The 288,358-nt window shown below is 41.7% G+C and overlaps 8 protein-coding genes across 15 annotated transcripts in view; 6 read left to right on the top strand and 2 right to left on the bottom strand.

Moving 5' to 3' along the window:
- Positions 1-15,272: 15,272 nt before the first annotated feature.
- On the top strand, positions 15,273-42,131 carry KLHL7 (kelch like family member 7). The gene is made up of 11 exons (XM_069860289.1): positions 15,273-15,423; positions 22,394-22,496; positions 23,446-23,539; positions 24,663-24,787; positions 26,432-26,607; positions 29,191-29,365; positions 30,763-30,905; positions 35,878-36,118; positions 39,021-39,222; positions 39,503-39,600; positions 40,877-42,131. Exons 1-11 carry the CDS (start codon positions 15,307-15,309, stop codon positions 41,158-41,160), a joined length of 1,758 nt encoding a protein of 585 aa, XP_069716390.1. The 5' UTR covers positions 15,273-15,306; the 3' UTR covers positions 41,161-42,131.
- A 3,065-nt stretch (positions 42,132-45,196) lies between these two features.
- On the top strand, positions 45,197-53,843 carry NUP42 (nucleoporin 42). Its single transcript, XM_069860288.1, has 7 exons — positions 45,197-45,335; positions 46,379-46,628; positions 47,874-47,968; positions 48,287-48,363; positions 50,421-50,507; positions 52,248-52,332; positions 52,457-53,843. The coding sequence occupies exons 1-7, from the start codon at positions 45,221-45,223 to the stop codon at positions 53,011-53,013; spliced, it is 1,266 nt and encodes a 421-aa protein (XP_069716389.1). The 5' UTR covers positions 45,197-45,220; the 3' UTR covers positions 53,014-53,843.
- Positions 53,844-71,114: 17,271 nt separating this feature from the next.
- Positions 71,115-89,351, top strand: GPNMB (glycoprotein nmb). The gene is made up of 11 exons (XM_069860286.1): positions 71,115-71,338; positions 76,144-76,293; positions 77,018-77,161; positions 78,476-78,655; positions 79,478-79,636; positions 80,094-80,402; positions 81,610-81,732; positions 82,452-82,554; positions 83,466-83,671; positions 86,120-86,207; positions 86,923-89,351. The coding sequence occupies exons 1-11, from the start codon at positions 71,269-71,271 to the stop codon at positions 87,074-87,076; spliced, it is 1,686 nt and encodes a 561-aa protein (XP_069716387.1). The 5' UTR covers positions 71,115-71,268; the 3' UTR covers positions 87,077-89,351.
- A 793-nt stretch (positions 89,352-90,144) lies between these two features.
- On the top strand, positions 90,145-98,862 carry MALSU1 (mitochondrial assembly of ribosomal large subunit 1). The gene is made up of 4 exons (XM_069860402.1): positions 90,145-90,301; positions 93,915-94,093; positions 96,878-96,959; positions 98,082-98,862. The coding sequence occupies exons 1-4, from the start codon at positions 90,145-90,147 to the stop codon at positions 98,285-98,287; spliced, it is 624 nt and encodes a 207-aa protein (XP_069716503.1). The 3' UTR covers positions 98,288-98,862.
- A 4,109-nt stretch (positions 98,863-102,971) lies between these two features.
- Positions 102,972-215,792, bottom strand: IGF2BP3 (insulin like growth factor 2 mRNA binding protein 3). The gene is made up of 15 exons (XM_069860295.1): positions 215,449-215,792; positions 214,679-214,739; positions 191,123-191,171; positions 145,610-145,661; positions 145,456-145,519; positions 136,761-137,045; positions 134,503-134,637; positions 133,819-133,941; positions 131,263-131,398; positions 129,382-129,513; positions 114,766-114,885; positions 110,595-110,669; positions 106,868-106,999; positions 105,410-105,523; positions 102,972-104,527 (listed from the first exon to the last, which is right to left on the bottom strand). Exons 1-15 carry the CDS (start codon positions 215,621-215,623, stop codon positions 104,426-104,428), a joined length of 1,755 nt encoding a protein of 584 aa, XP_069716396.1. The 5' UTR covers positions 215,624-215,792; the 3' UTR covers positions 102,972-104,425.
- Positions 215,793-236,892: 21,100 nt separating this feature from the next.
- On the bottom strand, positions 236,893-260,436 carry TRA2A (transformer 2 alpha homolog). 7 transcript variants are annotated; one of them, XM_069860279.1, is made up of 8 exons: positions 260,189-260,436; positions 251,335-251,468; positions 249,858-250,029; positions 246,895-247,083; positions 239,451-239,566; positions 238,811-238,915; positions 238,057-238,124; positions 236,893-237,884 (listed from the first exon to the last, which is right to left on the bottom strand). In XM_069860279.1, the coding sequence occupies exons 1-8, from the start codon at positions 260,222-260,224 to the stop codon at positions 237,874-237,876; spliced, it is 831 nt and encodes a 276-aa protein (XP_069716380.1). In that variant the 5' UTR covers positions 260,225-260,436; the 3' UTR covers positions 236,893-237,873. The 7 variants fall into 7 exon arrangements, with proteins under 7 accessions (XP_069716380.1, XP_069716383.1, XP_069716379.1 ...); XM_069860282.1 differs by having other exon boundaries at positions 238,811-238,918; positions 249,858-249,957; positions 251,335-252,059; positions 260,189-260,433; XM_069860278.1 differs by having other exon boundaries at positions 238,811-238,918; positions 260,189-260,433.
- Positions 260,437-267,923: 7,487 nt separating this feature from the next.
- CCDC126 (coiled-coil domain containing 126) lies at positions 267,924-283,720 on the top strand. 2 transcript variants are annotated; one of them, XM_069860297.1, is made up of 5 exons: positions 267,924-268,008; positions 279,275-279,408; positions 280,027-280,434; positions 282,120-282,338; positions 283,151-283,720. In XM_069860297.1, the coding sequence occupies exons 3-4, from the start codon at positions 280,197-280,199 to the stop codon at positions 282,299-282,301; spliced, it is 420 nt and encodes a 139-aa protein (XP_069716398.1). In that variant the 5' UTR covers positions 267,924-268,008; positions 279,275-279,408; positions 280,027-280,196; the 3' UTR covers positions 282,302-282,338; positions 283,151-283,720. The 2 variants fall into 2 exon arrangements, with proteins under 2 accessions (XP_069716398.1, XP_069716397.1); XM_069860296.1 differs by having other exon boundaries at positions 282,120-283,720.
- A 3,675-nt stretch (positions 283,721-287,395) lies between these two features.
- Positions 287,396-288,358, top strand: part of FAM221A (family with sequence similarity 221 member A) — a 5,793-nt gene continuing 4,830 nt past the window's right edge. The window contains 3 exon segments of the mRNA XM_069860401.1: positions 287,396-287,439; positions 287,727-287,764; positions 287,767-287,899. Coding sequence (XP_069716502.1) covers positions 287,396-287,439; positions 287,727-287,764; positions 287,767-287,899 — 215 coding nt within the window.

The following is a 288,358-nucleotide window of genomic DNA, read 5'->3' as shown; positions in this document are numbered from 1 at the left end:
TGCATGTAGAAGTGCTGGTGACCGACTTGTCGCTCGGCTTTTCTGGGGGGTTGTCCCCTATTTGAGAAATTAAAATTATACCTGCTAGTCATTTAGGGTTGTGGATTTATTCACCGCTCAATAACCATTGTAAGACATGTTGCTCACTTAAGGAGCTGTGAACCTTAAAACTGACTGGATGCGCAGCAGCTCAGATGCTGATGGGTGTGGAGAGATTCACTGTTGGTAAAAATGAAGGAGGAGGATTTGGGTTTTCCTTTGAAGAAGGACTTCTAAAGATGATTGGGGCGGGAGGTGAGGGAAGTATAACAGAAAGGACTTGATGGCTTTGAGCAAGGGGTGTTGTACAAATGAAACTATACAGCTGGGGAAAAAAAAGCAGCCAACAAACTGAGTATCGCGAAAGCACGTCTGCCCCTATCCATCTATATCTGTGGCTACCTTCAGAGCATACAGACACCACCATCACGGACCCCAGCCCCGTGTGACCTGATTGGTGACTGTGTTTTAATAGTCATCATGTTTTTCAAAGCATTATAGAAATGAAAATCTCTCTATAAATTCTAAGCATTGTGAGAACTACCTTGTTTTGGCAGAAACAAAAGTCTATAACAGCGAAGCTTTTTTCCTGCCTTGGCACAGGAGATCTCATCCCCAGTATCCCCAGCAGCATTCTCTATTGCCACGATGACATCTACTGGAAAGGATGGGGTTGAACACAGGTTTCTCTGTCTAAGTGTTAACACTTCTAACATCAGCAGGTTTGCTGCAAATTCACACACTAAGAACTACTATAGTACTATTGAAACCTATGGAAAGCAACACCACAGTGTTAGAATCATAGACTCATAGAACCATAGAACAACCAGGTTGGAAGAGACCCCCAGGATCATCAAGTCCAACCATTCCCATCAATCACTAACCCATGTCCCTCAGCACCTCGTCCACCCATCCCTTAAACCCCTCCAGGGAAGGTGACTCAACCCCCTCCCTGGGCAGCCTCTGCCAGGGACCAATGACCCTTTCCATGAAAAATTTTTTCCTGATGTTCAGGCTGAACCTCCCCTGGCGGAGCTTGAGGCCATTCCCTCTCATCCTGTCCCCTGTCACTTGGGAGAAGAGCCCAGCTCCCTCCTCTCCACAACCTCCTTTTTGAATATTTCAAATTGCAACTCCCTCAAGAGACACATGATAAAAAAGGATTAGAGGAAATTATTAAAACCACATCTAATATGTGTAAAAAAAAATGGCCCAGCCGGATTTTTTTAAAATTATTACATAAAAAAGGAAATAAAATAGTTAGCTATCTCTTGAGAGATGCAAATTACATTAACTTTAGATGAGTATGTATTATTTCAGCACTCCAAAAATAGAAAAATATGAAACAGAGGTTTGTTGAAACAAACAAGATATTAGAAATCAGTTATGCAAAATATTACACATTGAAAAGAATATAGAATCATAGAATCATAGAATAACCAGGTTGGAAGAGACCCACCGGATCATCGAGTCCAACCATTCCTATCAAACACTAAACCATGTCCCTCAGCACCTCAATACTTAGCACCTCAATACTTTACGTGTGAGGTCTTGATTTCCTTTGCAATAAAAATATCATGTTTGCATGAAAAAATAATGTGTATTATTGCTACATTTTCACTTCATATTTGCAAATGCAAATAAACCTTCGCAAAGACTGAAGAGAAGAATTGAGAATGAATACGCTTTCTGAAGCGTCACATCTAACTTCTCTTGTTGGATATTAATTTCTGCAATGTGTTCAAATGAAACTGGAGTCACCAAACATTCAAGATGGTTTATCAAAATGGAATTTTGCAGGGAAGTACACTTGCTTTCCTTTCAGCCTATTTGTCACTGATAAAAGCTTCCTGAGGAGGTCCAGTGCCTGCATGAGGGAAAGCACGTGCCTATCCTACCTATTACCCTCTTATTCACTCTATTCTCTTCCTTTCCAATGGAGGGGAGCAGGGAACAATGATGTGGGGCAAATGATGAGTGCCAGCAGGTTATATCTACAGGCTCAGTCCATCTGGGATGGAGAAGGTGGATGTGGATTCTGGCTGTTGCTTCTGGGTAAGTTTATAGAGGAATTTCTCAGGAAAGAAGTGCAAACAGCAAGCCAGATTTTGCCACGTAAACCAAACCAAACCAGTCCTGGTCAAATAAACTCACAGCCTAACACTGCACAAACCCAAACTCATTTAGACTAGGCATAAGGAAGAAATTCTTTACAATGAGAGTGTGAGGCCCTGGCCCAGGTTGCCCAGGGAAGCTGTGGCTGCCCCATCCCTGGAGGTGTTCAAGGCCAGGCTGGATGGAGCCTTGGGCAGCCTGAGCTAGTGGGAGGTGTCTAGTGGGGGTTGGAACTCAATGATTTTTAAGGTCCCTTCCAATCCAAACTATTCTATGATTCTATGCTTGGAAAAACCTAATAAGAAAAAAAAAAAAGGCTTTAATTTAACAAAATGTTGTTTGCCTCCTGGAGTCCCCCTTTCCTTTTCTTGCAGGAAGAGAAAAAATAATAGGTGCCTTCAGATAAGTGGGTGATCCAAAATTACTGAATTCTTCAGAAAAATCAAAATATGCAAAATGAGGAAATTTTTCTGCATGAAGCAAATTCACTGGGATAATGGAGAGAGGTAAGGACAGAAGCATAACATGAAGGAATCATTGCAGTTGGTATCAGTGGTTAGAGAAATGTGGTAGAAAGCAAGAGAAGAAATAAGACTAGTGTGGGTATCACAGCGGGCTTTGAAGGCGACACACTGGATCTTACGGCTGAGAGAGCTGGGGTTATTTAGCCTGGAGAAGAGGAGGCTGAGGGGAGACCTCATTGCTCTCTGCAACTACCTGAAAGGAGGCTGTGGAGAGGAGGGAGCTGGGCTCTTCTCCCAAAGGACAGGGGACAGGACAAGAGGGAATGGCCTCAAGCTCCGCCAGGGGAGGTTCAGGCTGGACATTAGGAAAAAATTTTTCACGGAAAGGGTCATTGGTCCCTGGCAGAGGCTGCCCAGGGAGGGGGTTGAGTTACCTTCCCTGGAGGGGTTTAAGGGACGGGTGGATGAGGCGCTGAGGGACATGGGTTAGTGATTGATGGGAATGGTTGGACTTGATGATCCTGGGGGTCTCTTCCAACCTGGTGATTCTATGATTCTATAAACTTGGCAACAAGCAAAGATACACTGAAGATTCTGTGGGAATACGGGGGAAGATAGGCAAGGAGGATTGTAAACAAGCCCAAGTGACTTGCAGCTGGGGTGTAGAAAAACACATACATCGTACTAATCATTGCTTAGTCTTGTGTGCTTCTACAAGTAGAACGTTTGTGTTTAGATAACAGAGGTCTGCGATAAACTCAGAGGCACCCTAGCCAACATCCTTGAGATTCCTGCCCTGCTGTGGGAAGATCAAAGCCTAGTGGAAAATTATGCCTGGGTGAATCCTTGATATACAGGCAAAAATAGCAGGTTCATAAACACACTTTCAAACAAAGACCAAGCTCCACAGAGCCTGCGTTCCCGCTTCCATGCCTCCACGCAGGACGCAGGAGCTACCACAAACCACAGATGAAATGCAAAGAGTAAATTTATTTCCATTACTTCATGAACCAGGGAATCTCTGAAGCAGTGCCTGGGCAGAAGAAACCCAAGTGGGAACATAGGCACCACAGAGCTTGGTCCTCACTAGAAAATGTGTTTTCAAACCTGCTGCTTGCCTGCACATATTAGGTGTAACTTTCCACTAGGCTTTGATCTTTCCCACAGCAGGGCAGGAATCTCAAGGATGTTGGCTAGGGTGCCTCTGAGTTTATCACAGGCATATGTTATCTAAACACAAAGGTTCTACTTGTGAAGCACACAAGACTAAGCAATGATTAGTACAATATACGTGTTTTGCTACACCCCAGCTGCAAGTCACTTAGGCATGTTTACAATCCTCCTCGCCTATTTTCCTCTATATTCCCAGAGGAGATAATGGAAATAAATTCACTCTTCACATTTCATCCTTGGTTTGTAGTTGTTCCTGCTTCCTCCCTGTGTCGGTTCTCAGATTTAAACTGCAAAAATAGCTCTTGCTACTGACAGCAACGGGAGATAATGCGGGACAAGCTGGAAAGAAGCAATGTTCATGGCTGGGAGGTCAACAAGGAAGAGCACCATGCACCTCATGTTCTGAGCAGTGGCTCAGTCTAGGAATGGGTAGGAAGCCTGATGCCAAACTTCATGTGCACGTCTGTCCTGGATTTCAAGCTGCCTAGAAATCAGAAGAGCATTGGCAAAGTAATTTGGCAGCCATCTACTGCCTAAGGTGTTAGAGTTGGCAGACCAGAAACGTCCCTGCTTGGCAGCTTAGAAATGTGCTGAAAGGTACTAGTCACAGGGCTGAAAGAAAACCACCACACCTCTGGTAAATAATGTGCCCCTATTAAAAAGAGAACAAAAAAAAAAAAAAGATTCTTCAAAAGGATTTTACAAAAGGCTTCTTCAAACAACTCTACTTAGCCAACAACTAAATTAAATCACACTTTTAGGAAACACTAGTGCCTTTTCTTTGAAGGACATCCCCTACACAGCTGGAGTATTAGTTAAAAGAACTACAAGTACATGCAACTCTTTAACACCCCCATACATAAAATAGCGCCTTTAGGAGGATTATATGTATCAAAAAGGAGGAGACAGGAAAAGGTGAAGTCACAGTTAGGAAATAGGAAGAAGACATGAAGGGAAGAACATACTCAAAAATATTTTTGAAGGGAAAAAACTGCTTATTAGCATTACTATACTTGAAAAGTACATCTAGCCTCAGACTGAGCAGGTTTCTCCACACAACCCAAGCCTCTACCTATCATCATTTTCTAGTGTGTGATTAAATGATGCTTCTGTTTTCTGCTGGACCTTGCCTGCACTTTCCAGACTATTAATTATGACTCCCCTAGTCCTTCATACATAACTGGACTTCTGTTTTCCCAAGTATCAATGACAGAGGCAATGAAAGGCCAGCTTAAATGCTGTTATCTATTAGATATGAAAAATGAAGATATCTCTAAGACAATGAAACTGTCCACGTGGACAACCATTAGGCTTCCTGGTCTAGGATGGCTGGATGTATTTAAATTCTCTTTATAATTTCTCTCCTTCTGTCTCTGTCAGTTTGTCTCCACAGGGAGCTTCTGAAAGGTGATCTTCCCTTCCTGTGTCATCTCAAATGGTTCATAAGTGTTATGATCCCTTTTAATCTTCAAGGTTTCAGATTGGAATTTGTTTCTCCTTGGAGACTGCATGTAACGTTCCTGAATCCTTCTACTTTCACTCACTGTCTTTTAAACGTAGGCTTGTCTGTTCTTGTGGGGGAACAATTACACATTGTTTGCTCTTCCCACAGCAGCAGGCTGAGCAAGACAATGATGAGACACTCAGAATTCCTCCTATACATAGAGTGATTTCCATTGGTGATTCAGACATGTATCTCTCATCAAATTGTTGCATCTCAGTGCTAAGAGTTTTATTACATCTCCTCATTTTTGTCATTTACCCATTGTAAGCATCCCAGATCAGTCATTCACACTGCTTGGATCAAAGATGAACGTGAACATGACTCGGCACAAAGAACATCATCAATAGACATAGGACAGGGTAAAACACATTCATCTAAAGAAAACCTCAGGAGAATTTTAGATAGGTGATAGAATGCAATTGTTCCACTGTAATTCATTCAAAAAACTACCATGAGCTGGACTCACTCTTCTACTAAGTGATTACAGCTCTGCTGACCTCAGTGGATTTGCAGCTGTTCACAACAACATGAATTTGGCCTTGGATCTAACAATCTTATTGTTTGCAGGGTGGGGAGAGAGAAGGGTTGTTTGTTTCAGATAAAAGTGGGTTGGTGATTGTGTCTTAGTCCCACTCACTGTCTGGTGAAACCAGTAAAGCCCCTATTATATCCCAGGGACACGTGTATCATTGGGGAGATACTGACACATTAAATGAGATATTGTAGGTCAGTGTGTAACAGGCACTGTCTGACCTTTACAAATGCATAAAGACTTTTATTTATGTGTTTGAATTTTGGATTATTTTCTCAAGGGATAACGAGATACGCTGTTGGAAGCGGTCATATTACTTTCAGCATCCCTGCAACATGTACTCACATAGCCCCATCTGGGCCTGGATCCAGTCAGATCAACTGTGCTCTGTAATCTCCTGTCTGGCATGTCTCTCAAGCCTCTCTTGGCCACATCCTCTGTCACCTCCGGGGGTCCAAGGATCCAAGCCAGCATGGCCTAACTGCATAACTTTGGCTGATACTTCTGAGAGAATTGCTCGGCTGTGACCAAAAGCTGTGAGAAAGTCCAGGAGAAATAAAGGGGAAATTACAGAGGTAGGATTGTTAAATAAGGGTAATTAAGAGTTCCAAGAGGATCCAAAAGGATGAACACTAAAAAGGAAAGGCATGAAATATTACCTGTAAGAGGGAGATATAACTGTCACTGGAGGACTCCGTGAAAGACATCAACCCTCCAGCAACCTTCATGATTTGCTCCAGAAAGCAGTTACACTCAACTGCAGAACAGCTCCCTTTAATCATCATTAATCATCGTTTCTTTCAAAACCAGCTTCTTCCTACCCACAAAACAAACATGCTGTCAAACGAACATGACAAATACATCAATGTCATTCCAAGATGATTCCCCAAAGCAGTTAATCCTGAAGACACACATTACTAACACTAAGAATCGCTGCTCCTTCAGTAGTCGTAAAGAGCCCAGGCTGCTCCCAGGCTCTGAAGGTCTCCCACCTCTGTGCCGTAGAAAACCTGCAACAGACTCAGCCTGGTAGACAACCGGGAAGGGAAGAGAAGAGATAGAGGGTCTAGGTATTTTATTTTCTTCAAGTAAATGACAAAATGATGGAGCTTGTCTGTGTAGTCTCTTTACTTTGCTAATCACCAGTGTTTTCTAGGTTCCCTTCTACAACCCTTATTTCTCACCTTAGGTCACGCAAATTCTCTGGAGAGTGTGTAAAGTTTAGTTTATTGTTTATTCTTGAGCTAGCTCCATATGGCACATTCATGCTATCCCAGGAACGAAGAGAGAAACAGGACCTATTCTAGTGGTAGAATGGAACACCAGCAACAAAAGGAAAGTATTACAGCCAAGCAGAGGGCCTGCTGGCTGGACGTACGGGTTCCATAGTCCCTGAATTTCATGCATCAGGTCACACAAAATTATTTTGCTTCTCCTAAATAAGCCGTACTGTTTGTTTGTAATTTTTGAGACCCCCTATCCTGCATCTGCAATGGGCAGGCTCTGGCATATACTTACCTCTTCTCAAACCTTTCTCTCCTAGTATTAGTTCTCCTACACCTTTCAGAGTAGAAGCACTAAACACTAGAGCCAAGGGTCTGAGAAACACAGCCAGTTAAGCCCAGGTATGAATGCAGATTTCTGAAAAATTATTCTATAACAGTATTATCATAATAAAGAAAGGGACACAGAAAAAAAAAAATCCAATAATCCACACGGCTGAGAGTGCTGCTATCTCACCCATCAAAATCCAAAATTCATAGCAATTTCTCCATCCACCCTGAGGTTCCCATGAGAATTAACCCTCAGAAAGTGTCTTTTACATTCAGATGTTCAAACAAGTGTTTAACGAGGCGTAGAAGTTTTCCAAGTCTTAAATGATCACAGGCTTATGCTTCTTTTCTTAACGTAATCCAGAGCAAACTATCACTGAAGTGGCATTTTAATCTTCATGTAATGTTATTCTAACTTTTAACACCAACAACTCAACATTAATTCTTACTGTCATAAAAAACACAGATTGCTTCTAAAGCCATTGGGCAATTATGTGAGTAACATAACACTTGTTTATAATTGAATATTTTAGCTGGATATACACGATTTTGTTCCAAAGGAGGTGCCTCAATTGCACGTCTCTTGAGGATGACTCACACATTTTTTCCCTCAAGGCAATCCATTCCAGGCAGCATTTGGAATGAAACAACATGATTTGTTTAAAAATGTATATATGTAGCTATCATCACGTGTACTGGCGGGGCATAGAGGCTGCAAGTTCATTTAAATTATGATAGAATCCAACATGACTATGAAGAGTTCTGGTATTTCCTAGTGTGCTGCTACTGAAAAAAAGAAAAATTGTGCCCCTCATGTTTGTTTTTTTCCCATGAAGGCAATAACTTGCTCTCTTTTTTCTTGTCTTTGAACAAGAAAAAAATTACTTGGTTCATTCAACTAGAAGGGACCCAGTCTTGCTGGTTCACTTTGGGAAATCAGCAAAAAACTGAATGGGAACCACTTGTACCAATGTTTTGTGTTGAAGAAATTCAGCATTTGTGAGCCTTCCTTGGCAGCTGAGATAGCATAAACTTGGCTCAGCTGTTACGGTTATGGTTCTTTTCTGTACCTTAGTTCAGCTGTTGGTAAAGCTGACGAAGGCAAAGGTAAATTAGATAAACCCACACCATGGCTTCACTGTTCCTACATTGTCCCGTATGTTTCTATTAAAAAAAAAATAGAGATAGAAAAATATAAAGCTACTCAGTTACAAATTCATGCTGAAAATGGTCACCTTCAAAGAGTCCAAATACAGATTTTTACTGGCAGGTCAAATAATGTTTATTATTTGGCTGAAAATAAATCTCTGAACTTCTGAAACATTAGTCGTGGAGAGGCTGACGCTCTCCTTAATGCAAGAAGGCACCTCTATCCACCGATTTGGGGTTTTTTTAAGTTCAGAGACTGACCTACTGTGAACTTAAACATGTTCAGGCGCTTAAAAGCGTACTTCTGAGCCACCCTACTTATAAAGTGGAGTTATTACCACTGAGGGCCATCCCAAATAAGTGCAGGTAATCATTTGTCTGCTCGGTTTCACCCAGGACAAGACTAGTTCTCAAGAGGACAGGACAGCCCTTGACGGGGCTGCGGTTGCTAGAGCATGCAGAAGAGCAGCCCATGCTGGAAGAACACAGGCTTTATGCTAGGTCATGTTGTCAATTTAAGGTTATGGTATTTAATACTCACTAAAATGAATGCATGTATAAGTCTTCATCAAATTGATGCCCAGTAATTTTAAGCAGGAAAATCAAGACGGGTACTTCCCTCCCCCCTTCAATTCCCCCGTGGACTTCATTTTTTTAAAATCTTATCATTATTATGACCTTGCTATGAAATCTCCCTCGCTAGGGCTGCTTGGTTTTCCCTCTCACAGGCAAGGAAGCCTAGGGCAGCATCCAGAAACTCGGCAGTAGGTTCAGGATCCACTGGTCCAGCCCCTGGCAAGTTCCCACATGGTCAGCTCGGGAGGGGAGCAGACTCTGCTACCGTCAGAGAGCAAAGCCAACCCCAAATCCTTCTACCTCAGAGACAAGCTTGCTGTGTTCAGCTGCTCTACTGCTATGTTGTTACAATCCATGTTCTAGCAGTTACTGAACTGGCTTGAAGACGCATCAAGTATTATTTTTTCCTTGAGGATGGAGCAGAGAAGTGGGTTGGATTATAAGTATTGTAGACAACCTAAATATTTATCATCCTTCAGAGTGGAAAAGCTAAATGAAGGAAAACAGCTGGAACTAGTTCCAGATATTACCAAAAGCCAGAAGAGGTATTCAACATACAGCAGATGTCACTGACTGTGCAATGCCTCCAGCAGCAGGATTAACTTCATCCCATCCACTGTCTGGGATCAGCCAAACAGGGATCTAGGGAGTTCTCTGCTTTCTTTCTTGTCTTGCTTGCTTTATCTCTTCCCAAAAGGAGATTGCTTTCAGATTATTTACATGTATTTGTCACAGTTGCGTCCCTTCGCTGGCTCTGGTGATAAATCATTCCACAACGAGCCAAAATGGAAGTGAAAAAGGACCACTGCCTGACTAAAGACACGTACCGACCTGCGCTGCAAGGACAAAGCTGCACTTGATCCTTGTCCCAAGCGTCACCACTGAAATCCAGATGAGTTAAATTACAACAACAGTGCAATTAAATAGCATGAAATCCAGCTTGGGAAAATGCAATACATATACTTTCAAAAGCAAATACATTAGGTTTTGTCTTGCTGGAAGAATCTCTTTCATCCAAACCATCACAGCCCTGAAGACACGGGAAGGCTGTGGTGCCCTCACCACCCTTGCCCAGGACCCCGACCTGCTGCCCAGGGGCTCCTTGTCCCCTCACCTCCTCTGATGACCACTGGACCATTGGCAGGTCCTGCCACCAACCTGGTCCTGCTCAGACATGGGAGATGATGCTCTGCCTACAAGGGCACTGCCATGCTGGGCTCCGGTCTCCTTGGCAGCCGACTCTCTCCTCGGCAGCCGTACTCTTCCTCTCCTCAGCACAAATGTGCTGCTTTCAGATAAGCACTACTGCCTGGGTGAACACACAGTAAAAAATAAGCAGTTACACGCAGCGGTTAAACAGTGTGAAAAAGAATCACTTTGCCAGTTGGGATTTCACTTGTAAATTATTTTGTGGTCCAGGTTTTCAAAACAGACCTTAACTTTTAATACAAACAGGAAGAAAAAAAACAAACCCTTCCTTGCATCATGAAGAAGCAAATAAAGTATAAATCCATTTTAGTTTCTCCTCCCTCTGCCTTTAAAGCTTTAATGCAACTGACACATCTGTTGGAATAGAAAATTTGAGATGCCAGGGGATGTTGTGAGCCACAGTTTACAACATGGTAAGAAAACAAGAATCTCTCCTCCATTAGCACTAAAAGCATAAGTTCAAAACATGAGAGGGAAAAAAAAAAAAGGAACAATTTAATTAAGGAAAAAGAAATAGAGCCAAGGAAAAAGGAAAAAGGGTACTTGGACTCTAGAAATAAGCTGCGAGAAAGCCCTAATTCAAGACATTAAAACAATTCTCCAAGCAAAGAAATCAGAAGGACCTTTTGTAAACTGCACAGGAGGGAGTATCCTGGAAACACTTCTGGAAGCCGTTCAGACCAAATTCCCCTCATGCTCTGGCACAGCTTGGAGAGACTCACAAAAGGCCAGACAAGGCATCATTTCTCAGAAGAGGCCGCCAGCACTCAGGGAAAGTGTGCTCCCAGGAAGACTAGCAACAGTTAAAAATGTGCCTGTCAAACCAGAATATTGATTTCTGGATGTTGAAGTTCCCCCATGGCTCTTGGGAGTAAAAGGAAATAAACATTTGATCTCCTTAATGCATATAGTATGGTACACTGGCTGATGTGAGGATAAACCCATTTTCTCCTTGAAGTTTATGGCTCCCCTGAGCGTCAATGCTATGACTTGTCCTGACCCTCCTTTTGCCGTAACACAGTCAAAATTCCTACATGTAGCTACATGGCAAAAAAGCACCGGGGTGCGATAAACAAACAATAGCCTTGAGGATGTTTTTTTAGGGGAAAAAACCCAAACTGGGATGGGTTAAGATGAAAAAAATCAGAAACACTAAAATTTGGAAAGCATTTTGTCTGTCTCTTACATGATACACCTGAGACCCATACACAGTCCATTTTAAAATGTCAAATTTGCTGGCAATCCCTGGCTTAATACTATCCCCAACTAAGCATCTATTTTCATCTTTGATGTCATATTTCCACTAATCCAGTAGTGTCTGATTTGACTGCTTGTCATTGATCTTTTTGCTCTTTGATATGACAAGTTGGCTCATATCTCTCTATTCCACTGAATATTAATTCATCGCAAATTCAAGATGAGACTGGTTTCCAAAGCAATTTCTGTTAAATATATAATTAAGGCCTCATCTGGGCAAACTTTCTTTCCATGCCAAACGTGCCAGCTCCTCTTCAGTCAATATGCACCAAACGAAGCCTGTTACTGATCCTGAGTCAAAGGTTTCTGTTTGATTTTGTTGATTCACCTGAGTTGTTGTCTCTACTCATGACAGCAACACCGCTTGCACCCATCAGTCATCCACGCCGGCACAAGCAGAGAGCACCCAATCTGCCACAAAAGCCAACCCAAGGCATTTGGGTCTTTTGCTACAGTACTACCAGAAACAGGATCCTAATAGCGTCACAATTTCATTAACTCTTTCAGAGAAGATCACTGTACTTTTGAAGCAAGGTGGCAGGGTGTGGGAAGGAGGGATTTCTCCCAGTCTCCATAGGAAGAGTGCAGTGCTCCCTGGGAAATCTTCCTTTCATGGCAAAAGCTGCACTGCAAGTTGGCATGAGATGTTCTCCACACCCAGCACAACCTTCTCCTTCTCTCCTATGTTCCTCCTAGGACAAGCGACTCTCCTCAGCTTCCCCATCTTCCCCAACATGCGCATACTGCTCACAAAAGGCAGAGGCATTGTTGGCAAGAGGGTGGGAAAGGAAGGAAGAGGCCTTTTGAGAACTGTTGCTTCATCTGAATGAGAAGGAGGCATGAGCAGATGGGTGAGTCGACTCCCACTCAAGAGAATAGGACATGAAACTAGAATAACGAATGAATCCACATCATTGCAGCAGTTTCTGTGTCGAGTCCATATTATAGAATCATAGAATCATAGACTCACCAGGTTGGAAGAGACCCACCGGATCATCGAGTCCAACCATTCCCATCAAACACTAACCCATGTCCCTCAGTGCCTCGTCCACCCATCCCTTAAACACCTCCAGGGAAGGTGAATCAACCACCTCCCTGGGCAGCCTGTCATTGACATAACGAGATATCACATACGCTCAGCTTCAGAACTTCTACTACTTGTCTCACTTTGTGAATCAGAAAAAAACCAAGACACAGGTGAATTGTTACTGTGTACAGACAGTATATAACAAATAATTAATGCCAAGGGGAATTAATCTCACTCCAATGCCAACATAACTGAGGAGCATTCCTCTTGAACAAAGAAGCACACACACCCCTGTGAGAAAAGGATGCTGTAAATATTCTAATTTTCGGTCCCAGGCTAGCAGAAAGAGCTGAATACAACCAGTACCCTGTGTCATTCTGAATCCACACCACAGAGCACAGCCTTGCTAGTCTTCTACATTTCAGCATGATATGCTTCTTACTTCAGCTTCTTGATGGAAACATCTCTACCACACTATGGATTAGAGATTATTGGATTAAGCAAACAGTGTTCACTAAAACATTTCAGGCTATCCAGCTGTCCTGCATCAGCCTGTTTAGCAGCACTAGTTGATCACTCAAAATGTAATCTGATACACTTCCGAAACCACAGTGGATATGATATTGTTTCTGCCAGGCCAATGCTTTCCCTGTCAAACTCAGAAATAAAATGAATTTTAGAGAAGAGGATAATCCTTTTCTATTTTTAATTTTAACCTCAGTTTGCGAACTGAGAGATATCATTAAACCGTTAATGTTTGTAGAGTGTTTTGAGAACGACAATGTGTTTAGAAGAGAGACAGCATGCTATGATGCTTTCATTTGTATTAAGTCTGCTATGAACCGTGTATTCATTTTAATTTAATTTCTAAGATTTCACAAGGAGCTGCCTCTTCTTTCTCAATCCTCATCTTTTGTCCCTGAGATTACAGGGTTTCCTACCACCCCTCCAAGATCCTGATATCTCGCACCAGAAATCTAGGACCTCTGTATGTTTGGGGTTTTGGTTTTTTTTCATCTTGACATGTTCTTCCTTTGTGGCTTTGTTTAAGTACACATGGCAGCGCATGTACACACACACACGTAAATAATAGCTAGTTTCCATCAAAAAAGAATATGGGATCTGACCTCAGCTAAAATGACATTTAATCTTAAGAGCATTTAAATTTAAAATAAACCAGAAATTTTAGAAAGCATGCAAGCTCCTTGTTATGTTGCCCCTTACAGAGTAGAGAGGTTCCCTGCATCACAAGGTTACGCTCAATCTGAAATCCCACAGAAGCTGTTCACAGGACTTGAGAATAGCTCACCCCTCATTTGAGCCTGGACACAAACATAACGTTAGCTGCCTGCCTGTGTTGCAGGAACCTCCCTGGATATCTCCTCTAATGCTACAGAACTATGCCACTGACGCTGCTATGCTAAATGAATAATGCTATCTACTAATGCTAATCATTAGACAAAGTAACCCTGCCTGCTCCAGGTACAAAAGAAGGTAACATACAAGTAGTATCAGTGTCCTGAGGTGCTTGTGTGGTGTCTCTCAGCATAACGGGAGCCAGCAGCAAAATTCACTGCTTAAAAGCAGCTCCCAAGGGAGAAGAAGGGCAGGCCCTCACTTTTAGCTTTCCTCACCGCAGCTCTTATCAGTGAAGGAGCTGACCTTGGGCTCAGCAAACTGAACTCCTTAATTTAGCCGACTAAGGTCCCAGAAGAGGGAAGTGCACTCAGGGGCCCAACACAGCTGGTTTTGTGTGTCCCACGTGCAAAGCAGCTATCTTATTATTGCTTTTGACCTGAAATTAAAACTCCTTGAGTAAATTCTTTACACTGTGAAATCAGAAATTGGCCAGATATACATTCCCTGTATATGGAAAGCCAAGTGATATCTGTGTCAGTGTGTTTACTTCAATTAAATAAACGCATTAAAATTTTTACTACTTCCATGTAGTAATAATTTTACACGTCAGAATATCAAAGTCCATCATATTAAGGCTTATCATAAGGCACATGCTAACAGGAACAAAACTGCTCATTCCTTTAATTAACAAAAAAGCAACTCACTTTATTCCATGCATAAATCTCTCCACCTTCAAATCAAGTTTGGGTTGGAAGGGACCTTAATCATCTCGTTCCAACCCCCACTAGACACCTCCCACTAGCTCAGGCTGCCCAAGGCCCCATCCAGCCTGGCCTTGAACACCCCCAGGAATGGGGCAGCCACAGCTTCCCTGGGCATCCTGTGCCAGTGTTTCACATAGTGAAATTTCTCCTTCTATCTATCTAAACCTGCCCCTCTCCCGTTTATACCCATTTCCCCCAGTCCTATCACCACCAGCCTTTGTGAACAGTCCCTCCCCAGCTTTCTTCGAGCCCCTTCAGGCACTGGGAGGCGGCTATAAGGTTTCCTCAGAGCTCTTCTGCAACTCAGTGACTCTGAGGCCAGCGTGGATGGAGGTTTGGAGCCTCCTGCTCTCTGGTGGGAGGCGCCCCTGCCGATGGCGCGGGGTTAGAACGCGATGACCTCCCAGCTCCCCACGGCTCGTTCCAAGACCCCAAGCCCCTTCCCGCTCGCACCCCGCCCCGCGCTTTGTTTACGCCGCGCGGGCCGATGACGTCACGGCGCCCCGCCTTCTCGCCTTCCCCCCCCCCCCCGCCCCAGGCTCCCGGCGCTGCCTGCTCGGGGCCGCGGGCGGGAGCGGCAGCAGCATGGCGGCCACCCCGGAGAAGAGCAGCAAGAAGAAGACGGAGAAGAAGCTCGCCGCCCGCGAGGAGGCGAGGCTGCTGGCGAGCTTCATGGGGGTGATGAATGCCATGCGCAAGCAGGTGCGGCGGCCGCTCGCGTGGGGGGGGTCTGCCTGTGCCTATGGCTGTCTGTCTGCCTGCCTGTATCTCTGTGTGTGTGTCTCTCTCCCTCTCTCTCTCTCCCTCTCTCTCTCTCTCTCTCTCTCTCTCTCTCTCTCTCTCTCTGTGTATCTCTCTGTGTGTGTATCTCTCTGTGTGTGTATCTCTCTGTGTGTGTATCTCTCTGTGTGTGTATCTCTCTGTGTGTGTATCTCTCTGTGTGTGTATCTCTCTGTGTGTGTGTCTCTGTGTGTGTGTATCTCTCTGTGTGTGTATCTCTCTGTGTGTGTGTCTCTGTGTGTGTGTCTCTGTGTGTGTGTCTCTGTGTGTGTGTCTCTGTGTGTGTGTCTCTGTGTGTGTGTGTCTCTGTGTGTGTGTGTCTCTGTGTGTGTGTGTCTCTGTGTGTGTGTGTCTCTCTGTGTGTCTCTCTGTGTGTCTCTGTGTGTGTGTCTCTGTGTGTGTGTCTCTGTGTGTGTGTATCTCTCTGTGTGTGTGTGTCTCTGTGTGTGTGTGTCTCTGTGTGTGTGTGTCTCTGTGTGTGTGTGTCTCTGTGTGTGTGTGTCTCTGTGTGTGTGTGTCTCTGTGTGTGTGTCTCTGTGTGTGTGTCTCTGTGTGTGTGTCTCTGTGTGTGTGTCTCTGTGTGTGTGTCTCTGTGTGTGTGTATCTCTCTGTGTGTGTGTCTCTGTGTGTGTGTCTCTGTGTGTCTCTGTGTGTGTGTGTCTCTGTGTGTGTGTGTCTCTGTGTGTGTGTCTCTGTGTGTGTGTCTCTGTGTGTGTGTCTCTGTGTGTGTGTGTCTGTGTGTGTGTGTCTGTGTGTCTCTCTGTGTGTGTGTCTCTCTGTGTGTGTGTCTCTGTGTGTGTGTCTCTGTGTGTGTGTCTCTGTGTGTGTGTCTCTCTGTGTGTCTCTCTGTGTGTGTCTCTGTGTGTGTCTCTGTGTGTGTCTCTGTGTGTGTCTGTGTGTGTGTGTGTCTCTGTGTGTGTGTGTGTGTGTGTCTGTGTGTGTGTGTGTCTGTGTGTGTGTGTGTCTGTGTGTGTGTGTGTCTCTCTGTGTGTGTCTCTCTGTGTGTGTCTCTCTGTGTGTGTGTCTCTCTGTGTGTGTGTCTCTCTGTGTGTGTGTCTCTCTGTGTGTGTGTCTCTCTGTGTGTGTCTGTGTGTGTGTGTCTGTGTGTGTGTGTCTGTGTGTGTGTGTCTGTGTGTGTGTGTCTGTGTGTGTGTGTCTGTGTGTGTGTGTCTGTGTGTGTGTGTCTGTGTGTGTGTCTGTGTGTGTGTGTCTGTGTGTGTGTCTCTCTGTGTGTGTGTCTCTCTGTGTGTGTGTCTCTCTGTGTGTGTGTCTCTCTGTGTGTGTCTCTGTGTGTGTCTCTGTGTGTGTCTCTGTGTGTGTCTCTGTGTGTGTGTGTCTCTGTGTGTGTGTGTCTCTGTGTGTGTGTGTCTCTGTGTGTGTGTGTCTCTGTGTGTGTGTGTCTCTGTGTGTGTGTGTCTCTGTGTGTGTGTGTCTCTGTGTGTGTGTCTCTGTGTGTGTGTCTCTGTGTGTGTGTGTCTCTGTGTGTGTGTGTCTCTGTGTGTGTGTGTCTCTGTGTGTGTGTGTCTCTGTGTGTGTGTGTCTCTGTGTGTGTGTGTCTCTGTGTGTGTGTGTCTCTGTGTGTGTGTGTCTCTGTGTGTGTGTGTCTCTGTGTGTGTGTGTCTCTGTGTGTGTGTGTCTCTGTGTGTGTGTGTCTCTGTGTCACCTGTGCAGGTGTTGGGGCTGCGGGGCATGGAATCATAGGGCAGTTTGGGTTGGAACGGACCTTAAAGATCATCCAGTTCCAATCCCCCTGCCAAGGGCAGGGACACCTCCCACCACACCAGGCGTGATGCTCCAGGGATGGTGCATCCACATCTTCCCTGGGCAACCTGTAACCTTACCGCTCTCATACTGAAGAAATTCTTTCTTATGTCCAGTCTAAATCTGTCCTTCTCTAGTTTGTACCTATTGCCCCCAGTCCTAGAAAGATTGCCCAGCCGAGGCCTTAATCATATTATTTAACAAAAATTGCTTTGCAAACCAGTTCTCCTCTTGAATTGGTGATAAACTACCACTACTACCACCCTGCCTGTGGTTGTCCTGTGCCAGGCTCCATTCAACCTGGCCTTGAAGGCTTCCATCCACAGCTTCCCTGGGCAACCCGTTCCAGTGTCTCACCACCCTCATTGTGAAGAGTTTCTTCCTAATGTCTAATATAAATCTTCCCCCCTCCAATTGAAAGCCATTATTTAAAGCCATTATCCAGTCATTCGCGTAGCCCTTTTTACCCACCTCGGGCTTCTGTTTGAAAACATGTTGGTGCTATATTTTAACCAGGAATTCTTTCCTGGCAGCGTACCCCTGTGAGCAATGTCAAGGTAGTGAAGCTGCAGCAGGAGCACAGGGGTGGCTGTGGCCGTGGTTCGGTTTCACAGGTAGCATTTTGCCTTGTGCTGCATTCCAAGTGCATCTGGCTGCCTGGTTAGGAAGGCAGTGGCAGTGTAGGGGGCTGGTAGCCTCATCTCCACAAATTCTGACCTTTCTGGCAAATCAGATCCCCAGGTCAACTGCATAATGATTATTAAAGGTGGCTTTCTTGTTTAGCAATAGAACAAGACTGGTAACCAAAGCTGTAATTGTACAAGTGGATTTCAATGGAACTGACCAAGCCAAAAGACATGGTGATTTTTTTATTATTGTTATTGGCTTTCCCCTTAAAAAGGTCAGACCTCTGGTATGAGAGCAGAAGGATGCTCTGTTTATCTCCTTGCACATGAAGAAATCTTCCCTCAGAGAGGAGGAGCTGGCTTGATTGTGGTACTGTGGTTCATTTAAAAGCAATGACGCGGAGACACAGTTAAAGCTGACTCTGAAGACAGCTGTTCAGTAACACCTGGGGGCTTTGTACTTCTCGCTGTCATGTGTTGCATCTTCTAGAGTTTAGCTGCTCGTCTCCTAGTGCTAGTCTTGCCAAAAGCTCAGTCCAGCTTTTAGTCCATCAGCAGTCTGGGTCCTGGCCTAGCAACTATTCTCCGAATGTAGATTCAGCTTTGCTCCAGCACTTCAGTCATGTTCTTTTCATGTTAATACACAGTCAGTTGTGTTGCCTGCATAAACCATTCCATGCAACTATGCTCCTATGTGTGAAAAAAGGAATTGGTTTCAACAACTTCAGGTGGAAGAGTTAAGACTTAAAGCATATGATCTACTTTTTCAAGACAGGCTTTGCTCTGATTGGATAAACATATTCCAAGGTATTGCAGAGTTCATAACTCGATTTGTCACTGTCCAGCTCACACCTCTGTCGTTGTTCACAAGGGGATGCCAGGTGCTGTTATGCTTTGTAAGCAGATAGAAGGAATACTGCCCTCTCTTAGGTGTGTGTACAGGCTCTAGCACAGAGAAATCACAGTGCTTTGCTGTGTCGCTACTCCAGTTATGTGGCACCACGTTGTTCTATGCAAGTACCTCATCTTTCAGTATAGTATAGTGCTAGTTCTCATCTTGTTTCACGTCACCCTGAATAGGGAGAAATAGCATCAAGATTAAGTGCTGTAAAATCTCTCGGTGTACTTCTGATTCGAATTTCAAAATGCGTTATGCCCGGAGAGGTGCAGCTCTGAATTTTGCTTGCTATCAGGGTTTCCTGGAAACTTCTAATCAGACTTCAGATGGTGCTTTTGCATATAGCAAGCAGTGCTAACTGCTCCAGAAATTCTTGCATAATTGGTGACACTCATGCTTCTTTCAGTTGTTTGTTAGAGGAGGTTAACTATTACTGGAGGGGACGGGGGAGGTGTGATTATATAGGATAAAATTAGGAAGTCGGCAGGAGCCAGAGGAAGAAGTGTTAGTTCGGCTGATGAGTTGTGCTGAAGTTAAGGAAGATTTATAGGCAGCTCTTTCTTCTTGTGTTTTAATAAATCTAGGGCTGTGCTGTGGTTATAAAACACAAATGTGATAGGAGTTTAAAATATCCTGTGATGGAAATTGCTACATGAATGTGGAGCACCAGCTATTTAAATTCATTAGTTTAATGCTGTTGGAAAATGGGCCAATTGGAAAGTACAACTAGCTTTAAAGAGGCTGCGTTTTGCGTGAGCTGGGATCTACAGGAAGCCTCTGTGAATAAGGGAGTTTGGTCTATGGACATACCTGCACTTCGTGCTGGTAAGATGTCGAGGGCAAGTGTGTTTAGTGCACAGAGGGCTTCTTGATTATCTCCAACGTGAGATGGCCCGCGACTTTGTAGACTTTACAGAGCTGTTTGACAGCCTGTGTGTAAATCCTTTGTTGCAACTTTGCTGCTGAATGGAGGTCAGCCAAGAGTGAAGTAATTACGAATGAACCAGGACAGAGTCCCAAGGTGTTGCTAAACCTGTTAGTTGGAAGATGAAGTGCTGTAATGCAAGCCCGTGCTTGGGTGCGTCCTTTGGTTGATGAAATGCCAGTCATCTGTTGCTTCATTGAGGCAACTCAGTGACGCTGGTGGATTCTTCTGGAAAGAAGTACAGAAATCCTCAGGAGAGCATTAGCTGAAGTGGAACAGTCATGCCCAGAAACATCCTAGGGGGGAAGAAATTAAAATAAGGGTCTGTTTCCTCCCACACCCAGAGAGGCCTTAGTATGTCAAGGTGCTTGAAAAGCTGAGCTGAAGCACTAAACGTATCTTAGAAATGCAGAGTGGAGTTCAAGCAACAGTTGCAAGTCTTGGCAAAGCTTGCCCACAGGATTTTATGGTATCTTGTCTTGCTATGAACCAGGCACGCTAGGAATTTCAACTGGTAAGGATTCCGTGGAACTTTTCTCGAGTTGTCTCTTTTTATGTTGTTTCAATCCTAAATGGTTTGAAGCTACAGTCATACAAAGGAAGCTGCATGTCACACAAACTCTCATCTGGCCTCTAATTAAAACATTTTTTAAATGTGTTATTTGTATTTTTTCCAGTGTGTGCTTCTAAGTGTCCTTTCCTTCACAAAACTAAAAAACAGGTTTATTTTAAAGGGTCTGTATATACAGATTATCAGCCTTGTGAAGTGTGCCCTGAATAATATTGTCTGTATGTGGAAAACATTCTCACGCTGTTCCAAGCAAGTATATACTTTCCACAGCAGAAATGCTCTTTTTTTTTGGCATTAGTATTGGGGTGGGTGTGGGGAGGTGTTTCTGAAGGTAGTGCCGTAAACTAAAGTTAGTAGTCAAAAATTATTTCTGTTTTTAGAAAGCAGTGCTGCTCAGTTTTTCTTTCTTAATAAAGAGGATGATATAATTAACTGTAATATGGTGTGCATTTATTTTAGTCAATACGTTCTTAGGAAGGATGCCATTTGAGAAACTATTCATCTTATGTGTTTTTACCCCATTCTCTTACTTTCCCCTCATGTCTCCTGACAACTTCTGTAAGTACTGTCACTTTGGTTTCTCCTTCTAGTGCATGACGGTTCACATATCTAGGGGAGAAACTAGCTGCTTACATACAAATAACAAATAAATGAGAAATAATTATTTTTTTTGTTCTGAAAGTAGTCAGTTGCTCAGAAGGTGTCAAAGCCTTCCCTAGAAATGGTATTTTGGGGATGTATTTCTTTAAAATGTTCAGTTGAATGCTTTGAGCTTGCTTATTGCTTTTGCTCCAGTTTGGGAATATGATGGCAGTCCAGATATGAGGTTCCTATGAGGTTTTTTTTGAGAATCAGCAGGTGAGTAGGGAGACACTGAAGGATGATAGAGACAATGAGACTCAGTGCACCCTCAGCAAGTTTGTAGATGACACCAAGCTGAGTGGTGCAGTTGCTATACCGGAAGGACAGGATGTCATCCAGAGGGACCTGGACAGCCTGGAGAAATGGACCTGTGAGAACCTCACGAGGTTCTACAAGGCCAAGTGCAAGGTCCCGCAGCTGGGTCAGCACAATCCCCAATTCCAGTACAGGATGGGGGATGACGTGACTGAGAGCTGCCCTGCAGAGGACTTGGGGTGCTGGTTGATGAGAAGCTTGATATGAGATGGCAACACTCGCAGTCCATAAAGCCAGTCATATCCTGGGCTGCATCAAAAGCAGCGTGGCCAGCAGGTCAAGAGGAGGGATTCTACCCCTTTATTCCTGTCTTGTGAGACCTTATCTGGAGTATTTTGTCCAGTTCTGGAATCCTCAACATAAGAAGGATGTGGAACTGTTGGAACGGGTCCAGAGGAGGGCTACAAAGATAATCAAAGGGCTGGAGCACATTCCATACGAGGACAGGTTGGGAGAGTTGTTGTTCAGCCTGGAGAAGAGAAAGCTCCAAGGAGATCTTATAGTGACCTTCCAGTACCTGAAAGGGGCTACAAGAAAGCTGGGGAGGGACTGTTTACAAAGGCTTGTAGTGAGAGGACTGGGGTCAATGGGTATTATCTGGGGAGGGGCAAATTTAGACTGGACATAAGGAAAAATTTCTTCATGGTGAGGGTGGTGAGGTGCTGGCCCAGGTTGCCCAGGGAAGCTGTGGCTGCCCCATCCCTGGGGGTGTTCAAGGCCAGGCTGGATGGGGCCTTGGGCAGCCTGAGCTAGTGGGAGGTGCCCCTGCCCATGGCAGGGGGATTGGGACTCAATGATCTTTAAGGTCTCTTCTAACCCAAACTATTCCATGATTCTATGAATGGGGTGTAATATAAATGCAGCCCATGCCAGGTGCTGCAGAGCCTGTTACCAAAAGCTCATGTAAATGCCACAGGAAAAACTTTATTCAGAGTTCCTATGTTACTTGTGACCATCCTTCAAGTACAAGTTCATGTGTAAACTGAACTTAACTTTGACTTTTAGCAAAATCTTTTTATTACATAATTTTTGAGTTCTGTAGATTAAGGCAAGCCATGAATTTCCATAAGCTGGTTTTAAAAACATATCATTGAAAGATTTTGGAAAATGCTGATCTCTGCGGTTTTTGTTTGTCTGTTTCTTCCCTGATTTAGAAAACCCTATGTGATGTCATTCTTATGGTTCAAGAAAGAAAAATCCCAGCTCATCGTGTTGTGCTTGCTTCGGCCAGTCATTTTTTTAACTTGATGTTTACTAGTAAGTCTTTTCAAAATTTATTTGTAGTAAAACTTTTGTGATGGTATCCTGTTAGACTTGGTGCTGGCAAACTGCTTATTTTGTGAAAGTTATTAATCACAGGTAAGTATAAGTGAAGGTTTCCTCGTTTTGCGTCCTTCTTCCATTCATCTCTCTTCCCCTCAATTTCCTTTTAATTCTCCTTTTGATCAAGTGTTACTTCATACCTAAGCTGTCTTATTAGTTGGGGCCCATACACTGTGTTAATGGACTTAATGGTCTTCCTCCCTTAACCTTAACATTGAGAGGTTTTGCTTCCATGACAGAATTTGTCTGCCCCATTGCTTCCCATCGTTAGTCATGTCCACATATAGAATGGACTTTCAGAAGTGGAAGTATTCTTGCATTTGATATTTTTACAAATTCAGTTATGCAGTATCTATCTTACTTTCGTATGCCTCACCGATGGATTGTAGAATTACTGTGCTATAAAACACACATGAATGTCGAGTAGAAGTACAGTGACCATGCCTCCCAGTGGTCAGCTTGTAACCAGCTGTGGGCAAACTTACAGTGCAGTGCCTGGGTGTGGGGACCTTGGAGCTGTCTCTGTTGTTACCAACTTAAATGTGGAAATCGCTTTTGACGCTGCAGCGTGTGCTTCCTGGCTTTAGCAACGTTAACTTGGCAGTCTGCAGTCCAGTCAACAGCATCTACAGCCTTTTCTACTTAATACAGTTTATCATAATTTACATAATTGGTGTGTACACATGCTTGAGTTATCTTGTTTGTCTCACTGTTTCCTTTCTTTCCGGACTTGGATTAGTAATCCTGAGAAAACAGCAATCAACTGTGTGCAGGTCTTTAGCAGGTTCCCATTTTGTATCTTCACTTTATTTTTTCCAGTTTGCAAAACATACGATCACTAGAATGGCTTACTGATATAGTTTATCTTTTAATCTGTTTGCAGCAAATATGCTTGAATCTAAATCCTTTGAAGTGGAGCTAAAAGATGCAGAACCTGACATTATTGAACAGCTTGTGGAGTTTGCTTATACTGCAAGGTAATTTTGTTACTTAAAGCTGACACTCTTTCTAGGAAGAATTGTAAATGATAATCATAAAATCATTATTTTAATATTTTCATCAGTTTTGTTACCATTGCAATTCTTTTCTTTGTTTAAAGCCCAATGTGATGAGACCTTGTATCCTTCTTCCCATTTCCTTTTTATTTTATCAGTGGGAAGCCCTTCAGAGTAGTTATCTCCAGAAAGCAATTGAAAGCACTTCAAGCTTTTGACTTCAGTGGTGAAGTCAAATGTTATTCACTGTTGTTCTGAAATTCAGGCCCTTATTGATACCAACAAGGCTTCTCTTCATGACCATGGTAACTATGACACAGAACCATTTCCAGGAGTTATACCTTCATCTCAGGACAGGCAGGGTAGATGACTGTTCTGTGAACACTATATCCTTCCTATTGCAAGTTGTGCATATGTGTGTGTGTGTTCTGGTGTTTTTGAACAGAGCTTGTGCAGATGACTAGGATTGTTAATCAGCGTTTATGAACAATGGATGGTAGGCCTTTCATCTTCATACTAATGGGATTCACTCTTCTTAGGAAGGCTTTCTGCTTGCTTTGAGAGGAATATTATATACTCCATCAGTGGTGAGATAGTCAGTGTCAGCACCCCAGTCTCCCAAGCCCTTGTCTGTGGGCTCTGTACCTTCGATTGAAGAATTGCCAAACTGGTTGTTCAGCCTGTGCCACTCCGGGCAAATCAGCCAGAGCAGTCTTGGCAATGAGCGTGGAGAGATTTTGCTGATGCCTCTTTGGGAGTAGGAAACAGTCAGGAAAGAGGGTTCTGTTCATTTTCCGTTCTGTGCAAGTGGCTCATTGCACAAGCCAAATCAATAGTATCGTACTGCAGAGGGCCTCTGTTAAAGGCTTGTTCTTTAGAATCCAGGACTGTTTACTCTTGCCCTTCCTCAGTAAAACAGATCAAAGGAAAGCAGTTTGAAAAGGTCGTGGAGAGAGGCTGTGTTGTCAGACTGTGTGGAAGATGCTTGGCGAACAGCAGGGAAATAATTTTGCCATTTATGTGAATAAGTAAAGTTGCTTTATTTTTTTACTACAACACAGTAGGTGATTCTAGTGATGTTAATTTTACACCTTTTGTTTTGCAGAATCTCTGTTAACAGCAACAATGTCCAGTCTTTACTAGATGCAGCAAACCAGTATCAAATAGAACCTGTGAAAAAAATGTGTGTGGACTTTTTAAAAGAACAAGTTGATGCTTCCAATTGCCTTGGTAAGAGAAATGCAGACTTAAATTTACTGTGTTATTTTTGAACTTTGTTGTTCCTGAAAAACAGATAGTATTGTCTAAAAGACAGTAATGTTTGGCTAAAACCCAGCACGTCAAAATAATTTTACTCTGAATCCAAACTGTTGTCCCTTGCCATAGACAAAATGATCTGGCAGTTATCTTTGCCGGTATCAGCATCCACTGACTGTGCTAGGTCTCATGCCAGCTTGGCAGCATGTATGAACAGGACAAGTTTAGGTTACATTTGTTTTCTAATTGCTCTTCATTTTGAATGAAAGCCATGAATGTCATATTTGGGCAGGTTTGTTCAGTATGTTCTGTAGCCCTAATGTGAACATGGTGTTAGAGAAAAGGTAGACAGGTAGGACTAAATGCTTTTCCATGCTTAAGATTTGGTGCTCTTTGTTTAATCAGAGATTAAATATAAGCTTGTTTTTAGGGTTTCTTAGTATTAACCTTCATCATGTTATTCTCCATGTAACATCTCAGTCATATTATAGATGTCTATAATATCCATAGAAACGTCCAGCAATAGCTCTTAAACAACTGCTGAAAGAAAGACATTACCTTCTAAGGGAAGTGCCACTTAAGCTTGCTTTGAGGCATATTCCCTCCTCTCATTTTTCCTAACTAGAAAATTAATTATGGTCTCTAATGCTTGTATAATTTGCTAATTTATGGCAAAAAAAGAGAGATGAAGATTTCCTCAAGGTCTCATTTACAAGTTGCAGTGTGTTCTATGTAGACTCACAGACAAGCTCATAGTTCATCTTAAAAGAATTGTATTTGAAAGAAACCGTGGCTTAATTTGAATCTCTTGTAATTTTGTCAAGAGGTCATACACTTGGATTTTGTCTTTCTAGTTTGCATTTTACTACTTGGAGCAGCTCAGGCCAGTTGCAGCACAGGGGTTGCTGAGTTATTATACCCTACTTGCCATCTCCTCTGCAGAAGGAGGAAGACTAGCATGATGAGCAAAAGCTGTTGCTGAAAAGCTCTGTGCTTGCCTACTTTCTATTAGGAAGGTTGGAAATGATGCTTGTCAGTAGCAGTCACTGTTTGTACCTTTATGCCAGCCTTTTGCCCTTGCAGCAGCATCAAGTTGACTTTTTTTTTTCCTGTGTGTTGGTCTGCTGCTGATTGTGCTACCTGTATAGGAAAGTCTCAGTACACTGTGACTCTTGAAGGAAACAGCTTGGTTGGTGACTGCTACTGCATGAGCAGATCAGAGGAGATCGTAAAACCTGGATCCAGTTTCTCAAGCTGCTCTGGTTAGACTTTATTATTTTGATATGGCTCAGACATGGTCAAGGTACCATTAGCTGCTTCATATGGGAAAAGAAACAGTGAGAAACGGTGCTGGTGAGATAATTGATACAGCAAGTGCTGCAGGTCTGACTGTCCAGTTAGTTCAGTAGGGAAAGGGTTCAGCAGCTTGGGCTTAGCTTGCCTTGAGTTGCAGGTAAGTTATGACAGCATGTGTTCTAAAGACAAAGCATGGTAATAAATATTAAAATGAGGTTCCAAGTATCACTAAAATGATAGTAATTTTATTCTTTTTTAAAACATTAAAGGTAATTGCAGTTCAAGTTTGGAAGGGTTCCTTTCTTAATTTTTCCTTCATAGGTATAAGTGTGTTAGCAGAATGCCTAGACTGTCCAGAACTAAAAGCCACTGCAGATGACTTTATTCATCAGCATTTCACTGAAGTTTACAAGACAGATGAGTTTCTCCAGCTTGATGTTAAGCGTGTGACACATCTCTTGAACCAAGATACATTGACAGTGAGGGCAGAAGACCAGGTGAGATCACTGTTTCAGACCAGCTGAGAACATTGAACTTCACTATCTTCTTTTTTAATCAAGGACTGGTTTAAAGCATCTCACTTCTGATGTTCCTACAGTATCTGATGCACATAGCGCTTGCTAAATTTTAGAAGAAAAAGTGCATCCTAGCTTGATCAAAACCAAATACTAATGAATATCCACATCTCAAGTGTGGTTATTATGTATTGTTTTGGCAAACTGGGAAGAAAGAAGTCGTAAAACAGGGAAGCAAGAGTTTCCTTTATTGAGGTAGCTACAGGGCTTCTGATTCTATAGTATGCGAGTTTAATGTATTAAAGCGGTTGCTCCTAGATTTAAGTTCATGTGCTGTTGGTAAAAGTTAGCTACTCCAAAACAGTAAGCAAACTCTGCCTTACTAGCTGCATGTCTCTACCCGAGGATGGTCTCAGCCCGTTTTGGAGAGGAGCTGCTTCTGATGGAAATCTATGCCCACACAAGTTAAGCTTGGGTAGCTGGGGGGCTTGGAAGCAAAATGAACAAAACATTGAAAGCTAAATATATTTGACAGTGATGAATTCATGGAAGGCCCTTATTTAGTGTGAACACAGAGTTTAAGTGGCTGAAAGGAATTTGTTGTTTCACTCAATGAAAAGTCATGATCTGTGGTAGAAATTACTTTCACAGCTGGTCCTATTTGGAAATCTTGAATCGGCTTATAGCGTAGCTTATGACACATGCTTATTTGCCAGCTTGTTCTTCCTGCTGCAAGAAAATGGGAAGAGTTATAGGTGTCTGCACTGCAGCCCGAAGAGGTGATTGCAGGATGGTTGTAGCTGCTGGGGACTGGTTGTAGCTGCTCAGTAAAATCAGTCGGAAACAAACAGATCTTGCCTTTCTGCACATGCTGTTCTGATGCTTGAACTAGGTAGATTAAGTTTGGTTGTGTCATAATGAGTTATGAGTTGACTCATATCTTTGAAGTGCAACAGAGGGATCTCATAGCCAAGTGTATCCTCTTAGATAGAAATGAATGTTTTCCTGAAACTGAAGTTTAGCTTTCACAGAATTAATGTGTTTTCTTCAATGTATCCATTGCCATAGAAAGCTTCAATGAAAATGAGAATTGCTAAGAATGACTGATAAAATCAACTGTCATATTCAAGTATGAGTTATGTCGCTGTTCAGCATTCTTGCCACATACTGGGAAACGTTCAGGTCACAGGGTAATATTCTTGAAGCTGGAAGTGGTGTTTGGCTTGCAGCCAAAATGACACTTGGGGAATTTACTTTCTTGAAGTTTGGTTGGTAAGGGAGGATGGTGTGCTTTAACTTGGCGGCAGCGGTAGAAATTTTGTGTAGGCAGCATGACGTCATTAAGCTTCCTGTAGGAAAGTGGCAGTATTGCAGTATGAAACTGCAGAATTTTGCTAGGGATGCTATAGGAATTGTATTTCTCCGGAGTACTGCTGAAACGTTGACTTCTGTATTGGTGTGAAGCATATTTGCATTTAGCAAAAAGAGGAAAGTACTTTATTTAGTGGCCTTGTGTGAGTAATGTTTCTGTTTATGAAGGACTGGTACAATCTTGTTGAATTTCCTTAGCTGATGGAGTTGAGCCTGAAATACTTTTTATTTCTTTACTCTGCTTTGCTTCCTGGTCACTGGCAGGATTATAGCTGAGGTGGTTCAGCAGTCCTTCTGAATAATAATTCTTCCATTAAATGTCTTCCCACATTATATGTCAGTCCTTCACGGCTGATCTGTTTCAGCTGCAGGAGTAGGTATTGACTGTGCTATCACTTGTCGTGAAGTTAGTACTGACTCTGGAATGGCAGTACAGTAGGTAAACTTGCTGTGTCTGAGCAGCGTGGAAGTGTCTTAGTGCATAGGTAATACGAGATTTTTGTTCCAATTCCTTCCCCACTGAGAGGACGATCATAAACAGAGCAGATTCCTTGCTTAACTTCCCTGTTCTGTCCTCCCTGTCCACTAAGAAAGCCCATTTGCCTTTCCCATGAAGAGGAGATAGAGAGAAGGCTCTCTGGTAAATTTACAGTAGTCTGCAGCTAAAACATTTAATTTAAATGGTCCCCTTTCACTACAATAGCAATATGATTGGATCCCAAACACTATGAATTGGTAACAGTTTCCTGAGTTGACAAAATAGTTTCTATGTCAAGCAGAAGCTATATAAACATTTCCTGTGAAGTGTTACCTGGGTTATGGCAAGGAACTGGAAGCAGATTAGACTTAACTTAGTACAGTGGTTACCCACATAAATGTGGATTGTGGTTTCATGCTACCTATTTTGAGAAGAAAAATGTTAAATAGCAGAAGTAGTGTTTGGGTTTCTTTAATTATGCAGAGTGGTTTTATTCTGTGGTTGAGCATTTGTTTTACTTAATATCTAAGCATTGTCTTTCTTGGGGTTTGGTTGGTTGTTTTGTTGGGTTGTTTTGGAAGATGGCAATGGATCCCCCCACGCTAAAATGTTAGTGTAACTTAACCTCCACAAGCAGAATTTGGAACGTTAAAGTTTAGTTATTTGTCTTACTGTGTGGTGATGTACCTTACCCTTTCCTTTCTTTCTTGTTCAAGGTTTATGATGCAGCAGTCAGATGGCTGAAGTATGATGAGTCAAATCGCCAGCCGTTCATGGTTGATATTCTTGCTAAAGTCCGATTTCCTCTTATATCAAAGAACTTCTTAAGTAAAACAGTTCAGGCTGAACCACTTATTCAGGATAACCCAGAATGCCTTAAAATGGTGATCAGTAAGTTGACTTCTAGAGAATATCTTTAAATATTCTGTATAATTAAAAAAAGTACTGTGGAATTTTTGAAAATGGTTTGCTTTAAAGTGCTCTGACAACACTTTCACATCAAATTCATTTGACTTTGTCCCCTCTAGGATGCTGTTGTTTAGCTGAAGTTGGGTTAGCAGATTATAATGTAAATAAAGCCTAACTTATGTAACAGACTATGACTTTCATTTATTTTCTCCTAGCAGATGGCATGAACTCCATGACGAGTAATAGAATAGAGATTTTGTCAATGAGTTGTTAGGGTAATTGGAAGTGTTAGTTTGCCTGTGGGACAGGCTGGTAACTTCAGTATTGTTCATATTTACATCTGAATTAATAAAAAATACTTTGTCAAAATTTTGAATATTATAAAGCTTTCCTAAGGAAACGAGAATGTTAAGCATATGTTGCGATATTTTTGCCTCTAATATATCCTGTCCATTGAGCCTAAGGACAGTTGCAGTCTCAAGGTGCAGATGAGATGCTTCCCTTTTGGTTTTTAGGCACCATTTGCAAAATTATGTGTAAGACGGAAAAGCTTAGATGTTGATAAATATTCTGGAAAGATTTTTTTAATTTCAGTAGCGGTTAACTAGTTGGCTTCATTTTAGTTTAGATCTAAAAAATGATATGCCACTGTTCTCCTTCAGTCAATGACCAAGATTCAAATTAACCCGTATGTTGGTAAGTATTTGCTGAGTATCAGCGTCTGTTGTACTTCGTGTGACATGGAGTTGGGTGCATTGTTTAAGAAATAAGGATTTTTGTTTATATGGTTTTAGTGGCTTGTAATGTCACTAATATTTCTGCAGTTTTTGGAATGTTTCCTAGGAGGATGCTTATTTTCTTATACCAATTGTAATTAATATTTTTCATTGTCGAGCTAAGAACAAAAGTGAGTTTTATTAATCAGAAATCGGGGTTGAGGAGGTGGGCGTGGTTGACTCCTCATTGCATTCAAGTCCCTTCTTTTAATGTTAGTCTTGTCCTCTTTAGGCTCCCAGTTCTGCTATTCCTTTTCTTTGAGTTTCCTTCCTTTTGCCTGTTTCAATGCAACAAATGTAGTGCTTGCTAATATTGGCTAAATGAGCAGATCAGTAAATTGGTTTATAATGTGAATCCATACCCATATCCTGCTTTCACGTGGAGCAGGCATTTTGAAATAGGGTGTAAATCTGGATGTATGTTCCCATCCTCATGTGCTGCTCTCCTTTCTTCCCTTTTAAATCAAAGCTGTGAAGGTAAAATGTGAAAACTTGGTTTTCCACTTTTCCCTCCCCTCTCCTCCCACCCCCTTTCCCTGACACTGAAACATCCCTTTCCATATATGAGCCACACTGGATCTGCAGCAATTGTCTTCCTTCCAGGTGGGATGCGATACCATCTACTTTCCCCAGAAGATAGAGAAGAGTTAGTGGAAGGTACACGGCCAAGAAGAAAAAAACACGATTATCGCATTGCTTTGTTTGGAGGCTCACAGCCCCAGTCCTGCAGATATTTTAACCCAAAGGTAATCATCACCTCAGAATGCATTAAAATTCACTGTCTGTAATCTAACATGTTTTATTTGCTGATGACGTTAACTAAGACAATGACCTACAAAACGTTATTAGGAAGGATATGTTCCCTGCCTCTTGGATATACAGTTGGAAGAGTATGGGTAATTAGTTATTTTCAAATCTGTGTACCTAGGTGTATACTTCATTTTCAATAGAATTATCACGTGTTTGTTTATTGGCAATATTAGATATGGAGCTCTGATAAATCCATCTGAGTTGGGAATTGATCGGTACGTGTGTCCCACAGCTGGAACTAAACAAAAGGTCGCTGAAAAATCAAGCAGCCGGTTGGGAATACGTGGTAATCGGTATACATGTGCATGCACGTATGTGTTCAGAGAATAACTCAAAGCAGGCTTTTTTATGGGCTTGTATGTTAGCGTAGAACCCGGTTTTAAAGTGCAAGATGTTTTTTTTCAGTGCATTTATTACAAATACGTAACCACTTCTAAATCCCAATGGTTCATAATTTTTTTAGTTAGTCAAAGTACATAAGGAGAAGAACTGGGAGCCAAGTACTCTGTAAATAGAAAGAAGTGAGTTTCTACAACAAAAATTTAGAGATGGCCAATTCAGAGCAAACAAGCAGGCTTTGTATGAAATGTGTTTCCATGTTTCCTGAATAAAATTAAACTGCAGGAATGGTGTATATTTCAGCTGTGCAGACTATATGTTGTAGAAACATCAGCTGCATGCAGGTTTATCTATATTCTCGTTTTACCAAGCAAGTACATGCAGTAATACATAGAAAGAGTGGTTATGTAAACATCAGGGCTCTAGGTTTTGAGATCACACGCACGTAATGAGTTGTTGCAGAACTTCCTTTAGTTCTAACTTGGCATATTAAATGTTTGTGGTAATTTTGAAGTTTTGTGTGTTACCCGTGGGAACTTTATAGTCAATGTGAGCCCTGTCAAATCTAATTCAGAATGAATGAGCCCTTCGGATGTGTTTTGAACTCGTCATCCCTTATATGAGATAAAATTGAAGCTACCTTCTTTGAACACCAAGTCTGGGGAAAACCTACCGGCTTTGACTTAGTTTGAGAGACCTTTCAGTAGGGTTTCGTTGTTTTCTGACAGTTACTTGATTGCTGCGGCCCCAAAAGTTTTTCATTTAATCTCCAGTTACCGATGCTGGAACAAAGCTGATTTTATGCAGGATGGAAAGCAGCTTTAAGTCTTATTGTCTCAGTCATTAATTGGCAGTGGCATTATCAGCATAGCATATATGTTCTCTTTACCTACCTAACTGATAGGTTGAACTCTTTAAGTGCCTAATGTCAATGGTGGTCAGAACTGAAAAGATTGGGGTTGTTCCTTCATCACTCTTCATAAGCTAATATACCCCACCAATTGTCACCATGTATTTTCTGAAAACTTAATAGTGTTTGAAAAATAATTACTTTGATGCATGCTGAGTGGGAACAACAGGCAAAGACTCGCAACTGAAAGGAAAGTTACATATGCAGTTAGGTGATTGTCAGTCAGACCTAAACTATAATGTTACAAAGAAATCTGTTTTGTGGACAAAAGGTCATATCAATGTAATCCCACATAAAGCATTGGATGAAATAGCTTATTTTTTTTAATAGACTTTGTCCAGGTATAACAACAAAGAAGAATTGAGTTTGGCCAAAACCTTGCAGAACTGCCTCTTGATCAAGCCTTATGACCTTGCATGTGGGTTAATGGAGGGAGGAGGTTAGTGAAGAAGGAAAAAAAAGTGGGTAATAGGAGATCCTGATTCTAACAAGCATGTCTTCCTTGAATGTTTTCCTAGTGTTTATATGCTTTCTTGGTTATTCTTAGCTAGCTTGTCGTGTCTTGTTGAATAGCTTTTGCTTACTTCATTTCCAACTCTAAGCTGTTTAAAGGTCTGGATGTTTTGCTGGAGTATCTGAGTTTGATCTTTAACTGTGACAGTAGCTTCTTAAATGTGACAAACCAAGAATCCAAAAGCCCTGTTGGTTTAGTATTGTGTACATGCAAAATAAGTGTGGGATACAAGGCTCCAGTGCTGCAAAGACTGTCATGTTTACCTCACTCTAATTAGCCTCATGAAAAGATGATGGGAATGTCATAGAGTAGAGGATTAAGGTCGTGTATGTACTCTTGCAAGGTTAGGACCTTGGGAAAGAATTGAAGTTTTGTTTATCTGTTGAACTGATTGAATTGTGACCTAGACCTTCACTTTTGATTTTAATTAAATTCAGTAATTTAATTAAACTCTTCTATGTTGGCTAAAGAAACAGTTGAAAACAAAGGTTATGTTTCTCCTGAAAATATTTTCTCAGTTGTGATATAAATTTAAATAATTCTAACACCATAAAACTAGTGCAAAAAAATTAGTTTTTTATTGTTTTGCATGCAAAATCAGTCTCTAATGTTGATCTTTATTTCCTTGTTGTCAACATGGATTCTTTAAATAAGAATGGATGGGATACTGTGCTATTTGTTGAGACTGTTAGTGTTACTTTAAGTCTATATTTGTTGTCTATGTTGCACTGTAACTGATTTTTATTGATGCATGTACTTCATCAGGAGCACAGTGATGCAACAGGACAGATGCAGATAAGCGTAAAGATTGTGGAACAATCTGGCACTATTGAGTAGATATTTGTTTTCACAATACTACAAGAAATTCTAGTTGTCCTATTAATGGTGATGAGAAGCATTTTCTTGTTGAATTTTCCACAGATATTTTTTTAAAAAACCTCTCCTCCCTCTAGTAAATGGGGGGGAATAAAATACTTAGTTTTAGGAGTTCTTGATAAAAATTTGTACGCGACTTTATGGCATTTTGAGGCAGAAATGTGCTTATTCTTTAGACATTGCTGTCTCTAGTGACCTGAAATGCCTGGAAGTTTTCACTTTTTAACAGTGTGAAATCCGGCAATGGCAAGTAAAAAGTAACAGATGCCAGACATCGCTACTTCTTGATGATTAATGGAACCAGCATACCTTTTATGAGGAATCAGACCTGTAGTCACTAAGCTATTAGTGGGGAGGTTGTCCTGATTAGGCATGTCTGCTGTTTTCCCTGACAAACTTGGAAGAGGAGGTATCAACTGAAAATGAGGGGAAAATCTTAAACAAAAGGAGTTACTTTTTCACATTACCCATAATTACACATGCCATTCCTGTCACAGGGTCCTGTGGCTCCTAGGAGTTCACATCAGTTTTAGTAAGTGATCAAATTAATGAAAGAGGGAAAAGCCTTTAAAGAAAAACATTAAAATCAAAGATGCAGCTTCTGCCTCTAGTATTCTGTGTTACAGTTTGTTGAAAATGAAGATCAGCAGGGAAGGTGGCACCACATACCTATCTCAGTCTGTCTTTCCCTGAACAGCCCCCCAGAAATGAGGCCTGCCACTGCCCAGGGCTGTGTGGATCTTAGCTGTGGCATAAAGCAACTCTTCTGGATAATTCTTAAATGTGTAAAACACATAAATTGAAGTCAATTTTATGGTGCAGACAAGTACTGAGGAGCATTACAAGAGAATGACCTAAATTGCCTTCTGCTGAAAGAGGAGGATACTACTGAATATGCTCAGGTTATGGCTTTTTGTTTGGTAAAGATGTGGATGAAATGGTAGCTGAAGCCGTGAAAGTGGGTCAGTTCACCGCCCTTTGTAACACTAAAGGAAAACAACAGGACTTTTCATAAAAGTACCAGAACTTTGAGCTAGAAAATATGTTGATCTTGCACAATGCACTAAGACATTTTCTTAAGATTTATGCAGCTATTTATTTTGCCATGCTGTAGTATGGCTTTCCTTTCTAGGATGCCCGAGGACCTGTTTCTCGACATAAAGGGCCACATGCACCTGCCAGCTCTTCTTGATATGGGGGATGCTACAAGAAAAGATTGTAAGATGTTTTGGACTATAACATGCTCTGCCTTTCTTTCTTTGAACCCCCATGTAGGAGTCGCTGTTTTTCCTCATTGACCAAGGTGTTTGAAGTATGTTCTTTCTAAGAAAATGTAATGATGTAACGTCTTGTGTGAACCATTACCGTGAAGGTCATTCAGCAGGTTGAGCTAGACCATCCTGAGGTGGAACAGATAACAGTTAAGGGCCCATACTTTCCTGTTCAGTATAGGTCAAACTATGCTCATGAAATATATGAGATGCTGTTACTCAAGAAGCCTTTCTTGTACTGTATGTTCTCCTGGTCTGCCATCGGTTGCTGAGTTTGGTGTTCTTAAGGCTTTGGGAAGCGTTATTGTCGGTTATCTGATACTCGCTGGTTTTGCCAGTCTGCACAAAATCAGTTTCTAGGCAACATGACTGCCAGTATTTGTGATGGATCTTTATTCTTTCTCATGCTGTCAGCTGTGGATAGTTATAGATCATTTGTGTTTTGTAAATTCTGTAAATAAGCTTCTAGTTGTCATGGTAATAAAGTATGTATCAGAGCTTTTTAATGAGTTGCTTGTCAATTTGGATATTTTTTTTTCCACCGCCTTTGTTTGGTACATTCTGTATTTTATTTTTTTTAGAAAGAATCTGTTGCTATATGTAAGATGTCTTTTTCTATTCCTATAAAAGAAACTGCGGTCCTGCTTTATCGATCACATGTATTGTTTCTGAGATGATAGCAACAAGAGGTCAGTTCTATTGGGGAAAAAAAGAAACAGCTGTTTTTCAGAGAAGCTGTGCTGGGTGCACAGAGGGAATAAGGAAATAGAAATTCATAATGTCATGGTTCATTGCAGCTAACTATATCTGTGTCTAAGAGAATTTTTCAAGAGTACGCCTGAGGAGTATTCTTCAATAAACAGTGTTCATGTTTGTTTTCAAAAGGAACTTTAAAACTGACCGTATCTAAATCTCTATGAAAAGCTCTGTTTGAAAAGCACTGGCTGTGCAGGTAAGTGTTATAATTTATTAGACATTACTTGTTCTTTGTAATGCAGGATTACAGCTGGACAGACATCCGATGTCCCTTTGAAAAGCGCAGGGATGCAGCTTGTGTCTTCTGGGACAACGTAGTTTATATTTTGGGTGGTTCCCAGCTCTTCCCTATAAAGCGAATGGACTGCTACAATGTGGTGAAGGATAGCTGGTATTCCAAGCTAGGACCTCCAACACCTCGAGATAGCCTTGCAGCCTGTGCTGCTGAGGGCAAAATTTATACATCTGGTGGTTCAGAAGTGGGTAAGACACTAAAAATCTTTAAAACAAACCAAAAAATAAAAATAAAAACAAAACACAAAGATAGATACATGGAAGTTTTTCTGGTTTATTTGCATGACTGTTGAAAAGAAACTGCACGTTGCCATGTTAGCCTAATGAGTTTATTTCCACGTATTTAGGATTTTATCCTCTCCACAAGCCAGCAACCTGTTTTTGTTGTTTTTCTTAAATGGTTTCACTGATAGAGATTATTATGCTGTAGCTAGTGTAAACAAGTGAAGTACACTGCATCTCTTAAAAGTTAATTAGGGACAAGCAAATGTATTTGGGAAGTCTCACTCTGTTCTTAGCTTACTTGTATAAATCCACTTCATAAATAAAGAGTAGTTTAAAGTTTTCTGCAATGGGTGGCCAGAATAGCTACCATTTTGACTCCTTGTATACAGCATAGGTTGGGCCTGATGAATTTGTTCTTTTTCAGTGGGGGGAAAAAGAGTGAAAAAAGCTTTTGAAGCTACTGCTTTTTGGTGAAATCACACCCGGCCCTGTAGAGGAATTTGTCCAAATTTCCATCAAATGACAGAAGTCATCTTCTGTTAGTTTGCTTCAGTAAACAGAAAAATAGGACTTTCTTCAGGTGTTGTTATTCATCATAGTGAAAATAAAACCATTGTTGGAGGTTTTTTTTTCCTCCCCAAATAAACATAGTGTGTGGCTTATGCTATGCTGTTATACCAACACTTTAAACTTTATTTTGTCTAAATGTGATACATCATCAACAAACCAAAATTTGGAATGTAGGTATGCTATATCCAGAAAACCATAAAGCTTTAAAAGGTGTCGTCTGGGGTAAAAATTAGGGGGGGTGGGGTAAGGAAAGAAAGAAAAAGAAAACAAACTAAAAAATCAAAACCAAGCCCTAGAGCCAGGGGAGAAAATTGTTAATAGATATCATTGAGTTCTGCTTTGCTGCAGAGGGAAAGAAAAATCGATATTAAGCACTGATTATGACAAGTCATTTAATGGGATGTTGTAACGTTTAGGCAATGTTATCCAGCTTCTAAAGTATTTCAAGAAGGTTGATGTACTGGCAGATTAGACAGTTTCTAGCTGCCACCCAGTGTGGTAAATGTGAAATAGCAACTTTCCTACTACTTGAAGTAGGTATAACGAAAGCTGCATTGAGAAACTTGGAACACTACAAAACCTCATCAATCTTTGTAGTTTCCCACGTCGGTCCATGAGGGAGTATGGTACAAACTTTGTATAGTTTAATTTCTAATAAGTTGTTAATACAACTGCAACAGAAATTTTAATTTAGGAGTCTTTGAAATCTACCCTCACATTACTGCGCAGTTTCACTTTGCTTTCCATAAATATTATTCAAGACAGAATAGTAAAAGCTAAAAATTATTAATGGGGTTGATTTTGCCTGTACTTTTTTCCTTAGAATCAGGTGAACACTGCTTGTTTGGAAAAGTCTGCCTAGTATTTTCTAATTTTGAGCAAGCAATTATGTGAAACCAGTAGTTGGAGAAAATGCTGCAGTGTGTTTAGCTGCAGAGGAATCTAAAAATTGCATGCTTTTTGCACTGATTGAAGAGTTCGGTAAAATAACTACTGTGTTAGTCCATTACAGAAAACAGGGCTAGTTTCATCTTTTTTTAATTGATGGGAGTACTGTTTTATTTGCGATAGCTAGCAGAGTTTGAACATACTAAATTCTTCCACTATAGTTAAATAAAAATATTTAACATACTGTCAGCGTACTGAAAATGGAAGATTTCCTTTTTTTAAAAAAAGACCTTAAAGACAATTCTGCAGTATTTCCTATGGATGAGAATTTCCACAGCTTCAAAGCAATACGGATGCATATTTAGTTGAATGAAATATGTCCCACTCTATACAGTTCTTCATATCAAGAGTTACATGGTAGGAATAAAACTGAGAGCTTATAGAAGTCTGCTCCTGTATGTTGGGTCTGGAGATGTAGCACTGTTTGAGGGTTCAAATCCCCAGTTGGCAGTGAGTGCTGCTAGCGTGACGCACTTTATTTTTAGAAGTAGAAAAGCAAGTAGAAAGATGCACGAGAGAAGGCAAGTTTAATTGTTGTAGGTGAATACTTCTGTTGAAACAAAGGGGAGAAGAATCCTGGTTCTTTTCTGAGACGGTTGTATCCAGCCTTCTCTGCTTTGGCTGTAGTTCAGCTAGTTAAGCCACTGACTTGAACACAGATCTTTGGGCTCCTATCTATTTTCATTAGGAAAATTGCCTTTGATTTCAGTAATGGTTTTATTGGCCCTTGAGGGAGGAGTAGACCAACCTTGCATTTCTAGAAAATAAGTATATGCCAGCCCCCAGGAAGAAAGTAAAATGGTGAGGAGTTAGCTGTCTTGTGGTTGCTAATAATTCAGGAGTGACATAACTAAGCTATCTAATTCCATAGGCAACAAGTCTTATGGGAATTGGAAAAAGTCATATTGCTTAGGGGAAGCTCGTGAATCTGAATTAAGTTTATAAAGTTGGTTTCATCATTACATCTAGAAGTTCAATATATTTCCAAGTAGTGAGAGCAGCAAGAGATGATGATGATATGATCAGTAATTTATATGCATCTCTGTCCAGTGTTTATTCTCTCCTCTAAAATAAAAAATAAATCCTTTTTTTTTTCTTTGAACAAACAGCAATTTTATAAACTTACTTACATATTTTGGAACAAGAGAGTCAAAAGAATTACTAGTATGTACTTTCTGAATAGTCCCAAGTTTCAAGTTGGTTAATTTTGCTTTTGGAGGTGGGAAAGCGGCTTTCCCTTTTCAACTAAAGAATAAAGCATCAATTTGATAATTACTGTTAGACTCTTCTCTTGAAAGCCAGCCGTAAAAATTAACGCCACTTTGGTGGGTTTCTATTTTTTTTTAAGGAAATTCTGCGTTGTATTTATTTGAATGCTACGACACAAGAACCGAAAGCTGGCACACCAAGCCCAGCATGCTGACTCAGCGATGCAGCCACGGAATGGTGGAAGCTAATGGTCTCATTTATGTATGTGGAGGAAGCCTGGGAAACAATGTTTCTGGAAGAGTCCTGAATTCCTGTGAAGTTTATGATCCAGCCACCGAAACGTATGTATTGTATCAGTTCTGATTATTTTGGGTCACTAGTGGCTTTGCTTGCTCTGTAAATAACTAAATTATAGATGAATAGGAAGACTCGTGGTAAAGAATTTTCCCGAGTTAAGCAGTAGTAAATCAGTTTATTCATTTTACTTTAAAGACAGTTTTTCTAAGCAGCTTGCTTTATTTCATTATCTTAAATACTAGATTTTATTTACATATTTTATACTTATTTTCTAGTAACTAAATAGTTAATTTTCCTGTTTTGTTGGGTTTTCTTTTTCCCCAGGTGGACTGAGTTGTGTCCGATGATAGAAGCCAGGAAGAATCATGGGCTGGTGTTTGTAAAGGACAAAATATTTGCTGTGGGTGGACAAAATGGCTTAGGTACTTGAAGTCTACCAATTCTCTATTGGGTCACCTATGGTTTCATAGGGGGGCTTTTTTTTCTTTTGCAAAGATTTCATTCTACTTCGTTCAGCTGAAAAACGTTGAGCAATATCATAAAATATGTCCTCTTGCTGTCACAGCCTTGTTGCCTTCCTTCCTGCACCTCACTACTTCCTCGTGTCTTATTTTTCAAACTCTTACTAATGACAGTACTGTCAAATTCAAATATGTGCCCGTAGTCCAGCTCTGCAGTAGCTAATATGGCTAAACCAGCCATCTGAGAACATCAGAGGGATTTTTAGTTCTTCATTTTGTCTTTTGAGAGTTTTTAGCATTCTTTTAAGAGGGACAGAAAAAGTTACAGCCACTATTTTGGGACCTTCAGTGTAAAACTTAGAGGCTAGTCAAGTATTTTAAAGTGGTGAGAGAATGACAACTTTTTTGACTGCTCTAGTTTTGAAATATGACTTACTGCCACAGGCAGCTCATTTATCTCCTTCTCTTTAAAACTAGAAGAATAATAGTTTTATTTCCCAGGAGAATCAAATTTCAATTACACAGGGCTTCTGAAATGCTTTTCAAAACGGGAAATTCTCAGCAGTGAGATTTATTAATTGCTATTTATGGTATTTAGAAGATTTGATTTCATATTAATGCTATTTTAGAGCATATATTGTATTTATCTACTACTATTCCAGCATGATCGAGTCCTAATGCAAAGATATCAGTAGGTGCATTTTTTCCACAAACACTTTATCAACCAGTTATAGCCGGAGCTGCCACTTTGCAAAATGTTATTGAATTTACTCTTCAATGATTTTTTAATATCATAATGAAGAGAGACATCCTCAATGAGTAAATGACCAATATAGGTAACAGTTCTGGTGACCCCTCCAGAATAAAATGCTCTCAGTGTAGGGAAGTTTAAGTTGGAACCCTGAGTTTCAGTAACTTGCCACAAATCCACAAGAAATTTGGCATTCTTGGTTCTTCTGTTCATGGAGCAATATGTTAGAATCTCTAGAAAGAGTGTACTTGAAACACATCTCGCTTTCAGTCTCCTTTTTGCTTTTCTTTGTTTCCGTATTCATAAAAGAATAAACAGCTAGTTTAGAATCATGTAGCGTTTTTTCAAAGTTCTTTTTTACTCTAGGATTGACCTTCTTTAATCTAAACCTCGAAAACAAAGACTAAGTTAAATGAATCATTTGATGCTGTAATTCAGTCCGTACGGTACGTTGTAATAAGAGTTCTCCATTTCATTGCTTTGTAGGTGGCCTTGATAATGTAGAATATTACGATATCAAGATGAATGAATGGAAGATGGTGTCTCCAATGCCGTGGAAAGGTGTAACAGTGAAGTGTGCTGCTGTGGGATCTATAGTCTATGTCCTGGCTGGTTTTCAGGGTGTCGGTCGATTAGGGCACATTCTTGAATATAATACTGAAACGGACAAGTGGATTGCCAACTCCAAAGTCCGTGCTTTCCCAGTGACCAGTTGTTTAATCTGTGTTGTAGATACTTGTGGGGCAAATGAAGAAACTTTAGAAACCTGAAGACCTGTAGGAGATACCGAGACATTCTTCAAGGACTTGGGGAAAGATGGCTATTGGTGCTTTGCTTACGATTACTGAGTCTTGTTAAACTGAGTAATAGGAAAAACTGAGATGCAATCTTGCAATTTGTATATACAGCATATTGTATAACACGGATTTTGTCATGCCCATTTTCTTGTCTGTTTTAAGAGAGGGGGATGTGTTTTGAGAATCCATTTACGTAGCGGAGATCACATGGCATCTTCCTTTAAAAGGACACTGTGTGTGGCCTTGTCAAAAATAGAACCAATCCCATAATTTAGAAGAACTCGAAGCATTTGATGAAGATAAGATCTCCGGTTAAATGACAATGAGCTCAGTTGCAGAGAGACCTTATTCAGTGAAGGTGAGTAAATGCAGCTTGGGTCATAGGAAAAGGAAACAGAAATTTTTCTCATTTATACCAACTGGCAAAAAATCTTACTAGGGTGCGATGAAGATCTTCCTCAGGAAAGACGAAGGACAGCAGTACAATAAAGATTCCCATGGTGAATGTGGATCGGTTATACAGCTCACTAGATGATGATAGCTGTCCTCTTCCAGTGACTTTCTTCCATCGTTTGCATGACTGCATATCAGTTTTTAAAGTTATGACAGGCCATATACCTAGATTAGAGAAACCCTTTGCTAATGGCATCTTTTGGCATTTGGAGGAGCTTACACAGAAAGACTTTTTTTTCTATTATGCTGAGGTAGGGGGTTGGTGGGGGAAGTCCACAACAATTGTGCACTATAATTAGCAAGTTGGAAACTTAAGATTAATTGTCAATATATCTTCCTAGGCATCAGACTGTACATACTGTGGATGCCAAACCATTAGGGAATGGGAATGGGAAAGCAGAGTCAATACAAGAAATGTATTGATTTTCTTCTTGAAAATGACTGTTTTTAAAATGGCATGAACAAAGTCATTAAAGATACTTTATAGAAGTCTTCTGTAGTTGCACATGGTTATTAATCTCTTGTTTATAAGCAACTAGTTCTGTAACTGTTTCCAGCCAACATGGTAGTAAATTTCTTCCAGCATAGAATTTCAGCTTGTCAAGCTGTCAGTGTCAATACTATGTACCTCTTCCAACTTTTTGAAAACGATACAAATGCTGTATGTATGTATGTCTGTCCTGCTCCCATGCTAGTTTCTTAATATCTGCATCCTGATTTTGTCACCTCTCTTCTAACTTGCTAATTTTTTCAGATCTGTTTCTATGAGACGATTGAATTAACTTAAAGTCGGTGCTTGCCTCTGGTACCTTGTGTCAGTGGTGGTGTGGATTTTTAGTCTGTTTTATTTCTGAAGATCCTCCAAGTTTGCATAAGTAGTATAAATTCCAGTTTTCAAAGTCAGTGCTTCCCTGTTGACTTCTTCCTCGTTTTCTCCCTCATCCTAACAACTCTGCATGTATGCAAAGTAGTGAAACACTCATGGGTTTAATAGTTGTTCCTGCAACTCATTTTATTTCAGTAGTAACTGAATGCTATAAAACAAGGGCTTCCTTGTTGCTCTTCCCCCTTGCCTTTCCTTTTTTCTGAGCCATGAAACAAATGTGTCACTGGTGTCTCTGATCCGTAATTCCAAAATACTGTGAAAACCAGGAGTGGACTGTGCACTTTAAGTTGTACAGGCGATTTTATTTTTTTACCCACTTTTAAAGTTGAGGCATCTTTTTTCTGAATTTATTTTCAAGGGCTTAATGCTTTTTAAGTTACTGAAAACTTTCTAAGTAGGAAGAAGGAAAGGATGTGTCAGGGAACAGGCGCACGCTGTCCACCTTCTCCAAGTGGCTGTCTTGGTGGCGAGGCTGGTGAGGGGGCTGGAGAGCAGGTCTTACGAGGAGCCGCTGAGAGAGCTGGGGGTGTTTAGCCTGGAGAAGAGGAGGCTGAGGGGAGACCTCATTGCTCTCTACAACTACCTGAAAGGAGGTTGTGGAGAGGAGGGAGCTGGGCTCTTCTCCCAAGTGACAGGGGACAGGACGAGAGGGAATGGCCTCAAGCTCCGCCAGGGGAGGGTCAGGCTGAACATTAGGAAAAAATTTGTCACAGAAAGGGTCATTGGTCCCTGGCAGAGGCTGCCCGGGGAGGGGGTTGAGTCCCCTTCCCTGGAGGGGTTTAAGGGACGGGTGGATGAGGTGCTGAGGGACATGGGTTAGTGATTGATGGGAATGGTTGGACTCGATGATCCAGTGAGTCTCTTCCAACCTGGTTATTCTATGATTCTATGAGGCTCTGGGCTTCTTGACCTCGGCTCAGTTGCTCATGTTTGCAGTTTGGGTGGGGTGTGAACTGAGGTGCCACCTGCCTGAATCCATTAGTCCTCTTGATAAGGTGGCAGCTGGTGAGATATAAGGTCAGGCTGAAGGAATGAAACGAATTGGGAGGAGGGAAGGGTAATTGACAAGCTTTGTATTTTGATTACATTATGCAGCTGTTTCTCTTTGTCTTCCTAATGCTGTTGATCCACCTTCGCCTTTTTAAACTGTAAATTCTGCAAAGGGGGGCTTATTCTTCATCCTCACTCTTCACTCAGAGGAATACAAGGAGACTTTGAGACCACATAGTCTTCTCTGCCTCAAGATTATCAACTTTCCGGTAAACAGAGCGATCTCCTCATGTTTGCAGGCACCTGGTACTTCTACTCCCTCACCTTTTGCCTTGCCACCTCGCCATGAGCTGGCAGTGTGCGCTAACAACCCAGAAGGCCAATCGTATCCTGGGCTGCAGCAAAAGGAGCATGGCCAGCAGGTCAAGGGAGATGGTTCTGCTCCTCTACTCTCCTTTTCTGTGCCTCCTTGATGTTCTTTATTTCGCAGAATCACTAGGTTGGAAAAGACGTCCAGGATCATTGAGTCCAACCATTCCTATCAATCACTAATCCATGGCCCTGAGCACCTCATCCACCCATCTTCTAAAAACCTCCAGGGAAGATGGCTCAACCCCCTCCCTGGGCAGCCTGTTCCAGTGCCCAATAACCCATCAAATACAAAAAAATTCACAAGCTTCAGGGCAAGACAAAGACATTTTTTCAGATGAGCAAAGACTCCGGCACTACTTTGTCTAACAAAGATGTTCAGTTGCTCAATTTAAGGGAAAGAAAACCCTTCAGCTGGAGTCCTGTCTAGTTCTAGAACCCCTAACAGAAGAGGGAGATGGAGCTGGTGGAGCAAGTCTAGAGAAGAGCAACGAAGCTGATGAGGGGGCTGGAGAACAGGCCTTATGAGGAATGGCTGAGAGAGCTGGGGGTGTTTAGCCTGGAGAAGAGGAGGCTGAGGGGAGACCTCATTGCTCTCTACAACTACCTGAAAGGAGGTTGTGGAGCGGAGGGAGCTGGGCTCTTCTCCCAAGGGACAGGGGACAGGACGAGAGGGAATGGCCTCAAGCTCCGCCAGGGGAGGTTCAGGCTGGACATTAGGAAAAAATTCTTCACAGAAAGGGTCATTGGTCCCTGGCAGAGGCTGCCCAGGGAGGGGGTTGAGTCACCTTCCCTGGAGGGGTTTAAGGGACGGGTGGACGAGGCGCTGAGGGACATGGGTTAGTGTTTGATAGGAATGGTTGGACTCAATGATCCGATGGGTCTCTTCCAACCTGGTTATTCTATGATTCTATGATTCTAGAGGGCTGGAGAAGCTCCCATACGAGCACAGGCTGAGAGTTGGGCTTGTTCAGCCTGGAGAAGGCTCTGAGGAGCCCTTAGAGCGACCTTCCAGCACCTGAAGGGGCTCCAGGAAAGCTGGGGAGGGGCTGTTCGCGAAGGCTTGTGGCGCCAGGCCTGGGGGCGCCGGGTGTAAACTGGAGAGGGGCGGGTTTAGAGCGGCTAGAAGGAGGAATTTCTTCATTATGAGGCCATCGATGCCCTGGCAGGGCTGGAGCTGCGGGAGGAGGCGCTTGGGCCTCTGACCCGCCCTTGGGTTGGTGGAGGGGGGGGGGGGGTGGAACCGGACAGCCCCGTTCCGGCTCCGCCCCGGGAGGCGCCTCCTCCTCCTCCTCCTCCTTCTTCCCGGTGTGTCGGTGCTTCTAGAGCTCAGCCATGGCCATCTGCCAGTTCTTTCTGCAGGGCCGCTGCCGCTTCGGCGAGAGGTGCTGGAACGAGCATCCCCGAGGAGGCCGCCATGGGCCTCCCCCCCCAACGCCTCAGGGACCAGGTAAGGCCTCTTCCCTCTCTCCACGGGCCCTTCTCACCCAAACCGCCCCGGGACTCTGAAAGAGTCCCGGGGCGGTTTGGGTGAGAAGGGCCCGTGAGGAGGGTCCCCACAGCTGAGAAAACGGGAAAATGGAGCCCGGAGAGTCGCGGCTGCCCCATCCCTGGAGGGGTTCAAGGCCAGGCTGGATGGGGCCTGGACACCCTGAGCTAGTGGGATGTCCCTGCCCATGGCAGAGAGGTCAAAACTGGATGATCTTTAAGGTCCCTCCCAACCCACCCCACTCTGATTCTGTGGTATCCAAGGGATACTGTGTACAACAGGAGGCCCCGGTGTGGCGAGGCAGTAACGGTTCTGTTTCTCCACACCTGCCAAGTGGGGCTTGAGGCCCACAGGTGCGTCTGAGGTCTTCAAGCTGGATCTAGGAGGTCTCCACCATCATAGGCAGGAGCCCCTTCGTGTAAATGCCCTGTGAATTAAATTTTGGGGTTTTTCTTCACGGAGGCAGTTACTTCATGGATCAACGTAAGTAAAACCGAAGCAGGCTCTTTTCTGCAGTGCTAACAAGTTGTTGTTGGCATGGGGTGTGAGGAGGAGTTCATCACAGAATCACAGAATAACCAGGTTGGAGGAGACCCACCGGATCACCGAGTCCAACCGTTCCTACCAAACACTAACCCATGTCCCTCAGCACCTCGTCCACCCGTCCCTTAAACCCCTCCAGGGAAGGTGACTCAACCACCTCCCTGGGCAGCCTGTTCCAGTGCCCAATGACCCTTTCTGTAAAGAATTTTTTCCTAACGTCTAGCCTAAACCTCCCCTGGCGGAGCTTGAGGCCACCTCTGATTCCAGAACTACCCTGGGTAACTCACTAGGTTAAGCTCACTAGATAATCAGGTTACGTCACTAGGGATACCCTATATTTTCTTTTCAGACATCTTATTGTCACTGTAAAAACAGTTACACTTGCAGGTTTTGTTGCTGTTGTATTGTTTACTATCTTAATGATTTAACATTTTTGTTGTTGCTGTTTTTGTCATGGGCAGGTCCTGGCAGAGGAGGACCACCAAGTACCAGTAACCCGAGACACACTAATGTTATCCAGCCACCTACCTTTAAGACCAATGCATGGGGTGGCAGCAGAGATCATGGAAGAGAATTGTTTGGCTCCTCTGGTTTTGGATCGTCAGGCAGTGGCAGCAGCAGAAATGCAGACTTTTCGCAGAACAGATTCTCCGCATTAATGACCAATCAAAATATTGCTGGCGGCTATAAAGATGAAGAGGAGAGACTTCTGTAAGTTTGCATTCTGACTCACCAAAAGCATTTAGAATGAGCAGTTTAAAAGCTTACTGGCTTACAAGAGAGAACGCAGAGAACATGATCCTGAGGGGGAAGCTGGGACATCTAAGTAAGAACCACAGAGAACACTACTTCATGTAGTTCTTTTGAGGCATCCTGGCATGGGAAGAAAGCGAGCCTTGTTTTGAATCTAGGTTGGGCAGCTATACAACTGTGATATTAGTAAGATGATGCGGTAATTAAGTTGTGGGTAAGGAAGGAAACAAAGATACCAATACTTGAAAATATGGGGTCAAAGCCCCTTGGAGAGCATTTCAACCACTTGGTAAAAAAACAACTCTTTGGGAAAATGAACTATTTGACTTAGTTTCCCTCACACTTAAGAAAACAAATTTCACATGCCTGTATGTTGAAGTCCGTTGAGAGTGACCACCAGATTCAAGGCGATTACAGGGTAGTGATGAGAAACAGCAGGCAGTGTGACGTCTTTTGTTTTGTTTTGTTAAAGACTGCGTGAAGAAAATGCTTCACAGGTCATTTATTCAGCTTCTGGACTATGAATGGACGTTGTAATACAAATATCTGTAATGCTTAGAATTTTCATTGTTACTGTGTAGTGATCTGCTTGTCCACTTTAGTTTTTACCCTTTCCCTCTTTGTTTACATTTGGATTTATTTGTGTTGATGTAGCTTTTATTTCTCTGCTTTCTCAATGTCTGGATTTTTATGCTTTTGATTCTTTTCCAAAAACTTATATGGAATGCTTATCTATTATTTTTCTCTTTTTTCTTTCTTTCCTCCCTCCTCCCCCAATATTGCTTTTAAAGACTGTGCGTGTTCCTTTATATTGTAGAATTGTCTAGTTTTGAGAAGGTTTTAAATAGTATTGTGATGTAAAGCTCCAGGGGAAACCCTGTGACATCATATACCGTGCAAGGATTAAAAAGTACTTTGTGTGTTTTGGGATTTTTTTTTTAAGATGTGGTTTGATTCACTTGCAGTTAGATGATAAAGTAAAATGCTTTGAAGGGATATTTATGTATCTTGCCAAATAAATGCTATTTTTTCTCCACAGAGAGCCGAGTGCTACTCTTGTTCATTCTGGCGAGTGTCACTGTTAGTTTTCATGGTAGCAGATAGTTTGAATCCAATGTGAGATTAAACTAAGCAATTGCTTCTGGTGGTTTTGTTTTGGCCATCTCATTTCACTTCGGTGTGTTGTCTTGTTTTGTTTTCTAGTGAAAGTATAATGAGAGACTTGGAAATTTGGGAATCTTCAGGACAATGGATGTTTTCATCTTATTCACCCATGAAAGAAAAGCCAAATGTTTCAGGTAGGTATTGGTTTTAGTTTTGCTGCTTATTGCTGCTCTTTAGTATGTTTCTTACACCTGTCCACACTGTTGTACCTGTGTAACCATTTCCACAGTGATGATTTGCCTTGTGGTGCAACAGAAAGAAATACTAGATTATGGCAGATTCATTTTGGACATTTATGTCTTGAAGTTCTGTAATGAATCCTTTTTGTGTCTCCAACAGTGACTGACTTAGTACAGATAATGTACCGAGGCCCATTTCTTCATAACTGTAGAGTTCAATTGGAAACATTAGTCTGTTTTCAGGGAGGTTTTTGATTATTCGTCTCCTTACAGGCTTTCCAGATTTCTCACCAGAAGAGTTGCGCCTGGAGTATTACAACTGCAGAGCAAACAATGACGTTCAGAACTATGTAAGTATTTAAAAAATGATGCGGATGCTTCTTGGGATTGAACTTCTTCCTGTTCTTCAGGTGGCAACTCTTGGCTCATTTAGTTACCAAACTCTGGGAGATTATCAGGATGCCAGAATGTTCTTAAATTACTGTGCACCAAAGAGAATGCAAAAATAGCTGCTACTCTGCGTGCTCTTCCTTAACTTCCTATTTCTGTCTGAGATCAGAGGCTCAAACTGTCAGATCTGAGCTTCTAAAAGCGGTGGCCTAAATGTCTTGACACATTGGCTGCTACAAAAAGTGGTGGCAATAGACTTCTAGCTAGTCTGTTAAACGTGTGGTCTGTTCTCATTGGAGATGCTCCTTGTGTGTTATTTGTAGAAGGTAATTTGAGCCTTGCCTGAAAAGTTTAATGCTTTGTGTGCTGTTTGCCAGTTTAATTGCTACAGCTGGATGTTTAGTGCTTCTGGTAGAGCACTGGGGAAGTTCGTTGGACCTTATTCTTTGACATACTTTTATTGAAGGGAATTAATGCCAAAAATAGCAGATACATTTAAAGAAGTATATATATACATTACTTCCTTTCTAGAAACGTATATGGTTTTATATGAATGTATATGAATTGTTCCTCTATCGTAGTCCTGTCAATATCAAGGAAGCCAGCACAGTTTAATATTGTGCTAGAAAAGGAATTAGGCTGTTGGATGGACTCGAGCGCAAACTAGATCAAGCTCTGTTGTGCCCTTTCTTCTTCTCCTTGGTTCTGTATTACAGAAGGAATGGCTGTTGTCACCACTCTTGCTCCATGTGTTTAGAATTACCAGAATTGTGTTTTCAGAGACAGAAGAGACATTTTTAATTTCTTTTAAAGAAACCAAAATGGTTAAACAATCCGCCATGCTTGGCTGTTAAGAAAATAAAAATAACTGTGGTCTCACTGAAGCATTAAATGCAAGTTCATGAAAGTCTCAGTAGATAGATAACTGTATGGTACACTTCTCCCACAGAATGTTTGAGTACAACGTGTCTTTTCCAAGACATGTGTTTCTATTCTTAAACTGGGTCAAAATCTGAATTTGCCAGCCTGTTGTATAAGAGCTGATACCAAGCAACATGATCATCCAGCATGTGATTAGACACAAAAGGATTATTGATGTTTGTGATGCAAGAGCCTTTTGAAAAATTAAGGCATTTATTTACAAAAAGATTACTCATTCCACTCTTGTAGGACTTTGGGATGTGATATGTTTTAATTGGTTAGTTTTTAAGGAAAATCCAGTTAGGCCCGGCTTCAAACAAGGTGTGTGGATAAACTTATAAATAAGTTTATAAAGCTTACAAAACTTTACGTGACTTATCAATATGGGAAATTCAGGCTTGAAATGTGTGAAAAGTTATTTTAATGACTTCCCAGTTTCTTGTTTGATCATAGTCATCAGACAGACACAGGTACTACTTATTGCTGCAGTTCTGTAAGTAATCTGTTGGATCACACTAAAGAGGCTGATTTAAATTAATTTCTGCAAAGATAAATATTTTAGGATGATACTATTAAAGTATTTGGAATTATAAGGTTTTGAAAGTGGGCATTTTTTTTTTGAAAATGTGGGAGAAGTTAAGGCACGTTTTAGGACTTCAGCTTAATGAGTGGGCACATAAGTGGACAGACCAGAAATGAAACAAGGATTGAAGAGTTTGTTCTCTCTAAACTTATATATTTTGTGTGTGGTTTGTTTGGGTTTTGTTCTTTTTTTCCTCCAAGCACCTAATTCAGATAGATATAGAACTTAGATTTAGAAAGCCCTAGGTAATTTTTTTTAATCTTATTACATGAAATAAAAAAGTTGATTTAAGGGCAATAGTAAGAGAATTGAAAGGAATTCTGTGTTAATAATAAAAATTTCAGCTTCTCACCTTGAAGTTTCAGGAAGGCAAAAATCTTGTATTCTCGGCTTAGTGAAGTTTCTTTCCTAATTCCAGAAACCTTTTTCAGTTTAGTTGTCAGCTCACTCTATTTTCATTTTTTTAAGTCTTAAACAATAATAAAAACATGCTTTCCTTTTCCCGCTTTTTAGATAAATTCTGTCCAGGAGTTAGCAAAACAATGGAAAAAGCGGCTGGTTGAGTTGAAGGCTTTAAATACATCGACAAAAGCAGCTTTGGTAAGTGTTGATGAAAGGTAGAATGTGTCTATTCCTGATGCAATTTTTCTATTAACCCTAGGCAAATGTTTTTCTTAGATTCATATTGTTTTAGACACATCCCACCAAACTGTCCTGCAGATGACGTCCGTTTCTGCTGCAAAGAGTTCTAAGACATGAAAGTTATAACGTGCTGCTTTGTCTTTAATGAAGAGATCTTGCAAGTGTTCTGTAGAAACTTCAGCTGTTATCAAAGGATTTAACTACACTTTTTCTAACTTTATATAAATAGGTGACAAGGATTGCTTTGAAGATTGCAGGATACTATATTTTACAACAAAATAGACGTGATTCTTGTAGGGCATCCTTGTTTGCACCTAAATAGCTGAGACATTGAAGTGTTTGATTCTTAGATTCATTCCCAATTTTACAGTAGATCTGTGAACTGTTCTGAATATCTCAACTACAGTGTATTATGTTCTAGCACTGCAGCCTTGAAAAATATCTGTCATGAGCGTGTTTGGCTGACTGGCAGCACGATGACTTTGACAGTAATCTTAGAACGCGCCTGGGAACATTAGGGAAAGTGATAAGGGTGTAAGGAGGAATTACTTATGAGAATAATCAATGCAGTTTGAAAACTGCCCCATCTCTTCGTCTGTGTTTTTAATAGGTGACAGAACAGTGACCGGGTATTCTAGCACTGCCCGAGTAAGATGGACGTGGAAGTTTGTGAACATAGTTTTGGGTCTTACAGCCACTTTTCTCTGGAATCATGAAATCTGTGAATTGTGGGCGGGTACTATAAAACCCTTTAGTTAACTAAGGAACGTAGCGAATCAGGATGATTCTGTGTTAGCAAGGCAGTACCTGAATCCCTGGTCTGGAATACTATCATTGCAGCCGAGTCAAAGCAACCATAGCTGCAGGTTGGGATCCAGTCAAGTACATGCATAGTATGAGGAACACATGCACCTCACCTTTTCTTCCACGTGCTGATGTTGACTTTTCCAAAATATAATTGGCATATGGGACCAGAATTGTCCTCCAGGCCATCATAAGATAAAAGGAGCATTTTGGTAATGCCAGAATGATAGATAGATAGATAGATAGATAGATAGATAGATAGATAGATAGATAGATAGATAGATAGATAGATATGAGAGACACTGTTCAGATAAATTTTGAAAATACAAAGAGTAGTTGTTCCTGGGAATATGACAAACACTTGTGAATCTAGATGTGTCAGAAGAGAATGCTTGAATTAAAGCCAATATTGAATAATCGGGAAGACAGAGCAAATTGATTCAGGTGGAGTCTGCAGGCAAGACATTAAAGGTTTAGTAATATGATCATACCCCTTGTTATGTTCAGTGGTGAAAGTGAAGCGGCATTTGGGCTTTGGCGCAGAGTAGATGTGTGCCAAGGTCATAGACCAGACTAAATCAAAGCAAATGGCATAGATAGGGTCATAAAGCACTAAGTGAAATAGGTCAGAGATGAGAATGAGAGCTGGAAGAGGTGTTCAGGTTGTTGACTGACAGACAAAAATCTGTAAATTATAACATATTTATGTTTCTGGAGTTATTCTATGAGTGTTTTACAGAGGGCAGTGTCTAGTCTTAAAGCAATCAGTGTCTAACCTAGCCTAAATCATATTAAATAGGACTGGGCAGCTCCATTTCTGCTTAAAGTGCTTATTGTAAGACATTTCCCTATTGTAGAACCTAGTTTTCACTTATGTATTTGGATTTTTTTAAGCTCTCTGAATTAAGGAACACAGTCACTCAACCGTTGCCTGCCTTTGGATTTGGAGGACAACAAACATCAAGCTTTGGGTTGTCAGGTAAGTTTCTGCATTAAGAACCAACCGTTAAACATCCTTGTGAGTTCTTCGTCTGCACTGTTGAAATACAGCAGTGGTTTAGTGCCACAAGCGTGTGCATTCTAACATTTCTCTGTAATTGCAGGCTTTCCTGTGAACAGCAGCAGCAACACTGCCAGCAGTTTCTCCTTTAAACCAAGTTCCAATCTCATCAGTGCATCATCTGGAAACACACCTGCTTTTGGGAGCTCTTCTGCTCCTGCATTTGGTGTGATGACCTCTCCCAGCGTATCCCAGTCTGTTGGTTTTGGCAGTGTGGCTGCTCCATCTGCAGCCTCCTTCTCATTTAAGCCTTCTGAAACCACTAGTGGGTTTGGAAGTTCTGGGTTTTCGGGGTTTGGCAATTCTGCTGCTGTGAAGTCTTCAAGCCCCGCTCCACCTAATGCCTTTGGTGCTCTTAATGCTGCAGTAGGAGCTTCTCCCTCATGTTGTAGCGGTACTGGATTTGGACAGACTGCCGGTTCCTCTGGACATAATGTAGCATCAGCTTCTTCTGCAGGCACAAACAATACCACATCAGAAAAGTTATATACGCCAAAGAGTGAATTATCAGCAGAAGAGCTGAAACAATTTGAAGCAAAAAGGTTTACATTAGCAATGATTCCTCTTTATCCACCACCAATAGAACTTCTAAATGTTTAGGACTTTATATTCTGAAGTTTATTCTGAAAAAATATGTTTTTGCAACGTCTCTGATACCTCAACTGCACAATTTTGTGATTGAGTCATGAAACAAAATAATTCCATTTGAGCTGATTTTTGTTTCATCTCCAAGTTTTGCTGCCATAGTACACTCAGGTATAAACACCTGAACATTGCGGTTTATTGTTTATTAGCTGGTTTGGAGTTGATCTTTTACGCCTCTTTACTAATAAAAGCAAAATTTAACGTTCCATTTTATATTCTGTGCTGTGAAGTACCTGGCAATTAAAAAGGCTTTGTCAGAAAGGCATAAGTTACGTTGTACTACTGGGTTGCTTACATGGATTTTCGCTGTGATTGTTTTGTAGCTGAAATAAGGCATCTGCTTTTTGTTATTGTTGTTTAATGACCCAGCACAGGCTTCCTGCAACTCACAAGCCGATTATTGATACTTTGGCTCAGAGTTCCATTTAATTCATATGAAATGTGTTTTTCCAAGCAGAGTCTCCAGAGCAGCACTGACTTGTACAAATTAAGACAGGGCCATCTCTCAGGGCTCACTTAACTCTCCATTGCTTATGCCAGATACTCAGATTTTGACACAGGAACTGGGGAACGTACCACGACGTGTCACTGCAGTTGCAGAAAATTCCTATCTTCAAAGACATTGTTAAATTTGCTTTTGTAAGAAGTTAGTATTTAACAATAAACAAATGAAAAAGTGTTTGTGGTTTGTCAGATGAGTGCCTTAACTGCCTGAACTCCTTCTATTACGTGCTACACTGATGTATTTCATTGGTGAAGCCTTAGTGTTCCTCAAACCCAATTGTATCAGAAAAATAAGTTTTTTTTATAAAGTTCCTAAAATTTTTATTGTTATTTGTATTAAAGCCACATTCTAGCATAGTGAAAGTATATTTTGGGGAAAACATACAGAATTTGCATTTTATTTCATATTTTTGCTCTTCAGACTATTCTGCTTTTGGTGTACTTCATATCAAAGTTGGTCGCAAGTGCAAAGTCAGCAGCTATCTTCCTTTTACCTATAATCCTTCCATTTTCTTAACTTTTACCTTTTTTTCAATGGCTTTTTTCTTTGGTATATGGCTGCTCTCCAGAAAGTCACCATATTGTGGTCTGGGTTATAAAAACACATTGCGTGGCAGCAAACTCGCAAATCTCACTTACTGCACTTTGTTTTAGAAGAGGAATCCTGAGGTGAAAATCTGAGCAGAGAGATATAACATGTCCTGATAAGTAGAAGAACTTGGTCTGTGAAATAGGCTAGAATATTCAAGCTGTGTGATATTACTAACAGCCAGAAGGATAAGGAAAGAAGAGCTTTCACAAATGTGTCTGGGGAAAAGGAATGCAAAAGGCCTATTAATACAGGAGCACTGGAGTGAGATTGGTAACTAAAAGGGTGCAAATCTAGTTAAAAATACTTGCAGTGAGGGATAGTTGAAAATCAATGAAGCTGTAATGCAGTTGCTGATGAAAGGAAATGTGAGCTTACTGCAGCACAGTGGAAGTCCAATAATTTGCCGTGGTTGTCACGGAATTGGTTAATGGGCTTGGACTTGTTTTAGGAAAGGCAGGTCCTGCTTAACTAACCTGATCTAAGACCAGGTGACCTGCTTAGTAGATAAGGTAAAGGGTGTAGATGTTGTCTACCTTGACTTTAGTAAAACCTGTGACAACGTTTCCCACAGCGTTCTCCTGGAGAAACTGGCTGGACGGGCATATTCCTCTGGGTAAAAATCTCCTGGCTGAATGGCCGGGCCCAAAGAGTTGTTGGTAGATGGAGTGAAATGCAGTTGGAGGCAGGACACACGTAGTATTTCCCAGGACTCGGTGTTGGGGATGATTCTGTTCAACATCAATGATCTGGATGAGGGGATCAAGTGCTCTCTCAGTAAGTTTGCAGTTGACACCACGTTGGGTGGAAGTGTTGATCTGCTTGAGGGAAGGAATTCTTTACAGGGGGATCTAGACAGGCCGCATCGATGAGCTGAGGCCGACGGTGTGAGATTTAGCACAGCTAAGTGTGTAGTGTGCACTTTGGTCACAACAACCCCACGCAACACTACAGACCCAGGGACAAAGAGCTGGAAAGCTGCCCAACAGAAAAAGGTTGTTGGTGACCAAGGTGACCAACAGCATCCTGGTTCATAGCAGAACTAGCGTGGCCAGGAGGACCAGGGAAGTTATTGTCCTCCTGTAATCGGCTCGCCATTGCCTGGTTTTCTTGTTAAGAATAACCACGTTAAAAAAAAAAGCCTAGTTCTCATCAACTCAAACCTTAGGCAATATTCATCTTGAACGTGCAGTGCTGTTGCAAGTTTTCAGTCTGGTCTGCAGAACAAAGCTAGGGGCGTTCTTTCAGCAGTGTAACACACAATAGGCTCCTGGGTGGGACAGAAGAACAAAACCAGATCTTAAAACAGAGGGAAGAGCAGCAAGAACAAGAAGATTTAAATGTTAACTGGCTGATCAACATTTTTGTTCAGGTACACAGGTACCTTCCCTGTCCACAGGCAGTGGGGGGTTCTCCTTACCGTGTCACATGAGAGACATAAGAAAGAAGTTTTGCATCTTAGGCCTTTTAGCAGGCAGATCTGACTGCTAATTGCAGGGTAGTCGTCAGAAAAGGGATCTGGTGCTTTTAAAGTACCTGTAGCAATTATATCCTGTTCCACTCGAATTTCTCTTTCGTTATGGCAGTGCACTTCTAGCAAACTAAATGCTTTCTAGTCAGCATTGAGTCATGCTTCTATAAGTCTTCCATGGAGCCTTGTCTTTGCAAATCATATGAAAAGTGCTCATTGCTTATGCCCCACAAATTAATTAGATTAGTTCTAATTATACAAAATAAACCCACCTTTCTGTACGAATCAAGCAAGGAAGATTTGCGTGCATGCATGTAAAACCATATGTCACATCACTTTTAAAGGGAAACTACCGAAGTAGAGTTTTGATCTCTGATCGCTTAGCTTTTCTCTCTAACCAGTGCTGTTGCGTTTTTCCCAGCCTGACAAGTATCTGTACAACTCGGGCTTGTGATGTACTTCAGTATTAAGGCAACCCTTATAGTCACATGGATTTTGTTGTTGTAGCTTACTTCTGCAAGTACAGGCTTCTCTTGAACTATCTGTAACAATGAAATAGAACTAAAATCATATAAAACTGAATTAGCAGTTTGTAACTTACATTTAAATGAAAAAAAAAGAAGCCTGGTATCAGTGTTTCTGTATGATAAATAGTAGATTAGCTAGAGAAGAACGCTCTGTGTTTGATTTACATTAGATCTTTTGGGCAGAAGAGGGCCTTCAGCATTCTCCCATGGCTTGTGTGCTTGCTCAGCATCTCCCACAGGGCTGGGGACCAACAAGCCCTCACAAAGCAAAGCAAAGCACTGCTTGAACTTCATTGTAGGAACCTGGCACAGCATAAAAGAGAGACCTGGCCTGCAGGCAAATCTGCCAGCCTTCAGATAAGGCTGTCTCAGATTTCCCTGTAGATACTCCTGCCTGGAGTCTTCTTCAGACATCTCTGTCTCTATCTAACCCACCTGACTTCCTGGAGACCAATGCCTTTACCTCCTGCACTGCACGCCTCCTTCTCCCCCCAAGCTCCCTGGTACCCTGCTTTTGCAGACCAGGGGACGTGACTCCCTTGGCCCCCCCATGCAGGTTTTGCTGAGGGAAATGGTCACCAGAAACCCCTCCTCTCCAGAGGTCTGTGCCACTTCCTAAAGCCGACATGGGATGATGACCCTGTGAGGACACGGTATTCATGAATCGAGATGCCTCCAAGCCAGCCCGAGAACATCACAGGTAGGTGCTGATACAGCTCCAACATGACTCGTCTTTCCAGATGGTGCCATTTCAAGCTTCTGTGCTCTTAGTGCCCTTTACTGACACATTCTCCTTATCATATGAGGTTGCTAGCAAAATGAATCCCCTCTAACCTTTAATCATCTTGCATAAACACCAGTCAGCTCCTCCCACTGGTTCTTCCCACGCAGCTATCTTTGCCTGCACTTCTCAGGAACTCACCTAGAAACTCAGAGATCCTAAAGCTCCCTCCTGCCAGTGACCAGTGTGCTTCTGGTTCTCCAGACACTTCTCTGAAAGATCAGAAGGTTTCTTTTCTCCTAAAAACCCACTTACGTAGAGATGAACCTTCCTCTAGTCCCCCACTCCTGCAGTGGCAGAGTGCGCTGCAGGGCTGGACTCTGTCCTGAGCTGCACCAGAGTTTTCTCCTCCATCAGGTGCACAGTCCAGGGGAGGAGGTAGGACCTCTGGGCCTCCACACTATGATGACTGTACTCAGTCTGCTCACGGTTGCTTAATTGTCTATATCTGCTAACAATCACATTAACTTTCTTCTCTTTTCCACTTCTGAACGATGCTGTACAGAGGATTAGGAAAAGAGAGGAAAAAAATAAAAGCGCACAAAGCACTCAGGCAGGTTTGCTGAAATCCATGATACCACCAGGGAAAAAGCCCAGGCATCCTAACTTTTTGTCACATGGTTGAGGCACAAGCCCATCCTTCTTTTCACAGTAAAACTACAGAGCAATGCCTATCAAAGAGCACACATTACAGAAGTAACATAAGAAATATAAGCTAATCTTTGCACCAGGAAATAAATCTGGTTGCCAGTAACAGGTCCATACTGAGGTAACCAAGTTATGCTGGACATCTGAAAATATAGGAAACTGTCCTATTTGTGCTGAAAAAACAGAGGTCTCTCTCTGACCTTTTCTTCTCTATTTATCTACTTCCAGTTTAGAAAAATACTGGATAACATTAAAGAGATTAGCAGAGTCTCTCAATATTAAATACAGTAGTGGAGAACAAACAAATAAATGCATACAAGACACTTCTTGATCACAGCTGCAATAAACTGGTTCTGCCAGCAAAGAGATTTTCTCCGACTTAAGTGGTCACTGGACACATTCCATCCTTATGGTGATCTACTTTGTGAAGGTTTATTCTTCCAACAATAACATAACAGAAACAGTTACGAACAGAGTCCTATAAGCAACTAAAGAGTAATGAGAACAATATATGGGGGGGAGGTGTTGTTTTTAAGAATCGGTTAGTGTGGGTGTGTGTAGCTGTAATTTACAGATATATGTCCTAGATCATTTACTTAGGAGTCTGTATATATTGCAGTACTCGGTAGAGAGGAAGAGGAAATAAATTGCTTTGTACAACATTCCTGCCTCTGATGCTGGGTCTGTGATGATTCACGAAGGCCTGAAGGAGAGCAGGAGCACTCAAAATCTGAGAAGACCCTGTGCATGCTGCGCAACTTGTGTGCCCTGCTCAGCTCCTGCAAACCCTCACTGTGGACCTGTCTCAAAAAAGATGCTCTAGAGCTGTGAAGCTGTCTGTTGGCTATCTAAAAAATTCCCTGTGGAAGCAGGACTTCCAAATGGCAATTTAAGTTTATAACAGTGCACAGGAGCCAGAAAGCTGCTGTTCACGGTGTTTTCTGGTTTATAGTCAAATTACTTCATTTTAGCAGGTTTCCTAAGAAAATAACACAGTTTTGATTAGACTGTCCGATCTTCAGTGATTCTTTCTACACTGGTCAATTCTTTAAAATTATTTACCAGGCACTTAAATCTAGGATAGAATGGAATGGGTTGGGTTGGAAGGGACCTTAAAGATCATCCAGTCCCAACCCCCCTGCCATGGGCAGGGACACCTCCCACTGATTCAGGTTGTTCAAAGCTCCATCCAGCCTGGCCTTGAACATCACCAGGGATGGGGCAGCCACAGCTTTCCTGGGCAACCCGTGCTAGGGCTTCACACTCTCATTGTGAAGAAATTCCTCCTTATGTCTACTCTAAATCTGCCCCTCTCCAACATAGTCATTGGACTATATTGGGAACGTTCTCATAATTGTAGTAAGAATTGGCAGCTGGATGAGGAAGGAAGCCAAAACCAGTGTTGCAACTGAAAGAAAAACAGACAAAACTCAGCTGTTATAAATCCTGTTAGCAACTAGCTGGCTGATCAGCACACATGTAAATCTAGTACCCAGAGTGGCTTCCCAGACTTTTGCCCCATTGGGATGTTACAGAGGCCAAAGGGCACCAATCTATAGGAAACTAAGTTTCATACACACATTCTGGGGGGTCAAAAGCAACTTGTTTCAAATATCAAAGACAAATTCTTCTGTGTTCAAACAGGAAGTTAACCCAGGAACAAGGAGCAATAATGTGTCTGTTGAGGCTCCTAACTTCACCCTGGGTTGCTAACTTGTTGCCAATTATATACTTAATTGAAATCCATGAAATCATCCATGACCTCAAAGCTGTGCTGACAGCCCCCAATCCTCACGAATCCTAGGATCCTTCCATTGTAGGTCCTTCCATGAATGATCTTTCACTTAAACGAAACTGGAAATAACAACCTTACTGAAATTGTTATAGTATTTTTAGCCTTCTGGCCAGTTTCACTAACCTATTACTGTATCACTAGCCCCTCATCCTGTTGTTTAACACACAATATATTCATTTGCTTGCTGCTTCCTTTGGCAGAGAATACCATTTATGCCAAAACATGATTTTTTTCTAATAATTTCACATATCTTCAGATTATTTTGAAGAAAGTGCTGCCTATAAATATCAGCTGAGGAGATTTGCAACATAATCATTCATCTTCCAACTTTAAACCTAGCAACACTTATTCCACAAGGCTTAAACTACAGGACAGTCTGAACGTGAATGAACTCAGACAATTTGAGGTGTTTTTCCATCACACACGGCAGACTCAAAAGCCCAAGCAGCTGCTGGCTCCCTCTGTCCAAACCGGGGGGAGATGACTGCACACCAAGCTGCATATTACAGAATCACAGAATCACGAGTTTGGAAAAGACCCACGGGATCATCGAGTTCAGCCATTCCTATCAGACACTAAACCATGTCCCTCAGCACCTCATCCAGCCGTGCCTTAAACACCTCCAAGGAAGATGACTCAACCCCCTCCCTGGGCAGCCTGTTCCAGTGCCCAATGACCCTTTCTGTGACAAATTTTTTCCTAGTGCTCAGCCTGAACCTCCCCTGGTGGAGCTTGAGGCCATTCCCTCTTGTCCTGTCCCCTGTCACTTGGGAGAAGAGCCCAGCTCCCTCCTCTCCACAACCTCCTTTCAGGTAGTTGTAGAGAGCAATGAGGTCTCCCCTCAGCCTCCTCTTCTCCAGGCTAAACACCCCCAGCTCTCTCAGCCGTTCCTCATAAGGCCTGTTCTCCAGCCCGCTCACCAGCTTCGTTGCTCTTCTCTGGACTCGCTCCAGAGCCTCAACATCCTTCTTGTGGTGAGGGGCCGACCTCCAGCCTCCTTTACTTTGTTGGGCAATCTCTGCCCCACAAAAGGCTCCAAAACATTCAAGGCAACCCAAGTCTAAGTAAGAATACCCAGACCTACCTGTAAATTGAAGCTCAGGCAGACTCTAGAGCACAGCTCTGAGAGACTTTCCACAGGAAATGCCACCGGACCAGTGACCACATCCCCTCTAACTTGACGTGGCTTCTGCCTGCTTACATACCATCACCTCCAGACAGCAACCTCTTACACAGTTATCACACAAGGCCTGATGAAACTTTTGAAACAGTCAAGCAAGACTTCCCCTGTTCAAGTGAAGGGAAAGCAAAGAGTGGAAAAACACTAGTTCAAGCCTTCAGCCCTATTGCATTTCTCCTGGTTCACCTGAACTGCCAGGGGAGAAAAGCCTCCTTCCCCCTTGCTTCAGCTGTGGCCCGTTGCACCCTGAGAGGGTGAAAGCAAGGAAGCAGGTGCTGAGAGGTTCTTTACAATGATAATGAGAAAAAGATTACATTAAAGGTATGCTTGGGTCTGTAGCAGAGGATTGCATCTCTATGCACCTTCTCCTGTCTGTGGGCACCGAGGTTTGTGTCCTGGGTCATCAAAGTATTACTCTGATTATACAAAAAAAGATGTAACTATACTACTTACTCTCATTATCTCTGATACACTCTGAGAGTGTATGCCAAGCTCTCTTCCTTCCTCCCAGATGTTGCTACCTTTATTGCCCGAGTCAGAAGCCACCAAAGATGAACTGCTGGTCCTGTAACTACCAAAAGAGCCTGAGTTAATACAAGAACAAGCTTTGCATACGATCAGTGAGTTACAGAAATAATAGGCAAGTACTAAACAGGGCTGCATGTGACCAGGGCACCAAGCTGGCATGGTAGAAGACAGGCTGAGCCAAGGCCACACCATGGAACCACAAGAGCACATGAAAACTCTCATACAATACAGGTGCTCAGCTGCCTGTGTGATCATTACATGCTTAGCACAAAGCAGTGACAGCTGATTATGTCCTTTAAATATTACTGTGGTACTAACACTAAGTAGTTCTACTAGCAAGTTCATTTTGCTAGTTCTTAATTACAGGGAATCTTGGGAAGATGTAAACAGCAAAGGAATCTTCTTCCCAAACCAGATAATTCTTGTCTTTATTTCTGTGGCATTTTAAAATTCCCCATCTGATTCAGTTTGAAAACCTGCTCTGGGTTGTTAGAATGTAAATCAATACCTGCTTATTTGGAGACTTTAAATGTAAATGAAAAGTTACATAGACCAGTACGAAATTTCTTTCTTTGAATTGATTGGAGGTACTTAAGAAACAGAATTAAATACTCTTTTGGTCTCCCAAACTGTCTGCCATAACCCCTCAGACCAGTCATTTTTTAACTGAATTTAAAAGCTTCCCTTAAAAAATAGTGATGTATCACGAAGCACAGAGCTGCCTGCTCTCATCATTATCTCTGTAAATTATTATTAGCCAAAAACTTGTGCCCACCAACTCTTTCTCTCCACAACTAAAGGAACCGGGATTCAGAAAGGAACTTAACAAAAGGTCACTGCTGGGAAACAGACCTGTACATAATAATACATACCTTAGAGCCATTGAAATGGCTCTGGTTTGAGATGTAGCAAAAGAAGAGGCCCGGTCCAACAAGAATGCAATGAGTAGGCATAAAGTCTCTTTTAAACTACCTGCTTTGTCTTAGTCTATACTTGCTCTGATTTAAATAATGAATAGTTCTCATTCATGTTCTAAAAAGACATAGTTCTTGAGAGTGAAAGCCTTTCTTGTGCGCCAGGGATGCTTGTTTTAAAGAGAAGCCATCTCAAAGCTCTGGACAACTTTGTGGTCCCCACCCAAGAGGAAATTGCCTACCTTCTCCTATAAATAACCTGAAACTTATTTTTTAATTTAAAAATATTATCTATTACAAAAACATGAGAGAAACTTCTGTGTCATCTGAATGCACATGAAAAGCATTCAAATATTACAAGAATGAAAACCATAAAACAAGTACAGAAATAGAAGACAGAGTTTCCACGTCCCTCTGCTTTCAGTACAAGGTTGTGATGAAGAGGTAGGTTCTGTAATTTGAGAAAAAAATTCAAGAAGATTGTATTTTCTGGAGCTTTTGACTCCTAGCTGCCTGAACACACTGTCTTGAAGATTTCCATCTAATGTCACCTGATGTCTAAAGCATGTGGCTATGGAACAATGTAATTGTCCTCCCTGTGTCTTTCAAGATACTCAAATAGCGTCCGTAAGCCTTGCTACATTTGACTTCAAAAATTTCATAATGCAGTTTGTTCCTCACCTGTTTTATTTCTAGTCCCTGCAATTCTAAGAGCATTGACAACCTGGCACTAAATTCTTAATTAAATACTTTGTGATTTTCATAGTTTTCCACTGAATTTAGATAGCCAGAAATATTTTTTTATCTGCTTAAACAAGGGAACAATTGTCAGTGTACTGTCTATACCAGTGAGAGCCTTTATTAGTGCCTGGGAAGACCACGCTGGGTTATCTAGAGGGAAGGGGAGCTGGTCTATGATGTTTTGGTGGGCTGCTCCACAGAACCAGAATGTCATCTTTGATCACTTTCTCCGGAACCTTCCCATTTCAGATGAACTGAAGAAATAAAGTTGCCTTTAAACGTTTTCAAGCACTGCAAGCACGAACCCTTAACAGGATATCAGAAATACTGGAAGGATGTTTGGGGTCAAGAACACCTCAGTGCAGTGGGCAGAGTTGTTGATAATTTCATATACAGCTGCATGTAGGCTGAAAGAGTTGGGGTTGCTCAGACTGGAGAAGAGAAGGCTCTGAGGAGATCTTATAGTGACCTTCCAGTGCCTGAAAGGGGCTACAAGAAAGCTGGGGGGTGGGAATATTTACAAAGGCTTGTAGTGAGAGGACGAGGGGCAATGGGTATAAACTGGAGAGGGGCAGATTTAGAGTAGACATAAGGAGGAATTTCTTCACTATGAGAGTGATGAGGCCCTGGCCCAGGTTGCCCAGGGAAGCTGTGGCTGCCCCATGCCTGGAGGTGTTCAAGGCCAGGTTGGATGGGGCCTTGGGCAGCCTGAGCTAGTGGGAGGTGTCCCTGCCCATGGCCAGGGGGTTGGAACTGGAAGATCTTTAAGGTCCCGTCCAAGCCAAATTATTCTATGATTCTATGATTAACTTAGTTATGTTTGTAGCTCCCATTTTGCTTGAAATACTACTAACCCTCCCTCTTCTCTTGATTGTCCTCCCTTACTTGTAGGAAGCAAAGTTAATTATTTACCCAAAGAGAAGAGCAGCAGCCGATTCCTCTTCATAATCATGCATCTTTTTCCCAGTTGCAGAAGATGTTCTGAACACCCCACCGCATCGTGCTTTCCCTCTCTCTGTTTGCACAGCTGACATGAGGAAGATGATGATGAACCCCATCTTACAGACTCTCTGCAAGGCAACCCCAGACAGCAGCGATTTATTTAACATTTTCTTTCTGAAAAATGCCTCTGTCTTCTCCCCTCAGTCACGTTGCCCTGTGCATTTACTACGCAGACTTTTATCTTGCTTTAGTCAGATAGGGAGATAAATATCATAAGCCACTTTTGTGCTAAGTGTTAAGACACAAGCAAAAAAATAAAGCAAACTGGTCTCACTGTTGTGATGGTTCAGATGTGGTTTAACAAGGCAATTTCAAGACGCCTTACAGTTAAAAACATCTATCAGCACCCCAGAGCTGGATTTATGCTGAGGTATTGCTGAAAACCATACGCATGCAAAATACTGATCTGAAAAGTGGCTCCTGCTGCCAGTGCTCCAGCCTGGTGACCCAGTGCCTCAGCAATGCTGTCTGCTCTTGTCACCCACTGCCAAGTGGCAACACCGTGGCACCTAACGGCATCACTGTGAGGCTCATTTGCTCATTTTCACCGATTAGTGACCTCCAGCCGAGTTTTACTACTCAGCAGACTATTTCTGCTTAAAAATGTAAACATTTGTATGTGCCAAGTAAAAATATAGGGGCACAGAAGGAGAACTTGAATGTGCATCTGGGTGAAATCCAGTACTTCAGCTGTCAAAACAGGTAAGCAGCTTCATCAAGTTTTCTCCCAGCTTGAGGCTTTTCAATTCCATCCTAGACAATGGACACCACAGAATCATAGAATATTTTGGGTTGGAAGGGACCTTAAAGATTATCCAGTTCCAAACCCCCTGTCATGGGCAGACACACATCCCACTAGCTCAGGCTGCCCAAGGCTCCATCCAACCTGGCCTTGAACACCCCCACTATGACATGGTAAAGAAGCTCTGACTCTAATACATAGAAATGTATTAGTAATTGAGGTAGTTTTTATTTGTTATGAGAACATCCACAGAAGTTGAACTGCTCAGTGAAGAACGTCTCTTTGGTGTCTATGTCTCAGCAAATGCTGATTTTTCTTATGTTTTTATTTCTCGTTGTATAAAGTGATTTGATAACGTGTTTTTCTTACCAAAAGTTCTTTCTTATTGTGTGATAATAGAAGAACTAGGTACTCTGAAATGTAGCAAACAACTGATAACTAAAAGACAAAATGATCTCTATTTTCATTTTATCATTTTGTTCTTATTTCATAAAAACATAATTTTTTGCCTTCACCACTCATCATAACTGCGCCATGAAAAATCAATGTAAATTTATAGAGGTCTGAATTTACAATCCATTTTCCTCCTTTTATGCTTCTCGTTTCTTTATTTTCTTTTCTTCAAGACTATTCCCTTTTTTTACACTTTGATATCAGATACTTACATTAGATGTAGCGCCCTTTACTGAGAAGAACTGCAACTATCTTACATTAGATCTGAATTATTTTTTGCAACTGTTCAACCCCTTGTGTTAGGCACAGAAGAGCTTTTCCCTCCTTGTAGACCACGGGCGTACAGTAGAGCTCCAAGCAACACCCTGCAATTAAGCAGCATAGCAGAGGGAAGATTTGTTGAGCTATTTTGCTCTTTTGGGAGAGATAATCTAAAACTACAGATACAAGAACCAGATTTTTTCTGTCACATGATGCACATACATTTTCTGTGATTATTTTTATCATGTCATATAGTATTTCCCACGCAGAGCTCATATCTCTGGTGATCAGTGCATTATACATGCTAGACAGAGAGATTTTACCCTTTGTATTTCACTTAAGCCAGGGATTGCAAGTAGGCTGCTGTATTAAATCAATTTTTTGGATCTTATACAATAACACAATAAAGTCATGTTAGATTTTCCAGTACTGGCAAAGAAAAATGAAATAAAATATCTATATTCCAATGCATATTTAAAACAGAATCAGTGCAAATTTACTGCTCTTCTCACAGAGAATATAAATGAAGGACAAACTCAGAAGACTAACTCCTATATATTTAATATATGTAATGATGCATTTTCCGGCCCACATGCGATCAGAACTGCTGAAGATTATTATGTAATGCATTTGGAAACAGGGCATTAAATATACTTTTCTCCCAGTGCCAGAAAACCAGCAGTTCCTCTTAAAGCTTTTGCAAGCAGGAGCCCCTGCAGCCACGTGTCCAAGGGCTTGGACAGTGACCCGTGCTGGTCTTGGGGCCGCACAGCTGCGTTACCAGCCTGGATTTCCTCCCTTCCTCCCTGCCAGTGCCATATTGCAACATTAGGGCCTGATCCTGCCACCCTCCAGCAGCTGGAAACGAGTCGATGGGGTGATACCTGCCTGCATGTCAGAACAGAAAAGTTACAGCACAACTGCTCCTCCTGGGCTTCACTGGTTAACCCACAGTTCCAGCAAGCTGTGACCACTCTGTGCAAGTGACAGCAGATAAACTTGAAAAAAAAACCACAATAAAACCCCCCCAAAATACCCATATGCCCTTTTTCCTTCTATTCCCCTCCAGGCCCCCAAACAAGTCTTCCCCAATGTTGTCAGACACGTAAGCAGGATCCAGGTGGATTTATGTCCTAGGGTGACAGCAACACATCATCACTAGAAGGACAGAAGCTCCACTTGCTCCGTTTGTCTTCCTTTCGTGCCATAAGTGCTACTATCTGAACTGGGTTTCCAGATAGAAAGGTGGTTGCTATATAATATATTCAACTTTTTTCTCTCCTATCCTTTGCCTGTATATTCACTGGAGGGTCCAGACTCTAAGGAAGAGGTTACTGTCTGAATTAATGCCATGAATCAGTGGGAACACAGTCCAAAAATTGCAGAACTTTGCCCATATTCTTGCTGTTAACACATTAAAGAGTACGATATGCTAAAGTCCAGCTGCCAGTATTTTAATTTATTCTGACTCTTATTTCAGGGAAGTGCTGAGGTTATTTCTTGAGCATTCAAAGCAATTTCACTGGACCATAAAACAACTGTGCTTCTGTGCTGAACTCTTATCCCCAGCCCATAATAAGTGAAACACAGAATATACAGGGAATAAGGGACAACTGAGTACATTCAGTTTATATTGTTTCTCAGAAAAGCTTTAAAAGGAGCAGACTTTGACTGTGGAACTACTTCTCCTTCAATGTCCTCCCACTGAAACAACTACAGAGTTCTTGTTAAGTATATTCTCTTTGATATGTCACCTTTTTGGCTGGGTTTTGGTTTGATTGTTCCTGGATTACTTGTTTTGAAGATTTTTTTCTCTTTTCCCTAGCCAAAATATGAAAGGATATCTTTAGAGAGAACAGAACTTTTCAGCAGTAATTCGGTTGCTCTCTCTTGAGCTGAATGATACAGAACCTGTCTTTTAGAACCTCTCTGAGTAACAAGGAAGCCTGGAGAGATTTCATTATATCACGTAAAATACAGGTCGCACACAGTCATAATCCTGGATTTTCACAGCAATTATCTGCTCTCCTGATTGGAAGACAAATGTGCCTTGATGAATCATTGTGAACACAAACCATGTAAAGACAGTTCATTAAATTAGTATGAGAAAAGGAGTACAGTGAAACCAAGGTCCAGACCGTAAAAGATCTGTGGCAGCTTTAAAACTGGAAGTGGGTCAGCTGAGGTGCACACAGAGCAAGTGAGAAGCTTACAGAGGCTTTTTAGAGGACATGGGGCTGTAGCAGCAGAGCACTGGCACTACCAAGATAGTGACACCTCCTCCTTGCATTGATACCATAGTTAAAAAACCCCAAACCCATTGAATAGACTTGATTTGTTTACACACTTTTAAAAAAAAGATGCATGGTGTCATCTGGAGGGCTGGTGTCTGTTACTGTGCTTCATTTTCAGCTGCTGCCATCTGCACAAATTAATGAGAGCTCCCATGGAAAAAAGGGAGGTCAACTCTACCCATGGGGGATGAGGCGACTGAGGTGCTTTGTGGGTCTGCATCTCACGGCTGAGCTCATGAATGGATTCACTGATTTTAAAGTGCTGCAGATGATTTCTTGGGTTTCCTTTCCTTCCCCTCAAGCTGCTTTCATGAGGCGTTTTGGGGCACTCCATCACACGCATGGCTGCAACTGAGCAGTGACTTCAGCATTCAGAGAGAGAGACCAACAAAGACACCCCTAAGAAGGGGAAATCAGGCCAAAAATTACTTTTATCAGAAAAAAACCCTCCAGTATTATATGCGTTGGTCAAGTGCCAAGTTTGGAAAACCTCAGCCCCAACACAGGAATTTGGAGAAAAGTATGACTGTAAGGAAATACCATCCCATAAAAAGTAGAAGAATGAGTAGCTTTAGCTACCACAAAAGCAAAAACCGAAGGTGCTGGAATTATTAAAAGCCAGTTTGGAATTGTTAATTCGTTTTTCAGGGATAAACTGAGCTGAATGGTGCAATAAACTGATCAGGAGCTTTGGTAGAGCTCTTATCCCCCTGTATAACAAGAAAGACTGCAGATTGCTAACCTAGCTTTGTTTACATGTTGGGTTCAGTCAGCTGACAGCCACTGCCCCATGGAAGCGAGACACAGATGATTTCTTTCCAGAAAGAGAATTTGTCCAGCTTTAAGCAGAATTCCCCTCAGAGGCCAGTGGGAGCAGCAGACAGCATTTACCTAAGAGTACCTGGTTGCTAAAACAAGATCATCTCCTTTTCCTTTGCTGACTGGGCCAAAAGCCAAGTTTATTCTACAAATCCTTTCTTTTTTTTTTTCCTCTAGTTCCCATGAGCAGTGATTAACAGTTCCTGTACTCATGTTGTGGCGATGGTGGTGTGATAGCGGCGTGAGCTTGCCAGCTCTGTCAGAGTCTAGACATGCAGGTACACATGATGTGTTCACACCCAGCCACCTGACAGGCCTTCAGGTAGCAGAGATGTCTATCTCCTCAATGAGTTTTAATAACTGAGGCGCTAAAGCTGTGAAGTACCAAGCACTTCATACCCACCCACTTCTTTGTCAGATTAAGCCCTAAATTTCTCTGAATGCTTGTCTCTTTGCTAGGGGAATATTTAGGATACATTTTAAATCTTTTCACGTTTACAACTGCACGATTCAGTTCAGTTGTTTTAACTGTGAAGCTGTTTCTTAGAGACCAAGAATAGTAAAGTAAAATCTATATATTTAATTTAAGATGTGGTGATGATCAACCAGTTTCAAGTAACTCTTCAGTGTTTCAGATGGACTCATTTTGACATAGTCAACTATGGTTGGGATACTTGGAGAAGTCAGCTCAGTTTTCAAATAGTCCCTTCAGTCTTCACTTCTCCTAGTTTTCCTTGGCTTTTTTATTCTTCTCTCCTTTTAAATCTCTGTCCCTCCTAGCTCTTTTTTTCTTTCTATACAGCTTTCTCCTCTCCTCATTTCTTGCTAACGCTGTCGGCTGCAGCCACAGCATGAGCATATCCAAACATTTTCTATGCCAGCCCTCTGGGAAAGTATAATCTAAGCCCCAAGAACTTAGGAGGGAGAATGCAAAGGACCGGAGCATCACAGCACAGCCACCTTTTAGTCATTATCCCAGCCCTGGTGGGTTTGGGCTCCACTAACCACAGGCCTGATCCTTACTGCCCCTGAAGTCTATTTACAACGTGTTTAATAATTTCCACCAGCTGGCCTTTATTGAGAATGTCACTCAACATTTATGTAACATTTTCATGTATCAAATAACATGGCAAAAAAACTCTGTCCTAACCAACTTCATTGTTTTTAGGCTGATAAAGTTTTGTTTTTAATTACCGGGCATTTGTTGTGAGCAGTTTTCCTTTGGAGGTTCTCAAAACCCTGTTGAGAAAGAGTGTTCAAACCTCCTTTCTCCAGAACAGGCTTTGGATCAGGCACCGGGTGCTGAAACACAGTGTTTGAAGGTCAGTTTTCACTTCTAGGATCAATAACCTGGAAACAAAGGAGTGCAATTAAAGTTAACAAGCCACATGGTTTAAAAACTAATGGTGAGTGGCTTCCAAACCTGGCATTTCAACTGGGAACGTAGTTGATTTAATAACAACAAAAAAGCAACAATCACATGAGGACGCTACAGTCATATGATTTTTTTGCATAGTCAGTCACAGCTTTGACTTTGATTTACGCTCCCTCTCCTTTCTGCAAGATAATGAGAGCTTAGTTTAAACAAGCCCGATATCCCTAAGGCTATTGCCTTCGCCCTTTTCCTTGGCTGGAAGTAGAAGAGAGGGCTGGCTCCAGCCAGGAGGACTCTGAAGCACGGATGCTCCATATGCAAGATGCTTAGGACTGGACATGAGAGCCTGTGTTACCTACAGAAATACTGGCTCGGGAGGTCTGAGTAGTGGCAATAACTTACAGCTAAAAGACAATGCTAGAAAAATTGAAGAAACTAAGAAAAATAATAAAAAATAAAACCAGTAAGTACTCACAGTTGTAAAATCTCCTCACACTGGGCAGTCTCCATTCTGTTGACAGGGCCTTGGACTTACAGACTTGCTAGTGTTATACTTTGGGATCACTGAAACCACTACTGAACTCCTGTCTTGAGAACCATACTTGCTTCTATACCATCTCATCTCACCAAAGCTTGCTCTTTGCTGCAAACAAAATCGAGAAACTTCATGAGGCCACTGGGGTTGCAATTAAGCTGCTGCACTGCCTGCCGAGGAACAGCTGCGCTGGTGAAAACACGTTGAATGTGAATTTGAACCACTAAGTACAGCGTTTGCCAATCTGCCCATATTACCCTTCTCCTCTGGAGCCATCGATTACACCTCGTTATTAGGTTGAGTGGTAAAGTCTTTTTTCCTTTAACTCTGCACACCATGAAGTATATATAGTGAAGCACATTGTCATGGTCATGGTATATCGTGAGCCAGATACTGACTGGCCTAATTCTAACCCTGGGCATTCATATGGTGCAACTGTGGCTGAATGGTGCACACAGGCACCAACTCTATGCTTAAATAACGTTTTCCTTAAGAATAAACTCTGGTTGGGAGCCAAGACCAGCGATGTGTTAGAATTGGCCAGACTCCACTTAGTTTACAGCTGTTGCCCAGCATGTGGGGAGAAACAAATGCTCTAGTAGTGATGGGTCCATCAAATGCAGTGAGCTGTTGCAGTAACACTTGTAAATCAGGCTGGGGCAAGAGTTAATTGGGATTTCTGGAAATAAACATTCTTAATTTAAAAACAAATTAAATGCAATAATTGATCATGGTGCAAAACTAGTATAAAAAAGCCTGCGAGGTAAATGGTGTGGCTCCAAACAGGTCTCTCAGAAATCCCAGGGAATGCTGCAAGCAAAAGGAGTGAGTCATAAGCACATGAGCCGAAAGAAGCTGAAGACAAAATCATGCATCTCTGCTTAATTCCATCACATGATGAGTCCTGGGGCCCTTCATTTAATCGGAGAGCAAAGCAGCGGAGAAACTTCATTCTCACTTCTCAGTGGGGACCGGAGGAGTTACCGTGTGCAGGCGCTGGGCACCCTCTGCTCCTCTGTGCGCGCTGAGCAGACACAGAGCCTCCTGCACCATGAGCGGTGTTCACCGCCACCTCGGATTCCTGCTCCTGGCTGAAGTGGTGCTGTGTGCTGCTGCCACACGTGAGTGCTTCCTTCACCCCATCCTCTCTCCCTGCCTCCTCGGGCTCAACATCCTGAGCCACAGCAGTAAAAACAGTTGCTCCAGTGCAGCTGTTACTGGAGCTGTGCTTGGGAACCAGCAGGCAACAGCTAGCTCCACCTCAGGGTTGCCTGGCTTTGGGTACAGGAGTCACCTGAGCTGAAGTGTTGTGCTGAGAGCTGCTCAGTTTTCTAATTCCTGCACTTTCCGGAGCTGACCGGAGTATGCCTTGGCTCAATTAATCCAATTTCTAACAATGTTTCCTCAGCTCAAGCATGGCTCAAAACGCAGAATGGACTTCTCCCAGTTTGCTCAGCTGAGCTGTGGCTGGGAGAAGCCAGGTCAGAGGTGCAGCTCCCCACTGGGACACCCAGACCTGTGGATCCCCAGCCTCAGGGAGCCCAGTCAAGGAATTAGATCCTCAGACTGTGGTGGGCAGGCACTGGGCTGCTCCTCTGCTGCTTTCCAGGCTGACAGTTTGGCTCAAGTCTTAGGTCGACTCACTGAGCTGAGGGCTGGGAACCCAGAAATGGAATTTTCGGCTCAAATTCCAGAATCTACAAGAAAGATACTGAAGACCTTAATGGCTGCTGTCTAGCTGAGCATCCATCTACTCTTGTGCATTTCTCCAATGGGAAACAGTAATGTATGTAGAACTGGGCCAGTGCATATTGGTATCTACTAGGGACACTCCCAGCCTCTAATGATTTACAGCACCATAGCTGCCTCCATCAGATGCAAAGTCATTATATTTAGCAGGTTTCACTGGGCTTTTGTTCCATCAGTTTGTGCACTTGGGCTTTGATTGCAACCTGTGTAAATTTTTGGCACACACAACATCCTGCCAGTAAGAAATTTTACAACTTCACTGTGCTTTACACAAAGAAATATCTATTATGAGCTTAGAACCTGTAACCAGCTGGTTTCATTTGTCCTTAACTTTTGTACTTTCCTCTCCAGGCTCTGTTTAGCTGTTCCTCAGATGGAAATGATTCGACCCCCTTTGTAGAATCCCCACCACCTTTCTCCTTATTTTTCAGTTCTCTTACACCCTGCTTGAGCTGCAGAGAATAGAGCAGCGTACAGTATTCAAGTCATGAATAAACCTGGAATTATACAATGCTATAGTGACATTTTCATCTTCACTGTCTGTCTTCTAGCCTTTTCCTAGTTTTTCAACTACTAATGAGCACTGCATTCAAAACTGTAAAGATCTCGTTTCTGAGCAGTGATAGCTAGCTTAGAGCCCCTTGTTCTGTAAGTTAAGTTGCATTTACCTGTACTGAATTCTATATAGTTTTATTCTTGAGTCATTGACTCTCATACAGTCCTCCCCTCTACTACTTTAAGACAGTGTCTTCAGCAGATTAGAGCGCCTCACTCTTCACCTGTTTTCCATACTGTGAACGCTTTAAATTATTCCAACAACTGAGAAAACTGGGCACTTATCCCTACATATTTTTTTCATATATAATAACCAATTATTTATTCATGTGAAATCCTTCATTCTTATCCCACAATAGTGTAGCTCCTTTATGTGCCTTTAGTGAGGGACCTCATCAAACGCCGTCTGGAACTCAAGCAGACTGTAACAAGCAGGTCAGCCTTGTTCCCATGCTCTCTGGCTCCCTCAGCGAAACTCAAATATATCTGAGAGGAATGCACTTCTTTTACGGCATATCATATTAATCCACTGTATCTGCTAATTCTATTCTTCACTGCTCTTTCTACCAGCTTGTCCAATCTGAGCCTCTAACTTTTTGTAATCCTCTAAATCCTCCCTGGAAGTATTTTTAAAAACTGTCACCATGTTTGCCAACATTTGTTTCTCAGCCACGGAAGCAGTTTTAAGCAAGATGGTACATGCTGTGGCTAATAGCTCATTTATTTCCCTCTTTCATAACTTCCATACTTTTTGAGCCACTCTATCTAGACAGTTTCTTCATTTTGTTGATTTGTTCTACAATTACTTTTTTTTTTTTGTGGCAACACTTCATTTTGAGAGAGATTCTCAATCATCATAAAGAAAAAAATCTAGCCCAGAAACCTTTTATGCTCCTCCTTTGTAAATGAAAATGGAAACTAAAATATTGACTTCTGTGCTATCCCTTTATCTTCCCTAAATACTTCTTCTGTACCCACACCATCTTTTGTCCCTCCAGACTTTCTGGCAAGCTTTCCACTACTTTCATATTTGAAAAGAAAATTCATTAGTACTATTTATGGTTTTGCAGATTCTTTTTTTTTTTCATCCTGCTTTATTATGTTTCCATATGTATCTTTGGAGAGTTTATATTGTTGTTGGTCTTCTGAGCTTGGCCGTAACATCAGCCTTTTTATTTCTAATACACTTTCATCTGCTTTAGCTGGGTCATCTTTTTATTGCTGTCGTTCTAACATCATCTTTCATCCTATCTTTCGTGGCTAACACACTATCACAGGAAATGCTGAACTTCTTGTCTTTGCTACATTTTTCACCAAAATGAAAAGCAGAATAAGAAAGAAGAAAGTCAATCAGAGCATAAGACTTTTTCTCCTATGACTGTCTCACCAAGACTATTACAGTAATCATTTCCTTGGAGTGTAATATTACTCTGTCGATTTTGAACTGAATAGCACTAATTTTGGTTGTGACCAACATCTGCTCTAGAGTTTTTTTCATTCTTAAAGAACAACTATGTGAAAGCTTTCTGTTCCACATGTTATAGAAAGTAGTACTGGAGTCTTTGCTCATATGGAAAAATGTCTTTGTCTTGTCTTGAAGCTTGTGAAATTTTTTATATTCGATGGAAATAAACAAAGAACATCAGGGAGGCACAGAAACGCCTAAAGAGCTTGTGATTTAGATGCAGTGACCACAGTTATTACCAATACTGGACAGGAAAATTACTTCTGAATTCAAGGACTGTTACTGAAAAATCAAAACTAAAGCATTTATAAAACTCAAAGTGCTCCAGCTCTTTCTGATTGATTGAGCATTTGAGAAAAAAAAAATGATTGAAATGTTTTGATCTGACAAAATCAAAACATTTTTATTCATTAAATAAATTTAGATAAAATCAAAGAGAATGGGAAAATGAGATTAGGAAAACTTGCTAGCCACTTACTTTCAAATAACTTTCAAAACATTAATTTAATGATATAAAATGTAATTGAACTTGATAAGCCTTTGTGAAATACCTTTATGGTTGCTAATCTGTTTCTTTCCTGTAAAAAGTTTCTGGAGGACAACATTACTCAGCTCTTCTTCTGACCACGACAGAAAAAAATACAGCCTGTGATACAGTCCATTAAGTAAATACCAGTCATGATATTATGCCTTGCTCACATTAAAATGCATTCAATCTACAGAGAAGACTTGATTGAATTGATTTATGTGAGGCTGTGGGGAGTTCCTGTAGAGCAAAAGAACATGAGAGAATATGCCTCTGCGTGCAGAACCTGTTCTTTTCCTGAAATCTTTCAGTCCTCAGCACTGAAGAGACTGGGGAGAAGAACTACCAGCATCAGTTCAGAGTGACCATTGATATGGGGCTGGACATGGGATGTCCCTCTTGCTCACCAGCAGTGTCACTAGGCAACAAAACATCAAGAGAAAGCAGCTCCTGCCTCTTCATTGGTGCTGTTTCTCCAGTTCTCACCTGCAGTAAAATGCCTGGTCACATGCCTGTAAAGACCATGCTTAGGCTGGCTACACCTGCTCTGCGCCTTTTCCAAAACCTGGAGGAATTCCAGCACAGCCAGTTACGTTACAGCACACAGGTCTCTACATTGTCCTTAAAATCATCCAGCTCTTTGTTATGCTTGGGTATAAATCTCAAAAGCATTCGGCATTAGCTACCTTTAAAAAAAAGCCACAAAAAGCAAAAGAAATCCTAACTCCCTTGATGTTGTGACACACCCAGCAGTTACGTGATTAACATGACAGAGTTGTTTAAAACCCCCAGGCTTTAATGGAACTCTGCCTATGAGCCTACTTATGAAGATATTTTTATGGCAACCTACAGTGGTTGACATGTTCCTACAGGTTACTTGTATATTTACTTCACTTTACATTATGTGTACTTTGCGCCAGAAAGAAGGATCCTAGAAGGCCTGGGAAAAGTTTGAGCCTATAATCTGTAGTAGTATGAGAAAGAGGTTATTAAAATCATTTAGTATCTGAGCCATTTTAAAGTAATAGGCATGAAGCTAATATGTTTTTGTTGTTATATTGCAAACACATTGAATTTACTATTCAGCTCTAAATTTCCTTTTCTGGAAATACCAGCTTCTGTTACAATTGGTTCCATCCCTTCCACCCAAACCACCAGCCAGCTCACCAAAAGAAGCTTCAGTGGGTCACAATTAATTCCTGGCGTAACTTTCAGTAGACCACAACTCCCACACAGAATGAATTTACCCTGCTAGTCTTTTACTCAGAGATTCGTTACCAGGCAAGCACAATGCAGTCAGCAATCAAGCAACCTCTCTGCAACTAGTCTGACTGTTGCAGGGTTATGATGTCCATTCATACAAACAATTACTCTGCTATGGTCAAAATGCTGTAAAATATATTATTCTCTCTCAGAAAAGCTTGCAATAGTGCAAGTAGAAAAATCCCCATCTGTCAGTGGTGGAATTGTTTTATATTGGTTATAGTTGACTTAAGTGTTTAAAGCTGTGAAGATAAAATTCCATAACTTTCTACTGGTGAAGAGTTTTCTAATCAGTACAAGAATATGGTCATATTTCATAGGGCGGTAAGGAAGATGCTATTATATTGCATGTTCATTTTTCTCTCTAGGGTTTCAAGATGTGCTGAGCTATGGAAGAACTTCTCCTGTCACTTCCTACAAGAAGCTACAAGGCTGGTCTAGTGATCAAAATAACTGGAACGAAGATCTTTATCCTATCTGGGAAGAAGGAGATCCCAGATGGAAGGACAGCTGGAAAGGTAACTGCATATATATAATTCAAAGACAATGAGAAAATTGGCCAGAAACCCCACCTCACCTAAAAGTGCAGCTGCTGTAGTGGTTTTTCACAGGTGAAATATCTACTATTGCTGCAAAGAAAAGCAAAATAGGGATGATTTGCTTTCATACCATTCTCAGTACTTTGTCTGAGGGAGCAGAACAGTGAGTTCAGTAAATGCTTTCCCATGACTCAGTCTCAGGCGTTAATACTTATCAAGAAGTATCGATGGCAAATAGGACAATCCTCTAGGACAATCTGTTATTTGAAAGATGCCCCTACAGGGCAGGTAACTTCAACTACTACCTCAGTAGGGCATTGTGGGTTTCAATTTGACAGCTTTGGTGAAGACCCTATTTATTATCATCTGGTCTAAGCTGAGGTCTAAAGGCTGATTCCTGGGAACAAACAAAAACATTCACCTTTGGAATATATTGACCCTCAAGGGTAAAAAACCAAACATGTCCTTAGCTCCAAGAAGGAAATGAATGACAGACCAGTAAGTGATGTGGGGGGGATACAAGGAGTTCCTCTGATTGTTCTAAGTTGGGGTTTTGATGGAGTATAAGTGACTTAGGAGCACAAAACTCCTTGGAAACAGAGGACTCCATAAAGCATTTCTAGTGCAAACAGAACACAGCTGAAGGTAGCTGCTGCTCTGATGCATCCTTTACTGCAGTGAAGACCAATTTTCTTTTCTACAGGTGGAAGGGTAACAGCCAAACTGGACACTGATAGCCCAGCACTGGTAGGATCCAACGTGACCTTTGTTGTGACTCTCCATTTTCCCAAGTGCCAGAAAGAAGATAATGATGGCAACATAATATATGAGAGAAACTGTACCCACGGTACGTAACAGCAATTTCCCTGCCCTATACACGCCTGACTATGGTGCTGGTGTGAACACGTCATGACCTTTTGAAAACACCAAAAGCGCATCCTATGAACACTTTTAATCGGTAACTACACTCGTATGTAACCTGTGCCACACTAGTTTCTTTCCTCAGATCATCACTGAGGTATTTTTACTGTTCTGCACCCGCTACATATAATGACCAGGTAATTTAAGATGGGCCCTCAATATAAAACTGCCGCTCCAAAACCATGACGTTAATCTGGCTTCCTAACAAAACTGTTACTGCTTTTCAGCTTAATCACGAGGTTGCTCAGTCACAAGGTTGCACAGTCACACTGTTTTCTTCCAAAGTTATAAAGCTGACAGTTCATAAAATTGAGATTTTTTTTTTTCAGTTAGGAATTGTCGAAGTCGCTGTCATCTGCCTCTTGAAAAACTCTCAAGAAAGAGTAAATCTCATCTTCCCACAATTTAAGAGTTAAAAACAAACAAGAAACTCAATAATTTAAAAATCAAGAAATCTTTTCATCAGAGAATCATCTTTTTTCATCCTGTTTACTGTTACCTGGAGGAAAAAAGCTATCATAATTCCAATGTTTGAAGCTGCTGGATCTAAACCAAAACAGGCTGTTGTACCTTTCTTTCTCTGAATTCATAAATGTCCAACAAATTTTTTTACTGATCAAAGTAATTTTCATTTCAAGGCATATCAGCAAATTTTTTGTCAGGCTGAGTTCTACTTTTTGACTGTCTAATGTTCTGCTAACTGCTGATATCCAGTCTCTGCTTACTATCTGCTGTGCTGTTTGGGGAGAGAGATTGTCTTTTTATTGTTCAGAAAGGAACTGAAATTCATTTCTAAGTTATTTAAAGGTGCCTTAGAAAACCTGTCTTACAAAACAAAGTCACTTCCTCATAGGGCTTCCACAGCTGCCACTTCTACTTAAAATTTTAGATTCTGCTTGGCAAATATCCAGGCAGCCCCACTAACTCTCGTGAAACAGTAGCGCCCTGTGTAGGTGACAGCAAGTTTTAGGCAAGCAATTTTAAATATTGTCTGACCCATGAGACAGTAATTTTTTTTTTATTTCTAAATAAAACAATGCCAAGTTAGAACAATTTGGTATTTACACGAAAAACCAAATGAAGCACAATCTTAGAAAAAAGCAAATGTAAGTCTAAAAATACCTCACTTAACCTGTTGTTTAAAAGCAACAGCTGATGTAACCTGGGGCATTTGCCTCCTGTTTCCTGACTTGCTGCACATTCTCAGTTGACCTAAGACATATCTTCTTTCTACACTTAGATCCTCCAGCCCCTGAGGATCAGCAGGTCTATGTCTACAACTGGACTGAATGGATCGACAACTGTGGCTGGGAAAACTGCACAAGTAACCACAGCCATAACGTATTCCCAGATGGGAGACCTTTCCCTCATTATCCTGGATGGAGAGGAAGGAACTTTGTCTATGTGTTTCACACCTTTGGTTAGTATGGCAACACATTCTTTGGTTTGGCTGAGGCCATTCACTCCGTACACTAACTCAATTGTCAACTATGTTTTATTAAAAATTCCTTAAAAAGGATTTCATGCTTGCTGCCACCTCAGCTTCTTAAATTTAAGAGAGACTATAGTGCTGTACATCTTCCAATCAGTGTAACAGTGCAGCACTTCTTGCCTCTGGAGAGAAGGTGAAAACTGACACTGACTGTGTGGTACCGATCTGGTCAGGGATGCTGATTTTCAGTGTTTCCACCTCTTCAGTACACAACTCTTAGACTATTCCTGACATTGGTGACATACTAAATCTTAGTATCCTAAGTTAGCTTAGCTAAATCAGTATTATAATCAGTGTCAGCATGAGTTATAATAATAACGTTCAAAATTTTTCATAAAAGTGATACTACCTACTACCTCCATCAGCTGTTACACAGACAAGCAAACAAAGGGCTCTAGGGTATGAAGCAAGAAGTACTATATCTTCTTGCTACATTGAAAGCAGAAAAGCACAAGATCACTTAAAATGTCTGAGGGGTAACACGATCCACTAGATAATAACTTAATGTATTTGCTTTGGAAAGATGTAGATCCCTTGGCAAATGCCTTTACTTAGACGAGTGAAATCTGGGACATCTTTCTGACATCTTCCTAAAAACACAGAAATAAAGGGAGTAAATACACTGTAAAAGTATCCAGTCCTCCAAAACCACCTGCCAGATAACTGAAAGACAATTCTAAACTATTCATTTTGATTTAGACAATCCAGATTTAGAAAATTCACACACTGTAAATTCATGTTCTATTTCAGGTCAGTACCACCAAACCATTGGACGATCCTCAGCGACGTTTTCGGTCAACACAGCAAATATCACTCTTGGCCAACACGTGATGGCAGTATCCATTTACAGGAGAGGGCACTCAACATACGTGCCAATAGCAAGAGCAAGTGCCACTTACGTTGTGACAGGTGAGTGTGCTGGAATAATTTATAATAAAACATTGGGTGAATTTGTTGTTTAGGTGTTAAAAGAATTCAGCACAAGAAACATTTGACACAAAAAGATGACATCAGCCTGAGAAAGGTTTCTAATATGAATGTGGAATCACTTTGAGTAGTATAATTTACCTTTGTGTCTAGCATGGCTGTGACACTTCTACTTTCTAATGAAAAATTATTTATGAGAGGAAATGCAGTCTTCCATGGATGCCTGGGATTCCTCATTTGTTCCTATACTTTTCTGAGTAACTGCTCCCTACTAGCATTCAGCACTCAGATCAGAAAGTCAAATTAAATTAGAAATCCACGTTGAAGGTATTAATGTCTCACATTCTGACTGTTGCTGTTCAGAGCCTTTGAAGGTATTTGTGGTTTGCAGCCCGGTATACGTATGATTTATTTATTTACGTTTTTTTTTTCCCTCCAGACAAAATTCCAATATTTGTGAGTCTGTTCCAAAAGCATGACCGCAACATCTCAGACTCCATTTTTATCAAAGACTCACCAATTCAATTTGACGTGAAGATCCACGACCCCAGCTACTATCTTAATAATTCTGCCATCTCCTACAAGTGGAACTTTGGAGATGGAAGTGGCTTATTTGTAGTCAGCAGTTCCACTACACCTCATACCTATACTCTACAAGGAAACTTCACTCTGAATTTAACTGTCCAAGCCATTATACCTGTACCTTGCAGTCCAGTAACACCCACTGTACCACTGCCCACTGCTGCAGGTAGGAGTTTATCAATATTAATAGTGATATTATTAATAGTGATATTAGGAGCTACGCTAAAACTTTAAAGTCTAATATTTAAAGTTTGTATCTTTAGAAGTTTTACTGCTACCAATGAAAGAGCTGAAAAGGTTCTGCAAACCCTCTACAAACTGGTTTAGACAGAGAATCAAGAAGCATAAACTCTTCCATTCTATCACAGGCACCACTTAACACAATATATTCCACATCCAGTTCTGCCACCGTAGTGACAGTATACAGAGGTCTATAAGTGGACATGCAGTACAAATAAATGTGTTTTCATACCTTCTACCATCTATGGCAGGTCAAGTGGTTTTAGCCTTGCCTATTCAGGGTCATCTTCTGAGGTAAGATGTAAATTTTAAGTGAGAAAGAGGTATTTCAGAACACTCTTACAGCCCGTTACTTTCTGGTTTGTATTAACTTCCACCCAAAATTAAATGAGATTGGATTTAACTAGAAAAAAAATCATATTCCAAAATATGGGATTTCCACATGACATTAACCCAGAATGGCTTTTCCACTCAATATTTATGCACTATTGTATTTCATAATAACTTTCATTATGTTCAGTATTGGTTTATCATCTCAGAGGGTTTTAAGGTTAGCAAAGGCCTGCAGTTTCAGCCTGTGTAGTTATAACACTACTACTATTAAACCGTAAATGTGGCTATATTTTTCAAATTTCAGAATTTTAATATGTGCTTTTACCAAAACATTGAGAGAGAATGAAAACCGAAAGGAAAGACATAAATTTCACTACTTCCCCTCTTCCTTTTTCCACCAGCTGTAATGTAGAGCACTGGGAAAATACTTGCCTTTAAAAAGAATATTTTAAAGCTTTTATTAGCCTTTGGATTCCTTCTATAATCAATTTGGGAATTTTAAAGAAGTGTTTAATTATATCAAACCTTGCAATCTTACTTCTATTTCACCAAGATGGGTAACTAGCAAGGTGGCATTTAGGATGAAGCTACCCAGGCCACTCCAAGGTTCTACAACTGGGCATGTGTGTTTTCTTTAAGGCTTTCACCGTGATCCCGTACAGATACACACAGAGCTGCAAACCAGAGCCACCAATGACCTAAGTAATGAAGCAGTTGAAATATATGGCCGTGTTCAGAGTACCTCTAAGCAGAACTTGTTCTAAATCTGCATATCTGTTCTTTCTCCCTCACCTCAACAGTAACGTCCGGAGCATCTTCTGATTCAGACTCTTCTACTGCTGTTGAGTCAATGGAAGATAATCCTGATGGAGGTTGCCATATTTACAGATATGGTTACTATAGAACTGCTATCTCTGTTGTAGGTAAGGATATGGGTCAACACGTGAACAGAGAAATGGGGCTAATAATCTACAACAACGCGTAGTAGAGATAACATCTATTTAGGCTTCCTTTTAGCAAATACGTGAGACTCTCAGTGAGATCCTTCTCTTAGCCCTAGCTGGCATTTTTTAAAGATTAACGTATAGGCAGCTAACTAGATGACTTAAGTTTCTTTATGCACTATGCCGGGACCTGGCAGCAGAGGTTATGAGCCTGGACCTTGTTCTGGATGCCTGCTGATGGCTGCCCTTCTGCTACACATGGTGTTTCCAGGCATTTGAGCTGGAAAATGGCTGGTGGGGATGTGCAACGCATCAATACTTCCTACAACATCAGCTTCTGAACCTGCCCTACCTGAAACATACTGGCTCAGGGAGGCAGGGGTGGTGTCACATAAGGTTAAATTGACCTTGGTACGCACAGAAGTCATGGGGAGTGGGATGGGGAAATAATTTAGTGGAAAAAAAAAAAAGTAAATAATAATAATGGAAAAATAAAGCAGAAGAGAAAGGAGCAGCCTCACGGGGAAAGCACTGGAAATATTCTCAGCTTTCAAACCCTTTAAGAGGAGTGCTAATGGAGGGAGGAAATTATGGAAAACTAGACCAGAACTGAGCATCAGCCAAACACTTGAGGTTCTGTACACACAGACTTGAGGGCTTGTCATGTGTCCTACTGCTGACATCTGTTTCCTCTCCAGAGGGAATCCTTGAGGTAAATATTATTCAGATGACGAGCATTCAGAACACAGAAAGTCAAGCTGAAAACTCACTGGTTGACTTTGTTGTTACTTGCCAAGGGAGGTGAGTATGTGAATGAAACTGTCAATCTTCCCTCTATAAAAATAATTAAGTGCTGGAACGCTGTCTGCACCTAGACAGCTGCATGAACAAAAGTTGAGAACTACAGTGCTTCTGTTTCTTGACTGGAACTAAAGATAATGGAAACCTCATTTATAAATTATGTCAGCAGAGGTTACTGCCAGGCTCTGAGGATTCAGAACAAATGTCAAGTGTCAGTAAAAATAAGAGAACTACATAGTGGGGAGAAACAAGTCTATATTTTCCTGGCCAAGACAAGGCTTCAGCACTTCCTGTAAAATGGGAAGCAGTCTACTGAAATTGGAAGGAAACCCTTTCTTTTTGGCCATGATTTTTTGACACTTGGAATAAAAAGGTGTGTCCAAGCACTTTCTTGGATAGGAAAACATTGCAATGATATTCCTAGCTCCTAGGCGGGGATTAGAGTTGAGAGGACTAAGAAGTACAAGAATAGATTTGGTAATGCAACTGGAAAACAAATAACCTCTCTTAAGTTAGCGTTTACTTTTTTGGCACGTGATACTACATAAAAGAACCTGCATTCTTAATGATGTGCATTAAAGGCAATGGACTTCACACGCTGATCTGAGGCAGGTAATTCTGTGATCACCATAAAATGTTAAATGGTATGTAAAACAAGCAGTTAATTTTATAGATCATACATATCCATTTTATATAAAATCCCTGTGTAAATATAAATAAAATGTACAGGTATGCATTATATTTTTTTATATATATATACACATATAAAATAAAACACTCTTAAATCACTATAGTACCATTGATTTCAGTAAACAGGTGCCAGGATAAAGCTGGGGCATCAGTGCAATGTGTCTATGAAGTGGGTTAACAGGAGTCCACAAATAAAATGTGTTCTCTCTTCCCATCCTAAGTCTCCCCACAGATGTCTGCACAGTAGTTTCTGATCCCACATGCCAAGTGTCCAAGAGTATGGTATGTGACCCCGTCGTCATCACTGATGAATGCCTACTCACCATCAGAAGAGCTTTTGAGGAACCTGGAACATACTGTATAAACATCACCTTGGGGGATGACGCAAGTCAAGCCCTTGCCAGCGCACTGATTTCGGTTAATGGAGGTGAGTCCACACAAAGCAGATGCAGGTCATCCGTCAACAGTTTCTCCCTGTGGTCATTTCCCTGCAGGAGAGAAGAGCACAGGAATTTATATGGGATTTTTACTATGCCTAGGGGCCTCAGCTGAGACTGCACCAGCTTGTGTGAGAGTTCATGCAAAGGCAAAGAGATAATTCTTCCCCCATGGGAATTTTAGAAGCTAGCACTTGGTTGGATTCATGTTTATGATCTGATAAATACAGTAATTATACAAACCCTTCAGTATCAGAGAATATGAACAGTTCTTAAACCGTAATGTATTTTTCCACATAATAACTCTGTTGGGCAGAAAAGCAGATGGGGGACATGACCGCCAGCCTGCTCCACACATGGAGAAATAGGAGAAACGGAGAGGAATTGAGCTCACTTGAGACAGAATCAAAACCTGCAGCTCAGCAGGCTGCCCTGGGCCCTCTTTGTAGCCCATTGATCTTGACCAGGTTTCTGTTTCTCCATGAGGACAAGATGAATCAGGTTCTGGAAAGATCTGTGAAACATCCATTGACTAGAGAATCTGCTCAGGGTGGTGATTTTACACCATGAAATGTTCACCCCTTTAACTCCTAGGTTCACACCAATATCAGCAAGTTATCTGTCCACTCTGTTTTCATTACATACATATTTTATGTGATGTATTTTCTCCCAGATTATTAAACACAGTCTTAGTCACAAGCCCAAATGATAAGGCTTTCTCTCTGCTCCCACTCCACTGCCCTTCTGACCTCCCACTACAACATTTCTACTGACTTTTCTGAAGTCTTTAATTACTATCAGCCAAGAAACTAACCTTTTGTGGGTCACTTGCCACAGTTCGGCAGATTTTATTTACTCAAGGTATAAGTTTAGCTATAACTAAATTAGTTCATGATGATTAAGGCACAATGTCTGACCTGTAAGTGCACTGCAGTTCCTAAAGATGAAAATAAGCATGCAGTAGGAGTTTTCAAAACTGTATTCACAGAGGTTAACTTTAGCCCAACAAGGCTGGTCTCCCTAGATTTCCTTTAGAGGGCAAAGCTAAGTTGTGCTTTGGGGCTTCCATTATAACCAAAGGGGAATCAGGATCTAAGAGAGGCTGCTACTCTGAGGCACCTTCTAGAGGAGCCCATCTAAACTATGCTCACACTTCTCACGTGCCACAATTTTCCACTCATTTTGAGAGAATGTGAGTATTTATTAATTTCTGAAAATCCCACAATTTGTTTCCTGGGTATTTGGTGCCTGAACATCTGGCCTTTGAAATTTGCCAGGACCGTGCCGGGGTTATGTAGGCATCGCACAAAACACCCACTCGTAACTTCTTTAAACTGCTGTCAGGTGGGCTGCAGACCTGTGATTGAAACCCACCCTATCAGTATGTGTCACTTACCAAACTAGTCCAAGGAACTACCTAAAATAAGGTAAATCTTTAAAGTCTCAGCAAAAATATTGTGTAAACCAGGAATGAGTAAAGCCTCAAAAACAATTGTATCTACAAACTGATAAATACATGAGGCTCGTGTACCAAGTAAATGGTAAACCCTGATATGCCATCTCTATTTTTATAGACAGCAAATTTAAATTAATAACTGGAAAGGTAAGCCAACACGCACCTCTAGGTGATTTCATTGTATAAACACTATTGTTAATATGAAGACGAAGAATGTGTCTCAGTGTCAGTAAACTCAATAAAGGTATAGCCTGTGGACTGGAAAATCAAGATATTTAACAATTTTTTAAAAAGAATACTTGCAATGATTTGGCTTCTTCCAATCAGATATGATGGAACTAGGAGTACATGTCAGTCGGTGACAGACAGAGCCCAAACTTAATTTCCCAGAATGAGCATGTTAAATAAGCAGAGCCTTCAGCTCTTGGATAAAGCAAACAAACTTAAGTCCAGCAAGCTCTCAGCCACACTCCACCATCTTAGCTTACGGGAATGCAACAAACAACATTACTTAAGAAACTCCTTTTTATCCCCTTTCCTTGGCCACCGTCCCAAAGAGAAAGCTGAAGCTGATTCTAACACTGAAGCTTATAAAGACGCTGCATCTTTCATACTTTCAGTGCAAAGGTTCCCCTAGCACAGCAGTTGGCAAGGAGCAAATTAGCCTCACCTTGTGGGCTGCCAGTAAGACCCTCTGTTCCCTTCCATGCTGGAAGGGCAGCCGTGTGTCTCAGGAGCATGGCTCATAGGAGAAAACTGGCAAAGCCCAACTTACACTCTGGTGGAACTGAGAATTATACTGATTAGGATGTGAAAGCACCACCTCCTGCCAAAGTTGCTCACCTCCGATGCTTAGCATACTAGAAATAGTAAGTGTAAATTAATTGTTCAGCTATCAAGCAAAAATGACATTTTCTATAGAAAACCTATCTCACTGAAAAAACAAGGCTAACTTTTAATCAAATGTCTTTTCGAATCCTAGGATCATCATCAGGAACAACAGAAGGTGTCTTTATCTTCCTTGGTTTGTTGGCAGTGTTTGCCACCATTGGGGCTTTTGTCCTTTACAAGTAAGTTGCTAGCTTCTAGTATTAAAAACAGTTGATAGAACTGTCAAAAATACTGGTTTAAATTAACAAAATCAAACCACTTAAATTCGCATGGCATCTATTTTTTTGTTTCTTTTTTATTGTTGTTCACTAATATTCTGGCAAATATTCAAGAAAATGGGATTACTGGCTTAAGCCACAAAACCATTGGAAAATATGAAAATGTTATATACTTTCATAGAAAATTACACTCTGTGCTCATAATCACAAATAATAATACTAAATCACAAATAGCAATACTAGAAGGCCTGCATGTAAGTAGTGAGTAAACTTAAATTGTATTATGTGATTTATATATGTAGTAAAACCTAACAAAGAGACATTTATAGCTCTAAAGCTCTCACAAGAAATGTTTATGAATGACTGACAGATCAAGCATTAATCATCAAAATTCTTCATTAAATAACTTAGACATTCTATAGGGGAAAAGGTGCTGGGCATGCAGGAAAGCAGTTAATAGAAGCACTTGTCACTGCATTATGAGCTTGGATGTTTGTCATGAAGCTTTAAGACTGCACCAAGACCCACAAGTCGAGCACATGCTCACCCTTCGCAGTCAGTGGTGAGAATCAACCATTAGGTGGGATTGAATGGGAGAATGAATGTTGTGAACACACGATTAACTCTCTTACACACTGAACCTTTGTCAGCAACTAACCGTGCCCTTTCCTTGCAGGAGATACAAGCAATACAAGCCTATTGAGAGAAGCACAGGACAAGCGGAGAACCAGGAGGGACTAGCTGCTTACCTCAGCAATTTCAAAGCTATTTTCTTCCACAGTAGCACTGAGAGAAACCCTCTGCTGAAAAGCAAACCAGGCATCGTTTAAACCTGTAGCCTAACGCTGACCTTTAGATTACATATAGAACTCTTATCTGAACTGTACTTTCATTGGGTTTTCTTGTTATAAAAAACAGGGGGTAAGCTGAAAGTACGTAAAGATGGGATGATAACTTTGCGGGGCTTGGTGCAATTAGAAGTATTAAAACAGTCCTTCATAGGAAACAATGACATAGTTTTGAGCGCTTGCTGTCCTTGCTTGCGATCTAGGATACACTCTTATGAATAACTAACCCCCCTCCACATTACCTGTTTTCTTACTTATAGGTTACTTACCTCTAAAACTAATCAAATCCATAAACTGGAGAGGGGGGAAAGGTTTATTTTTTTTAATTTTTTTTTAACTAATTTGTAAATACTAAGTCATTATAAACAGATAGTCCAGTATAACTGCTCACTGCCTTAGCAGGATTCATGCCTTCGCTAGAAAGGAAAACACAGGGGGCAGGCACATGTTATATCTGTGGAATGAAACGTGCCATGGCCTATTCCCAGGCATCGGGACGGAACTGCTGACACTGTTACACTGCTCAGGAGGTCCTAGCACAGTCCAGCCCCAGGCCAGCTAGCTCCCCACCAAGCAAACCCCACAATCTGGGAACCACCGGAGCCTGCTCCCCACCGGGAGCCTGGCAGCAGCCACCCTGTTTTGTTGTGTTCAATAGCACGGGTGCAACATTAAGCACCAGTTGGCCTCGTGGCCATAAAACAGGGTTGGTCCCATTTAGTTTCGTGCTGGACATGGCTAGCAGTGCACGAGTCTCATTGTACACCAGACCACAGACACCCAAGCAACAAGACTGATGAGGTCCATCTGCTTGGCTCTCCGGTTAAAACTTCTACTCTGAGCCTCATGTAAAATCCTCAGATACAATTGCTGATGCTGTCTTTGTCTCCTTTGTTTCTCCTGGTCTTGAGACACTAGAGTGGCACCACTGCTCCCCAGAGGGTAGATAAGTGCTCCATGGACAAAGGTCAGCAGAATGAGGGCTGTAGCATTTGGCTCCCTTTTTCCCTTCTTTCCACTCCGCTCTCTCCTGAAGTAAAAGATGCAGTAATTTGGGCTTGCTTCTCCATCCCTCTGTTTTTGACCACTTAATCAATAAACAAAACCCCCAATCTAAATAAAACACTATGCTCCAGTTTCTAGTTTTGCATGATACAGCCTAATGTAAACTTCTGCAAGAAAACTGACCAAAAACGCTTTAAATGGTTCATTTTCTGTATTATTTTCTACTAATATTGAAGTTTATAATAAAAATGAACTTTCAGACAGGGGCTGGGAAAATGGCTTTATGCAACCTATTTCCAAGCACCGAGTTCTTTGAAAATCTCTATAGCTAGCTTATTTACCATGTCTCCAAACATCTCAGATACATATAGTTCACAGTTCCTGGTGCAAAATACAAGCATAAACACATTTTCCCGGTTTCTTAGCAGGTCTGTCAAATGCTTATCACTCACAAGCTAAATGTAATCTTCACTACCACATCCCCAGTGTGCATGGACATCGTTATATCACTTGAGGATATAAAAAAATGCAGATTGTGACATACCTGGGAGATGAGTTCTTTAGTTACAAAACTCAACAGCTTCTTGTCTTCTTTTGCTTCCACGTTGTCCAATTCTTTTAATTATTTTGTGGCCACTTCAGTCATATTATTAAAAGCACCATATTTGTCACTGCTCCATCTTCCTTATATTTAACATCCTGCTATCTAACCATAACAGGGCACCTAAAACTATGCATGGATTTATACAGAAAATACATTTCCTGCAAAAATTACCACCTGAACGTTATGTATGTCCTCTCTGAGAGTGCTGACAGAAAAAAAACTGTAATTCATATTTGTTGCTCTGGCTTGAGGCAGCTTAAGTCAAAAAGCTTAAGATAACACGTAATGCAGCACGAGAAAAAAAGGTCTATCACAGCTATAATGCTTAGGATCAGCGATGACGCAAGCTACCATTGACCTAGACTTTACGCAGAAAGTATCCTGTTTCAGCAAAACACGGCATGTTAGGAGCTCAGAGACAGCTTTTACATAGAAAACAGCTTTCAGGCATACTTTAAGAACTTTTTTATCCTTTAACCTAAGCGTACAGAATAGCTTGCACTATCTTCCATTAAATATCATGTCAGAATATAGATTTTTTTCTGTGATTTTACCTTTTCAGCTGTAATTTCTATTCCATACATCTTTCCTTTTATACAATGGAATCTAACTGCTGCATTGACGAATAAACTATCTAATGACTTTGAAGAGCACGTTTCCTTTGTCTCAAAAAGAGATACTGCCAGATAAGCAACTCGATGAGTTGCCCCATTAATGATAAATCATAGAATGACCCTTTCTGTGAAAATTTTTTTCCTAATGTCCAGCCTGAAGCTCCCCTGGCAGAGCTCGAGGCCATTCCCTCAACAGTCTGAACAGAGAAAAACAGTCTGAAGAGTAATTCTTTTAATTTATGGTCAGTGTAAAGGCCAACACCCCCAGGGGAGGGGGTGGAAGGCAACATTTGACCCCAGTGAACACAAATATTTGAACTTTCTTAGGTCAAAGTATTGATAAGCCTTGACAACACCCTCCACACCACAACAACACGCAGCCAGGCCACCGCCATTAGCGCTACGCAGGAACCACACTAACGCAAAATACACTTTCCTGAGGTAAAAGTATTCATTTGACACCAGCCACAGCTTTTTCAGATAAAATCACAGCCTGTGAACGAGGGTGGAAGCTCGCACAGGGACGCTCCCTTCGGGTTCCCCCGCAGTACAGGGCGGTCTCCAGCCCCCTCCCTCCCCCCGCTGGAGGTTCCCTGTGAGGCGGGACTCCCCGGAGGGGCGGGGCTTGTATTGGCGCCGGCTAAGGGAAGGCGAGGCTGCGCCAATGGGATGCCGGGACGCGCCCGCCGCTGGCCAATGGCGAGGCGAGATTCCCCATAGGGGCGGGGCTTGCAGCGAGGCTGCGCCAATGGGGTGGCGAGGCGCGCCCGCCGCCGGCCAATGGCGGGGCGGGACTCCCCGGAGGGGCGGGGCTCGGCGCGGCGGCCATGTGGCGGGCGCTGAGGGGGCTCGGCGCGGCGGCGGCGCGCGCCCTGCGGGAGGGGCCGCTCCCCGGGGCTCCTCGCGGGGGCCGCGCGGCGGCGGCGGGAGGCGGCGGAGCGGGGACCGCGGAGCAACAGCAGCGACAGCGGCGCCGGGCGGCAGGTAGGGCCCGGCAGGGGGCGGCGGCCCCGGCCTTGCCCTCCGCTCCGGTTCTGTCGTGATAGCCGGGCTGAACTGTGCCCGGGGAGGCGGGAAACGGGGCCGCACGGAAAGCGCCCTCTAAGAAGGATGTTGAGGGTCTGGAGCGAGCCCAGAGAAGAGCAACGAGGCTGGTGAGGGGGCTGGAGAACAGGCCTTATGAGGAAAGGCTGAGAGAGCTGGGGGGGTTTAGCCTGGAGGAGGCTGAGGGGAGACCTCATTGCTCTCTACAACTACCTGAAAGGAGGTTGTGGAGAGGAGGGAGCTGGGCTCTTCTCCCGAGTGACAGGGGACAGGACGAGAGGGAATGGCCTCAAGCTCCGCCAGGGGAGGTTCAGGCTGGACATTAGGAAAAAATTCTTCACAGAAAGGGTCATTGGTCCCTGGCAGAGGCTGCCCAGGGAGGGGGTTGAGTCACCTTCCCTGGAGGGGTTTAAGGGATGGGTGGATGTGGTACTGAGGGACATGGGTTAGTGTTTGATAGGAATGGTTGGACTTTATGATCCTGGGGGTCTCTTCCAACCTGGTGATTCTATGATTCAGTTGGCATTGGAGAGAGTGGAGTGGTTTGATTTGAGCTAAAGTAGGGTTAAGCTGTCACGCAAGCGGCTGGATGTTTTTTGAAGGTTAGACAGAATGTCCCTCTGTCAGTGTGGGATCCTTCTTCTTCTCCTGTAGCGTGCAATCCTTCTTCTGTAGCGTGGAATCCTTCTTCTCCTGTAGCATGGAATCCTTCTTCTCCTGTAGCGTGGAATCCTTCTTCTCCTGTAGCGTGGAATCCTTCTTCTCCTGTAGCGTGGAATCCTTCTTCTCCTGTAGCGTGGAATCCTTCTTCTCCTGTAGCGTGGAATCCTCCTTCTCCTGTAGCGTGGAATCCTCCTTCTCCTGTAGCGTGGGATCCTCCTTCTTCTTCTGTAGCGTGGGATCCTCCTTCTTCTTCTGTAGCGTGGGATCCTCCTTCTTCTTCTGTAGCGTGGGGTCCTTCTTCTTCTGTAGCGTGGGGTCCTTCTTCTTCTGTAGCGTGGGGTCCTTCTTCTGTAGCGTGGGGTCCTTCTTCTGTAGCGTGGGGTCCTTCTTCTGTAGCGTGGGGTCCTTCTTCTGTAGCGTGGGGTCCTTCTTCTGTAGCGTGGGGTCCTTCTTCTGTAGCGTGGGGTCCTTCTTCTGTAGCGTGGGGTCCTTCTTCTTCTTCTGTAGCGTGGGGTCCTTCTTCTTCTTCTGTAGCGTGGGGTCCTTCTTCTTCTTCTGTAGCGTGGGGTCCTTCTTCTTCTTCTGTAGCGTGGGGTCCTTCTTCTTCTTCTGTAGCGTGGGGTCCTTCTTCTTCTCCTGTAGCGTGGAATCCTTCTTCTCCTGTAGCGTGGAATCCTTCTTCTCCTGTAGCGTGGAATCCTTCTCCTGTAGCGTGGGATCCTCCTTCTTCTTCTGTAGCGTGGGGTCCTTCTTCTTGTGTAGCGTGGGGTCCTTCTTCTGTAGCGTGGGGTCCTTCTTCTTCTTCTGTAGCGTGGGGTCCTTCTTCTTCTTCTGTAGCGTGGGGTCCTTCTTCTTCTTCTGTAGCGTGGGGTCCTTCTTCTTCTTCTGTAGCGTGGGGCCCTTCTTCTATAGCATGGGTTTCTTCTTCTACAGTGTGGGTTTCTCCTATAAGCGTGGGTTTCTGTATGGCTCATAATAACATTAAAATGAGTCCTTGGAGAGTAATAGATCATGCCTAAGATTTCTGGGAAAAATAAAACGTATGTACATAAGTGGGAAATATGTCCTATCCCAGCTCTTGCCATGCTGCTTGACTGGTGGTGATCACTCCCTTCTGTTGCCCAGGCCTGATCAAGGGTGCTTGCTTTCTGGTTTGGGTTGGAAGGGACCTTAAAGATCATCTAGTTCCAACCCCTCTGCCATGGGCAGGGACACCTCCCACTAGCTCAGGCTACTCAAAGCTCCCATCCAACCTGGCCTTGAACATCTCCAGGGATGGGGCAGCCACAGCTTCCCTGGGAACCTGTGCCAGGGCTTCACCACCCTCATCCTGAAGAATTCCTTCCTAATGTCTAGTCTAAATCTTCCCCCTTCCAATTTAAAGCCATTCCCCCTTGTCCTGTCATTATGTGCCCTTGTAGAAAGTCCCTCCCCAGGTGGCTAGCTCAGAGCATGCCTGTGTGTAGATGGTACAGATCTAGTACAGACGAGAACTTTTATGAGGGTAATTGTGGAGATTTGTTTCTCTGATGTAGCCTCACAGGGAGATTTCCCTGTATAGGTAACAGTTTTAGTAGCATGATGGCTGGTTACCGGTAGAAGCATTTTGTGCATAGAGCTGGTTTGTTGTAGCTGTTTGGCAAATCTTGTCTAGCCTAGGTCTGACCATGACGGTTTGTGTGGCAGAGGGTGCCTGGGGCTGTTTAATTTGTTCTCTAAGTGGGCACCAGAGACTTCACATGTGGCTACCAGGCAAATATTTAACTCTCGTAACCGCTGCATCTGGAGAAGCTGTGGCCACTGCTAATTTTCTGCATGTGTGACCATAGCAAAAGTTGAAAGAGTGCATGAGTCCCTGCGCTCAAAGGCTTTCATTTACAGAGATCTGATCCAATTTCATATCCCCATTCATGCATATAATTATGTGTTGCTATTGTTCTTTTGTTTGGCTTTTTCTTTAGATTGGTAAATACAAAGCTTGGCTTGTGTTGATGCTTGGTCTGCACTAGTGTTCACTTCATAGTGGCAGAAATGCACTGCTGACAGATTCAAATTATGCCCTAACTATGCAGACAAGTTGCATCTGCCTAATTAGGGTAAATTAGAAATAAACTGATTTCATGGTGTGAACAGAAGGTAGTTGCGCTAATTTACTAGTTTCTAGGCCGACTGGCTTAAACTGTAGCTTTGTCTACAATCTCTTAATCCTCTGTGGCAGAACAGGCAAGGGAAGAAGAAAGAGAGGTGGCTTTACTCATTGTGAAGATAAAACATACCTTTATGCTACATCACACCAGCTCCATTTTCCATATATTGATTTCATCTACTTAAGATTTCAGAGTAGTTTCATCACTATGTATTACTAGATGCCTGTCGAAAAGCATTGTTCTAAAATATTTTTAATTTTATCTGTTGTTTTAATAATTTCTGCTGTAGTACTTAGGCCTGAGTTTAAGTAAAGCACTTCAGTCTTCATTGACAAATATCTGACGATAACATTGGGGGGGCTGGAGTTAGATGACCTTTAAGGTCTCTTCCAACTCAAACCTATGTCCTCAAACCTAAATTCTATGATTCTATGATTGCATTGACTTCTACGCACTAACAACAAGAAATGTGACGTAAGAGAGGTTCTGATATTTGCTGACTGCTATATCTGGCCATAGCATTATTTACAAGAAGAGTGCTTAAGTCTCAACTTTGATGGTTTTAAAAATGATTTTTAAGAATCTGCAGTTCTTGTGGTATTGTCAGTGTCAAAGCAGGCTCCATAGTGAGAGGGCAACTCAGGCTGTGACTATGTTCGTTGCCATTTGGTGTCATCTGTAGTGGTTGATTTTTGCAATTAAAAATATAAATTGCTGCTGTGCTATTTTTCTGTCTCTTCCAGATACTCCTCTTTCAAAGTTCGACATTGACTTTGTTATAGCTTTGCTGAGGCAAGAAAATGCTAAAGACATCTGTGCCATCCAGCTACCTCCAGAAATAAACTACTGTAATTATTTTATAATTGTGAGCGGATCTTCAACACGACATCTCCATGCAATGGCACATTACATGCTGAAAATGGTAAGACAGTTCCCACTGCACCCTCTGCATTTTGGGGAACGGTTTTAATCATTGTGAAAGGAATTTCCCCAGGATTGCCCACATAGGAGTGTACCAGGCAAGATGGAAACTAATTATCCTGATGTCATTTAGTCCTGAATACAGCTAGCAACTAACTGTTCTTTTTCTTTAGCAGTACTACAATAAGTGTAGAGGATGTATTTTAAGAGCAGACCCCTCTGTGTTTAGAACTATGATGACATCAGCGCAGTTTGAAAGCTAGAACTAGAGTGATGCGAAATGGTGATGAGGACCACTGTCCAATTCTATCTTACATCCAGCAAGCTCAATAACTGTTCCCATTCATACAAAATAGCTTAATCTGACTGTTCTCAAACCCTAATCCCTACAGTTTCCAGGTGCTGAGGTAAATTGTAAGGCTGGAAAGAAGACAGCATGAAGTATAGGGTCCCCTCATGGGCTTACTAAAGCAAACTGCTAGTTAATTAATAGTCACCGTATTGTGCATGTACAAGAGGAAAGGAGAAGCAGCAGCTTGCGCTGTCTGGCTTTGGCAGAGCGTGAGCTTTTCAGTACAGAAATGGAAGTCAGAATAAAAATACAGGTAGAGCTTAGGAGTAAGGACCAGACTTGGTGAGCGAGAAACTTCACAGCCGGAAAAGAGCCAGATGACTGTAACAAAGCGCAGTGTGAGGAATATGAGTAGCCCCCTTCCCAGTCAGTTGTCTGTACTCATAACCTATACTTTGCCTTTTCTTCACCCACTCTTTCCCTTCCTGACTCCATTTTTCCTTTGGCCCTCGGCTTTACTTTCTTCCTTTCAATCCCCTTGGTTTCATCTGTGAGACCTGAGTGGGACAGGAAAGAAGGAGAGATGGTATTGCTTTTCAGTGCCATTCTTAGTGGGTGAGGGGAGTTTCTTGCGTTCTCCGCAGGAACATCTTTGCGAACTACAGTCTTGCCTTAAGCTAGAAGTAGGGTGATTTGAATGTTCTAAATTTAAATGCATAATGTATGCTCTATTACTTGCATAACCTGCTGGTCTTAAAGCCAGCTCACCATCTCCCCAGCCCAGGAGAGATCAGGGACTACTACCCACCTCGCAAAAAACATTCCTGTGCTGCAGCTGGCTGCTCCCTCTGGTGGCTGTAAGAGCAGCAATATTGCAAGGGCAGAGCCTCTGGGGAGGCTGTGGGATCCTCCTGGGCACCCTGAGAAATCAGGAAGCCTGGCCAAGTACTGAGCAGTAGCTGAACTTGCCTGGCATGGAAAATTTTCTAGGCAAAAAGTAAGCTGAAGCTCAAGAAATAAAACAGAGCAGGTGCTCAGGAGTGCTGCTAGGCAGCTGGCTACCTTTGCCATTATCTAAAATGTTACAGTAATGCATGATTTATTCTCACTAAAACACAGAGACACTCATGTAGCATGAGATCTTCCTGCTTTTCTTCTAGGAGTTTGTAAATGGCAGTCTCAGCTACTGCTTACTCCTTCCTGTCTGGTTGCATGTTAGAGGAGGAAACTTAACACTTGTATTTATTATAATCTGTTCACTATTACGCAGCCTTTAAAAACAAGGCTGAAGGAAACTTGTGATTGAGCTCAGCCTTTCCAATCTCCACGGCACAGCTGGTTACAGTGTCTGCTGAGCTCTTCAGTATTTTGAGGAAACTTTCAAGAGTCTCAGAAAAATCACCTGCTTTTGAGGATATCTCACAAGCTATCTGAAAGAAAGGAATAGTTCTGAATTACATTTTTAAGTTCTCCATTCTGGTTTGTGAATGGGGGCTGTTGTCCAGCAGCTGGTGTTGTGAGGGAACAACCGGGAGCAGTTGCGTTTTGTGGTAGCTGCTTCCCCAGTGAAGTCGGACTCCTTTGCTAGCCAGGCGTGCTGTTACAACCTGGTATTTTTGTCTTTCATGGCAGAAAGGACAGCTAGAGCCGTGCTGTTTGATTCTCTTTCCTTGTGCTAAAATAAGTATCGCTTGGGCATCTTTTTAATTTCAGCTTGAAAAAGGTTTCCTTATTTTTTTGATTGACTGCTTCAACTGGAAATAAGGTAAAAATATGAGTAAAGGAGCTCTGTGAAGACGCAATTGACTTAATCCTTTTTTTTTTCTTTTTTCTATTTATGTTTTTTGTAAAGAAACAAGTAGATTATGGCCAGATCCGAAAGAGACAGTACTTAAGTCTCTGGTTGTCAAATTTCTTCAGCTCTGGTGGGTGCCTAGGTGCTTTATGTATAAGGTGGGGAGAGCTGGGCCTCTCAGGCTGTCTCTGTGAAAGCTGCTGTGTTGCATAGGAAACCAACTGCTTTATCCCAGCTTTGCTTTCGCCATTCGGCTTCGAGTTACCCTCTCCCCTCTCTTCCAGTGCTTGGAAACCTGTGCGCTGGTCACGAAAAGAAATAAAACTTAGTGGTAAGGGCAGTTACAGGGAGCGTATTACTGAAACACTAATGCTGAGCAATTGTAGTCAGTAGTCATCTTGAGAAAAAATGAACACCTATAAAATTAATAGGTAACTGTATGGGAATTCTGAGTGTTAGAATCCCAGATTAGATACTGGATCCCATTGAGAAACCTGCACTGCTTTTCCACTGCTGCAAGTGTATATTATTCCCTTTTTTTTTTTTTTGCAGACCCCAAAGCGAACATTGAGTAATCTCACCCATTTCAGATTTAAAACAGCTCTAGGCAACTCAGTAAAGTGAAGCTTACCTCTTAGATTTGAGTGCTTTTGAATAAATGCAAAGTATTTAATTTTCTGCCATTGCTTCTCTACCAGTACAAGCATCACAAAGGAGAAAGTGATCCTCATACTCACATTGAAGGGAAGGAGACGGATGACTGGCTGTGCATCGATTTTGGTAAATATTTGTGAATCTGACAATATAAAATTCTGCACGAGCTCTTTGTTGAAGGAGGCATCTCACCGTGAACCCTGGTTGCTGTGGAGAGTTCAGAATACTGTGCTTAAGCAAGCTCTAGCTACTCTTCAATGGCTAAAACAGGTCTTAATAAGTTGAAGGTAGCGGTAGTGGAAAGAGAAATGCCACTTCAGTCAATTTTCTAAGGTTTTTATCATCCTTGTCTGGAGGAGTCGTGGCACTCGGTGCTGCCCTAGCAGAGAGCTTTTGAACAGACTTTTCCGCTGTCCAGATGATACTATGACATGGGGCAAAACCCCAGTCCTAAGAAACTAAGTTTAATTCTTCATTCTGTCAGTGTGAAACTACACAATCATAAAAGACTTTGCATTCAGAAAGCATTTGCCCTTCTGCCAGCGCTAGAATCTCACCCCCTAACTTTGTGTCTTGGCTTAAAAGAGGTGGGTGAGGGGCACTGCAGACAGCGATGTTAAACTTTGGTTACTTTACTGTCGATTACTTTGACAGTTATAACTGAAAAGCGATTGAAAATTGAGGGCATAACTAGAAAAAAGTGCGTTAGAAGTGCACTGTGATTAACGCTCTCTACTATTATTTGCACTGAATTAATGAAAAGCTGTAGAAAAACAGCAGTCCATGAAAATTTGGCCCTGTTTCATCATAAAACCCATCTGAGAAATGAGTGACACATACCTAAGGAACATTAATTGGCTATAGCTGAATCTTGTTGGTAATACAGGAAAGCTGAAAGTCCATCTGTAATCTTAGGGAGGGGACTCTTCCAAGAAAAGTTTCTTTCAGTTTACTTCCCCCTGTCCCCTAGACGTCGTAACTTCTTTGGTCTGGAGTTTTGTGGGATAGTGTTTAAATTAAAACCAGAATAGCATTCCTCTTGTTTTCCTGGCTGCATCTTGGAGTCTTTTGAAGGACTGACCATTTCCTGATGGTTCATGAAGTGGAATCAGCAGAAGAGACCTCCATCAGCTGACCCGTTAGATCTAGCCCGAACAGGGTTGGAAGGCTCAAACTCTTTGTGCAGCTGGGAGCATATTAGTGCTTTATAATCCACATTAACTTACTGTGAATTTATTTTCTGTGCAGGTAGCATGGTGGTTCATTTCATGCTGCCAGAGACAAGAGAAACATATGAATTGGAGAAGCTATGGACTCTACGTTCCTACGATGACCAGTTAGCACAGATAACTCCTCAGTCACTGCCAGAAGACTTTATATTTGGACTGACTCCTAACAGCAGTGATCATCTTGAACAAGAACTTAATGCAGCTGCTGAGTGGAAAGGGAAATGAGTTGCCTTCACAGATCTGAGAGGCAGCAGTCTTGGTTATTGACTGAACAGGTGCTATCGTTATCGGTACAAAACTGTATTTATTGTATGTGCCTACGTACAAACTACAGAAATTATCAGAATTGTAGAATCATTAAGGTTAGGAGAGACCTTTAAGATCCAGTCCAACTATAAAATGTCAGAGAAGGAATCCAGTCATAAAGGGGCTTCCTTGGGGAGTCACTATCTCAGAGGAGTTTGCAGTGAGGAGAGCAAAACAGCTGCTTGTACTCGTTACCCTGAAAGTCATGCACAACCTCTACAGTAACTGTTTTTTCTGGTATCTTTGAAAGCCCTTGGCTGTGATGGCAGAGCAAAAGCCTGGAGTGCTGCAAAGGAAAAGCTACGTCAAGTACTACAGTTTAGATGAGGCTCCTTGTATTAAGTCATTTGCATCTGGTCACGATGAATCAAGTCATAAAAGCCTAGAGCAGCAGTGACAAAGTGTGTCTTGAGTTACTAGAACAGTCGGTTTTTCAGCCAAGGCCAATCAGTGTTTAATAATAATAAAAATAAAAAAACCCTGAAGAGCTTCAATTCCTTGTCTTCCTGTTAAAACATTCAGCTCCTATCAAGTGTGCAGTTGCCCCTTCTCCTAGTTTTCCTCTTGCCTGGCTTCTGGAAAAGGACCGAAGCAACGCGCTGTGGCTGTGCACACCTTCAGCTTCTTGGAAGTGGGTGAAAGTAGTTCTAAAGGAAGCCCTTACTGAGCAGTACTTGTCACTAATGGACCTCAGTATTTTTAGAAGTCATTGTGCAGCGTGTTTTTAGCCCAACTGCTGCATGGTCTGATAACCAGTTAGAAGAGCTTCAAGACTGCAACAAAACTTGCCTATGTAAAAGCAAGACGCTTTTCTCCTCTACAGAACAGGGCTTTCATCACAAGATTAGGATCTTTTCCTTCTGGAGAAGCTGCCTCTGCCACACATCAGGAAGCGGGAACAGAACATGCTGAGGGTAATCACCTTTTTCCTCCATTGTCCCACAAACTACTTCAAGCTCTGTCTGTATCTCTTCCCTGCACAGCAGCTGCTGTTTATAATGCTCAGAGAAAGTGACCTTGGTTTTCGCTCATGTGGTTGTGTAGTTTGGGAGGAAAGGGGTGTTTGCATTTGGGTTCTTCAAGAAAAGAAAATAGTAAGACACACCACAAAAACCTTTCTCCCTCCTTTCAGGCTGGTCAGGTTTTCATGCTGTGCTGCCCTCTGTTCTTTCAGGAATAACTGCTCGCGAGTTCACCTGCTGCTCTTTCTTACGAGGCAGTAGATCTGCAAACAAAGCAAGGAGCGTTTATTCAATGTAAGTAAACTATGTAGATGAAACACCTTTGCTCACAAAATGAAGGGATTGCTGGAAAATCTGACTGCAAAGAAAGATTTTCAGAACACTCTTAGTTACTTGGCAATAAGTAATCCACACGAGGAAGAGGTAACCTTGGCTGCCTTACAGAGCGATGGGTTCTAAATCAGGCATATCCTCCTAGGAGGGATACGTAGGAGTAACTTTGGATCATTCCCTGAAACCATTTGCCTTTTGCTGCTGGTGCTGCAGATAAGTAATACGTGATGAATAGAAGCAGGTTCAGCGAACATGCCATTCTATGAACCCACATTTAGTAACCAGAACCACATCCAGTATCCTGTCTCAAAGAGCACAGTAACAAAAGGAGCACCTAGAAAAAACTCAGTAAGACCCAGGGAACAGCTTTCGTGTGAACAAACTAGGGCTCTGGCAGCTGGCAAGGGGTAATACTCTGCGAGACAGGACCAAAAAAAAAGAAAATCAGATGAACTGAGGAGTCAAAAGCCTAGTAGAATAAATGAAAAAGCGTAACTGAATTTTCTGCCAAGGCACATTGCGAGTTCTGTACAACATCTCCTGGTTGCTATTAAATAATCAGAAGTGAGAGCTCAGGAAAAGAACTTCCCTCACCTTATATAACAGTAGCAGTCCTCGCCGGTGCCAAGGGGCTGCGATGCCCCAGCCAGGTTAGCAGCCTGACCGGGTGAGTGTTTGCCCTCTTAAAAGCCAGGAGCAAGGAATTAACAAAGATAGTCTGGATGATCCTACTGTGCAAAGTTAAACCTCCCTCAGAAGAAAAATAGTTGGAAATGGCTTCAGTTCTATGCATAAGGTGATTAACGTGTAAAATAAAAATACTGAGCAGCTTGTCAACGAGTCTATAGATTCATCTTGTACAGGGGTGCCTGCAGGTTCGGCTCTGTGCAGGAGCCCTTGATGGGATGAACAGGAGAAACGATTATCCCAGTGAAACTTGTGTTACTGCTTTGCCGATTTCCTGCTCTACATTTGAGTAACTTCATCACGGAGCCGCGTTTGCTTTCAGCGGTTGAGCTCACGTCTCTCTTACAGCCCAGCTTGATGCTTACTCCACAATTTTTCACGTTCATTTAAAAATCCTCTGCCCTGGTACCACGTTGATCCCCCGCTGTCCTGCCCAGCATCCATGCTTCATTTAACAGAAACTAGCATGAGGAGCGCATGCCTTGGAAATTGCAGCTTAGGAGTAAAAGCTTTGGAAGGTTAGAAGCAAATAAAAGCATCATGATTAAGCAAATGCTTAAAACAGTTGGGGGTTGAGCTGTCAAATGCACCAGCAATACAGAGAAAGGCTTAACTTCTTATGTTGCTCTAATGACAGGGATGCCAGTTCTGAGAAGATAGCTCAATATCGGCATGGAAAAATGAGGTTAGAGTTCCCTGAGACCTGCAGTAGCCCAGGCAGTGTCTTCTGTCGGCATCGTTTATTCAGTTTCTCCTTTCTGCTGGCTGGTCCTAGTAAATGAGCTACGAAGACAAGTGGGAGGGTGCAAGAGCTTGGAAAACAAGTCTGATTTTCTACTCCTCTTTGAGATACAGAATTATAATATCCATGACTCTTCTTCATTCCCAAACCCCTCCCTCTCACCCTAAGGAGTTTGCAGTTTAGCGTCTAGTCTCATTTCTATTCCAAGTCATGTTAACAAGGATCTAAATGGAGAAGTGGTACCACCTCAGCGGCAAGCGCTGCGTGTTTGGGTGGGGGTAGGAGGGAGAGGCAGGTTGCCAGCGTGCCTGCTTCTGCCTAGCCAGGCTTCTGGGGCCACGTTTGTTACGCAGCTTCAGCGCGCTGCTAGCGCCGAACACCGGGTAAAAAGCAGCCAAAAAAGACAGTTTAAATGCAATTCAGATCTCGCTTCAAACCTGTGAAGGATTCCTTCCTCTCTGCCTTGGGTCAGGACTGATGACTGCACATCCCTCCCACAGCAAATCAGCCCAGGCGATCTGTGTGAGGCTGAAGCCATGAGCTACAGGGTGTGCTGCATCGTTATCTGAGATGGAGAACGTTAATTGCAAGCCACAAAAGTCATTGCTCATTATTGGGAAGTGTAAACGTCATGAACTGACTGCTGGAGGCCCTGACAGCTCTGAGATACCTGGAGGTGACTGTTCATCCTTAGCCAGTTCCTATGGACAGAAAGCCAACTTGATCCAAGCACCGTAAATACTTCAAACAGTCTGTCCCTGTGCCTCATTAGTTTAAAAACACACCACACAATTTAATCTGATGATAGGAGTTAAACTCTTTATTCCATTCAGAGGCATCTGGCAAGTGGAGCTGCATTGGGGGGCACATTACAGATGAAAAATGATCCATACTTTGTGGAAATTGAAATCATTTACAGTATTTACTTTCTAGCTATTCCCAAATACTCCAAATTACCAAGTCTCAGTTGAAAAGAAAAACATGACTTACCATACTAAGTCTAGAAATTTTAAGAGAGATGACAGTATTTAAATCAGCAGATGTAAATGCAGCGCCTACTCGTAAAGTAATTTTTATGGAAAATAATGAAGTCAAATCCTTCTCAAATGTTAAGAAAGGAACATCAGACTGACTTAAGCCTCAACAAAAGTTAAATGCTATGACTTTTCATACTTCAGTAATTTTAAATTCATTGTAAGAAAAAAAAGTTATCCTAAAGGCTAGATGAAGGTCACTGTCAAAAAAGGAAAAGAAACTCATTTTTCTTTGCTAAAACTACAACATAAGTTTGTGGTTTTTAAACCAATTAGTAAAGAAGAGATGCAGGAAAAAACACTTCAGACCATTTTCAAAATTATCTAATCTGTACAACAATGATCTTTGGGAAAATTATCTAGTCTATGTAGTAATGCCTCTATTTCAACATGAACCTAAGAGGTAGATAACAAAATGATGAAACAAATGTTTTTGCTCGTTGTGCCCCTCAAATCAGTGCAGCATGGTGATTCTGATCATCTCATGCACAAAAAACATCACAAAAAAAGGTTCAGAGGTAATAGCATGGCTCTGTCGACCACACACATACAGGCGCGCGCGCGCACACACACACACAGCAGTCTTTATGCACCATGTGTTGCCACATTTTTTTTTTTCTTCTTAAACTGAGGTAGACTGAAGTTTATTGTAGAAACTTGAATGTGTCACTATTACCACAATCATCATTCAAATTACATTCGGCAATTAAAAAATTTGGTAACTTTCCTGTTATCCCTGCCTTTTGATGTTTGTTTGTTTGTTTTTTTTCTTCTCTAATGGTTGGTTGCAGAACGTGCATAAATCCTGCTGCATCTATTATAAGCCAGGCTAGAGAGGTTGTTGGTTTTTCTTGTAATAGTTTTTCAAACCTTCAAAGTGGCTTAGTGTGGCCCATAACAGCGGCTGGATATGTAAACTTAGCCTTTCATTATCTTTCAATGTGATCAAACACTGTTTGACCTTCCCCCATCGTGGTAACTGAAAGCAGTTATGATGCGATCTGCAGACAGCAGAGACCCTCGCGGCCTCACCTGCGCTCCAGCAGATCGAGTGTTCTATCAAACTGAAGATGAAGCTTGCTCTTTGAACAAAATGGCAAAGTCCAAATGGGCTGCAAATGGTTAAATGTAGCATTATTAGGTAGTGATGGTCAAAGGCACAAAGGGTTCATGCATTCAATCAAGTAGCACAAAAAAAAAATTCAGCCTCTTGCAGCCTTCTAAATTTTTCCCCCAACCCCAGCCTCTTGCCATCACTTCCTTGTCCTGTTCCCAAAAAAGTACCGTCACAAACTTTTTCATCCCATCTTAAAAGAAAACTAAACGGCATTGCTGCTATCAGAATGTTGGCATCATTCGCTATCTTTTGAACATTCACTGAATTTTTTTTTTTTAAACAAATGATGGTGTTGAAGCCCCCAGAAAACCTGAGGCTGTGTTTTTTTTACCCACCTTACTCCCATCAGCCAGCAGCTAGAAGTGCTCTACTATATTTTTCCCCGGTAAGTCTGCAAGTACTCCTGGCTGGTGGCTGATCAAATTTTAATTTTTTTTTAAAAAAATAAAATGCTCAAGAACTATTAGCTTTATAAAGTATACAAAATACCAAAAAAAAAAGCAAAAAAGGAACAATTTCTCATTGAGGTACTAAATGCCTGAGGTAGTTTAGTAAAATGCATATTTATCTTTTTATGCCCTGGCCAACACCATTCAACACTTCCCTTAGGTTATTTATGGCAGTGTCATGTAAAAATGCAACCAAATTTTTTAAAAAATGCCACTTGTTTCAACGTTGGGACTAACACTTAAACTCTTGTCGATACCCTTGTTCTAACCCTAACCCACCCGCAATCCCACCCTCCAAATGTGTTTCTTCTCTTACAACGGGACCTATAAGAGCAATGCCTTTTCTTTTTTTTGTTGTTGTTGGTTTTTTATCTTTTCGTTTTTTTTTTTTTTAACCAGTGAACTCAGAAGAGAAAGCTTCATTAAACCAAGTTCTAAAATTGTTGGGGAATAATAAGAACAATAAAAAAGACTAACGAGTTTATGTTAAATTGTGAGAATAGAACAAAAGGGAAGTGAAGGGGTCCTTATTTTAAAGCTGGGTTTCAAAAGTTTGAGAGAGCCTAAAGAATACATTCTCAGAGACAGCGTTCAACGGTTGCCTGGTCCTCGAACAGGTGATTGGCGTGGTGGATCTTCTGCATAACTTCAACAGGTGCTCACCACCCGTCTGTCTGTCGCACAGTCTGTCTTTGGTCTGGCATCTGTCTCTGATGGGCCATTTCCTAAACCTTTATTTTCGTCTTGGCTGAGGCTGTCCGCTTTGCAATGTTTTTTGCTGTTGCTGCTGCCTTCTTACCTGAGCCAGTATTTCCTGAATTTTCCTCTGAGCAAGCTGAAGGACACAAAGAAGAAACAACCCATCACGATGCTGCAGCGACTGCTAATTACAACTGACTACAGATGCTACCGGGATTAAGAAAATCTGGAACAACTAAATTCTTAGTACTGACAAGATTACTTGTCAGTTAGAATACACTTGGCTTAGTCATGATGTACAACTTAATTTTTCTTCTTTTTCCACCTACCACAGCTACCCACATAGTCAGTTTTCATATCTGTAACACTCTAAGCACGAGCATAAGAAGGTGACTACCAATGGTAGGATTGTTGAGGCTACAGGCTATGCTCGTTTTACTCCTCTGGAGATGCTGATGGTTTATAACCATCTCTCTATTAATAGATTTCGTTATACACCAGGGAATCCAGGCGAGCAGACTTAGAGGACTTTACAACCCTCCCGTCTCCTTTGTGATCTACTAGTCACCTGTAGCAAAGTAGCAAAAGGAATTGGTCTGAACTCAGAACGCAGTGAAAGAAAGAATCTTGTGATCCTTTATGATATTAAGTCAACAGATTGGGCGATGGGGACAAATCACGTACGTCGGTGCTATTCTTGCCAAATACTATAAGATGTATCACCCGTCTGAATTTCTGTCCGATCACAACAGGGCTTTTCTTTTGCTTTGAAAATTCCAGCAGTGCTGGAGCCTACAGATAATGCTGGGAGAGTTTAAGGCAATTGTTTTACATGTGTAACAGTGCGATGTCGTTCTAAATCTCTCACAGGCACGAGGAAAGTTTATTGCAGCAAGACAGCGAGAGGACTCGGGCTTTCTGTACCCTGAGTAAGTCTTCCATCCCTTGGGTCTGCACATGGTTATAAAAGACCACGAAAGCATCAAGATAATACAGAAATTCCTTTTCGTCCTCCTACCTGGCATGCATAGAAGTGACCAGTTATTTTCACAACCACCTGATCATTTTCATCAGGTGTCTGGTCACGAGGGACTACAACTTCTGCACTTGTCAAGTTCTGAAGCTCATTTACCTACAAATAGATAGCACGAGTCAGAAAATCTTAAACAATTATTCCACAACCACCAAGGCTCAAAAGATACCGCTGACCACAGAAACATCACCCTCTACGTTATGTTTAAGTAAGAAACCCACTAACAGAGCATTTTTGAGCAGCAGCGTGCACTCGGCAAGATGAGCCGCTTGCATCTCCAACATAAATTAGCACCGAGTTCTCTAGGTTTGTAGAAGTGTTTCAAAGACTAAATACAACACACAGAAGGTGTTAAATACATGACTTAAAAAAGCAAATAGATGCCACAGTGCTTACAGTTGAGTTTAAAAGTTTAAGGTCAGAAAACTTATACAACATATAATGTAGGAAAGGGGAAAAAAGATGGCAAAGTATTTACACCATTTTCCTTGAAAAACCTCCACAAGATGGAACCGAAACAGAACAATGAGAAGTGCCCAAGCTATTTTCAGCAGTCTGTTTCCATAGCGTTAATTAGAGACAAGGTTAGAATCTTTCTCCCATTCACACTCATTTTATTTTATAAATGCATAGCATTGTTTAATAAAAAATGTTTTACATTAATGTATTTTCAGAGCTGATTGTCCTTAAACCTCTTATCACCACAAATAATGAAAGAGGCTTTGTTGCCTCCTGACGCTTAGTTTTAAGACCCTATTGCACTCAAGGGTGGAGACCCAAGACTGAACCATTTTGTTGCAAACGCCAACTAGATTTGACTTGGAACCATGTGAAAATAGCAGAGCGCCAGCATCTCTTTTCAGGACTACAATCCCAGGGATGTTACTGTAGGCAGCAAACTGAGCCTAAGAAATACCATCAGTTAAGTTGAAGCAAAGGTGTATCTCAGGGTGTTTTTGTAATACTGAGGTCTGGACACGTCTTATTTTCCTATCACTTATTTAGAAGTTATGCTTTCACTCAGTTTTGGCCAGAAATGACACCTTTGGACTCACTGAATTTGATTTTTAATTAAACAAGGCTTGTGAAATCTTTTGTGAACTTTGGCATAAGCTAAGGCTCACAGAAACCAGTCTCGAGTAGGAATGTATTCATTCAAAACGGAAGAACTAAATTTCTATTAATAAAAGACCTGGCCAGGACTAGTGATTTTTGTTAGACTTATTTTGGGATGAAATAAATCATTCTATGAGATCAGCTTCTCTTGACTCCAATACTAGAAGAAAAAGGAAAGCTTAACAAGTGCAGCTAAGGAAACAGCACCTGCTTTAACGTAACTTCAAAGGATTGGCTGTCGGTTAGCTGCATGTTCAAGCCTTACACATATAGACACACTGAGTTAAGAAACAACTGAACAACACAAAGTTTTATTTCACTACTTACTGTTTTGCCTCCTTTCCCAATAACTCTACCAGCAGCATAGGATGGCACTTTTATATGAGCCTCAAGTTTCACTTCTTCTTTAGGTCCAAAGAAATTTTCTTCTTTAAGTTTTCCATAGATTCTCCCTTGAGCCTGCAAAAATGTTTTTGTTTAGAGGATGCCCTCCCTGAAATCTAGTTAACTTCAAGAAGTTCCGCAGAGAAAAGAGTTCTCAGTACACAGCCCTGACAGAGCATTTTCCCCTAATAAATACAGCAACTATTTTTCCAAAAGAGATCTTTGCGCCAAACTAGGAAGCACCGCTGTGCGACTTTAGACTGTGTGACAAACCAGGGAATCATGGGGCAATTTAACTGAGATCATTCTTTTAAAAGCAACATTTCTACTGAAAAGCAAAAATAATAAACTATTGCATCTCTGTAGAAGTAAATAGTGGTGGAGAGAAAAACTACCTGGCTGAGGCATTTTTTTATTACACCCAGAAGCACAAAATACAATTAATTGTCTCAAACCCATTCTTTTAAAGGTGCTAAACTAAACGGGGAAAAAAAAGGCTACCCACTCAAACAAGTCATGGGATAAAGACTCCAATTAGAGCAAACAGCTTCCTTTCACAGTCCATTACAGTGTGTTGTTTAAAAAGACATAAGTCTGAGCTTACTTAGTTTTCTGAAGTGAAAAATCAAACTACCCAGATCTAACTAGCACCGCGGGCACAGTATCACTCCGATCAGCACAGCTCCCTTTTCTGGGAAACATGCAAGTGCCAGGTAGCAAGAAGAATGTCCACTAAGCTCATGAATCTTGCTGATTTTTAAATGTATTTATTTCCTTATTCTCTGTTTATCAGTGAATTGTTCAGTAATGAGATCTTCTACTCTGCATCTTGGATAACATTGAAAGAACATTTCTATTGAGAAACTGAAGAGAGAAGCTCTGTAAAGACCATAAAACCGTGACCACAAAGCCTTTCCAGTTCAGATTCTTTATTACCTTCTTTAAATGATGCTCACCAACCCTGACACTGTGTACACGCTAAATCCAATCATCTCTCAGACCACCACTGCAACGGGGTATGAAAAGTCCCGAAAGACTGCATGATGTGATAATGACTTTAAGTAGCACCAGCTTATTTTATCTTATTTCTAGCTCATGTTATAAAAGCCTGCTCAAGTTCATGTTACTCTAGAATGGGTAAGATTAAGGACCTTGTGACCTTGGAGCTGAAAGTACTCAGTATTTTGGAAAAATCAGACTCCACGTGAAGAGCAAGGAAAAATCTGTAGTGCATGGGTTTCACCTAAGGGGAGATAGTGCTGGGTCAAAGGATCCCGAGCACAAAAGCTGTCAACGTTCCAGTGAGACAAAAGACTAACAATAAAGCCATACAGAAACACAGTACAAACACTGCTCTGAATCAACAGAGATTCCTGCTCCAGGAAAACACTTCAAAAGGGTTTGCCACGAGCAGATAAAATACTACTCCCAGCCATCGTCTTGAGCTGGAGACTTTGAAACTATTTCCAGATTCATTAGAGAGAATATGATTTCGATAGCGATGCTTTTAGTGTGCATAACACCTCAAACAACCTGCACAGCCTGCAGGGCTCAGTGAGCGGTATTACAGCAAAAAAAGAATTCATTACTACTGAATTATAAAGGAAGGTGGGACATTGACTTTTTTAAAAGACAGTAGATGCATTTCCAACATCCCAAATTGTTCAGCTCTTCAGAAAGTCTTTAGGGAAAGGGAACAACCTAACTGGGCTGCAGCTCCTTCACAGTAAAATAGTGGCTGAAATGTCTGTGCTAGATTCCACTTTGCTTGCACGTGTGCCAGAGCCAAGGCAACACGATCGTCTGCGCGTGTTGGTGTCGCGCCTCTGCCTAAACTCTAGGGAGCACTGCAGCAGAGCCCATAAACAGTGGCATATTCTCTTCCACTCCGTTGTCTTGCTAATAAATAGCCCTGCAGACCGCAACATCCTCAGGCTGCTGCAGCCGAGGAAGAAAGGGGCGCAGCCACTGCAGCTACCACTGCCATGAATCACAGCAAAACACAATGTAGTAGGGAAAGGACGCCAGCTCAGACTCCGGGCTGACACCGCCTCTCCAAGAGCTGCCTAATCGTATGAGCAGCAGCTATTCCCTCTTCAAGTTGTTGTGCACCCAGGCTACATTCTTGGTGCCTAACAAGCAATAGCCTGTGCTCAAAGAGAGAGAGGATCCTTCTGAAGCAGAACTTCAGGACAGTGTTACCGAAGCTTGGCCCTGACTGCAAGGCACGATTTGGGTTAACAGTGGTGATAAAAGAAAGGTCTGAACTCTGCCTCTTCCCGTCTTAGTCAAACGACCGTTGCTGAAAGAGCAGTAAAAGACTACAACAACTGAAGCTGAAGGAAGCCCCAAGAGGCTATGTCTCCCCTTCGCAAGACCAGCGTACTCAGCAGCACAGGCTTGTGCTAATACATTGATCCCTCTTTGCAAGCAGGAGCCCAGGTGTAGAGGAGTGACTGATTGATGCGGTTTTAACGTTAGTTAAGGGGTGCAGAAAAGGGAGATTTTCCTCCTTGTATGATCCAGGTCAAGGAGAAGATCTGGCAAAAGAACTGTGGGATTTCAGGTCTATCTTAAGCCTAAGGACAAGCCTTTGCCTATATGAAAAGTCAGGATAAGGGACACCCAAGTCTACTTCAGCCTGCTACTGCTTGAAGTTCAGTGATATCTGATGGGAAGAAAAGGTAGCCAGAATCTTATGCTAATCCCAGATCACAAGAGCTCCCTGTATGTGGAACATGCCATGTGGCTGAGCCCACATGCACACAGAAAACCTCAAGGAGACGGAGCTCCTAACTTGTGCTTTGCCTTCAAGTTTGTCAAATGCATATGGTAACTGAGCAATAATCTCCAATGCACGTAGTTCACTATTACCACTGCAAAATACCTGCCCTGATACTGCTCCAAAACTCCTAAAGGCATTAATGAAACTGATTCTAGATATGCCTGACGGTTGTGCACTTCCTTCTTGCAAGATGCCCTGAAGCAAAAATAAAGACAAAAATGAGAACAGGCAAGAGAACGATGCCAGGACATGAACTCTCAAGTGACTTTCTGCCTGCTCTGGGCCTCATCTGTGATGAGGTTGGGCTGCTACACTGAGCTGCCTGCATCACTTCTAACATCATCAACTACTTCTGGGTTAACTAGATTTATCCCTGGACATTTGAGGCAGAAGACCACTCCAGAACTCAGTTTGAACACAAATGGGATAATCGGTATCTCCTTGTGGTTGTGATGAAAATACAATCAGAAATCTTGCATTTATCCGCAGAGTTCCTCAAAGGGCATTTTCCATTGGGCACAAAACAGTAACCTAAAGAAGACTCGGCCTCTCATCTTGTCAGCTTTGTTATTTCAACTCACTAAACCACTGGACGTGTTAAGATGGGCTATAAAGACTGAACTATGGCACTCAGGTAAAGGGGAAATTAGGCGTGTAATATGGCCATATTTTCATGTTAGACTCGATTCCAACTTACACGAAACTCCCACCAGCTTTCAGGTGACCAGCTGTATTATTCATATGAGATACCTTTTGGCAAAAGGAAGGCAAAAAGCAAGTATTTTCTCTGAATAAAATGGTGCTTGGAACCAAGAGTTTCATTTTCAGTGTTGGCCCTTACAGCGCAAAGGCCACTACAAACTGACAAGTTTTTATATGTTATACCTTGAACTGAGCTTCTGGAGGTCCAGTGATGATAACCATTCTCAGCTTGGCATCTGGTCCTTCAGCAGGGGCAATCTGGAATGGATAAACATAGCTTTTGGTAGCTGTCTTTTGAAGGAATAGTTTAAAGCCACCTCCTCCCCATTTCAGTCTCACATTCTGTTCAAGAGTGAAAAATTATTCGTTACAGCAGCAGCCTTACACTTCAGTCATGATGGGTTTGTTCTCTTTAAAGTGCATTAATTAACTATAATGAAATACGGAGAAATTGGCTAAGCCGTAAGGAAATTTACTTCTGAAAGTTAAAAGGCATAGGCTGCTCCTTCACATATGGCAGAATCCCACAAGTCATTTTCATGTGGCTCTGAGTGATGCGAGGCACAGTCTTCAAAAAGACAAGTATGGTTACTAGACCAGGAATTCTATCCCTCCCTACTAACTTAAACAGCCTTTCTGACGAGTTTTGCTCGTCAGCAAGAGTTTGTGTCTGTCCCCCGCAAGAGCAGATGATCACTTTACTGTTGTAATCAAATCCAAAACATTCCTCTATGCTGGACAACAAGCTCACAGTTTCCAAGGGGTTTGTATCTGCAGATATTTGTGTGACCCAAACAAAAATTAAGCTCTACATTAAAGAGAAACACCGATAGGGTCTTTAGCAATTCATGGTGCCACAAAAGTAAGATTTCCGTAGGTGTTGTTCCCAGACTCTAGTGGCATTAAATAATTCAAACTAGCCTCTGACATTCTGGACGGATCTTTTGTTTATCACAACTGACATTTCCATTGTTGCATCTAGTGTTACATAGCCACTGTTGAATGGGCAATATATTAAACGCTACAGGATTTCATCTTAGCTGTTGGCATAGGGATGTTTTTCATATTTAACAGCTGTAGCTTATTTCAGACAAATTACAAGTCACCATGCATCATTTTCACTAAAGAATTTTGCTAACCAAAGTTTACATAATTATTCCTATTGTACCCTAAGATGGAGAAGACGTTACATACTAGCAATCTGGTTCGCGTGTTTGTTTTTCATACGATTTCTGCATTCCGGTTGGCTATATCTGAAAATACGTATTTATTTTACAGCAGTACATTTATATGACACGATGCTTTGGTGAGGGCAAGCACAGACCGAATCCATTCATTCTTTGGAATAACAGAGGGACAAAATTTCAAGGCACGTTTGGAGGCAGCTGATGGGACAGAGCTCAGCCCAGGAATCCCCATTCATGTGAAATGGACATTGTAGTTTACCTCTCAGTCGCCTCACATTTTCCTAGTGAACGCCAGGCCCATATTGATATTTTAAGAAAAATATTTCCCTTCAGACCCTCATTACATCTTACATGTGTTTAAATGTTCTCAGACATTTCTTTCTTTGCTTTTATCCCAGAATGTCCTGTTCTCAGGAGCTAGAGTAGAACGTGGCTGAGGGCTGTGAGAGAAACAGGTACTGCCTAACATTTCAATATCTGAAGGGGCAACTTAAGGGACTTCAGTGTTAGTTTTGTCTGTCTGGTCTCGGAAGGACAAGTTTTATGTGTATAAATGGTATCCAAGCAGTGAATTTTTAACTTGCAAGAGAAACAGTTTTACATTCCTAACCAGAAAACAACCAGTCTTCCATATGCCAGATGACAAGCTGACAGTTTCATACGCTCCACACCTACAATGCTCCTCCTAACTCCTTCAGAGACAGGAAGGGCTAAACTCAGGCCTTGACTGGTAACCAAGGAGGTGCCAATGGTTCCCAACAGGTCCCAGCTCTGCAGTACAGGGTGGGGAGCAGACAGCCCAGAAATTTCTGCCTGGCTTTGTGCTGAATAGCTCAGTCTGCTAGAGCCCCACACCAAGCCTGCGTTACTGAGCAACGACCCCTGGCACAGGAAAACAACCCCAACTGCTGAGCAGCCACGTACACCTCGGAGGCAACAGGCTGGACACCAGCCTTATGCAAAACCCTTGTGCATTCACAGTTTATTTAAACTTACTTCATGGCTAAGAAGTTTCAACAGATCTACAAAGCTCAGCACAAGCACAAACAAGATGCACGTGGATATTAATAGTTTTCATGTGTAACAGTACACAGCACAACTCCAAACACGTGCAGAGTGTCATGCACGAAGATTTACCTTCTCCACAAAGTACAATTACTACAGCTTGGCAAGTTAAGTTACTCAAGCAGCACTCCCTCCAACTCTTAGCTAAAAGCACAGATTCTTTGATGACTCATGATTTACTATTTTGCTAAAACATTATGACAAATGGCAGGTGGTCAACACAAGGGAAGTTCAGAACTTTTGAATAATTTACTGGCTCTTATTTATCATTTACATTCATACAGAAGCAGGCTCCATGTTGTTTGGTCAGATTACAAAATGAAGTCACATTTTTATTTTAATTTATATAAGTGCATGTAACTCCCCAGTTCAGCAATCATACCCTGTATCCATGCAGTTCTATTAAGATTCAATCCTATTCCCACAAAAATATTCTCCATTTTATTCCTACTGGAGGAATAAAAGACCAGAGCTTTAGCGAACTTTTAATTGAATTTCAATTAATACAGATATGATAAATGTGTTGGGTAGAGGGGTGCCAGCCAGTAGAGGAAGCCTGAGGCCACCGTTAGCCAGGTACATGAGAAACATTGGAAACTCCCTTTCCACTTAACTGCCTTCCAAGGACCAACTAAAGAACTAGTTCGGACGGGTTCTTGGAGGTCCAGGTTATCTCACAGATCTCCCTCCACCTAGCAGTACCTTCCATAGACCACTTAATCTTTAGATGTAAACTGTGGGAACAGAGAGGGAAAGAGAAAATACATGACAGATCATGCCTCTGTGCAAGATAGGTTTGGTAGAGAAAGATTAACACCTCTCATTTTCTTCTATTCCATTTCTTTTCCCCTAAAAATATAATTATTAGTAATGTACCGATGTAAATCATCTGGGTAGTATAACAACTGTTTAATGTACTGCTCAATAAAGGATGTAATTGAGCAGCACGCCAGTGAGCCGACTGGCCAGTAAGTGGATCGGCATTTAGTAAACCACACACAACTCATTCATCAGGGTTCCCCAATTATTTTGCTCTGCAGTCTTAGATTAACACCTTCCAAGCCGAGCCCAGCCTCACTGGCTTCACCAAGCTCAATTTGGCATAGGTAGGCTCCTGCCCCTTCACCCTTGACCTTCGGCAGGTCCCTGCTCCAGAGCACTCACTAAACAGGCCATAGCTGTGAAAAGAGAACTGAGAAGAACATTTGCTTTACCTACACGGGAGAATGTCGCTAACAGCAAATAACAGAGCTACACGATGCACCTTTTTTAAAAAAAAAATTAGGCCAAAATATTATCTTTACAGCACAGACTAGCAGAACAGGCTATTTACAAAAAGAATCTCAAGCATCCAGAGGAGATACTTGTGGTTACAATGGCATTGGCAGCAGAAAACCCAGGCCTTCCTGCAACTGCAACTAGTGCTACCCTAGGGGGTATAGCATAGCATAGCCAAGGAAGAGCCAAATATTTCACCAAACTGGCTAAAATTCAAAACTTAAGTTTCCATGAGGTCAGCTTCCGCAAATCTTAGATACACTGAGGTGGTCAGCGCACAAATAGCTGGATGGTAAAGCAGCGTGCCAAGGTAAACGTGGTGTTAGAGCACAGACCAACCCCAGGAGCTCAGACTACAGGAGAGATTTTAAAACCCCGGTGCTTCAGCATGGATCCATCCAAGCCTGACAGCCCATAGTGATCCACCTGGAACAGAGCAAGGCTGGACACAGCAGCAGGAGACTTCACCTCTGCTGCTGTTTTCAACTGAGGAATTTACGTCACCAGTTTTCATTTTACCAAAAGGAAGAAGAAAACCTTTAAGCACCGCATCACTAAAGACTTAAGTCTGTTTCTAAGAATTTGAGACCACCAAAGTAGTTTTCTTTGCAGCTTATAATTCACACCTCAGGAGACGTTTGAAAACATGCTTCCAATTATCTTGTCTCAAGGAAGATTAAAAGATGATTTACAAACAGACGTACCATTTATCACACCACATTCTAAGCACAGAGTGAGGGAGGACATTCACAAAAACACTGCTTGTGCAAACTTGCTGAAAGTGTCATGTAGAATAGACAGAAAGTTAGTCAGTGTAATAATACCTTAATAGATGCGCCTGCAAAACGAGAAAGTTGTTTGATGTGCTGTCCCTGCTTGCCAATAATAGCTCCAACTGCCAAGGCTGGGATGAACAGATGAACAGTCTCAGACTCGGGCTGTTGCTGTGGGGAAGAAGGAAATATGCAGTGAATGTTTTTGAACATTACGAATCAGACTGACAGGAAAACGGGTTGGGAACAGGCATGCATGGAAATGAGGGGGAAATCTCATGATGCCCAGTGATGTCTGAATATTAAGGGTCTGGCTTTTTCTGCGAATCACAAAATTCACAGAACAAGAAAGAACAATTTGAGCCAAAAGAGGATTCTTTCATCTTTTATAAAACAGTTGCAATTTGAATGCTTAGAGTTTTAAAAAACCATCGAGGTGTTGCTTCTTCACGAGGCTTTCATTCTTACCTGCCACTGTCTGGATGCTCTTCCACATGCAGGACTCTGCAGATGAGGATGCTACAAATGCAGTCACTACAGCCTGAGCAAGCAAACTCTAAGTTTCCTAGTTATTTTTTTTAGCTTTAGATTGTGCTGAGAGCAGCACAAAAAGCCTCAGAGTTACATATATGCTACAATTTCCTTTGTGTGGGAGTGATCTGGAATGATAGCCAGCTTGAAAACTGTCAGTGATTCCTCCTGTGCACCATTATGCAACAGTTGGAACCTCAGCAGCGAGCCTCAAGCAGGCAAGTAAATTAAATGCCAGATAAGGTGTTTTTAAAAGCAAGAGGACCCTAACATTGTGCTCACTGGCTATCGGGCACCACTGTAGTTTCCTATTGCTTTCAGTCAGATGGACAGCACAACACAACACTTGAGATCCTCTCTACACGGCGATGATCAAAGCACAGAGTTACATGAGACATGATAAACCTTAACCATTTTACCAGCCTCAGAAGAGCTTGTCTCAGACTAACGGAGCACTGCCAATTACCTATTACACTGCCATACCATTAATCCATCTAGTTACTTCCCAAAAGCATTTCACACACGCCTTTCTTTCAAGTAGGAGTTATTTAAGACTCTCCCTTTTATAGCATTTCCTTCTCTATGTTGCCTTCTTATGTATTTTCAAAATTCCTTTTGTTCATCCTTAGCAAGACAATGTCAACAAGCCTTTTCCTGCAGAGTTATTTGAATACAATACAACAACAATCCTTATCCTCACTCTCTCCATGCCACCACAGAGAGCATGTGGGACCACAACTCTGCTTATTTAGCTTTGCTCCTGGTATTTTGGCTGGAATACAGGCCCACATACAGAAGCTCACCGAAGCAGCTTTTCCTGGCATATTTTGAGTAAAAGATATGCTATATGCAACACAAAGCAAAAAGCAGCTGCAATCCCAAAAAAGTTATCTCCACTTTTTTTTAAGTTTCAGCAACTTCTTTCAAGGGGAAGCAAAGTCCTACTGCAGTAACCATAAAGAAATTGGAACAAAATGCTTCTTTCCAAGTTTGACCACTTTATTTTTGGTAAACATAAGTCAACTGTAACCTGAGGGGAAACAAATTCCAGGCAAGAGCTCCACGTACCAGGTGAAGAGTCCCCAAAATAGGATATTGAGAATAGAAACCCATTTTGCCAGTCGTTTTAGGTGATCACAGCAGTTGCACAATTTACCCTGTGATTTCACACCTACAGGGTGTCAGGATTCACAGTCTCCTTCTGACTGTTTAAGCCTACGATTTCCCTGGACACAGGTTGCAGCCCTCCACAGCCAACCTCCCCGCTGCCCTGCGTGCTTTGTGGCCAGCAGGATTGCAGCTCTAGCTGATTTTTAATGCAAGCACTGGATCCCTGACCTGAATAACCAGAGAGCTACAAAAGCTGCAGGGAGCAATGACAATTAGGTCAGGGCATGGGAAAAGGTGGGAACACTTCTTTAAATCTGTTGACAGATCAGTTTTAAACAACGTCAAAACTACAAACTACAAAACTACTGTAATGAAAGATATCAGTCACTTCAGTATATATGTTAAATCACTTTCTGCAAGATAAATCATTTTCTTCTCTTATTATTACAAACATCCTGCAGGTGTACTCATAGTAAGTAATTTCACATGTTCATCATGAATCCAACAACATTTCCAGTAATTTGGAAATTCTGCTGTAGGTATTTGATTGATCTCACTGCTTCAGAAAACTGTTTCTCAATGAATACAAACTCATGAGGCATTTGGGGTTTTCCAGCTTCATTACAAGGACCCACACTAACTGGGCTGGGTGTTAAAGGCAACCTCTCTTTCCAGTTCAGGTGCAGACAGCTTAGCCACCCCTTGCTCTCTCATCTCCTTGACCCCCTCCTTCAATTGTCCATGCACGCTCCACATCCTGCAGAAGTTCACTGTCAGAGTTCTCTCCCACATGCAACTCCAGACACTCTCTCTCAGCTAAACTTTGAGCTAACACACACAACTTTGCAGTTAATTCCAGCGCTGTATACACTGCAACAAATCAAACCTTTAACCTGGCCTGGTTTTCAAGAATTTACACAGCTTCTACCTAAACCCACCTCCAGACACATTTCTCTTCCACAGAAACAAACCAAACTTCATTACTTTTGTCTGCAGATATTTCCTGCCTTCCCTCTGTTGCCCATCTGCCTGCAGCACAGTTCTCCCCTCTTCCTCACAAAGCTTGATTTCAAGCCACTTTCTTGGCTAGATTTAATTCACCACTGAAATTCCTTTCTTCTGCCTCACCCTTAAACATGAAACACAGGCAAAGGAAGACAGAAGACGTACATGTGTCTTTCCAACTATAGAGTCACTCGCTGTAGCACTCCCCTCTCATCCCTCCTCATAATTTTGACTTGTTGATACATTTCAACTTCTTTCCTAAAGGACTTTTAAAATTATTTTTGTGTGAGTAAGGTTCTTTAATATTAAGCTTCCATTTTTTGTGTAATAGTGATATGTGTTTATTAAGGAACAGTGGAGAATCTGTCAATACTGAACTGTTTCTGAACTGTTTATACATAGCCATTTTTCAAATTCTTAAACATAGTCATTTTTCAAATTCTTGTCTGCAGAAGGACACACTAGCACACACACATAATCCAATTCATCTCCAGTATAACATCATGCAGGATTTAGAAAAATTATGTCCATTTCCTTACCCAGACTGATTTTTCACCAGTCAAGAAAACATACTATCTGATTTGTTTTAAAGCATGAACATCAAAACCAAAAGCTCTTTCTTTTTTCTTCTGGCAGAAATCAAGTCCAGTTAAAGCTTTTAAGAGAGTATCATAACACCAAGTTCAATTTATTATCTGTCCACCTCCTTACCCACAATCATTTTAAAATCCTGTTGTATTTACTGGAAGACTATCCTCCAAAAGAAACATCAAAATGTAATGGAATGCCTACACCACCCATCAATCTTACAGATGCTTCTGGGGATCTTAGGATGGAAGAAAATCAACTATAATTTAATTTTCCCCATGCCATGCCACATAAGTCATGGAGCTTTCCAGGAACTTCTAGCATGAGTTATATCAGAAATAGATTCCTAGATCTTAAACATATGTTAGAAGCACTATATTTAGGGAACTAATTTCCCACTGTGTGGAATCCGAGTTTCAATATTCAGTCCTTTAACAAGGGCCAAGTCTGCTTAAGCATATACTTAAAATCTGAAAACTGAAATTAATATGTGTATATATATCTTGGAGAATATCTAATGACTTTAGAGAGCGTCCTGCAGTTCACCTTTTTTACTTCATAATTTTAAGGACCTCAATGGTATAACTTAAAATATTTTTCAGTCTAAACGTTAAAGTAGTGGGGGGCATTCGTCCCTGAAGTTGTGAAGTTTAAGTCATGGAAGTAGTCATCAGCTGATTTTTGACAGCAGGAAGGTCTCCTGTACACGGAGAACACTATGCAATTTCTTCCTCTTCCCCATTCGCTTTATTTTCCTCCCCTATAATAAAACAGTTTATTCAAGACCATCCTAGCCCTGGAAACTGATAGAACAGTGGAAAGAAAACTTGTTAAATAGTTTGACCTAGGTTCTCCAGGACATCTGGTCCAGATGTCCACCCAAATTTGTGAATAACTGCCTCAGTTATTCTCTTCTGCCCTAGCAGTGTTTGTGGGAAGGGCTGAGGACTAGTCCACCTTAACACTGAACAAGTCCAAACAGCATAAACCAAGCTACATAATCTTCTGGGTAGTGGGGCAGGATGCCTACATACACTTGAGGAACATGGCTTTGAGGAGAGAAGTTCCTGCCTCGTGTAGCTGGGGCACACAGTTAGACAACACCAGGATGTTCACTCAGATCGAAACTTCATTTCTTGGAATTTTTTTTAAAAAGAATTAAAAAAATTTTAAAAAAGAGTTCCAGAAACTGAGATTCAGAAACAGAGATTTCTTAGAACTAAAACAGATTCTTGAAGAGCATGGTGACAGAAACAATTAATTCAGTTCATAAACAACTGAAAATACTTGCTTTGTTTGTACAAAAATCAGTATGCTTTAAACACGAAAAAGGCTTGATAAGGAATTTTTGTCTATATCCAGCACATTTAGCTAATGAAAACAACTTTAAATTCCAGTTTTGTTCATTAATTGGATTCCAACTTCCATTCAAATGTAGCCTGATGAAAATCAGAAGTTAAATTAATCAAGCAAACAAGAAAAGCACCATTCATCGTTTTTTAACAGAAAACGGAAAAAAAATATTAATCAAGGCAAATGTTAAGCTGCATACTTGTTTAAATAGAAACATATATTCACTCTGTTAGCAAAGGAGAACTGTGATAGTTCAGACTACACTAAGGCTTTCAGAAAGGTAACTAATGTACGGAAGTAAAACTTGATATGTCAACTTAAATCAGATTTCCTGCTTGGTCATCTAACCATGATTAAAAACAGGGATCTAACAACTGCGAATCAGTATCCCATTGGATAAAGCTAAGCAACTGCTTCTGCACACCAGCGGCTCTAATGTTTTTGACTAGTCCAGATCTCTCCTGTAGCAGCTTGGATACACCTCCTTCCACACCTCCTGCAAGTCCCCGAACACCAGCCATCTGTCCCTGGCCTAACAGCCCACGACAACTATTTCTTTTTTTAGAAAAAGAGATTATTTATTTTCTAAATTTACATCACCTCCATTCAAAACCTAGCCTGATTTGTTCCTAAATCCTGTAACCCCTCACTGCTTTTCTATTGCACAAGTCTCGCCTGGAGCCTGTGCACTGCAGGTATCATCAGGATGGTTCACTCCAACTAGACCCCAGAGCCCTACAGAAGATTTTCCCAGGAGAATCACCTCTCCGCCACCATCCCTACCTCATTATAGTTTCTTCATAGCAAATTGGCTTAGCAGAGCAGTCATTTCTTAGTTTCCACAGCCTCGTATGGGGTGAGGTTCTTCCTCTCCTTGGACTATTGCCCCATGCCCTTCAGTATAAGGGTTACTGCTCCACAGCAGTGCTAGAAGCTGAGGACTCTTGACCAAGAAAATTTGCAGATTCACTCTTCTTTCTGCAACTCTTGCTTGCAGAGTTACGAAAGATCCGTAAAGCCCAACAGGCTGCCCTTGGGATAAGCTCACTGTAACGCTTCTGCCAAGGCCTGGTGCACCAGTCCTACAAACTACCCATAATCACACATAAGGAAGAGAGATTTTTCCCTTACCTGACAGATCATCAGAAAGAAAAGCATCCCTGCTCATCTCATGCTTGCATAGAGACCAAAGCGTGGATAAGCAAGGATGAAAACTCAGAAAATAAAGCTACGATTCTTCAAATACATGGTCGTAGGTAAAAAAGTAGGTCCCAAATCATCAGAGCTGGGGAAGCGGATATTGTATTTGGGAATGGTATTTAAGAAAAAAATGAAACCACACAGAACCAAAAGCATAAAACCAAAACAGAACAACAGCAACAACAAAAAAAAACAAACAAAAACCACCATCACTGAAATACCTAGAGTTTTGCTTCCTCGTTTCTTCCCCAAGATGAACCTCTCCACCCCTCTTGCTTTCAGCTGACACCAGATCAGTCCACGGCTCCTTCAGGCAGTGTGAGCAAGTGATCCCACCCATTGCAGGGCTGGTAAGGGGACATGTTTGTTATTTATGTCCCTCATGTTGACTTAAGCATTAATCAGTCTTTTCCTGCAAGCCTGCCAACAGTACTAATTTTTTTCTAGTCATGTTTTTAAGTGTCTCCATAGACTCCTTGCTCCATCAAATGTATGTGGTTGGTAAACCCATGGCAACATTTGGGATAAGGTTGTAAATCTTTAAAAATATTGTACACACTGAAGTAAACAGGATTTTGTGCCAGACATCAATGAGAGTAGAATCAGATCTTTACTGGTTTCTTAGCCTTTATGCATCTCCAATACATGTTTTCATTTACTCTAAACCTTTTGCAAATGAATTACCTTAGGATGAGACATTTATTTTAAGTCACAAAGTCACGTTATTCATTTAGCTATGAGGGAAATAATTAAAAGCTATTTTAAGGCTGCATGGAACAGCCTCAGCCAATGTTCAGCTACCGTCTAGCCTAGTGGGTTACTGGTGTCTTTTTTGTTTTTAAATAGTAAACAAATCCATTTGGTAAAGTAAAAAAAAAAAGAAAACACCACATAATCTACAACCAGTAGATGACTGCATTAAAGAGTCCTCTTTTGCCATTCTCCTCCTTCCCTACTGCTATGATTACCAAGGCAGATTTACAGATGACTGTCTTCAGAATATCCTCGGTTTAGTCAGGAAGTGAGGTATCATTTTATTTAAACCCTCTAGCAGGCCCAAAGCCAAAATTTAAACCATGTTTTGCAATGTACTGTGAAGAGTAATCCTGGCCTACAGCTATACTAAATGCTCTTATTTATTTAGTAATAAAAACTTGCAGCAAGGGGAAACCCATAGTAAGCCAAGTATTCTTGAAGACACTCCAGTAGGATTCAATTCAGCAACAGAAAATAATCTTTTGACACTGGTGAAAGAAATCCTAGTGTACTCATTTTCCAGTACTAGCACTAAAATTTTAAGCTTTTATCGGAAACAAAAAGGTCATAAAGGTAAGATAATTTAAAGTCATGGTAGATGACTTTAATGTGATCCAGACTCTAATGTGATCCAGTTTTACAATATCCCTGCAAATACCTCTTGGGTCACCAACTTGTACATCAGCTAAAGAGGTGTTGCCAGTGTAGGTTAACGAACTGAATCCTGAGCTCTCCCCACACTCCAGGCTTTTGGGGTTTATTTAGAAAAGATATTAGCCCATGCTGTGAGCTTACAACCTTCTGCCATATTCACTACCTGAAAAGCCAGCACTACACTCAGAAGGTAAAAAAGTCCTTCACTGCTGAATTCAGTCAGTCAAGAACCAGCAAAACCATTTAAAAGAACCGATATGTATTTTTGACTTCACTCCGGACACCCTGAAACATCCCATTTTCCCGTGCACAAACTGCACTGCCACCATCCACCCAGGGCTTCACCTTCACCTGAATCCCAGATTGATGAGAGAGGCAGGAGTGGCGGGGAGGATTTCCAAGTACAACAAGGAACTGCAGCTTCAACACCACACATAAAATAACTTTCTCCTGGCGCGGCCAGTTGCTCATCACACCATCTTCCCTCCACCCGAGCAGATCCCCAAGCTCACAACCTGCTGCGTTCAGAGCAGAGCTGGCTCCCCCTTACCCTGCACTCATTACTGGTGCATTGTATAAGAAACACTTGTGTCACTAGATGACCCAACAACGTGACCCTTTCTGAGACAACCTGCTCATGGCAAGGCCACACAGCTCTACTTCTCCTGCCCCATCGGTCCCGGACAACCAGAAAGGACACTGGGTGGGTAGGAGCCCCCTCCCTGTCCAGCTACATGAGCTGTTTCTCACCTCTTAGCCGAAAACCTAAGCAATGACTCCTGTCTGCATTTCTAATTTGGAGACAGCTGTATTTTAACACCTGAAACTCAAACACAGCTGGTTATTATGCAATGGACAGTACCTTAAGTGAGATGCTACTAAAATCACCTTACTTCATACTACTCACTCCACTTCTTGGCTGTCAACTTTAGTACTTTTAATCACCATTGTCTTCTACTATGCAAGGCATGGGGATTTCTCCTCAGACTACTAGAAGTCATTAACAGGACCGCACCTATCAGAAGGTGCTTCCAACATGAAAACCTAGCCAGGAACAGGGGGGTAGAAGTCACAGAAGCAGAGAAGGAACATTTTCTGGCAGGCTGGTTATAAGGCATTTCACAAGCAGGAACAGGTCTGACATATTTCTGAACACGGCATGAACTTTTTGTTTTTGCAAAATCTGATTGGACGCAATGCCAGGAAAAGCAATCTGCCACCTTTTATTCTGAATTGACAGCCAAAAGCAGAAATCAACATAAGGAACAGATTGTGAAACTACGTAAGCAGGAATTTTGCTGGTCATTCACAAGCAAACTACTATGAGTATTTGGTGTTGCAACACTGCACAACCTTCAAAACAAAATTGTTTATGTATAGAAACATTTTCACTTCAGAAACCATGGTTGTGACACCAGCCACATGAGTACTCCAGACTCTTAGGACTTGCCCCTGAAATCTGAGGCTTTGAAAGATACAGGTACTCATCAGCTCTGGTTTACAAAAGCACTGCTCTCAGATTCCTTGGCAGCTGCAAGAAAAACAGGTTGGGAAAACACGAGAAAGATCACTTATTTTTCCATCATATATTACGAACAAACCAACCAGAGATTGAGCCAGCTACACCAGAATGTAGACTTGACCTATTTTTGTTCCTGGCCTGAAGAAGCCCAGCACACTCTAGTAAGAAAATATTATTTGGCACCTTAAGGAATTAAGTTTCCCATGTAGTTTAACATTCAGAAGATGCTAAGCCTGGTACTTGGAGCTTGGGATTTGGAAATCCTCAAGGGAACAACATTTAAACCATCTCCCCACAACAGGAATCTGGGAGCAGGGGACCAACAGAAATTCTTCTCTCTTATCCCAAGGAACTACAAATATCACTACAAGTATTCAAACCTACGATGAGAAAGAAGTCATTTTTATATTTAAAAGTGTGCATTACTAGTTAGCAAGTGATGCGATTTGCATTATCACAACCTCAGAGCTGTAAAAAGAGCTATTAAGAATAACAAGAGGCTTCAAAACCTAAAAAAATACCCACTTGTCAACTTGCCAGATCTTTGCACATCAAACAGTGTCAACTGCATTTTTGCTTCCCCCTCTGGGGGCCAGTCCATCTCCAGGGGAAGAATAGTTTGATTATTCTGGAGAAGAATAATCTGCCAACCAAGCATGGTAGGAGCAGGCAACTTCAAGGTGGTGGGAGCACCAACCATCTTCCCCCCCCGCCCCGTTTTCTCCCACAATGTCACGCACCACAGAGCAAATTTCTTAACTGTCAAAAATACATCATTAAGTGAATTTAAGAAACTACGCAACAGGAAAGGTATATTTAAGGCACTGAGGTTACAATCTTCAAAAGAAGTCAGATTAACTGGTAGTATTTTTTCTCAGACAATGCTGTTGTCCTATAGTGCCCTCTTCAAGATTATGTGTTGCTGCACAAGTATGGTTTTCATTTCACTGATGTAAAACCGTTTTGTAAAGACAGTGCCAAATCCTTCTTTATCCCCCAAAACCACATCCTCTTTTGGCTGTAGAACAGCTCCTTACAAAGTCATCTACTGCTTAACAAGCTAGGCAAATGAGGGCAAAGCCACTTACAACTACACACATTGTGGATGTACATACACAAGTACCCCTGGGTAGTTTAGACTTAACAGTTGCAACAAGCTAAACCTATCAAACCCAGACATCCAAAGGAGCCCAACTCCACCAAGTAAGAGTCAAAGTACCTGGAAGCATAGGACAGTTTTTCCTCTTCCTTGTCTCATCTATGCTCAGGGCATCAAATGAAGGCCCTCAATGAAGCAATTTTTCATTTTAAATTACTTTTCTTTCCTGCCAAAAGCACAATATAGTTATTTCCTCTCTCACATCTATGCGATATAGAAGATCTCTTCTTTATTATTGTTAAAGAATATTACTGGAGAATAAAGAAGGAATCTCTTGACCACATCTTCTAAGGAGAAAGTTTTCCATTGGCATGTTCCTCACCTGCAACAAAAAGCTTCAAGAGATGGCAAAAAGAATAAAGGAAAGCAACCTCTCAGGCCTAGCTGTACAAGCCCCTTTGTCATTAGAAAAGGATGGTTTGATTTTGTGGTTTTGTTTACTGTAGGAAACAACCTTGTTGGTTTGGGCGTTTAGGTTTTTTCCTTTTATTTTTTTCTTCCTAGAAGACTCTGTGCATATCATATAACCTGAAAATTAACTGCGATGCTAAACAAAAGCATTTTGAGGGTAGAGCTTCAAGAAGCTACAATAGGTACACAAAAAGACCAGTAGAGAAAGTAGCCCTGCTGTGAGCAGAGGAGTCTCTGCACCTTTGTTACCTTCCACACAGCAGAAGTTCCACTATCTTTTACAGAACCTTACAGGTGCATAAGAGCAGCTGGTAGGAACACTTGAGGAAAGCTGCCTGCTGCCTGCTTTCCACCTTCCTGCATGTTTGAGTACATCTGCCATGCAACAGTGAGGAATCCCTTGTAACAAGAGAATTAATTCTGCTGCCCTGTTTCAGGTGGTTCAAGGGTAGGATGAGCCATCTACAGGTTAGCTCTCTTTCCCCCATCCCCTTGCAATGCCAACTTTCAGATACAATAGAAATGCAGTCAAATGTACAATTAAATAGGCAAAGTTTCAGTTATAAAAGGAAGGGTGCAACCTGTTTAACCCAAGTAGATGTGCCAAGTGTATTTAATGGCACAACAGTTGAACTCCAAGACAGGGAATTCTTGTTTGTTTGGAGCTTTGAAATCTTCAGCATTGCAGGAGAACAAACCTTTGTTCTTGAGAAACAAACATGCACATATACATACTCCCCAGAGTTCAGAAAACAGAACCAACAACTCCACCAAAACAGCTTTGAGCATTACAACTACACCTGAAGCAGGTTGGCTAGGATAATTTTTAAAACACTTTCTAAAACACTTTACATGGTAAAAGGTATCTCAGACACATGGAAATTGCACTCCTGAGCATAAGCCAGTCCAAGGAGCTATATGCAAACCTGTGTTTGATATCGACATCTCCTAGGTTTGTGACACTGGGCTATTCCTGAAGTGGCTGGAGAACAGTGTTAGGCTCTTGTGAAATATGCCTGTAATTTTGCATGAAGAGGGAGATGATGCAGAATCACACAGCTCACATTAACACAGCTAAACTTATCAGATTACTTAGTCCCAAACTCCTGAAGACACAGTTTTGGGAATATTTGGTTATGGCTGTATATGTTTCACTAAGCTCTGGCAACCTAACAAAATCCTAGATCTGTTTACTATGCAGATTTTTCTCTTTCCACCCATATAAAAAAGGAACTGCAAGATTGCAACAGACACTTATTCCAATAATTAAGATGACACCTCAGTTTCTTTGGGAACCAATCTTACACAAGGTCACAGAAAACACCTTGTCACTAGAAAAGTGAATCAATGAAGGATCAATTCCATATGGAAAAACTCCCTTGCAAAAACACACAAAGTTCACCCACTTACCTCTTCTGACCCATGGGAGAGCCCCTTGTGAGTCCATCCCCACAACAAGGTGAAGAAAGGGTCCATACATTCAAACAAGTTTCATAACCCTCATATATCTCATAGTGGGGTCCCAAGGCTCATTATACGGTGCATAAGCACACATTCCCCTAAAGGACTTCAATGACATTAGTTGCTAAGAGGCCCCTGATGATGGTGTAGCTGAAATTCCTGAAGAACACAACTTAACTCAAACAAACAGGAGACAGGGAAGAGCCACCCTCATCCAGCTCTGAGAAGGCAAAATTTGCGCTAACAAAAATAAGCAAGACAGCAGCAGGATAAGCTTCTCATACCCTGATGGCAGCACTGTTTTCAGAAAGGATTTTCAGCTGCCTGAATGGGATATCCTCAAAGCCAGCTACCCAGTGCTCCCAAGTGTATAAGGGCATCCACGCAAAACAAGCTAAAGGGACTTGGATTGCCCAAATGCTTTTGCCAAAACAAGGCATATGAGAAGGTAACGAATAGCTCAGAGATAAACAAAGTCTTTCTGTGATTTCTTCTTCTAAGACCTTCTTTCCTTGAAGCCTTTATTAATCACAGATTTTTATTTAAGTTTATTTTTTAAAATCCCTCATGGGCTCTCCTAGATCCCCATCAGCCGTTACCTGTAGCCTTTCAAGTTGTTTCCGTTTCTTCTTCAAAAATACAGCCAAGCTTTTTCTTTTGCTCTTTCTACATCTACATGTCCCAATACCCTATTTAATTAAAGTCCTGAAAATCATACTACTAGACTAAAAAAAATTAGGAGAGGAGAAACTCAGAAATTTCAGAAACCAGCTTCATATGCAAACAAGATTTTAAAGTCTTTGCCCAACAGAGTAAATAAAAAATTAAAACTGAAACTGGTTTCTAGAAAATTGCATCCATTAAAAGATAAATTCATACTTTTCCTTGTTTCTGTCTCTGCAGAGGAATAGCTAATGGAAGTAATCTGGGGGGCTGTCTGACCTGAAGCCCACTGAACCACCTGCTCTTTTCCAGATAAGATCACACATAAGTAAGAAAAGGCGAGAGTTTCAATTGTTCGTGTATTTGTTTCAGAAGTCCTTGGTTTCAGGTTCAGAGGTCGTCTTGATACCACCCCCAACCTCTACAAAAGCCATCATAGTTTATCCTCTGAATCTGTGAGCCTGTCCTTTCTTCTTGTATGTTAGCTTGTCATCTAGACTATCTGGAACGAGAGCCCATTCCAAGGACTGAGCACACAGCAGAAACAGGAGCAAGAGAGAGTTCAGACAGCATAGCCCTTCCAGCTGCAAAGCTTCTACATTTATTCACAATAATAATTGTGAATATTCTTCTTCCTTGATGCCTTGTCCTTGCCATTATCCTATTTCCAGAAACCTGGAAACTGCCAGTGATCCTAGCAGGCCAAAAAAGTGCATCTGGCAGTGGAAAAGGTACATGAGGAACAGAATAAGGAGGAAGGAATAACATTGGCATCACTGAATTCAGCACTGTTTAGCTGCATATATGAAGCGAAAACAAGAGAACCACAAAAGGAAAAAGTAGGAAAGAAATAAAAATAAACCAAATGAAGGACTGTAGGCTTATAGTATGAATCTCAAGAATAGCAAAGTAGTTTTCAAATCTGGGGTAAAAAAAGAAAACGCTACACTCACCATACTACTAAAGTAAAGAAAGTTCTTTACTGTTAACAAATCACCTCTAGCTTCTCTTTAAAAAAAAAAGAAGAAAAATGGGGACAACCCATTACCACAGCTGGCATTTTATATAGTACAATGAAACAGAAATATGTATTGTTTTAGTTTGGTCTGCAACTCCAATGAAAGTGCAGAGGGACAGGGGTGGGGGAGAGGATTTGTTTGTCATAGAGGCACTGCTATTAGCAGTAAAATAACCAAGTCTAAACATATTTCCCTTGTAGCTTTCACTGGAGCACTTTTTCCTGATAAAGCCACTATTATACTCAACATAGTTTATAATGCATTCATAACACCCAAGTTGTTCATTCCCACAAACAATGCTACGAGTGTGGAATTTTTCCTGTTCTTTGCAGTGACATTTTCTTGGCTTCTTCCTCTGGGAAAAATATTTAGGCAACAACTTCCCCTTAGTGCAATATTTATAGACCCACTTGAATTATTTGATAAAGTTTAGTGTGCAGTGCTGCATTTTCACTTTTCTAGTTCATGAAGAGTCTCAGAATTAGCTCTCTAGATGTTACTGTTGAGCAAAGAGGGCAAAGTCAGCCACATCAGAGTTTGTAAAGTTCTGTCATCCCCATTTTGGAGCTCATTACAAAAAATTATCTTCCACTGAGCTGCTAACAACAATCACCAGCAGAAATGGGGAAGAGATGAAAAATCATTTCTGTGTATTGATGATGTTTTTTTCTTGAATGGCAGAGCGCCACCTCTTTCCAGAAAGATTCTAGAGTTTTCTGATGCAATGAATTATCTTCTGCTCTAAAGCAAGACACCTCATTTATGATTACTTATCAGCACTGGATCTGAGTAAAATTCTATTGAACTTTTTCACATTTCATAGATTAGCCTGGCAAGTAATTCACCGCTTTCTAGAGATTAATTCACATAATTTAAATGCTATATCTCTACCAAAAATGCATTTCAACAGCGCTTTTACATTTATAAAACAATTTTATGAGATTTCTGTCCACAGGAATAGAAGTTCTCTAGAAAATAGGATCTAACACTTTTCCAAGAAACTCCATTTTCTGATTTCACTGAGCATTTCACTACATGACCAATGAATGCCTGCTCCCAGAAATTTTCAGTGTGCAAGCAGGAAGACAGACAAAATGTAGAAAGCTGACAGAGCACAGCCACTAAAGCATTGTTTCCAGATCTTTGAGGTAATTTGGCAAAAATACAGCAAACTAATTAGTCTTGAACAGCAGCATGGTACAGGTTAGCCATCCAAACTTGGAGACTTCTCTTACCCCAAATGGTGGATATGAAGCAGCAGCAGCAGCAGAGGCAACACTCACTGCGGGAGGTGGTATTCCTGAAGAAGAAGGCGGGAATAGACCCAAGGCATTCAGATTTAATCCAGGAATTAAATGTGCTTGAAGCTGCAATGACAGAAGAGTTATTTAAGATATACAATCCTGGTTATTAGCTTTAATCAAAATCCTAGGTGGCATAGGCTATTAACCTTTTGAGAAGATGTCACTATGCTATTCTAAAAAGAAATTTCCATCTCCATTACCCTGAGGACTCTGCTTCAAACCTATTTCCCAGACATAGGCACAGACCAAAACCATCAAAAACACGTAGCAAGAAAGGCAGCTGGGAATCCATTCCTACAACTTAATCAGTGAAACATACAGCAAGAAATTCAGGTAATTTTACTTTCAGAGTGAACAAAATTATCAGAGAAATAACAACAATTTTGGCTTCATACTAAAATGACTGCCCTGTAGAAACAGAGAAAGCCCATGCACAAGCCCTGACTTAATACACCTACTATAACACCATTCTCTCTCCTACGCTTTGCAAAAGAGAAAGATAAACCCAGTATTTGCTGGAAAGGTGTCAGCTATACAGTTGCACGTCCCTCACTTGACCATACCTGAGAGAAGCGATAGCATCGTATGGTAGGAAGCAATTATCTGTGACACAAAACTTGTCAGGATCCTTTTCACTTTTCCAGATTATTGCCCAGTAATATAACTAATGCTTTAAGAAAAAAACTCAGCTAGAGACAGATACCATCTCAGACTATCAAGATAAGCCAATGAGACACCAAAAAACAGCCCTCAAAACTTGAACTACCCTAATAATCACTACAAATGAAACATGAAATTCATGCAATTACAGAGATAGCTTTCTGCTTACCACACCTTTGCTAAAGAGCAGAGCAGCCTCAAGCTCAGCCCATGTTCCTGCTCACTACACGAAACAAAAGTGTACCACTATAAAATATTTCATTGCGTCCTCATGTGTAGTTTGTGTCCTGCAATTTGCTTACAGTACGGGAGGGAGGGGGAAAGCAGGGAAAATATTCTCTCCAGCCAGTAGGGAAACAGTGAATAATAGTCATTTCTAGAAAATCAGGCACTATTGTAAATTGAAAAAAAAAAAAAAAATTTCTGGTCTGATTCTAGACCATAACGTTTGGATATACACGCAAAAAGCTCTTCATAGCTTATCAAAAAGTTATCATTTCTCAATATGCATTAGTAATACTTCGGCAAAGTAACGAGGTGTGTTGTTTTTACTATATAATCACCAATCTCCTTTGAATAACTAAATGTCTTTAATCTATATAAAAAAACCTTATTGAAGTCCTCTTAAATAATTGAAAGCAGGAGAGATAGTTGTTCCATATGTTGCTCTGCTTTTAACATGAAGAGGCTGGGAATCATTACTTTAAGAAACATATACAAACTAGAGCACATAAACACACATTCCTTTAGGTTTTCACAACAAGAAAAGTCAAATGCTCACTCATTTCCTCAATCTAAATTAATTTCTCCATTCCACTACCCAAAACAGAGCAGAAAACCCCTTTGTTAAAAATAGTGTGCACACACACAAATAAATAATAAAAAAACCTCAGCCAAGCCCAGTGGATTAATACAAAAGGCAACCAAGAGAGGTTGCAACAGTGTGGTATTAAGGAAGAAATTTTCACTGTGAGAGTAGTGAGACAGGGTACAAGCTGCCCTGAGAGATTGTGGTCTTCCTCATTTAACTTTGAAGTAGGCTCTATGTTGAGCAACACCCTTGCTGGGTCAGGGGACCTCCAGAGGTCCCTCACACCTAAATTTTTCTGTTGTTCTAATTCCAGAAAGGGCCCATGCCACAGGACAACTCACATTCATAGCAGCAATATCATTTTCATAGGACTCCCTGATTTTCTTCATAATTTCTTCCTCAGCCTTGGCACAAGTTTCAATACTGCCTTTAACTGTAATGGTCCTTTCCGGATTATAGAGTGTCAAGTCCTGCAACCTGCAAATGAAAGAGAAACACCGTTAATTAACACACAGCAAAGGGTAATCCAGGTTTCTCATTCAAGCGTGATGACATCCGAGCATATTGGGTTCACCCTCCAAGGAGCGCAATATTTATCCACAGCAGGGCTCACAGTTCTAGAAGAATCTGGAGATACTGTCCTCACAGCAAACACAATGAAAACCACCACAGTGAGGTTTGGCATCAGATGATTGAGATGTGCTTAAGAGCAACACAAGATGAAAACCATCATGCCCTGTAGGACCATGAACTGCAGAGCAGTGAAGCACCACGCAGCTTCACACTCCACACCAGCCCTGCCCAGGACTTTACATTTAGACATTTACACATTGCAGAAACACAGGCCGTAAGAAGCTTTCTTTCCTTAAGAACAACAGTGAATTCCTTAAGGAAGGAAGGGAAAAAGCCCAACCCTCAATGAAGCTGTAGGAGAGCCTCCAAATCCTCACAGCGGAAAAACCAAAAGCTGCGTGCAAGTCATCATTTATTGTGAAACAGTAGTACCTACTCAGGGGAGAAAAAAAGGGTAACGGCATTAAACTAAAGCTTTTTTAGGTGGCAAATACTGAACTACTATGGTAAAAGGGAAGAAACTGAAGACTGGGAAGCCATAGCATGTCTACATACAGAGAAAAGGTGAGTTGAAGGGCTGAAGACAAAAAAATAGGCAGAGCAGGATATAGGAGTGGTGAGGAAACCCATGGTAGGAAGGAGAGAGGAAGAAGCGTGCAAGGTTTGCTTTCTTGCACAGCAGGCAGCATGGCAACCTGCACATCTCAGTTAAGCAGCAGCAAGCACAAAGTGAATCCACAAAGCAATTCTTAAGTTTCCTCTGTGCAAGCACCGAGTCACTGCCTCAGGAAGGAAAGTGGTGGGAGAAACTGCAAAGAAGAGGAAAGGCTTTCCAAAACCAGCTGCCTTACTTTAACTTTATGGACAAGGTTACCAAAAGGCCTAAGCAAAGAGATCAGGAGAAAGACTAATTAGGCAAAGCAGAATCAACGGGCTCTCTTTTATATACTGATTAAACCAGGTGACTTCATGGGGCTATTTCAGGCAAAGCATGACAAGTATAATCTTGAGGCCAAGATTTTAATGCGAACAAACCATTAACTTGCTAAATTAAAAAAGACTGTGTGAGTGCTCACAGACAATGTGTTATTTGTGTCATAATCAATAAAGACAAGTTGGTTTCACAGAATGAAGATCATTATCCCATTCACCCTGTACTTATTTTTTCCTTTAAGAAACAGCATTAACAGTCTGTGTAGTGTTCGCAAACAAAATGTTTATGCCAACACATTTAAGAAAGCACGCTGGCCTTACAAAACCTATTCTTGAAATGCTTATTCAAGTGTTTTTTCTCCAATTGACTCACTGCACTTCCTCAGACTAATTCCATAAACGCTTAAATACCTTCAGGAAGGCCTCAGGATCTTCCATCCAATTTTTAATTTCCTCTTTTTGAGGAACCTCATTCAATCTTAGCTTCCTTACCTTCATTGGATCTATTTTCTGCAGTACACTTTGTCTCCTGCATGTATCCACACCTCTTCGTACTTCTTAATGTGTCTTCCAAACGTTCTCCCTTTCCTACAGTCTATTATTCTCACCAATTCTGGCTAAAGCCTAAGTCCAGGATGCCCTCAAATGCCTGGAAGTTCATACCAGGGTACTTATTATTCAGAACAGGAGGTTCTCTGAAGAGATATTACTCCAGGGTAAAACTGCTATGAACAGCCAAGCTTCAACAGAGATGTTTATCTAATCAGCGATTTGCAGACTTCCAGTGAAGATGAACACTCCTGTTTAACCTCAGCTAAATTTGAACAGGTCTCAGTTACCTTCACAAACTCACAGACCAAAAGCTACTACTTTGAAGCAGACTAGTCTATCACAGTTTGGCTGCTACCGGCCAAGAGGGACAGAACTCCTACTAATAATACTCTTTTCAGTATTCATTTGCTTTACTTCCTTCCCTCTTGTCCAAAAATTTAATCTATACCAGAAGCTAAAACATCACTAGTTTCACTCATTTTCATACATACCTCAGAACTGATCCAGGCTTATAGTTTCAAACACTCATCATTACAGACAGTATAATATGTTAAAAGAAACCAACACTTAAAATATAGTCTAAACACAAACTCTACATAGCCCATGTTATTTTTAGGCTTGCTCTTGACTGAGTTTACAATGAAGACTCACTGTTTACATTAAATTTAACTGAGCTAAAGTAACCATTTCATCCACACTATGGAAAGGCCTCCAAGCCTGTTATTCTCAGCCTTCAAAACATACATGATACTTTTGTAATAGCTCTGTACCTGAATGCACAGCAGCAGCATTGCTGCTATTTGAGATCTCACCACAAGATCAGGCCACCGAAAACTTACGGAGATATCGTGATTTTAGTATCTGTGTCCTGTTCAATTTTCTTCAGGTTTCTTCCTTCTTTGCCAATAAGTCTGCCAACAAAGTTGTTATGTGCCAATATCTTCAAGGGAATTTCTTCTGTACTGTAATGGAGGTTACACCCAGTAAGACTTTGAGACCAGAGTGAAAGTTTTTATGCATGTTATGGGTAAATTTTCTTTTCCTAGAAATGTCTGCCACCCTCACTTTTACATGTTTATACTAGACGCAGAATGAGTTCAAGTGTAACACACATTTTAGCGCTATTATCTATACCTTCACTGTGACATACCTGCAAAATAAAACTCAGAATGAAGCAGCAAGAGCTCTTGGGAAGGAAGAAATGCACTTTAAAACTTCTAGTGACAGCTCACAACTTACGCTCACTCAGCTTCGAAGCTATTAGTAGCTCAAGAAACTTCAATATTTGCTCCAGTTTACTTCAAAATTGCAGCCAGACAACAGCTGAAAAAATATGTATGTGCTGGAGCTAATTAAGCAAGCAGACTGTCCCAAAAGGTAGAGTCTTACTTCCTTTACCTGCTTAAATATGGATAATGGCAACAAAGGCTCACTTGTTTAGTTTTTAATGACTGCACCTTTAAATGGAGTCAATAAGAATTCAGAATTTTTAATGCTTCCACTATGAAGTGTGTTTTACTCACAACTTAGTATCTTGAGCTTCCTTTTGCATAATCTCCATAATAATTTTACAAGCAGTTGAACAGCCTTCAGGAGTTGAGTGGATGGTAATTGGTTTCTCAGCAGCACCTGCATTCTCTTTACGATGAATATCGATTCTTGAAAGAAAGAAAGAAAGGAAAACACTAACTGTAACCAAGTACTGTATGGTAAGCCTTGCATATTTCCAGCTCTCATTACATTAATTTATTTTGAGCTAACACCAACTACATTTAAGTGGTTTAATTTTGCAAAGTATACAACTACTTAAGCGTCTCCTTAATACTACTTTTTGTATGTTATAAGATGAGGATAGGAGAGGCGCTTTATCAGCTAAACCCCATCTTTGTGGGCACTAGGATCTCTTTTCCTCATTAAACTCCCATCAAGATATTCAGGGGAGTTGTCAGACAGTCTGTGGTAAACCAATGAAGACAGCATTTCATCAAGCTTTCCAACACTATCACCAGACCTTGGTGATGCATCAGCCGAGTTTCCTAGTCTTTCACTTGTCTGCTAACAACTAGCATCATAGTACTTGCATTCATCCTCAAGATTACTTTCCTACGCTTTCCAAGCCTAAAATTTGTCCTGACATTACCTTTCCTCCAGGCTCCACCCTCTACCACCGTACAACTACTAGTTTTACTCCCCACCATGATGTATGTAGCTCTAGGAATTAACAAAAATTAATTATGACCTGCATCAAGACAATGCTTTAGATATTACTTGTCCTCTGCCAATAACTGCAGGTTACATACTCTTCCCACCTCTGCTTTTTGCTTTCTCTCCTCCCTTGTCCCCCAAATTACAGCCGCGTGCAAACTTCAACAACTGTGTTATTTTCAACTTTATTTTTCTAGTTCTTTCTGATATTGAGAATTCATTTTGTTTCACACAATGCGGCATTTTCTAAGAAGCCCATGGCTATCCGTGGTGTAACTGGAAATAGATTTCTTTTTTTATCCTCAAACCAATGAAACGTTGTTCTTGAAATCCTATATCTGTGAAGTTAGCAACTTGCAATTATTTCTGCTCTACCCAGCCTTCTTTTAAGACATAAAAGCTTTCCTCATGCCAATCTTCCAGGTCTTTTGTAGTCTGAGAATTAGATGGTTTAGATATCACCTGAAAAATTGGTTACCCATAGGCAAACCGTAACCAAGTCTTGTCAGGACACCACAAATCTCTTAAATCTGTGTTGTTAAACACAGCAGTCTCCTGGGTTACAAAATGCTGATGAGAGGGTGGAAGGAGCATGATAATACTGTGGTTGGGGGACAAGGAAGTCCCTTTGTTTGTTGGTGAGGGGGGTGTAATTACAGAGGACACCCTTTTCCTCATCAACTCCTCCCAAAACCGAAGCCACCCACTCTCATACCCCTCACGTGCAGCTCGTTGCCAGGTCCTGCCCACAGTAACTGCAGAGCTGGGGGCTCACTCCAGTGAACTGCTGAAGACTGCATCTTTCACTCTCAGGGGTATCCTGGAAGAATTTGTTGAATACAACCTCCACCTGCCTCTACATCTGCGCTGAGCTCTTCCTTGTGGGTAGGGATTTAACACGCACTGAAAACCATCTCCTCCAACGTCTATAGACCCTATTGCTCTTAAGCTTCTTAGGACACTTAGCAGCTTGCTTTTTGCCTCCCGTACATTTCCTCAATCTGTGTTTTGGTGTGGTCTGCAACTTGATAGCAACAAATCTCTTGACCAGAAATACGTGTTGGAGAGGTGTAAGGAGTAGCAAGGGGAGACAGGAAGATTATTTTTAATTCCCTCTCCTCTTAAACTGAAAATATTTGAAAAACCTAAGAAGGCTCTAAATTAAACTAAAGCTGCAATAAATACCTAAGGACTTGGGTATACCACCAGTGACTGCATGACCTACACACCAATGTATTACAGCTCTTTCAGTTTCACTTTTTGTACAAGAACCTTATTAGTGCATCTAGAAGTAAGCTCTCTAACATCAAATACCATCCTACTAGCACTGCCTCGCTTTATTTATTTTAGAAAAGGTAAAAACAAGTCAGCTCATATTTGAACATGCGTCAAGGACAGAATCCTGTCCTTAAATAAACCTTGCTAAATGTTTCCTAGTCACAGTTACCTTCATTTGCTCTCTGACTAGAGGCAGCCGTTGCATTACTGCTAGTTGTGAAATTTCACAAGTTTCCCTTTACATGGGGACAAGGACACTATTAAAGGTTGCAATTAAGAGTTTTGTAAAATAACTTACTTAGACTGTGTCTGCTTTGTAATGTTTCTGATTGTTGCTCCTTCTTTCCCAATAATGGCTCCTACGAACTGTGTGGGAACAAGCATCCGTAGAGGAACGTCCGATTGCGGTTTCTGCCTCGTGGTTGCACCGGGTGACCCTTGCCTTGGAGGACCCCTCTGGCCAAATCCACGTCTTCCCTGGGGATGTTGTTGTGGAGGTTGCTGGGCTGCCATCTCATCGGGGATGTATGCAACTTTCAAGGAATAGTTTTCAAGCTGAAACCCATTCAGTTTTTCTATTGCTCTGTTTATTTGCAAGTGAAAGGAAAGAGGAGAAAAACAAACCACAATCACATGCAGGGCCTTATAAGATGACAAGACATTCAGACACAGACTTCTCTTTCTAAATTGCATGGCAAAGAAAAATTGATTTGAAGGTGGAAAGTTATATTCAAAATTCTTCAGACAAGGTTTTGATTACACAACTTTTTTTTTTTTTTTTAAGTCACCATATTAAGGACTACAAGTTAGTTCCTGCTTGCTCTGGGCTTCTGTGCAATTTAAAGGTTTTGCTGGTGCAACCCTATCAGCAAAACCTCACAGGAGACAGAGCTTATACACTAAAAAGCATTCTTTTGCCCGATTTAATTTAAATCAGTTTTCCAAATAGAATTAAAGCTGCACCAGAGGGAAAACTTTTTAGCTGCTATCACAGCACCTTAATTATGGATTTGCCAGCACAGCTATTTGGCTGGGGTTTTTGCAATAACTGACATAGCTATGACAGGAAGGAAAAAAAAAGAAAAAAGAGAGAGAGATGTAAGAAAGCTCCTAGTTCCTTCTCAGCAGGAAAGAAAGCGTTCAAAGCCAGTCGGTGGCATGTGAAACACCACTCAGGAGACCATAACAGCACCTTGCAACTTAACCAGACACGTTGTAAGCAGGTTTAAAAGTTAACCAGGAAATTAAAGCCAACACATCTGTTACATTCTCCACCCATACAAAGGTGTTGGAAGGCATTTAAATGGTGTTTCAAAGTTCACTTGTGCTTTTAGGCAAAGCAGAGCGCTCCGTTAGATGCCACAGAGGGATATTGTACAAATGCACTCGCACTGTGGTCCATCATGGTCTGAATCACCACCCCATTGCTCAGCCTCCCTTTCTAACCAAGGTGAAGCCAAGTTTGCAAGTCAACCTGATCTGCTGTTCTCCTCCTCTTCAAAGGAGAGCTTAAAAGTAACAGACTTCTGGAAGTCAGTAGATCTTCCACTTACAGAGTCAATACAACTAAAGATCCAGGAAACAATTAGAATAATTAAGCTGTACACAGAACACTGGTATGCTGGTGGTATTAAATTAACACACCTGCCCAAGACAGACATTTCAAGTTTCTCTAGAGAAGGCATATTATGCAGATCACCAGAAGCACGATACATTGATATCACTGAAACATTTCTGTTGAAAGGCTCCAGTGATCGCATGCTCTTGAGCTAGGCTTCTGAAATTCAGAAACTTAACCCAGTCCGTCCATGTACACCTCAGCCGCACTTTTACTGCTGCCTCTGCTGCACAGATAAAAGACAACACTAACCAATTGCCCAGATTTTTTGAAGGTAGCCAGTGAGAAGTACCACTCGTCTCCCAGATGTCCCATTTGACGCCCTGGGTCTAGCTATAGAAGCCAAGCAGCAGCTTTGCAGGTGAGAAATAGTAAATGGGTACAGAAGGTAACACGCCCCTCATCTTCCAGGGATGAACCAGCATCCTTGAAATAGTCAGATAGTAAATCGCTTATGAGAAAACAAGTGATTTGTGTCTTTGGAGCAGTGTTTAATAAGGTCTGGCAATAAATGAGGCCCGAGGCAATGCCAGTGTACAGGGAAAGCAAAATATTGAATAACTGATCACTGCTCATTAAATACTTCTGTCCACCAAATGAGACACAGTTCCTTTGGGAACTGATCAGGACCGTAATTGCTCCCATAACAGAAGAATCTCTTACAGCATATGGCAAAAAAAAAAAAAAAAAAAAGATGGATTCAAATTTGCTAAGGCTATTTCAAGGCTGACAATTCTTAACTTCTACTCCATGGACTTTGAAGAGTGTTTTATTACACACAAAGCTATGTTTACAAAACTGTAAGGACAATGAGCAGCTGGACTAGTAAAACTTGTGTGCCTATAGATTTGCTTCTCAAGTTTTAGTTTCTGCATAGATTTCTGATACCTGAAAGGCATTTTGCTGAAGTATTTCTCCACGGAGATCCTATCTGGGAAAGGAGTCTGGAGCTTTTCTTTCTTAGGCAGCCGGAACGTACTAAGTTCTTGTTGGCTGCAAATATCCAAGACCTCTGTTTCTGAGCTGAGTTTTACTGAAATCAGCCAAAAAGCCGAATTGCTACCAGGGAGGGAAACGGCACCACCAGACAGTACAGTTTCACAAGCACTGCTTTGTTTGGAACCAAACATCAAGATGTTGAAGAGCACCAACAGTTTTGCACGTGTGCTGGTAGGCTCCAGATAAGCATCCATCACAACTCATTCCCTTCCGTGCATTCATCTGACAAGTTCAGACATTGCTTCTTTCCCAAAATGTTTCAGTCTCCTCCAGCTTTAAAATGACTTAGACCAGAATCCCAGCACCCATACAAAACTTTACATTAAATCAGTATACAAGACTTCTTACTCTTCATTAGAAGTGGTAGGGGAGGAAAAGACTAGGCTTTGCTTGCAACCAAGCTATAGATCTACCATATTTCCCCAACAAATATTCTACAGAAACATCTGTCATATATATATACGTGTCATACATTTCCTGGAATGAAACTTGGAATTTTTCTACTTAAAAATAACTCAAATTGCTAAATGGTTCTATACAACTCTAAGTACATTGAAGTCAAAACAAACTGAGAAAAGTTCATTTGCCATTGTGGAAAACAGCATGGTAGAATCATAGAATGGTTTGGGTTGGAAGAGACCTTAAAGATCATCCAGTTCCAACTCTCCTGTAACGGTCAGGGACACCTCCCACTACATTGACAGCAGTGAACAATCCCTGGTCATAGCCATATGATAACACGGAAAAAATAACACACTAAAAATATTGGATGGGTTGGTTTTGAGCAAGCGCTTTAAGGCAAACCTGCTTTAAACTTCCATTTCTCCAGTTAGATACTGGAGATACCACATTATTTGTAGTGCTGTACACTGGATTTTCTAGTATACTGAGACAATAGAGCATTATCACTTCTTTAAATTAGGCCTGATATTTCTAGAGAAAACTTTAGAATAACTATTTACACTCTAAGTCAGAGTTCTCCATGTTTTATAGGCTGATTTGTTTTATAATTTGACTTTTTCCAAGTGACAAGTAGTCAAAAGAAGAACCAGTAATAAAAAACTGTTCTCTCAAGCCTTTTGTAGAATTGACATTTCCTGGGTAGATGGTCCCACACTCTGCACTGATTTGGGCACAAGATAAAGTGCCAAGATAACTATTTTTCAGTGAGACAGCAAATACAGGGTTCTGCTGCATTTCTTATAGAAGACACAAGCCTGCAGCTTTTGAAAAGTCGCTTTGACTGTTGAGCCCAACCTGGACTTCACAAGGTTTTTAAAGTGTTGCACTTTTATTTTACTGTTCTGAACTCCTATTTATCAGTTTCATGGCATAAAACACAGGGCTGGAATCAGATAGCTCAGCAGTCCTTCAGCATCATAACAAGCCCAAAATTTTAAAGGCATTGACCCAGTGCTTGAGGGGTGAGAGGAAGAAGCAGGGAAAGAGATGAGTGATAAAGAATTGTCTTATAAATGGATGCAAAATTCCTGTAAAACAGCATTTAGGATAGCACTCGCTATCAGGAGAGCCATCCCCACCCCACGGCAAAACCTGAGCCTCTGAGGAAAGCAAGTGACTCGTTCTGCAAGACCTTAGTGGCCCCTGTTTCAGTCAAGGCTATCATCATTGTTGCAGTCCACCAAATACATATTAAATCCAGCTCCTTTTGCAAAGCGCACACTCCCGTTGACTGACAACCTCGGAAACTCAAGTCCAAACCACAGCAACACCACCTCTGCCTTCCCAAACAGGACTGGGGGTGGTCTCCTACGACCACAAGTTAGTAAAGGCTATGCAGGTTACCTCTGTCAGAGGGCACTACTGGTGCTTGCTGAAGCAATCTACAAACCATCTTTTACACAAGGGCTAAAACACCTTAGAGTCACTTAATGAGGACAAAGACTGCAAAAAAATTCAGCAAGATTCCTTGTTAAGATGTGCCCTCCCTCCCCTAAATCTTCTTTAAAGGTTCATATTTAGTGGAAATAAAAATGTTTCCATTTCATATACCAGCAAGAGGTAGTACACAGGAATCGGTGTAGTTCAGGATTTTTCATAAAATAAATTCATTAAGGGACTCCAGCAACTACTGTCTGTGCTCTGCTGAGGTGTATAACCTGAGGTGTATGTTCAAGTGACACCTCCTGAGAAGTAAAGAAGATAATAACAGACAAATGAAACCTTTAAATAAATATTGTGCAAACTAGTCACCCAAGCTTTTCCCATCAAAATAACATTTCACCACTGTCCTCTTGTGAGCGCCCCACGAGAGGATGTTTGCTCAGCCTTCTCCCTTCTGATGCTAGTGGAGGTTAAACATCCTAGATAAACGAATACAGTAAAAGCATCTAGTGTTGTGCTGGAAATCATTCATCTGTTGATAGCACGATGACACTAAGCACTACATGATGAACATATTTCACTCCCACATGCAGCTTGTACATACACCACCTTTCTTTTTTCCTCCCCAAACAGACACTTTTGCATACTGAGAAGACAGACATACATGGTAATTTTTCTTCGGTATAATGAATTTTTTTTTTTGCATTAGTTAAAAACACAGTTTTCATTAGTATTTCTTAAAATAAAAACAAAGCAAAAAAATAAATCTAAGCTTATAATCATACATCACTGCATTTTCAGTATTATTGTTCCTATGGCAACATTAGCCCTGATCCATGATGGCACGTAAAAGTATTAGTTACGTGAACTCTTATTCACTCATCAAGGCTACATGTTGTGTGCACACACACAGTTTATGCTCCAATGAAAGGGTAAAAAATTGTTTCTTTGTGCAAGCTCCTGACATCGCGGCCCGCTCTCAAGATACACCATCAGTTACAAGACAACCAAATGCGCATACCTCAGTCCTGAGCTAAAAAGTAAGATAAAAATAAACACTTAGTCCCATACTAAACCAATATGCACCCACTCCATATATGTGAGGCCAACTTCGAGCAAAGTTTCCCTTCCAAAATCCTGGGTAGAGATAAATCCTGCAGCATGCACTAGACACCTACACATCGGAACATTTTGGGGAAGGAAAGAGGAGGTGGTATAGCTTTCAAAGATAACAGCCATAATTTAGGTGACAGCACATCACAAGGACACAGTCCACATGTCCTATTGGCTGCAGTTGGGATTGATACTGAGAGGAGTGCCCCTTAACAAGCAGGTCCCAAGCTGCCTCAGGATTTACGTGCAGCTTGTTGGGTTATTCAAACTGAATTGTGGGTTCTGCGCTCTGCCACTCCCCCTCTAAATTCCTCTCTTCAAAATATTCCGTAACCCACCACAACATTCAGTAATTGCGTGCCCCACGGCAGTGTACATACGATTTGGAAGGCCCTCTCCAGTTCCTGGGGAGGACAGTGGCAGGGGCAGTTTCCAAGCTGAACAACTTCATCCTCCTCCCAAGTGCTTGCAGGAGAGGAGGATGTGGATGGAGTCACAGAGATGGCCTGGCAGTCCCAGCCTTCTCTCCGCAAACCTATTGGACTTCCCACAAGCACCTCACCTGCCATGCTGGCTCCTCTGCTCTGGACAAAGACAAGGAGCAGCTTCCTGCCTGTCCAGCTAGGAAAGAGAGGCATCACCATGATAGGTCAAAGTCGCAGATCTCCATTCCAACTAGAAGTTAAGAACTGCGCACGTCTCAGCTTTTGGATGTTGTGTGTTCTGTCCAAGACTTGTTTGCCAAAAGGACTGCAGCGTTCTCCATTGATTCTGCTTTCCAAGTTGATTTTAGGTGCAGCCCAGTACTAAATATGCTGCAACTGCCGTACCGGCGTAGAGAAGAAAACTCTGCCACGACAATTAGACTTGCGAGACAGAAAAAGGCTCAGTTTCCCAGGTGGGTGGAACCAAAAGTTTTATTCAAAAACAACATCCTCCAAGCAACACATACCACGCTTGTTTAGAATCACATGTCAAAAATACCTCCAGATGGTGTAGGAGCACCTTCACTGCACAGCATCACTGGCACACGCTTTAACAGGCACAGCAGTGCCATATAGTCCATCCAGCAGAGAAGTAGCCAATTTTGCATGTTTTGTCAACCACCACTGACTGTGAGGTTAGTTTGTGTGTTGCAAGAAGTGCAGAAAAAATGCAATTAGAACTGGGGACCCACTGTATGTGGTGACATAGAAAATTTCATCACAGCATTTGCTCCAAAAGTCACGGCTAAAAGCGTAATTTATCCTAAACAGCTAAATTTCACAACACAAAGCTTGCTATCAGCAGCTGATTCTCAGTGACTCTGAACAGCTTTCGATAAAGTCGGTTCTTGTTACTCCTTGTGCTGCACAGGCTGACCAACGCTGTGTTTTATCAGCTACCAACACTCATGTACCATTCCCCCTCCATAGCCATTGCTGTTCTCCACAGCCAGTTCCAAGAAGCAAAGTTAGATTATGCCTGGGAAAACCATTCAACTGAAACACCAGCACACTATGAAAAAGCCACACATGCACAGGTCCTGTAGTGAGTCTTCGTTGCAATTCTTCACAGCTTTTTCCTACTAAAACCTCTATCCAGCCACTTCTCCTCTTAGGGGTTTCTAAGCGGTTGCAAGGTTGCATCCTGAACCTAGACAATGTGAGCCAACATTTTCTATACACAAAATATTCTTCCCTTAGAAAGCCCTGTGTTTATATCAAACTATTCACAAAAATAATTCAAGGCTCCTCCAAGCTTTGAATTGTCCCGTTCAAGGCAACCAAACTGTCATCTTTCAACCTGCATTGCCTCAGGTCCTCCTCCAACATTCATGCTGGGTGCTAATTCCCCTGTTTCAAACTCAAGATGTTTTCGGTTATTGTCACATGACTTCTCATACAAAACAAATTCTCTGATGCTTCTTCACAGTCTTGGCTTATCTCAGCACTTCCCCAGGAACGACCTTAAAATTTAACAAGTACAGTTCGAGGAGAGGAAAAGTGTATGTTGCCATTCTCAACTTCAGAAGCAAGTGCACAAGTCAAGAAACCCACACCACAGATGACAGACAGCTAAAAAAATATGCATCAGCCTTCTTTTTATGGTATTTTAGCTACTTCCTCCTCACATTTTCAAATAAGAAACTTGCACTCCCAGCATCAATTTTCAACATTGCACCATAGGTCTCTTCAAAGCAAGATATTAAACATCTTTCTTAATTGCTGCATGACAGAATTAGGAGCAGAAGAACCTGAAGAATAACTTGATTGGTTCTTGTTTTGTGAAAAGTTAAAGAGTGAATTCAAGAAAAACATTGTTTCCTTCCTCTCCAGCCTATAAAGGAGACACTACTGACAAATTTCTTACCACATTTGTTTAGAATAAGCTAACAAGTAACCTAATGCTTTGAAAGATTAAATAGACATGTTGGATTCCAGTTACACAGCATTGTAATTACTTAATTATATGTACAAATATTATTTCATTTGTAATTTTGAATTAATTCATCCCATGAGCATGCTCTGCATCTTAACTGCTGATTTAAGCTAGCCACAAGGTGGCAGACATTTCAAAGTTAAAATAAAAGCTCATTGTAGGCTCTTGCCTAGGCTTGGTTTTGCTTAACCTGGTGCTACAGTTAGAAAGAAGGGAAAAATATGTTTGTGTCACCAGGTTAAAAATTAAGGAACACACAAGTCCTTTTTCAACCTGTGCTGGAAAAGCAAAAGTAAACATATAACATAATAAGCAGTAAGAACATTTAAAGGAAAATTGCATTAAGGAAATTAAGTAAAGCGAAGTATCATGGTTTTAAATTTTAATATCTAGGTTAAAAGTTGTCAATTACTGAAGATACAAGCAAGCATAAAATATGTGGCCTGAAGATCAAAAAGCCCAAGTAAATTGTTTTCGGTACTTGGATAATGACCTCTTGTGTGTTCGGAAACAACATTACATTTCCTAATTAAAAAATATAGTTTAAGGGAAAATTGCAGTAAAATAACAGAAACAAGTAGGACAAGGATGCAGCTGCTAACCACAAAACAGACAGAACAACTGATACTGTAAAAGGGCATCACAGAGCTTTTTTAAAATATGACCAGAAACCATTCACCAATACCTCCCATCCTGTCATTAGCAAATCACTAGCTTCCTGCCCTGCCCAGTCAAACCATTTTACTCAGATTTTCCATTTTCAGAATTGGTAATTTATTTTTAATCAAGGTGAAAGATAAGTTGACAACAAAAAATAGCAGATTAAGGTAAATCGTGCAAAACTTGGCAAAGGAAAGACCAAGAGACTCTCTTAAAAGTTAATTCTGGCGTGATCATTTTATCAATAAACTAATCAGAGGCAAAGTTGCATGTAAAATTGTAACAAGAATTCCCAAATGCGTGTTAGATGACAGCAACAATTAAATAAGATACTCACTGTCTAGCCTGGTCCTTATTGCCGTACGTTACATTTACAACTGCAGTCTCCGTGTCAGTATTCACTAGAGGAAAACACAATGAGAATAGTTGAAGTTCAGTGCGGAATCACTTCCTACTACAAATTTAAAAGCAATTTGAGAGCAGAGCCATACCTTGCTCACAGTTCTCCACTGTTCCATATTGAGCTAACAAACTATCCAGCACCTAGCAAGAGGCAGAAGAAATGACAGGTTTCAGTTTCAAAACAGATTAACAAAAAACGCCTGTAAAAACCCTAAAATTTATAATAATTTTATGAGAACACACAGCATTCTAGACATCTGCTCCAAGAGGAAGACATGTTAACTCTTTTGGGAAGAACAAGCATGCACTGCTTGGTTTTTTTCTTGCATCAGAAAATCGGAAATTAAAACCTCATTAACGTGAAAATACATAACAAGTCCAAGAAGTCACACCACAATAAGTTAAGTTTCGCAAATAAACCTCCAAGTCACCTGTTCCCAGAGTGGGCTAAAGCACAGGCAGGAGGATTTAAAGAAGAGTTAATCTTGGATACATGGAAGGATATTATTCCAAGCACATGTGTAACCTTGCTGCTGTTTCGGTGGGGTGGTTTTTCTTCCCAATACATAAAAAATGTGTTCTCTTACTTAGTGGGGGTTTGTCTACTAAGAGAAGTTACCCAGAATAAACCAGCACATCAAGACCCATTCTGCAGTTGTTTTGATAACTCTCCCAAAGACCCATTCCAGAGGAAACACTCACAACAGTATCTTCGCAATTATTTGAAAGTCACAGTTCATTTGTCCTTTCATAGAAAGGTAGGGAGGAACAGGTGAAAAACACGAGAAGAGGAAAAAGGAATTTAAATAAAGTAGTTTTCTCTGGCATAATTTGTTTTGTTCTAATCAAATGGAAGATGAAGAAGGGGCAAGAAACAATGAGACTTAGGAAAAATCAAGGTATCAGAATATCCCAATAAAAACATTGGAACACCCAGTTTTGTATCACTTCTAAAATTCATATGGTATATACTCTACTTTCTTCCAGAGAGAAATAACGCTCCAGCAAACAGTGAATGTGGCAGTAACTAGCACAGAACACAAGAACACCATTGTAGTTTACTGCATCCTAATGTTTTGTCTCAAGAATTAAAGCAATGCTGGAACAATTCATAACTTATACCAAGTGAAAAAAAGCAAACTTGCAATCTCTTCTGCAACCAAATTGCTGTTCTCCACTTCAGGTAGCCTCTTAAGGTGAAATGTCAGTATGAAAAAGAGTAAACCCTTCCGGGAAAGAAGGGAGGGAGGACAGAAGGAAAGCAGAAGGCATAAAAATGCATCTGTGCAGCCTCTCATTCTAGTATGCTTCCACTTACTATAATCAGCAACTGAGCGTGCACAAACCAAAGTCCCTAGAAATGTAAAATTCAGAATATACATCCTCATGAAATTAAGAATTCAAAGTTATAATCTATTAATGTACTGTATACTTTTACCACAATATAAAAGTAGTCTTTCAGATAAATCACAGTTTATACACCCAAACTTAATGACAACTTACATCAGAAAAATTTCCAATCTTTACCATCTATTAAAATTGAATCGCACACAGATATTTCAAAAGCAATATTTCAAACCAAGCGTTTAAAATGCACTGCTTGCCAGGTTTGAGCAACGCATTATTACTTGTAAATGCAGAATTTCCCCATCCTTGTACAGGGTCTGGTAAGTTTTCTTGGCAACGTTTTTGTTTTCATAGACAAGTTGTTAATTGTCCTCTCCTTCTGCAAGTATAGATTAGCCCAGTCTGAGAGCCTGCCTTTTCAATCCCCAAAAAATCATATTTCTGCCATTCTCAGATCTGATAATTTGAAACTATCTAAGAAAAAAGTTTGTTCCAAAATACTCTAAATATTACTGAAGCAGAGATGCTTCAGGGGATTAAAATAAATTAAATGTCTATAGAAAATCCTTTTAAGACAACTGAAATGTTGGCACAGACAAGTGGGAGGGTTGCGAGGTCTTGCAGCCCTGCAGCCACACTCCCACACAAGCCAGGGGAGTCGTCACATGCAATTAGAGGAAAGACTACTTCCATAGATGGCTTGAGTGGTAACAGTGCCTCCACTGAAATCAGCAGGTGAACAGAATCTCAGATGGGGTCAGGGCTGTAAAACAAGAAAGGCAAAGCAAGTCCCCAGCTTAAGGATTCATTCCTAGATGTTTACTTGAAAGAGAATACTAAATAGTTCATTAGTCTGATATAGCAGTTGCTTTGTTTCTACAGTGTGCCAACACCCATGTTGTATTACACATCAGACCATACTATGATGTGAGCTAACATCTTTAGTTAGTTAAATCAAATCTGTATTACATTTGAACAGTGCAGAGCACCAGCCCATGCCCACTCCGCGAGCTGCATTCGCTTAAAAATCACAGAATTTCATTTTCATCCTTAATCATACAGGGCAAGAACAAAGGTGGAACGCTAGAGGAAGCAAAAAGCTTTGCTGGATAATAATTAATATTTTGTAAATTATTTCCATTTAAATTTTTATTCTGGGCTAAGCGTAACTTTATATGAAGACCCATGTGTTAAACTCACCAGTTTCACCAAGAAAACAAATGCTTCAAAACTGAATTGACACAACTTAAAGATATCCTTCTAAAATCCACTTTCCACATGTTTCTGATCAGCTATCAAAACTCCAACACGCTAGCCTTGCATCTGCTCTAAGAAGCCTAAGAGCCAACAGGCTCCTTCACTGTTAACGTTAAAGAATAACCAGAAAGGTGCATTCAGCATCCTACCCCTCTACCAGGAGTTCTCCCCTTATCCTGCTCCTTAATCCCCCTCCGAGCCATTTCAGTAAGAGACTGTGTCCATCTGGGCTTTAATCCAAGTGATCTGAGTTCCCATGTTCTTACGAGTTACTTTACCAAACAGATTTATGAGAAGTTTCCTCAAAGGACTGGAGCTTTCTTCAACTGAAATGAGACAGTCCTCTTGGGTCAAGGACTCTTTCTCTCCACAAGACCGTCCTCAGTAGACACCTGTATTTTCATCACCATCACTCTCACGCAGCAAGGTTTTAAGTGTGATCAATACCACCGGGGCAGCCTTTTAGTCAGATTGTGTTTAAAATGCGCTAGTAAAAAAAGTTGCTGCAACAACTGAGTTAAAGGCACGTGGGAGGAGAAAGCTTCATGGGTAAGAAGCCTTTTAACTGAACCAGCTGGTCCAGTTGGGAGAAGTCATTGGACTGTATTCAAAGCCAGATCCTCTATCATAACTCACTTGCAAAATACAGAACTCCCGTATGTTTCTTGCTTCACACGTGTATTTACTGCAACAGCCAGTTTCTATTCACATCCTTCGTTTTTTCATACTTCTCTTTGCACTGTGTCTTTCCTCTCCCCAATTTTTTTTCTCTCCAGCCCAAAGCCTCCAGTTCTGCTGCAAAACAAACATGTTTTGTTTAAGCTGCTCTTCCATAACACTCTTGGTGTACAGCCTTGTTGGGCAATCAGAACAAAATTTGAAGCCAAGTTGGTGGTGCAGCAGCAATTCTGATGAGCAGCTGAAAAGAAAAGTTTATTTGTACAAATATTTAATCTAAGCTAGAAAAACAGTCTTTCCTTTTCTTGTGCTCTCCTTGTAGTAATTGTATAAACTGTGTCTCTCTGCCCTTGTTATAGCACAGATGTGTCTCACAAAAAGCTGCAGTCTTATACCACGGACTTTCATTCATCAGGCTCTAAAAGCCAATTCTGACTTCCTTCCGAACAGCATTACCCTACACCAAGCCCCACAAATCAAGGCTGTTTTACAAGGAAAAAGAGAAAAAAAGGAAATGCTGCTCTTCTGGAGAGCCAAGAACTCAAAGCTTATGGTAAAATACCCTGGTTCTCATGCACATTTCACAGGTTTGCAAGTAGCACCTTTGAACAAAGCAGAGCAGTTGTTTTCTGCACTTTCAGAACAGTCTATTTCATACACATCTTATGGTGCTGTAGGATTTCTGCCCTATGCCATAAGCAAATTAATCTCAAAACATCTGGTCCAGAAGCGCAGTTATCCATATCGTTTTTCTCACACGTGCAATTATCAATGGGATCTTCACAGTGATGCAGCAGAACCTGAAGTTATTTTTTCCACTTGTGTGGAGCAAATCCATTAGACCACCACACCCTTGCTCCCACAACTCCTGTCACGTTGATTGCGAGTTAAAATTAGGCAACACAACTGAAATCACGACTAGCGGAGGCAGAAAAGAGACAAGAGGATTAAGGTCATTCAGTAAAAGATCACGTGGAAATTTTTGGCTGCAAAGACTTCCAGTGTTCCGGGTGATTTAACAAAAGAAGAGGGAAAGAAAAAAAGTCAGGCAACAATATGAGGAAAGAGAAGTTGTTAGCGCAAGTGGCTCTTTAATTTACAAGAGGAGAGGTGGCACAAAAGACTACAAAAGAGCCAGGTAAAGAAAGGAGGGGTGCAGAACAATGCTGATATCAGTCCAGATATCAAGCCTGGCTCTATCACTAGTTATCTGCATACTTCAAGCACTTTGTTGGTATACATTAGTTAACAAAAAAAATTATGTTTTTGATTTAATTATACTAATGCAACACAACTAGCCCGATGCAACCCCCACCAGGCCCTCGCGTGCTAAAAATTGCAGAGCAGGGGGAAAAGAGCTGGCATTTTGTGACTACAATATATGAAATGGGACCTCAGCAGAGCCACCATTGCTCTCGCAGCTCCACCAGCTGCCAACGGCTGATGACAGTGAAAAGGCTCTTCAAAGTACCTTCTGCTTTGTTTAATCCTTTCTTTGGTAAAAAAACCATGGCCCCAACAAGAGGCCCTACTAGCATGGCTTTACAAGGAAAATTAAATACGAAGCCCCTAATAAATCCCTGAGAAAGGAGTTATTTTTGGAAGGTGTAATTGGATAGCTCTGCATCACCTGCACGGAGGCTGTGGGGAACCTGTGAGCTGGCTCCAAGCTGCCACCCAGCACTCCTCCCAGCCTGGCTGGACCGCTGCCGCTACCTGGAGCCCCAAGACGTTCTTTTTGATGAAGCTGCTGTAAGAGCACATCAGTCCCTCGTAAAGGCAGAGCAACATGGACATGGAGTACCCAAACCAGCACGTGGTTTGCCAGGACAAAGTTATTCCTCCAAACCCACGTGAAAGCATTTCAATAGGCAAAACCAGTTTGCAATGGCTCAACACATTGCAGCCTGTGGTGACTGTGTTTTTCATCTCATAGCCCCACCAACAAATACCCAGCTTACTGTCTCATGAAACCATGACCATAGTCTGGAAGAATCAGAAAAATAAGTCTGGAAGCTGCTGAAGTCATTGTTTGCACACACCAGAAAGGCAGCGCCCGAAAACAATAACTCTGGCTTATTTACCACATCCCATACAAACCCTGGAGTGAATTCTTCTCCTGGGAACTTACAGTTACATCCAAATGTTCAAAACTATTAATAAAGTTTACCCTATAATACAATTCTGTTTAGGTGGCATTACCAGGGTTTTAAGAATGTAAAGCTGAACCACAGAGAACAAAGCCAAAATTGTCAAAGGAACTACTAATTGAGTGACCAATTTAGACACCAAGGGCTTGATTTTCCACAGCGCTCAGCACGTCTGCGTGTTCTAAGTGCAGCTTCAAAGCCACTTTCAGTGGCAAGGAGAACACTGCCCTTCTGCGAGAGAGACTTGAGGCTTGTCACAAGACAAACTGAAGAGAAGGCATACTTAGCAAGGAATAGCAACTTCTGCTCAAATAGCTTGCACAGCACCAAGACCAGAACATGCAGAATTCTGTTTGCCATGGCAGCATTTGATTCCCCTAACTAAAGGTGTACGTCCTTCTGGAAGTCCTCAACTTACCATAAAATTAAGAAACCATGCGGTGAGTAACTGAGGCACAAACTCATACAGACAAGTCATCTTCACTGCACGCACTGGACTTGTCCTCTAGCCTCAGCCAACATCCCTCCCTGCAGGGTTAAGAGCAAATGCTAAATCTCTATTTACCTTGTCCTCATCTTGGAACATCTGAAATGGTTAATAATAAAAACTAAGGAGATAAGAAATTATGTGGAATATTTTAACTTCACTATTTCAAATTAAGCAAAAGACAAAGCAACTGAAAACATCTCAGAGTATCACATGCAACCATGACTACAACTATTGTAAACAGCTCCACGTACCACAGGCATTTATAACGATTTCTAGATAATCTGCTGGACCACTTATATTTTTATATATACATGCAGTCCTATATCTAAAATAAAAAGGTAACAAAGAGGACTAAACGCTTCAAAACCACACTAGTATTCAAGAACAACATTTAAAAGGGCCTGCCTCAAATCCGCTAAATCAAAAATCATGAAGTATAATTAGCATAATTTACAGATGGAAGAAGCTTAGCTTCTAAAGAAAAAAAAAAAATGAAGAGGAATCCAGCAAACATAAGCAACATGGTAAACCACTACTGATGAAGATGAGCAATAGCACTCCCTCACACCCCTTTTTTTTAAATAAAAATTTATGCCATCAGAAAAAAAAAAAAACCAAACCATCGCTGAGAGAGTGTTCTAACAAAGCTCTGAAAATAGCAGAAACCACAAAAGAAGTTTTTGGCTGACAAAGTTAGTCCAGGTATGGAATACAGCAGGCAAAATGCTCTTGTTTGCTTTCATGTTCCAACATTACACTCTAAGCTAGAAATAGTTTCTTGAATGTGTGATAGGGAGGAAAGATTAGTGTGTATTACACTAAGGAGGTACGGGATGCAAAAAAACCCGAGAAGATCACAGTATCAAGGCTGACAAATGGCATTAAATTGTCTCCAAGATTAAAAAAAGCACTTGAAAAATGTTTTAAAAAGGTAGGAAAAAACCCCATATTAGACGCATGGGTGGCCTCCTTCACAAAGAGATTAAAGGGAGCCGGATAATTCAGTTTGGAGAGGAGCAAAAGGGAATATGATACAGGTATTATGAAATAACGAATCACAGAGATGGCCAAATTGGCAGCTTCTGTTCACCCTTCATCTAAATTAAATGAAAACAAGTTTGAAAACAGAGAAATAAGCATTTATGCAAAGTTATCTGAACGCACTTAAGCGCCACACAGCATCTGCCGCTGTGCTTTATTACTCTCCCCTCTCCTCACGCTAAAGGTGTAACTTCAAGAGCAGTTTCAAGATAACCTCAGAGTTTATCAGCCGCGTTAGCACTAACGCAAACACGCCTGATTCAGTATCCATCCTGATTTCTAGAAAATTAAAAAGCGGCGTCAAGCAGATGGGTCCTTAAAGGCAGCAACTGCTGTTTTACAGAGCTAATCCCCATTCCCAGGGTCTTGTCATGGGCACTTGCTGGGGCCCCCTCTTCCTCCTCCTCCCCAGGCAGACAGGCTACCAGGACATTTCTGCGGCTCGGCGTGAGGGGAGGATCACATGCCGGGCTGGCAGATGGGTGTTGTGAAACATAGTGGGAAGCAGCAGCAACACTAGCTCGTGTTCATCTGCCTCCTCTCGCTTCGAGGCGGCCAGTTTAAGTGGAAACACTCTCCACTACTTCTACGATCTCATTTGCAGTTTGCCAAAGGGAAAGAAAAAAAAAAAAAAGGCTATAAAAGCATTACTATCCAGTCAGCATCCATTGCTCAACTTTGATTAAAAGACAGACTACACAAAAGCAAAGGAGCCAGCAAATTTTAAAAGAATGTTTGGAAAATACTCTGGGATAAAGGACGAATTTTCTGCTGTAGTCGGAGCACAATATTGAAATACAATTAGTGCTTTATTGACAGTTTCAACACCTTCCCATGTAGGCATCCAGCACTGGGCTTGTCAGGAACACTCCTGCTCAGCCCCACGCTGCAAGATGCAATGTGCTCAGGGCCACGAAAAACAAAGGAAATGAGTTAAGTTTTTCTTCCCCCCCACCATCAACCTTTCGAGTCTTTTCAATTTTGTTAACTATATAATTACAGAAAATGTGTTCTTTCTAACTGGAAGATTTATAAGGGAGAACTGGATTTCTCCTATACATTTCACTCTCTTCTCTGTGCGTGCACAGGCAAGTAAGTGAAAAAAAATTTTGAAAGCTATTTTTTGTAATAAAAAGTCTCCTTGCCACTTCATTACTGCTCTACAAGGTTGGTGCTGATATTTTTAGTTTCAGCATAATAGTTCGTTCACCTAAAAAAAAGGGTCTACTGTAAAGTTAAAAGTTACCTGCATCTATAACAAAAATCTGACAGACTAACAAAATAAGTTTTTGAATCATCTTTTGGAACTAATCAACAATTACAAGTTCCAAGAAATCTCTCTACAAGACCACAGGGATTATTTCCTGACGAGGCCGCACATGAAAACTATTCCTCCTGGTGCAGGTATGAAGAAACGGAGCCAAGTCTGTGCTTGACACCAGGGAAATTTTTCTGGGAAGATTGTCCCATGTTGTAACATTATTTCCTCTAAGTTCTGCTTATAACTATGGCAAAATGATAGAGGGATTCATAAAGGAAAAGCCTGTAAATGGATTTAGTTCACAGATTAGTGCAGATAAAAATAAAGTATATTAGAACTCAGATGGAGATCACATCTAAGACGGTCCCTCTATTGTGTGCAAGACTCAAGATGACAAGCTTTCAGGAAAAAAGATAAGTCTTTTAACAACCACTTTGTGAATATCTCAGATCTCTTTATAACCAGGAAAAAAAAACTATAAAAAGACTCCAGCATTTCACTTGAGTTATATTTACAGAATTCCCCATCCCCCTTTTTAAATTGGTCACCCGTAAGATGCCTGTCATGCCTTTGGCTTCCCAGCAGTCCTACGAAGCGACAGCACTGCTGTGAACCAGACATTTAAGAAAAGGTTTAGCCTCTAAACAACTAGTTTCTGAAATACGAGAGACTGCTGAAAGGAGGAGACTGTTATCTGCATTTAACAGCGGCTTACAGACACACGGGCTGGTTTGCTAGATAGTCTCAAGTATGTCACCTACCTCACCTCCTCAGTTATTCTGCTGGCATGGCAAAACACCTGTACCTGGATGCAGATCATCGGTAGCAGTGTCATAACACAGTCACTTGAGCTGTGGTAACAGCTAAACCTCAGACTGTTCAAGTCATCTCAATAGCAGGAGAAGTTTCTCTTAACTCCTCTCCCATTTTGTATGGTCATTTACAGGGAGAGGGGAGGAAGGAGGACAACCTCATCTGGCTCCTGCTGTGGGGACTGGGTGCTGAGAGAAGTACAGGAGGTCGGAGTTGAACTCAGGACTTCAAACCTGAGGTCAAACAAAAATATAAGTTATACACTTTACAGCAAGAAGAAGAGATCTTTCTAGAGCAAGAACACCACCTTCAAGTATTTGAATTACTTTGAGCTGCAGAATTGGATTAAAATAAAATCTACAGGAAAGCTCTCCACAGTGCTAATGCAGAGATGAGAGTTTTGCAAACAAAAACAAATTAAGTGCTGTCAAAGCCTTGAAACTGCAGAAACACAAACCTTGGAGCAAAGGGAAATCACTGGCTTTTTAAGCATAGAAAATTGGTGGTAAAACACAGATCTGGCAGCTCCCAAATCATTCATATAGTCACAGAAATACAAGTAAACCTATTTAAGACATTCAAAAATGAGTTATTAAAAAAGCCCTGAAAGTTTAAGACATATCATGAACTTCTATTAAACACACATTTACCAAAGATCTATGAGATTTTCAAGTCTAGCTCAAAGTATACCAGCACTACAGCCAATTCACACATGAACCTGAAAGGTAACGTTTAGGAGGATGTTTACAAAAAAGAAATGACAAATTTTGAAGGCAATTAGCTAAACTAGAAATTAGGATTGCAAGAGATGCATATGCTAATACCATTTGAGCTATATAGCCAAGCAAAACAATTCTGAGTGTGAATGCTGAGTGCTAGCTGACAGCTTGTGGACTATAAATTACATCTAAGCGTCGATTTTGAAGGAGCAATCAAATGACAAGTAAGATGACTGGAACAACTCAAGGAGAACAGGCATAGTTAAACTAGTTAACTATGTCTAACATGGCTCAAGAGCAAGCGCTGCTTCCATCTACTTGCGTTCAGAGCCTTCTACAAAGAAAGGTGGAAGTTTTCCATTCGCAGCCTTGCAGGTTGCAATCGGTTACCAATAAGCTCTCCAACTCTGAGGTTTACTGTACAGCCTCATTTTTAATAGAATTAGAATATGTTTTATTCCACTTCGCTCTAAAAAAAAAAAACAACCATAAACTGATATTTTCCAGAAAGTTTTATTTCTCATGCACTGAAAGGGGCACTGCAAGTATTCTGATAAGTGGCTCCAGTCCTGTTTCATTGCTGCTTCGTAAGTAGCTCCACACACTATCCTCCACTCAGAAGTACTTTAACTCTCTACAGTAATATTCCACTGAATATGAATCAAACATCTGTAGCCATAATTCATTAAAAGCAAGGGCGAACAATACTGCAGGGCACCGAGAAGTTGTACGCCATTTACCAGTTTCACATTTACTACAAAATAAACTACCTCCTCTTGTCAAAACAACTTGTTCTCCTCAACAAGCTTAAAATTTAATATCTTTTTTGACATCTGAAAAGCCAGCACTGTTTAAAATGAGGAAAGTGGGAGTGTAAACCCCCAGTATACGCCTGTATGAATGTACACTTCATTCTGATTTTTCACTGATTCATAGCAAAATACTCATCCCAACAGAAGGGGAACTAGATTTTTAAGCACAGAGGGAAAGAGTACTTCAGTGCTTTGCTACTGACATGGGAAGAAGAGGAGGTGGTGTAAGAGGAACTAGGAAATCTTGGTTATTCGCCTGCTGAATATTTAGGGAGCCACAGCTCTAAAATCTCTGCTCATGGCACCTGGATGAGAATGAAATGTGCTATTCAGAGCTTCACTTCGCAAGAAAACGCAGAGAGCAGTAGTAAAGGATTGCTAGAGCAGGGGGAAAATTGTTTTCAAACCATTAGCACACAAACTTCTTGTGTTACACAGCAGCCACATGTAATAAAAGCAGCAACAAACAAGGGTAGCCCCTGCCTTAAGAGGCTTGCACGGTGTGGGCAATAGGCATGATAGCTACATGGGGAGGTAAGGAAGGAGTAGGAATGGAAACATCCACCTGATCTTTTGGTTGAAATTCAAGGTTGTCCTCAGTCTGGAGCGGGTCGTCCTTACTGGCTGGCTGTAGAAATGAAGAATAGGCAGCTCAAGTGCTAAAGGAAGCACAGCCCAGCTGGAAGGCCGGGGAAGTCATGGCAGCATCCCAGTGACCACTAGCTCAACTGCTACCTGGGCCTCTGGGAACAGGAATGAAGAGTAAGACAGCAACATCCAGGAGAGATTTCACAGAGAACTGGATGTATGCCATGTAGGAAGATATTGGGGGATTGAGCAGCTACTGTGGAAGAGATAAGGACTGAGGGCATTTACAAAATATGAGAGATATCATGAAATAAAGCTCCTCAAAAAATCTGGACAACAGTATAGGAATGAGCCACATGGCAACCAGTTCAGAGAAGAGAGTATATGGGTACCTCCCAGGTCAGTGCCCACACAAGAGCAGGTTCTGCGTGTAAGGGAATGTAAGACCAATGTAAATAAGAGATGGAGACAAGCAGTAGCAGAAGCCTCAACTAATACATGATCTCTTACTAACCACGTGCCATCACACGCACCAATTCTTGGATTTAAGGAGATGGAAATAGATCAGCATACAGAAGCAGCCACATACAAGAAGCCTTGAAGCTGGAAAGTGTAAGACACTGAACACTAATGACACGATTTTCATTGCCCAGATACTCAAAAGAAAAGCAACAGACAAGATCCTCTAACAAAGCACGGCAGAGGTACGGTCAGCACCGGGAATTCTCTGAGACGCTCTTCAGACAAGAGCTGACTGAATGAAGATGGACTTGTTCCACGTGTTCTTCTATGAAGACAAGTTCTTAAGCTATGAATAAAGAATACAAGATGCATACAGCATGGCACACCAGAGAAGGAGAAATACTTAAAAACGCCAAGAAAATTAACACGAAAACCCAAGCCACCCTCTTTCCCCATGAAGCTGGAAGCAAACTTCCCAGTAAGCAATGAAAATGTGTCAATAGCTTTAAATAAAACATGGACACCACACATGAGAACAGGCATTTGTGCCAGCACCTTTCTGCAGACTTAATGCTCCTAAATGGAAAGCGGGAGAAGAATCCGAGGACATCCCATTTCCAGATAGTTTTTTTACTTTAAAAGAGAAAGCCTCACTGCTTTGGGAACCTCTTACCAAGATTTAAGGTCTTTGACTTCAAATGGATTCGAGAGGTTCAGATTAAGAGGCTGTCATATTGTCCCTTCCAGGATATCACAGTGTCCCTGGCAGCAGGGACATCACCACTAGAAGAGCTGCTGCCAGCCCTGGAGGCTGGGTAAGAAACCTGAGGAACCTTTGTGAGAATTTAACGTCTAAGCACTCGGTATCACCCCAAAAATACATGCAAACGTTTGGCCATTCTTCCACATAGCAACAGTAAAATTGCTTTTCCCTCTGGTTACCCAAGAGCATGCTTAACTTTCAAGCTAGCATAAATAGAAAGCTTGGCTATGGCAGAAAAAAAAATTATGGGATGGGGTAACACGGTCGAGTGTGCTGCAGCAGCCTGTGGAAAGCAATACCTCTATGAGGTCTGGCAGCAGATCAAGGGCAGTCACTTCAGTTGCTTTTCAGATTATATAGCTTTGTGAAATTATTTTTGGTAATATTCAGCCTTCTAAAAACCTCTCTATGGAAAGTGGTCTTTTCCAGTCCTTATGTTGAGCTCTTACCCACCAGCTCACAATGTACCACTGTAGTTGTGCTGGCTACTGTGCCAGCAGCGCAGTCGTGGTACATGCTGCTGAACCAACGACACCAGACCAGAACAGGAGGAATGTCTCCCTTTCCAGCCTCCTCTTTAATTTTAGCGTGCACACAGCTCTGCTGCCAGGGCAAGGCCATGCCAGGCCGATATTTGATTTGTAAACAGACACTTCAACATGCTCATCTTAGCTGTGGGCTCCAAGTTATCCACTGTTACTCCCAACTGGCATGCAGGAAGACTTCTGCATGTAACCTTATCCATAACTGTGAGCTTTCACAGGAAAGAGGCTGATAGTTAAATATATTTTGATGATGATATTAGCTTTCCCTAGAAGTGGGGGGGAATCAATGCAGACATTCCTTTTGTCACCCTCCAGGCTGGGTTCTAGGAGGTTCAGGAACAAAAGCACAATTAAGGCAGACACACTTTGCTTCACACACTACAACACACACAGGGTGTGTCCTCTTCATGTTTAATAAAGGCTCTTGTGCTTTCCAATACAACAAAGGAATTGTCCCAGGATTAACTCTCTGAAAATACAGATAGGTGGTGACTAGGAGATATATTAGCTTTGTTCCTTATATTGTCTCCCACCAATACCATGTCCCTTAACCTGGATTACAGAACAGCACCTGAAGTGCATACCAGGCATTATCACAGATAAACTTAACTTTCAAAAATTAGCTTAGATCCTACTTTTTCTGGCAACCATTTGGATAGAGTCCTTGATATCCAACTCCAGCCACTGGAGTCCTGTGAGGCTAAGCTTATAAAAAGGGTTCATTTTACATTCATTTCTGGGTGCTCAGAGACGAACAGATTTCACTTTGTCTGGGTTTTTCTTCTTGCCTCTTTCAGAGGAACCATCGCAGAATGGACACACAAAAATGGCATCAACCTGTTTTCTAGATAAGAAAAAGATCAGCCTTCCAGTGACTGATAGACCGGCTGCTCCACTCTAGCAATCATTCCCTTGAACTCACCTCAGTACTAACTGTAGTTCCTTTTTGTGTTTGTTTATGGGGTTTTGTTTGTTTATATTCCTTCTGTAAGCCTTGCCTAAAACTTTAGGACACAAGCTTTTTCCTCAGTATGTTTACAAGAGCAGTGGAGAGTACTTGCAGAGATCTAATGAGATTACCACACAGTAACGAGTAGCTCAAAGGTAGCAATGGGCTTTCAGGGCTGGGGGCAAGAATCAGAAAACTCTCCTTTCCTTCCTTCCTTCTAAGTAAAAAACAGAAGTTAGCTCAATAAGTTTTTTTCAATATCTAGCTAGAAGAAATGCTCACATGCCACTGACGGGGAACTTGAATCTCTGAGCAGTGACACCTGTATAAGATTATGTTCCTCACTGTTTTGGCTGCATTAAAAGTACCATTAAATGCTTCAGTGCTTGCGGTATTTTTATATCTTCAGACAAGAAATCAGGAAACAATAACTCAAGAGACCTCTGTCCAAAGTCTAGAAAAAAGGAAGCCTAATTTATCTGCACTTTGACTGTATCTGTGACTACGTTACGTAAACAGTCCTTACCTTTAAAAAGCCTACAAATAAGCATTATCCACTTCCTCCACCTCCTTCTCATTAAGGTGCAAGCACCAATGCCTTCATCTGGATTTTCATCTCAAGAGAGATGCTAGAAGCAGGCTTTAACAAAAATACGAAGATAGAGGTTTGCTCACCTCCAGTCATACTGTGCAAGAGTGAAAACCGAAATACTTCACAAGTACAAATATAGTTGTCATGTTAACCATGTTAGTACATTCTCTTAGAAGCCTCTTAGAAAAACATTCAAGCTGGTTTCTGTGGTTGACAGATATAAGTCTTCACAAATTCCTCCTCGGAATGATTTAAAATATTTGTTCACAAAGGTGGCCCAGGCCCCATTTCTCTCCACACTCCTGCACAGCTCTTCACTGCTGCTGCTACACATGTGGATTAAATTGCTTGTGCTTGAACATCTGCAGCTAACTACTGATTTTTGAAAAGTTCATATCTTTCTTTTACATATATTTGTGTATATATGCATATATACACACAACATACTATACATATTCATTCACATCCCACCCACTTGCAGGATAGCAGGACTCTGAGCATGGAAGAGCAAGCTGATATGAGAAGCTGCTTCAGGCATAAAAATATATGTTGTGGGATGCGCACACAGCACACATCTCAAAGAATTCTGTAGCATTGGTGCAAGATGAATAATGTTCACTTCACTCACAATTGGCTCATTTAGATGGTGACATCTTGACGTCTGGTAGGACATATGAAATATTGTTTACTGAATTCAGCATCTTCTCATAAGTATAAACTATTCAATAAATACAGCTCAAGCTGGCCTTCTAATCGTATTCAAAATTAAATACTCCTCAGCCAAAGTGGACTAAACATGACCAGAACTCACACCAGCAGCTGAGAGCAGGCCTACCAGGAAAAGTTTTACAACAAGACAAACATCAAGAATGACTAATTTAGAATCAGATGTACAGTAGCCTTATGCACTGGCAGGTTTCATGTACATCTTGCCATGAGAGACAAACCCTGTACATGTACACACCCTATACGTGTGTTCCCTTATTCTAATGCTGAGGCATCTGTGGTGGTTTCCCCTCCATGCTACTTCCAAGAGGATAACATCAATATGGTCACAAAGAAGATACAAAGAACATGGACTTAAAGTCCAAGTGCTTTTAATGACCTTCTGTATCCACTTAAGCCCAGTCAATCCAACCCCCTGTGTTCACACCACAGCAAGGCTGCCGCTGTAAGACCAGATCTAGAACTTTTCCTATGACAGCCACAGTTATCTGGTTTCAGAACCAAGGTCGGCCTGATGAATTAGATCCTTGACCGAAGTTGGTTTGGGCTTTTGATGTGTTCCCCTTAAATTCTGAAAACAGAGAGCTCTAAGAATCACCATCACCAGAGCTATTAAAGAGCTAAACAAGTCCTTTTGGCCAGCATAAGGTACAAATCAGCTACATCTCAGTAATTTTAAGTCAACATTTGAATCTGTACCACTGGAGATTTAAGTATGGACAATTTTTTGACTCTCACCACTAGAGATACCCCTCCCACACCACTGCGGATTTTATACTTAAGACTTCTACCATTTTACTTGTGTAGAACAGATACTAAAATATTTTTTGCACTTGAACACTTAAGTCTTCACAGAAGACAGTAGAAAGACTTAATGACCTTGGATCTTCCTTGGGAGTCACGTTTTAGTCGGGTTTTACTTCCCCTGGCAGAGATGCCCTCGGAGCAGTCCACATACTTCTTACTAGTGTATGCAAAGAGCAAACCCAGGGCTCCAGAGAGACACTTGGCTAAAGAGACTAACCTGCCAGGACTAGCTAGGAGGAGGATGTTCATCTCAAAGGAGGTGGCAGCGTGAAGCCAAGGGAAATGCCTGCAGCCATTTCACTCAGCACTGGGAAAATATCATCTGCCAAAACTCCTGTCTACAAATATAATTTGATATATCAGTAACCGGTTCAGAGTAAACCTATATCCATCAAATCCTTGAATAAATTTCACTTTAAAAATCATCCAAGATACTTCAGAAAGTGGATGTTTAGACTCTGCACTTCATCATTCTCTATTGCTTTAGAAACAGTACTAAGGTGTTTGCAGGCTCCTTGGTTTCATTTCCAGTTTGAGCCAACTATGAAGTGCAAGTCATGTAGCATTAGGAGACAGAAACAGGGATGTAAAGCAAAACATGATTTGTTAAAATAAATCTGTATACGAGTGAACAGGCACAAAACATAATCATCCATCTATTGCACAGTTCACATACTGGGGAGTAGACACGCACATGAATGCAGGCAGCTGTGTAAACACACTCGCTGTTAAAATACAAAATATGTAAGGAAAAAAAACAATGTTACAAGAATTTAGATGTTTTCCCCTACTTTAGTTTTTTGATCGCACTCTTAAATGGAGATGGAAAGCACTGTAGAAAGTATCAAGTAGGCATGCAGTGGTTTGAACAAAAAGGGAAAATAAAACTCTAGATCTGGTGAATGCTAAGGTTACATGAAGCAAAGCACAGCTGTAAAGGATAGTGAAGGCTTGGATTAGGCATTTGGAGATCGGTTCCTTTTTTGCATTTAATTTTTTACATTGATTTTTTTTTAAGTCTATAAATACGGCAATGAGAACAAACCATAAAAAGCTTAACACAGAGCACTGCAGAATAGCAAGTGACACCATAAGAACACCTCACCACTTGTGAATGCCACGGAATACAACCTGAGTTTGTTACAGAGGTGCACCGAGATACGTTAGCAGCAACTACAAAATCCCTTATACTTGACTGTAATCAGCTTTGAAAAATAAAGTTATTACAATTGCTTAGGAAAGTTAGGGAAAGGCTTGCAACTCCAGCTTTAAAGCTACAAAAAAAGCTAAGCTTGCAAAATCTAAGCAGTCATCACCAGCCTATTACCCCCAAGACATGCTACGAGCATACCAGGCAGGAAACTATTTTTGTCCTTGGTTCGTTATACCATGAAGAAAGAGCAGACATCGGTCACTATAAACCATTCAATTAAGCCCTCATTTTATAACTATTAGAGAGAAGACAAATGGTTTAAGTTCTGGACCTAACCAACTACAAGCTTAACTAGAGCCATAACTACAAAATTCCAACTGGCAAATTATGCGTGGAGAGAATGAAATACTATGTTTTCTCATCTAAAATACAATCACCTCTTCACACTGGCCAATAATAATAGAAACTGAATAAATGTTCCATTGTGTATACTTCTAAACTACCCCATGCAAGTATAAGTTGTGCTGTAACAGTGGTTACAAACCACCAAACTATCAGATAAAAAAAAATGCATAGTTTTACAACTTTGATGTCAAAAGTTAAATTCTTCAGCTCAGAACAAGCCAGCAGAAGAGCTCAGCAACCCTGCCATTCTTGGCAGAATTGGCAAATATTCCGGACCCTCAAAAATGAAGCCAATCTTACTTATTTGGCTTTAGAAAACCGAAGCCCACCGACAAGTATATTGTGATTGATTTTTTTTCAAGTGTCAAATAAAGAAAGCTGCTCCCTACTAGGCACTACCAAGAATACAATCTGTGTAACCCTTATATACACAGGCAACTACACAAACACCACTCATACACAGATCTGAGTCTAATAATGAACATGCAGTTGTAAATCTGGTATGAGACAGACCACATGAGGGTACGGCCATCTGTATAACGACTGCAATGCGCATTACTGGCGTGGTGTGTAATGTTCCTCCCTCATTAGAAACACCAGCATAAAACCATATACGTGAAGCACATGCCTGTTTACAACAATAACTTCCCCAGAAAAGCTAGAAAAACCACAAAGCTGGAGACAAGATAAGGCAGTTGAGCCTTGTGCAGCTGTGTGAAGTGTCATGAAAATGAGCTCATGCCCCGCAACGTTCGTCCCTTGTGGAAAGGCTGCACTCACAGCACGAACTAAAACGGACCTCAAGGCTTCCCACACAGAATCTCCTGGTAGTGGTGGCCGTGGCAGACAGGCAGAGCTTCATTTTGCCCACGCATCCTGGAGCAAAGTAGCTGGCAGGTACACGAGAAGCAAGAAGGGAGAGGCTACCTTGCAACCAGAAGAGAGGAGGAAGGAAAGTCCAAGGTGGAAGCCAGAGGTGTGCCTGCAGCTCCACCAGAGCCGTGCCTGCAGCTCCACCAGAGCCATGGTAGACAATGACCTTGGGGCAAAGGGTTGGCCCCAAGTCTCATCAAGTGAGCACTGCCACTGCCCACCAAGTGTCTGTGCAGACACTCCAGCAAGGGTGTCAGCCTGCTGTCTCCCAACAGAGGAAGCCCTTTCACCCACAAGTTATTTTTTTTTTAAAGTTGTATTTCTTCTCTTTTTAGATTGTTGCCTATGAGCTTTGAAATAGTGCAGCAAAATATATATTCTCATGCACCACGAGTCACATTCTTCTTCCTCTTTTCATTGTCCCAGCCATACACTGTTTCTGCATCTGATCCAAAATGCCAAAACAGGGACATGAATTTCTCATTCAACAGGGTTTTCAGAATTATTCATTATTTTAAAACGCACAGCTTAATTTGGACTGCTTTACAGACCAGTCTCTTTTAACGTTGTGTAACTCGTATGTTATATTGGCTCAAGCTGGGAAGGAAACTAAAGCGCAGCTTGCAAACTCCTTGGTTCCGCTTCTAAAGCAATAGAGAATGATGAAGTGCAGAGACTAAACATTCATTTTCTCAAGTATCTTGGATTACTTTAAAGCGAAATTCACTCAAGAGTTTGAAGAATATAGGTATCAAGGAATCCTGTTCAACACTATTTGTTTGCAAGGACAATCAGTTTGGAATAAACCAGATTATATTTGCAGAGACAAGCCTCTGCAGATACTGTTTCCCAGCACTGAACCCACAATGGCTCTTGCCTCTCCTCTACCAGTCCTACCAGGTCTTTCCCCATAGCCCTGGTTGCTCACCGTGTGCCACACAAACTTCTTTGAAAGTATCTGCATAAAATGAGAGCTCCCAAAAGCCCACAAAATCCAAGAAACAACTTAAAGACGTGCAGTGATAGTAGCTGGGGGGAAAAAAAAAAAAAAGAGCCTAAGGGAATCCTCAAACCTGTGGATGTACAGGAGGGACCTGAAAGAAGGGGCACAAGGAATTTCTCCATCTCAGCAGTGGATGTGTAAACAGGTTACAAATGCACCAAGGGAAAGGGAGATTTGAACAGCAGGGTGATGCAAAAAGGCCAGAAGGTCCCTGACACTGTTTTCTCAGCAGCAACCTAGAAAAACAAAGCCAGGCTCTGCCAACACCAGCGCTTGCTCTTGTCTCCTCACGCTTTCGCAGCCCGGCCCTGCCCTACAGACGCTGCTGCTCAGCCTGGCCCCCTCCCCACACACCATGTTTCCGCTGCCTTCAAGGCTGCGCGGCTGCCAGGCCGCTGCGTTTCCTCTCCTCCTGGGCTGGGGGGTGAACACAGGGTCCTCGCTCAGCTTCTTGCATGGCAGCTGACCCCAAACCAGGGAGACAGCCCCAGCGCTCTCCCTGGCCTCTGTGCCACCCAAACACCCCTGGGGACGACTCAAGGGAAAACACATCCATTTGGTTTGGGTTGCAGCAATAACTTAAAAGACCCGTTCTCTAGAATGCTCTGGCCATAAAGGTAAAGCAGGGGGCAAAGGAAGCAAGGAAGGAAGCTACATAAAGCTTACAGTTAGTTAAAATAAATCTCTCTTCCCCTCCCCTTCCCCCAGGCCTCATACATCCAGCTCCAAACATCCCCGTTCCCAGTGTGAGCACAGCAAGCCGTCCATCTGGTTCAGGCTCTAACGTGGGCTTTGTACTTAAATCAGTCCTGGGCTCTTTGAGGAATCGCTTCCTGCACGATCCAGGAAACACCATTTGGTACGACAGCAGACGGCACGGGTCTGAAGCACAAGTTCCGAGGAGCACATCTGGAGGAGGTACAGCAACCTTCATGGGATGCGTACAGTGTCACACCAAGTGAAAAACAGCATGGAACACCTTCATTGTCTTAACTAGTTCAACTATTTTTAAAAAAAAAAAAAGTGTGACAAAAACATAGGCAAAAATAGACAAGCTTTGGCTAATATAATTATTCTTCTAACGAGGTCTCAACTACATCTCGAGTAGTTTCAGTCACAGTGACAATAACCATGAAAAGACAACAGCATGACTTCATAAGGGATATAACAGTGCTTAAAAACACTCAGAATAGCACCAACATCATAAAGAAAAAGCATAGATGCCTTAAAAAGACGGAAACCCACCTCTGCTCTCACCCAGTGAGATTGTTAAAGTCTATCGAGAACATAATGAACAGATATGCAACCTAACTTTGTCCGTATACTGAAGAAAATTGGGACCTCTATGTACTGGAGTTGAATACAAAAAAAAAAGTCTGAGTAGCTACTCGCTTTCCAAAAAAAATGTGCCCATTCAAGTGGTTGCTTAAATAGGACAGTGTCTTTTTAGACAGCTAGGAAGCCTGCGAGAGTTTGTGACGATGTCAAACTGCCCTAATTTTAGCTTTGTGTGTCAAGAGCACATGCCTAGAAAGCGCTTTTACTGCTTCAGCAGTTTGCAGGAAAAACGAGGTAGACAAGCACATGCTTATTTACAGAGAGATGAGCCTGTATCTTGTGTGTGAATAATCACGTGTGGCTGTTTCGGTTTTACCGGGTGACTCACCGGAGCAGTGTCAGTGCTCCTGACGCAGCCCCGGAGCTCAGCGTTACTCTGATGGTATAGGAAGGAAACAGATGCATAGCACTCAAAATCCTGAAGCAGCATAAGAGGGCTGGAGCTGCACAAACTCAAAGCAAATGGACTAAATTAATTCCTTGCAAGGGAAGAGCAAATATTTCAGACAGGCAAAAAATAATAAACTGCATAAATAAAAAAGTGGAGCTTTGCAAAAAGTCCTTGCACTCTCCACTTGTTTTCTATTTTACATTCCACCTATAACTATTTTTCAAACTTATCAGTACCATCAACTGTTAAAAAAACCAAAAAATCTTCCATCTGTGGATGAAAGTCCATACAGAGTCATCCAAAGGAAGCAAGAAGCCTTATCTTGACCCACCATTTCTAAAATTATTCAGTACTTCCAGATGTAGATCACAATGCATAATGCTGTAAAATCATGTGTTATCTGCTAACTCCCATTTATTAATAGTTATCAAAACAAAGGTGTTCCCAGTATGTGTTACACTTAACCTTCTACTTCCAAGCAACATCTATACGCTCACAACTATGTCTCATCACTCTCCCAAACAGGTTTGTTGCACTATTCGTTAGCAAGTGTCCTTTATTGGAAATAATCATTTGAATTGTTTAAAACAAATTCTTTGCTGTGTGGCACTGGCAGACTCACTGAGTAGCTTTACGCTTGGCTAGTAAATGAGGAAGATGTCAAAGACTAAAGATGCACAAGGCTACTATGAAGGTACAGAGACCTGAATATAAATTCTTCGTCCATTCTAGTGACACAGAGGTGCCAGAAGAGCTGTGCTTAGGCCATCTACAAGGCCAAAAGCTTTTACTGACTGGTTGAGGCTGAAAGCTGGCAAAAGGATATGCCATATATAAATGAACATAAAGGTACGAAGCAGTAAGCCACCTGAAGCATGGCAATAAACAACAATAAATACAGAATAAGAATTTAATAGGACAAAGGTACAAGCTGGAAAGGCAGCGTTCTACCTAAGGGTACTAAAGGGTGTCTGTATCCAGTTTAAAGTTATGACAGTGCCTATTTCTCCAAGAAGCCTTGCAACTTTGTAAGTATATGATTTGCAGCATCCTCAACATGTTTGTGAGGAGCAGAAACACCAGAGCAAGTAATAATTCATAGCCCATGGCATACTGTGCTCATTCTGGACACAAAGATCAAGTTAGCTGCTATCAAGATTAGTTGCCACATGTTTTCCAGAGTCGTAATGGAAGAAGTTGTTCAGCTGCTATGAGGACTGCAGTCAGAAGACCGAATCTTGAAGAAAACCCCTAATTAATCTCTTTGCTTGAATTTTCTACTCATATAGAAACTCTTCACGACACCACAATGGCTCCATCAACCATTTTCACTAGTTTGAGATATTAACTTAAGTTTTGTTTTAGGAAACTTTACACAGGTCTTTCAAGAAGAGCTTTTTTTGATTCTTCAAGTGTAGTAGATAATGAACCATTTAAGCGGCATGTGCTGACCGGCACATTCCCCGCACTATGGATACTCCAGAAACAGAGAACTATGACAACTACAACCAGTGCTACACACACAGTGACCAGGAAAGAAAAGAAGGTCAACAAGCAAACAGGTTGGAAGACAGGAGTGAACAGCACAATATCTGGACAGACATGGCTCTAAAGGGTTAGCAGAACAGGAGTGTTGCTTTAATAGCTTCATATGGCCTTCTCTGCTGTGAATCACCTGCGTAACTGCACTGCTCTTAGGAAGGGAAATGGGGACAGCACAGGAACCAATGTGTAAAAATCACTGTTACAGCAAAACAAGCAAACAAACACAACTGGGGTAGAGGGGAGATACTGAGATACTTGCATCTCCTTTTTGGCTCCGTTAGTAAATAAGCTGCTGAGCAACATAAACCCTATTAATTTTCCATATGAACAGATGTTTGCCTAACATCTTAGTTTCAACCCTCGCTTGTATGGAATGCGTTACACAGAACATGTTACTAAAAGAATAAAGGAAAACAGAATAAAACAGAAAACAGTTCCAAGTTTCAAGATATTTCTGTGCCTGTTTAAACAGAGTGGGATGTAGGCCTAATCACCATACTACAGCTTCTCTCCTGAGACACCTAATGCAGTCGTACTCCCATTACTGAGGTCATCTGTACAAATCTTAAGTTACATTTTAAGAAACTAGTCCAGCATAGCTGTTTTGTGAGCATCCACGTAGCTGCGGTTTGGAGAGCCCAACTCTTAAGCTTTTGGATGCACTATTGCTGAAAAAACAACCAGCTGAAGCCTGCAAGACAGGGGTGAGGGGCACGGGTAACCTGCCCTCCACACCCAAAGCACTAGTAATCACGTTGCTGCACATTGACCTAAAAACCTTGATCTCAAGTGTTGCATGTAGTTACCTTTGCCCTCCTCTCCGCAGCCCTCCCTGTCATGCAAAGCACAAATCATCTCACCTTTAACCCTCTGTTCCTATCTCACAGCTAACTCCTGCCAGCAGCAAAGCCTCCCAGCACCGCTGGCCCTCCAGCTCAGCCCCCCAGGACCCCCGGGAGAGGGGTGTTTGCGCATGGGAGCCAAGCTGGTCAGTGCTGCACTCTGGGGACTGGAGAGAACAGGTGAGATTCAGGGAAGAGAAGCAGCAGCAAAGGGGAAGTAGATATTCAGTCACAGATGTGGAAGAACCAAGGTTTTGCTCAGTTATTTTTCCACTTTGCCTCAGGCTTTTAAGTAATTCAAAAAAGCATCCTTAATTGTGAATTAATTTGCCTAGAAAAAGAAGCCAAATACTGATTTAAAAGGACCACTTCTCATAATACAAAACTCATCCACTTAGTGGCATCTGTTAAAGCTGTGTCAAACAGACAAGCATCCAACAAGCCAACAGCTTGCTTATAAATCGTGGCTCAATGTTTTTAATCTCACAGCAGTAAAGTATTACACGCTGCTATACAAGGCAAGTGGTGTATTTTAAAACTTCAGGTAATACTCTAGATCTTCATTGGAAACGTTCTGAAAGGGTGGTTGGGTATTTTTGGGTGAGCAAAGAGTCTAACAGAAATTTCACCCTAAACTTTTGCATTTCTTAGATAATGGAACAAGCATTATGGATTTCAAGACCTGATTATTCAAAGAGGCAAGGCTGCAAGAAGCAGACTGGTTTAGAACCTCCCACAAGTCACTGAATTTGAGGTTCCTGTTACTTTAAGCCCAGCCTAAATGCCTATCTTTAGAATTAAATTCTTCTAACTGGAAGATGTGGAGGCAACAATATTCTCATGAGATATATCACTTAGCTGCAGAACTCAGCCTCCATTAATTGTTTTTTCCCCGCAACTCCACGCATAGCCAAGCCTATGTGGAAGAATGGACAGGTAGTGACACTTTACATTCATTTCTTTACTAATGTAACTTATTTCCTGTACTGATGCAAATTTTAGAAGATATGCATACTGCTTTGAAGTCCAAAACTGTCAGTGAAGTGCCAAGTAAAACAGAGTGACTTACATAACAAATAAAGAGAAACCTCACTCTGAAGAACTGGTATTACAGAAAAAATAATAAAAGATACTGAGCTTTAACTCTATTCAAACCTAATGACAGCTGAACGTTATCTTCTTGTTAAGATTATTACAAATATTCAAGGAGGAGGATATTCCGGCATAATAGTGGAATTGCTCAGCCAAGGAAACAAAGGGAAGGAAAAGCATGTGTTAAGTCATGCAACCCAACAACCTCATTCACTGAGCTGACATACAAGAAGTTAGAATTATACGGGCTTTTAATTATTGCACCAATACAGTCACAGGATACAGTAGTAATAATGTATAAACAAATGTAAAACTACTACAAATAACAAAAGTTACCATAGTTTTAAGAGAAACTTAATTCTAGCCCTTCCTTGAAGCTGTACGTTTGCCCATAACTTACTTGCTGGACATCAACATTTCCCAGTTTGCTGCTACTGCATGAAAGGCAAAGGGAAAACCATCGAGCCTGGCAATCGCAGTTACGCCGTAGGGTGAAAATTAGAAGGATTCCACTGTAGGTAACTCCCAAAGTAACTTTCAAAAAAACACCCAGACAAAAATAGCGCTCACACACAACACCAAGTTTCATTTTTACTATACTGCTTTTAAACCATTAATGAGTCATCTCTTAAATCACTAGCTATATTTATAAGGAATTATTCACACAGTAAACTAAGCTTCATAAATTGAAACTGTATATACTTCCAGTAGAAACAAATTTTTCCCCCTTAAACTAATTAGACCCACACAGGAATCCACTGTTTTAAATTCTTTATTTTTTAAAGATTTGCTCAGTCATGACAATTTGAAAGTATATTTACCATAGAGGTTCTGTTTTACCTCACAACTAAAACTTAATGTCTCCTACTTACTTAGCCTACACAAAATTTTCCCCTTCACCAGAAGGGCTTTCCACTAAAATAAATGAGACCAAGAGAGATGGTGGTATAGCAGAAGAACAGAAAAAAGCAATTAGTGGTAAAGTTTCTGTAGGTTGTGTCATTTCATATTTTTTCCAAGCCTTCACAGGGCAGCAAAGACTTCATTAGAACAAACTCTAAGCAAAGACCAGCTCCTGCAACCACTGCCCACTTTGATTAGTCTTAATCTTAGTGGAAGCACAGCAATTTTCATTGATTGCTTGTTTGGAGGGATACATAATTTGCGCATGTTTATTTTGGGCCATCGCTGAGGGAGGAAGGGAGGGGTGTAGCCAAATGGGCAGCCTCCCAACCCAGATCACACAAAATACAGCATTTGCACTCTAGGAACATCTCAGGCTCAGTCAAAACCGGGGAGCCTGCCCATGTGAGGGAGGGTTGCATGCCTAAAGACCCACCCAGAGGACTTCCACAAGATGGAAACCACATCTCTACATCCTGGCAAGCCCCACTAGCTGCAGCATAGCCCAAAGAAAGCAGAGGAGGATGACGTGGGCGACCTTCGTAATGAAATATCACAGCTTACAACGTGTGGAGCACAGAAATATTACAGTACCGTATAATAGAAAGAGCTATGAAGAGCTGCTAAACACAAAGTGGACTCAAGGGACACCGCCAAGAATCTCTAAATGCTCAACACTTCAGGAGTATTAAAAAAAAAAATAGTATCCCTCACCTAGAAACTAGAAAGCCACAATGAGAAATACCTTTACTTATGGAGAGTCTTGCATCACACAACCCCAGACTCCACTAAAATCACTGAAATATATCATCACCCTTTTGCAGGACACATTAATTAGCAAATGCCCTGCTCAAATTATTTTTTGATGACCCCAAAACAGACTTCATGTGGATCACACCACTTTAGTGCAAACTGTATGCACCACAGTATCTGCAGCCTACAGAGCACTGGCCCTGTGGGTTTGACATTTTGGTGATAGCGCGTGTACTCACAGTAATTGTTTTGAAGAAGAAACCATTAGGAATAAGAAATAAATTTAACATTCAAGCGCACTCCAAAATTACCGTATATATCCTATGTTTCAAGCAAACAGAAAGGAGGAAGCTATTGTTCTCATATCCCATGGTTTCTCTCTAAATTTTTGTCTTCTTGCTCCCAGGAATAAAAGCTCTTCTCACCGATAAGATGTAGCAGGGTGGACTGGTGAACAGATACACAGCAGAGGAGACAACAGCCACAATAGCACAGGGCAGCAGAAAGAAGCCAAGACCCTGTTAATGACATCCCTATAGCTGCAGCCAGAGTCAAGCAGCAGGATTTCCTTAGACAGCATTGCCACATCTGGACCCCTCTCAGAAGGAAATGAAAAACAACACTTCTGCAAGATATACTGTTAGATATGCCAAAGCCACAAAAACATGCAAGAGGCAGCTACGAGATGAATTAAATTGCTAGCAAAAATAAAGGAGAAGAAAAATTAATACACCCTACCACAGAAGCTACCTTTGTTTGGGTGATCACCATACCTTGGCATTGGATACAAACATCGCATAACAGGCTGGTCTCTATAAATTAGTTATGACCAACTGAAGGGTAGTTAAGCAACAACACACGCAGTGGAGTGAGAAAAGCAGTTTCATGAACACAACAAGGTAGAACTGCAAGAAATCACATCAGAATTTGGTTCCAAAAATGGCTTGCAGAATGTTGCAACCCACAATCAGTTTTGTAGGAAGCATTTGTAGTGCCAATAATTTTTATTTTACTTGATAGTAATAGATAAGGAATTGGGAGCTATAAGCTCACTTAGGGGCACTTCCCTCTTCTATATTCAATTCTTAACATACCAAACAGTTGATAGATGTTGAGTATTAGGTCAGTTACATTTTATTCACAAGACAGCCACAGCATATCAAGTCTTAATAATTTTGGATCCTGTATATAGCTGATATACATGCTGATATTTATCAAACATTCGAAGATTCTTGTTTTGATTTAGCACAGAATATAAAGGCTTTGTATCAAGAATACCACTTTTAATCAGTACAATATAAAACTTCCTAACAGTTCTGGTTATACAGAAAATATTTCTTTGCTTTTAGAAACTTAATCTAAGTCTTCCTTAAAATGAAATGGGAACAGGAATTTTACACTGAAGTCATAGAAAACATCCACAAAGTTGCTAGTGAAGTAGTCTATTAAGTCTAAAGTAGTGTTTGCAACATTGTTCATAAATATTTCTTATGCCTACAGACAACCATGGTCTCTACAACTTTAAAAAAAAGAGTCGTGTTATTAGCAGCACAAGAGGCCAAAGGGATCTGAAGAACTACCTGTTTTAGTGGAATAAAGACTCAATTACATACAATTCTCCATATCCCCCAAAAGAGAGTAGGTTTAGGACTCCCCCACCCCCTCAAGATACATGTAACTTCAAGCACTGCCACTGTGATAGCAGTCTCTGTATCCTCAGCTTACTGCTATCACATGATTTGGAAAGCACTACACACACCTTTGGTACCAGGATTTCACAAAAAATAGAAAACTCTATCCACACAGTCCCAAAGCTCTTCAGCTCAAGCTCAGAAAATATCCTCCCCATACCCGTGTGACTGGATGCTGGTCTTGAGCAAACAGGGCAAGGCTAAGAGGTACCCTCTGCCTCTACATCCCTGCCCCTGGTATTTGATAGAAGCAAGAACCCCAGGAAAGCTACATGTCCTACAAATGCCAGAAGGCCCGTCAGCATCCAGGGAACATCACATAAGGACGTTAGCCTGTAGCCACCACTATTAGCAAATAGAGAGCAAAAAGAAAAAAGCCACTTCTTCAACAAGTGAACTGAAATGAAGCAAAATGTGAATTATAAAGCACCCTTACCCACACAGGACAGGATAGAGAACACTTACTTTCTTATGGACCAGGAGTTTTATTTTGGGGCAATAAGCCTTCAAGTATGAAATCTCACCCAGTAGTTTGAAAACCTAGAAGCCATAGTCAAAATTGCCTGCTAAAAAAACTGCAGCGTGCAGAAGGACTCTGTGCATCACTCACACTTGTTTTTCCACCAATATCAGCATCAGAAGGGTTAGGAAACAGGTGGGTTAATGGAAGCTTATTATTTCACCCTCTCCTTTCTCAGCTCAGAGAAAGAAACTGAACTGGTGAATAGCAAATACCTCACAAGGAGGAAGGCAGGGGCTTCAAATGAGACAACTCATAGACAAGCACAATTCTTTCATTTCAGATAATGTTATAAAAATGCTTATTGGCAGGTTTAAAGACAAGGAGGGAAAAAGGAGTTGGTTTTGTTGGGTTTTGGCTTGTTGCTGTGTGGATTTTTAGTTTGTGTTCTTAAGTCATCTTCTTTGCAGACAAAATTTGGGATTCATCTCAGTAAAATTTCCTTCTGCTGACTTGTAGAAATACCCCTAAACTGTTCATCTGGCATCAGACTAACAGTCTGGGGAGAGCTATTTAAAAGCATTTTTTAAAGTTTAAGTAACTGTACATGAGATGTTGGAACTCAACTACAGACTTTAATTTTCAATTTTTTTTATAATCTGCATTTTTCGTTTGCCAAGTCTAAGATGTCAAAAAGAAAAGCAGAATATACAGTATCTATAATTAGCTTGTTAGTCATAGTTTGAATGTGATTGTATCACTGTCCTGAAACCTATTATTAAAATGATCCCTCACTTGGTGATAAACGTACCGTTGCCTGACTGAAAGTAAATTCACAAGGAAGTCGGTACCTTTATTTGCTCCAATTAGATCACCTGAGATAAATACTTTAAAGTATTTGTTTTTCAACACTTCCAAAAACTTCACTCTTCACTTTTACAGCTAATATACGTTCATCATGTCCCAAAGGGGCAACAGTGAGCCAAGCCAATGCGATGCAGAAGTCAGTAGGTGTATTTAAAGAGTTTCGCTGCATACACATGCAGCTCTGACGGGAAAGCCAGCAGTACCAGCTCATACATTTACACATACTAGGTCCATCATTACTCATTGAAAATTTCCCATTGAGATTGAAAATAACTTTTTCTATTACTTGCAAAACGGAGACTTCCTCTGTCCCAAACCCAACCACGTGAACTTTGGTTAGATGTAGGAAGGCTGAAAAGACCGTATTTTCTACCATAAACACACTAGGAAGTTGTCAAGGTGCTGCTGGAACAGCTATTGATCGCTTCTGGTTGCGTTTACTTCCACTAAAACAAGAAATCCAAAGAGCAAAAGCGTTGAATGCCACTGCAGCTCAGAGACTTGCCACTCCACTAGTAACAGTGCAGTATACAAAATACTCACTCCACAAACACAATTTTTATGGCATCAGTACAGAAAACAGCATATAACTTGACTTTCACGCCACCATTTCACACAACCTGCACCACTTGCCTCTCTGAAAGGGGCAATTTCTGCTGAAAGTCAGAAGCTCCTCGTTTTATTTGTTTATACATCTAATCCAGTGATACTCATGTTTATTAAAAATATTTTAAAGCCTTAAAAACGCTTCAATATATGCACACGCTGCAGAACTGCCTGTTTGCGGCCACACTGACAGGATAATTCACGTGCACGTGGCAGCCTGCCTGGTGCAGAGCACGGCGAGGGGTGGCTCTCAGGAGCAGCAGCGATCTCTGACAGGAGGTCACCCCAAGCACCTCTGCACTCTGCCATCAGAAACAAACTTGTCACCTCTCGGCCCAGGACACCACCTCCTGCCTTGCAGAAGCCTCAGATCAGCTCCAAGCAGCTTTGCATCAGCAGCCGGGCATTGCCAGTGAAATTTTCAGAATTGCCACTACCCCAAGCACAGGAAAGCACATGTGGCCAGACAGACCTGGTGAGTTCCCTCTCTAATCTCAAGGCCAGAAGGTCTCTTCTGCATTCATGACACACCCATCAACAACTAAAAAGGCTGGTCTTGCAGCAACAAAAATGCACCGGTGTTGTACTCTGTTTATAAAGAAGACAGCAGACATCTAACAAGCTACATATAGCAGGATACTGCTATCCCATAAAGCTCAGAAGCATGGAAGGACTGGAAGCAATGCAGTCAGAGGAGGCTACAGCTCTAACATCCCTTAAGCATCACAGTCTCTATGACCCACTGCTTGGCGTACCTCCCTGAAGCTGCATCAACACACTGGCTGAATGGTAGAGAAATCAAGAGCAGTTTCACAATGTACACTTGAAAAACTACACTGAGGAGTGGCAACTAACAGGCCGGTTCTGGCAAATTAATAGGAACTTGGCGTGCAGGTATACATGATCACAAACTCAAGCATTCGTACTGTAAGAAGAAAGCCAGCCATTTGTGTCTCTGCTTTTGCAACAGACAGCAACTTCCCAAAAGGATGGAAGAGAGGATTACCTGCTGACTTTAAAGAGCAAGGCACAAAGGGCAGTTGCCAACACATCAATACTTTGCACAACCTGGGGGGGCTGCAAGACCATAGTTGAAGAAGCTGAAACAAAGCAGTACATAGCTTGCATTTATTCTGTCAATAAAACTGCTCTTCCCTGTTGAAGCAGGTTAACAAGCTCAATTAGTCAGGTAAGGACATCACCTTTGAGAGCTCTCCTATCTGTTTCATAAAGACAAAAGTTACTTTCATAACGTAAGGCCACACAAAACAATCATCAACACGTGCATTTCTAAAGAGTCCAAAGGCATCACTGGACACTGGCTAGGACCAGAAGTTAAGTTGCGTAGCAAAGCAGTGAAAGTCATGGGCATTTGTCTCTAACACTTAGCAGCGACACCAGATTATTTTTGTTTCCCTCCTCTCAACTCCTGAGCTGGCAAACATTCAGATTATCTTCTGATACTTTCTGTAGTCATAGAATCATAGAATGGGTTGGGTTCGAAGGGACCTTACAGATCACCCAGTTCCAACCCCCCTGCCATGGGCAGGGACACCTCCCACTAGCTCAGGCTGCCCAAGGCCCATCCAACCTGGCCTTGAACACCCCCAGGGATGGGGCAGCCACAGCTTCCCTGGGAAACCTGTGCCAGGGTCTCACCACTCTCACAGTGAAGAAATTCCTCTTTACGTCTAGTCCAAATCCACCCTTCTCCAGTTTATACCCATTGCCCCCAGTCCTATCGCCACAAGCCTTTGTAAACAGTCCCTCCTCAGCTTTCTTGTAGCCCCTTCAGGTACTGGAAGGTCCCTATAAGGTCTCTTCAGAGCCTTCTCTTCTCCAGGCTGAACAATCCCAACTCTCTCAGCCTGTCCTCATAGCAGAGGTGCTCCAGCCCTCTGATCATCTCTGTAGCCCTCCTCTGGGCCCATTCAAACAGTTCCAAATCCTTATGTTGAGGATTCCAGAACTGTACACAATACTCCAGAGATCTGAGCGCTGGTTGTAGTGCATATATACAGCACAGCTAATAGAAGTTCATATCTGCAAGACAGCCCTCTGCAGCCACTCCTAAAGGTGTTTGTAGTCCGCCACAAGTCACTGGATATTGCATGGTCAGAAGAGTCCAAATCACTAATCTAGAAACAATTCCCTCTGCTCACTTTCACTGCAATCCCAGACATGAAGCCTTTTCAAGTCTTCAGTATCCCCTCCACTGCACTGTTTCTTCTACTACACATTTGAGAAAACAGGATGTCACCAGGAACAGATGCCTCCTGGGTGCGAAACCCAAATCTACTCATGGATGACAGCACTCACCGATTACTGAATGCAAATAAGAGGCTGAAATGAAGGGGCAGCGATTTGTTCCCTATAAAGATGCAGTCACTCAAGTACTTAACTGGTCATCCCAGTGTGCAATAGTAACCTAAACCAATAGCTAATAACCACAAATCAAAGTTAGGGACGATGAGCTGAGGCCACACTTCCTGCAAGAACACTACAGGTCCACAGAAGTCACGTACTCAAAAAGTCCTGCAGTTGGGACATAATAAATATCACTTCACCGTAAGCTCACATGAATCATTCCTGTAGATTTCTACACGTTTGGCTAGAGAAACCGTTACAAGAAAGCAGCATGCCAAGAAGAAGGTAGCATGCAAAAGCTTCCCAGACAAAAGGCCTGCTGTTCTACACAAGGACACTGGCACACATGAACACAGACAGCAGATTCGCAACTCAGACCACATCCAAAAGGTCAACAGCTGCTATACGCGGTCAGATGAAGGCCACAGATTTATTTATATATTCAGTGCAAAGGACTGAGGAACACCTACCTAGAAGCCACTGGCACATCATTATAACCCTCCACTTCAGAGGACATAGTTGAGGTTGGCCTGATTGCTGCTCACACTGGATAACTATGAGTTCCATAAGGGAACTATGTGAGCAAATAAGTGAAAGTGTTGCATGAATAGCTGTCCACTACTCGCATAACAGCCTGACTATTACCAGGAGCAACAAAAAAAAACCCCAACACTCAATAAAAGGTGTCCCAAGAAATGTTGATTTGGATCTGTTTCTTACACATGCATTCAACCCCCTATTAGGCTTTATAACAAGGCAGCTGTTTGCAAGGATAGTTTTAATATACCTTCCTTCTCCCCACGTTAATGGCGAGCTACAGTTTTCAGAGTGATTTCCTGTTTGCATTATATTTTAAAAATCCTGATCATTTGCTCCACTAAAAGGCACGTGCTTGGAAGTGGTTTTGATGGCTTTTAATCACATGCCCCCTTTTGATTGCCACAACATCCAAAGTGTCTGAAAATAAGGGAGCTATTTCAAGTTACATTCCCTTCCTCCCTGCCCACATGTACTTGGCTACCAAATTTGAGACACAAGATCAGAAGGAGCTTCAGAATAGCACAAAAACTTAAAAAAGGAAATACATTAACACAACTTCACCTACTTGTCCCCAGCTCAGCAGCTTTTCAGTCAGTTGGTCTTCACCTAGATATTAAAGACCTCCTACCTGTTCTTCATGTCCTCACTGCCACTTCCCAAGGTCTCAACCCAGCCACCAGTACCTGACCCACCACAGCATCCAGGTTCTTGCAGTGAGCACTAGCTGCTGGATGAAGCGGCAACACGCAGATGCTGACTGCATTGGCCTCTCTTTCCCTTCCCACAAGACCATGACAGTCCCTCTTGCTTGGTTCAGTGGCTTCACTGCTTACATCACTCATGTGCCTCCCTCTTTCTGCTGGACGTTCTGCAGCTGAGCTCCTGTTGTTCCATTTCCCAGCACACCTAAGCAATAACTCTTTTTTTCCTGCAACACTAGATGAAAGCACGTAGGAGCCGTGAGAAAAGACACAGATGGGGCCTCAGCCTTGAATGGCTGAGTCCAAGACTGCAACCAAAACAGTCACTGTGGAAAGGGAATGCAGAGGCAGTGAAGCAGCATGCAATGAAGTAGAAGGCTTGTAGCAGTAGCAGCACCACAGCCTTTGCGGCAGCCTCAGCAGACCTGCTCAAAGATGGAGCCCAAGAACCATTTTCCAGTTGTCTAATGAATGGGACAAAAGCACCCCACACCCAAACCACGAGTGTGAGGAGAAATGTGCTGACTACCATTGCTTTATGGAATCGGCGGGGCTGGAACTAGCCAACTCCTTGGAAATGAGCACGTTTCATTTCCCTCTCTCCACACAGGAGCCAGTTGCATGAAGTTTGGTCAACATGTGGTACACGTATGAATCAAATGTAACATTTCTTGTCAGTCAGCAGCGAGCCCAGAGAAGGACCTGCACCTCTGATAATGCCAATTTTTCCAGCAGCTGTCATAAAAAAAGAAAAGTCAGCAGATCTCATAAGACATAAGCAGTTAGCCCCATTGCACTGATTAGCTTTCTACCAGTTGCACTGCAGCTTTATTTTTAATTAAAAAAAAAAAAAAAGCAAAACTCAAGATGCACACGGGATCCAACAGAAAAAAACTTCAAAAAGTGAAATAACCTGAATGCCATCACTGTGTGCAGATTCAGTCCCACATCTCCAAATCACTTAGCAGACTTTCCAAGAATGGGACAAAGAATCAAAGGATAGGGAACAACTTCCACACAAAAACAACTGAGCAGACTATGGGTCTTCAGCCTGGAAAGCAAATGGCTGAGGAATAAAGGTACTTAAAATAATAAGGGAAGTAGAGAGGGAAAAAGAGGTCATGGAGCTAATAGTATTCACTGTTCCCTCCAATATGGGAGCTGGGAAGCAGGTAGAAGTTTAATGCATGAGAGATGAGATGGTTCTTCCTGCAACACGCCCTAAAAGCATGCAGTTCTTCACTGCAGTATGTTGTGGGTGCTAGGAATATCCACTGGTTCAAGAACACGTTCACAGAAGCTGTAGATGAATTTCTCACATACAAAGGCACCATTTCTAGGTCAGTAGGTTACAGGGCTGCAAAATACTGAAAGCCAGCAACAGGTCCAGTGAGCTATCGCTGTATCATCTTTATCCTTGTACCCCTCCCAAGGCACAGCAGAGGCTACACATAAACCTTTTTTCTGACCCGGTGTTGCTGGGTTTATGTTCTTTATGCACAAACTGAGTGAGTAGATTTAGGAGAGAATTATTGAGGCCACTTGAAGTTAACATTTTTCTATTCCTCTGGCTACTATGAACAAGAGCTCATAACATTTCTCCTACTATTGCCTGAGGAACAACTCATTTATGCATTTCCTTCAATTCTTTCAAATTATACAACTGTTAAGTCTGAAGACAAACCCTGCTAGTGACACCATCTTTCAAGGCAGGCAGGTGACATTAGTTCAGAACTCCTCCAAGAGCCAGACAAGAGTAACTAGCTTCTTAATAACATTACTTTTAGAACTCTTAGGATGTTATCTTTTTTATAAAAGCTTGTAGCTTTACCGGCTACTTCATACATGCCAACAAAAAAGATACTGACATCCAATTCCATCAGGAATTTTTGGGCTGCACTCTTAGCATCCGAAACACCAGGTTCTTCCACAGAAGACTCAACACCAGTAAGAACTACTGGTTCCTCATTTCACAGGGGAAAAACTAAAGCGAGCAAGATTTAAGATATCAGTAATTAGTTAGGAAACACTTTTTCATGCCGAAGACATGGAAAAGCTAGATCGATAGCTTGGATAGGGATTAAAGGGTATTTTTCCTTATTAAAAAAAGGTATATTCTTTCACAGGTCAAAAACATACTTGGGGAATTTCATTACAACTTGATAAACCGAGGTTGCATTCAAAATGGAAAGAGTTTTCAGAAGCTGCAATTTTCACTAAGCATTCCCTTGGTAGTTTTTTTTTTATGCTATTAGAGTACCAGTGAGAAATGAGATCATGCAATTATATATGAAATGAAGCAAAGCAGCAGTGTGTTGGTCCTTCTTTCACTTCTGGTCTGTCTCACTTAAGGGTGGTTTGAACAATGGGATAATTTATCATTATTTCTAAGAAAATTTAGTCAGCAAAGGCACACAGCCTAGGTTCTATCTGCAGAGAGGCAATACCAGTCCTAGACATATTTCACCTCCTATGCATGCAGGTGACATTTGCAGAGGTTTCCAGTAATAATGCTATAACAAACAACAGTTGGGCTCAGAGGACAGTACTCTACCTGGCCATGCTCTACCTGGAGACCAGTAAAATGCTTGTTTCATGATCTGTTCTGCTTAACATCGATTTGTCAGTGACTCAAGAGTTGTTGCAGCAGACCCTCTCCTCAAGTTCGGGGATGAAACCAAGCTGAGGGGAACAGTCAACATGCCAGAGGGCAGGGATGCCAGCCAGAAAGACCTTGGCATGGTAGATGAACAGGCCAACAGCAACCCAATAAAATTCAACAAGGACAAATGCAAGGTCCTGCACCAGGGAATGAATAATCCACTGCACATTGGAACAGGCAAGGGGCCAACCTGGTTGGAAAACAGCTCTGCTGAAAAGACCTTGTGGGTTATTGGTAGACAGCAAGCTGAACGGGAGCCAGGTCTGTGTCCCAGCAGCAAAGATGACCAACAACCACCCAGGCAATGGAGACAGGAGAGTTAATGAATGCTGAACACCACAGGATAATCAATCACACATAGGTACTGCATCCAGTCTTGGCATGTCCAGTACAAGGCAGACATTGAGAGCCTGGAATGAGTTCAGTGAAGGGCTACCAAGGCAGTTGAGGAATGGAGTACCTCTCCAGAGAGGAGAAGCTGAGGGAAATAGGGTTTTGAGTCCAAGAATAGACAGCTTTGAGCAGAGCATTGCAGCAGCCTGCCCAAGAAGTCCTTGAGAACGTAGAGCCAGGCTCTTCCTAGAGGTGCAGGGTGGGAGGACAAGAGACAAAGGGCTTAGGTAGACATAGCAGACATCCTCACCAGGCATAAGGAAGAGAATTCTAACAGAATAATTATCCTTAGAACTGGTCACATAGAGGTTGTGCAAACTGCATTCCTAGGGGCTTCCAAGACTGGACAAAACCCAAAGCATTGTCATTTGAATTCAATCTAGACCTTGCTTTGAGGAGAAAGTTGGACCATAGACCTCTGGAGGTCTTACAACTTGAATAGTTTTCTGATTCTATGAAAGGACATGTCACAACTCTGGATAAAGATATTGCACCATGATTGAAGGGACTCTCTTTAAGTCAAAATTATAGCTAAGGGGTGCGCTACTTCAGCAACTAAGCCCTTGAACAGTGGTCTTCATGGACATCTTTCTAGAACTGTAAGTAAAAATCAAGATTTGGTGGCTGGTTTCCCAAAAAGTGTTTTGAACCAAGCAAGCTTTGCGTGTCTTTTAAGATTTCCCAAGTTTTTGAGTCACTGTTAGTGACAGGGTAAATAAGCAACCATATTATTCTAGGCTTGTGAGCAACACATTGTTCTAACAGTGCCAAGTAACTCCATGGTGACAATGCCAAAATTCTTGCACACTAACAGCTGGTTTAAGAATTAGAACATTTCTGAGAAGTTAAGGGGGAATCACAGATTGCGTCTTCCTTCATCCTAGATGATCAAAAACTAGCCCTGAAAAGAGATGATCTTTTTTTTTCCTCGTCTCAGACACAGGACAACAGAACAAATTTGGGGGGGGGTGGAATTTGGATCAGTTACACTGATCAAATAGTCACTCTGAATTTCTCCTTATATAATTTTTAAAAACCCTTCACTTAGCTATTTCTCCCACTGAATGTTAGAAAGAAAATAAGATATAAGCCCATAAATGCAGTCTCCAAAGACATAATGCTTCTGTATGTCTTTGTTGGAATGGCCACATTTAACACTTAAAACTTAATGTTTTTCTGTGCTTTGACATTAGAGCACATCACAGCCAAAGCATTTCATACTTCAAACAGAGATCTAGACAGCTCACTGAAGCAAACCTGTTTGACCTAGATGAGAACAGATTAAGTCTCAGGTCCAAGAGGTTTCTTCCCTCCACTTCTTATCCTGCCCCCTCCCTCCACAGCCGGGTAAACCAACAGATCACAACGCAAGTCCCAAAGCAATTGTTATTCTGGCTTGCTTAATAATCTTGCCAAAAAGCAACATCAACTTCAAAAATTGTTCAGTCAGCCTTCCTGCCTCTACAGTGGCTACCTGACCAACCATTCAACATCGCATTTCCTGCAGTATGAGGCCAGAATCTTTCACTTCCTATTCTTTTAGCTTATCTTGGAAGAATAGCACCTTTCATACCCCTGGACTGTGTCCATCAAGCCAGCTTGTACTAGGTGAGTCTTCCAGTTTCTTTGAAACAGTGTACTGGTGTTATGTCTAATTCTTGTGGCTGGAAGACCACCTTTCATAACTTCCAGGTGCTTAGCACACCAGAGACCTGACCTCACCTCCAACTTCTCTATTCCTTAGTTAAGCTACCGCAATACAATTTCCTACAGAAGAAATGTTGTGCCAACTAACACGATGCTACTTTTCTATGCCTACAACTATAATGAAAGCACAGCAAAGCATTTTCAGTGGGGACACCTGGGATATTAACTCTTAAATGGGAGCAGATGTTTATTAAAAGCAGCTGATAGAGATGCTTTTATCAAGATCCTGATTTATTTTTAAAGTAAAAAATGCTGTAGACAAATTCTCAAATTACTTTCCCCTGTTAGATTCTTTCCCCTTGTTTACAACAACTGCAAGAGGATTATTAGCACCACTGTAGGCAACACACTGGTATGAATAAATCATTCCATGTGAGAAATATGCTTCTTGCATGTTTACCCAAAGACCTTCACTCCTACACTCTGTATTTTGAACACCTGCAAAAGGTGTTTATTACCTCACATATACCTGTAAATATCACCTTCTATAATTGAGCCATGCAATTAAAATCCCAACATAAGCCGTATGTTGTCTCAAGCACAAAACTGGGTGGTCTGCCACAGACACGGTCGCTTTCCCATATCAGATTGCCTCACCTGCTGCTAAGCCCAGCTAGATGATAGGAAATACAGGCAGCTCGGGCAAAAAAACCCAAACCAGTTAACACAGAGTGTGGGGACCAGGTCAGACAGCAGAAAGGAAGAATCACTATCCTCTCTTTTCTCTTTGGTGGTACAGGAGCAAAGGCAATCACCCCTCCCCTAGGTATCCAAGACAGGAGGAGACAGTGCTGCCCAGGGGCTCTGCATTGCCCCAGGAGCTGGTCTACCCACTATCCTGTAGTCAGCATCAATATAAGCAGGCAATCAACAGTCAGCCTTTGTTTGATATGCATAATTCTTGATAAATCTCATTATAACAGAATTAACAGTCTATGTGTGCTGGGAATCTCTCTTCAGGAAGTTTTTGACACCATCCCCTGCAACAGGTTCATAAGATAAGTACAGCCAACACAACATCATCAGGTGAGAAGTTAACCTTGTGATCACTGCCAGGTAACAGTCATTGCCAGCCTACTGTCACGCTAACAAGCTGTTTCGTAGCTTACAGGGACACCACATCACATCTAGTGTTACATCAGGTTTGTGTTTATTAAATCTGAAGACAGCACACGGCTGAAATGGAGTGCAAATGTACCAGAGAACAAGATATGAGCTCAAAGTGATCTTAAACTACAGAAACTACTCTGAGGAAGCCCCATGGGACATTCCCGTGTGAGTGACTTAAGAACAATCAGTTGCCTAGAAATAAGAGTCCTGAGAAAAGACTGAAAAACTCTCTCCTCAATCCTCCCCTAAAAATATGAGGTTTTCAAACATGTAAAATACTGCTGCAGAGAAAAGTCTATCAATGTTCAAGCCTCCTGTTGAATAGGACTAGTAGTAACTGGCAAAAACTACAGCTTAGTGCCTAGTGAAGCACACTCACGGAAGAAGAAACAGAAAAATGAAGATCCATACTGGAGATTCCCACACCTAGCAGGCAGGAGCAGATAATTTGTGCATGCTTAGCATTCTGCTAGCATTTTTATAGCTATACATTACTTTTATAGCACTACATTAAGTTAAGATTCTTGGAAGAGGCTTGAGGTGAAAGATCGTATTTCAATACATTTTAAACCCCTTCACTGTTGATTCATCTTTCTAGAATTCTTTTCATGGTAGCTCAGCTCATTCCTGCATCTCGCCTTTACATCTGCTTTATAAGAAAAATCTGCTTTATATGATCCCAATTTATTCTTAATTGCAATGGTTTTGGGGTTTTCTTTTTCTGTCTTAAAGCCCAAAGTTCCCCACCTGTCCTCTTCATATCATCAGTATTCTAGAATCAGCTGCATCATAAGTAGGTACCATTCAGGAAGATTAGTTTTTACACTGCATCTTTAGACTAAAAACAACCAAACATCTAAAAAACAATCTACCCTACACAGCTCAGATATTTTAATCAAAGCAGGAACACAAGCTACTACAGATCCTCAGGACAAAAATATGTGCACTGTAAAGAGGTTTACTCACAACCAGAATCAGCTTCAATTCTTTCTTAAAGAAACTGAAAGTTGTTTTACAAAATACACAGATGGGAGGAAGCTTCTCAAAACTTTCCTTCCTTCACAGAAATCTTGATGCAGAGCCTGCACTCATGTTGCAACTCAGATTCAGAAATACTTTTCCATTACTACTTCTGCTTGGAGAATAATATAAAACATCAGAGGTCTCAGCATAACTGTAAGACTTTGGTTTTCATTTCTATGAAAAAGTGAGAAAAAGCAAACCCTGCTTAGTAACATCTCTTTGCCTTTCAAGGGCTAAATCAGACCTCCCTTCCCACACATTTCTGTCCCCAAAAGCAAACTGCAAGTCTCACAGCAAAGCTAGAAATACACATTCACAATGTGGTGTTTTGTTTTTTTTTTTTTTTGCTTCTCTGCTCACTCACCAGGTTCACACTCCACGGGCTGGGCTTTTGGTCTATCTTTTTGGTTACAAAGTTCATTAACACTGTATCTGCTAATCTGCTCCATACAAACTGATAAGGACTTGAGCCCATGGAAGATAAGTGGGAACTCTTCAACAGCTACCTTCCTGCTGAGCCAGCAAGTGCTGTTTCTGGCACCATCTGTGTCTTGAAAGTCTGTTCTTTAGCACTTTATTCACTAAACATGGAAAAAATATTTGTGAAGTATATCTCTTGAAGCATCTTCTATGCTGAAGCAGCTAGTCTTAATATCCTTTAAAGGAAAGAAAGAACAAGTGTGACATTTCACACAACAGATCCTTCTCAGGAGAACTCTACTTGGGCCTCCGTCATGTTGAATCAGAAACGAAGACTAGATGCTTCAGTTTTAAATCCCAACACCTAGACCTCCTTCTAGAGGACATATTGTTTAATCTTGCAAATACACCTCCAGGGCTGAGTACTCATAAGCTAAGTGAAAGATTACTTGCGGTTACAAATTAGGAGTCAAAACAGAATGTTACTTTCCTGAACCACGGTCTGTAAAAGATCCATTTACTTTTCTGCAGAGACCATAGAGCCAGGGTGCTTGTTGCCAATGAGAAAGATGAGACCAGTACATATGGAGAATGGGAAAAGGTGGTGTGCCACATCCTTCACTTATGATTCTGAGCATCAATCTTGACATTGTATTTGATGAGCAAGGAGAGAGAAAAGGAGGGGAGAAATTATAACTCGCTTCCTATCACTAAAAAAGGTATATTAATTGTTTGAGGGTTTGCTTCACCAAATAAAATCCTTAACAAGTGAAAAAAATTTATTTAAAAATAATATCTGTTCATGCATATGTCCTTCAAATAACTAAATTATTAAGGTAGACTCTGTATGCACTTTATACGCAAGCAGAAAAAAAGGAAGAAGATACTTTCCAGAAGTGATGATGCTTTTATGGAACACGGGCACTGATCCATAGTCCTCAAACCCAGACAGTCCAGTGAGGGAAGGGGGAAAATGCAAATAACCTCCTGGTTGAGTGGAGGACATGATCCTGAATAAGCCCCTACCGGTCCAGATTCCAATTTCAGTCTGAAGCGAGTCCTAAATTTTCCTAGTTCAGACAGAGATGCTGCGTTCCCTCCACACCAGCCTTTCCCAGCTGAGCAAGGAGTACAAACAAGAGAACCTAACCCACAGGTAGAGGCACCTGTAGAACCTTCCCAAAAATCTTCTTGTGAAGTCCAAATTAATTACCAGGGAAGTTCTTTACAAACTTAACCTTGAATGCCTTGGAATACATTAGAATTCTATGATTTTACAGCTGCACTGTAGGAGCTCTTCAGGAGTGGGTTTGTTTCAACTTAGCAGATTACAGCAGGTCATTATCAGCCTTTCTTCTACCACTTAACCCTGAATATGGTCTAAAAGGGTTATCCTACCTTTTTTACTTATACCATGGCAAGTATACAGTGAACTCTTACATTGCTCAGAGGAAATATCTACATGTCCAACTGCAACAAATGGTTGTTATGAGTCAGTATTTTGTTCAGTAACTTAAACCTACACAAAGGAAAAAATAGCTGGAATATTTTTCTCCAAGAAGACATCCAGAAAACTAAATAGCTAATCTGAATTTATGTACTCAGTTTATAGAAACGCTTATTAATAAATGCTTCTTACGCTACAATTATTTACACTCCCTATTTCCTTGTCTTCATGGAATAACTATGGGTCAAGCGTCCTACCTCACACAAGTCTTCAAGACGTCCAGTTTCTTCAGGGGGAAGACAAGGTTTCTAAAGTTCAATGTTTTCTCTCTTCCACACTACTAAAGGCATTAGATTTTACTAAATAGGTGCACACCCCTCTTGGAAAGATAAGGCAACACAGCAGTGAAACATTTACTCCAGCATGTCATGAATCTTAGGAGCCAGCTTCCATCTGCATGGAGAACAAAGCACCTATATTGACCATGGGGCACCTTCCTCAGCTGATCTACCACAAAGCATTCTCAATTCAGATTAAGCTTCAACTCATCCCCTGAACATTTTTCTGGTTTTGAGAACTAGGAGGCAATACTATCTTCAGGGGTGCTCAGGAGTGGGGGCTGCTCCCAAACTCTTAGACTTCACCCTGCAAACCCTTCAGGTACCTTCCTGTGGGACCAGCATCCCTACAGCTCTTCCAGACTTGCATTCTCCAAACTCAGAACACTATGGGCGCCCTCCTTGTTATAAGAGTGTTTTTGGGGTGGGGGGATTTGTTACCAGCCAAGAACCACCTCTTCTCGGTGCACAGAGCCCCTGGCTCTGTCCCAGCCCCCAGGTGAGCCAGGGTGCCACTGTGACACCCACTGGCAACAGCAGCAGCTGCAAAGCACCAAACCAGAGGAACCCCCTGACTGCTAGGGGCACACCTGCAGGCTGCCCATGTAAAACACTTGCTCTCTACAAAGAGCAAAATTAAAACAAGCTCTGTTGAAATAAAAGTCTTAAGAAAATACTTTTGCAAAGAATGACAAAGTCCTAATAATAGTTGTACTAGGAGGAAAAAAAAAAAATCACAAGAATCTTAATCTTTTTTTCCTTTCTTTTCACATCTCTATGCCACTGTAAAAATAAAGGTGTTGCAAGGCACTGTGTTTTGTATTTCAATATTGAACATACATGAGGGGTGACAGACTGAACTAACCTAAACACCCCTTATCAGTAGTGGTTTTGGTTTGGTTTTAAGGATTTCACACCCATTAGCAGTCAGCCTTGATTGAAGCAATTAACAAAGGAGTGATGAGGCAAGAAGATTGGCACAGAGGGACTATAAGAAACAATTTATGTTAAATTGCTCCAGCTGCCATACACACACACACATACCACCCCCTACAAGAGCATTATGCAAGAATATTGCTTCAGTACAAATCCCCCCCACCATGCATCAACTTTTACTCTCCCTACAAAAAAACTCATTGCAAGAAAGACTTGTTTTAAAGAGGAAGCATCCAAAACTTCCTTACAGAATTCTAAGAAAGTTTTTGCAAGGTCTTTTGGCACCAAAAAAAGATACAAAAGCACAAGGCAAGCTTGATCTAAGACAATGCCCTGTTGAACTTAATCATCAGTTGCTGTATTTTGTCATCAGCACTATTTTGAGAGCATACAAAACTTACCTGGTTAATGCAGAAGCAATAGACTATCAGCACTTAGAAAAAAAAAAAACTTTAGGAAGTTTGTCGAAAAACCACAGGGCTGCTTGCCAAGATGTTGTAAGAGAATGCAAAAGTATTGTAGAAATTATTTTGGGGCCTCATCCCTCTAAATTCTGTGGCCAGACAAAGGTTCAGGTCTGTACAAGCAACTTCACGACATACAGGCAAGGCTGAATTGATGTTAGTAAGAAGAATTTTAACTCTTCCTTGGGAACTTAGGAAGACTTTTTTAAAAAGGTGAGGCAGAGGGAACATCTGTCTGACACCAGATGTCACCACAGGAACTGCAGCAACAGAAAAGGAGAGGGAAGTCATTTAAAAAAATCAGGAAGCAGATAGGAAAAAGGGTAGATACCCGTAAACGTGCAAACAGTAATAGGTACGTACATGTAAGGATGGACAAGCAGGCATAAGCACTTTGAGGTACTCTGCTCTTCAGTGCTTACATCTGCGTTTATTTGCATTTCTCTGAATCATATGCCTCTGCTCTGATACTCACTGTTCCTACACAGTACCCTCAGAGGAAGTTTGTGCCAAAAAATAAGGTAATTTGTAAATCCGTCACCCCACCCATTTCTATTCCTACCCTTCCCTAAAGCTTGACAAAAATACAGTTACGAACTTGAAAAGAAGAGTATCAGGTGGATACAGTTCAACTGAGGGAGGTGCAGAGGAAATGCTTATACACACAGTGCACCCCAGAAGGACAGACTGAAGCAATGAGAGTTGGGGCATGCTGCTATCTTACAGAAAACCTGTGGCCGACAGCCTAGATGGGACAGAGCAACGCCTCTGTTTTTTCTTCAAAGCTAGGAAGCAAGCAGGCAGCGCAAACAAAGGAGCTGCAGATAGAAAGTCATATGGAGAAGGCAAACCAAACCTGCTCAGAGGACAACCCTATGGGAGCTTTAATCCTCAAACCCTCCACCCTCCACTATCTCCCTCAGGCAAAAGGATGACTTAGTGCTAGTAAAAAATGAAAACAATGTTTTAAACACATACAAGGCAAGAAACACAGCAAAGAAAATACAGCTCTTCTTACAGTAGCCTGTCTACTGCAAAAATTAGAACACTATTTGTGGAGTGTAAACAATTTGTGGAGTATATGGTATATCGGTGATAACGTAACTGTAATAGCCTGAGCAAACAATCTGCCATAATGCCACCACTACAGAGGAACAAGGGCAGGGGGGAAACAAAAAAAGAAGTATTTGGACTAAGTTTCTGCTTTTGTTAAGGTTTTGGCCAAGTATTTAAATATGAACTTGTAGTAAGCTCACCGAACTCACACGCTAGCAAGGTCCAAAATGAACAAGCTTTCAGTCAAAGAGTGACTGCATCAGGAAGTCAGCATTCACCAAAGAATCCATTTCAACATTTTTTATGGTTAACTCGGAGAGCAGAAATGAAGGCAGTTATCTGAATTGCTTAGAAGGCTCTATTGTTCCCTCTTCCAAAGGATTTTTCCCCAGAACAGAATGGGTGGTGTGTGCAAAGCAAGTGAAAGTTGGGGGAAGGGGAGAAGTCTTGTGAATAAAGAGAGAAACAGAAACATGGTTTTAAGCACAGATACGAGTTTTTAAATAAACTTCCTACCTCCCACTGCAAGTGAGGCGGGATATTTCTGATCTGAAGCTTCCGACTCCTGCAGATAAATTAAAGAAAATAGTTTAAAAAAATAAAAAAACAGAAAGAAAACATTATTGCAAGATAGACTATACATAGCAGTGTCCGCACTTAGCGTCTGTCACACCAAAAGGGGCAAAACCAAGTACACAACTCAAAAAACCCCAACAGATCGCTGTGGGGAAAATGTCAAGTCAAAACCATTTCAAGTCCAAAGAGCTGTTACAGAAATACTCGTTACACATTTGACAGCTGTTAGGTTTCACGAAGTCTCCGCTTTTCTTGAAGATTACTTCTATTTCAGCTTTAAGGCCTTCAGAATCTAGCTCTCTTCTTTATAAATGGGTGTGATAATCCCAAGTATTCATACTGGGCTCCCTTCCACACAACTGAAGAATTTTATTTTATTATTATTTTCAAATTCACCAAGATGCCTCAGGATTCTACATCCCTTCAAGGAAGGGAATGTAAATTTGAATAAATACATTTTCTTTGATATTAAGCTATTCATTAGCCTAACAACAGACTAAATTCTAACATTTACGTGGCTGACATACTCCACCTCTGATCAGGAGGAGGAGGTAAGAATCAGCAAATTCATTGTATTTGCACCCCAAATTTACATCAGTTTTTGCTTATCTAGTGAACAAAACATTCCCTTTGATGTGCTACTGCGAAGTCTGTCAGCGTGCTGGCTGCCTTCACAGCCAAGTCCTTTGTCTCTTCCCTTCCCCCAAAGTGAGAGAACAAATAGATGCCAGAGATGCCACAAAACCCTTGGGATTTGTAAGAATGTGTAGATTAACAGAGTTTCAGCCAGGCTCAGGTAGGGCATGCTGGCTGGGTCTGTCTGGGAACATCTTGGGAAGGGAGAGGGGACAACACAGAATCACTTAACTTAGGTCTCAACCACATTTTGGTTCCAAAGCAGCTAAAATAAGTTCAAACAGGCTGTCTTATTTAGGGTTTTAATTGCTCAATACTGACCTCTCACAGAAAAATAAACCCACATTTTAAGGATTTGTTACAGCAGTATAAAAGTTCACTAAACTTAAACAGGCAGGTAAAATCTTGCAACCAAACAAGTTTGAGATGTTCGTGTCTAGCAATAAAATCAAAAGCTTTCATTTTTCCCCATCAGATCCTTTTAAAACACTCCTTTCCTTAACACCACCACCACCCACCCAAGCCTGTATTGAATGTTGCACATCTTGAAATGCTCTTCTCTTCAGGCTTTGTTCAGGACACCAACAGAGCATATGTTATGGCACAAATCCACCTTGCCCAAGCTTCTCCTCACACGGAGATGTCACCTCCAACACTATGGTGACCATGAGATCAAGTGCTAAGAACAGTATCTCCAGAAAAGATGAACAAGTCTCACTTGTGCAGCATTTCCAGCTGTTTTCACTCCCTCTCAAGCAATTAGAGCCCATTTCAACATCTGATCAAATAAATAGGTGAGGGGGGGCAAAAACTCAAGCTGTGCAGAGCCCTGGCTCAAGCTTTCACTTCCAATAAAGCAAAGAGTTAGGAGCTACTTCAGCGTAATAGGAAGGGAGAAAAATTCCTTGCAATCTCCAAAAGTTTCCTTAAACTAATCTCCACCAGTGATGCTGCTCCAAAACAATTGCCCTAAAGTAGTGATATACTGCTCTGAAAAATCAAAATCTCACACAGCAACCTGAAACTTGAAAGCTGGGTCCTAAAGTGGAACATAAAAGGGGATTTTCATTCAATATTATAAATACTGGGAAATTTTAATGCAGAAAAATCCCAAACCACAAAATTGGCAGCCAATATGCTATTCAATGTGCTTTAAACTGTGTCATGCCATTAGTCTCTCACACTTATACATTCAAATTGGAATTCATGGGTCTCCTAACAAAAGGAGTGCAGCTTGCAGAAGAATCTGAGCATGCAGCAGCCCAGCCAGCACACAGGTCTCAGCCCAGCTTCGCATCAAGTTAAGCAGCAAATGCTCGTGTTAAGCAGTATATAGCCATGGGTGAAAAGGAGGGGAAGTCCCTTCCAGATGCACTTACACAAGTTTCACACACACAATTGCCGTCTCACGTTTCATTTCAGAATGAAAACCTATGTATCCTCTCTTTTACGACCCAAATCACAGAAGACTGACAAAAAACCCACAACTATCTCTACTGTTACACAACAATAAAGGACACAGCGTAAGGTTTGGGGTTTATTTTTTCTTCCCACTGGGCTGCAAGGGACTGAAATGTTTGATGCAATTTAAAAACTATGCCAACTAACATTTGTAGCACAAAAATAACTTCAGTATCCTGAAAGGTAGGAGGAAGAGGAAGGGAGAGGAGCAAGGAACAATCACCACCTTAAAGTGACCGATTCCTCTACCACATTCTTAAAAAGTCAAAGGAAACGGCAAGACAAGCACAAAACAGGTACAGTTCGGCTGTGCCCCTCATTTTATGGCAATAGTGAGACACCTATTGTGCAAAACTGAAAGGTCACTTAAAAGAATACAAGAATAGCCATATGAACCATTTAATTTGAAACTATTTCATCAGTTGTTTGCCTGCACTGCAAGTAATTTCAACTTGTCATCCAATGCACAGGCTTGAACTCTGGTGCTTATTGATGTCCAAGAAAATTAAATTTTTAATTTTTTGCCATTATTGCTATATCACAATTAGCACTAGGAGGAAAAAAATTAAACAACACTTTGCAGGGCCAAGAGGAGAATCACACAGAAGCAGTAATAAAAGATTGTGAGCACCTGTGAGAGTTTGCCATTTCAGTTACTATCAGTTCCTATTAAAAAAAAGAGCTAAACATATTTATTAAAGTTACCTAAAAATTCACAAAGCTGTAACCCCCATCTCCTATACTCTGGCAGCCCCAAGCAGCTCCTCATTGCAGGGCAGCATTAGCGATCCACAATTAACGCTATCGCACTCCATGAACCCACAGAGTATCAGCTCTCAGCTTCCTAAAGAACAATCCCAAACCAAATTGCAAACGTGCAGCAAAGAGTAATGGACAACACTGGGTCTGAATGAGTTTACCAGAGCAGAAACTGCTTCCGTGAGGATGAGTTCCAACTTCAGAAAGCACATTTTTGCACAGGAACAAGCTACTATACAGTAGATGTGGAAGGGGATGAGAAAAATACGGGAGCATCTTCCTGGGAATACTCTTCCATCTCAGATAATGTCAGGTCTTTAAGGGTGTTTTTAATCTTCCTCATAGCCCTGTTTTCTTCAGCAAAGAGGATACGCAAAGCTCCTGTAGCTACTGCATCCCAGGGAGCATAAAACCACAGAGGGTTTTACTTTGCCTTGGAATAATCTTAAGTTTTGTTACTTTATAACTACCTGCAGTCATATCACGTGTGTAAGACAAGAAACAGAGTTCCAAATTCCATGAAGGTATTTTATGACAGTAGTTTCACTTAATACATAGCTCACCTAGTCTTAATAAATCCTTAGTAAAACACAGCCAGCACATCACAACGTGACTTGTAAGCCTTGAGTGTGCACTTTTTCCAGTTTAAGCAGATTTCCTAATTAATTTCTTGCATTCTAAATAGACATTGCAAATAGATGTCAAATGAAAAAAAAGTTGAGCAAATTATGTTTGTGCTGTGTATGAAGGTTTTTGAAAGCGTCCTATAGGGCACAGCACGTGAATAACCTTCCTACTTGTTTCTTCTTTTCAAAGGCACCCAAAACACTTGGTATTGCACAAAGAAAAATGACTTCTCTAGTTTCTCTTTAAGATTAGTCCATAAACAATTATTGGCAAATAATTTCCTTTTCTTAAGAGGAATTGCACATGTTAATTCTTTTCATTTTTTGTGCAGGTAACAGGATTCAATTACTTCAAGCCACTGTCAACGACCATACATCAATTTATTTATTCTGGGGATGTTTGAGACAGAGCCTTGTGTTTGGGGGGCATGAATATCCCTGCCTCACCGAAAACAGGTAAAAGGAAAAGCCATCATTGTGCTCCATCACAAGGAAAGCAGCACATCTGTGCACAGAGACAATGGGCAGATGGACAATTTACTAAAAGCCATCATGGTGTTCTCAGAAGGGGTGATCTCTCATATGTAAATACAGAGAACACATACGCAGGAACACCCTGTGCTCATGTCCCACAAGAACTCTCTTCACTTGTGAAACAGGAAAGGTGGTGGGAAGAGGCAAGAAGAAAAAACACAATTTCTGCATTTTCTTTCTTTTATATATACTCTTTCCTTCTCTTGGCCACCCCTATTTTTCCTTCAACCTATCAAAACCCTCTTGGGTTGAAAATTCTCCATTTTTGCATCCCTACATTAAATAAAATATCACTATATGTTTCCATTCACTAGTACTATCTGACTGCATGCTTTATGTGACAATTAGCAAAGGCAAATCACAAGATCCACACCTCCCCTTAAGTATGAGGATTTTTTTTGAAAAAAAGGAAAACCAGAAAATATGCAATTATAAAACAAGGAACAATAAAACATCATGTTTTTCCTCACAGTTCTGATTTTTTTTTCGTATCTCACGGTGTATCTCATACAGGTGAGAGAAAATTTGACCATTTCAGAGGGGAGTGTACACGCAAACTTCAAAGCATTTTCACACTCTCCTCACACTCACAATTTTACCAAGCCCTTTTCACCACCCTTCCTCCCCCTAGAGACCTGCTGCCTCCTGCTCCCATCTCCCGTTTCTCAGTTATAAGGTCATAGAATCATAGAATAACCAGGTTGGAAGAGACCCCCAGGATCATCAAGTCCAACCATTCCTATCAAACACTAAACCATGTCCCTCAGCGCCTCGTCCACCCGTGCCTTAAACCCCTCCAGGGAAGGTGACTCAACCCCCTCCCTGGGCAGCCTCTGCCAGGGATCAATGACCCTTTCTGCAAAGAACTTTTTTCCTAATGTCCAGCCTAAACCTCCCCTGGCAGAGCTTGAGGCCATTCCCTCTCGTGCTGTCCCCTGTCACTTGGGAGAAGAGCCCAGCTCCCTCCTCTCCACAACCTCCTTTCAGGTAGTTGTAGAGAGCAATGAGGTCTCCCCTCAGCCTCCTCTTCTCCAGGCTAAACACCCCCAGCTCTCTCAGCTGCTCCTCATAAGGCCTGTTCTCCAGCCCCCTCACCAGCTTTGTTGCTCTTCTCTGGACTCTCTCCAGAGCCTCAACATCCTTCTTGTGGGGAGGGGCCCAGAACTGAACACAGGATTCGAGGAGCGGTCTCACCAGTGCTGAGTACAGAGGGAGAATAACCTCCCTGGACCTGCTGGCCACGCCGTTTCTGATCCAAGCCAAGATGCCATTGGCCTTCTTGGCCACCTGGGCACACTGCTGGCTCATGTTCAGTTGCTGTCAACCAACACCCCCAGGTCCCTCTCCTCCAGGCAGCTTTCTAGACAGACTTCTCCTAGTCTGGAGCTGCACAGGGTTGTTGTGCCCCAAGTGCAGGACCCGGCATTTGGCCTTGTTAAACCTCATGCCATTGGACTCAGCCCAGCGGTCCAGCCTGTTCAGATCCCTTTGCAGAGCCTCCCTACCCTCCAGCAGGTCAACACTTCCACCCAGCTTAGTGTTGTCCACTTAGGTCAAGTAACACTTTATTTCAGCAGCCATATGAACTACACACAACACTGATGTCTTAAGCCCACAAAGCAAGCCTACTCATTTTAAAGAACAGTCAACAGAAAGAAAAAAAAAAAAAAAAAAAGGAGTTAAACATCTTTGAAAGGAGATCAAGTGAACATCAACAATGCTAGTCAGTTCAATTGTTTGAACTCAATACCTATGGATAGAAAGCAAATGATCTACCTCTTCCACTCTCAGGAAAGTGCAAAGAGCAAACATTTCTTCATTTCACCTGTTCTAGGCAGGCACTGTTGCACGGATTACCTGAAAAGTTTTGGAACCTCACACTAACAGCACAGATGCAGCGTATGCCAGTGCCCATCAGCACCGAGCACCATTACTCGCCAGTGCTGCCTTCGAGTTTGTGGTCCCCCAGCTCTGGCAGCTTCACATGATGCCCCTGAAAACTCAGACTCACTCACTGAAACAACCGTTTTTCTCCTCGCGCTCCAAAGAGCAGCACAAAGACCATTTCTCAAGCTTGCTTCACAGACAACACAATAACAGTCAAGTGGTGAAAAAATATTAAAGAAAGACTCACAACAAAAGTACCTCCGAGGGGTGTAGGTAATGCCTTAGAGTAAGAAATAACTTCAGTATAAAAAATTCTGACATGAACAACCATAGAAACAAAGTTACTGACTCCTACGGCCAAATGGAAAACCGCTGAATACATCAACTGAATTTATGGGGTAACAAGAGGTGTCTTATTGTTTACTCTGCAGCTAGCAAAATAAAAACAGGCAAAGAAAACCCAAAACAAAAAGCTACCCCCACCCACAGAGTTTGTTAGTTTCTCCCCCTCAGGTTGCTTCAAGTAGCTGATGCTTGATCACAGCAGAGTGAATCAGTGTTTTTAATGCTATTCTAGTAGGGGGGAGAAAAAAAAACAAGCAGGTTTTTGTGACAACAGGAAAAATCCTTAGTAAGGTCTCAATTCACATTAGTGTGGTTGGGGGGGAAAGCAGAAGTAGCTTTTTTAGTTACACTGTGAAGGAGGGGTGGGGGTTGAGGCACATGGTTTAGTATTTGATAGGAATGGTTGGACTCGATGATCCGATGGGTCTTTTCCAACCTGGTGATTCTATGATTCTCCTTATCTTTTTCTTCATAACACAGGTAGGTAATAATGCAGATTAAGCCACTGCAGTAGTACACCCCGTCAGAGGTGCTGCTGTCTCTGCCTGCCTCCTGGCTTCACACAAACTCCATGGGTTTTAACAATCTTTCCAGTCTTTTGAAGTTGTTTTGATTCCTGCAAGCCCCTAACAACTAGTAGTAAACCCATCCTTAGAACACTTATTGAATGTGGATTCTAAGCCATCTTTTTCATATATATAAAATCATATCTACATACACACACAGTTCTATATCTCAACCTATTTATTCCTAACAAGTAGTTCTGATAAATACAAAAGCAAGGAGTCACTCTCCCTGCCTAAAAAGAAGGCATACTGCATTTCTGTTAAAAACCCACTCAGATTCCTTAAAGTGACAAACAGACATTTTAACATCACGTGTATCCAAAGATAGTTAATTTCTGGTGTATTCTAGTGTAATTTCAAGGCACAGTGATGACAAAGTTACTGTATTTTATGAAATCTAGCCACTAGCTTGTAAACCAGAAAGTTCACCTCGATGTCTTACCTGCAGAAGAAAGGAATGAGAATGGTTTCAAATATTGACTTTAAATCATATCACCCCTTTTTATTTTTCACATACTGATCTGGACAGCAGGATACTTGAAGAGAACATGTTATTGCTCCGATTTCAAACCTAATTCAGCAACTCACACAGATAAAGTTTGGATAAGCCACAGGCAAATTGCAGCAATACTTCTTTATGTTGCCTCATTGTTTAATCCTAGACCTAGATCTAAAAGCATTCTGTGCTAACACTCAGAATAAGGATTTCCCATAAAATTTAGACAAATTTTTTTCCTCAAAGCTCACGCAAGAGGTAACAGCAACGGCAGGCTCCTAACCACACTTCTCCCCTTTCATGTCGCTAATACAACCTACCAAAGTAGATGCTTCAGAGGTGTATTATTTCAGCATTTAAGATGAAAATCTGGCTCTTGGATTACCTCACAGATCCATCTGTGCTGACGATCAGATTCCCTACCTGCAAAACATCAGATTTGCTTACTACTTTCCACCAAGACAAACGATCAGATCCATGGGGCCAGTGCACCGCGCAGCTTCATTCTATAAAGCCACCAGCCCAACAACTGGGCACGGCGCTGTGCTCTCTTATTGCAGCATAAACTCAAACACTCCAAAAGAAACTGGATATTTGTGGGCAGGATGCAATAGCTCAAGAAGAACAACCAGAAGATTTATATTGGCACATCCAAGCTACATCGTACAAAACAGGTAAATCGACCAACGTAAGCCTGACTGTAGTTCTTAGGTTTATGCAGATTAGCCAGGCAGTAGGATTTCACGTACTACCTACCATTTGCTTCAGGATTTCAGTTCAACAGTTCTTCACATTACGAATTAGACTAAAAGCTTATATTCATTATTTGTAAATTCCCATGAGTGGGACAGGCATTTTTCAAAGAAAAATGTCACTACCATATTAATGCTGGATTTCTCATTTCTTTTTAAGAAACACCCTTTCGATTTCCAGGTGTCGTCAATGAGAGAAGGTTAAGATTTTTTTTTTTTTAATTAAAGAATTAAACACAGCTTTAAATTTAACTGCAAGTTCCAGTATTCATTATGAAAATGGGCTATCATCTACCATTGTGGCTTCTGACATTTGAGGGCTTTTCTTTCCAGTCCATCCCTGAGTCCTTTGGAGAAACTAAAAGGGGTTTTCTTGTCTGGCTTTTTTTTCCCCCCCTCCTGTTTGTTGGGGGTAGGCAGTGTTAGCTTTTCTCTGGGTAGTTTTTTTGGGTGTGTGTTTTTTTTAAAGCCACAGTTTCTCTTTCCCTCCTCCTTAGAGCAGGGGTCTGTATTCCTCAAATAATTGTACTACTGAGCTGATTTTGTTGACAAAATATTTTAGAGCTATGGTCACTTGCCATTTATTCTCCTACCCCACCACTAACTTGCAATTAATTGGGATGTGGATAACAGTAAAAACACTCAGGAGGTATATGAAGGACTGAAAATAACTTCTTTTAATGCAGAAGTGCTTCTAACCATGAAAAAAAAAAAAAAATCATCTATTTAAATTCCTAACTGGTATGAACTAGTAATCCCCTAATGACAGGACACAAGGCTTGCCTTTTTTCTTTCCCCTCCCACCCTCCCTTTCCTTCAGCCACCAAAATAGCTGAAGGCTTCTTGCTTCCCTCAGTTGAAGCAGGCAATATTTCCATCACAGACTAACTGTGAAGTTTTACATCATCTGGAAGAAGCACCTCTAGACCGAAACTTGCATATGATGTCCCTGCGATATGTGGCCAAGTTAGGGGATGAGGAGACAGGGGTAGGAAAAGGACTGGGTTTGTGTCTTTCCCTCCACCATCACTTACTCTAGAGAAGTTTATGCGTCAGTTAGAAGCCCAATGGAAACGTGTGACATAGATATCATGTACAATGTAAAAGTTTTGACAACTTTTTTTGTACAGGAGGTATGGCACCAGATTACACCTTGTCCTAACAACAGCTCTGTGATTCAGCCTTTTCAGATTGAAATATCTAAATTAAATTAGCGGTGTTCATAGATAAATCCAGTAGCCACCATGCTGCCGAGACCAGCTTGGTCAACCACAATCCAGTATTTGCAGAGAACGACGGAAACGCTTTCCACGTTCCTTACACCAAAGCTATAGATGGGGAACCTAACCCATTTCAGTTTCTTTCAGGTCAAGCTCAAGTGAAACCAAAGTTTTTCATACTCAGTTTAAGTTCACTGCGTGTTCCACAATAACTGGTCAAATTCAGTTCTGGCTTAGGGGATGGAGGAGAAGCAAAATAAAGCTTAAAGTGAAACAGCAAGAGCGCCCTTACCTAAACACAGAGCACAGTTGCAAGACCTTTGCTACACAGGCTCAGAGACCATTTTTTTGCTACTTTTTTTACTATTAAGTATCCGATTTATAGCACAGTACTTCAGAGCTTAAACTGAGAGAGGTGTTGGGGTAGTTCAGGGACCCGTCCCAGCACACATCCCTCTGCTCCCCGGCTCAAAGAAAAGCCTGCCTGCTGCCTCTCAGGCTGCTCTGCAAAAAAATGATACAAATTAACGTGCAATTCCTAAAAGTTCTTAGTAAATGAAGATTCCTATGGGGTCTGGGAAATGGAAACACACTGAAACAAGTGATGCTGCAGAAAGCGCGCTGAATTTCAGAAAGGTTACATGCTGTAACTACAACAAATGAAAAAAAACTTGCTTAGTCTGTTTTAAGTATATATGTAAACTTCAGCTAACACACAGGCTCGCTAGCATTTTCAAGTCTCTTCTGTAATATAAAAGAACATCAACAAGGGCAAACTACTTAATTTAGGCAACTGTCTATATAACATCTAAAAGTATGATTAAAGTCCTAGTGCTAAAAGAAAAATAAAAATAAACTAAAAGCAGAGTTAACAAGAGCACAGAGTAAATAAACACTTTCAAATGTACTGCCACAAGTTTCAGGCTCTTTCCAGTATCTCAAGCCACTCTTAAAGAATGCAGCGCATGTGTGTGGGTACATGCACATGTCCATGGCTTGTACTCCGCAACCATTCTGGCTGAAACTTTCTTTTTTAGTTTTTTTTTCCATAAATATGCACATTGCTCAACTTTGCAAGAGGGCAGCTTTATATCACCATAACTGAGCATTTAAGAGAGATACTATGCTCATCATCTGACATCCCAGCAAAGCCGAAAAGAGAACAGCAGTTTGCTTGCTCACATGGCTAAGGGGGAGTTAAATAAATAAATAAGAATCTATTTCCTCATTACTGCTTTCCACCCTTCAATCTCAAGGCATAACAAGAAAAGCTTAAAAAGCCCTAGCAAGACAGATAGCTCCTTTTAAATCTTCCAAACCACACTAACAGGAATAGATTAAGTAGAATTAATACTTCACCAGTTTAATAATAGAAAAAATGTCAAATTTACCATATACTTCCTATTATTTTTGTTTACTATAAATTCTTGCATCTCAAAGGATTCAGCACAAAAAAAAACTTTATTCACACAAGAGAAGTTTAAAAGGACAGAATCCCTTAAAAGTTAAACTGATACATATAATAAGTACAACAATACACAAAATGCCAATTCTCACTTTGATGCTCTAAAAATTATTTCACTAATTGAATACCGACAAGAAATGCCACTCAAGTGCTGGCCCTTACTAATGGCAGTTTCACATATCCTTAAACTGATTAAGTAACCTAAAGCAGATGAGATATAACACCTCTACCTGAGGAGTGCTGGAACACGTGGGGGTTGTGCTATCAGTGCAAAGTGTTTTTCTTTCCTTTCTCTTAACCTGTCAAAACCCCAAAAGTCATAGAAGTGACCACTCTGCTGTTTGGTTTTGTCATTTTTATGCTGAACGTCACCAGATGCAGAATTTTTAAAAAGCACCATTGCTTTTTTTTTTTTTTAACACCTAAATTACTTGCAAAGGGAAACAAATTAGGTAGGATTGTGATTTTCAGACATTGTTATATCTTGTAAGTAATTTTCTCTGAAGATTTCTCCCTCAGAAATGAAATTTGATTCAATTACACAAAAATTGTGTAGACAGAAAAGCACCAAGTAAAGTTTTTATAGCTGTACTTAGGGAAAAAATTTACTTGTCATTTAGAATAACTCTGTACCCACCCCTCAAAAAAATGTTATACCCTCAAAATGTGGAGATTCAATTGGTACGTAGAGCTAAACAGACACGGTTTGTGCACATACACAGTATTTCCTACATTAATTTTTTATCTAAAAATAGGTTACTGGAAAAAAGCACAATCTTGCTTAATATGTTTTAAGAAGTTAGAGCTGTAAAGTAACAACAACTATGCAAAGTTTTTCAACATCAACAAAGCTTATTTTCTCCTTTTTTTAAGAGGGCAATAATTTTGGTCAGGGCAAGTACACCTACAGTAGTAAATCTACATTCACAGTAAATATTTTGTAAGGGCATAGTTAAAGCATCACAGCTTGTGTGTAAAGAGTATCTCACAATTTTTTCTTTTTACTTAATAGAAATACGGTTAATTATATCTTTTATTAAACTTCAGTTTTAAGAATTACCAAAACAAGCTTCTGTGACTGCCATAGCAGCTTTGATCAGCAAACACAGGTTTACGTATTGTACTATGTGAAAGCAGTTCCTGAGCTTTCGTACCAGGCCTTGATGAAAGCCTTAGAATATAATTTTGTTCTGTTCAACTGGAAAAGTCAAAAACTAAAATTCAATTGTTCACAAATTTTAAATTCTGCAACATTTCAGCAAACGGTTCTTTCAAAGGCATGTCAAAAAAAATCACTTGTATATTGGAAGTGTAAGTGTAATTTCTCTAGCAACCTTTACAGTTAATATTTAATAGTTTCCCTCTGCTTTCATAATACTATAAAAAAACTGGCATGACTTTAAGTGGCATATAAAGCAATTATAGCACAGCCACCATCACCTTTTAAATAATGCCATTATTTTTCATTTCCTTTCTCACAGAAAACAGAATATAGTGCATTTTTTGAGAATGAAGGTCACAGTGAACACCAACTATTCCACTGTCACTGTAGATTTTAAATACACTGTTACGATCAGAGAACAAAAAAAATGAAGTTTACAATTCTGCACTGAAAATCGCACTCATGAGATAGGGTAACATACTGTTTTGATTCACTTTGTATTAGACTGAGCAAAATTGTAAATTTGTATCGGTTTGTTTCAAAGCAGAGAAAAAGCGTATCTAGTGCTGCAGCTAACTAGCTAATCCATAAGAATAATTTACAAGTTAATCATCATTAACATCAAGATTATTTTCATTTAGTAACTTGTAGTTTTCTAACGCATAGCATTTCGCTAGATATTTAAATTAAGATTAGGAACAAAGTTCATATGAATGATGATGATAATTTTGACCAAATTTAATAAATTATTTAGCAGTTAATTACTTCTAATTTAGTTTGTATATAGACGTGCAAACTTATTATCACACCAAGACAGTAATTACAATCATCTTTTTTACAATCATACTGTACTCATTCATTACCAGAGATACCTAAATTAGGTGGTACCTGCCCCCACTATGAGGTCAAGTTGCTTTTCTCCAGAGTATAGCTTAGCAAGGTTTAAATACCCCTTTTAAAGTTTTGAAAGCTCTGAAATTCAACTGTTCCATCTGCCTATAGATACGCCCAACAACTGAGGACTTAAGAACATTTTAAAGAAACAGAGCAGGGGAAACTTAAAAATATTGAATTACCACCACCATCACTCCCCTGCTCTCCCCCCACAAAAACAAAAAAAAACAGGAAAACTATGATGTTATAAGGTAACTATTCAACCACAGAAAGAAATCATCCTTCTTCGGGAGTTACTGATAATTTTCTGCTAAGAATACTATCTTCCTTTATCTCCCCCACCATCAACCCCCCAAATTCAGCTCATTTCAACCTGTGCTGGTGCCAGCTTTGTGCCTAGTACTGGGCTGCACAATAAGAGACAACTACCAGTAACAACCAGAACTGGAGCTACCAACAGCCTCAAAACAAAGCAAGCGCTCCCTCCTCCCTCTCCTCCCCCAAACCTCAAAGACATGCTTTAATAATTTGTAACCACATGCACGTTATCCACAGAGTGCAAGGAAAGTTCATAGAGCTGAATGTTAGAGGGGAAAAGAAGCAGTTAGGACACCTGCTCAGCCCCCCTGAGCCAGGCTGAGTCCTCCTCACGGCCCAGGTCTCGTAGGGTAAGACACACACCACAACCACCTCCTGGAATCCATCACTGGTAAAACACCCTTTCTTCCTTGGGATCTCGCAGGGCTCCATGGTGGTGAAAAATAACTAAGTTCTAGAGAGACTTTTCCATGCCTTGCCTTTTTTTCCCCTCCTCTTATTTTTTTTAAGGGTACCACCCAAAATTATACACCAGTCAGAGCTACATCAAAATGCGGCTTTCTGAAATACAGCACCACACGTGATCTCCACCAACACTCCCTGGCTCAAAAGTTGAGATAGCGTGAACTTTCATTTGAAAAGCCATTTTGAAGAGCTGCAGCACAAAACACAGCCCTGCTATAGAACAGGAGACTGACGTAACCACACGTGCAGCGCTGGGGCTGTGCTGCTGTTTATGCATTCAGAAGGAGCATTTTCACGTGAAGATGCTGAACTTAATCCAACGTATGCAAAGTCAGTAACAGTCGTAGTAAGTGAACTGTGGGGACCAGGTGATGTGTGCAAAAGGGCCAGAAATAAATGTAAAATAATACATGAGCTTATTTGCCATAGCGGCAGGCAAAAGCCAACCACAGCAAGCAAACACAAAGGTAAAGCAATCTTTAACTCAATCTAAAATCTTGAAGGGCTCAACAAATTGTAATAATAAACCTTCCAAATCTTTTCCCAAGATTACTTTCAAGGAGTTACGGGTAGCTTCAGCTTTGTAGATTAAGCATGTGCTACATACCTCAGAAGATAATTTCGCTCATTATTTGAGTTTAATTGAACAATTGTCATCAAGCCCAGTTGAACAAAGGGTGTGTATTCCACAACTCTTACCTGAAGTAAAAGAAGTTCACAGTTCTATATTTAAAATGCAGAACTTGGGGTATATTTACATGTAAAAAGTCGCTTGTTTAAGAGAGCAGCCAGGACAGATGGGGCTGAAATTACTTGTAGAAATTCCCTATCAATTGCATAACAAAAAATGAAAACTTCTGAATAGAGGTGTACAGCTCACTCTAAAAGTAAACACACTGTTAACGCAAACAAAATAAGCAACAACTCAAAAAAATTATTTGATAGAACAAGACCTCATCATTTAGTTTAGGACTCAGACCATCACTATGAAACAAATCTCGTATTTCATAAATTGATGAAAGACCACCTACTTTCGGACTACCATAACTTAACACAGGGTGTTTGGGTGCTGAATGCTTTTTTTTTTGGAGGGTGTCGATGTTTAAGAAAAATATTAATAGGTATTCTGGTGCATCTTTGAATGAACTGGTATTAGGGTTATAAGAACAATTTTATACCGCTGCTACTGAGCACCAGCATTAAATACTGAGAAGAAATTTAATGATGAGTACATAGTATTTTAAAAAACTATCTGCTCTGACTTTAAGAGGTGTCCATTTCTCGTGTATTTTTTTACAGATCATCAGAACCCACATAAATACCTGTACTCTAACCTAGGATCCTCCAGTTCCTCCACTAAATGTTACTAAATCTACAGACCATGTGTTAAACTGCATGCTTATCGTCTCTTAGTATGTACTTGGAAGAGAATCAGAATCTGTAGTTTTGAATGTACATTTCTTAAAAGTATCCTACACTAAAAATTTCTGTGCAGGTTCAAGATTCACATAATTGGGTAACAAACAAATACTGAAATATTCAGCGTCTCCGTTAGGGTCAAAAGGAGCATCTTGCAATTAGCAGTGGCAGGTTTTAGCTCTGTCACCAAGTCCCTACTGCCCTCCACCAGCTATTATCGTGCCTAAGCAACCAAACTTCTATTAAGGCAAAGCTCACTATATAAGAACTCGTGCTGTGGATCAGCACCAGCACCCGCTGCGATCAATACCCCTAAAAGACACTTAGCATTGAATCCCTCTCACTTGGCCCTGACGAATAGCTCCCTCTGCGCACCAGAGTGCTGGTTTTCCACAAAGAAAGATGTGTTTCATTCAGGGATCCAGTTCCCTTGGTAAGAAAATCCCATGTGCTCTTTATAGCAGAGCAGAGCACATCTGTAACAGGCCAGCACCACGATGGCGAGAAGCTGTGCAAGCTGGTAACTTATCTCAAATATTACTTCAAAATTAGTAGCAATATTCCAATATACACACAAATAAACAAATTTTTTTATTTACTTTTTTATAATCGGGTTGCTGCAAAACTTTAATTGGAAAACCATGTAAATCACGTAAAGTGCAGTTATCAGAACTTTAATTCACATCAGGAAAAGACAAGACATGGTTTACATTATAAGTGTGGTCTATTGCCTTAGATTAAACTACTACTTAAATTCCTCAAACATCCTACAGATTATGTTTTTCAAGTACTGTCCTAAAGAGATATTGTTTCGAGAGTTTTACTGTAGATGTAGGAGGAAAAATCGAACCATTCTTCCACTACAGCCAGGAAGCCTCCATCAAGCTGAGAATCTCCCCTGCATGTATAAACCAAATAATCCACTCTGTCACTGAAAATAAATCTCTGGATGGTCCATTCTGAAACTGGCTGAAAACTACAGGGTTTTTTAAAAATTAAAAGCAACCACCTTGTATCTTTTGCCTTTTTCAGATGGCACGTGTGAGCCTTCCCCCAGCACACCAGGGGCTTTCTCCAGGGACAGGGAAGAAGGGGCAGAGGGCATGCAGGATCAGGCCCCAGGATGAAAACTCTGTGAGGCAACCACATGGTACAACTCACTCGAGGTTTTGGGTTGGTTTTTTCCCCCCACCTTCTCGTAGCTAACCCCGTTGCCCTGCTTATTCTTAGAAAATTAGGGACTTGCCTTGATCCACACATGCTAGATATTTAACAGATAATACCAAATCCAAATGCTGCTTCATCCCTTACCACTATTAACATGAAGTTTCCATAAAAAGTAACTGTGAACCCAAGTAAGAAGATAACTTTTTCCCCTAGAAAAGAAAATTTTTGTTCACATAGCGTTCCAAATTTTGATTTCTACACAACAATATTTAAGGCCCCGTTAAGGTGAAGTAAGTTCCATTTTTGAGGAAAAACCTACAAGTCCTGTACATTCAACATTTAAAAATAAAATCAATTTACCAAACTAATAAAGCACTGGTATTTTCACAAAGAGGAAAAATGTATTAGACACATGGTGTAGACTACTTATTTTAAAATAGCGTTCCTAAAGTTCAGCTGAGCATGAAAGTTAATCTTTCAAAAGTGAGCATTCAGCTCCAGTTGTGTTCAAGTGTACTGGTACTAGCAAAAAAAAAAAAATCCAACTTACTATTTTTATCAGTTTTCCAGATATTTTTAGCTGGCCTCTTCTTAAACTGCAAATTATTCTATGGTAATATAATCTTTCAAAATGCATGTGTGTATATATACACGCACACAGACACATACACACATGCTCTTCAAAATACTTCTCTGCATTATTATTACAGTCAGAAAATGGCCAAGGTATCAAAAAAAATTAATATTAAGGCCCTTCCCAGCTGAAGGCCTTTCATTTCAAGACAGTTTCATTTCCATACCTAGTCCCATAGGCAAGAAGGGTCAGATCCCTCTTTGATTCATTGTTACCTGTGCTCTTAGCCAAATTTTAACTGAATTACTAATACAGAATGGCTCATTTTACCCATTAGAGGCAGTTTTCCATCCAGATTTGCAAAAGGGAAGTTTCAGTTGATTCTACTGCACCATGAAGAGGCAAGGCAATAGGGGAGGCTCGTTGCTGCTGAAGTTACATTGCACAGGGGGCAACTTTTACACTACAGGTTTCTCTCATGCCAGCTGCCGTGATAATTCAGCAAAAGTAACAACTAATACTATAACTTAACATCACCTTCCATTTCATAATCTCAGTGCACTTGCAAAAAAATAATTGAAACCACCACTTTTTTTGGCCCTTCTTTTATTGCCCTTACACATAGAGTTTTATATTTACCCTTAAACTGACCCTAGAAATATACTTTATTTGCTAAGTATCCAACTAGAAACATCAAGATTTTCTCCTTGGTTAAATGGACTCATCTTTCAACACATGTACCCAAACCAGTATTGCAGATCTGGAAAGAAGCAAAACCAGGAGAGAAAACAATAATTTTATTTTTTTTGTTAACTACCCAAGATGTGCCCAAACACAGGAGCTTTTTACCAATTACTTTTTCCAGATGATGAAAAGGAACAACTGCCACTGAAGTATCCACCTGGATGAACGTGCCCAGAGGGGCAGGGTAGCACCAGTGAGCACCAGGCTTACTGATCTCTGCTGCAAAACCCAAACCTGGACACAGAGAGAGATTTTGGATGGCACATATTTTCTTTATTTGGACAGCAAATGTTAGACTCATCCAGCAAAGATGCAGGATGGGAAGGCACACAAGTGCTTGACACGCCCAAAAAAAGGAAAAAAAAAAAAGGAAAAAGGATGGAAGACTCAGACTACAACTATAAAATAAAGCACAAGTATTTTTGGTAACGATTCCCTTATTTCACCTAGAAATGTGACAAGCTATGGTTTTATTTTAGCTTTCAACAGTAATTAGCACATAACATATAATTCTATATTCTGCATCATTTGAGATAAAGAATGGACTGACGTGCAGATAAACATTTTGCGTATGAAAACAAAATGAGAGAACACACATTAAAGAAAATCATATTGAAGCGCTCTGGAACAACATAAAGCGCCTCAATACTGCTAAACGCGTCAATCCTATTCAAACTTTTTGACCTATTCCTATCCCTTTATAAAACATGAAAAATTATCCTCCTTAGATTTTACATCATTTAATTCTTGCACACATTCTCCATCTACTTACCAATTCTGAATAATTGAATTCCAATAATAAATTCGACTCTTAAGTTACAAAAAAAAAAAAATATATCTCACATCAACATTGCTCTGTGCTTGTCTCACTGGGCTTGTGTAAGGATGAAATCACCAGAAAAGTGTCTTTAACCATGCTCGATGGCTCTATGCATTTGCCACCAAAACCCCAGCAGGATAAAACCCTAGAAGTCAAGGCAACATTAAGGAGAGGAGCAGATTTAAGGAGCAAATAATCTTTTTTTGTAAGGTCTCCTGAAGGGCTACCCCCTTTTGTGGTTAAGTATAAGGTGCTTTTTAATTCTACTTGTGTCCCTCTCTCACGGCCATTAGGGAAGCTTCACATTTCCTGCCAGGCAGGTAAATCCCAGCTCAGTTAAGAATTTTTCGGGTCAAAACTAAGCATTTAAAGTCCACCTAGTAGCTAGCCAGAAGCCATAAAAGGACTCCAGCACTGCAGAGTCCCATGCTCTGCAGTTAAAAGAGCAACGGAAATGAACACAGCCCCATTTTAGAAAAATACCACCTCCAAGGTCTCAAAAATGTGGAAAATGTTATTACCCCATGCTTGAGGGGAAAAAAGGGAGAAATAAAAAAATTTAAAACATTTCCTGATTATATTTTACTACTATTGAATTACGCTCCCCAAAAGTTATTTTTTATTCCATCCCTTCAAAATTTACTATTATCTACGCACAATTTAAGGTCCACTACAAGTATTTTCTCAGGGTGCCTATAAAGGAAGGTAGCAAAAACAGAGTGGGACCAAGCTTTTAGGATGTGCAATTAGGGCTGTGTTTCAAGTACACTAGCTTGTTTTTAAAAGCTGCAACAAGAAGGGCCTGGGTTTGGGTTGTCTTTTTTTTTTTTTTTAAGCAATCAAACAGTATGAGAAGTTAGAAAAATTAAACTTTAATATTTTAACAATTAACACAATTAGTGAAGAATTATCTGTTCCTGCCATAACGACTCGTTGTCTACTTAAGAATCACCACAACTCCCCAGGTTTGTTTCCACTCTAATTGTAAAATTTAAAGGACATTTAAAAAAAAAAAAAAAAGAAAAAACTTGTGTTCACATTTGCAAAAATAAATTTGGAAATAGAAAATAAAAATCCAAAGTCACTGTGCAAAGTTTTGGCCCTTCACTCTCAAAAACATCCTAGTTTGCACCCAGGCAGGGTCCTTTAACCTCTTTCCACAGAAAAGAGCATGAGTATGGCTAATAAATGACATTTTCTACCATGTCTTCTTACATTCAGCATGGTTCTCCCTGTTTGATATTTACAGAAGCAAAACTAAAATTCAACACCATTAATTATTTTTGTTAATAACCGTGACCGTTGTAGCCAACATACGTACTTCAGCCTCCTGAAGCTGTTTCCACACCAAAGATACAAACTCATTATCCTGGAAACTGGCAACGCAATCCCACGCCCACCTAACATTCATCCCTGGAACAGAGGTGGTTGCATGAGGGATTTGGGGCCTGTTTTGCTCAAATCAGCCTTCAGATTCTTCAGCATTAGAGGTGAAGCACATTATGAGGCAACGTTACCTGCAAGGTGTATCTTGGCTACCCTCTCCTCCTGCTCCTCTCCCAGACAAACCCCATCAGAAGAGACAAAAAAGCCCTCACTAGGTGTGGGAGAAGACAAACATCAACCTCTTAATTGGAAAAACACCTTGTCATTAGCACAATTGAGGTGTTGTGAGCATTTTAGGCACCTGAGAGCAGGCCTGACGGATCAGGACAAGGTGGGAAGCCCACCTGGACATAGAAACCAGGCCCAGGAGGCCGCACCAGGCACATCCCCAGGTGCCCAGCGTTAGCGCCTGCCCTCCCCCCTCATCACGCACAGTGACATCAGGGCCATTTGAATAATCAGATTGCAACGTACGTCGCCTTGCAAGATACCAGCTGCTCTTGGATTGCAGCGAGGTAGCACCCAAAGCCTCGCGCCACAAGTTTCATGGGCATGGGTGCACGTAGGCTATGGGCTGCCACCATCCTCCTCCCGCATCGCTCCATTGTGAGAAGAAAACCCCTCTAAGTAACAATCGTGGCTAACAGTGCCCTGCATTCCCTTGCAGAGCGTGACTAGCAGTCAAAATTATTACAATGCCTTCCCCAAGCTTTGCATTAAGTGACCTCAAGCTTTAAATATTGCGATAGTCTTCCTCCACACTGAGGGGTCTGAATGCAGCAATGCTGCATTCCTTTGGCATTCCCTCGAGATTTCAATAGTAAGTCAGGAATCTACTCTGAGCTTATTAAACACTTTGCACCTCCCCCAAAATAATTCTCCGTCCTTCCATCAAGGAAACCTTGACCAGGCCCCTTCTTTCAACCACAGCGTATCCCCTTGTCTGTTTTCAAATGCTTCCATGGGGGAGGGGAGGGAGAAAGCCACACACAGGCTCCCTCCTTCCTTCCACAGCAGGTAGGAAGGTAATTTTTGCAAATCTGGGTGTGCCCGCTTCAAATCTGGAGATCCAGAAAGGGCTGGAATGCAGTGACTACTGGGCCCAAGAATTTCACCCTGAGTAACAAGCCAGGAACACTCCACCATCTTCTGGATTCAGGTCAATTTATGGCAACCCTGTCTGACACCACCTCTTGACCTTCTTTTACGCGGTGAGGACACGGATTACCAAACCCTTACCCTTTCCTCCCATGCACCTCTGGAGGACCAAAAAAAGACACCCACAAGCTACCTTTGCGAGTGGCGATACAGACACTCTGCTAAAACTAAAAATTATACTCTAAGGAGTTTGTAAGGAAGGGCGCTAGGACGCTCCATGGAGCAGCAGAGGTCAATACAACGTATTGAACAATTCCAGTGCCCTGCAACACAACTTTTGCTCTTATGAAGTAATCATTTGACCAAACTATTAATCGCACACTCATGCTGAAAGACAGACGTGACATCCAGGTTTTTTTTTTCCCTCCCCAACTGGCATCACTACTCTGAGCGCATCCCTCTCACTGAAAGGCCTCGCAGCCTCCAAACACACTGGGTGGGCCTGGAGAGAGACACCCCCCACCCCAGCTGCATCTGACACCCTCCCCTCGTGGAAAAAGATATAAAGACTTCAAATAATTTACTTTGAAAGAACCTTAATAAACAGCTTGGCCAAAACACTCAACATTTGAGAACAGTGTGTTTTTACGCATCTAACTCCCATAAATACACGGCCAGTAAGAAATACTTAGAGGCACAAAAAAAAATCTCCAATTTCTGACCCCTCCCAAGAAAAGAGAAAATAATTAGACATCTACAAAACTAACAAGAGAGTCACTTTTACATATGGAAGCCACTGAATGAATTTTAAGTGGCTTTCTATATTTGATTTTGGGAGAGGAGGAGCGGAAACAAAGGGGAAGGAAGTGCAGTTATGAGAAATGCAATTTTGATTTTCTGTTAAAACAGCAGCAGAAATTTGAACTCTATCTGATACATTCCAACATGATACTCCATGATGAAACCGTGTTTTAACAAATAAGGGCTTTGGGAGAAGCAATACGGGTAAATGCTGATGCAATTAGATTTGCAGTTCTTGTCAATACCATGACTATCTGTAGGCAACGCATGCCTAGAAAAGTGCTTAAGTTCAGTGCAGAATTCTTTTCAACAAGTTACAGACAGATACACGCTTCTGATAGTTGCTAATTCACAGACAAATAGGAAGACACTCTACCCAATGTGAAGAATGGATTTTTACACCATTTCAGTTGATAGCACAGGAAAATACCTTTAAATACATTAAATAACAACAAAAAAGGGGGGGGGACACACACCAGTGATTCTACAACTACTTTTACATGAGTGAAATGGATTTGTTTTCAACAGCATTCATAAAATCTACTTGTGCAAGGTTAAGATTAATAAATGTGATAATTTATTTATTTACTACAGATACTAATAGGAAATTATCAATTCTTATTTATCCCATGGAATTTTCTCCTTAAACCTAAAGATATATTCCATCCACAACAGCATTTTTATATACAAAAGATCTGAAATAATAGGCTACTGTAAATCCCAGCCATATACCTTGATTATTAAATGAGAAAGAGCAAATATAGCAAGTAATTTTCCAATGAAAACTATCACATAAATGCAACCATAGAGATTAGCATGCTTCAAATTCATCCAGAGAGGGGTTCCCCCACTTTAACTAGAGCAAAAATCCTCCACAGTTTCTCAAGTGAAGCTTTCCTCTAACACTAGTGATTAAACTTGTGATTCTCAAAATACCAAGATACAAAGCCCATCAGAACAGCTAATTCAACTTTTCAGAAAGACTGTACTTTTTAAAAATAACCCTGAAATAGTAGAAGCCCCTTTTAACAAAGTTAAACAGACAGACATACTTCCCAGATTGAATAATGGAGTACAGGAACAAGCACGTGGAAAGTTTGATCTATTTTGCTTTTACTCTCTAGTGCACGCCAGGTTTTCTATAATCTAAATATTTGTGAAAGGAGCAGGCTGAATTGCTATAGGCAGCGTAAAAATACTACCCTGCTTTCCTGCAAATACTGCTTCGTTCCACGAAGCCCCGAATTACTATCTTGCAGAAATTAAACATACGTTTAGGAATTAAGGATGCATAAATCCTGCCCTTATTGAGAAGGAGTCATTCTCCTGCTGCTTCCATAGACCAGCTCAGAACACTGATGAAAAATCCTCTCAAATACAGCTCAGACTTCTACTACGTGCCTATAAAACGCTGCAGATTCCAACATGGCAGGATCAAAAAAAATACAGATACCAGCGTATTTACAAGATGCTTTTTTATGTTGCTGGAGCAAAGCTCGTGTGTTTGCCCATTTACACAGTTCACAACACCGAATTTCATTTCCTGCTAACACCCCGGATTTTAACTCTTCTCGTGGAACTTTAAATTTTGAAGTCTTCACAATCATTCGCCATCAGACCGTAATAACTTGCTTCTCTCACAGAAAGGCACTTTATACATATACTTTTTTTTTTTTTTTTAAAGAAATTAATACTAGTACTGCTGCCTGGCCAAGACCTTGCATTAGAAATACATGGGGTGATGCTAGAAAACCTCTAGGACAGCACAGAGTGCACGACTATGGGTTTAAGAAAGCGGTTCATTTATCGACAGGGGAAAAGAAACACAAACCTAAGCATTTTTCAAATTGCTTCTCACTGGGTAACTGAATGCAAGGGGGGGTGGAATAAAAATTAATTACCTTTGTCTTTTAGGGACAGAATGCTCCACTTCTATGAGTTTCCCGTGCAGCTCCACTTTACCTACAGGGATAAACAGAAATATCTGAGCGAGTCCTCCGCGTCCCGGCCTCCCGGAGCGGGTTTTGCAGGGAAAGGGAGCGCAACACGTTATCCCCATCCCCTCCTCGGGGGAGCGCGGAGCTCGGCGCCGCTTCGGGGCAGGGAGAGCGGCGGCTCCGCCGACTCGGGGCGGATTTTCCCTGCGCCAAAGCGGGAGGGAAGGGGGCGAAGCGAAGCGCCGCGCAGCGCCCGAGCCCAGCCCTCCCGGAGCCCCGCAGAGCCGCTAAACGAGAAGAGGGAGAGGAAAAAAAAAAAAAAAGAAAAAAGAAAAAAAAAAAGAAAGAAACAACAACCAAAAAAAACCGAGCGAGGGAAAAGAAAAAAAAAAAGGCATGATTTTTTTTTTTTTAAAGCGCACAAAAACAGGATGTCAGGGCCAGGAGCCGGCGCGGTGATGGGTGCGTGAGAGCGGCGAAGAGAAACCGAAATAAATAGCGGGGCAGCCCGGGGGGGCCCATCCCGAGCGGGGGGGCAACGGGCGGCTGAGCCCCCCCCCGGGACCACCGGGTCGGGGATGGGGGGGGCGGTGTCCAGGCTCCCGCCCCGCGCGGAGCCGCGGTGGGAAAACAAGTTGGCGTCTTCGCTGTGGGGCGGGGACCCCCCCAGCCCAGCGCGGGGCTCCCAGCCCGCCGCGGCGGCTCCGCGGGCGCGGAGAGAAGCGGCTGCTCACCTGAAAGCGCCTCGATGGCCTTCATGGCCCAGCTCTCGTCGGGGCAATCGACGAAGGCGTAGCCGGTCTTGACCAGGAACTGGCCCGAGAAGGGGATCTTGGAGTCCTTAAAGAGACTTTCCAGGTCGAGGGGGCTGACGTTCTCGCCCAGGTTGCCGATGTAGAGCTTGTTCATCTTTGCTGGCGGCTCGGGGAGGCGCGCACGGCGGGTTCAACCCTCGTCTTGCGGGAGGAGGTGGGGAGGAAGGGGGAAATAAAACAAAATGCGATGGAGGAAGGAGAGAGAGAGAGAGAGAGAGAGAGAGAGAGAGGACAGGGAGAAAAAAAAAAAAATCAGATCTGCAGCTTGCGTCCCTCCCTCTCTCTCTCTCTCTCAAGGGGTAAAAAAAAAAAAAAAAGAGCGTGGCCAAACGGGAGCCCCAAGTGCTGCCCGGGCGGGGAAACACCCAGAGGGCTGCGAGGGAGAGGAGGAGGGGGGGGGGGGGAAGAAAGTACTTTTTTTTGTCTTGCCCCCGAGCCCCTTTGGCAGCAGCAGGCGGACTATGAAAATGTCACACTACGTGCGGGCAGGCGCCGCCTCTCAATATGAAAAAAAAAAAAAAAAAAAAAAAAGAAGGGGAAGGGGGAGGGAAGGAAAGAGGGAGAGAGAGAGAAAAAAAAAATTACTTGAATATTCCGGCTTTTTGAATGAGCCACGTGTTCAAACTACAAATCAACTTCTCACGTGAGGAATCCCAGCTCTTCAATTAGCGAGTGGATGGGGCGCACACACACACACACTCACAGAGGAGGAGGAGAGGGAGGAGGAGGAGGAGGAGGAGGGGGAGGGCCGGGGTGAAGGACGGGGAGGAGGGGTGCGGGGAGGCTGCCCAGGGCAGGGCGAGCTGAGCGAGGGCGGGGGAAGGGGAAAGCGGAGCTGGGTGGGCGCCGGGGGGCGCAGGGTCCGCGCCGCCTCCGCCTCTGGGCCGGGGGGTGGTTGGGGCGCTCCCACCGCCCGAAAAAAACGGCCCGGCGGGCGCCTCCCCCCGGGGGAGGGCGGGGAAGCGGCTCCGCCCCCGCGGATTATTCATTGGGGTCGCGCCTGGGCGATCCCGCTCCCCGGCACCGGGGGTCGGTGGGGGAGGAGGAATGAAAAAATTAAAAAAAATAAAAAAAAAAAGAAAGAGAGGAGAGAGGGGGGAGAGCGGAGATCCGCGGCTGCGTGAGGGAGGGGGGTGGGGGTCTCTCCAGCCTCGGAGGAGCCCCATATGGTAATGGTTGTGCATGGCTCGCAGTGCCCCTACGGAAAGGGAAGAGAAAAAAAAAAGGGGGAGGGGGGCGGGAAAAAATAATGGTGATAATGATAATAATAAAAAAAGACAAAGGGGTGGAGGAGAGTTGGGGGGGCGATGGAGAAGGGGTGAAGGGGCCGCGCTTCCATTCCGGCTGGGTAATGGTGGACGGCGGCGGGGGGAGCGGCGAAGGCAGCGTCGGCCTCGCCTGGGAAGGACACACAAAGGGACTCGGCGACCCCCACCCCCTCCCCCGGCCCGCCCGAAGGAGCCATTCATAACTCCCCACATTCGCAGGGATACAATGGTGGGCTTGTGGGGGAGGGGCTCGGGGGGTGTGGAGCCTTCCCAGTGCAAACAAAATGTTGCCTGAAGATGAAGAAAGGGACACGGAAATGAAAGCCAGCGCTGTGTTTAATGTAGCCATCTAGGAGGTTTTGTTTAATAATTCGACGCGCTTTAGCCGAAGGTTTCATGTGTTCCGCGGTAGGCTCCTTGCGGTACGTTTTTAATAGGAATATCCGCGGAAAACGGCTAAAATGCTTTTTATTAGCGAGCGGTGAATGGGTTTCCACATGTCCTGTAGCACGCTTGGAAATCCCTAGTAAACAGGAGCGCTTCCCAGGGCTGTCCCCGGCTGGAACCACGCGGAGCATCACCGAGGGGCGATTTAAACCTCCCCGCGGCCGGGATAGAGGGGACAGGGGGGGACAGAGGCTTTTGTTCCCCGGTCTGAGGGGCTGGAGGGGAAAGAAAAGGCGCTGGGAGGCTGGAGAGTCGCCTGGAGAGCGGGGAGCGGGCAGGGCTGGGGGTGGATGTGGCAGCGAGTGGGAATCGCGGCCCTTTTGTTGTGTGCGAGGGACCCACGCTGGGAATTTCAACCCATTGTTTCACCCCAGTGTCGTTTTTACGAACTTTTAATTGTCAGCTTGCGATTGAGGAAAGCGAGTGTTTTGTGTCCCACTCAGCAGAATTTAATCATAACTTCCATTTTGTAGGAAATTAGCGAATAGTCGTCTTGGGGATAGGAGGGAGTATTTTTTTTTTCCTATGGTATGAACCTGTTTATGACTTTTCGATGCTGGATGTGGCGTTTTTTCCTAAATGAATCTGTATTTCATAACCCCATCCGCCCGGGTAGTTTGGCTAAAATAAACAATTGCCTAAATTAAACAACAGCCCCCTCCAAACTACTCAATCCTTAGTCAAACTTATGAAAGGGATTAGTCACCGTCCTTGCAGATTAATTGCATTCTTTATAAATTTGATTTGTACTGAATCTATAAGGCGGTTGCATGGGCTTATTGCTATGTGGTTGGTCTATAGCGTTATCTGGAATTTCCTCTAAACTGCTGAACTGGGTGCATGTGTTTCATCTCATATTCTAGTTTGGTAATCTGTTTTGCTGGAAGATTTAAAATTTTTTTAAGAAATTAAGAGTTCACGATAGCAATACGCATCAGTTGTCCAAAACCACTGTAAAGCTCTTTGTAATCAAATGACTGGGGGGGGGGAACACAACCTTGCTTCTTAGCAGCCCCTTTTTTTGATACTCTGAAAACATCTTGCTAATAAGCTGGAATATTTTCTGTAAAGCTAAATAACGGGTAGCTTTGTTTCTCAAGAAGTGTGGGTTGGTTAGTGGCTTCTAGAGCGAATCCAAACCCTGAATGCCAAGAAAAAAAGGGCAAATGGGCCACAAAAAAAGACTTGCTCCTGTTGCCTGACAAAGCTCCACGTCCCTGTGGAGATGAGCAGGGGTCAGATCAGTCGGGGACTCCCAAATCTTAGCCTTACAGAGGATGTTTTACAATTCGAGGCGTGATTTCTTCTGGCAGCCACAAACCCAGCGCACGAGCTCACATCGGGGCGTCCTCGCAGCTCAGGTTTTTCCGAGCCCCCCCCTTTAAGAAAAAGGCGCTGTCGACGTTTCAAATTATTGGCGTTTCAAACGCTTCGTGTTTATCGCCCGCAGCTGCCGCGAAGAAGTTAAAATACTCACAGAAAAGCCCCTCACAGGGCAGCCCAGCCCGCCTTTCATTAGCCGCGGGACGTTTAGCGCTAAAACTCAACCATGTGCTTCTCGCCAGCTCCGGGCCGCCACCCCCGGTTCCACGAGCTCCCGCAGCCCCGTTTGGGTTTTTTTTTGTGGGGTGAGCGGGTGTTTTTTTCTTCGGGGGTGGCTGGGGGGGGGTGTGTGTGTGTGTGAGACGGGACAGGGGTGGGTGTCACCGCGCGGAGGCGACGGGACGGGGAGGCAGCGCCTCCTCCTCCTCCTCCTCCTCCGGCGCGGGGGTCCCCGGGGCGGCCATGGGACCCGGCGGGAGCGGCGCGCGGGGCGGGTTGAAGGGGAGGCGGCGGGGGGGGGGGGAGGGGGCGTGGCGCGCGCTCCCATTGGCCGCGCCGCGCGCCTCCCGCCACCGCCCATTGGCGCGAGGGGCGCGCGCGGGGCCGGGAGGGGCGCGCGGGCCCCCCCCCCCCCCCACCGCCCCCTCACGCCGCGCGGGCCCCCTTCCCGCCTCACGCCGCGCGGGGCTCCCCTCACGCCGCCCCCTCACGCCGCCCCCTCACACCTCCCCCTCACGCCGGCCCCGGGGGCTCCGCGGCCCCGCGGCTCCGGGGGGCGGCGAACAAAAGGAGCGGCGGCGGCGGCGGCGAACCGAGAGAGAGAGAGAGAGAGAGAAGCGGCACCGCCGGCCGCTCCCGCAGCCCCGGCTCCCCACCCCCTCAGCAACCCCCGCAGCCCCGGGGAGGCGCCGATCGCCGCTCCCGTTCGGAAGTTCTCATCCCGAAATACCTGCGATCCCGGGGAGCGGGAGAGCGGCGGCGGGAGGCGCGGCGGGGGGACGAAACCAATAAATCACACGGTGGCATCGGAAGTTTTAGGGCTCGAGGTAAAACGTCGCAGGCAGCTCCGACCGAGGCTCTCGCTGGGGTTTTTTTCCTCAATAAAACAACAAAAAAATAACTCTTAAAGAGGATGCTGTGTGTGCTTTTTCGCTTACCGGAAAGTTACAGGAATTCTTTACTTCGTAACGCGATGCTGTCACCGTATTATTGTATTAAAACGATACAAATATTTATTTTCTAAGTGAGTATTCCGGTGTATAAACCACTGTGACCGGGGTTTAGAATGAACCTCTGCATGCTGGTTTGAGACTGTTTTCCATTTTATCCAGGCGTTTCTCTTTTCTGCTCTTAATTCCTCCATTTATCTTATTTTCAGTTCGCAAACAGATCTTGCAGAACAAACCTCTGATCACACACATTTAAATTGTGTGAAAACAGCTTCCAGCCTTCTTTGAAAAAAAAAAAATATATATATACACACACACATAAACTTTTCCTCTGTGTTCCTTCTCGGCACAGCTGGATTTAAAACAGGAGTTTCAAAATCCAGCTTAACATCTTGCAGTTTGGTAGCCAAGATCTTTGCAGTCGTGGGGGGAAAGAGAAGATAAAGAAAATATAAATGCGTCCTCTACAATGCAGCCAGAGGAATTCAGAAGTTTATTTGATCAAGTGACAGGAAGAATGGCCAATATGGCTTCCCCTGGCCACAAAATATTTTGTGGGGCTTTTTCAAGGAGTGGAGAACTGGAAACGAAGGCGTTATTTTAGAAGTAAAAGCGTTTCTCACAACTGAAGTGTGTTTTAACTTGGTTCAGGTAGTCGTTTGTTTTGTTTTTGTTTTGTATTATTTTGTTGCATTTTAGATAAATCAGAATATATTTCTTTTTTTTTTCTTTTTTTTTTTTTTTGCCCCTCCTTTGATCAAGGAGATCTTTTGCTAAGGGGGGGAAAAAAAGTATCAAGTGGAGGAGTAAAATGGGGCAGCAACCCAAGCATGAAATCCCTTTGGTAAGAACAATGAGACCCTCCTCTCCAGAATCTGTTTTGTCTTACTGGTAGGATCGTGGTGTTTTCAGCCAGCAGTATCATAGATCCATGGTGAATTCAGCCCCAGGACCTTCCATTTCGTGAAGCTGTGGGGAAGGAGCATTATATTTGCTTTTCAGTACCTTGTACTGGTTAGATTTTGATGTCCGGAGACCTTTCCAAGTAGCCATTAATTATTAATAAGCAAAAAAAAAATCCATCTCTTTTTTTTCTCTAAAAATTCTGGTGTGATGGTGTCCTTTGAAGAAACTCTGCAACATTTTGCTTTAAATACTTTTTTAAAATGATATATAGATATACACAAATTATTTTGTTATATTAAAGCAAAATTGGAGCTGCTAGCTGCTCAGGGTTCGTAGTTTACAATTTTTTTTTTGTTGTTTTAATTTTGCTGAATGTCTTAAAATACATTAATTCTGTTGCCTGAGGTTGACGAGAATTCATGGCCTTAGTCCAGGCAATCCTTCATTTAGGTTCTGGTTGTGTTTTACCAATTTCTTCAGGAATAAGTGTTCCAATTTTGATGTAACATTCATGAAAATAGCTGTTTAAGTTGGCCATTAATACATGTATTCTTTGAAGAATGTGGTCATGGCTGTTTGTATTTAAAATGTGCTTTCCCAACACAGCATATATTTTATCATTTGCTACTTATATTTTTTCCCAGGATCAGAAAGCAACCTAGTGTATAATACAGTTGATTTTTTGTTTCTGCTCTGTTTCTTAAGCAGGCTGAATAGTTCAGTCTGTGAATTATAGATTGCAGCTTTAAATACCTGTGAGGCTGAAGGCTGAGCTGCAGGATTGTTGGCTCCTCCTGCAGACGTTAGTGCTTATATCTGAATAATTTCATTAGGTCATTTCAGTTATTCTTTATCTGGTTTTAAATAAATTAGGCTTAGTCTTCTGTGTTAATCTTGAAAGCCACACTATATAGTTGTTTCCTTTGCAGTGTGTTAACTTGGTGTATTGTATGTATTTTTAGGTATAAAATCTTAGGAGTAGGTATTGTCAGTATAAAATGGCTGGCGTGGTCTTTTTATATCAGGAAATACCTATGTTTTTTCCCCGCAAGTTACGGTTCTCTGACAGTTAATTAGTCAACGAAGTTTGACCTTATTTTTTCCAAAACATTTTATGTACAGCCCAGTTGTTGCCAAAAGTAGCTAAGTCAAGTAACTAAAACATCTATAAAAGTAAGTATTTAAGTAGGAGTAGAGAGATCTGTAAAACAAAAATCCCCTGCATTCCCATAAGGCATATCCTGTGAAAATAAATACAAGTCTTAGTCTGACAAAATTAAACTGCATACGTATAGCGTTACATTCATGCTAATTAATTCCTGGTTTAAAGCTCAATTTACATCTCAATCGAACAACCCTTGCTGCAACTGAAGGCACACAAATATATCTTGGACTAAGCAGCACTTTCTACAAATTTCAGATTCAAGTTTTTCTTTGAGAATTATTTTTTTGTTTCTGTAAAGTTTTGCAAGAGTAAACAGTTTATCTGAGCTTTTAAAGCACTACTTAAACCAAAATTAAAAAAAATTCAAGTAGGAAAGCATGAAACAAATTATACATTTAGGAAAAACTAAGTCTGTATGTCTAGTTTAAAGCTCTTTTTTTTTTTTTTTTTTGCAAGTCTGTTTTGAGCCCATTGTTTGAACGTATAGTCACGCTGGAGGAGTGAGGCTGAGCTGGCAGAATGCACACAACCAAAGTACCATAATGGGGTCACAGAGGCCAGAGAAAAAATTCAGCTTTCTTGCATCAGACCTGCGATAAAGCCCCAGTCTATATGTAAACAGCCAGTGAAACATTCTCATGGGCAACAGCTAGAGGCAAGGCTAATATCTACTTTATTTGCCATAAATTAACAAAGTAGAAACGTAATCAAAGTTTCGTTAGCAAAGAAATGCCAAAATTTGTTGATTTTCGTTCTTTGGGTGAAAAGAAATGTTAATCGCGTGCTTCAATCTACTCTCTCAAGTTAAATGATGGATCCAGAAAAAAATCAAAAGTAGTTCATACCCCTTTTTTTAGTTTTGTGTGTGTTTCTAATATTAATACTTAAAGCTGAAATCCTGATTTTGAACTGAGATGTGGTTCTAGTGAAAACGTTATTTTTTTTAAACAAAAAAATACAAACATCAGTTGTGATCGTAATGAAACATAGATGTAAAGTAACTTAATTGAATCAAGCACTCAAGTTGTTTAATTAAACCCTAAAATTCAGGAAATTCTAGTTAAATTTCCTGCAGCACTGGAAAGTTAGTAAAAATATAGAACTTTCTCTCTTAAAGTTAAAAAAAAATCAAAATAATCAAATCTGTGTTTCTAAGATGATAAGAATAACTGGGGGTGTTTCATATCAGCAGTATAGTCTAATTATTTGATTTTATATAACTTCTTTTATGTCCTGAATTTTTAGTTTTAATTGCACTTTTGAAAGACTGCCTTAAGCTTTAGGAAGCTAAAACTAGCCCAGCTAGTGCTAGTTTTGAAAGCACATGTGTTTTCAACAAGTTGTGGTTATTTACTTTGAGAAAGAGAAAAGTGTGGACAGAGGGAGTTGAGCAGTGGGAAAAATATAAGACAGAAGTGTTTCCTGGCTCAACTGAGTCACAAGCCAACAGGTGCCCTCTCAGTTTCTTAGGAAATTGCTCCCTGGCCTGGCTAAAATGTTTTGCTCGTGAGCTGCAAATGGGATTTTCGAATACTGCCTTTCTAAGGAAGAGAACAAACCAGATAAGTTTTCTGGATGCAAACGCTGTCAACCTAATTTATGGTTTTCCTCATGTCCTGCAAGTAGCTTGCAGAGGTTCAAAACTAACTTCGAAGTGGTTCAGGGGTGTATTCTAACAAGAAGCAGCAAAACGTCAAGTTTCAAAGTTCAGTTGTCTTAATAATTAGGGGAAAAAAGGACCAATCCTTTCTTTTCCACCAAGAAAAAATACATTTTGCCCCACGTGTGCTTCCAGGCAGCTCAGGAACTGTTTGGAGCAGGAAGAGAAAAAAAAAACTTGACAAACTGTAGCCTAAGGGAAGATTTTGTTTTCTCTATAAATTATGAGGGAAAAAAAGGAGTGAAAAAGATATGAGGTTTTCTACCTGAAATCCCCACAAGAACCCTATTGTACAGACATGAACAGTTTCGATTCCCTGCAACTAAAGTTGCAATTGATTAGTTTTATGTTTATACAAAATGGTGGGGGGTTGTTTCTTGGGTTTTTTGTTGTTTTTTATAGTGTTGGACATCTTGTTGCAAACCTATAGCGTGAGGCATCCTATTAGTGTACACAAAGTCTCATCTTAAAACTTCTGCAGAGCCTGGTGAGGAGGCAAAACAAGCCAGAACTTGCTTTGCGATTCTGAAGTTGTAGGTCAAGCAGTAGAAAGCTCTGAACACCTTTGAGATCTGGTTATCAAATGTCTATTTCTGGTTGTAAACATCACACATGTAGAACCCCTACATGAAATTTAAGAATATGTACAAAATCCAGGGTTTGTTTTCAAAACTGTTGAATTTCTAAACTAATAAAGCTGAAATTTTTGTTTGGGTCTGCACTACATCCCATAAGTGTATGGGTCTCCCTGAGTATTGACTTTTTCTTTCTAAATTGTTAACTTGCTAATACTTTCTACTAACACGTTTTCTAACATTTTTTATGATTATTTTTGTAATCTCAAAACCAACTCCACAGAGCATACTGTTATTATTGTTACTCATCTTCTTTCCATGCACTTTACGAACATTCTTAAATTCTGAGCGAGTACATCTAAAATTAAGAAATAATCTAAAAAAAATAATCAAGAAATAGTAACAATGGAGTAAAACGAAAGGGGCGCTTTGTTGTGTGAGAGATGAAGCGTTTCTTGTGATGAAATACTGAGTACAGTTTTCTTTTCCATAACTCTTTTCATATGATCCATGGGATAAATCAGGAATAAGTTTGAGATGTGGCAAAGCTTTGCACTCCTGACTGGTTAGAAACCCCCATCAGTGACCAATGAAGTGGTCCTCGCCATGGGTTGAGAACCTGTGTTGTGCTTAGTTGATATTTAAACTCAGATTTATATGTAATTAGAGAGCAAACAGCACCAGGTGACAACATATTAACAGAAAAACCTTAGACTCCCTTCAGCTGTGGCTGATGTTGTCTGTTAAGAGCGAGGAGTTGTCCTAAAGTAAGAATGGGTTCCTCTCTTAGCAAATTTCCTTTTTGAAGGAGTTCAAACTCCTCAGGAGAAAAGCTCCAGAGGCTGATGCTGGCAGCAGAGCCCTGGATGCTGGAGCTGCCCGTGGGGAGAGCCACCTCCTCCCAGCAGGAAAACAGCACCAGGGGCTCATTAGCATCACACATGACCTGCTGCCTTTGCTCCCAGACACCCCCCCAGCCCTGCCCTTCGGAGAGAAGTCTCCTTTTCCCACTCACGGGGCAGGATTTATTTATTTTTTGTCCAAGGAGCAGCCGTGTCCCACCGCCCGTGGGGTCAAACCCACCCCGGTGCTGCGGGCGGTGGGAGCCTCCTCCTACACCGTCTGAGCTCCAACAACGGGCTTTTTTCCACATTCCTGCTTCCCCGTGGAAGCCCTCGAGTACAACCTGGATAGAAACGCGCACAACCTGCTAACCCCCCCCGAAATCTCGTGGTATTTGGAGCCCACGAGGCGGGTTCCTCAGCCCCGCGGCCGGCCCGGTCGGTGATGGAGGGGCGGGCAGCGGCCGGGGCTGCGGGCACCGAGCCCCGCGGGGCGAGCTGGCGACCCCCGCGAGCGGCCGCGGGGCCCCCGGAGAAGCCGCTCGGGGGGTTTGGGAAGCGAGCGGCCGCGCTCCCTCCTCCCCGGGCGCGGCAGCGGGTCGGGCGCTCGGGGAGCCGGGCGAGAAGGGGAGGAGGAGACCTCGTGCCTCGTCCGAGGGGAGGTGGGGGCTGCCGGGGGCTGAGCGGGGCCGGCCGACGCGGGGGAGCGGGGGCGGGGAGCCGGGGGGCTCGGGGAGCATCCCCTCCCCGCCCCCCCGACGGCGGCGAGCGCGGCTGCGGGAGGGACGGGCTCTCCCCGCACCCGGCAGGCGGGGCCGGGCCGAGCCGCCCAGGGCACCGGGAACCACCCCCCGGCCTCCCCGCGGCTCTGCCTCGCCCCCAGCCTCAAAGCCCGCATGGCCGGACAAAGCCCGGGGCGCCCTCCCTCCATCCCTGCCTCCCTCCCTCCTTCCGTCCCTCCATCCCTCATTCCCTCCATCCCTGCATCCCTCCCTCCATCCCTGCATTCCTCCCTCCATCCCTGCATCCCTCCATCCATCCATCCCTGCATCCCTCCATCCCTCCATCCCTGCATCCCTCCCTCCATCCCTGCATCCCTGCGTCCATCCCTCCCTCCATCCCTGCATCCCTCCCTCCATCCCTGCGTCCCTCCCTGCATCCCTGCATCCATCCCTCCCTCCCTGCATCCCTGCATCCCTCCATCCCTGCATCCCTCCATCCATCCCTGCATCCCTCCATCCATCTCTCACTCCCCCCATCCCTCCCTCCCTTCCTCCATCCATCACTCCCTCCCTCCCTCCTTCGCTCCCTCCCCCCCTCCCTTCCTCCATCCATTCCTCCCTCCCTCCCTCCCCCTGCCCCGAGCTCCCCAGGCAGCCCGGGGCTCCCAGTGCCTTCTTGCCGGTAGCCACAGAAGACCAGCAATAAAAAAAAAAAAAATAAAACAACACCAGAGATCCTGGTTTGGAAGCCTTAGGAGAAGGGAAGACACGGATGTTTTCCTTCACGGTGACCTCGCGGAAGGTGCCCTAACCTCAGCACCGAGGCAAAGCCAAACCACCCCAAAATGTTTGAGCCTGTTGGATCTTTATGTTGGGGATTCACAGTTGGCTCCATACATATTTAGATGGGGACATCATGAAGCTTGTGCCTATTCAGACATATGCCCCTAGCAGGGGTGCTGGCTTCTCTTATTTTCTTTGGCTCTGGTGTTGAAGAGGAGATAGCGGAGCCAAAGGATGAGTGGGTTCCCAAGCAAGTGGATTTTACATCCCTGCATGGGTAAAACACACCATCCTTCCCAAGTGCTACAGGTAAATCTCCTCTTAGAAAGACGTGTTCTAGACGATTATTTTCAGATTGTTTCCTTTCCCTCCAGCAAAACCCAAAGGGAGAAGGGTAGCAAGCGCCCAAATAGAACAAGTTGCCTTTTGGGAGCTGTACCCCACAAACAGGCTGGGTTCAACACACCCAAGGTGCTGTCACACTCACTGCAGATCTGTTCAGCATTTCTTGATTTTATTTCTTTTTTTTCCCATAAAATACAGTCCTGTCCTCCCTGATGGCTTCACATTCAAGTTTTTGGGGTAACAGTATCCTTGCTGTTCAACAAGGGGAGCCAGTTGTGAAGCTGGATGTATATTTACACTGAAAAAGCGTGACAAACCTCCAATGCTGCTGATTTTCACACCCAGCCTCTACTCTCCTTTGCTTAACTTGCAGTCATGTCTTCCCTGTTTTGTCTGGGTTCTTCCACTCTGGTTCCTTTTTCAACTACTGACCTTAAGTTCCCACCCAAAACCCTTACGTTTTCTTTCTCCGGGTGTTATCCCCATCCCCCATTCCTTCTATCTGCCTCCCTCCTCTCTCCTTGAAGAGTATTTTGTGCCTCCATCCCTCTACTCCTTCTTATAAGGAGGTTGCTGTCAGTCCTGTTGTGCACGGGCGCCCATGTCCTGTGGCAGGAGTTTTATCCTATTGCCCTCCTGAGCTGTGCTAGAAACCTAAAGCAAGAAAGTGGAGGTTTTTATCAGAATTTCTATAGAGGATTCGTGCCTGGGGAGCCCTGCACCCCACGTTTAGACTTTCCTGCAGAGTAGCTGGAGCAACACTCGTTCCCATCAGCACAAACATGTTGTGCTTTAGGCAATGAAATGCAGGGAAAAACACTCCTCCCGTGCCTCTGTGGGTCTGTAGAGCTTCTCACTCGCCTCTGAGAACTGGTTGGGTGAAAGTCAGGCTCTGCTGGAGCCTCGCTGGTGCTCTAAGGACACCTTGTGTGCTCAAATCAGGTTTTGGAGAGGGCAGAGAAGCAGCAGCACAAAGGGGTGGTGAAAGGCTGGTTCAACACAACATGGTTGAACAGTCCCTTTAGGGGTTTGCTCTTCAAAAACAGGGCTTGGGTGTCTTACAGCCCCGTTTTGAGGACTGATCTCTTGTGAGTTGAACTCGCGTGGTGGTGACGTCTCACCAGAGGTTTGGGTGAAGCGGCTGCGGGCTGAGGGAGCTGCCGCCGATGGAAAAAGCGGGGTGCGCGCGTGCTCCCCGGCTCAGGCAGGTGCTGGCTGCAGCAGAACCGTTCTCTGGCACGAGGTTGGCACTGCGCTGGAGAAGAAGCAGTGCAGACCCCGAGCCGAGAGGAGGAAGTCAAAAGCAGATGAGATCTTTGTGGGTTTGCAGTAACCGGTGTCTGACAGGAAGCGCAAATTCATGCCAGCATCAAGGAAAGGAAAAAAAGGAGGAGGGCAGCAGCGAAAATCTATATTGTTCACTCAGTAACTGAAGAGTTGTCTGACTCTAGAAGAAAAACAACACATTAGTTGCAAGAAGAAAAGTCAGACTATTTCTGTAGTGCTCTCTGAAACTGAAGTTTGGTTTCTTCATCAGTGCTAACCCTTTAGGGCTGTAAACACCACCTTCTCCTCCCTGCAAGTCTCTCTGTTGTCTTGAAATTTGACAATTTCCATGCTTTTTTCATTCAAATATTAATAGTTTGCGCTCAGCAAAATATCATACAAATAGAGCCGACACAATACAACTTTCTGTAACAAGAAATTTCACTGTCGCTGGAGATGAGGTGGTGACTTTAGTTTTCAACGCTGCAGAGAGGTGAAGGGACACTGAGAGGGCTTGGCAGGTAGGGGCTGTCTTAGCACTGGTTGTAGAAAGCTCCAGGTAGCATCGTTCATTGCCGGAGGTGGCTTCCTGGACAAACATAACGTCTTCTGTATCTTCATCCTGCTCAGTCCCAGGCTCCTCCGGCAGTCACCAAATTTCCGCAGCCACCTGCTCTCACCGCGGTGTGAATGTCCCCTGCTGGGAGCCAGAATTTCCTCTCTCCACAAATGGTTGCTCTCCAGATTCTTCTGTTCCCTGTGTCTGCCGCAAACCTTTCCTTTCCTTTTTCCTTCCTGCTTCTTCAGTAACTTCCTGAGCTACTTCTGAATTTTCCAGTTCACACTGTCGTCTTCGGATTTGCTTGTTTTCCCCTCTCCTTGCCTGTGTTCCAGTTCTATTTAGCAAAGCAACAAGAAATTCCTTTCTTACACCTCCTTTCTCGCTCCACTTCTGGTATATTCACTATTCTTCCTTCTGCTCAAGCTCACGAATGCTCTTCAGCTTCTGCCACACACACAGAAAACCAGCAAATCCTGCTTGTCTAACCCTCTCTTCTAAATGACACTTTTTCTCCTCCATCCTTGTTGAGGAGGAGCTGCATTTTGAGCGTAAAGGTGATGCTGATTGGGATGATGCTCTCTCTTGTCAGAGAAGGCGACCACCTTCCCAGCAAAGGACGGGAATCCAAGCAGAGCCGGCTCCGATTAAGGCTGATCTATTGCACCTGGTGAGATTTTGGAAATTCTTCAGAGCCCCGTTCACATTCCTTGCGATTAGTAGAAGATTATAGGAAGTTTTTCCATGGATATCACCGTTAAAAAAGTAAGCCGGCAGCATCCTTCAACGAGCAGTTGTCACGATGATATTTAAGAAGCCAGCTCATAAAATTATCGCTGTGGCCACGGAGGCTCATCTTTCTCACCCAGAAGAAGCTAGAGAGGAGCCTGTGACAAAACGACATTGGGAATGTTTGGAGCTGTCAGAGTTTTGGGGCTGCTTCGTCCCCGGGGCTGTTATTCCGCGGGGCTCCCTGGTCCAGGCAGCTTCTCAGCAGCAAACGCGTCAAGCAGCTGCTGGGATGCGTTGAGCCGCCCCTGGCGTCCCGTGGGCAAGAGGCAGCGGGACGGCGCAGGGGAGCTGCGCTGGAACTAATGAGCTAAAAGTAGAAAGCAGGAGGAGACAACAGCAGGTGGCTTTAGCAGGCGGGAAAATGAAGGTTTATATTTCCACATGCCGCAGAGGATGATTTTAGCTATTTGGGTAGGTATTCGAGTGGAAATCCTCTCTGCCTCTCCCCAGACTCAGCAGGCGCTGAGTGGAGGCGCTGCTTTTAGACCCCGCTTACCTCCCCGTATCCATTTCAGCAGTCCCAGAGGGGCAGGGCTGTGGCAAAGCCCAGAGCTGGATCCATCAACAGCTGCTCTCAGTTCAAGCAGAGCCGGTAACAGCCCTCTCCCTCGGGTTGGCTGAGCTCTCCCGTGCAGGGTGCTGTGACGGAAGCAGCAGCCAGGAGTTCCTTTTTTCTTCAGAAGCTGCAAAAGGGAGTGGGTTTCATCTCTGGGACCCAGAGCTTGTTGGACACGGTCACCATTTTGTCACCTGTAGCCCATATTATCCTCGGTGGGACGCGGGGACGTGGCTCATAAACTCGTGCTGGAGGGGAACATCCCTCCTCACTCGGCATCGTGAGGTCAGGCGAGTCGGGAGGGCAGGAGGCAAAAGCCAAGGGCTCCTCCTGAGCGGGACAAGGATCATGGTGACACACAGCAGGCGCGGGAGCGCTCATACTGTACGTCTGTCCCAGCCAAACGGGGAGCCCAGAAGAGCAGGGGGCACAAGCTCCCTGCAGCACTTCCAGGGACACTTTCTCTGAGTTCACTCCCTCTGTGCGCTTTACAGGACAAGGGGGAAAGGGTTAGAAAACAGAAGAGGTTGTGGGAAAAGTCAGACCAAGCCCCAGAAGGGAGCAAGCTCTTACAGAAGCTGGAGGGGTTTGTTATAGTGTCCTTGGGACGCGCACAGTTTTTCCTGTCCATCTAGCACCTGAGTAACTTCGTGCTCACAAGGCTCCCCAGTTCCACCACTGCAACCACATTCTTCCTGTAAAAGACTCTGCAAACTTTGCCATGAGGTCACTAAAGGGACCTTCTGCACTCAACTCATCTGCGAGTACCAGAGGTTTAACAAGGCCAAACGCCGGGTCCTGCACTTGGGGCACAACAACCCTGAGCAGCTCCAGACTAGGAGAAGTCTGGCTGGAAACTGCCTGGAGGAGAGGGACCTGGGGGTGTTGGTTGACAGCGACTGAACATGAGCCAGCAGGGGCCCAGGTGGCCAAGAAGGCCAATGGCATCTTGGCTTGGATCAGAAACGGCGTGGCCAGCAGGTCCAGGGAGGTTCTTCTCCCTCTGGACTCAGCACTGGTGAGACCGCTCCTCGAATCCTGTGTTCAGTTCTGGGCCCCTCCCCACAAGAAGGATGTTGAGGCTCTGGAGCGAGTCCAGAGAAGAGCAACAAAGCTGGTGAGGGGGCTGGAGAACAGGCCTTATGAGGAGCGGCTGAGAGAGCTGGGGGTGTTCAGCCTGGAGAAGAGGAGGCTGAGGGGAGACCTCATTGCTCTCTCCAACTCCCTGAAAGGAGGTTGTGGAGAGGAGGGAGCTGGGCTCTTCTCCTAGGTGACAGGGGACAGGACGAGGGGAATGGCCACAAGCTCCACCAGGGGAGGTTCAGGCTGGACATTAGGAAAAAATTTTTCTTGGAAAGGGTCATTGGTCCCTGTCCGAGGCTGCCCAGGGAGGGGGTTGAGTCACCTTCCCTGGAGGGGTTTAAGGGACGGGTGGACGAGGTGCTGAGGGACATGGGTTAGTGTTTGATAGGAATGGTTGGATGATCCGATGGGTCTTTTCCAACCTGGTGATTTTGGGTGTGATCTCCCCCTCTCTCCTGGCCAAGACAGATCCCAGCGCAGCACCCTGAGTGCTCTGCTGTGCACTGGGGGAAGAAGGAAGCCAGTGTGAGCAAGAGGAGCTGAGCAGCAGCCCTGTACCTGGCTTGGGGCAGCAGCTGGGGAAGTCAGCGTTCTGCTCATGGGAAGCTCTGCTACCTGTAATTAACCTTCCTATAAAATGAATTAATTGCGCTGAAGGAAGAAAAACTGTTAGAGGTGTTCATGCCCCGTGGAACTATACAACTAACCCGGTCAGACTGAAGATGTTTGATGCATTATTAAAATCTTGGGGGTTGGGGGTTTCATTTTGCCATCATTGTTGGGGTTTTTTCCTAATTTATTTTTTCTTTTAAGAGACCAGCTTCTCAGCATTTACTGCACAATATAAAAGCCACAACCTAGAGGTGGTTGAGTCACCTTCCCTGGAGGAGTTTAAGGGACGGGTGGACGAGGTGCTGAGGGACATGGGTTAGTGTTTGATAGGAATGGTTGGACTCGATGATCCGGTGGGTCTCTTCCAACCTGGTGATTCTATGATTCTAAATCTAAATTGACAGTGCTTTATGGAAGAAAGGATCCTGAACCAGCAGGAACATAGCTATAAAGTAACCCTGGGATCTGGCATCTGGGATGTTTCAGTGTGAAATAGATCAACTTTTTGTTCCTGAGATGTTGCTTCTCTGTGCCCGATCCCGCACTGAAACCTGTAGCCTAAAGAAAGGGAAAAACTGACATTTAGAGCAAGGAGCAGAAGAGAAACAGGAGCACCAGGGAAGCACGTTAGACTGTGGAGGCTGACAAGCAGGACACAGCAGCTGCTGACAAAGCCCTCAATTCTGGTGCCATCTAGGCTCCGTCCAGATATCCCGGCACTGCCCGAGAGAGACGTCAACCAGTCGAATGTTCCCTGATGAAGGCATTTTGGGCGTTTGCTGTGAGATTAGGTACTAAACAACATTTGTAAAGATCTCTTGCCAGTTGTAGTGGAATGACATATCATCAACAGCAATTTAGTAATCAGCGTTCAGTGGTGGCTCTTTCCTGCAGCGCTGGAAGACTTCGGTGGCTGCTTCCACAGAATCTATAAGAGAGAGCAGAGCCACCACCCAATGCCATGTAGGGTATATAAACATTAGTTACCTTCATCCATCAGCTCTCTTTATCTCCATGAGTTTACAAGGTTTCTACCGTGAGACAGGGCCAACTTAGAGTTATTGAAGTACCATAAATAAGCATCTCTCTCTCACTACCTTGGATTCACAAACCAGTAAAAGACTGGCCAGTTATCACCATGCCGAGAACAGGAGCAAAAATGGAGCAGTGAAGAAGAGGGCTCCACACAGCCCACGGTTCCTCCATCTAGAGATCTGCAAAAGTGGTCTCTACACAGCACTGACCTGCTGCTTCACCCCAGTAAGTTCCTATGCGTGGGGTTGTTTTGTTGTTTTTCATTTAAAGCAAGTTCCCGTGATACGTCTGATGCAACTTGAGTAGTTCTCTCTCAGTACTTTACTTTGGAAGGTTGTCTTGTGCCTCTCCTGCTTACTTTTGACGCTATATTCTGATGCGTAACTGAACCAGCCCAGGCTGGTGGAACAGTTACACCCGTATTGGCTCCTGGTGACCACAATTCTCCATTCTTGATCCCTAACATATTGGACACGTTCACAGCTGGAAATCTCCATCAAAAAAAAACAAGAGAAAAAAAAATGTTTAAAAGAGGAAAAATGCAGAAACAAATACTCCTAAATTTTAAAAAGTAACTTTACACAAAACACCATTAGCCTTTTTCACAAGGAGAAACTTATTTCCACCATAACCACTTGTTCTTCAAGAACCGATTTAAAGAAAGGTTTGTAGATCTTGGTTAACAAAGACCTTTAATGTTTTACCAAATAAATGTGGTGGTTAATTTGAATGTGAACGATACCTTCTATGAGATAACAGCCCCATGTCAGTGGCTCACAGCCCTTCCTGAGGTATCTGCTGGATTTAAGAGATGTTTAATCTTGGGTATCTAAGCAGCAGAAGGATGTGGAGCTGTTGGAACGGGCCCAGAGGAGGCTACAAAGATGCTCAGAGGGCTGGAGCACCTCCCATATGAGAACAAGCTGAGAGAGTTGAGGTTGTTCAGCCTGGAGAAGGCTCCAAGGAGACCTTAGAGCAACCTTCCAGCACCTGAAGGTGTTCACGATTCTATGAAAAGTATGAAGTTTCTTTGTTTCAGTCTAATAACAAGTTTAACCCAAACCAAGGATGCGCGATGATGGTTTCTTAGCGCTGTCTGGACATACTACTGACCCACGTAAGGGAAGCTCTGCTTTGCACCTAAACCTAAAATCTAAAACTGGTGTGTTTACACCTCAGTATGACAGAAAAACATTCCTCTGCTGAATCCAACAGCCCGTAGCTGACCACAGGCAGGGGCAGCCCCACCTGGAATACTTACACAGGAGTAAAACGTAAACAAGGCAAGGAATGATGTCTACAGGTACTGCAGATGGTGTGGCTTGAAACTGCACTTCACGTTCTGCTTTACACCACTGTTTAAAAGACAGGAGAGCTGACTGCGCACACAAGGACAGTTTCTTTGCATCACCTGCCCAACCAAAGAAAGTTGCTCTTGTAGGAAGCCCTAGGAAAGATTTATTCCAGATTATTTTCCTTCCCAGGTCCAAAGAACTCACATCAGTTTTAGAGGAGTGCAGTAGCTAAATAAAGATGGCTAACACGAGCGGCTGCAGGTGCAAGCACTCCTACCTGCTCCTCCTTTGGGAAGCCAAGCAACAGAAGGCGCTTTTCCCAAGAGCATCCCGAGTCGGCAGCTGGCTGGGTGACCCCTCTCCCACGTCCACAGCACCAGTCAAACGCTTAGGTAAGTACTGCAAGATGGAAAGCTTACTGCAATTCCAGATCTGAAGTATGGTCACACGGGACAAACAACACAGCGCTACCCTTAATAAACCTCACCTTCTGCACACGATCTTTAGACACACACATGCTCAGAAGTTATTTTGACTCAACATGTAAACCAGAACGTCTCTGACTGTTGTCAGCGGGTGCATTTTCCATTACACGCAGCCTCAGCCACAGAGCAGCTGTTGTGAACTTCTTGTGGTCACTTCTTTGAAGCATTTGGGAACACAATATGTTTATGAGCAAGTATGATGTCTTGCATTCTGTACCCTAAACCTAGAACTGAGGCTATAAGAAAACTGGAATGAACTAACGGTTTTGCCTAAATTAATTTTTATTTAACTATTTAAATATTCCCTGTAATTCAATTGTGAACTTAAGCTCATGGGTAGGAGCACAAAGTAACATTAGATTTGTTACTTAGGTTGACATATATTTAACTTGTTGCAAAACCCCTCCAGGGATGGGGCAGCCACAGCTTCCCTGGGAAACCTGGGCCAGGGCCTCACCACTCTCATAGCAAAGAAATTCCTCCTTAAGTCTAGTCTAAATCTGCCCCTCTCCTGTTTAAACCCATTGCCCCTCGTCCTATCACCATAAACCTTTGTAAACTGTCCCTCCCCAGCTTTCTTGCAGCCCTTTCAGGTGCTGGAAGGTCGCTATAAGGAGGCTCCTCGGAGCCTTCTCTTCTCCAGGCTGAACAACCCCAACTCTCTCAGCTTGTCCTTGTATGGGAGGTGCTCCAGCCCTCTGATGAAAATACAAAAACGACTAGAGAAATTATGCATCTGCTTAACCAGTTGTTTAGAGACACAGTATAAGTATTTTGCAGGCTATTTCACTTCATAACCAGTATCAGTAGCTTATAAAAATGGCGTTCTCAAATCCATTCACAACAAAGCAGTGATGAGGCTGCTGCCATCCTTGGGGAGAAAAGAACTGCTAACACCAAGACCTCTGCCCAAATAGTCTGTTAAAAAAGCAATTAGAATAAAATAAATCAAAGAGGAAACAGTTACAAATTATTTCAGGATTGTGAGTTTTAGAAACGGCCACCTAATTCTAGCAATTATTCATACATTACATCCATGTCCAACATAGAAATTATTACCTCTTTCACTTGTTCTTCAAACGGATGGTATCACATCAGTCAACACAAGCACAAAACTCGCCACAGCGAGCAATGCTGCTGCCACTTAGAGATTTACATGGACTAGTGCTAAATGGCATTGTTGGGTTGTTAGGACTAAGTGCTGGAAAAAACAATCCCCGTGTTGAGTACGGGGACGGTGATTTCTGGTTTCAGCTCCTGGGCAACACATCTGTGGAACAACTGCTCCATAGCCAATTAACACAACTTCACAGCCCTTGACAAATACCATAACCTGGCAAGAAGCGGTCACCTCTCTCTTGCTTTCGATTACCGTAATTCCCTGAGTCTGAATGCCTCCCCCAAGTCAGCCCCAGGGCTATTAAGACATTAGGAAGAAATTCTTCACGCTGAGGGTGGGGAGGCCCTGGCCCAGGGAAGCTGTGGCTGCCCCATCCCTGGAGGGGTTCAAGGCCAGGTTGGATGGGGCCTTGGGCAGCCTGAGCTAGTGGGAGGTGTCCCTGCTCGTGGCAGGGGGGTTGGAACAGGATTACCTTTAAGATCCCTTCCAACCCATTCTAGGATACTGATGAATCATAGATGAATCTGATGCTTTTGCATCCTGTTGCCTCATCATTTCTGCAGACTACAGAAATGCCCACATTTCTCCATTAGACTTCAGCATTTCTATTTACAGTGAACAATTTTCTTAACATCTCCTAATTTTACTGGACCACCAGTAAAATGACTTGTGCTGAACTTCAGTGTTCTGGGCCTTTTGCATTCATCTTGCCAAGAGTTTTCAACTGCAACCGATGGATAAAACACAATGGATAAAAAGCATTGAGTAATAACCATTAGGTTAGAACTCATTTTGTCACCAGCTTCTCCTGGCATACTGTATGCAAGCTTTTAAAAAGAGCTGGATGTGTTTGTGATTCTTTTAATTACTTGTAAATAGTTCCTGGCACTGACATTCAGAAGTAGTTAACAAAATTACGTTTCTTAGGCTCACCCGCTTAAAATTATGACAAATTCTTTTGGTGGCATTCCCTGACAATCGGGATGAAATGATTTTTGCTGTGAGGGCTTTGTAGTCCTATTCCTTTTGCTGTGCCAACATCAACATTCAACCAGCCACATGGCGAGTTATTTCACAGAGCAAAACTTGCCAGAAATCTAAACAAAGTCAATAGTGTTTCTCTCCTCAAAACATCTCACCATGACTCCAGCAACTGCCAAAGATGGCAAAAGAGAAAGCTGGACTACCCACTCTGCTGAGCCATCCATGTAGCTGCATGTTGATTCTCACGGCCCACAAGGCTCCTGAGAAGACAGATAAATGCTGACTTTATTATCCATACAACATATCAAGCTTTGTCTATCACATATTACACGTTGGTATTAAAAGCACAACAAAAGACAAGAAACTATATCTCAGTGGAATTAACTTTTATTGATGGGAAAAAAGGTTTACACATAGTTGTAGGCTTTTCCATCCATACTTTCAAAACTCCAAAAAGGCCCGGAAACCAAACTTGCTTCATCGTTACTGCAATACCAAAAAGTCGGCGGGTTTTGTTATTATTGTTTAAATGAACAGCAAATTATAGAACTAATTGCTATGTTCAATAAATATTTTTGCTCCTGCACCAATTAAGGGGGAATATTCAACCAAGTACAATAAAAGCACCAGGATTTTTACAGCTTGAACTTCAAATGATATCCACTGTGTAGCAACCCAGAAAATTTACTTATAAAACACAACCTTAATTTCGAATGTACAAGGATCTGTTTTCCCAGTCAGTCAAATACCAAGTTCTGCTCTAGCTCAAATAGTCTACACTCAAAGCAACTACCTGACAAAAAAAAAATAATAAAAAAAAATCCTCTGGTTCATGACTATCTAAGTAAATTTGTCATTACAGAAAAGGCTCAAAGTCATTACTTGTTTATCAAAGTAATAGGTAAACATTTTAACAGAAAGATTAACAAGTTACTTGGAAATGCAGGTTTATATTAAAGTATCCGAGTGTGTATATTACATATGACATGCAAGCCTTAAAAATATCAATGCTCTCTTGTCACTAGTTGGGAGTCCAATTGTTTTAAAAACAGAATAGGAATGACTTCCAAAATGCATCAGCACTTTGGGCGCTCTATTTCCTTTTACTGAAGATGTTTTACTACACAAACTACAACAATTACAATATTTAAGAGTATTACAATAAGAAGGGATGTAAAACAGGAATACTTCAACTGAAATATGTATATTCTAAATGAACCAAAGATTTGTAGAAGAGCTGGATGGAGGACAAGGAAGGGAGGGATGAGAGGAAAAGCAGTAAGGAAGCTAAGATCTGAACTTTGTACTTAAAAATTATGTCATCATGTCCACAACTGTAATTCTTCTGATATTCAGTAGCGCCCTGGAAGAAAAAAAGAAGACAATTACTATAAACTAACTGTACACACATCAACTTAGCTTTAATGTACCCAAGTTTTTTGCTTTCAAATTCAGAATTTCCACTGATCTATTAATACTAGTATCAATCAGGCTTAAGTCAGCCAGATTCTATTTATTCACTGGTATTTACTTACTTGGACTATAGGAACGGGATCTTGATCGTGATCGGTATCGACTATAGTAAGGCGATGGTGATCGTCTCCTTTAAAGGAAATTAAAAAAGAAACCAGACAACATCCATTATGAAAGAAGCCTTATTCACATCACTTCTACAGAGCAGAACCATTTCCTTAGCACCGAGAGACTTGGCCTGCATGAATGATTTCAGCTTTACTTGGCTGTGGCTTACAGTTATTTAACAAATGCTTTATTTCTCTATTTGATGTGCTTAAAACTGCAAGATATTCCCAGACACAGAATTTGATAAAGTCTCACTAGCCAGGCAAACACATGAAGTGCTTTTACAGATGCCTATAATTCTTGAACAACATTCTCTGAAACTAGATAACTTTCAAAACAGTGAGATGGTTATGAAATGTCAAGCATGAAAAACCTCATCTACAAATAACCCCTTTTTAAACAGCACCGTGTGTCAGCTGTCCCTGGTTCTATATACAGCATGGAAACATGAGTTCATTTTCTGTGTCCACTATATTCATAGAGGCCATGCTCTACCTCCTTCAGGTAGCAAAATTAACCCCTTGCCCAACCGTTTGCTCTAAAACAGAATGACAGACGCTGAAGATTACGACTACATAGTGACACTAACACTGAGCAAGCACGTATGCAGAATTCTGCTACAAACTGAATAACATTTTTTGCAACCTAACTTCTCAGTTTTTCCAACAAATTCACTACTCCTACAGAAATAAAATAAGCATTGGGTACCTGTATCTGTAGTCATATTCTTCATATCTGTCATATCCTCTGTCATACCCTCTATCATAATACGAGTCACGGCGACGACCTGCTCCACCACCACCACCTCCTCCACTGCTATTAGAGAAAAAGAAAAAAATTACTTTAGACATCTAGTCTTCATCTCAATTTAAACTACTTTAAGGAGTTCTTAAAGCGTTTTTATACACCAAACACTTAGGACTATGCCACAAAATCTAACAATGAAACATTTAAAGAAAAACTCCTCCAAAAAACCCCACAAAACCCATCAGGGATTTGAGCCTAATTCTGATCAAAATTGAAGGCAAATAAGCATCTTATTTCAGTAAGCCCAGGGTGCATTAACTGACTGCTAGATATACATCTTTAAAATAATAATTTCTTCAGCATTTCTTTATAAATAATGATACAATAAACTACAGTAGGATTTAATAGCGTATGTGAACCACAGTAACACATTATTTACATGAATAACTTTGTGATAAAGTACAATTTGCACAACTCTAAAGTGTCAAACAAAAAAAAAAAAAAAAGGAAAGAAAAGAAAAGAGGCATCCATAGCTCTATTTATTTCTTCAATCAGGCTCCAAACATTCAGTTTAAATCAGGAAAGGAGGGAACTCCTTACTGTGTTGGCCTGCCCATGTAGATGCCTGGGGTGGGTGTATGTGCTCTCTTGGTGATTGAGTAATCCACCCGAATCCTCCTGCCATCCAGCTCCATACCATTCGCATGCTCCATTGCCTGCAGGAGAAGGAACAGGGACATGAAACCTGCAACCTAGTGGCAACTATGGTGGGCTATGGACAAACCACATTACTTTCCATCAGAAAAACAAGCCCTGAATTTGCTTTATTTAGAGTGGTTTCTAGTGCCCCACTGTGGCAAGTGGCTCATCTCTGTCCCCGGGCCCGCTTGCCGGCAGCGTGCGGCAGTGTTACAGGGCAGTAATGTGACACGCCATCCCTTCTTAAAAAAGCATAAGCACTTAAAAAAGTGCTAACCATTAACAGTCACTTCCCTAGGCTTTGTCTTCTTCCTACCAGATAGGTAAACTGAAAGTCAAAACTCATTTTTTCTGAAAACTGCATCTTTCCTACTGCCGCCTGCGCCCCAGAGGGGCTGGGCGGATTCGAAAGCCGTGCAGAACAGTGGCTTCCTGTAGGGTGCATATGGCTGGATTACTGCTAGTCGGCTGCCATTTCATGCTCTCCCAGCCTCCTGCCATCTCCCTTACAAGGACCTACCCCAGCAGAGCTTAGTAAAATGGCGGGTTCAGCCTACATGGATACCTAATTACAACCTTCCTCCCCACTCCCTCGCACAATAGCAGCTCGCTCCAGCGATACGCAGAGGGTCTGTGCCTCCAGACCCGTCCGCAGCCCGCGCACACGCTCACTGGGGGTTCTAGCCCCCGCTTCTCTAGGCTTTGAGAATCAATACAATGGCCTTTCACAAACTCTAAATCATGAAAACAGTTTTGCAAAGGAGCATGGCATACTTTTAAGAATTATATTCACGCAAAAGTAACTTCCAAGAAAAAAAACACACCAACCCAAAACAAACTCCACACAAACCCACAAATTTAAGAATTTAACAAACAGTTGATGCTGGACTTAAAAAGCTATTACAATTTGCAAAGGACAATTTTTTTTTTTAATACTTTCATCAGTAGCTCCAGGATTTCTGAAATACCAGCACACACTGCTGACAACATGAAGCCCAGCTCTTAGCCTAATTGACATTATTTTCATTTTTCATGTGTGGAGAAAAGAGGCTGCTACAAAACTGACCTAAAGCCACCACTATCTTCCTATTAATAAACTCTGAGGAACAATACACAACCTCAAAACATGAAGATGCCTCTAAGCAGCGCATTTAAAAAAAAAAAATCTGGTTTTAAATAATGAAACAAACAACTATTCAGAAATGCAACTTTTTGCAGCTCTGTAACAAGAACTTTGCTGAATTAACATACAGGTTATAGAGGAGGAAACAAAACCCTGACACCCACATGACTCAACTGTAATGTTCCCAAACTGGAAGTGACCGAATTATCACTAACCTATTTCACTACGCTTAGTACGCTGTTTTAAGAACGCTGTTTAGAGCTATACTACATCGCCACCTAGCGAGTTCTGTTCCCATACAAAAATAAAAATACATTTAGCTAACTGCAAGGCAGAACCGAAGAGCATTTCAAGTCTTTCAACACACACTAAAGCATGTTTAGTGAACAAAACGTGATCATTAGCACTAGCTTCCAAGCCTTGAGACTTCTTTTTTCTTAAGCCCTATTCCACAAGGATGATCTAAATTAAATCTGTGCACACATCCTAGGAATGCCTGTATGCACAAATCTAAAAATGAAGGCTGCAAATAGGTGGCTGAAAAAAGGAGCTTTGTGATGCCTTGAAAGATAAGAAATTTTCAGCTTCATGGCATTTTTCTGTCTGATCAAAAACTTGCTAAGTAATAAGCCTAGCTGACAAGAAGTCACCACAAATCCAGAACACCTGGAACATATGCCTGTCTTAGCTAAAAGAAGAAACATTTAAGAGGAAGAGTTCTTGGACACAGGGAGCAGCACAGAGCCTCCACAAAACTCAAGACATCTTGGTCACAACATCTAACGCCCTACTCAATATTAAAACTTTATTTTTCTTAGCTTTCAACAGCTATCAGGAATAACAGCCAATTAAAAAAATAAAATAATAACAATCTTTAATAAATATGCAGACACAGCAAAGCCTCTTACAGTTCTGACTATATACCCTAACTGCAGAAAAGCCCAAATCTACAATAAGACATGACGAATCCAACAATAATTGACACTATCACTTACATTTAATCATTGGCAAGTGGAAATTCCTTCCAAAGATGCTTTCAAATTCTCCGCATCATTCTTAATGTGCACATCTCAAGTCTTTGAAACAAAGTACTGAAGTTTACATTATTAGCTAACAACTGCTGCAACATGATTAAAAGCCCTATTTGAAAATCTGGTTACAGATGAGTGATAAAATAGTATTTACTTTGTACAAAGGCTGTGAAAAGATATTGGTGATTCCGATTACTGACATTTTTGAGGCTGTTTTTAAGCTTAAAACAGTTTATAATCAAATTTTGGATTTTACAATTTTATTAGAATAGAGTGTCATATTCAAAACAAATTTCAGTTTGCTTTTCTTGTTGGTTTTGGGTATCCATGAATGCTGTGTTAAGAACATATTTAAACGTCAAAGGGAAAAAAAATTGCACATTCACTCTAACAATGCAGAAGACATTCTCATATATTGTTTAAAAGAAGTGTAATGAAAACTTTTGAAGAGAAAAATCAAATTACATTGGGGTTTAAGACACACAATACCCTCTTGGGAACCTTTAACTGTCAACAGTCCATTTTTATTTCAACCTGTTTTTTCTTCCAAATACCTGAATGTTGTTAAAAGACTCGCGTGGCTTTCACAAGATGACAGTAAGCAAGCAGGAGGACAGGATTCCTATAAACATGCACTGTTATTTTTGGTTGTAAATTCTAAGGAAAAATTGACTTTGAGGCCAGCATACACATCTATATGTTTGCAGTCAGAAAACAGAGCGAGAATTGGAAATGGCCCAGGTAATAATTCAATCTGAGATGACAGTTTTAAACCTACAGCAGTCTATCCATAATAACAAAACGCCTTCAAATTATTATCTATAGGGTGTTAGTTTGACAAAATGAGTAGTTCCTAGACTACAGGATCACGGCCTCCAGTGGCTTGAAACAGCTAGAAAGAAAGCATTAAATTTAATAGATTTCAGTTTCTTTTGATATTTGTCACAGTATGTGGCATTTTCAGCGTGTACTGCTCTACCTAACCTAAATGCTAATACAAGTTTGGAAACACTAACCATTTAACTGTATGCACAAGTTAGCACAGGTGACTGGTATTAGTTAAACAATCAAGAATTCACTGAAAGAAATAAAATTATTTTTCAGTCTGCATTATGCCACAAAGGAGAGCTTGGACAACGAAACAACAGAGGAAGTTTCTGCAACCTGCACTGTGCTCGCTGGGGGAAACGTTGGGGAGGAAGTGGGGAGAAGGGAGGGAGAGAACTTGACTTGGCAGAGATGTCACAGTCATCTTACATTTCTGCTATGGAGTTCAAGGTACCATTTGCATTGTACAAAAGATCATCGAGGCTTCATTTCAACTGCGCGTGGCAGGTTAAATGCCTTGCAAATTAAAATGAAAAACCCTGTCATCATTCTGGTCTTTGCCAACTGAATTATGTTAATAGTCCAGTTTGCCTGTATAAAGTTTGTCTTGACTGCTAACAAACATTACCTCAGAAAACGGTTCTGAAAGATTGTCAAAACTATAAAGAGCATAAAACTAGCATTAGAAAACAGAAAACTCCACATTGCCAACAGCTGCTGTAGCTAATGCTTCTCAGATGAGTTCTGGCTACAAACACACAGTACATTCATAACAGCCTCAGTTTAAACGACAACTAATACTTCATATTCCAAGTTACTGAAAAGCTGGATAGTGGCACGTGAAATCCCTGGCAACTGTAGTAAGAATCCGATCCTTAAAACAGCCTGGGTTTTTCACTCATAATCCTCTCTATTGTTAACCCCAAGATAAATCAGCCCCCCCCCCCAAAGTAGCTTTTTTCCCTCATCCCAGTACATAAGGGTTTGCACTCCTCTAAACACAGGAAGAAAATCCCAATGTGATGGGCAGGTGAATATCCTTTATAATTTAGTGAAAATATTGCAAAACTGCAATATTATAACACTGGCTCAGTGCCAGCATTGCAAATACCGAGAACTATATAAGAATGAATGTCAATTTTGAGAAAGGTCTTCAACAGATGTTTACAGATGTTGCCCTTTGCATAATGTTACACATATGGTTCTGAAGACCTAGCAGAAGGTTGGCTAAGATAAGACAAGAAACTTCAACAGGCAATGAGGTAAAAAAGCAATACCAAATATTACTTGGAAAAGTTATGCAGAAAAGCAACGTAACTTCACAACAAATGGAAAACAACACCTGTAAGAGAATAAATACCCTTTTTTCTAGAAATAGGTAGATAATTCATAAGCTTTTCAAATAGCTTTGAACAAGCACAGCAAAAAGAACATCAGAACAGCAAATGCTTGGACTTTTTGGAAAAGGGACTGTCAATAGTCAACATTTATTGTCTGCTATCACCTTCTGAACTAAAGACAGCATCCACGAGCATATTTATATGGCTATCTTGCAAACACTACACCATTGCAATACAAGACATCTGATAGCAAAGCTACCTTAAAGTCTCACCTTGATCTCAGCAGACGTTGAAAACAGAGTAGAAGAGATTCCGTAAGAAATCTCCTTTAGAATGGACATGAAGGCCCAACAGTTCTTTCCCAGTTCTGTTAAGGTGGAATGAATCTACTGTGATGCTCTGACAACCGCTCTACCTACTAGTTATCAGATGCTAAAACGCTGCTCCTCTTCATAACCAAGACGATCATAAACAGCTAAGGACAAGGATACTACAGTGTTACAATCAATCTGTTCTACAAGTCTAAATCAGCTGAAGTGAAAAACTTTACTGCTGCCCCTTTGTTATTTTTTAGGACACTACACAGTATCACCTTTAAAAAATTCTTACATTGTCTATGGATTTCCATCACATTGAGCCAGCTAACAATTCTGAATATCTTCACCACCATATGGACTTAGAAACATTGTATGGCTTGGTTTCAAAAACCTGACACGTTGCAACATTTTAAACAGCTCAATAACTGATCCAATTTGTAACAATGGTAACTAACAGCTACAAAGATCCCCAAGAATTTCAGCTACAATAGAATCCACACAATACAGATACCAACCCATCTTAAACCAAACTATGGAAAATTTAAGTAGAACTACTCAATTCATCTGGTATTGGATTTTTAATTTTAACAGCGTTTGAGAACATGTCAGCTGAGAGGCTTCCCAACATTGCCTCTCTTGGAAGGACAATGGCAAAGACAATGGGAAATCCTCTTTTCTTTTTTTTTTTTTTGGTAGAGTTCTACACATTTCATGCATCTATGATTGCTTTAATAGGGCTGAAATCTAGCTCAGCATCTCATCTAGAGTTTTAGATTCTCTTTATTCAGAGGCTTAGGATGTTGGGGATTGGGTTTTTAAGAGAAAAGGTATTTACTGAAAACAAAAGTAGTTCAAGTATCATTAGTTCTATGAATAGATCAAATCTGAAAAGTTGAGTTATAGTCCATGCAGAGAATTACTTCATGTCCCTCAGTGTTTTCCTGCAGGGCCTGTCACAGAGTTTCACGCCTATAGCTCCATCTCACTTTTCTACGTTAAGCTGCCACTTACTGTCATCTTCAAATCTTCCTCAAGGCCCATGAAATCAAATCAAATAAACAGGTTTTCCTCCTGCCCTCTTTGCCAAAGTACTTCAGTTATATAAACCCTGAGTGTTGGGAAGTTTTGCATCCTTTCCCCCCCCCAACATGCACTGGCCCATTGGGGAGGAAAAAATGAGTTTAATTACATTCCAAATCACTTCAGTTCCTGCTCAAGATGTTCATCTTTATTTCTGTATTTCTGACTGCAAGTAACATCCCTTCTTTTTCCCCTTTGCATTCCAGTTTTGTAGTATCTGCCAAAACAGCTTTATACTAAACAAATTACTTCATGCTACTTACACGGAACATTCTAAGAAATGCATGGTGTTATGCATGACCATTGCTCATGGCAACTAGGAAAAAACCCTACTTTTGAAGGCAGATGAAGTTGTAAGATAGACAAGACTGGCCCATGAATGTGACAAGAAATACTGTGCAAGTATTCTGGATGTTAAATGTTCTATGAAACGGTCACATTTTCAAAATCCCACTGAACTTTGACTGCAAAGAAATACAAGGCTAGAAGTTAGAAGACAGTAGGTCACTAAAGGTGTATATACAGCTACCCATTCCATTAACTCCTCTCTCCACCTAAGTGATAGTGGAGAAAATGCAGAAGGGACACCAAAGAAAGCTGTGTCCTTGTACTTACCCCTACAACCTGCAACCACCACACATACGTACATGTACAAATTCCACATATGCACATGTACAAATTCTACTCTTCCAATAAACTGATTCTCATACTATATACCAGAAATCAGTCAAAAATCAGAACCAAGCATAGTCCAACAAAGCCACCCATGAAATACTTTCTTTTCCTCATTAAGATACCAACTAGGATTGGAGGTTTCATTTTTTTTCAGCTACTGACAGTAGGCTCCCATAGTTGCCATCCTCCCTCCCTTCAATGCTAAGTGAGAAGAGTCATAATCAAGTATTATGCATATACTTACCTAATGTAAACACAAACAGCAAATCTGAAACACCTGCCCAAGACTATTAATCTATAAAAAAGATGCTTGAAGTCTGTGACTTGGTTTGCCCAGAAGGAAGAGCAACCTCCACAGTGAAAGCTTCAAGAAAAAACACTTCTTGACACAAGTATGTCTTCAGTTTTAACAGCAGTTTCAACTACAAATATCAGTAAATCTAGCAAAGCCCATAGCATCCTTACAAAGGCGGAAAAAAAAAAAAAGGTACTGCTTCCTGTGAACCGTAATAGAGACTGCTGTGCATACTCTTTAATTCTTCCTTATGTATCAATTACACTAACAACTTGGTCCAGCTGTTTGGTCCAGCTGTAAAAAACTAACTATGCGACTAGCAAATCACTGACCAATGCACAAATCAAGCCAACATGCACTATTTTTCAAATGTGTGATGACATGCTTTTAGAGAATAAAAGAGAAATCACAGAGAATCTTCAGAATTTTCATATGTACAGAAAGCTATTTTGGAAAGTCAACTTCCAAGATATTTCAAAAACACTAGAAGGCTTCTACATCTGTCTAAAGAAAAATCAATCTCACTGCAAGAACTTGCTAGTGAATACACACTCAAAACCGTTTTGGTTTGTGGTTTTTGGATATAATAACAGAGATAGGCATGAAGACAATGCACAAGGAGCACACATGTTCAGCGTGGTAAAGCATGAACTCACCTCTTTAGAATCATCAATTCTCTCAAAATAAACGAAAGCAAATCCTCTTGATCGTCCAGTCCGTTGATCATAAACTACATTGACACCAGTCAAAGGTCCATAACGGGAAAAGACTTCACGCAAGTCTCTCTCAGTGGTATACAAACTGAGACCAAACACTCCAAGACATGTATTAGGATCTGGATTGGCCTGGTGAGACAAATGTTCAACTCCAATTAAGTTTTTATAAAAAACAAGTTACACATTCTCATATCAAAATTTCTCAATGGTTAAAAATTTTTAATTAGAAGAAAACTAAACAGTTTATTACCACACTTAACACCATGACGGTTGTAATTCCAATTCTAAGACTTTTCTGCACGGTCACCACTGGTACTGAAGAGCACACACTGCCACCAGTTGTACACACTAAATGAATTTGAGCTCCTTAGCACAGAAAGTTGAACTATATTTTAGCTTCTACCAAAACTTCCTCCTCCCTCAACATTTCCTAACCTGCTATACTGAAAGTCAATATTTACATTTGGAAGTTTATCTTTTTCCATTTGTAACTGGCAGCTTCCTTCATTAGATAGTAACAAGTGCTTATGCCAGTTCTATGAAACTGATCCAAAAGCACTCACACTTTTCTAGAGTAAGACTCTCAATTCCTTAACATGATGTAAGACACAGGGACACAGGTCTACTTAATATATTGCATTTTAACTAAAGGAAGTTGAACATGAAATTGTACAAGGTAAAAAGGTTCGAAGTTTCTCTACAGGCCAGAGAATTCATCTAACGCCAATTCCACTGTAAGAATTATTTTGATCAAAAATAACATTTTTTCAATTAAGCTTCTGGCAGCTGTTACACTAGACACAGCAATTTAAAACAGCAGCAACAGGAATAGGGATTTAACGTTTCTGTTAAAATAATAACTGGAAGCTGACAGAGTTGAAATTTCTATTTCAGCTTCAGATTTTCAAAGCCACTGACACACAGTAAGTCATGCCTCAAAGCTTGCCTTCCAGCCTGATTCGAAGAATTAACAAGTTTAGATCTTCTGTCATGTTCTTTTCAGATCTTTTGTTCAGGAATTCATGGTGAAAATAAGATACCCAAACTCCTCATTCCTTCTTTCCATTTGTCAAAGCTAAAACTTTTGTTTTAAGACATGAATCTTTTACAATTCCTTACTACAGCTGAAGAGCACAACAAAAACTGGGAGTTTGTAATTTCAAAGTTTTAATTAAGTTTAGGTTTCATTTTCACTCCACGTTTCAATCTATCTCATAATTCAGTGGCATTAACAGCTATACTTGTTTTATTACTGAAACTCTTCTGAGTCTAATGAAATCTCTCAGCTTTTTAAGTAATTGTTTGTATAAGTCATTCCACGCAGTATGTATCAGTATATCAGTATTGTCTTTTTGCCTCCCACCACCCCTCTTACACTTAAACCCCATCACCTTTTCTGAGGCAGGAAACTACTGAATCAGTCTGTGCACCTTAAGCAACAACTGACAGTTACCTCATCACTGGAAGGACTAAACTGAGTGAGGAACTAAAAGACAGCCTTTATACTGGCTTTTTGTACAGCCTCCCATTAACACAGTGTACAAGCTCCCTCTTCAAGATCAGAAGTGGCAAAATTGCTACCAATTTCCCTGGTGTCTTCAGGATGTTGCTACTTAGAGGATTCAAATATTGATTTGAGTTTCATTTTGACACTACTAGAACTACTTCTTACAAATAATGTGGAATTCACTGTGAAAACAAACTTTGTTTCACAGAGTCATTTCCAAGGCAAAATGACTTCAAGTAACTCCTGAAGTAGCAAAGCAGATTCATTCATCTTTCACCAGGAAATCTGCTAACCCTTTTGAAGTTCAGTTACTCCTTCTATCCTTTCAAGACATTAGATACATATTTACTACATCTTGATTACACACTGGCAACAGTCCATAAAAAATATAACTACGAATGTTGCTTCACAACTGCTCAAGTCACTGTACATCAGCACTGCTGTAGTCTTGCCCTTTTCTACACACTCTTGTCTTCCCCCTCATATTGCCTCATCTGGCTCTGGTGAGATGCTTCACCAAGACAAGCCTGCAAAAAAACTATGCTCTTTTTGACAGAATTAGTGAAAAACTCAGACAAACTCTAAACCAGATCAAAACTAAAAGGATCAGAAAAGTATCACAGCCCTCAGCAAGGAAAAGGCAGACCTGTGGGTAACAGCACTCATTTAGATCAGCCAGAAGTGATGTGGAACCAGAAACTAAGCCTGGATTCTAAATGCAGCCATTGGGAGAAATCTCTCAGAGCAATGTAAGAATAGTATCTATACTTCCTCTGTCTGTACCAAGATATCTCTCATCTAACTTTTGAGAGACTTACTGATTCTTTTCATAACTATAAATTTTTCTAGTCTACAAAGATTTACACATTAGCTAAACAACACAGGGGGTTATTTCTTCAAGTTAAACCAAATCAATTATTCAGAGGTATAAAATCACAATCAACTTTCAACATACAATGCTGCATGTTATAAGCGAATAAACAACTTGAGAATTTTCTGCTTTGGCTCCTCTAGTCAATTTTATCAATACTGTCGGGTTGTAAGCATGCACAGAAAAGGTCTCATTTTTGTGAAGGGTACACATATGCAGAACTGTAACAAAAAATATCAGAAGGGTTCAACTTCTAGAGCAGATAAAATCAGGTATTGCCCTATCTGCACATACTGACTTGCAATGGTGTGATTTTCAACAGATTTCTAAAACTGCCCTGCCAGTTGCAGGCCCAAGAAATAAGTGCCCAGCAGTAAGAACAGAGGTTGTTCCTCTCCCCACCCCCAATCTTTTGTATCCTCCAGCGACAAGACAGCAACTCCAATTCAGGCTGCAGGTAACCTGCACTACTGATGTAAGCAGCAACTGTTTTGTTGATACTCAGCCTTGATGAACATGACATACTCTGCTGCCAGTGTGCCTTCTCCTGTTGGACATGGGAGAATGACTACGGCTCCTTCGACGACGATATTCTGGTGTGTACGATCTGCTTCGAGAACGTCTCCTATGGGAATGAGAATGGGAATGGGATCTGGAACGAGTGTAACGTCTGTGCGAATGTCTTCTGGACCTGGATCTTCAACAAAAAGAAAGCTTTTAGTTAGGTCATATGCACATAATGTATTGAATTTTAAGCCTTACACATCCTGGAGAAAAATCCTACAGTGCTGCAGTACCTACAAATGAAGTCCATCTATGCTTGAAAATCATTCAAGACAAAAAAAGTACTCTATTTAACTCCTCAAGCATTCCTTTGCATTCTAGATGATGGTAAGCTCAGTTTTAAACAGGCATTATGCTGTCAAAGTTGCATGAATTCATACAGTCATCATATCCTAACAACAGGCAGTTAGTTATCCAGCTAAACACTGTGAGAAGCTTTAACATTAGGCTGAACTCGGGTAATTCAGAGCACAGAATCTCTTTTACTGGCTGCCTTGGTTTACAGTGTGTAACCAGGGAAGATGGACTACTGATCTCTCCCAAGAACTGGGAAGGAGGAACAACATAATACTATGCAATTCTGCTTCCCCCTCCAGAGCTACAAACGCTTATATCTGCTCTCTCTCTCCATTGATGAAAGGATTTGGTAGCTCTCTTATTTCTATCAGTATGATGATACAAGGGAAGAGAGAAGATCGATAATATAAGCCAGGCAATAGTTATGACATATTCAGGGGAAAAAAAAAAAAAAAGACAGGTCTCCTCTGGTCTGAGCAAGCTCTCTCAGAACTGAGAACTATAAAACTTTGCCTCTGCACACACACACTTGGGGTAGAAAAGTACAGAAGGCATGTGCCGTATCAAAAAATGAATTTATGGCTTAAAGGTCTCATAAATCAAGAAGCTATCCACACCCAATTTAAGCCATAGTTTTCAGATTTTGTTTTTAAAGCCTCTAATGAAGGAATGTCAAGAACTTTCCCAAGTAGCGTTTTCCAACATTTCCAAGAGTTACAGAGCTTACTCCTTTCATCTAATCTACCTTCGCGGCAATTCTCACCTGACTTTTCTTTTTTTCCCTAAAGGCGAAGTCCACATGAGTTCCCATCCAAAAGATTTTGAGAAGGAAGCAAGAGCTTTTAAAGAATTGAGATGCAAGCCCCTTTGAACTGAGATGCAATTCCTTCTCTCTCTTCTGTTAGTCGTGATCTCTACTTTACTACTTCTATTTATATTACTCTCGCTTTCTGTACCCGTGCTTTATTACTCACGGAATCTTGCCCCAACTGTATCCACCTACATAACCACTAACATGCAAATCAACACAGCCCTGTTAATACAATCCAGAAAGTTTATAATTTTTACAGGGGGAAAAGAAATCTCAAGAACAGGCATAAGCTGTAACATCAAACTGCCATTAATAACTTCCTGGACATACCTTGATTTTGATCTTGATCTAGAGTGAGATTCAGAATGTTTGGAAGCCCTCGACGGACTGCGAGATCCTGACCTGCTCTCCGATTTTACACGAGCAGGACTCCCAGCTGGAGATTTTGACTGGGAGCGAGACTCCTAACAAAAAAGACAGTATTAAAAATGGTATTGGTTGTATAAATGCCTAACTCCTAACATTTAAAGTAGAGTAATTCTATTATATTGATTGCTCCTGAAAAACAAATGGTTAGGCAACACCCTCCAAAACAAATTTCATTTTTCTAACCCACTGTTAATATTGTATGCTTTCCTCAAATAGGTCCCTGCTTGAACCAGATCACCAATTCTCTATTAACTAAGTAATCATGCAAATTCATCTACAACTTGATCATACAGACACTGGAACATAAACCATACATTTACTTAACCTAGGACCCATTCATTCTTCCAGATTCTTTTAATTCTACTTCACTCTTGCTTTCTACTTTTCTTCATTCTTCATTGAGTTTTTCATTTTTCATACTTCGTGTATTCTTCCCCAATTCAAACAATTCATTATAGCCTTAAAAAAATATTCAAGTGCTTCTATCTGACCAATCTTCTGTTCAATTTTTTCCCCCATTCAATTTTAATTTTCTGATCTTTAATACTTTTCATTAGCCTTCTTTTATCTTGATTTATCTTCCACATTCTTGGAAAAAACTCTTCAATTTCTTCACGAACATTAACCTTAATGGAAAAAGAACATTTAGTATATTTAAGCACGTGGGGATTATAAAACTCTGCTGGAGTTCAGATGTTATCTACCAAATCGAAAAGCCAGCAGGTAAAGTGCAAGAAACTACTTTACAAAACAACCTTTTTTTTTAAAAAAAATATCTTTATAACTGTATAAGTGTCTACTTTCTAACAGTGAGCTTACTGAGTTCTCAGTGCTTTACTCTATTTTCAAAGCTACCCTCCTCCCCTTTCAGATTTTAAGATACATAAATACACTAAAAACTAATTAGCACAAATAAAGTATTGATACCCATAACTGATACTTCCCCTCTAAAATAATAACTATGTACTTCTCGGTATCGAATACCCCAAATCCTACTCCTACACATTACTAAGACACTCTCAGTTCAACAGAAAGGCCACAGATTTCAAGTCAAAACCTATCTATGCACATACTTACTCTCATAATACAGGCACACAGATATAAGCAACATAAATTGTTTTTCTTCCTACTTTTTCTTCCTCATTGTTATCCTATTTTCCTTGCATACAACATAATCAATATAAAACAAGATGTATAACAGTACAGTTCAAAGCCATCCAACAAAACTAAAGACAGGAGGTTTTTTTTCTTGCATGGTAACGCACACAAGAGAAAAAGTAGGAAAACAAGCAAACAAAGAGCAGGTTAGGACTTCCTCACATTTTGTAACATACAGCATTTCTAGGGAGCTCAGCTATAAAAAAACCCTACAGGATAGCATGCTACCTGCTTCACAAAAAAAGTGCAAATTGTTGATAAAAAGGTATAGCAAGTTCCCTCCCGCAAGTGTTTTGTTTCATGTATATTGGCATCATTTCTTCTCCTGCCTGTCCTCACAATGTTTTTCTCACATTATTTCTCACTCTGCATATGTCAAGATCCGCATTTTCTTGTGCAGCTAAATTCTTCAGTACTTTGGTCTGAAGTTCATGTCAAAGGATGCTGTCCTCACATTTCAAGACAATAAATTCCCCAGAAACAGAACCCGAGAGACTCCTTACCAACAGCTATTACAGCCACACTACCTTTCCCCTTTACCTCAATGAAAAGGACAAAGGATGCATGAAGAATATCACCTACTGGGATGATAAGCCTGTCAAAGTTATCAATGAAGGCTGAATTCGAAGCCTGGCTGTGACACGTAGCCTGCATAATCAGGTCTGCATTACAGGTTACCCTTCCTAAGCTGGCTATCTGCTGATCAAGCTACATGACTTTCACTGGCATAAAAGGATGTACGCACAATTAAACATTACTGAATTTTATTTGGTGTTTTTATTTTACATTTCAAATTCAATCCTTACTATAAAAGACACATTTCCTTTTAGAACCACTAACAACCTTATTAATCTATTTCTGTACTCTTCATCGTTTGCTAGCCTCTTGAATTCTTCCCGTTACATTCCATCCCCTGCAAAAATTACCAACTTCTCTGAGTATTACTTCTATTTCCCTCACTAGTAAAAGGGATCAGCAATATAGAAAAACATTTATTGTGACATCATTCCAATTTCAATGAAAAAAATCAATAAAAAACAAGAACCTGCACTCCTTTATGAGGATACTGCGTAGTCCACATTTTTAACATTTGAAATATCAATTCTCAAACAGAACTTTGGAAACCTGAACAAAACAATCAAAACATCAGAACAACAAACCACAAAAAAAAAACCAACCAAAAAAACCAACAAAAACCACACTGCACAGTCTACAAGTGTTGTGAGGTAACAAAAAATACCAAGGACAGAATCACTTCCATACAATGCAAAAGCTAGCTTAGTGTCCTTATCCAGTCAACTGAAGCATTCTACCACACTACCCATAAGAGTTTTTAATAGTTGCCAAAAGCAAATGTTACATGGCCAAGTCCTTTTGGAACTATCTGTTTAAGCCCTTTAGGGCTTCACTCACAAACCTGCAACTTTGAAATGGAAGTGACAGAGGTGATAGTATAAATTCTGACACATTTCAAACTTCCTCAAAGTAACTGTACGTGTAAACTGCAGCTAAAGAGAAATTACCTGTTAGCAGTTGCATACTGTGTCTGTCATTGGCAGGCAATTACGTCTCATCTTCTGATGCAACATAGATCCCCTAGTTATGCCTCCTACAGTGCTTCAAAAGGAGAGACTAAGGGAATCACAATAATCTGCAAGAGTTTAAGGGTGATGCTAAAAAAGTACCTAATGAGATTTATATCAGCAGGACTACAGGCAGGGATTAAGAGATTTGGAGATTCAAAGAGTTACAAAGGGAGATTTAAAAAAAATTTTCTCCCCTACTTCCTACTATAAGGAAATAATTAGCAAGCTACATCTTAAGTCTATACCACAGACCACCCCAACTGTTCTGTGTAAGCAACTTAGATCCATTCTGCAACCCAAACAAGAAAATTAAACAGTAACATCATTTCTTAGTATGTCATGTTTAACGAGAAGCAATTAAGACACTCCTATTACCCAAAGCCTTAAAATCTCTCAATTCTGTACTAGCCTTCATGCAATTTATACATTTTGATCTTAGCTCCATCACTATCAAAGAAATTAATTTAAATACTGCTTAAGAGAGAAGACAAATTTCCCTGGATCCTCAACATTTTATGTTTCTGTTCTAAAGATTCTCAGCCGTTCAAGGGCCACAGAAAAGACTCATTTCTTAAACTTAGTTCCCAACCCCACAACTGTCTTACAAAACAGTATGTACCTTAACGTCTTCAGCTTTATTATGCAGCTGTTCAGTCACTACTCTCACCCTTACAAACCTGTAGGCAGACACTCACTGTGACCATGCCAAACTATCTAGATTTGCTATCACTACAGCCTGTACAAGGGGCATTCAGCTAACAACCCTTTTCCCATGGCAAAGCTGAAAAAAACCCCAAAACAAAACAAACAACAACCCAAAACAAAAACCCCAAACCAAACAAAAAGCACACCAAAACCCCCACCTAAAATAATAATCTTAAAAATCTCAATCGTGGCAGTGAGCTTCCTCAGAACTAGATGTGATGGCTTCCTCAAGTACAAACCAGCAAATAGTATTAATGATTCACCAAGAAGTGGAACTTGGAGCCAAAGAAATTATTGTAGGAAAACAAAACGTAAAGACTACAACTCCAGTTACCGATTCTCTGGATAAGAAGATGCACAGCTGTAAGTACTTAAAAGGGAAGTGAAGAGTATTTTTCATCCTTTCTACCTTCTCTCTTCCCAGAAAGAACAACGCAAAACAAAGTAGTATGGAAAGGGTACCTCCCCCACCACCCCACTACCTCATGATCACATAAACCCAGACACAAAACAGCCATCAACAACTTTAGATGACGTGGTTGAGCAAGACGTCAGTCATGTCAACACAGTTCACCCTTACTGTTACAACTCTTGAAACTATAGAATCAATGCAATTGAGATCTACCGTTCACCTTCCTTGCATCCTTCAAAAGAAATGCTACTTTCCAATATAATTGTTTTTTTAAAAGCATTTGAAGCACTTCTATGCAAAGCAGAACTGCAGAAGTATTTTTCAATTTTCCACCTACTATGAGAGGGTATGATAAAGAAGCGGGGTAGGCCCAAGAAAATTGTTCTTTTACACCACTCTTCTGTCATGCCTTACCTCATCTCACACCTTATCATTTCAGAGTATGACAGAAAGTCTATCAAAATATAGAGTGAGAAGCTAAATAAAAAGAACTGAATAAGCTTATATTAGGCTTCCCATAGCAAAGCACAGGAAGTGAAACAGGAAAAAAAACCTAAAGCACAGAAATTTCAGCTGTAGGCAACTCAGGAGACTCCTTTCTTAATCCAGCTAATAGAGACCCCCACCCAAACTCAAAAACTAAAGTCCAACTTCATAAAGGAACAGAAAAATAGAAGCAGCCAAAAAAGAAACAGAAGCTCAGCAGCAGCTCGCGTTCACTGGATCAAACTGACAATTTAGCGCCATCTCATTTATGAGAAAGGACAACATTACAAACCCACCGTTTTGACAGGAATTACCAATCATCCCTGGAACTCACGAGAGAAGGTACATAGTTTTTGCTTCATACCATGTTCTGGCACTCAATACTAAAAATAAAACCGATCCCTTACTTAGCTGCTCTTCTCTAAGTATTTCCAAAGTATACCTCATAACCTTCCATGTGAAAAGCAACTCACAAGTTGTGCTATCTGGAAGACATATTTTGTCACCAACATCAGCAAACTTTATGCATTTCTCAATGATGCTGTTCTGACTAAAAGAAAAAAGGAAAAAAAGGGAAGAGGAAGCCTCAGCAACAAGCTTTTTGAAACTGCAGGTCTATCTTCTCACTGAGGCCTGAAAATATGCCTCTTCAGGGAGGGCTCTGTACTCGCTGCTTTATCACATATAGAAGATAAGAATGGAATTTCTTTTCAGAAAGAGCAGTCTTCCCAGCTGACATGGTCCAGAACAATCTAGCATCTATTACACTTGATTAAAAAACAAAACCAAAAAAACTGACTTCCAGAAAAACGTCTCCTTTTCCCATACTGGTCATTAGAAACCACAGGGCAACCACAGCACTCTCCAAGCAAACACAGAGCTCCTAAGCAGAAGCAGAGCTTCATGCCTCTATTTCAAAAGGTATGGAAAGAGACGTGCCTTCCTTTACACTGCCACTATGGGAGAGGCTGAATGCAGCCAATAGCTAAACAGACTTCCCCTGCATTATTGTTTTGGCAAAGACGTTATCTCAAAGGTGATCGAATTTAGGTAATGAACATTAGAACACACATGAAGCAAATACAAGACAACAGTTACTATCAAACTAATCCAAACAGCCACTTACATACACACGAGCGCCACTTCCTTCAACAAGATGGCTCACATGCAAAATCACGTATTTCTTCAAGTGCATTATTAGACTGAGATCACTGTGAGACTCTACACAGAGCACAAGGCATCTCATTCTAACAAAGGAAAACAACCAAGATGGTGATCTAAAGTGGAGTTCTATCTTCTGATAAAAAATTTTACATGTTTAGACAAACAGCACATTAGTATTTGTAGAAAACTACTAAGCTTTTAAAATTATAGAAATCAGACATTATCAGAAGCTCAAAAAAATAACTGACAGAATTTTCAAGCAAAGCTTCTAAAGTGCAGGTTGGTTCAGACTCCCACTTGTTCACTGCTCTGGAAAACATCACAGAATGTGCACCAAACGAACAATGCGCTATTAAAAATAACGATAAACACAAAAGGAAATATGAGCTGCCTGTCACCTGACAGCCATAGAAGATAAAAAAAAAAAAAGGCCCCATTTGTCTAACCTGCTTGCAAAGACCATTCAATGGCGACAAAATCCTATTACTTTCCCAAAAGTCAAGTCACTGGATAAGAAGCACAATTTAAAAACCCTTTTTTCTTCTTAATATCCATACAACTTAGCTCTAGTACATCCACTATACTTCTAATTCTTCTGCCAGTTTATTTCCATTAAGTCACCACGCTTGCTTGGGGGGGGGAGAGGGGAATTTCATCCATTCAACCAGCCACATTCTTAATACAGAACTTGCTTAAGTTGAAACAAAATGACACAAAACCAGAGCAGATGTAAATTAGTCTGAGCATATTTGATTAAGAAGAACCAATAAAGAAGCGTGATCAGGAACAAAAAAATCCAAAAAATATCTCTACGATGATTTTACCCAACATTTTAGAAAGAAAAGCTTTTAAATTGTACAAATCATGCAATAATATGCATATTTTCCATGATGATAATTTTAATCTAAACTAGAAAATGAGAATTATTTTAAAAACATAGTTTACAGGCAAAGCATACACATGGACAGCATCTCAATGCTACTAAAGATTTTTTTTTAACAAAAAGAAGTAAAATTCCTGATGGTAACGTGAGAAAATGAAAAAAAACCTAACTCATTTATCATTATTTATATATGAACATCTTTTTTCCTCAAAATACATACCACAAGAGGAAAACACTTTCTGATTAATGTTTCTTTAAGACAAAACTTCCTATGTATTAATAACCACCTTCATATTGGTCTCAGACTTCATCACTACTTCAAGAACTTCCACTGAGGTGCCTTGGGGACAATATGCATCTACACATCTACACAGATAGAATATAAAAGCACTTAAGCCAAATTTAAACTCCCTTACTCCTCTGGCATGGCTTTTTTTTTAAAAAAAAAAACAAAAACATATCACAGTATCGTAGAATTTAAACTGAAGGTGGGGTGGAAAGAACTGAAAGGGTACTGAGGATTCTTATTTGTGTCAATTTTCAGGAAAGGAGGTTCTTTGCAAATTTGTTTCCAGTTTCTGCAGTTCCTACTCCCATTTAAAACATACTCTCTCAGTTCCACATGCCTGCACAGAGCAAACTGAAGCACCAGGGCATTCAGTATGTGATGGAATTCTATCCAATTGGGAATAGCAGACTAAACACTAAAGCCCTGAAGTTACATAGGCTTAATTTTATGTCTGTGAGCACTTTCAGTGAATGTGAAATGTAAAATGTTGCAGTCTGAAATGTAGTTTCTTATTTCAAGTACGTTAGTAGCATGAACAAAAGAAAAGTATTTGTGAAGGGAAAAAAAGGAACTGCTTACAAATGTTCTTCATTAGAACAAAAAAACCCTCAAAACTATAGACGAATCAAGTATCTGTCACTACACTCCGTTAGAAAAAAAAAAAATAGTAATAGACAAGACACGGCCATGTGCCAGATTGACTGAGAAACTCTAGTGTTAGGAAATGAAAAGAGTTTTCTAAATGTAGCCCCATCATGGCCCAACAGCTCTCTACAACAGGTAAGTTTTCCACCACAAAAAAAAAACCCAAACAGGCCAACTAAGAAGTATCAGTCACAGAAACTGCTACATAGGACTTTTCAGACTTCACATAGTCTCGAAACATAATTTTACTTCTACACTGGGCAGAAGAAAGCGTGCAGAAATACTGAAACCACACAGCCATATCAGCTTTGTAAAAGGAAAAACAGATCCACTAAGGAACCTAACACAAATGTTCTGTGGACGAATCTGACATAAATACTTCCTAACAATAAAATGCAGTGGCAATACAGTCAAGAAAATAGTTTTTAAAAATATAGTCCTTACTGTAATATGTGAGATCTCAGTAAAAATTCAAAAATAGAAACAAGAAAGCATACTTGTTGCTCCATTGTCTCAGATTTAGTTCAGATATCAGTTTATTTAGCTGAAAATACCTGAGCTATATGGCCATCTCTGTACAAGCAATCAACACAAGAACAGTTTTGTTTACCTCACCTGAGGAACCAGCGGCAGTCACTGCACAGCCAGGTAGAGCACTCAGTCTAGGCAACGTTTTGTTTTATTTAGCTAACACTACAAAAGGGTAACAGTATTCGTGTAAAAATAATCACTGGAATACGACACCGCTCTTCCAAGCTCTTCCAAAATTTCACTGCTTGCTTCCCAAGGCAGCAATCCTATATAACTGCAAAGCTGGTTCATCAGAGAAGTCACCAAAAGGATGCTCAGGTGTTCCTGTAAGGCATCTCTAAAAACAACAACAAAAAATATCTCTGCAAAATTAAAAGAGCAAATAGTGATGGAGTAAGGACAAAGCACACATTTCATTCCTGTTGCAAGGAGCTCCTACTTCCTCCTTGTCCTGATCACAGAACGGTTTGGGTTGGAAGGGACCGTAAAGATGATCCAGTTCCAACTCCCCCTGCCACGGGCAGGGCCATCCCACCGATCAGGCTGCCCAAGGCCCCATCTACCTGGCCTAAGGAAATAAAAACCTAAGGGGGGGGGAAAAAATATCAGTAAGGAAAAAAAATAAAAAACCAAAACACACAGAGAAAGGAAGGGTCCAGTCACACGCGTACACCAACAGCTGCGGCCGCCGGCGGGAGGAGAGCAGCGGCGGCCCCGGCGAGGCAGCATCTCGCCCAGAGAAAGCCGGGACCGAGGCGCCCCCGCCCGCCCGGGGCCCCGCTCGCAGCGCCGGGAAGGCGGGGGGGGGGGGGCACCTCACGCAGGGCCCGGCCGGGCCCGGGAACCCGGGGAGCCATCTTAGAGCCCCCTCGGCACGGGCAGGGCCGGCCACTCACCCTCCCCTCGAAGTTGTTCTCCTCCACGTCGCTCATGTCGGCGGGGTCCTGGCCACGGGGCTGGGCGAACGGGGACGCTCGTCCCGAGCTGCAGCTGCGCCCGCGACCGACACTACCGCGCCTCGTCGTCGTTATCGCTACGCTTGCGGCCGCCGCCCGCCCCGCCTCCCCCCCGCGCCGCAGCCTCCCGGGCCCGGCTCCCGCGGCACCGCAAAATGGCGCCTCCGCTCCGGCTGCGCCCGGCACCGCGCGGGGGGCGGCGCGGGAAGGGGCGGGGGGGGGGGCGGGGGGAAGCGGTGCGCATGCGCGGAGCCCTCCCTCACTGCGCATGCGCCCCCGCGCTACCCCGTGCGCGCGCGACCGCCTCAGCCGGGGTTGGAGGCGGGGGTGGGGTGGTCTGCCTCGCAGAAAGCGGCCGTGGGTTCATAGAGTCATAGAATAATGGAATCACCACGTTGGAAAAGACCCACCAGATCATCGAGTCCAACCATTCCCATCAATCACTAAGCCATGTCCCTCAGCGCCTCGTCCACCCGTGCCTTAAACCCCTCCAGGGAAGGTGACTCAACCCCCTCCCTGGGCAGCCTCTACCAGGGACCAATGACCCTTTCTGTGAAGAATTTTTTCCTAATGTCCAGCCTGAACCTCCCCTGGCGGAGCTTGAGGCCATTCCCTCTTGTCCTGTCCCCTGTCCCTTGGGAGAAGAGGCCAGCTCCCTCCTCTCCACAACCTCCTTTCAGGGAGTTGTAAAGAGCAATGAGGTCTCCCCTCAGCCTCCTCCAGGCTAAACAACCTGTTCAGTTCAGTGCAGGATGGGGATGATGTGACTGAGAGCTGCCCTGCAGAAAAGGACTAAGGGTGCTGGATGATGAGAATCATAGAAGCGCGACAGGAGCCGGCAGCGTGCGCTCGCAGCCCAGAAGGCCAACGGTATCCGAGCTGCATCGAAAGGAGCTGGGCCAGCAGGGTGAGGGAGGGGAACATGCCCCTCTGTTCCTCTCCTGTGAGACCTCATCTAGACTAGTGTCCAGTTCTGGAATCCTCAACATAAGAAGGATGTGGAGCTGTTGGAACGGGCCCAGAGGAGGCTACAAAGATGATCAGAGGGCTGGAGCACCTCCCATATGAGGACAGGCTGAGAGAGTTGGGGTTGTTCAGCCTGGAGAAGAGAAGGCTGCAAGGGGATTTTATAGCGACCTTCCAGTACCTGAAAGAGCTGCAAGAAAACTGGAGAGGGACTATTCATAAAGTCTTGTGGTGATAGGACTGGGGACAATAGGCATAAACTTGAGAGGGGCAGATTTAGACTGGACATAAGGAGGAATTTCTTCACCATGAGGGTGGGGAGGCCCTGGCCCAGGTTGCCCAGGGAAGCTGTGGCTGCCCCATCCCTGGGGGTGTTCAAGGCCAGGTTGAGCTTTAAACAACATGAAACAATGGGATGTCCCTGCCCCAGGCAGGGGGGTTGAAACTAGATGATCTTTAAGGTCCCTTCCAACCCAAACTAATCTATGATACTAAAGCAGTGAATTAGCTTAAGCAATAACTCTTAGCCAGCTTGCAGTGCGAAAGTGTGTGACAGTTTTTACTTGACTAAGCAGATAACGGGCAGGGAATCAGATAAAAAAAAAGTAGAAAAGCGGTTGGAACTGCCTGGTATTTGCAAGACCTTGAAGCAGAGCCCAAGGAACATGCACAGCCAGGAAAGGTGGAAAGTATAAATACCTTTGTAGTTGTTGTGGCAATAGGGCATGGTGTCATAATCACTGTTAGCATGGGACAAACAGTCTCCGAGAGGAAGATAAAAGGATCTGGGCTGGACGGGTAGGTGTGGAGAAGAACTACATGCTTGCCTTTTACCAAGGGGCACCCTGAAGAGACAATACCTATCGATTCTGACTGTCTAAGCATCATGCTTCATCTCCTTCTCGTGCTTGGTGAGGCGACACCACTTTACAGGTCAGTAAATCTTTAAGTTTTTAATGTAGCCAGATGTAATAGATTATTTGAACAATAAAAAGGGAATGTGAAGAACTAATTGAAAATACCTAACGGTTATAGTAAAAAAAAACCCAAAACCCCGGGTGGGCAAGGGAGGGAAAAGGTCAGGAGAACATAGGACAGGAATATGCTTTTTGTTAACACATGAATGTGTAGGATCTAGCTATTGTCTACATGGTGATTGCAACTCTTGAGAGTTACACTAATATTAACGCACACATTGAAGATGTTTGCATTATTCCAGCAGGACATTTTCATTGCCACGATCCTAAAATGTTCTGGCTATTAAACCTAGAATAAAAATGGCAGTCACTGACACAAATACCTACATTTAAAAAGTTTATTCAAGTTTACATTTTAAAGTGAAAACTACAAGCTCTAGTCACTCTTTTTTCCATAAAATTTCTGCCTTCGTTATTCTCCACAATAAATTCACTGTAGTTTCCTGGAGTATAAAGACAATAATTATTTGTTATTACATTTCAACTTTAACTATTTATTAGTTAGAATGGAAAGCTGATCTTTTGGACCCTCTCTGCTAAATGGTAAGTGGTTCAAACACAGAAAATGGTTAGAGATGGCTTAAAGGATACACTAAAGTGACAAAAGTTATACGTACTTTTAAGCATGCCTTATAGAGTTTTTTCAAATAATATCATGATAGTCTTGTAATATACGGTTAGCTTTAATGCAATAGTGAGTATACACTGTTCACAGTTCAGGGGAAAAAATGCTCTTTGGGGGAAAGAGAGGCCAAGATCAGGCTCATCCCCTAAAGTGAAAGGATATAAATTAGCAGGGAAAGGATCAGGAAAAGAGAAAAATAGGAATGGCAGTATGGAAAATGTAAGGTTGCATACAGACTTATCTAGGTATAACAATTAGAGGATTAATTGGTCAAGTAGAGAGAAGGTGGCAGCTACACTAATCACAAAGCATATTTATCAGAGTGCCGTTCTCTAGCCATTACCATTAAGAAATTTAAACGTCAGGAGAGGGGAAATTCTCAATACCTCTTTGAAAAGGACAGAGCGATAGCTATGCAAATTGATGTCTAAGGGACAGTCCAGAGGTGGTGAATGGCATGGGAAAGGAACAAAGATACCATTGCAGCTGCAAACTATATTTGCTTTTTTTATTTATTATTTTGAGAAAGAATACAGAATGCTGCAGCATAGCAAGTTTTTATTCCAGCAGTCCTGGACTTTTGTCTGTCCCTTGAATTGATGCTGAGAGTATTATTGCCCATGAGTATGAGGACCATGTAAACACTGTTAAGGTTTGATTTTCGTGTCACTGAAGAGGAACAAGATACTTGATATTATTTTGTGATGCAGTTTTTCCACACATCTTGGATCAGGGCAAAAAGTATCACATAATATGGAGAGATGCATGTTCGTGAAAGATAACCAAATACATGAGGCCTTCAGGCTACAGGAATTAAGAATGTTATTAATAGTTGAGGGTTCCTGTCAACAGAGAGAAGTTTAATAATGCAGACAGATTTCTTAATACAGTTTTGTGATCTCCACAAGCAAATCTTCCTGTTACTACACGACTGACAGATTTCCATTTCTCTCCATAGTAAGCTATAAATACCTAATAAATTATATTTGCAAAGACATTGCAGCTGCTCGCTGCATGTCTCCGAAAAAAAAGGATCAATCACTGAGCAAGTAGTGCAGTAATAAATGGCAGTAAATGGCTGCAGTATGTTTGTTATGTGACGTCCTTTCTGACCATCTGTTTTTGATCTTTTCAAGAGGAAATCTTCATGAGAAGATACCCACAGAAACTGATGAGGTGATTCTGCTTCAGAAAATACTTGTTCCAACAATTTTATTGGTGCTGCACAGTGTACAATGAGTCTGTTCACCCAAAAGCTTACTTAGCAAATAGTTCAGGTGGGGCTTTTTTGTGTGTGGGTTTTTTTCTTTTTGCCTGCCCTTATTTGGCTTTATATAACTTAGGAAAAGACTTTTATCCATGGGAAGGATTGCATCATGGAATCATAGAATGGTTTGGGTTGGAAGGGATCTTAAAGATCATCCAGTTCCGACCACCCTGCCATGGGCAGGGACACCTTCCACCAGGTCAGATTGATCACAGCCTCATCCAACCTGTCCTTGAACACCTCCAGGGGCTGGGCATCCATGACTTCTCAGGACAACCTGCTCCAGTGCCTCATCACCCTCACAGTAAAAAATTTGTTCATAATATCCAACCTAAATCGCCTCTCTTTCAGCTTAAAACCATCACCCCTTACTCTGTCACTACACTCCCTTATAAAAAGCCCCTCCCAGCTTTCCTGCTGGCTCCCTTTAAGTGCTGGAAGGCTGCTATAAGGTCTCCCTGCAGCCTTCTCCCCTCTAGGCTAAACAAGCCCAACTCTCTCAGCCTGTTCTGGAGGTGCTCCAGCCCTCTGATCTTCCTTGTGGCCCTCCTCTGGACTTGCTCTAACAGATCCAAATAAATGTATCATTCCTTTAAGGCAGCTTTTTCTGAATTCTCTGTGGGAATGCACCCTTCTATTCAATTCAACAATTGCCTGATTTTCTCAAATTTAATTAACTCATAGGTGAAAACCAATATTTTCCAGAGACAATGAGAAAAACACCAACTAAATTTTCCAAAATATATTTCGCAAGACTGACAAATAAGGGACTGTGAAGTAGTTGGCAACAGAAAAGCTTTATATGCAACTGGGTCACAGGCTGACATGGTCCCACCTGCCAACAGCTTTGTCTGTCTGCTCAGGCCATGGCCACTAGCCCTTCTTATGGATCAATATTCCTTTTTCCATTAGAACATTGGATTTAAATACTGAATGTTCCTGCATCTAATCAATATGGAAAGAAAAGGCTGAAAGGCAGAGAGGAGCCTGGCAGCCTCCAGCACGTCCTGTGCAGGTGTGGGGGTACCGGTGGGGAGGTGGAGCGGTGGTGGGGTCAGCGAGCTGCTGGGACACAGCTTGCTCTAACCGGATTTGTTTTACAGAGGCTGCAGTAGCACAAGCAGAACCTTTCCCTACACCCACCTGCAACATCTGACCTGTAACTGGTACCTCAGCTTGCCTGAGTAGGGACAATCCTGAGGGGATTGAGTTAGGATGAACAACAGCTACTCCTGAATCCCAGCAATCCCAGATTCAGGAGTCCCCTCCTGTCCCTCCATGTCTCTCCATGTCCCCCGTGTCCCCCATGTCCTGCATCCCAGCAACCCTTACGTTCTTCCATACCAAACCGATACTGACTGTCTTTCAGTATCACCTTGCAGGAAAAGTCCGAGGTAACTTGCTAGCGCGTTCCTGTACCCACAATGGATTTTAGTTATGTGGCTGTCCCGGTGGGAATTTAAGTTCTCTCAAAGCCACGAACAGGCTTGTGCAGCTGCGGGTTGCAGGAGTATAAATGAGAGAGAGCAAACTGTCCATGGCACTACAGGGACATCCCTCCTTCCAGAGGCCGCTGCCAAAATTCCCTGACGCCGTTAGAGGGCAGAAACGGGACTTTTCCCGTTTCGGACTCCTGGAGGTAACCTTTACTCAGGGATGTCAGTGGGAATGGCCACCCGGGTTCCTCTTTGGAGCCTGGCGGTGCGTGTCTCCAGGAAGGACTACTAGGCATACTAATTAGGACGTACTAATTATGTTCAGCCTGGAGAAAAAGCTCTGGGGAGACCATATAACGGCCTTCCAGTATCCAAAGAGAGCTATGGGAAAGCTGGGAAGGGGCTCTTCATCAGGGAGTGCAGGGATTGGATGACAGGTAACGGGTTTTGACCTGAAAGAAGATTTAGATTAGACATTAGGAAGAAAATATTCACTGTGAGGATGGTGATGTGAGAATTCATTGGTAAGTTTTGCTGCAGCTTGTTTGTATGTTTGATTATCTTGTAATATAAATCTGAGATAATATGCAGACAATCTCCAGACATGGATGAATAACCTGAAAGGATAAACACTCTCTTAGAGTTGCAAGAATTTATTGATATACTTAATTGTCCTGTAAGGTTAAGTTGGTTTAGGTCAAGAGATAGCCTGTCTTAGGGCTGCGAGAATTTATTATAAAATCATAGAATAGTTTGAGTTAGAAGGGACCTTAAAGGTAATCAAGTTTCAACCCCCCTGCCATGGGCAGGGACATCTGCTAGCTCAGGCTGTCCAAGGCCCCATCCAGCCTGGCCTTAAAAACCCCTCCAGGGATGGGGCAGCCACAGCTTCCCTGGGAACCTGTGCCAATTCCTCACCAGCCTCATAGAGAAGAAACTCCTTCTTATGTCTAGTCTAAATCTACCCGCTCTCCAGTTTACACCCTTTGCCCCTCCTCCTATCCATGAGCCCTTTTAAACAATCCCTCCCCAGCTTTCTTGTAGCCCCTTCAGGTGCTGGAAGGTCGCTATAAGATCTCCCCAGAGCCTTCTCTTTTCCAGGCCGAACAAGCCCAACTCTCTCAGCCTGTCCTGGTATGGAAGGTGCTCCAGCCCTCTGATCATCCTTGTAGCCTCCTCTGGGCCCGTTCCAAAGCTCCATATCCTTCTTACATTGAGGATTCCAGAACTGGACACAGTACTCCAGATGAGGTCTCACAGGACAGGAATAGAGGGGCACTACTGCTCTTATAAGATGGGGATGCTTGTTTAAAAGGGCATCCGATTCAGCACTGAATTGTAAAATAAAAGTATTACTGTCTTTGCTTCAAAGACTTTGTCCTTTTCAGTATTTTACCAGCAAATAAGTGTTTCTCACAGCGAGGCCCAGGTTGCCCAGGGAGGCTGTGGCTGCCTCACCCCTGGAGGTGCTCAAGGCTGGGCTGGATGGGGCTCCGAGCACCTGCTCCAGCAGGCAGTGTCCCTGCCTGTGGTCCCTTCCCACCCAATCAATCAGCTGGAGGGTCGGAAGGCTCCAAAGGGATCTGAACAGGCTGGACCGCTGGGCAGAGTCCAATGGCATGAGGTTTAACAAGGCCAAATGCCGGGTCCTGCACTTGGGGCACAACAACCCTGTGCAGCTACAGACTAGGAGAAGTCTGGCTGGAAACTGCCTGGAGGAGAGGGACCTGGGGGTGTTGGTTGGCAGCGACTGAACATGAGCCAGCAGGGGCCCAGGTGGCCAAGAAGGCCAATGGCATCTTGGCTTGGATCAGAAACGGCGTGACCAGCAGGGCCAGGGAGGTTCTTCTCCCTCTGTACTCGGCCCTGGTGAGACCGCTCCTCGAATCCTGTGTTCAGTTCTGGGCCCCTCACCACAAGAAGGATGTTGAGGCTCTGGAGCGAGTCCAGAGGAGAGCAACAAAGCTGGTGAGGGGGCTGGAGAACAGGCCTTGTGAGGAACGGCTGAGAGAGCTGGGGGTGTTTAGCCTGGAGAAGAGGAGGCTGAGGGGAGACCTCATTGCTCTCTCCAACTACCTGAAAGGAGGTTGTGGAGAGGAGGGAGCTGGGCTCTTCTCCCAAGGGACGGGGGACAGGACAAGAGGGAATGGCCTCAAGCTCCGCCAGGGGAGGTTCAGGCTGGACATTAGGAAAAAATTTTTCTTGGAAAGGGTGATTGGTCCCTGGCAGAGGCTGCCCAGGGAGGGGGTTGAGTCACCTTCCCTGGAGGGGTTTAAGGGGCGGGTGGACGAGGCGCTGGGGGACTCGGTTTAGTGGTTGACGGGGATGGTTGGACTCGATGGTCCTGGGGGCATTTCCCACCCGGTCATTCTATGATTCCATGACCCCTCGGAGCGCGCAGGCGCACGCGGTCGCGGGGGGGAAGGGGCGGGGCCTCAGGCGGCGCCGCGAGGCCGGCGGAAGCGGAGCGGGCGCGAGCGGCGGCGCAGGTAGCGCGGCGGAGGGGGTGGGGGGGTGTGTGTGGGTTCCGCCGCCTCGGCCCGGTGCGTCTCCGTCCGGTGCCCGGTCCCGGTGGGTCCCGCAGACCCCGGGTCCCCGGTGGCTCCGGGCGCTGCCCCTGCCCCTCCCTTTCCCACCCCCGTCACGCCCGCCGCGTCCTCGGCCGGGGCAGCCGCCCTGGGTGGCGTGAGGGGCCCGAGGGCTCCCGCCTCGTTCGCGGTGCCTCCCCGGCATTAACCGCGGCTGCCGTGACTCTGCAAGATTCGTGTCTGTCTCTCGCACGAAGGACCTGGCTTTGGAAGAGGCAAGGGTTTGGAAGGAGGCGAGAATTTTTTGTGTCGTTCATTTTCAAGCGAAGGCAGGATTCTTCACAGCGTTAGGCTTAATAACGGGGTGAGGTTTGACGGGGCCGAGTGCCGAATCCTGCGGCTGGGACAGACCCCCCCGTGCGGCTCAGGGCTTGGGGAAGGGCGGCTGGAGAGCTGCCTGGAGGAGAGGGACCTGGGGGTGTTGGTTGACAGTGACTGAACATGAGCCAGCAGGGGCCCAGGTGGCCAAGAAGGCCAATGGCATCTTGGCTTGGATCAGAAACGGCGTGACCAGCAGGTCCAGGGAGGTTATTCTCCCTCTGTACTCGGCCCTGGTGAGACCGCTCCTCGAATCCTGTGTTCAGTTCTGGGCCCCTCACCACAAGAAGGATGTTGAGGCTCTGGAGCGAGTCCAGAGAAGAGCAACAAAGCTGGTGAGGGGGCTGGAGAACAGGCCTTATGAGGAACGGCTGAGAGAGCTGGGGGTGTTTAGCCTGGAGAAGAGGAGGCTGAGGGGAGACCTCATTGCTCTCTACAACTCCCTGAAAGGAGGTTGTGGAGAGGAGGGAGCTGGGCTCTTCTCGGAGGTAAGAGGCAATAGGATAAGAGGGAATGGTCTCAGGTTGCGCCAGGCAAGGTTCAGATTGGACCACAGGAAAAACTTCACTGAAAGGTGACTAGACACTGGCACAGGCTGCCCAGGGAGGTAGTTGCATCACCATCCCTGGAGGTATTTAAAAGACGGGTAGATTAGGTGCTTAGGGATATGATTTAGTAGTGGACAGGTACAGTTGGACCTGATCTCAAAGGTCTTTTCCAGCCTAGTGATTCTATGATTCTAAATGGTTTTCTGGCACTAGCAACTTACATAGAAAAAATAATAGACAAAATACTTGTTTTAATTGTAGGAGGTCATCATATATGAAACTTCCTGACCACAAGAGTTGTTGAATAGTGCTTTCTTCTTAGAATATAATAAAATTGCTTTTATATGTAACGTCTGATGATATTTTAACTACATTTTTAATCTTCCATGAAATTTTTTTCTGTAAATATTTATAGCATACTATTATCTCTACCTTTTTTTCTGTAGCCCAGTTAATCATTCATTATTAATTCAGTTTCTTAACATGGTAGCATTCTGCAAGTTCTCTTTTATGCATATTCTCTTGTAATCTAAATGATACTGGCTGTTAGAATGGAGTGTCATTTCTGTGTTTCTGTGCCACAAAGCAAAGCATAGAAAATTTTTCTTCTGTTCTGTGACATATGGAGATCCCTTAGTTCAGATAAGGGTAACAACTAGGGGAGAGTTGTTGGTTTGGATTTTTTGTTGTTGTTTTGTCCCCTTAGTGGTTGAACTGGGGGTGCAGTTTATCGTGGTAAAAAGCAAACTTTGTAGGTATTGTGACTCTTGAACAGAACCTTCAGAATATGAAGGTGCTGAACATAACAGCTAAGCATGCATGTGATTTGTTGCAATTGTAATGTACTGTTTATTTTGGAGCAAATATCATGAATCGCTGTTTCACTCTCATGAGAATATCAAAGAAAGGAGACAGTATGAAGATGATATATTGTAAGTAGCATCTTGTTCTAGTGTCAGAAGAGGAGTGATTGCCGTTTTAGATCAAATGTGGAAATTTATTGCTACATTTGTTCCCATTTTGGCTGCTGGAGATACCCACGTGTAAAAAGCCTAAATTATTCTGGCCTCTTTTTCCTGTTTTGTGTGTTACAATACATAATCCTTTAATAATTCAGTTGAGGTACTTGAGAACTCTAGTGGATTATGTAATTACGGTGGAATTCCTTTGGTCTGGTAAATAGGTCTTTTTTTCCAGAAGCTTTTACGGTTGGAAATAAAGCTACTTTAAAAAAAAAAAAATTAAAGCTTTTGTAGTCTCTGCTTTTAGAAACTCCTTTTGGCTTTTAGCCTTTTGAAGGAAACACTGGCACTGGCTAATCACATGTTGTGATTTAGGTTGAGGATTGGATGTCATTTAACTGCTAAAAGTAAAATATTTCCCCTGGAGTTCACGATTGCTTGTACCTTTTCCAAGAACAGTTAAGAGTATCAGTTCTTGCATCTTGCACAAACTCTTAAGTAGGATAAATGCACACTGTCACCCTGAATTGTCAGCTGCCTAGTCGGGATATCTGAAAACTAGTTAAAGTGTCAAAAATAGCCATTAAATTGTTTCCAGTAGATGTCAAAAATCTGTGGAGCTCAGTCATTCGAATGAATGTGTTTTGTCCTGGTACAAGTTTACTGCTAAAATGTACTTCGTGTGGTATGTGTTATTGGACAGGTTCTTTTACCTGCGATGAAAACTTGGATCGCTTAAAACAAAATGGGTACTTTCCCTTTGCAAAACAGGGCCTAGACAAGAGGACTTAAGACTTATTCTGCTGAAATTGCTCTTTTCCATAATAATGGGGAAATAAGAGGCTACCATGATCTAAATGACCCATTTACATTTCTACTTAGTTTTGACAATAAAATAATTTGCAGTACACACTGCTGTGGTGCTGTAGTTAACTACTGTCTGTCATAACCTTTACTGTGCCAAGATAAACTGACAAGTCAATCTAGAAATAATAGAAGATGTAGAAGAACATAACTTATCTGTCTTTAACGTTGCCTGCGGTGTTATTTTCTTAACATTTTCAACTGGATCAGCTTCCTGGGTGGGAATGTGAATCTGAGGCCTGGTCTATATTGTAGTTTGACTGCTGAAACATGCTTTTGGTTGACACTTTGCTTGCACCCATACTTAACTTGGGTTCTGCAGGCTTCTTGAAATGAAACCAGACAAGTTAAATTCTGCCTCTCCCTCCAGTGGCAGGAATCTGGTTTTGTAACTGTTCTATGGGAATAATGTTTGTGTGGATGGTGCATTGCATGTGCACGTATGACCAGGTCTGCGGTGGCAATCTTTTCTATCACTGCAGCTCTGACTTGTTACTTGTCTCCCTCCTCCCCTCCACTTCTAGTTCTCCTTGACAACACCCCTCTTTCTTTCAGTTCTCTTTAAAATACTCAGTGAAAATCCCTCTCTTCTGCGTTGCCTTTGTTTGTGATCTCACAGGTATGTTTCTCTGTAAAACTAGCTAAAATGAGCTAATCGTTATCATCTCGGAAGGAAGTTCTGGAGTCCCAGGGGCTTTGGAAAGGATGGTGCAAACACAGCTGTGAAATTTCACAAGGGAGTGGAGGTACTAGTTAGTAATGGAGTACTTGTCACATCCTAGTGTTCAGCAGTAATGAAAAATTGATGGCAATCTTATTGGAAATTGAGAGGCTAAAAGGTACCTCATGCTCTGTTGTAACTATGGTTCTTGTGAGCAAGGATCCTACCATAACCTGAATGGCAACAATAAAGCTTAAAGAAAAAATAAAATGTCTGAGACAGAATGAAGCTGATTTAGAGATTTAGGTTTTTGAGGCCCAGTGGGAGGAGGGGAGCTTCAGCAAGTATAATATAATGTTCCCGTTGATATCTGCTTGCTTTAATTTTCTTCACAACCCTTGTCAAGTCATTTCCCCTCTCAAAATCTTGAGTCTTGGCTGACTGCCCACAGCCAAGGAACAAAGGATTTCTGTTTTTAAATAGTTGGCTTATTTTAAAAGCATTCACTGTCAGTAGAAGGCAAAATAAGGCAGAGGGCAGTCCTAAAAAAGAGCCAGGATACTTTTAAGGTACAAAAAAGTACTTCAGCAGATTCCATAAACATAATGCACAATAAAAACAATTGTTGGCAGAAAGTATAAAATACAAACAACGCAGGTGGGACTGTATGCATTCAAGATGAATGCAAATCACTAGTATTTCTAAAATATTGAAATACAGAAGGCAGTGTAGTGTTAGGGCACTCAGATGATTTTATACCAGAGCCACTGTAAACTTAATGTGTGGGTTTTCAAGTCTAAAGCAAAATGTGTTTGGTTTTAATCAAAGTCCAACTACAAGCCAAATTGTTTCTGTGCAGTCCTTAGAAGCCTGTGGGAGGTAAAACTGTCTGGGGTTTAAGATGGGTTTGGGGTAGTCCCAGCGGCTCCTCAGCAGCGACAATATCTGCTCGGTGAGCTGTGACTTTTGTTGGCCCACATATCCTTTGGCTGCACTGAGAGGCAGGGACTGGTGGGAGCATGCAAGGAGATTTTTGGTTGGACTCGATGATCCGGTGGGTCTCTTCCAACCTGGTTATTCTATGATTCTGTGATTTTCTTCTTTCTTTGTTGCCACACTAGGTATTCTTGGTAGGTAGTTACCTGGTTTTGCTATTTTCTTAAACCTAATGTCTTTCTGTGATTTCACATGGAATATGCCTTAGAGGTATTCCCTGAAAGACAGGTAGCAATAAGGCAAAGGGATAATTTTTTTTTTCAGCATTCCTCGGTATTTGCAAGTCTAGGGCGTGCAGGGGCAGGGAACGAAGGAACTTGTGATGTGGGAGAAGATATAATGACACCAAGTAGTAGGCAGACTCCTTTGGCACCGCATTCCAGAAGTGGCACAGAACTGCTAAAACCTGCGGCCACCATACTGATAGGGCCTTTTTATTGCCAGAGAAGGTGCCTTCTTACCTATTCTTGAGATGACAGCGTGTTGTGTTGTGCTGTTCTTTTCTTTCCACTTGGGCCTTGCGGGTTTTAATTTTCTCTTCCACCAACTGATCTGTGATGCAGTCTCGAAAGACCCTCAAGACCCCTCTGCACACAGTTAAAGCATTTTGATGTGCTCTGGGATTTTGACAGTAAGGTATCCTCCTCTTTTTCCCTTTCTGTTGGTGACACTTTGCTGGTGACCAAATTTTACAGCAACACTGATAGGAATACTTAACGTGCTGAGAGTTGATGTTGTCAAAACGCAGCTCAGACATGGTTTTGCTTGTCTGAGGACACTCACTGCTGATAATTTCAAGTAGAACATTCTGCTCTAATATGGTGCTGTGCAGCTGAATGAACCCGATTAACGAACCCGGGAACCAAAGGGTGGTGTTGGCCTGCAAACATCCAGTACAGGAAAATGCTTTTTGTTGGCATCTTTTCAAGAACTCATGTGCTTTTATAAATAGAAGGGATGTGATTCTTTCTTGGGCGCTGATTTTAAATGTGATGTGGGTAATGATAATCTGTTAAAGGGAGTTTGGATTATGTGTAGGAAGGGAGAATTGAAGTTTCTGTGTATGCCAGGAATCGTGGCCCTGTGTGACGGGATATTTTCCGCTTCTTTGGGCCCCTGTTAATCAGCTGCCCCTCATGCAGACTTTTCTCCTACTGCCAAACCGATTGCTGTCTAAGACTTCAAATTACCAGGATGCAAACATAGTCTGCGGTGTTCCAAAAAGTCTCAGCGCACAGCTCCTGGGCTTCTATGTGCTTATTTCATTTTCCCTGTCTTCAAAGACTAGTTTGTCAGTGAATATGTTCAATGTGTTTTTGGTATATGTCAGTCATTTTTTTGACTTTTCATTGCTGCACATGAACCGATGGGTTTCCAAATAACAGAGCAGTAGCTCGTCTGCTCTCAGGGTGGTCAGCATGATGTCTGTCAGCTGAGTGACTGTGATGCTCGAAGTTTTCCATTGGAAAACTGGAAACCAAAAGATTTTGGAGGTCACAGAGGTAATTGGGCCAGGGGGAGCACGCTCGAAATAGATGCGAAAAAGAAAGTGAATAGGATAGAGCTGATAGAACTGTGGAAATATTTCCTGGTGTTCTGTAATGCTCTGTGATTTTTGCCTTCTTGAAATGTTCATTGGCTATTGTGGTGAGGTATCATCATGCCTGTCTACAGCACAACTTATTGTTTACTAATCCAGTACCCTCACTGTACTGAGAGATGTTTGCTGCTGTGCATTTAATAGGAGCTTCTTGTCCAGACAAAATTTAATATGTTAATTTTAAATCCTTAATAATTTCATAAACTTGTTACACTCCCACTGAGATCGTAATAAATTCTAATTTTGGACTGTGTGGTTATTTTATAGTAGTCATTCATGTCAGCTTTTATTTATACTGTCCTAATTTGTCTGCTGTCTGTTCTGTAACAAGATTTTTTTCCTCTTCCTCTGCCTGTAGTTGGATGCAATCTTCTATGCCTATATCTGCAAAATCTTCGGGTTCGTAGGTTTTTTTTAAATCTCTTTCTTGATAAATCGCTTCTTGTCTTTATAGATTTAATAATTATAGTTGGTCACAAAGCCAGACTTGCTTTTGAATTCAGTGTGTCGAGTTGTTGATGATAGTTTGGCAGTGAGAAAGAGATGAGTATTATGGTAGCAGGTAGTAGTTTGCGTAAAATTCCCTTTTGTCCAGGGTACTTTCTTAATATATTAGTTCATTAGAGACATATATGGGTCTCTGGAGTATCACTGAGGAATGGCTGCCTCAGTAGTTGGCATTGTATCGTTTGAAATGTATAACTGAAGAGTTGACTTTATTGGACTGCATGTTAACAATACTATTTTGAGTGCATTTCTCTTGGCTTTATCCTTAAAGTCTTCTTGATCCTTGAGCGGAATGGGATTCTCAGGCTTCAGTTTTCTCTGTTCTTCACCTCTTGTTGACTCTGTTTTGTTAGTTTTTTTTTGCTAAAGCTGCTTACTAATAACTACCAAAAATACCTGATGGACCCGCTGCTTTCTTTTTCTCTTATAAATAATCATCTTCATCTGTCCTGCACATCTTTCAGAACTAGAAGGTACGCACCATCTCTGCAGCACACTTTTAAATTTGCCCTGCTGACGCTGCTAACCACGTCTAGTGGTTTAGGAAGACTTGGATCTCTCGGACAGACTAGAAAAACGTTGCCAAGTATGTACAGGTCTGGCATGAGCCTAGTGACAAGCAGAACTATCAGGGCTGTAAGGTGTGTTGTAACCATTTAAGGATTTGGGTATGCCTTGTTTTCATGACACCCTGAGATTGTTTCAGTGGATGTATGAGGCATTCCTTTGCCTTACAGATTTACATTTTTTGTGTTTTGAATGAATATAATTGTTGGGCTTGGCTGGGAACAAGTAAAGCAGAATCTGAGGAAGACTTAGCGACAAAATTCAAGTATGATGTTTTGTAAATGTGGGCTCATTTCCATGGAGGGGTCAATATTCAAACTGAAGTCCAATGCTACTGTTAAATAGCATCAGAGATACTAGAACTTTGCTTTATTACTGAACTTAAAGGATTTTTCTGTTGATTTTTCTTTGGCTCTTGTTCCTTTTGTTTCCTTTTCTCAATTATGTAACATAGTATATATTCGAGTGATGCAGACTACAGTGCCAGGGATAGAGATAAATTCATTTTGGAGAGAGTGAGTGCTTTAGTTCATTGCTTTCGTTGCCAGTGTTTGTTGTGGTATTGCTGGACGATGTTAATCCACATTGGCAGGCTTTGGCAATACATTTCTTAGACAATCGGCAGTGGCAACAGTGAAGAAAACCAAACCCTTTATAGATCTGTGAAAGGCAAACCTAGTGTCAGATCCTCTGTTCAGGAATTGCTTGTAGTTTAGTTCCAAGTTCTGATGTTGTTGCTGGCATGGGTTTGTCATTTTCAGAATAATTTAGATAAGCATGTTGATTTTAAAGAGCTTTAAAAAAATTGCCACTTGAATCAGTCACTTCAGGCTGCCTGTCGAGAGGATTATCTAGGAGAACTCTCTTCTTCATGGATTCTTGGATTGCCATTTTTTCTATGCAGTCAGGTCAGGGGTTTTGTTTGATTTGGGTTGGTGTGTTGTGGGGAATTTTTTTGTTGGTTGGGTTTTGTATTTTCCTTCTCATATTTTCAATTTTTGCTCTGGTTGTACTCCTTTATCTTTACAGTTGTCTTTCTTCTGTCTCAGGTTAGGGATAGCAGGAATTCCGAGAAGGTGTAGCTGTAATGTGCCTTTTTTTCCCCTGTTGCTCTCCGCAGTGCTGTGACCTCCTTTGCCAGGAAAGCCCTTCAGCTGCGGCCGGGAGAGTGTTAAACCTGCGTTCCTACCTTGGCTAAGTCAGCGTGAAGAAGGAAATCTTGGCTTCCTTTTTCCCCATGTGGTGGGGAAGTGGTGGATCAGGAGGAGTAGGGAAAATGATGAGTAAGAAAGATCACAAGGGAGCACGTTCCTTCTTACATGCTGGTATTTAATGGGATATTACCTCTGAATTACTGAAAACAGAGGTCTATTCTTAGGAAAAGTTTTATTTAAACTATAACATTCATGTAGAGAAGTGCTGACTGACAGTTCAGGGCAACAAGAAGTAAAAAACTTCCAATCTATCCATCTTACTCATTGTGCTATTTTCCTCCTAATACAAACACCTGCTGCTCCAATACCCTTTATTCCTACTGGCAAATCATGTTGGTATAAGCTTTTTTGTTGTTGTCGTTGTTGTTACTTGCTTTATGTAATCTCCAGTCTTGCAGGGAGAGTTTTACGGGTCACTAGGAGGCCATGCTGCAGAAGAAAGAGAAGACCAGAGTCTCCAGAACTTTGAGATTACCCTTGAATTCATTAAGGGGGAAATGACCTCTAAAAATGCACAGGAAAACTGCCAAATACAACTAGTCCTTTCATTACTGTACACCTTATTCCCAGATCCTTTGCTCAGTGTCAGTGTTTGGGTGTCACGGCATTTGCCCAGCAGGTTCCGTCCTTGATTTCCGTTCAGTAGTCAGCGTGTGCGCTGCGAATCGAATACACATGGCAAAGACCCAGTCTGCAATTCCCACCGCTCCTTGGCGGGAGTTTATTCAATCTGTTCTTCTTGGCTAGGACTCTTGTCCTGGCTTGTGGTCTTATTTGCAGTGTGATGGCAGAGTTATTTCCACTCCAAAGCTCTGTAGTGATATTGTCTAAATGCTTCAGGATGAGATATGGCTGGAGATCTGTGGAGAGCTCAACCTAATTTAAATTCTGCAAGAGCTGTCTGTTATTTTCAAACATATTTTTTTTTTAAATATAAAACGCATATTTTTGGGAAGATAGGCACGGAGATGAAAGAGAGACAGACCTCATAGTTTTCTCTAAGCGTATTCTTTGAATCAACATGGCACACAGGAGTCAAATTAAGAAAGTAGTACTACTACTGGCTTCTCTCATTCAGGCACTTCTTTATACAATTCTTCAGCTTCCGAACTTCGGACAAACAGGATGTTTTGGGTTTTGTCTGTTCCACACTCTTGTGACTGTTTTCAGTCATATCTCCAATTCACTTATTCCCAGGTGTTTTTTCCCAGCCTGGCCTTCTCACACATTCAAGATTCATAATCCTGTGTGTCTAGCTCAGAGCACTTGGTCTTTTTAATAATGTTTATTCTAATATGCTTGGTGCCAGTTTCATGCTTTATCTTAGTCCCAATTAATCTTAATATACTCAGTGTTGCTCCCACAGATGGGTTGAATCTTGTGGTCTCTCCTTGAGAGATACTCTTTGGTCTTCTGAGCCACCATGTGAATACCTCGCCCCTGGACCTCATATGTAAATGTTTTCCATCATATTTGATAGTATTCAGGGATTATGTAGATGCTTCACGATGTAGGTGCAATTTATGATTTCAGTTCTGAGTGCAGAGCCAGGGATTTGGCAAAGAGCTGGGGCAAAGAAGATTTGGTTAGCTCATGTTTAGGGAGGATCTACTTCTGGAAATCTCTAACCACGCAATTCCAATTCTGATGTGCTGATATTGTAGAATATGCTTTTACCGTTTTCTCTCTTCTTTTATGCACTTAAAGAGAAATCTGTGTCTTAAAAACAGGTTTTTAGTTGATAAGTACATCCTTCAAAGAAAGTACATCCCACTGAACGTACAGTGGGGTTTCAGCTTTTGGTGTGTTGGCTCTCTGTCCGTGTGCAGGATCGTATCCAACAGTTAAGGTGACTCCTCCTTCAGTGACTTGTGATTGCGACTTACATTAGTACACGCCACAGTAAAAGTAAGATTTTATGTGCTGGCAGCTACTATAGGGCACTTGTTACTTTACAGCAGCTTTGCTGTCCAAGTCCTAATGTTGCCTTTGCCTTGGAGTGATAGTTTTCAGGATAATTTAAATATCCATGTTGATTTTAAAGCACTTGGAAAATTTGCCGCTTGAATCAATCCTGTTGGCCTGCCTGTTGAGAGGATCATCTGGAGAGTGAAGGTGAGGGGTAGACAACAAGCACAGCTCAGAGCCCTGCTGGCAGTGACACTTGTATTTGCCGCAGACCGTGGTGTGTCGGCGTGAAGCCAGTCGGACTGGTCAGCAGAGGCAGTTAAAAATGTCGTGGAGGTGGAGTTAACATTTAGATAAGTGCTTAGCAGGATAAGAAATTTGATCTCAGTATTCTGATAGAAACAGAGACCCGAGTACCACTCTAGGAGGTCTGTTTGGGAACTCTTACTAGCGTGTAACTTCAGCCTGAAAAGTGCTCGTTGCAGGTAATATGTGGGGAAGAATGGGGAACATCAGGTAAAACGTAAAACTACTCATTTTACATAATAATTATCCAGACTATTGTGAATAATAGAAAATCCCTCTCAAAAAAGTACTGAATAATTGGAGAAGTCTTAGAGGTGGCTGAAAAAATGAGAAGTATGAGGTGAAGAGACTGAAAAGCTTGAATTTGGTTGGGGGGAACAAATAAGAGAATGATATATGTAAATATGCGTGTACATATGTGATGAATGTGGAATGTCTGCTGTCACTGTCTTATAATACAGGAAGAGGGATGCATCTCAATGAGGTTCTTACCAAGTTTTTTTAAAAGTAAGTTGAAATCAATTATTACATTCAAATATCTGCATTTAGAATAAAGTGAAAATAGATTCTATTTTTTCCCCTAACAATTGCTTCAGGTTAGGTTTAAAAATATATTTCTGGTGGTTTGAAGTCCTCAACTTTGACCACTTCATGTGAAAATGTCAGTATGTAAAGTCCTGCACTTTGTTTTGCTTACGTTTTTTCCCCCCATACAGAGCTCTCTGAAGATGTCTGGTGTGTATTGCATCAAGCTGTCTGAACGTTCCCTGTTTAATTGCTGAAAGCTTTCCCACCATTTGTTTTTCTCCTGAAGCTTTAATCTGTCAAGGGATCAGAATTGGCTGCTATGGTAAGACTTCTTTAAAGTGGTAGTAAAATGCTGAAAGTGGGTGCAATGTACCAATTCATTTTGGTTTTATTTCTTTATTATAAGGCACCATAACAAAAAAAAAATAATTCTTAAGGCTGTACAAAACCAATAGAGGGTGATGCCCAACTTTGAACTAACCAACCGACCAAGAAGCTTTGTTCTGCGTTTTAGCTGTTTATATCTACCCTGTGCTCCTAAGTGAGGAATAATTTCAGCTGATATTCTTCTTCTGCATAGATGCATGTGTATAACTCATCAAAATGTGTGTAAATATTTTACAACTCTGTTCTAGATTTTGCATTTTGATTTAAATGCATTTGGATTTAATATCAGTTCAATTTATGGCATTTAAAATATGATTTGTAGAAGCATACAAGTTTTGATTTTTAGAGAATAAAAGTTTATGAAAACAAGAAGAGGAAAGAAACCTTGTAAGTAGCAGGCAACACAGAAAGATCACTGTTCCTCTGAGCAGATAAAAATCCACAGCTATTTGTTAGATTATGCAGTAAAACTGCATTTAGAAACTGCTGTTTGTCCCTGGTCTCAACAAGTGTAGCAGTATTGAATAACCAAGTGATATTTTACAAATTTCAGGAATCAAGACCAACTGGAAGATGAGAAGCTGTGCGTATGCAAGATGATCCAGCCAGAAGATTTTTCACTTCATAGAAATCTTATTTTTGTTTATTATGTAATATAATTTGACCAAGCCAAGTTCAATTAACTATCCCAAAGTTAAGACGCACCGGTGGCCTTCATCAGAAATGTTTTTAACATTTTCAAGGAAAAATATGTCCCAGAAACTGAGTATGTTCTTACTAATTTTTGGGATCATTTGGGGTTTGATGTTGCTACGTTACACTTTCCAGTATCCAAGACGTCAAAGCAGCGCTGAGTTGCGTGGACAGATACTAGATCTAAGTAAAAGATATGTCAAAGCACTGGCAGAAGAAAATAAAAATTTAATGAATGGTGGCGGTGGAGCCTCTATGGCAGGATATGGTAAGAGGAAAAAAACATACTACTTATTCGGATGTCTTTTTTGCTGAAAACTGTGAAGTTACACTTTTTTTATTACTGCTCTTTAAGATAAAAACCTCTCTGTAGTAACTGATTTGACTTTAGATTATTCACTGAAGATTAAGATGTGGTGCAACATCAAGCTTGAGACATGAGATTTTTGGGTTTTAGGAATTTTTTTAAGTTATCTCCGGGTATATGACTGCTGTTATTTACAGGATTAACCATAATGTTGTGCTTTCTTTGAATCTTAAACTATTGAGGAATAAATACATGCTTGATATGAGGACAAAGTTTTAGATAAAGTCACTTCAGTGTTTCTGGATTCTTCTTGTGCCTCATTGCTATTTCTGCTTTTATTTCTTCTCTTTAAAGAAACAGTGGAAAGCAACATCCTAGTTGAGTTTGTAGTCTTTAAACTGCGAGGCAATTATGAATTTAGCAGAATCTCCCTTTGCTTTAGAAGCAGCCGTTCAAAATAAGGTCCCTTGTCTCTAAAGCTTTCATACTTGCTCCATCATAACTCTGTGTTTGATTCATCTTGATGAGTATTTGTATTCACTGGTAATATATGAGGAGAGCTTGTGCCTGTCTTTTGAAATACAGAGAAGATAGTTTTGAGACGATAGTTCTGAGATCTTTTCTACCAAAGCTATAGAAATGTCTAAATTTTAACTCTTTGGTCCTTCGCGGCTTCTCTTGAGGGAAGGCTGCAATGAGCTCTAGTAGGTACCAGTCACCCACAGGTCACGTGTATTGGTTTAGGCCTGTTGATCAGGCCCTGTTGCTTCAAACCCACCATGTGTCATTGACAATTTTTTTCTGAATTACTCTTTTTTTTTTTTTTCCCCCCCACTTTTTTCTTGTGTTTTTCCTCCCCAATTTTTCCAGTTAGTCAAGAACTGGTGAGGGGGGAGAGGGAGACTGTGCATGTCGGCATCTGTGGGTGTTTGGGGAGTAAAACCTGTAAGGTTTTTTTTGTTTTTTCCAAATCTGAGAGAAGATAGTGGGATGAACATTGCCAACAGCGTAATGAGCTTTTTGTTGAAAATTCTGTTACTGGTTTTGTGTTCCAGAATGTGGGCATTTTTTTTACTGACCTTACCTTTTTTTTTTTTTTCTCAATCAACATAAGCCTAAATAAATGATTTTTTCCCTGTTTCGTAGCCTATATAAGAAGTGACAAGGTACTTTCTCATAGCAGTTTTTCTGTGAGATATGCCTGTTATTTAGAGGAAAGCTACTAAGAACTACCTTCTTAATGTTAGAAAGTATTTCAGTTTATTCTGTTGCTGCCCAAGGCTGAAAGGTGTCATAGCTGGGTGGTCTAGTGCTGTAGTCTGGATGAAAATGCAAATAATTGGCTTTGAGTAGTCACTGGTCTCCTGCTCCAGCTAGTGGTTTTGTTCTTATATGGGAGTATTTAATTGGTTCATAACCAGTTTAATACTATGATGGTATCTTCCTTGGTTAAAAGAGCAAAGAAATAGTATTAAATAAAAATCAAGTAGCTGTTTAATTCTGTTCTTGTATACTAATCTGCACTGTTTCTCAAAAAGTGTACTAGGCAGGATAGCAAGTCCTAAGATGTGAATACATTGAAATAGCAGTTCTTTTCCATGCATTGTAAATAATAGGATCTCATTTGTTTTTTCTGTTATCTTCAGCTGATCTTAAGAGAACGATTGCTGTTCTTCTGGATGACATCTTACAGCGCCTTGTGAAATTGGAAAACAAAGTTGATTACATCGTTGTGAATGGCTCAGCAACAAATACCACCAATGGAACTAGCAATCAGATGCCAGTAACTTCAAATAAACGTGTAAAAGCAGCAAGCAACGTTAGATAGCAAACAGGGCCGCTTTGTGTTGCTACATCTATGATAGGTAATATTTAAGATAAGCTTTTTGTCTCTGGCTAGAGCAAAGCAGTAGTTGACTCTAAATGAAGCGTAAACTGTAATGTTATGCAATGTGCTGGATCTGTGTAGGCCTAACTCACGTGCATAGGTTCTCAAAGCGTTATTTCATTGCCTTTGAGCAGTACTTCTGAAGTGATCCTTGTTGTCTTTAAAGATATTTTGATATGATTTGATGTAGTATGCTATTGGATAATAAAAATAAATGGAAAGCAATGGGGAGCTTAGAGATAGGTTTCTAAAAATATTTATTTAAGTATAAATATAACATATCTTTTGGATAGGTGAGCAGTATTGTAGCTTATTCATTTTTTGTGACCTGCATTAAGCCAAGGAAACTGAGGAAGATGCATTGTTAAACAGATGCTAGAAAATGTGTATACATAAAATATTTTGCTACTCATTTACTAAAACAATATTAAATTGAGGATAGCATTGGGGTAATGTTTTAAAAATGTGACCCAAAGAATGTCTTTATTTGCACTATCTGTCAGAATCGCTAGAGCGAATTTACTGTATATTTAAGAAAATTAATTATAATAGGAAGACACCCTAGGTACTGCACTGTCTAGGTATATCTTTACGCCAGAGTTAGAGCAGTTAGAGTATCAAAAGCAAATAATAATCTGTGATACCTTAGGTGATTATTTCTTACAAAGATATTTAAGTGTATGTATTTTGTAATTGCAGATAAAATTTATTTAAGTGATGGAAATAAGTTTGGGATATGTGAATACTGTGGGTTTTTTTTTTCATTGCTGTTTCTTTTTAACTTTCTAGTACCTTGCAATTTGTGATGAGTATAGCACACCGTCTCCCGGAATTGCTTTTTTGATCAGGAGGAAAAGCAATGAAGGGACAAGGCACCTCTGCATTTAACAGTTAGACGTGCTTAAGGTGTCTTATTATGGAATATTTGAGAGCTAAGGTAATGTTTGCCTTATGTCTAAGTTAGCCTTACAGCAAAATGAATTGCAGCGTGGATGCACTGTATTTCAAACTGTTACTGAAGTCATATTAAAGAGAAAGTGCCACTGAGCCTGTTTTTTAAAATGTGTTGAATGTTTTCGGGGAGCTGCGTTCAGGGACTTGACCAGAAATGTGCTGTGAAGGGGGTTCTTGGGGTGGTCTGACCCTGTGTTTAGGAAGAACAACCACCAGTGAAACCATAGGTGCTGGATCACAAGTTATCTGTTTTTCCCTGCTGATATTCTGGACTGTTATGAAAGAAAATACACCTACAACCTTAGTTAGTGTCCAGATGATTTTTTTTTTTTTCCTGTCACATTGTGTGTAAACATGTACTCACTTCCATGCAGAAGGAGGAAAATAAATTTTTAATTGTATTTATGAAGGCTCCTGGGTTTTGGGTTTTTTTTTTTGTTTTGTGTTTTTGTTGTTTGTTTTTTTAACACAAGTCTTGTCATTCTTGCTGCTTGTGTTTCTGGTTGGGAAAGTTGTATGTCTGAAGTCTAGAAGTGGTCTGTCTGGTATTCTTCCTGCTCAGTTACTGAGTTCCTTTGCTGTTGAAATTCTAATGCCCTGGAACTTTCTTCAGGTTAAAGATGAGGACAGAAAAGAAATGAAAATAAAAGAAAATGGCTGGTTTAGGTCTTTAATGGTGAAGACTTCAATCTTCAAGAGGAAGAAGATGCATGTGTAACTTCTTTTCAATCTGCAAGTTTCTATTGACAGTGTGAAAACAGGTTTTTATATCTATCTATCTATGCTTTTTATTCTCTGTGTGCTTGATTTGTACCAACAAAAACCTTGGTGGGCTGTATCCCTTTGTGCTATGAACGGTAATAAATGCCACCTCCACCCTGTTTACATTTTGTTTTGGTTTTGTTTTTTAAATCTTTTTTTGTAAATTATGAGACTTGACTTTTCCCAGCTGCAATTTGCCTTGTGTTTACTGTCTGATTAATGTGCCTGTGAGTGACTGTTCAATGTGGGTAGCAAAAAATCAGAGCAAGATTGGTTCTCAAGCAGAAGTTCTAATGAAGAAAATGGAAAGATTATCTTGATTGCTGTCTAAACAGCTAGAAGCACCACATGTCTCGATACAGCTCTAAATTCCACAGCTAATAACTGGAAGGCAAGCATTCTAGGGAAGATTGTTCTGGAAACCTCAGCATAAGAAGGCTATAGAGCTGTTGGAATGGGCCCAGGGGAGGCTACAAGGATGATCAGAGGGCTGGAGCACCTTCCGTATGAGGACAGGCTGAGAGAGTTGGGCTTGTTCGGCCTGGAGAAGGCTGGGAGGAGACATTATAGTGACCTTCCAGCACCTGAAGGGGCTACAAGAAAGCTGGGGAGGGGCTGTTCACAAAGGCTTGTGGTGATAGGATGAGGGGCAGTGGGTACAAACTGGAGAGGGGCAGATTTAGACTAGATGTAGGGAGGAATTTCTTCACAATGAGCGAAGACCCAGGGAAGCTGTGGCTGCCCCATCCCTGGGGGTGTTCAAAGCCAGGTTGGATGGAGCCTTGGGCAGCCCGGTCTGGTGGGAGGTGTCCCTGCCCATGGCAGGGGGGTTGGAACTGGATGATCTTTAAGGTCCCTTCCAACCCAAACTAATCTATGATTCTAAGATAGTCTTAATCCTCTAGTTATTTCTATTGCTTTCCTTGACTAAATAATTTTTGAATCCCATCGCAGTAACCCTGATTTAATTAAGACATACAAGCATTGTCTTCCCCCTGTGTGTGAAGAAGAAAAAAAGCTGAATAGTCCCACGGTAAAGAACAGTTGGGATGAATGGCTGGGCAGGCAGACGTACTCCACTGAAACATCCTGAGATGCCTCTTGACAAGCTGATTATCCACTGCGAGGGTCACAGAATTTTGCTGATCTGTTTTTAATGAAGTTATTTTAAAAATACAGAAGCACAGCACAAGGATGTCGAGGTTCTTGTAATCAGTGTGGTGAAACATTGTTATCCTTGGCATCCCGTAATGTGCCTAACATATTGCACAGCTGTGTTTTTGAAAGGAATTGCCAAATATTTCTTTTTTATTAACACAATTATTTCAAGGTGCTAGCTAGATGGATTTAAATTCTAACTGAAAATATTTGCTAATGCAGAGGTTTCCAAACTGCATTGTGCCTGCAAGGTGACCAAGCGCCTCCTGTGCAGGTGCAAGTTTTGGGCGTAAGTGGTGTTGTTTGTGGGAACACAAGAGCAGAGTCAGTTTGGGAACTTGTATAAGAAGTTTATTTAGAAAAATTACTACAAAAAATTTAAGATCCCAGTTTATAATATTTCCTTAAAAAACTTTCTCAGACTTCTGAAATTAATGGAACAAGCTAGGTCTTTAAAATATTTTTACTTAATTGGTGTGGTCTTTTAAAGATCATGTAGATCACCTGTTGAAATCTTTAATGTGACCTCCTTCCCTGGGATTGTGTCCTTTCGTTAGTTTGTGCTTCACAAAACTCCATCTGCTGTCTGTGGGGTTTGATTTGATGTGTTTGATGATACACAGGATGCTTTTTCAGTGGCAGAAGTGGAACACCTGACTTCTTTTTGTAGCAGCTAAGAAGGTGAATTAGACATTTGCAATATTTTTTCTGTAGAACAGGCTGCTACTGAACTGATATTTCACTTAATCTTAGCTTGTGTGGGATGATGCACGTGTGTATTTGTATCTGTTTAAAAACATCACTTCGGTTATTAAAGTGAGGCCCAAGTTAAAGAAAAAAACCCTTCCATCACTTACGTCTATCAAATCACATCGCTTAAGCATCACGTACTATAGAATTATCTGTCAGTGATCTTAATTACTGCATGTTTCCCAACTGTGTTTGTCAGTACCTCCAGCGAACACTTTTCATTATTAATTGGACCTTTCTTGCATGTGATCTTGCATATTCCCCGAGGCGTTTATCAGCTTACTCTGCTCAGTAGATGTCTAATCCTGTTCTCTGATAGCCAAACTGAACGGGAATACGTTGACATTTTTAAATGCCTGTAAACTAGGATTAACAATAAACAAACGGATTTTGATTGCAGCAGAACGTATGGCCATGGTTAGAAGTTTATAATAAGTGAGTACTGCTTCCACTTGCTTTTAAGTATATCGGAATATTGATAAGAACTGTGGAGGGATGGAGGAAACGATTTGAAACTGTTTCCATTGTCCTTCATACCACTTCTTCTTGTTTTCGGAGATAGTCACTGACCAAATGCATAGAAATAGAATTACTCCCTACTACTTCAAAATGATGACTTGAGGTCTGAAATATTAAGTGCGGTTTCTACGTTATTTATTATTGTGCGAATGAAGTGGCCGTCTTCCATTTGTGTGGATATTTCACAGAGATGAATTTTAAAGCTCTTGCCAAACATGTAAGAATTGAAAAAAAAAAAAAAATTGAAAGGGTCACGCATTTTATTATTAGCAGAGGGTGTTGAGAGAGACTGTCAACACCCTGTGCAGCATTAAGCTGTTGCCTTTGACGTGTAGGCAGCACCGTGGGTCTCTCAGCGCTGTACTGGGAGTGTCCATATGTTCAACCCACATTGATGTGTTCAGGGATCTTGGGCCAGCAGTGTCTATATGATGTGTCACAGCCACAGGAGGCAGCCAATCACTCTGCGTCTTTGCAAATCTCATCGTTGCTCCTCTTGAAGAGCTGATCTTGAGCAAAAAGAAACACGAACTCAGTCATTACACTGAAATGTGGCCTTAGTTTAGCTTGGGAAAGTCTTGAGTAAGACATCGGAGGCAGTAGGCACTGTGGTGTTTCTTACTTAAGTCGCTGAGCGCTGATTCAGTGGGTGTCAGCTGGATTGATGAGCAAAGGACAGAGATACGCTGACAGGTTATTCCGGTGCTGTACAGAACTGACAACGTGCAAATCCACACACTATGTGACAGAGTCACCCGTTCAGTCTGTTTTAGCACACCCAACAAATAATAACTGAAATATTTACAGACATTAATAACCTAACCTTCAGTGGAGGGAAGCGCTAAATTGCCTTTGACAGATTTTACTTAGTGTCTTCTGTTGTCTCCGTAAATGTCGAATTCGGACGTTGCTCTGGAGTTCCAGCTTTTTCTGCCGTTTGAAAAGGTACTTTGCTTTATTTTTTTTCCCTCTCTCTTACAACCCTGGTTTTCAGGCCATCAGAGCATATTTGTTAAAAGCGCATCATCCACAAAGTCTCTCTAAAATTCAGCTGTAGTTGTGTTAAGTGTGTATCACCAATAATAGTGATAGAGAAGGGCTTTTTTTTTTTTTACATTTACAGCCAAAGCGTTGTTATATTTTATTTGAAAATGCATCTTGAGGAATGTGCTTTTATTGTCTTCATTTTTCACGGTTTGGTTTTTTTTTGACATGCTTGCAGAATTGTAGGTGATGATGATGGAGGAAAGCTCTTTACCCCCAGGAATAGGAGGAGTACAAAAGAAAAGTGTTACCAATTCAGTTACAGAACAGGTTGTATGTGAGCTGGAGGTCACCAACTGGCATGGATTGTAAGCTTGTGGGACCAGAGACACTGTGCTTTTGTACTCACCAGTAGGAATCTTTCCATTTTTTTGAACTGTTTTACTTTTTTCTAAATCAGGAAAACGTAAAATGTTTCCAGATACATTACAGCACGGAACAGGCAAGTTATTTTACAGTCTAAAGGTTGAGAAAATTAGGTTTTAAATCGTAAGAGCTGTCTTTAGTCTAAATCTCAAACATTTTTTTTAAGAAGGATGGTAAGTGGGAAAGAAGACAAGGCCTGTTGCACAGGAAGGTTCCAACCACCCTGCGCATCTTCCTTTAGTTCTGTGAAAGACAGCAAGGTTCTGCATGGCTCAGTTAGGTGTGTATGGAGACAAGTGCCTGGAGTTAGGGAGCATGGAAGCACCCTGTCTGCAATTCCGCTTCCACTGCTGCATGCACGTCTCCCAAGTGACAGGGGACAGGACAAGAGGGAGTGGCCTCAAGCTCCGCCAGGGGAGGTTCAGGCTGGACATTAGGAGAAAA

Source organism: Phaenicophaeus curvirostris, chromosome 6 (assembly GCF_032191515.1).
Source record: "Phaenicophaeus curvirostris isolate KB17595 chromosome 6, BPBGC_Pcur_1.0, whole genome shotgun sequence".
NCBI classification, from domain to species: domain Eukaryota; kingdom Metazoa; phylum Chordata; class Aves; order Cuculiformes; family Cuculidae; genus Phaenicophaeus; species Phaenicophaeus curvirostris.
This window is presented reverse-complemented; position numbering and strand designations above follow the sequence as displayed.

What these genes read in the sequence shown, in the direction of transcription:
- KLHL7 (XM_069860289.1), top strand. Translation starts at nt 15,307, where the DNA reads ATGGCGGCCACCCCGGAGAAGAGCAGCAAGAAGAAGACGGAGAAGAAG. An exon ending in TGAATGCCATGCGCAAGCAG is followed by an intron (nt 15,424 to 22,393) that starts GTGCGGCGGCCG and finishes TCCCTGATTTAG; the next exon opens with AAAACCCTATGTGATGTCAT. An exon ending in GAGTTTGCTTATACTGCAAG is followed by an intron (nt 23,540 to 24,662) that starts GTAATTTTGTTA and finishes TTTGTTTTGCAG; the next exon opens with AATCTCTGTTAACAGCAACA.
- NUP42 (XM_069860288.1), top strand. Translation starts at nt 45,221, where the DNA reads ATGGCCATCTGCCAGTTCTTTCTGCAGGGCCGCTGCCGCTTCGGCGAG. An exon ending in ACAATGACGTTCAGAACTAT is followed by an intron (nt 48,364 to 50,420) that starts GTAAGTATTTAA and finishes CCCGCTTTTTAG; the next exon opens with ATAAATTCTGTCCAGGAGTT. An exon ending in CATCGACAAAAGCAGCTTTG is followed by an intron (nt 50,508 to 52,247) that starts GTAAGTGTTGAT and finishes GATTTTTTTAAG; the next exon opens with CTCTCTGAATTAAGGAACAC.
- GPNMB (XM_069860286.1), top strand. Translation starts at nt 71,269, where the DNA reads ATGAGCGGTGTTCACCGCCACCTCGGATTCCTGCTCCTGGCTGAAGTG. An exon ending in GCTGTGTGCTGCTGCCACAC is followed by an intron (nt 71,339 to 76,143) that starts GTGAGTGCTTCC and finishes TTTTCTCTCTAG; the next exon opens with GGTTTCAAGATGTGCTGAGC. An exon ending in TGCCACTTACGTTGTGACAG is followed by an intron (nt 79,637 to 80,093) that starts GTGAGTGTGCTG and finishes TTTTCCCTCCAG; the next exon opens with ACAAAATTCCAATATTTGTG.
- MALSU1 (XM_069860402.1), top strand. Translation starts at nt 90,145, where the DNA reads ATGTGGCGGGCGCTGAGGGGGCTCGGCGCGGCGGCGGCGCGCGCCCTG. An exon ending in ACAGCGGCGCCGGGCGGCAG is followed by an intron (nt 90,302 to 93,914) that starts GTAGGGCCCGGC and finishes TGTCTCTTCCAG; the next exon opens with ATACTCCTCTTTCAAAGTTC. An exon ending in CACATTACATGCTGAAAATG is followed by an intron (nt 94,094 to 96,877) that starts GTAAGACAGTTC and finishes CTTCTCTACCAG; the next exon opens with TACAAGCATCACAAAGGAGA.
- IGF2BP3 (XM_069860295.1), bottom strand. Translation starts at nt 215,623, where the DNA reads ATGAACAAGCTCTACATCGGCAACCTGGGCGAGAACGTCAGCCCCCTC. An exon ending in CGCCTCACTTGCAGTGGGAG is followed by an intron (nt 145,662 to 191,122) that starts GTAGGAAGTTTA and finishes GCCTCTTGCTAG; the next exon opens with GTGCTGGATAGTTTGTTAGC. An exon ending in AATAAGGACCAGGCTAGACA is followed by an intron (nt 137,046 to 145,455) that starts GTGAGTATCTTA and finishes GCAAATAAACAG; the next exon opens with AGCAATAGAAAAACTGAATG.
- TRA2A (XM_069860278.1), bottom strand. Translation starts at nt 260,224, where the DNA reads ATGAGCGACGTGGAGGAGAACAACTTCGAGGGGAGG. An exon ending in GAAGGCACACTGGCAGCAGA is followed by an intron (nt 247,084 to 249,857) that starts GTATGTCATGTT and finishes TTGTCTCACCAG; the next exon opens with GCCAATCCAGATCCTAATAC. An exon ending in TACATGGGCAGGCCAACACA is followed by an intron (nt 238,919 to 239,450) that starts GTAAGGAGTTCC and finishes TTTCTCTAATAG; the next exon opens with CAGTGGAGGAGGTGGTGGTG.
- CCDC126 (XM_069860297.1), top strand. Translation starts at nt 280,197, where the DNA reads ATGTTTTTAACATTTTCAAGGAAAAATATGTCCCAGAAACTGAGTATG. An exon ending in AGCCTCTATGGCAGGATATG is followed by an intron (nt 280,435 to 282,119) that starts GTAAGAGGAAAA and finishes TGTTATCTTCAG; the next exon opens with CTGATCTTAAGAGAACGATT.